General features: G+C 44.2%; 1 protein-coding gene across 1 annotated transcript; it reads left to right on the forward strand.

Annotated features, from left to right (window-relative positions):
* Positions 1 to 77207: 77207 nt before the first annotated feature.
* C3_1H11orf16 (chromosome 3_1 C11orf16 homolog) lies at positions 77208 to 238430 on the forward strand. Its single transcript, XM_078683752.1, has 8 exons — positions 77208 to 77374; positions 165806 to 165974; positions 174471 to 174699; positions 184036 to 184728; positions 194764 to 194957; positions 214768 to 214940; positions 228575 to 228824; positions 238290 to 238430. The coding sequence occupies exons 1-8, from the start codon at positions 77208 to 77210 to the stop codon at positions 238401 to 238403; spliced, it is 1989 nt and encodes a 662-aa protein (XP_078539878.1). The 3' UTR covers positions 238404 to 238430.
* The last annotated feature ends 8425 nt before the right edge of the window (positions 238431 to 246855 follow it).

Raw genomic sequence — 246855 nt, forward strand, 5'->3', positions numbered from 1 at the left:
AGATTGTGGTATGAGAGCAAACGCCAGATTGCAGCCCAAGTCTTACAGCTAAACTGTGGACCGCAATTGGAATGCTCCGACGTTTCCCTTCGTGCAAATAATGTCCAAGGTCCTTGGAATTGTTTGGGAATTTCGTTTTTGGGGGGCCATGAAGGGTGCGACGACCTTTGGTTTCTATAACTGATACAGTACATGTTATGCCCTGAACAGAGGTTGAGGGGTGGAGGACACCTTGCCCCGGTTTCTGTTATGCCTTGACTCCAATCATTGCCAATTGGCCTAGCTTATAATTTAAAGATTTCCGACAATTCGTTCAATCCCGAGAACACAGTATTGAATTTCAAAATAAGCATGGCCTCTCTTTTTATCAGTTTGGCATCCAAATCTCCTCCTCTGGTGTCATTTTCCACTTTGGAGATGACTGTCCAGGTTAATTCATTTTCGTGATGGTTCTTTTCTTTCCAGTGGTTGACCAAGGGGGCATTCGCAACGTTGTTCTTGATTCTAGATTTGTGCTGTTGAATCCTTACGCGAACCTCTTGATTGGTTTTGCCAATATACAAGAGGTCGCATGGGCATAAAATGCCATATACTACATACCTCGTTTTTACAATTGGAGAATGTTTCATGTTTCCAATTAATTGAACTGTGGGTGAGTACTTTGCCTTCTTTCGTCGACTCGCAACATGAACAATTGCCGCACTTGTGGTGGCCTTGGATGGGAGGCAGGCGTAGCATGTTTCTCAAATCTGGATTTTTTGTCGTCGGTAGTGCTGCTCTTACCAAGTGGTTGGAAATGCTGTGATTTTTCCTGAATGCAAACAAGGGTTCCTTTTGCAACATTTGGTCTAGATCTTTGACCAGATGCCAATTCTGTTTTACTACTTTCTTTAGACTGTTTGAATTCGGGCAGAAGGTTGATACAAATACCATCCTATCCGTATTCTTTTTTGGTCTTCTTTCTAGTAAACAGTCTCTTGGTGTCCACCATGCTCTCTTACAAGATTTCTTGAGAAGTTTCTTGGGATACCCGCGTTGTTTTAGATTATTGGTCAACGTCTCCGCATGCCTTAAATATTCTTCTTTTTCCGTGCAATTACGGCGAATGCGGAGATACTGCCCATAGGGCAAATTCTCTTTCAGGCTACGCGGGTGGTTGCTCCCAAAGTGTAATGCTTTGTTGCGATCTGTAGGCTTTTTGTATAGCGTTGTTACTAGCCCACCCATGGAGGGATATACTTCCACATCCAGAAATGGCATCTTGTCACATGAGTAGTCTAAACTGAAATGGATCGTTGGCACTCTGTTGTTGAGCCATTGGTGGAAGTTTTTTAAATTATCTTCTGACCCAGTCCATACGAAGAACACATCATCAATAAAGCGATGCCAATTGGTTATCCATTGGTGGAACGGATTATTTGTATAGACAAATGTTTCCTCGTATTTTGCCATAAACAGAATTGCTAATTCTGGAGCAAAGGGGCATCCCATCGCCACCCCTCCTGTTTGAAAGAAAAATTGCCCATTGAAGTTGAAATAGTTTTTTTTGAGAGCAAAATCTGCAAGTTTTTTGATGAACGATGTCGGCACTTTGTGTGGTCTTTCGCGTTCTTCTAAGTATACTTCCAGGACATTGAGCCCTTCTTCCTGCGGTATTCTGGTATACAAGGACGTTATGTCCATTGTTACCATTAAATCGCTGTTTTTATCAAACTGGATGGTGGTTAGTTTGTTCAAAAAATCGGTAGTATCTTGTAGATAAGATTTCACATGGTGGACAAATGGTTTTAAAAAGAAGTCCACAAATTTGGAAATCGGTTCTAATAGGGATCCACATCCCGAAACTATTGGGCGGCCAGGAGGTGCTGAGGCATCCTTGTGTATTTTTGGTAATACATATAGAATGGGTATCCTTGGATGTTTTGTTCTCAAGAAATCCAGTTCTTTTTTACCTAAGAATCCCTGTGCCGCACTTTCGTCCAAAAACGTGAACAATTCGTTTTTAAGTTCAGATGTGGGGTCTTTAGGGATTTTCCGATAACATGTTTTGTCCTCCAATTGTCTGGTCACCTCCTTAATGTATAAATCTTTATCCCAAAGGACTATTGATCCGCCTTTATCTGCCTGTTTGATAATGACAGACGTATCTGCTTTCAGATTGGTAAGGGCGACACGTTCGGCTTTTGAAATGTTGTATTTAATCCATTTTTTATTGTTTTCCATTTGGGTTATGGCTGATAACATGGTGCGTTCAAATGTTATCAACTCCTTGGGGACTTTGTTGGTTGGAGGGCAAAAGGTGGATTTCTGTCGTAGACCAGTTGTTTCCATTGTTGTTTGATACGTATTTTCAGCAAAGAACAATTTCAACCTTAATTTCCTGCAAAATTCAATGGTCTCAGTTTTCAATTTGATGAAATCTGTGTGTTTGGACGGAACAAATGTAAGTCCTTTACTTAAGATGGATTCTTCATCCTTTGTTAGAATTTTGTTAGATAAATTAAATATGGGGGACAGCATTAGTTTTTGTAATTTTGCCGCCTCGTTGACATTTCCCATGGTTGAGGGGTGTTCCTTGTCTTGCCTCGTTGTTTGGTTTGGCCTCTGCCTAAAAAAGATGGACCCTGATGTTGTTGCTGGAATCCTTGGTGTTGTTGTTGGTGGCCACCCCTTCTGTTGTAGTTGTTTTGATGGGTGGAATTATCCCCTTCGTTTGAACTTCCTGATGACGAGGTGTCCGAGAAAGTTATGACACCAGAGGAGGAGATTTGGATGCCAAACTGATAAAAAGAGAGGCCATGCTTATTTTGAAATTCAATACTGTGTTCTCGGGATTGAACGAATTGTCGGAAATCTTTAAATTATAAGCTAGGCCAATTGGCAATGATTGGAGTCAAGGCATAACAGAAACCGGGGCAAGGTGTCCTCCACCCCTCAACCTCTGTTCAGGGCATAACATGTACTGTATCAGTTATAGAAACCAAAGGTCGTCGCACCCTTCATGGCCCCCCAAAAACGAAATTCCCAAACAATTCCAAGGACCTTGGACATTATTTGCACGAAGGGAAACGTCGGAGCATTCCAATTGCGGTCCACAGTTTAGCTGTAAGACTTGGGCTGCAATCTGGCGTTTGCTCTCATACCACAATCTGTCTACTCTTTTGTGCCATGAAAGGCCAGAAAATCAAACCATCCAAGAGCGCACCGGCAAGGTGTTCACGTGAAACACAATTCTTGGACAAAATAAGCTCGGCTTCGCCGGATCAACTTAGACTACATTACCCACAATCCTAGGGCAACCAGGAAGCGCTTTCGAATTAGAGCAGTGTCCGCACGCCGGCAGCCACAGATTTGATCAAGCCTCGAACTGTTGAGTAAGTCGCAACTATGGCAGTATGCCTCTAACTACCACCGCGATTATTGACAAAATGGAACGATTTGACCAACGCGGGAAGGTGTTCACGGGAAACACAATCCTTGGACAATAAAGTTCGGTCCTGGGCTTTGCCAGATCAACTTAGACTACATTACCCACAATCCAAAGGGAACCAGGAAGTGCTTTCGAACTAGAGCAGTGCCCGGACGCCGGGAGCCACAGATTTGATCGAGCCTCGAACTGTTGAGTAAGTCGCAACTATGGCAGTCTGCCTCTAACTACCACCGCGATTATTGTATAAACGGAACGATTTTACCAACGCGCCTCCCTTGCTTTGTTTCCACAGCACGGCCAACAAGGTTAAACTGTAAGCAAACAAAGGCGACAGAACCGCTTCTGCATAGAACACGCCTGACTCACCCAAACTAGGTATACAGTGCGTGCATTTCCCCGTTTTCCTCCATTAATCTACACGCAGGATGGTGACCAACTGGGCATACGTTTTTGTCTCCTAACAGACAGGCGAGCCAGGCGAGTCCGCGAGTGCACCCTCAATCCCCAAGTAAGTGAGGTGTATGAAAGCAAGGTTGCCTGCCAGCATGCTAGATTTTTTGAATGCATCTCTGACTTTGGCATTTACTGATGTTTTGTAGATTGGGATCACAGCCCATCAAGCTTGTGTTGTCGAGCGCAAGGTAGGTGAGGTCATTGGAGTTTTGGGGTAGGGCAGGGCACTGTCAAAATTTTCCATCCCACAATAGATCTTATCTTTTCATTACAGATTGGTCCTGAAGAGAACTACGCAAGAATGGTAGTTCGAAACGCGTAGACCCCTTTAACAGCCTAAAAAACTGTGAATTGAATTATTAAGGAGGAAATATTTGTATAGATTGTTTAAAAAACATTTGGCTTTTGTTGCTGGAGAATTTATCCAGCAATTTTTCGAATCATTTATGTTTTGTCGTCAGTCTGTTTGGTTTGTAATGTATTGAGTGGTGTATGAATGAAGATTGAATGGTGAGCAAGTTGTATTCCACTGTAAATATTCAAGAAGTTTGTTATCACTGTATATGATATTTGTTGTGCACTCCAGGTTTTTAATTTTTGTAGAATATATTGAAAAATTAATTTCAAATAGAAGTGTTTAAATGAAAATGCAAAATAATTAAAACAAACAGAATTGATTTCATTAAACATATTGTTTCGATTGTATGTTTATTCAACAAATGTTTAGTTTGACAAATTAGCGGCATTTGCAACTATCTTGAATCCAGTGGCAAAGTGAGCAAGGGACCCAGGTCTGGGCATACCCTGCCAACTTGGAGGCTGAAAAAAGTCTACAGTGTTGCAGCAGGTGTGCACATGGATAAACTAGATTGGCCTGTAGGTCCTTGTGTGCACTTACAAATATACCTATATATATGAAGAAGTTTCCCAAGTTGTACAAGACGGGGACTCTCTATCGCCAATGACACTGTGACTCCAATTAATGCCCTTTCAATAAACAAAGTAATGTATTGGCTAGTTGTCATCTTGGTTCACTTTGGTGGAACAAATCAGACTAAGGGCCAGATTTACCACTGGATTGCGCTGCCCCTCCGTCATGCATGGTGTCACAAGGTCGATACAATCCTTAAGTCTGATTTTACAAGCAACACAAGGTTACCCTGCATGGCGCTGCGTTACTTGGTAAATCTGGAGTAACGCCAGGCAGTGCAAGTCGCTGGCTTGCGTTGCTCTACTCTAGGAAGGTTTCCCATTGGCGAAGAATGGGTGTTTCTATGCATCCACCCATGGATTTGAGTGCATTCCAGGATTTACCAAGACTGGTATACCAGGGAATGCGTCAATATCTTCTCGATAGAGGTGCAACAAGGAGAAATATCTTCCTTTCTCCTCGTTGTTTCCTCTTTCTAAGTTTGCTGAGTTCTGCAGCACACTTAGAAAGAGGAAAAAGTCTCTAAGGATTGTTTTTGTGCAGAAAGGTATGCCTCCCTGAACAGAATAATTCTGCCTGCACCATGACGCAAGGGTGCCAGCATTGACGCTAGACTGACCAGAGTGCGCCAACACAAGAAGAGAACAGGAATGTTCTATATCTTGATAGATATGATACATTCCTAGCAGGGCCAGATGTACAATCCTTGTTTAAGGCCGCAAACGGGTGATCGGCCCATTTGCAACTGCAAAAAAGGTTCCAGGCATGTACAAATGCTATTTTGCAAGTCACTGACTCGCAAAATAGCATTTGCGACTCTCGCTATTAGGAAGGGGAGTCCCTTCCTAATAGCGAGTCCCCATGCCATGTACTCTTGTTTTGCACACTTGCAGTTTACCACCTACTTCAAGTAGGTGGTAAACCACTCGCAAATGGGAAGGGGTTCCCTGGAGAATGGGTGCGTAAATATTTTTTAACGCCAGGCAGTGGTCCCAAGGACCACTGCCTGCCCTTAAAAAATTAAACTGAAAAGTTTCATTTTTGTTTTTTAAATGCATCCCGTTTTCCTTTAAGGACAATGAGCTGCATTTAAAAAAAAAAGACCTGCTATATTTAAAAAGCAGCCCTAAACATGGTGGTCTGCTGACTCCAGCAGGCCACCATGTCGAGGAGTGCTAGCCATTCCCAATAGGGTTGCAAATTGCGCTTGCCTCATGAATATTGATGAGGCATGAAATTTGCGACCCCATTGGGAATCGCAAACAGTGTCTGAGACACTGTTGTTCATTGCATTTTGCGACTTGCAAATTGTGTGTCACAAAATGCAATCGTTGTACATCTGACCCTTATTGTATTCTTTTCCATGTCCTCGCTTGCACTTCCACATCAACTTGCAACATTAGTTGACATAATTATTCATAGAATGAAATACTATAATCATAGTAAGAGGAACCCTAGTGATACCCTTACACCAACTAAATAAATAAATCAGCTTTTTTTAAACTAATCAAGGACAAATGGCAGTCTTACGTGGCCTACGTCAGGAAAAGAAAAATAACTCCAGCAGATTTTGAGGCCTTGTTGGAGAAAACATAATTCATATTTTCTGCGGAAAGAAAAACACACATTAATATTTTAGCAAAAGAAAGATTCACATAAAGAAATAAGAAATAAGGATTCATTATCCTAATTAAATCCATAAGTATAATCTATTTTTCAATAACAAACTATTAATGAGATTTTTTTTTTTTTTTTCTCTTGTTATGAAAACAGGATAAAAATGTCAGGAAACATTTTCTGTAAGAGTTTTCTATTATTACTATTTCATATTTCTACGTGCATGATTCTAATGCATATTTATTCATGTCTCTCTCCCATAACTTTGTAAAAATGCTTCATAGAATTTTCATGCTTACAGCATGTTAAGTGTTGCTGCTAAACAAAACTATTTTTTATCAAACATGTTGTGCCATCTTTGCACAATTTCACGTCGTACTTTCAAACATCTCTGTGTATGTAAATATTAATGTCACACCATTAGTCATAGTTTTGTTAATAGCACAGTTATGAGTGGATTTGATCAAGCAAGATCAATTTCATCACCTGTAAGAGAAAAGACCTCGAATGGACACAAGGTTGACAGGTAACAGAATAATAAGGTACCTTAACCGAAGGTACATTTCCTCAGCATGTCGGAAGGATTATACCCTCAGTTTAAGAAATTTCTTGAATGCAAAGCAACTACCATGCTGTAGAATTAGGATAATTTTTTACATTCACGCAATATAAATCAAAGTTTGGAAATCTTGAGGAGTTATTACTACGGTTTTTCGTGGGCACTTGTGGTGAAAGCGACACAAAACACTGAGTTGATTTAATCACTGTGATAAAGGCCTGTAAGCACAGTGCACACTTTAGCTCCACAGTGCGTGTGCCCACACATAATTTATTCAATCTGCGCCTTTGTTTTTCATTTTTATTACTATGAAATTAAATTAAATTAAAATGTGTAACATGCGGCGGCTCTGCAGTGATGGCTAAAACCGGAGGGGATAACGGATTGGTGCAATCAGGCTAGTTGCCAATAATGCAGTTTTTACCCTAGGGATTACCATGTATAAAGAGGCTGCTGAGCGGAGCTGCCTTTCTGGGACATACCACCTGAGACTGCGTGTAAAATAATCGGGGCCAATATACCATGCAGTGCTTTAAACGCCGTGGCCTTCATTCTGGGGTACGAGTAACAAAGATGCACTTGTTATCAAAAAAATGATATCAGGTCGTGTACCTATGTGATTTTCAGCACCAAAACACAGGAATTCTTAAACTCCTTCAAGTATCTATAAAATTGCTCCACAGTTCGTAGTGAGGTGTGTAATTCACATTAGTGCTCAAATTGTCAAATCCGAGCTCCAGATCCCAGAGGCCTAATGACCTCACTTGACAGTTATTTACCTGCGAACACTCCACACCCTTCCATGGTGAAATATAAACAAGATTTTGCAGAAATCACACTTATATCATCTGCGACGTAAACAATGCATTTCACCTGGAGACGGTCATGTGTCAAGCAAGGATAGGTGCCCTGAGACGGATCTTGTGTGTAACCTTACGTGATAAAGTAACCTTGCTTTGTACTCGTGCTATTCCGCGTGCACAAGTAGTCAATGTCTCACCCACAAATTCTTTAAGCTTCTATGGAGTGGACCAGAACTCTGCAGGGGGGCCTTATGCTCTCATATATAATACTTTAAGAATAGAGAGTTCTCATTATTATAAGAGTCCTCTCTAATCTAATCTCTGTAATTACTACTTTGATTCTCTCTGAAGGCCCTTTAGTGGCCTATACAAAATCCGATCAATTGCCAGTTGTGGAAAAGTGTAATCAGTATATGTTTACCTGGAACCGAACAAGGTAGCCCTGTTAATACAGTACAGGAACAGTGAAGGTGTAAGTTTTTTTTTTTTTTTTTTTTTCCAAAAACCTTTATTGGGTCAGTATACAGTACACGGCTCTTCGCCCACAACCCGGAGGCCGGCAGCAAATATCTAACAGTTAAACAATACCACAGCTGTTTGGCCAACAACCTCGGGGGCAGGCAGCGTAGTAGTCAAGTGTGTGAGTGTGGTTAGTAATGCGATGTGAGTCAGCTCATTGCAACATGCAGTAATAGTTAGTTCAGCATCGACAGTTTATATTTCCAGCAGTTAAAATTACAGATTGCACTTGTTCGTATACGATACAGTTTTCCTCATCGCACATGCCGTCTATGTGTCTCAGTGTAGGCATACTTCATGGCTCCTACGAGTACCCTCCATTGAATATCCCTGGCCCATTGTGAAGACTAGCTGAGTGTGAGCTACTCTATCTGGGGGTCAGCATCTCTCGTTCTCAGCCATTCTGCAAATGGGGGCCATATATCCGTGGGTCTAGATCTTTCCGGCATCTGTTCCCAATACCCTTCAAGTTGATCTTTACAGTATACAACCGCCTTTACCCAGGCCGCTACTGTCGGGGGTTGTCTCTTCCGCCAGTGTATGGCCACCTGTCTCTTTGCCATCAGCAGTAGCATTGCCCTGAGTTTCCGACACTTCACCGGGAGATCACCCACATATCCCACAAGCGCCAGGCCGATCGTCCTCTCAACAGTGGTGCCTATTATGTGCTCAATGTGTGTGAGGACCTCCTCCCAGTATCGTGCGACCTCCGGACATCCCCATGCCATGTGTGTGAAGTTGGCGTTGTGTACATTGCATCTCCAGCACCTGTCATCATCACTTAGTCCCATACGTCGCATCTGGGTAGGTGTGCGGTATAAGCGATGTAGATAATTAAAATGAATGAGTCGGAGCCTATAATTGGGTGACAGATACTTTAGTTGGGTGCAGCAATAAGACCACTGTTCCTCCGTAATGTCCAGACCTGCCTCATCATTCCAAGCCTCTCGCGATCTAGGACTAATGAATGAGTGGGTTTTCCTTCTGTGTGATGCTATATATACGCGTGACTAGCTTGTAGGGCGCGGCGGTAGCTAGAATATTCTCAAGTGCCGGTAGCGAAGTGGGTTCATTTGGGAAGTCACCATAAGTGGCTCTGCACGCGGCTCTCAGCTGGTAGTAAAGCAGGGTATCGGATGCCGTAGGGGCCTCCATTCCGCACATATCCTGTAGTGTCAGGAAAGTCCCCGCCGGGTATAGGTCCCTCCCTTTGTGTAAATTGTGCGCCTGCGCTCTTTTCGCTATCGCATCATCCATCAGCGGTGTCAGCAATGGGTTACCCTCCAGTTTGTCAATGTGTGCTCTGTTTGCTATCTTCCTCCAAGCCCACCGCACACTTTCAGCAGTGTCAACATCTTGTCGTGGGTGTTTGTACGGTTGAAAGACTGCCGTGTTTAAGGGGGTAGGGGAGACTCTATCTATTTCAATCGCTACATGTGGTTGATAGGGAACTGGATGTTGCCAGTAATGTAGGTACTGTGCTTGCACGCTGTAAGCATAGAGTTCGAAGTCTGGAGCCCCCAGGCCACCCTGTGATAAGGGCAAACTCAAAACTTGCCAGGAAACTCGAGGCTGTTTATTTGCCCATATCAGAACCAGCACCGCAGTGCGTAAGCGTTTGAAAAAGTGCAAATTCAGAGGTATGGGCAGGTTTACAAAAAGATATAGCAGCTTGGGGAGAATTATCATCTTTGCATGGCGATGCGCCCTGTCAGAGACAACGGAAGGTCTTTCCATCTCGCCACCTTGCCCTCTATCCAGTCTATTGTCCTGCCATAGTTCAGCGTCCACAGTTCTTGTAGCGAGCAACTCAGCTGAACGCCCAGATAGCGCACCCCCTCAGTCGCCCATTCTATAGGGAATTCTGAGGTAATCGGAGCTGTATCGTCAGTCAGTGGGAACATAGTGGATTTGGCCCAGTTAATCTGTATGCCTGTCAGGCCACCGTATCTAATGAACTCACGCATGATCGAGTCAAAGTTGTCCCGGGGGTTATGAGGATTCCACGCATAGTGAAACCTATACTTTTATGGGCATGCTGCTGTCTTAATTTAGCTGCCAGGGGTTCCGTCGCGATAGCAAATAGGAGGGGAGACAGTGGGCATCCCTGCCTCGTGCCTCTGGTTATGCGGATAGGCTCAGATGTGCGACCGTTCACTCGGATCCTGGCAGAGGGATCAGTATATAATAACTGAATTTGTTTCAGGAATATAGGGCTGAAACCCAGCCGCTGCAACAGGGTGAATAGGAAGCTCCACTCCAGTGAATCAAACGCCTTCGTGGCGTCCAGCAGAACCGCCGCTGCCTGCACGTGGGGGGCCAAATAGTGGAGCATACCAAAAAAGGTTCCAGGTTATGCGCTGTGGATCTTCCCGAGACAAACCCCGACTGATCTGTTAGTGCGATTTGCGGTACCATAGGTGCCAGCCGATCCGCAAGCAGTTTAGCGTAAATCTTAGCATCAAGATTAATGAGGGATAGCGGGCGGTAAGAGTCTGTCCTAGTGGGGTCTTTATCTGGCTTCAGGATCGTGATAATAATGGCTTCGCGAACAGTGGGCGGCAATCTACCAACCTCCAGTGCCTCTTGGTACATGTGATGCAGCCAGGGAGCCAGTATCTCAGCATATTCCTTATAAAAGGCAGCCGTAAGTCCGTCTGCTCCCGGAGCCTTGTCTCTTGGCATCGCGCTTATGACCTTTTTTATATCTTCTATCGTGAACGGTAACTCCATGTATTGCCGTGCTCCGTCATTAAACCATGCAAGGCATATCTCATCTAGATATGTAATCAGATCAGCCTGTGTCGGGGATACTTTAGAGGTGTACAGCTCCGAGTAGTAGTCAGTAAATTCCTTCAGAATGTCCGGTGGCATACGCACCGACCCACCCCCCATCGTCTGTATCTCTGCTACATAAGAGGTGCCTCTGGGCGCCCGAAGTAAGTTAGCTAGGGTCCTACCAGGTCTATCACCTTCACCATACTTCCTTGCTTGCGCGTGTTTATGTATATATACCACCTCCCTTTCCGCCTCAGTTTGATATTCAGTTAGTTTGGATCTAATGTGTGCTAGAGTGTCATGTGATGGTCTGTCTACCTGCTCTCTCTCAAGGTCTTGCAGTTCTCTCTCCATCCTCTGTAGAGTGTTTCGGATGTCTCGCAGCACTCCAGTTTTCAAGGCTATGCAATCTCCCCTCACCACAGCTTTAAAGGCCTCCCATAGCAGTCCAGGGGAGTCCACCGAGCCCTCATTTAGAGTGAAATATTCTTCAATTCTGCTTCTAAAGCCCTCACGGAAAACCTGATCCCACAAGGCATCCGATGGGAACCTCCATGTATAAGGCTGGGTGTATGCCGGGGGTACCTTGATATTTATCTGTACAGGGGCGTGATCCGACAAAGTGCGGGCAAGATGTAAGGTCTCAGTCACCCACGTGTGTATGTCTCCCGTAAGCAACCAGTAGTCCAGCCGCGACCAGGCCCCTCTATGGTGTGTTCTACAAGTGCCCTCCCTGCGTGTCGGGTGTGCTACTCTCCATGCGTCTACTAGGAGGAGGTCATCTATTATTTCATGTAGTAATTCTGCTGCTTTAGGGTGGTGCGTTCGTGAGGCCCCCTGTCTGGCCAGAGTCGCGGATAGTGGAATAATAAAGTCTCCACCCCACAAGATCGCTATAGGGCATAGCTTCTGGAGCTCATGCCATAACGTACTATATACCTCAGGGCTGTCGGTGTTAGGTCCATATATGTTCACTAGGGCGATAGTCGTATTATAGAGTGCTCCTACTAGTATTATGTATCTGCACTCTTTGTCAGCAATCGTGGAATGTGTTTGCCAGTGTAGTCCCCTCTTTAACATTATCGCCACCCCCCTAGAATAGCTAGAGAACCCAGCCGCGACAATAACCTCCCACCTCCTGTTCCTCAAAGTGGTTGTGTCTGTATTGAGTAAGTGCGCTTCCTGTAAGAAACAAATATCTATACCATGCCTTGTTAAGTACGATTGTGTAAGCCTAATTTTCCGGCAGTCGTTAAGGCCCCTAACGTTCCACGTGAGACATTTCAATGTGTGCATAGGAGTTGCATTCGTGCGTTCCGCCATTACCCAGGCAATACACTAACATTTGTAGGCGGCACCCGCCGATGCTTCAAGTGTCGTGCGGACATGCCAATCGGCATTTCAAGGGTTTCGTAAGTGACATACAGCAAACACATCGCATATGTCGTAAATCTTACAGATTCAACGTTCCATCGTATTGACATGCATGGTGACCCAAAAAATAACAATAGTGCAAAAAACAACAGGCGTCCCATCCCCCCCTCCCACACCAACCCCCCAACTAGGTTGTGCATCGTTTCCCTTCCCACCCCAGAACACATCCCATCTTGCAGTGAAAGAACAATCACCAGGGAACAGTTCAACTAGTACAATAACTGTGGGAATAATCCCAGAGGGTACGCAGGGTGACCACCTACTTCCCTGTACTTGTGACAGGGTGACCAAGCTCTGCTAAGAGCACCGCCTCTCCAGGACCCATCAAAGCCATACCGTACATCATGACAGGTGATTAGTCCAGTCCTCCTCTCCTCTCAGAGATGTCTCTCTTCCCATTACTCCGGCACAATGTCAGTCAGCGCGTTTCAGAGAATCAGTGCAGGGGGAGCGGCTATCATTCAACATCACTGAGCCGGTCCGGCGTACTCTGCTCTCCCTGGTTTGTTCTTTGTTTTTGTTCTTTCGCCAAGTGCTTAGCGTATTGAAGTGCGGCTTTCGCATCAACGAAGAATGTTGGCTTCCCTGGGCCCTGTACTCTTAATTTTGCCGGATAGATTAACGCATATTTCGTGCCCGTTTGTTGAAATATCTTCTTTGCGGGTATGAATTCTCTACGTGGTGCCTGCACTTGGAGGGTAAAATCCGAATATAGTTCTATGTTATTGCCATTGTATTGTATCTTGCCTTTCTCTCTGGATAGCCGCAGTATAGCGTCCCGGTCTCTGTAGTTCAGAATCCGGGCCAATATCGGCCTCGGCGGGGCTCCCGGTTTGGGCGTAGGTCCCAGTGATCTGTGTGCCCTTTCCACTAAGAACATTAAGGAAAAGCCGTCGCCAAAAAGATCCTTCAGCATGGTCTCCATGTATCGCTCCATGTTCGGAATGTCTGTGGATTCTGCCACGCCCGTGACGCGTATGTTATTTCGGCGCGATCTCGCTTCCAAATGCTCATTTTTTTGTTGAATTAGTTCCAGAACCTTATCCATGCCCCGTACCTTCTTTTCGAGTTCTGTCTGGCCCTCCTCCATCTCAGTCACCCTAGTTTCCAGCACGCTCACCCTGCCTTCCTGCTTGTCCATGTGTCTAGTAATGCCATCCATTCGGGCGGACAGGGTGTCCATTTTAGCATCGATTGCCTGCAGGCTTGTTTTCAGATCCAGGAACATGTGGCGAATGTCTTCGGCCGGGTACTTCATTCCCAGTATCCGGTTCAGGTGGGTCCTGATTTTGAGCTTTCTGCTTCGCTTTGTCAAACGTGATTCTCGGTTGCCTCGTGTCTGGCTTCCCCATGTTGCCACAGGACCCGTCTAGATGTGTCTCGCACTGCGATCAGCCCTGCGCAGTTATCCGGTTCGGGAATGGCCGCTTCACACACGCAAGCAACGTCCCACAGCAGCCCAAGTGTCCCCTCCCTGTAGGTTCGCCACTCAGATCACACTATTCACAAGGCCAGCATTCATCCCAACAGCAGCAGATCTATAGGCTATATACGTTTTATTTTCATGTATTTTTCCCCCACAGACTTCTTCATCTGGCTATGGGTGTCGCCGGTATCCACGTAGCCTGGTTCGCTTAATAGTTCTCCGCCGCAAGGCTCGGCTCACCTCAGGTTGTGTTGTCTCCTTTTCTATTAGACCAGCCAGCCGCTATCTTTATTCCCTGGCAGAGCGCGGGAGGGGGTCCTCGCCTTCGCCTCTATCAACCAGCGGGTATGTGGCAGTTCGGCAAAGCGGGCCGTTCCGTTCCAAAATGGCGGCCCGATTGTGACTCCCCTCGCAGGAAAGACAGCCCCTGTGCTCTCTTCTTTTTGTCGACTTGATACCCTTATGGAGCTGACACTGGACTCCTTGTTAGAGCAGCATGGGCCCGGATTGTTCCCCCACCGCTCACACTGTCCCGCAATCTTTGCCGGTCCCGCGCAGCGTAGCTCGGCAGGGGTGCCGCCCGTCACCGTCTCTCCCCGCGGCAGCCGCTCTGTCTCCGCCCGCCCCGAGGCTCCAGCTGCAAGTCCTGAAGCAATAGCACTCACCCCGCCTCGCGGCAGTCACGAGGAGTCGCGCTCCGGTCGGCAGCTATCGTCGCTCTCCAGGTGCCAGTGGTGGTCCGCGACAGCCCCTATCACAGCCGCCGCCTCGGTCTCTTCTCCCTCGGGTTGGGCGGAAATCCAGTCCGCGGCTCGACTCCCGACGCAGGCCGAGCCTCCTCAGCCAGTCATCGAACAGCGGAGTCGTTTTCTTGCAGTCCGTGTACCGGGCTCTGTCAGAGAGCCGACCGGAGGATCGTACAGGTAGGCAGGCTTCCCTTGGGTCCGAGATGCAGCGCCAGTTAGTAGGATAAATGTCGGATTATTAGCTTGGTCGGCGGAGCCGCCGAGTTAAGCAGCCATTTCACTCGGTGGTCAGGCCACGCCCCCGTGAAGGTGTAAGTTAATCCTGAATGTACTGGCCAAATGGGTACCGTAAATCAGGCAAAAACACTATAAGGTAGGAATTGTGTTAATTAAGTACATGCACCTGTGCTGGTGTGCCGCAACTATGGTAAATAAGTGTACTTAAGAGTCCAGTGCATATTCCAATCAAAATATTTAACCAGCTTTGTATTGTATTATGAAATATGATATCCTATATAAAGCAGTAACAGGTATATTATAGAGCGCGAGCTTAGCCTCGTGCTGGCACTTCACGTGGAGTTTAGAAAGTAAGATGCCTGTGAGCGAGTTGTAAGGTATAGACATTACCAAGAACACTAAATGAACAGGTGGCATGTCAAATAAGGGGAGTAAGGGAGACAACATGCACAAAGAGGTGAAAAAAGGAGATGGCGTGCCACTTTAGTACTGTGGTGTCACACGAAACTGTATACATACTCCTGTAGTGTAGCTCCTATTTTCCCAATAGGCTCTGCGCATTGGAATAGTACCTACAGCAGTAAAGGCCTAGGCCAGACGTTAACTAGGTCTACTACTGTCGAAACTAGACTTAATTTTTGGGTTTGCCAGCTAAGCTCAGAGTTTGCTAGAAACTTTCTCGAATGTTCAAGAGAGAATTACCTCCCCTGATTAGACAAGAAGGGATTTAGTTTCTGACAACCATAGAACATGACAACTTTGCTCTCCCCTAATCAAGAGTCAATCTCAAGAGTCGTGTGAGCACAAGGCAATTATTTTACTCAGTCAGTACGTGCATTCTTAGTCTCATCAGAATGTAGAGAAAAGGAAGAGACGGGCGTGTTCAATAAAAAGGTGTTATTTATTGATCAGTCTCTTTTCTCGTACAAGAGAAATGGATCGATATTATTGCAATACTTATAGTTAAGTAAAGTGCATACATTAAAAGCAATAGTATAAAATAATACTGTAAAAACATTGATATGGTTTCTGAGCCATATGATGTTTTAAAATGATTAAAATATATTTACATACACATATACATTTGACTAAACGTACTCAACTGGTGTTTCTAAATACGCCTACCCCGTGTACCTGACCTAAGTCTAATGCGTGGGCGGGAATAGAAAGTTACAGTTTAAGTTAAGTTTGTTTTGCCAAGTGAATAACTAAAGAATTCTCTAGGAGGGGTTATTCAGTTCTGTACCTGGAATTTAGGATGGATGAGGAATGGTATCTCTTTCTCTGCTCTCGATATTCCAGGCTGCCTGCGAGGGCTACCCGGAAGCGCCGGTGCTGGGTCTCTCGGCTTGAGATAGCAGCGCGTCTCTCAGCGCGTCAGGAAGGCGGGGCTGCTGCCAGCGGGGTCTGCTTCTGCTCTCGGCTTCGGCAAGTATGGCTGCTCCGTCTTGTCACCACGCGTGTGTTTGCATAGGGCAAGGTCGGCAATATTTATACCTTAAAGGTGCCGGGATTGACGTAAGGATGGACATAGGTACGTCAATAAAGATGTCATACGACTTGCTCGTTAGCACATTCTTTTGCAAAAGTTCTCTGTGAAATCAAAACAATGGCCGCACGGATTGTCCAGGTTGTCATAGGTTTGATTTGTTATGAGAACGTCGTATGCCTTATCAGGGGCTGGAGGAATGTCGCTTGTCTAATTAGATCTCAAGCGTTATGACCTAATCAGATAACACGTTCCTGTGCCGTAGTGTGACTGCGTCAGATAACGGTATCTGCATCATGGGGGCTTTCTTGCCTCATGGGCTGACTGTTAGTTAACTAGCTAGTTAGTTTAACCAGAATAGGGTCAGGAATAGGGGGATCGATTCAGAACCTATAGAAATACACGACACCCACTCCACGCTAACTATGGTCATATCTACTAATCTATGCATAGTATAACATAGTACAACATACTAAAGAGTATAGTGTATACCTTACCACCCCAAAATACATAAATGCATTTCGAAATTTTCAAATATACTGAAATTGCAGTCATATATATTGTATGCACTTAAGCTATGAATTAAATGCAAAAGTAAACACGCATTTTATGCATTATTGCTTGTTGGTATATGAGAAATACACATGAAATGGCTCTTAATATGGCTATACAGAAAGAAAAGTCGAAACCATTTCATCACATAATATATTTTGTGAACATACCAGCGGGCAGCTAAAGTCTATAAAGTATCTAAAAATAGAAATCTTAGTTCTCTAGGAATAGTTTCTTACTTTAAGCAGAAGATCAGTGTCCCGGGGAAAAAATATATAGAAAAATATTTTAAGGGCTTGCTGAAAAAAGTTGCTGTACGTGAACTGGATTGTAATTGTTCATGTGACTTTATTTTTAAAGTTGAAGGCCGAATTCAGGGAACGCCGTGTGCGAGTTTACTCAAAAGTCTCTATTTCTGTTCTGGAGAGAACATCATATCATTCAGGCTTTCGAAAAAACTGTCAACAGCTTCATGGGAAAGTTCCTCTAAGTCGGAAATAGGGGTAACCATGCATTCGTGCGCATGATTGTCTCCATTGACATTCTGATTTGCATTGCTGACAGAAGGTCGTACCTGTTCGATGTTGCTTTCATCTTGAACTTCACTACCCTTCAATCGTAGTGGTGAAGATTCCAGGAATGCCGTCATCAGAATTGGCAGCCTTTGAGGGCAGCACAGTGCGTGAACCTTGGTAGGAACCAACAGTGTATCTGCATCCACTGGCGCATCCGATTGTAGCGTCAGACAGGTGTCTAACACGCATTCTTCTCCGCATAGCAGACACCTTAGTACAGGTAAAACACACCTTTGCCACATTGGTCGAAATGATAGAAACCAAGTCATGTTTAGGTCTCTAAGCCGGGAGAGTCCCAGGATTTTTGATATCCGGTCCCGGTATCCAATGGCTAGGATCGTATCTTCCATTGTCGCGAGAGTTTGATCTGTGACATGGGTTGCCATAACGGAAAATAAGGACTAGGAATAGGATTCCTGCAATTAGTCCCAGGATCAGGGGAAGTCCGCCAAAAATCGAATGGACGAAATCTGGAAAAATACCCAGTATGGCTTTGAATGGTGTTAATGCCATAGAAAATACTGTCTTAAATACCTTTGAGACCCCAGGGGTATCAGAAATATTTAAGATTTCGCTCAGGATTTCCGCGAAATGTACGGGGGAATTAGTTGATAATAATGTATGTATCTCTGCAGTCGTCCTTGCGACTTGTAGATCATAAGTTTCTTTTGATGACGTGAGCCTTGTAGGCGTCTGAAGAAGCACTGTTTTCATTCTGCTTAAAGTATCTATTCGAATAGAAGTAATTTTCAAACTGGGCCATGCCCTCGCCTCCCTGTCTGGAAAGGAGCTGGGGAACAAAGAACGTCCACAGCACTTGACCTTCGCCGTCGTAGTGACGAGATAAGGAGTCCCGGGCATAAGACTACAACATCGGCGGTCTACAATAAGAATGTAACTCCCATTATAGAGTCTTTGAAAGAATGGTTCTATTTCAGTTGCAGGTGCGCCTTGCTGGTGACATGAAAGGTTGTATGAATTCCCTTCACAGGCTCCGTGCAAACTAATACCGTTACACAGAAGCGTGCCGCTTAGTGACATCGCACAATTGTTGCCACTAAGAAACACTTTCTGTCCTTTGTTACTGACACATGCATGTGAATAGGGCAGGTTCCAAGTTGTTTTAAGGTACCCCTTTCCCAATTTCTCGTACATGCCAGCCTGTATATATTTTTGGCAGTATTGAAACCTGAAGGTTGAGATTGGAATATTTATGATTCCGTGGATTATCCATTCACTGACAGGTCGTTCTGACATTGTCATTGGTAATCTTTCAAGTTTTTCAATGCTCAAGATTGTATAATCAGCACCCTTCTGCGCCATACCGATTTGTCTATCAGTAAGGTTAAAGATTTGGAATAGTGACGTTGTGTTGATTAAACGCCAAGGCACATAGCCTGAACGCAGATTTTGTAACGTCCAGCCAAGCTGTACAATGGAACGCAATTGTGACTGACCATGTTGTAATAACAGTAAGTCTTGCGATAATATATCGATTGCTGAAGACACAATGCTGTCCAATGAAAAAATTCTGGAGGACAGAGTCATTAACCCATTGTCCACTACAGAAAGTGATTTTTCCAAATTAATACGATCAATTTCACGTATTCTCTCTGCTGTTTCAATTTGAGTAACCTTCCAGGCCTCATTGTATGCTGCATATACAGAGGCTGCTATGAAACGCTTTTGACGCTGTTTGCGTGGTCCCAGTATGAAATCACGCAAGTCAGCACCATCAGTAAGTAAAGTTAGGTGTTGCTTAATTTCAGGCAGTGTGGAAGTCTGTAGCCATTGAAGGCATAATTTGCCCACACTGTAGGTTGTTATTATCCCTGGGTGATGTCTTTGAGGATATCTAGGGTCTGGCCTGGTCATTTTGAAACCCTGTGTTTTATTCAGGAATCTATCTTGACAGTGATTTGTATCTGTGGGCCAGATTAACCATTGTTTCCAATCAAGATGTGTTCTGTTTTGGTTAAGTATATGGTTTATGTCTATTTCTTCATCTGTATCAGAGTTATTGCTAAACATTGTTGGCTTTGGAATAGACGGGTTATTTAAATCTTTGATTTTGGCTAAGCCAAGACAGGTGGTTTGTTGAACAGTGTCATTTAAAAATATCATTTGTTCTGGGATCATGCAGGCTCTAAACAAAGCTTCTAAACCCTGTACTTGCCATTCTTTTGTACCCCAAACACTTTTCAAATCAACATTTTTGTCCCAATAATCAAATCCAAAAGTATTCATTTTTTCAAAGAATGAATCTGAATATATCAATTTTGTGTTGGTTATCATGGTTTTCATCCCTGTCTTGTTTGACAATTTGTAATAAAATGTTTCAGCATTAGTTATGTTAAAACCTGAAAAATATGAATATTTGTCATAAACGGTTCTAGAGCTCCCTTTTGGAGGTGTAGCACAATGTTCCCATTGATTTTAATTTAAAACATTTCTAGGTTGTGCCGATTTATGCAAGAAATGGTTACCATAATGGTTATAGCAATACATACTATCATAATTTGTAGAACCTTGCAAATAATCATGTTTTGTAAATTTAGCAGACATTACTAAGTCAGACATCATATTGTTTATACTTTCAAAGTCCCAATCATCAGCAAATGAGTTTGGTTTTGCAAAGTCACTCAAGGAGATCTTGATTTGGTGTGGATATTTCAGGATCTCGACCGGACCATAAATTTCATAGTCAGTGTTGTCCCAGGCTACCCCACCAGGTATCGGAATTGCTGTGAAGTTGGCTGAAGAAAGTTCTGAAGAAAGTTCTCTTTTCTCGATGTGTGAAGATGTGTGTGGTTTGAGGACCAAGTTGATGTTCTGACTTGCTGTGTCCATTTTAGCATATTTTCCCTCAATGAAGCGTCCCAAAGTAAATACCATGATGAGCCAAAGTATGAGGATAAATGCACCAAAACCCACCCAAAATTCAATCCATGGAGAAACCAGATATGTTTCTTTCAGTTGTTTCAAAAGTTCCTTCGCTTTGTCTTTAAAGGATTTTGATGATGGCTGTGTCTTTGATTCACTGAAGCCGTCAGAGGAATCATCGAAGTTGATGAAGTAACCGGATGCAGTTCTGTCAATTGTTCCAATTGGTTCAGGATTTTTGTTTTTTGCATTTTCACTGGGTACTTCAGTATAGATTGGTGTGTCTCTGCTAAATGTTTTTATTTGGGTTTTCAGAGGTCTTAGTTCTATTGCATTGTTGCATAGTCCTTGTTGTTCTTCTGTAGGCGTTTCGAATGTGATGAGCCTCTTTGATAGGACCTCTGTACTGGTAGCAAACCTTGGTGTTCTGCTACTTATTGGGAGTCCACTTGGCCTACTGTTTGTTATCGGCCACATGTTGTGGTTTTACCAGGTCGATGGATACAACTCGGTTCTCCTTTTTTCCAGCAAGTGGCGGTAGTACAACTGATCTTGTCCCGTTGACAGACAAGACAGGAACTGCTTTTCTGTAAGAAGGCCCAAATTCCTTCTTTACCGCGATCTTTTCCCTGACTAGATCCCCGACTTTTGGAATCCAGACAGGTCTTGCTGGGACAGGTGGTGATTCTTCAGTGGTTGTTGGCTGTTGTTTCGATTGTATGTTGCTCAGGTCTTTTCTTGTTTTGTTTAAGTCCTGCAAAATAGCCAAACGGTCTTTGACATCAAAGGTTTTTTCTATTACCACTGAAGTCTGACTATCAAGGTCAGAGATCAACATCCTAGTTCCGAATAATAATTCGTACGGACTGAATCCCTTCAGAGAATTTCTTGGCAAGTTATTTAGACTACGTTGGACACTTATTAGATGTTTGACCCACCCAGCTCCCGAACCTAATATCCTTTCCATTATAGATTGCTTTCTGCCTTGGTTTTTTCTTTACACCATCCCATACCCTCAGGAAGGAAGTGAGAAGATTCCCGCTGGGCTGTGCTCATTTGGCCATGTTTCCCCCCCAGGCTGGATTGCCTGAGTGAAAGAAATGGTCGAACGTAGCATGCTCTTAGCGTATATGCCATTTAGACTCGCAAATCTTGTATAACAGTCCGGACGTCAGCCGAGTGCTGTGGATCTACATTATAAGTGGAACTAGCCTGTGTATGTTAATCGCAAGCCATTCTTTTTGCTGGTAATATTATCTGCCTTGATTCGACGAGGTATTAAACTGCTTCTCTCCCCTCTGCGATCTCTGTTGCAGTTTGGGCAGTTTTTTACAAACATGGTGTAGTGCAGGCTCATGCCTGGCCACCAGTACCGTGATTGTAATTCTTCCAGAGAATCTTTTAATTTAAGGTGTCTGAGACCCTCGCCCATATGTGCGTCTGCGATTAACAAGTGTCTCCTGTCCATGTTTGGAATCACTCTATCCCCCACTCCAGGGATTCGAGCAAAAGGAACGGAGTTTGCATCTATGATGTATGTGTAATTGAGTGGATAGTTGATCGGTAACGCTGAGCAGTCGCCTTTTGATGACGTTTTCACTGCCAGCAATGTTTCGCCGTCAATGTACTTTAATGCACGCTTTTTTTGATCTACGGGAGCCGATTTAGTGGCTGCCGCTGCGGCTGTTTCAGCCAATGAATTCCCTACAACGTGAACGCCATCACGTTGATGACTCAGTGAGTGAGTCACGTGAGTCTTTGGTAGTTCTTTTTTCAAAAGAGCTACTTGTTCCCAGAGCAGTCTCTGCTTTATTGGTGCATCTGTGTCATCTTTGTAACCGTTATGAATCCATGTCTGCAAATCCTTGTTATATGCTTTGACGCAGTAATATGAATCTGACACTATAAGCGTCGGGAATTCGCGATCCGCATTATCTAGCGCCATTTTCAAAGCTATTATTTCAGTTTGTAGTTCTGAATTAGTTTCTACTGAGTGTGATTTTGTCAATAGAGGTCTTAGTTTACCTCCGCGCCACACTTCTTTTGTAATCTCACATGTGGGGTTGTATGCATGTTCTCCCCAAACGGAGGGTTGAGCATGTCCGTCTGTATAGATTACACAGGCGTAATGTCGTAGAGGCAGAATGTCGATTGGCAGAGGATACGTCTTTTCATATTTTAGATTTTTTAATTCTTCTAGTTCTGGATCAAAGTAGTAGTATACTTTGTCCGTTGTGATTGAATTCACCCATTGTATCCATTCCGGATTCAATGTTGTTGTTGGTAAATTACACGGTGTTGTTAGTGCCTCAAAGGCTGATTCTGCTGTTCTGACTGTGATATGTCTACCGTCAGCTATGTCTTTTTCTCTAGCTATTGCGGTTTGAACTGCACGAATGATTTTTCCTGTATTACTGAATTTCTGTTCAGCTTCTGTGTACAAGTGTGATTTGAATGCAATTGGTACCTTTTCTCCCTCATTAGAGGTCAGGTATGTGAATCCGCATCTCCCTGGGATGACTCGGATCACAAGATTGCGTGTGTTATCACGTGTTTCTAATTTTGTTTTAATTAGCATGTCTGTTTGTAAGGATCTCAAAATTTCTGTGTGTGTTTGAGTCCAACTGGATCTTTTAAAGTCTGGTTTAATTAGATCGTAAAGGGGTTTCACCCTCTCTGCGTAATTTGCAATGTATGTTCTTCCGAAATTTAGGAAGCCTAAAATTGATTGTAGGTTTTTTAGTGTTTTAGGAGCTTGGATAACGGCACATTTCTCTAGGAAATTGTCTGCCAGGCTTTTACCTTCACTTGATAGCTCATATCCTAAGAATAGGACTGTCAGATGGGCAATTCTGGACTTTTTGAAGTTGAATTTGTAACCCTCTGCAGCGAACCCAAGTATTATGGTGTTCACCCTTTTCAAGTGAGTCTCCAAGTCATCATCTGTTAAGTAAATGTCATCGACATAAGATAATGCTTCATCATCATATAGTTGTAGTAATTCTGTTACTCTCGCTGAGAATACCCCCGGGCTGTTCTTGTACCCCTGGGCTAACCGACAGAATTGTTTTTGAGTGCCATTTACTGAGAATGCAGTTAAATATCTGCTCTCTGGTGCTATGTTTTGACAAAAGAATCCATTGGAGATGTCCAAGGTTGTTTTGTATTTTTTGCGCACTATGTTATTCATTAGTGCAGCACTGTGTGAGTTTTGCACTGCAAAGGTTTTGCAACATGTGTTAAGGTGTCGGTAATCCAAAACTAGACGGTACGAATTGTCTGGTTTGGAGACCGGAAACAAAGGATTGTTCATTTGTGAGGTGCAAGTTTCAATCACCCCCTGGTATTCTAGCTGATCTAGTATTTCATTTACTTGTTTTTTAGCTTCTTGCTTAATTGGGTACTGCCTTTGTGCAGTAGGTTGTGATTTTAACTGGATTTTGTGAGGAGGAGAATCCTCATCCCATCCTACATGATTTTTATATAAAGCAGGTGCTAAGGCCACTGCCCACTTTCTAGCAAGTGTGTATTTTTTATGAATCGGTATTTGATTCGAGAAGGCAGGCATAATTACTTCTTCGCCATGAGGGCACTCCCTGACAAACTCTGGTGGCCAGTCTTTTTCAGCTAGAAGGATGTCATAGCCTTTGGATAGGTTATCCCAAAATAGTCCCCTTATTTTCCTAGTCTTATCTCCCTCTATACGTAATGTTATCTCGTATATCTTGTGGGGCTTGCTAACTCTGGTATCTGCAGTTTCCACTTGAAGATATTCATTCGTGTCCACTGTCTCCAGATGATTCATAAGGACTTTGCGAGCTATGCTCACCTCTGCTGCGCTGTCTAGCATTGTCTGAGCCCACTCTCCGTTTTTCAGTTGTGTCCTCAGTATTCTCGGCATTTTTAACTACCTTGATACTGGCTACCTTCTTTTTTGGAAATTGTGATTTCTTTTTTAGTTGAGCAGGTTCCTTGTCTTTGGACTTGGCGTGCTCTTCTGATCGTCCTCTTCTTTCCGATTTCTGCGAGGAATTCTGAAAAGATTGAGAGGGACGTGTATCAATGTCTTGATATCTATCAGGTTTTTTAATATTATCCCTATTTCTAAGGTTATATCTATTCCCAGAGGGTTCACTCTGGGGTGATCTTTGTCTCGGGTTTGGAGATTTCTCTCTTCGCCTAGGAGACCTTCCACTGGACTGGAATTTCTTTTCTTTAGGATTGGATTGTTTGTTTCCATCCCAGTTCTTTTTTGGTGAATTATTATTATTAAAAAATATTTTTTCCGGACTTGTAGTCAGTTGCGGTTTTACTGGTATTCCACCTAGACTATCTCTGCCTAGTTCTTCATAGGATTTTTCTATGATTCTGGCAATTTCAGCTGGTTGGTCTGCTATATCTGTCTCTTTTAACCTCTGGCGGATCGCCACGTTTGCTGCTTCACCTTTTATGTTGGCTAGTAATATAGCCGAGACCTGCTTGAAGTCTTTTAGTAATTTCATACCAAGAGTTAAAGCAGGTTCTGGACCGTATTCATCTTGAATTTGTTTTAGCACATCTGGTATCACCGAAATGGATGGGACACCGTGCGTTTTTGTGTAGATGGAAGCAAAGACTGTACCCCAAGTGTCACAGTCCTCAATGTGTGGTGCGATTCCCATTGGGAGACATATAGTCAGAATCCTGTGTTTTTCTAATGGGGTGGTGTCAGGAAACACCGCCTCTATTTGGGTGATTTTCTGTGCCAACCAGAATGGTATTTGTTCCCGTTTAGCTGGAACTTTACCTAGGCAGGATTGGATGTTCTGTGGTGTAATTTTATTTGTGTTCCCCTGGTGAGGGGTCAGCTGTGGTAGTTTAATCGCTGGCTGAATTGTTGAAGTCCGCATTACATACTGAACTAATTGTCTGTGAATTTTTAGTAGTTGTTTTAGCTGTATTAACAGCTCTGCTGCAGGCATTCTTTCGATGTCTGGATGTGGTGTGTATCCGGCTAGGACCGGCCACGTTGCTCCTGGTCTACCTAAAGGACCGAGCCTTGTAATGTGATTGTTATGTTTTAGGGCGCCATCAAATAAGAGCAAATGCTCTTGGAATTTGAGTGGTACTTCCACCTCCTCGAAAGGAGTGTACATTTCAGGAGGTTCCTCTACTTTGTAATAGTGGAAGTACTTTGTTACAGCATTCGCTGCTGGAAAATGTATCCATGTATAGTATACCTCTGTCTGCCGATATTCGTGTGCCTCAATTACGAATATGACTGTGCCACCTCTAGGTGTCAGTCCATTTTCTATAAGTTTTAAGGTTATAGATCTCCTTTTGGCGACCTGGATGAGTATTATATCCGGGTCTGCTGTTTGCATGGTAGCATCAGCATCTGCTATTTCAGTGGCTAATCTAATTGCCTCTCTTTCATCATCACTCTCTGCCATTTTACAGACAGGATGGTATTATGTTTGTTTGCAGATCAGGTTTCTTTATGGAAACAGAGATTAGATGCACAATATTCTGGAACTGTTTTATCCTTCAACGTTGACTAGACCAAGAACCATACATAGGAGTTTCCCCCTGCGAGGTTTTGGAGGATATAATAACCTTTCACCCACTCCAGACGTCTTTGGAGTATTTGGGAAAAGGGGTCTGAGTGAGAAAGCACGACTGAGTTACTCTAAATGTCTTACGTTAGTTTTTTCGCCCTTTCCAAACGCGTTGGGCGCCATGTAGTGTAGCTCCTATTTTCCCAATAGGCTCTGCGCATTGGAATAGTACCTACAGCAGTAAAGGCCTAGGCCAGACGTTAACTAGGTCTACTACTGTCGAAACTAGACTTAATTTTTGGGTTTGCCAGCTAAGCTCAGAGTTCGCTAGAAACTTTCTCGAATGTTCAAGAGAGAATTACCTCCCCTGATTAGACAAGAAGGGATTTAGTTTCTGACAACCATAGAACATGACAACTTTGCTCTCCCCTAATCAAGAGTCAATCTCAAGAGTCGTGTGAGCACAAGGCAATTATTTTACTCAGTCAGTACGTGCATTCTTAGTCTCATCAGAATGTAGAGAAAAGGAAGAGACGGGCGTGTTCAATAAAAAGGTGTTATTTATTGATCAGTCTCTTTTCTCGTACAAGAGAAATGGATCGATATTATTGCAATACTTATAGTTAAGTAAAGTGCATACATTAAAAGCAATAGTATAAAATAATACTGTAAAAACATTGATATGGTTTCTGAGCCATATGATGTTTTAAAATGATTAAAATATATTTACATACACATATACATTTGACTAAACGTACTCAACTGGTGTTTCTAAATACGCCTACCCCGTGTACCTGACCTAAGTCTAATGCGTGGGCGGGAATAGAAAGTTACAGTTTAAGTTAAGTTTGTTTTGCCAAGTGAATAACTAAAGAATTCTCTAGGAGGGGTTATTCAGTTCTGTACCTGGAATTTAGGATGGATGAGGAATGGTATCTCTTTCTCTGCTCTCGATATTCCAGGCTGCTTGCGAGGGCTACCCGGAAGCGCCGGTGCTGGGTCTCTCGGCTTGAGATAGCAGCGCGTCTCTCAGCGCGTCAGGAAGGCGGGGCTGCTGCCAGCGGGGTCTGCTTCTGCTCTCGGCTTCGGCAAGTATGGCTGCTCCGTCTTGTCACCACGCGTGTGTTTGCATAGGGCAAGGTCGGCAATATTTATACCTTAAAGGTGCCGGGATTGACGTAAGGATGGACATAGGTACGTCAATAAAGATGTCATACGACTTGCTCGTTAGCACATTCTTTTGCAAAAGTTCTCTGTGAAATCAAAACAATGGCCGCACGGATTGTCCAGGTTGTCATAGGTTTGATTTGTTATGAGAACGTCGTATGCCTTATCAGGGGCTGGAGGAATGTCGCTTGTCTAATTAGATCTCAAGCGTTATGACCTAATCAGATAACACGTTCCTGTGCCGTAGTGTGACTGCGTCAGATAACGGTATCTGCATCATGGGGGCTTTCTTGCCTCATGGGCTGACTGTTAGTTAACTAGCTAGTTAGTTTAACCAGAATAGGGTCAGGAATAGGGGGATCGATTCAGAACCTATAGAAATACACGACACTCCCTAGTACCTCTGTCTAACACAGAAGAGCGGATAGGCTGCCCGCTAATAACGCATCACAGCATGTGCACGCGGATAGCAAATGGAAAGCGTGCCTCTAAATTAATGAGCCTGGTAAAATTAAACACCCCTCAGGTGTTGTAGCCAATAACCTGGGGCGTGTCAAATATAGAAAATGTACAAATAAGATGTCTTTAATTCACAAAAAAGGTGGGCTCGTCCTGAAGAAATATTACGTACTCACTCTATTCCTAATCCAATACAAAGCTTGACACTGTAGGTATCGGTATGTACAGTGTAGGGGCAGGGGCTCAGACAGTAAATTAATTAGGCAAGGCTTGTAAAATGTGCATAATTTGACACAGATAAAAGAGGCGTCTAAGTGTATAACCTTAAGGATAGGGCTCTTAGCGTGTCCACTGTGCTCTGTGCCATGTACTTGTGGCTTTAAAGATAAACACCTTTGAGAGCAGATGTCATTGCAACTAAAATAAAGTCAAAGAACACCAGGAAAACAACGTGGATACCATAAACGTTAGGTACACAACCTAGTAAATGTATGATGAAGTAAAACCGACTGTAGTACTTGTATGCCTTCCCTAGCCCTGCCGAGTTCATGGGTACACAAGCTAGTATACGCACGATGAAGTGAGAGTTACTGTAGTACTTTTATGTGTCTTCTCTAGCCCTGACGAAGTCATATATACATGACCTAGTGTACGTACAATGAAGTGAGAGTTACTGTATTAATTGTATATGTCTTCCCTAGCCCTGACAAAGTCATATATAAATAACCTAGTATACGTACAAGGAAGTGAGAGCTACTGTAGTACTTTTATGTGTCTTCTCTAGCCCTAACAAAGTCATATATAGATGACCTAGAGTACGTACGATGAAGTGAAAGTTACTGTAGTACTTTTATGTGTCTTCTCTAGCCCTGACGAAGTCATATATACATGACCTAGTGTACGTAGGATGAAGTGAGAGCTACTGTAGTACTTTTATGTGTCTTCTCTAGCCCTGACAAAGTCATATATATATTACCTAGTATACGTACAATGAAGTGAGAGCTACTGTAGTACTTTTATGTGTCTTCTCTAGCCCTGACGAAGTCATATATACATGACCTAGTGTACGTACGATGAAGTGAGAGTTACTTTAGTACTTTTGTGTGTTTTCTCTAGCCCTGACTAAGTCATATATACATGACCTAGTGTACGTACAATGAAGTGAGAGTTACTGTAGTATATGTATATGTCTTCCCTAGCCCTAACAAGGTCATATATAAATTACCTAGTATACGTACGATGCAGTGAGAGCTACTGTAGTACTTTTATGTGTCTTCTATAGCCCTGACAAAGTCATATATACATGACCTAGTGTACGTACAATGAAGTGAGAGTTACTTTAGTACTTTTATGTGTCTTCTCTAACCCTGACGAAGTCATATTTACATGACCTAGTGTACGTACAATGAAGTGAGAGTTACTGTAGTAATTGTATATGTCTTCCCTAGCCCTGACAAAGTCATATATAAATGACCTAGTATACGTACGATGAAGTGAGAACTACTGTAGTACTTTTATGTATCTTCTCTAGCCCTGACGAAGTCATATATACATGACCTAGTGTACGTACGATGAAGTGAGAGTTACTGTAGTACTTTTATGTGTCTTCTCTAGTCCTGACGAAGTCATATATACATGACCTAGTGTACGTATGATGTAATGAGAGTTATTTTAGTACTTTTATGTGTCTTCTCTAGCCTGACAATCTCATATATACATGACCTAGTGTACGTACAAGGAAGTGAGAGTTACTTTAATACTTTTATGTGTCTTCTCTAGCCCTGATGAAGTCATACATACATGACCTAGTGTACGTATGATAAAGTGAGAGTTACTGTAGTAATTGTATATGTCTTCCCAGCCCTGACAAAGTCATATATAAATGACCTAGAATACGCATGATGAAGTGAGTTACTGTAGTACTTGTATGTGTCTTCCCCAGCCCTGACGAGTTCATGGGTACAGAACCTAGTATACGTAGGATGAAGTGAAAGTTGCTGTTGTACTTGTTTGTGTCTTCCCCAGCCCTGGCGAGTTCATGGGTACAGAACCTAGTATACGTAGGATGAAGTGAAAGTTGCTGTTGTACTTGTATGTGTCTTCCCCAGCCCTGACAAGTTCATGGCTACAGAACCTAGTATACATACGATGAAGTGAGAGTTTCTGTAGTACTTGTATGTGTGTTCCCTAGACCTGATGAAATCATTGGGCCACACCTGCATAATGAAACAAGTGTTGGCTGGATGGAACTTCACATAACTGAATAAGTCTGAAATAAAAGAAGACTCATTTGTTGGATTGTGCATGCCTTGTTTATTTTGAAGTAGTATGCTTGCATCAGCATTGTTGTAATAATTATTTATTGGCTAAAACGGGATTACAAATAATATGACTATATCACACTCCAATGTTCCCCAAACCCAAAATCCAAAAGCAAGAAGCTGTTAAAATGTAAAGGTAGCAGACAGCCCTAAATACAAAATACCATGAGAATATAATGTGGAAACAGATTCACCCGCTAATTCCCCATTTCTAAAGAGACAACCAAGGATAAAGTCAGAATCAGTAATTCTGGGAGCAGGAATACAGCATCTGTTTCCCAGGCATCCTCAGAATGAAAGTCAACAAAGTTGTCAGTAGTAAAGTATGCATAGTCCTGTTTTACTGAAATTATATATTGTTCCTCTTTTTTTATTGGCAGGTAAAAACGTAGTGATGAATGATATCAGTTTCCAGTCCCGAATGGATACGTTCCCCATCTTCAATGAGACCCACCAGTTCGGCTTGCCTTTCTGCGTAGACCCATCTATGGCACTCCATCTTTACCCAGAGACATCACCGCAGTGCCAATACACTTACTTGGAAGATATGACTAACTTTTCCTTTGGAACTGACCAGTCGGACATGGAACAATTCTATAACAATTCTTGCATGTTACCATGTCAAGTGCCTTTTCCAAACTACAGACGGTATGAGTACTCCTATGGGCCGTCATTCATCAGGAAAAGGAATGAAAGAGAACGGCAGAGAGTGAAGTGTGTGAATGAAGGCTACACCAAGCTGAGGCATCACCTACCAATAGAATACTCAGAGAAGCGATTCAGCAAAGTCGAGACACTCAGAGCTGCCATCAAGTACATTAAATATCTGCAGTCGCTTCTGTATCGTGATTCTGCCAAGGCGGAGGAATGTAAGCTTGAACAAACAAATGCAGCCAAAGGAATCTGCAAAGGACTAACACATCCAACACAAGAGGGACATAGGGCAGTAGAAGATCGTCTTTGAATAACAAATGCTAGAAAGACTCTGATGCTGTAGCTTGGAACAGAAAGCCCAAGCTATTTCTTATTTTACCAGTGAATTTATGTCTTATTCTGTGCAGGTAATTTTAGCGAGTATGATACAAAATGCAACTGAGTAGTAGTAATAATAACAACCAAGTAATTTTTATTCTGGCTAGTCTGAATCGTTGTATTTACTATACCAAAATGCCAGTCCAGGAGATTGTTCCAGCAGGTCCCCTCTGCTACCATACAGAAATCGTGGAGCTGGCATTGGGCAGGATCAGAAGCACAGCCTGTTGAAACAGACTCTGACCATTTGTTGTTACTGGAAGGATCCAGAAGAAGTGGCTTGTTAGCAGAGGTTCTGTCCTTGGATATGCACAACAGGTGTGGCAAGGGCTGTGTATGAGCCTGATGGTATATACTTTTCTGTCTGGCTTACGGATATCAATTTACAATGCAGCTGTCCTTTCTAAGCACTCATATAAATAATTAACACCAAGTGATGAGGAAGTCAGGCCTTGCTAGATTAGGAAGCCCACTTAACTAGAGCACGGAAACTATTGATGACTGATACTGGATGCAGAAAGGGAAATCACCAACCTCTCAAATGACCTAGCAATAGGCCTGGGAGGGGTTCCCAGAGATCTGCTATGCGGAACTCCGCAAAGTGCCGAAGAAACTCTGCTACGCTCCCCAGAGTTCTGCAAACAGCAGAGTGAGTTAAGTCATGCTGCTCGCGCTGATTGTTAGCGCCAGGAGTTTGTCCCGCGCTGTAAAATCAGTGTGAATGGCACCACGCGCAGTGCAAGAGGGCTCTGCTTCTTTCTGCCTTACAAGTACATGTTCTACTCGAGCTGCAGCTGCCTCAACTCGAGCAGCAGCGACCTGCTGCGACTGCCTGCATTGAGAATTCTTGCTGGGAGGTAGTCTAGTATATGATTACCCTCACTCATGCTCACCAACTTAACATTGATGAGCCGTGCAAGAGGAAAAACTACACTTTGCTGCGGTTTTCGGAATGCTGAGCTATACGCATAGTGCAGACTATACAAGATTCAGCAAACTCTGCTGGCGGAGTGGAGTTCACTGCCCACCCCTACCTTTCAACTCGTTTGAGGTGTGCTTGTGCACATATTCATATGTAGTGTGGGTTTGATGAGGCAGGAATGAATTCTGGCCCTATATTGAACATACATTTATTGTCATTACTGAAACTGATCAGTGTAACTTTTCAAGCAGAAACTCTGGCAGGTAACCCATAACTACTCTCTGTAGTCAGTGGACATAAAATCTGGGTGGGATTCAGTAGCAGCTCTACATAGACTTAGATTTGCAAATGTGGCATATGGTGAATTCTGATATGTAACTCCCTTGTTTGCATGTTGATGAAAGGCTCATCCCCTTATATGTGGGACCATGCTACTCAGTAATGGGGAGATGCAGAGTCTATGTTACTGTGTTCTATTCATGGTACAGCAGACAGCTTTACTTGCTGCAACGTGAGCCATAGGAAGACGCGTAAAGTGACAATGATGACCTTGCACCAACTCAATTGATCAATGCATAACTATGCGTCGTGCGCAGTTTTGTTTTTTCAAACTTTTCCATTATGGCTCAGAACAGTTAAAATGCAAATCTCCCGACAAAAACAGTCGAATGGAATCTTTTGTGCGCATTGGAACGTGGGGCTACTTAAATCATGTTTGAGCTTAAACTTTCTAGTCAAATTATTCAACAATATTCCCGCCTGGAATAGAGAAATTGTTTTGTTATTTCTGACACTCTCGTCCAATGCTTATTCATTTATTTACCTGATTTTCAAAACTCAATTGCATCCCAAAAACATTAGAGTGCTCTAGATTGAGCCAAACAATTAAGAGACATAGGTGTTAAAGATGTTGCAACACAGATTCCAGAGCCTGTGGTGGGTGGGGTATGTTAGAAATTTGCAGATGAGTTGCAAGATGAAATTAACGAGTCAGAAATCCTCAGAAAAGTGTTTTAAAATTTCTTCTGAAACACAAGGGTGTGATTTACTCACAACTTGAGAGGGTCAGAGAGTAACAGCAGCTGGTGGCCCTGGCACACTGGGGTGGCACTCGCCATCTTACTATCATTTTTATTTATTTTTTACCGATAACCACCCTTGTGAATAACTGATTTCCTCTAAGGGTTGTGGCACTTCTTTATTTATACCGGTTTTTGCTCTTGTTAAGTTATCCATTTCACCTGAAATTATTTTGTTGTTGTTGCTGCTGTAACCGTACTCAATTATCTAACTGGATTTTAATTAATTCTGTTCTGTTTAAGTTTGTTCTTTCTCTCTGATACTCGTACATTAAAAAATCATTTAATCAATTTGCTGTCTTTAAAGGTATTTATTTAGAGTGTTTTGAGGATTAATGTTTCAGCGATTATGTTTTTGAAATGAACATTTAGACAGAAACTGACTAAAACTCAGTAACACAATTGAATACTTTTGTTACGTCTAATTTTAATAGATATAGGCTAGAGAGAGAGACATCAGAACGGAAGAGGAAAAGACAAGAAGACAAGCGTTCATTTACTCATATTTAAATATTGATTAAAGAGTTGAATGACTATTACATTACGCAAACATATTCATTCAATTTGAGCAATTGGTATAACCAGGCCATTATCAGTGCTCCATTAGCATGTGTTCTTTGCAAAACATTACATTGCACTTAAAGTCCATTGTCCTCTTATGCAACTGGATATCATGCAGAAACATAGCATACGTCTTGTTTAGGGTGAACACCTCACTCCAGATGGCCGAATATATCAGCTATAGTCATAAAACATTTTTGACTGGCGTTATTTCACCTTCTTAAGGATAAAGTAAGGCTCACCTGCTCCTGACACTTTTAACTACTGTGTTATGAAAACACGATCCTGGATGTGATTATGTGAGAAAAAAACGACTTTGCATATTTGTTTTGTGGTATGTTGTTGTGGTGGTGATGTCTATTTACCGTACTGTGTTTTTGTGTTGCATTATTGCAAAGTTATTTTATTGCATTGAACTACAGTAGTTGTGTTGCGTTTATGTTTTATTGTGATGTCCCCTATTATGTTTTCAACATGGTGTCATGTTGCGTTGTGTACGCCATTGTGGGTAGTTCTGTTTTTACTTCAAATATATCAACAAATGCTCTAACATTTCAAGTCGAAAGCAGCACTTTACTTTAGAGTTCCTGTGTCAAACAACCATGTATTACTTTCTAAGTTGGTAAAATGGCGGTGCTCCTCCTCTTAAGTTACTGAAAACATGAAACATCCATAACTGTGGCATAGACTGAGTCTAAATGTTGTGCTCACAGTGCTTGCTCCCTTGTGCACTGTGTGGGCCCCCTGTGTCTTAGTCATGTTAGTTAAATGGAAGCAAAGTCAGACTACAACTGTCCTGGACTGTTAGGCTCTCACACAACAGTCCAGAACTGGAAACAGTGTCCATAATGACCTAGAAGGAGTTGGTCACCCTAGCATAGCTGCCCTTCCAACGATGCCACCTTATGGCATTATTCTGTAGTGTTTTCTTTCAGCTCCAGCAAGGTGGCATGCACTTCAAATGAACAAAGCAATATCACTATATTTGTTATTTCAGTGGTTAGACGTACATTAGCAAAATAAACTCATTGGATCCACTGTTGACCTCCTGAGATCTAGCAACTGGACCTCTTATCACCAAATATTGCTTGGACTTGGGTGAGGTAATAAACACACAATGCCCATTATGTATGGAAAGGGAGGCAAACATGTGTGTCAAATAACTGTATGCCACCCACATGGGAATATTATTCTTTCAGTGCTCTCGATACTAGATTAAGAAATCCTGGCATGCCTTCTAGAATTTTCTCAATTAAACCAAGCTCTGAGGGGATTGGATGACTTTTTGACTGCAAGACTGATAAGCACCATTAGACCAAAAATTGGACCTATTTTTAAAATTTACATCTGTATTAACTCATCTTGGCTCTATGATGTGGCGTACCCCCTCCTCAACATAGTATACCGTAGTTTCAACTTTTTCCTTTCTGTCTTTTTCAACAGCTTTATTTAGAGTGCATCAATAGTGGCAAAAAGCCATTGTAGATATAACCTCAAATTTGTGAACTACAGCGTTATGTGGTTAATCATAACAATGTGCATAAAAATGCATCACAACTTGTAGTACCATTTTCTCCATGATAATCTACAATTTTGTGCACAAAACAAAAGACTAAGGACTAGATGCAAGAAAGTTAGGAATATCGATTTCATAATTGCAATTCCCTTTAAATTGCAATTAGGAAATTGCTATTCCCAATGTATGGAACTCTTTTGAGTTTCTTTAGCAGTTTGTAGTGGGTCACAACTAGACTTATCTCATGAATATTAATGAGGTAGTTTGCAATTTGTGAGCAATTACGATTCACTGCCATCACAGGGATAATGGCCTGCTGGAGTCAGCAGACCACCATGTCCGTGATTGTTTTTAAATAAAGCAATTTTTTTTTAATGCAGACCGTTTTCCTCGGAGGAAAACGGAGTGCATTTAAAAAGAAAAAAGGTGTAAGTTTGGCAGTGGTCCAAGGAATCACTGCCTGCTCTTAAAAACATTTTTTTCAACCATTCTCAAAGGGGAAGGGGTGCCTTGGGGGCCCGTTAGCATTTACAAATGGGTTACCACCAACTTTGAGTTGGCAGTAAAATACAAATGTTTTGAGACCGCATTTCAGTAGCAAAACTTTCATACATACCAATGAGTATTGGTGTTTAGAAGGGATGCTCTAAACACGCCCTTCCAAATACTGATTCACAAACCCAAATTGCGATTCGGTGACATGTTACTGAATCGCAATAAGGGTTTTGTGCATTCGAAAATGCCTTTTATCTTTTGCAAGTGGCCCCATTCTGTGTATCGGGCAGTTTGCGACCACAAAATTGCTTTGTACATCTAGCCCTAACTTTTTTGGTTATAGAGAACAACAACATTATTACCACTGCAGGGAAATAGCTGCAGAATTGGAATGGTGTTTATGTAAATCTGACGGTATATACATTTCTGGCAGATTTACTGATAGGTGTAAAGGGCTGTAGTAAATTTACATTAAGGCTGTACATTTTAAACATTCAACTAATTTTAGTTAGTCATTGATTTTCTCAATCCTGATCAAATATAATCAGTTTTTCTGCTCCTCAATCAAAACCATAGTGCACTTCTGGCAATCTCCAACAACAATGATCTCAGGATCTAAGCACACACAAGACATAAAAAGCTGCATGTGCAGATTTATGAGGGTAATGTTTTGACAATGTAATGTATGTTAACACACATTTTAACTCAAGATATGTTGTTAATCTAAATCGGTGTCATGCATTTCTTTGTATTTGTAAACATCATGCACCATGTGAGCTCAAGGTGCATTGATAGTCACAAAGAGATGGATTAAGTGTAATTGAAGACACGTCATTTGATGCAATTTTTTTAAATCAAAAACGTTTTATGAATTTTCTAAATTTCATTAGTCACTACTAAGCTCACAGGGCCAAAGGAAGGTTTTCCACCATCGCCACAGTAGGATTGTAGTAGAGGAAGTCAATTGGATATAAATATTTGTCATCATTTACATTGGTAAAGCAGTGTAGGAATTTTAAAGACAACTCTGCAACATTAGAAGCCACTGGAAATATCACAGTCTTGAGTCCCATAACATGTGTCAACTTGCTGATTAGTTTTGAATTTTTTAAAATCTACTTGCCAGTTAATGATAGAATCTGACTTGCAAAGAATTTTTCATATTCACCCTTTAGCAGTCTTGCTGATGTTTTTAGGATGATTCCGGCCAAAATATTTTAAGAGATGGTAGTCAGCGCCAATGTCGACATGGGACTCCTGCGTAGCTAAATTTATTCATATACTGCGTTTTTGTAACAGGGAAACTCTGATAGCAAGACATAAGGACGAGGTCATTGCATTGCAAAGCCCCACTTAAGGTGGGGTATCCATTCTTCTTTGCCTTTCCAACATGGTGCTGAGCACACAGGCCCTCAGCACCATAGGACCCAAAACCTCAGCAGACCTTGACCAGGTCGTCCCGAACTTCTCCACTTGGATCACCAAGTGCGCAGACAGAGTTACCCTGTTGAAACCAGCAAAACATACAAAAACCTCTAAGCATACCAGTTGGTAGACCCCAGAGCGCAGAACCACCAAGTGCAGCTGCCACCGATTCAAAAAGACATAAGGCCATATGTATCAAAAAAGAGTTTTGCGATTCTCAAATTGCGATTTTTAGCGAATCGCAATTAGAGAATCCCAAAATGCAATGTATGTAGGATTTGCTAAAAATTTTGTGAATTCTACATATTCCTTATTTGCAAAACGCAAACTGAGATTCACAATTAAGGAATCCCTTCCTATTCATTCCTATGGGCTAGGAGGCCCTAAGGAATGAATGGGAAGACATTCTCAATATGCGATTACCAATTAGAGAATCGCAAATTGAGAATGCAATTTCAAGGTTGCAAGGGTGCCGAAAGGACACCCTGTTGCACCACTGAAATATGCATGTGTGCACATTTTGCGCACATATATGCCCTAAGTGCATGTATATGAGACATATGGCACTTTAAAAAAAATTAAAAAGTGCTTATTTTTAAGAAAAATGCAAATTACCACCAACTTGAAAATGGTGGTAATTTGCAATTCCTTAAGGCCAAATAGAACATTTCTGGTGCTTTCAGAATTGCATTTAAGGAATCGCAATTTGCAATTCCTTAGTTGCATTCGCAAAATAGAGAGTCGCACACTTTTTAATTCTCTATTTTGCGCTGGCCTTTTGGAATGATACATCTCAAAAGGCTTTTTCCAATTCGCAAACGGTCTGGTTCTGAGAATCTGCCCGTTTACAAATGGGAAAAAAGGTTTGATACATATGGCCCTTAACGTGCCACTGAGAACCTCTCCGACAGAGCCACTTACAAAGCAGCCCTCAGCAACTACCGCCGGCACCTCAAGGAAGCCAAGAGAGAGACCATCACTGCCCGCATCGACACTGCAGCCAACCACATGAAGGAGCTCTTCAAAATAGTCAAGGAATTCTCCAACCCGACTATAGAGAACATCATCCACCCCTCCCAAGAACTGTGTTTCACACTCTTGGACTACTTCCACAGCAAATCGCCAGCATCTACTATAAGTTTGACCCCCAACCTACCTCGGTCACCATTGACAGCCTCAACCCCCCAGCAAAAAACAGCTGAATGGTCACTACCTGGTTTCTGCTTACAACTGAGACCACCACAGCCATCATGTTGTCCATCTACTCCCGGGCACCCACCGACCCATGCCTCACCATCTTTTCAACCTATGGACCATCCCAATGTCCACGGAGCTCACCAGCATCCTTACCACCTCCATCTCCATAGCAACCTTCCCAGAAATATGGAAATACCCATAGGTCAGACCCCTCCTAAAGAAACCCTCTTCTGACCCAAGTGACCTCAAAAACTACGACTGATCTCCCTGCTCCCCTACCCAGCAAAGGTACTCAAGAAAGCCATCAACCAACAGCTCACTAAATACCTGGAACACAACTACCTCCTTGACTCTTCGCAATCAGGATTCCATGCCAACCACAGCATTGAGACCGCACTGATTGCTGCCACAGACAACACCAGGACTCTCCTCAATCGTTTAGAAACTGTGGCCCTGATTGTCCTCTGCTATATTCAACAACGCCTGCCACCACACCCTTATCGATAGACTCTACAACATTGGCATACACCCTCAAGTGGATTGCCTCCTTCCTCACAGGAAGCACACAGAGCACTGACTGCCCCCCACACCTCTGCACTTCAATCTGTGTGGATGGATTGCATCTCCCTCAAACACCATGATTACTGCTGAACGAAATTTCTCCAACATAAGTAACACTAATGTATGGTATGAGAAAAATGACTCTTTTGAACCACGGCACAGTTCCGCACCTACAAACAAAAATCTTAAACCTATCAAGTGCAATCAGCTTAACACCAGGTCGATGGTGAAACATAAATTCCAGCTAGAATGTTTGATACAAGTAGAAAAGCCAGATCTGGTTTTCTTAACGGAAACATGGGCAAATGAGAACAGTGACCCTGACTAGCATTTAGCAATTCCAGCGGGATACATTGTCACCAACTCTGACAGAATGGGGCAAGAGGTGGAGGAATTGCCATAATCCGTTGCTCTGATTATAGAGTCAGATTTACTCCAGAGTCTACAGTAGACGCGGAAGCAATGTCTTTTACTATAAAAATCAATAATGTAGAAGTATTTCCAGGTCTATTAATTTACAGACCCCTTGCCCTAGATTGTCTTTCTTGAACTCCCTCCACACCTACCTGGAATCTTGTTTAGATACAGATTCCTTTACTGTACTAGGTGATTTTAACTTCCATCTGGAAGACAACAATAATTCAGATACGGCATGTTTATTAGATAAATTAGCCCGTTTTGAACTTAATCAGATTGTCGCTGAGCCCACACACATAGCAGGGCACACGCTAAATGGAATATTTAGACTGCTTTGACCCCCCCGCTTTGCCTACGGCGGTTGTTGGTGCGGGCGAGTGGGTGCTATTGCTGCTGAACATTAGCTTTAAAAAACTGCCTCTTTTTTAAGACTTGTGCCGCGCTGATTGCTAGCACTGTATTTTAACTATTTGCACTGTGCTTTTATTGTGTACTTTATTTTCACCCTTTTTACTTTTCGTTATCTGAGGCGGTAGCTGGATAACATCTTGCTCTGCCTTTGCCTTTGCTTTTGCTCTCCTGTCCTGCGTAGCCCTCCTCTCTGCCTCACTGTGCCGGTGACGCCGCGCAGGAGCCTACATTGTGTGGTTCCTTTCCACACGGCCGATTAGGTGCCGCTGGGGACTCTGGGACTCGTAGGAAGAGTGTGGTGGGAGCGGGAGTGGCCATCTTGGGGGGAGCCTGACACGCTGGTCGGCTGACTAGTGTTGCGGTTCTCTCTGATGCCTCTCGGCTGAGACGGCATAAAATCAGTGGGTCCTCTCTCCGCGCCGCGGACGCGGAGTGCAGACTCGCCTAACTGGCACCTAAGGAGCGCTGAAGGAAAGCCCGTCTGCGCCCGTCAGCGTCCCGGAGGCGGACGGGTGCGGTCAGGGAGGCTTCAGATCCTGTGCATGTGGGTACCATGTTGAAGTATACTGCAGCAGAGCTACTGGCTCTTAAAAATGGGGTGAGCACCTGCTGCACGGTCTTTCCTGGGTGGCATAGGGGTAAGAGGCGATGCCCGGGCTGTGGCTGGCTTTCTGGCAATGCCCCCGCCTCGGTCTCTGCTACCATTGCTTCCTCCATCAAGCATTCATGTCTGCTCCGTAACACAAGATCTTTGAGCAGACACGCTTTAGACATCTATGAGCATCTGGTCACTGAGGAACCTTCTTGTTTGTTCCTCACAGAAACGTGGCTGGGGGAGGCCTCAAACCCAGACATAGCCACTGCAATCCCCCCTGACTATGTTATTTTTAGGCAGGATAGGGTGAAGGGCAGGGGTGGAGGTGTGGCAATCGTGGTGAACAGGTCTGTTACATGCTCCATTATCCCTACTGACGTTATTCCATGCTGCGAATCCTTGGCCTTTTCCATATTGTTGTCACTACACCAATCATGCACAGGGCTATTGATCTATAGGCCACCGGGACCCATGGGCTCATTTTATGAAGAGCTGCATGCAGTGGTATCGGCACTGTGTCTGAGGGCAGAGCACTGTATCGTGTTGGGGGATTTTAACATCCATATGGACGACGGGGCGGACGTGGATACTATTAAGATCTGTGATATCACTTCCCCCCTAGGTCTTTCCCCCTACCTTAATACACCCACTCACAAAAGGCCATACCCTTGACCAGGTTTTCTCCACCGTTCACATTGACATCTCTATTCCTTCTCCTGTGCTATGGTCGGACCATTTCTTGGTTAACTTCCACATCCTAGGCACTAATAAACCACTATGCAGTACCCCTTTACGGCCTTGTCAGGCCCCACGGGCTTATCATCGGGTTTCTCCTGAAATGTTGGCTCAGGTGCTTCTACTTCACCCATGCCCGTTGTCTGGGACTTTAGAGAGAGATCTGGCTTCTATGTAGACATGGCTTATGGAAAGGTTAGATGATCTTGCCCCCGAGATTGCCCCCCACAAATCTGCCAAACGTGCCTCTGCGCCGTGGTTCACGGAAGCCTTGGTCTTGACACGGAGGCAGTGTAAAGTTGCAGAGAGGGCCTGGCGTCGCCAGTATGACATCACAGCAAAGGTGGCGTATAGGGCCTCCATTAAAGCCTATCATCGGGATATTCTGCTTGAGAAGAAAGCTTATTTCTCAAAGAGAATTGAGGCGGCTACCAATTCCTGAAAAGAGATATTTACAATTGTAAGGGAATTTACTGCCCCTAAAATGAGTACGCCGCTATGTGCGCACTCGGAATCCTGGGTGTCCTCACTTGCCAATTTCTTTTCCAGCAAAATTAAGACCATTCAGGACTCTTTCTTGTTGGCTGGGGTAGTGGCAGACCCCGCCTCCAGTGCCCGGGCAGGGCCGGTTTCTAGCTATGAGCCCACATTTTCGGAATTTCCACCTCTTGCCGTAGCTACATCACTGGAGCTCTTAGCTAAACTAAAGTCTGGGTCCCCTCTTGATCCCTGCCCAGCCAAATTTTTGGCTAAAATAGCTGAGGTAATAAATCCCCTTGTTAATCCCGTGCTGAACCTTTCTCTCAGTACTGGAGTGGTACCTTCAGTCTGGAAGCAAGCTATGATCATCCCATTACTAAAAAAGCCCAATTTGGATCCGGAGGTCTATGCTAACTATAGGCCTATTTCCCGCTTGCCAGCCTTTGCTAAAATCGTGGAGAAACACGTACATACATCCCTCTCTAGTTTCCTTGAAAGCCACAATCTGTTACATTCCACTCAATCCGGCTTCCGTACCAACTTGAGCACTGAGAAGGCGCTGCTGGAAGTTACGGAGGCAATCAAGGAGGTATTGGATGCAGGAGGAAAGGCCATGTTGGTGATGCTCGACCTGTCGGTGGCCTTTGACACCGTCCCCCATGAGAGTCTCCTCACCAGACTTAGTGAGATTGGTCTGCGGGGGACAGTGCTCAGCTGGTTCAGATCTTTTTTAGCGGGCCGCTGCCAAACGGTCTGGGCCCCCCTTGTTCTGCGGTAGTGCCGCCACTGGAGGTCGGAGTTCCCCAGGGCTCTGTTTTGAGCCCTACTCTCTTTAATATCTTTATGACCCCTCTGGCGGCACTGGCGGAGTCGTTCGGGGCCCAGATCGTGTCATATGCCGACGACACTCAGCTCCTCTTCACGTGTGGGAAGGGGTCTGAGTTTGACGGTGAGAACATCCGAGGGTGCCTTGGGGCTGTTTTTAAATGGTTCCAGCTAAACAGCCTAAAGTGTAACTCAGACAAATCTGAGGTGCTCTTTTTCGGCTGTCGGTCTGATCCAAGCTGGCAGGATTGGTGGCCTGTAAATATGTTTCCTCCATCGGCTGCATCTACAATGGCCAAGAACCTTGGAGTTAAAATCGATAACGGCTTAACGCTGAAGTCCCAGATTCTTGGCTTAGCAGGAACATGCTTCGGCCTCCTTAAGATGCTCCGTAAGTTCCTTCCCTTGCTCTCGTTGGCACACAGGAAAACTACGGTGCAAGCCCTTATTGGATCGCGGCTTGATTATGCCAATGTCCTGTATTTGGGCCTGCCGGAGTACCTTCTCCAACGTCTACAGGTGGTTCAGAACTCGGCGGCTCGGGCCATTTTTGGCCTACATAGGCGAGCCAGAGCGTCTGACCTCCTGTACATTCTTCACTGGTTGCCTATCCGGAAATGGATAGTTTTCAAGGCACTTACTTTGGCCCACAAGGCTTTTCATGCTACCGGGGCCAAATACATTCAGAAGCGGCTGGCTCTCTATCAGCCTGCCAGATCTCTGAGGTCAGAGTCGCAGGCTCTGGCTGCGGTCCCAGTCATAAGAAGAGTACGGACTGGTGGCCGGTCTTTCAAGCGCTTGGCGCCTCAGCTCTGGAATACCCTGCCGATTACTCTTCGTAGGAATACCAAATTGTTGGCCTTTAGGAAGGACCTAAAATCCTGGCTTGTTGCTCAGTAGGCCTGCCCCCTCTCCGCCTGCCACCCTGTTTCCACGGTAGGTCATAAAAGCGCCGGGACACTCCTCAGAGTAGCCGAGCGCTATATAAAACACCAGCCTAACATTAACATTAACATTAACATATATGTACCAACAATTCCCGCATAGAGGTTGAGAAGGTCTGTCCTTTGCCTTGGTCCGATCATTTTGCAGTGCACTTTAACATCACGCCTGTAACATCAAACTGTGGACGGAGCCTTCGACCTCTGACTGACAAATATCGTGCCTGGAAGACAGTAAGTAAATCGGACTTCGTGTTGGCACTTAGCGACAGACCGGTAATCTCTAATGATGCGAATATATCTGTCACAGACTTTCACATCTGGTTAAATATAGCTGCAAATAAGGTTGCACCTGAAGTGACCATGAAACCCCGACATAAAAAAGTCTTGTCTCCCTGGTATTCTGCTAATCTTAAATTAGTAAAATTAAGTGCAGGCAAAAAGAACGTATTTGGAGATCCCAATATGATGATGTACATAAGAAAGTATACTGTGCTGCCCTTGAAGAATACAAGGCCGCAAACATACAGGGTAAAGCTGCTTATTACACTACCAAAATCCAAGAAGCCACTAACTCCCCAAAAGAACTGTTCCAAACAGTTTCTACCTTGTTGAAATGCCCGCAAGATGTAACCTTTACACCAGATAAAAAAATTTGTAGACAAATTAGTGGGCTTTTTTCAAAGCAAGGTTCAATCTATATATAACGGTTTGGAAAAATCAGCTAAGGTTACAGGAGAAAATGCCTCATTTCAATCTGAACAAAGGGTTGAGCACAGTGGCCTGCCATTTTTTCCACTAATGACAGAGGAGAAAGTGCTGGATCTGCTGTTAAACATGAAATCAGGCTCTCCTCTGGACCCCTGTCCACCGCACATACTACATCTGGCCCCTGAGGAGATTAGTATGTCATTTTCTCCGGTATTAAACAAAATGTTGTTATTAGGAGATTTTCCCAAGGCATGGAAAAAAGCCTGTATCCGTCCCCTTCTAAAAAAAGACCCAAACTGGATCCACTTGATGAAAAGAACTATCGTCCTATCTCCTGTCTGCTGTTCGCTGCCAATTTCTGGAGAAGGCTATAAATCTAGAACTAACATCGTATCTAGAGACAAATAACCTCTTGGATAACACGCCACACGGTTTCCGCTCAAACCATTCTACGGAGACAGCCTTGATTATGGCAGCAGAGGAGATTCGTAAGGTGATGGATGAAGGAGGAAAGGCTATACTGGTCCTGCTCGATTTAACAGCAGCCTTTGATACTGTAAGCCATGCGGTATTAATTCAAAGACTACAGGATCAGTGGTACAGCACTTGCCCTCTTATCCTCCTTTTTATGGTGTAGAAAACAAATGATCCTCTGGGACGGATATCGTTTAGAGGAATTTACACTTCCTGGTGGAGTCCCTCAAGGCTCGGCCTTATCACCTATACTCTTTAACATTTACGTAGCCCCTCTGGCTAGATTAATAAAGAGTTATGGCTCCACACTGGTGTCATACGCTGATGACACTCAGCTTATAGTTTCTGTAACTGAGTCAGCGGATACTATGGCAGCTGATTTTTGTAACTGCACCTCAGCTTTGATGACCCGGATGAGTTCTAACTTTTTGAAGCTGAATACTGAGAAAACTGAGGTCTTGGAGTTTGGTCTAAAGGCTTCAATTTGGAATCAACTATGGTGGCCTATTACAGCTGGCACCTGCCCCGTGCCGGTTACAAAGGTTAGGAATCTCGGATTTATGTTCGACAAAAATCTCACATGGGCCTCACAGATTAATCAAGTTTCTTCTGCATGCTTTTGTATGTTAAGGGGCTTGAGAAAGATTCTTCCTTACATCCCTTTCACCTTGAGGAAAACTGGTTGTAGCCACCTTTTTATCTAGAATCTATTATTGCAACGCCCTTTATTTGGGAGCTGGCCTGCCCAACTTGCTAAACTTCAATCTATTCAGAACGCGGCCGAGAGAATTCTGCTTGCGTTACCTAAACACCATCCTATATCAAAAGCTATAAAACAGCTTCACTGGCTTCCAGTATGACGACGTATCGATTTCAAAACGCTTTGCCTGGTGCACAAAGCTCTGTTTGGTGGTGGATCTGAGGATGTGCAAGCTTTGTTCTCACATTACCTTCCTCTGCAGCCTTTAAGGTCATCCACCCTTGGCCTAGTACAACTTCCTAAGATAAATAGAGTACGATGTGGAGGAAAACAGTTTTCCTTTCTAGCATCCAAACTCTGGAACACACTACCTGTACATTTGAGAAGATTACCTAATAGATTAATTTTTAGGAAGGAAATCAAGACATGGCTTTCTTCCCTACTCTAATGTGTTAGTGGTTATGTCTCAGTCTCCTTACCCCAGCGCCAAGACGCCTCGGCAGTAGTGCGCTTTACAAATACCATCAGTCAGTCAGTCACTCAAGAACATCAAATGCAGCGTACCACAAGGATCATCCCTCAGCCCCACCTTGTTCAACCTCTTCCTGACTCCCCTCCCCGACATTGTCAGATCCCATGTACTCAACATAATCTCCTATGCCGGCGACACGACACTCAACTAATCCTCTTGCTCACCGAGGACCCCTCCAGGGCTAAAACCAACTTCTGCAATGCTGTGACCAACTTTGGCAAATAGATGAGAGACATCTGTCTCAAACTCAACTCCGACAAAACAGAAGTTCTAATCTTCGGGAAGAACACCTCCGTCTGCGACTACAACGGGCAACCTGTAGAACTCAGACCTACACCCACAACGAATGATCATGCACGCAACCTCTGCATCATCCTCGACAGTCAACTGACCATGAAACGACAAGTCAACGCGGTTGTTTCCTCCTGGTTCCACATCCTCCACATGCTCTGCCAAATCTTCAGATGGATCGCAATCAACACCAGAAAGACTCAGGCTCTCGTTACCAGCCACCTTGACTATGGCAACGATCTCTACGCCAGAATCTCCACTCAGCTCCTCAGAAGACTCCAGACCATACGGAACGCCACTGCCAGACTCCTCCTAGACCTCCACAAAGTGACTCTCATCACCCAAACCTGAGAAACCTCCACTGGCTCCCCATCCAGAAGAGAGGCCAGTTCAAGATCCTAACATATGCCTTCAAAGCGCTTCACGACCAAGAACCATTCTTTATCAACCACTGACTGAACTTCCATCTTCCCTGAAGGCTCTTTCGCTGCACCTCACTCTCCCTCGCACAGACTGCCTGCATCTGACACAGTCCCTTGCTCACTTTGCCACTGGATTCAAGCAAGCCTGGCTGAAGACGGCTGAAATGCCAGAAACCAGTCCTAGGAAGCTTGTTTCTGGTCCAGGGAAAGCATGGCTTGGTAGTTCGGGCTGGATTGTTCCCATGAAGCACAGGTTCAGACTGATTTGCATATGGCCATGTCTGAACTGGGGTGGTAGAGTGGGCTAAAGAACGGTGATGGATTACACCCAGATCTTTTGACTGGGTGTGAGTGTTTGATTGGTTCAGATGCTCCGTCCATCACCACCCCCTTTTGTACAACCCCAGCGGGGGCCTCTATTTCTCCTACATAACTGCCAAGACCTGGAACGGCCTGCCCCTCCACCTCCGAATAGCACCTTCCCTGGCAGACTTTAGGCTGAAGCTCAAGACCTGGCTTTTTGACTGAGACACAGCATCCTCAGTGCCCAGATACCCTTAGGGGTGATAGTGATGCACTTTACAAATTCTGATTGATTGATTGAGTGATCTTCTAACCCACACTCTAGAGCCCGACATTCAAGAAAGGCAGAGATCTGTAGGTAAACAGGTGGATGAAACATGATAAAGCACCGAACCCCATCTTATTTGTTTTTTAAACCCTGCCATCATCAAATTTATCTCTCTCACTCTTCGGTGAGGGCTCATTTTGGCACAGGTGGCGCCCAGTGTGACAATGTTTGTAAACACCCCCAGTAACCTCCCTCTCCATGAATTCCCTCACTACCACCCTCCAACAGTGCCCCTCATTTCTCCATAGCCCCTCCCTCTTTCACATGCATTTCTTTTGTTTTATTACGTCACTCATTTTATTTTTTTTCTCGAAGTTTTATATAGCGCAAACTTGAACCGAAATCAGGTATCAGAGTGCTTTACATGAGCACCAGTTGCATTACATGAGGACACATTCATTTTTGTTAGGCACAGGGAGATTAAGTGATTTGCCCAAAATCACAGGATGTTGGGCGTCGTTGCTGAGACTAGAACCCGGTTCCCCAGATTTGTAGTCCACCGCCATAACCATTAGGCTACATCCTCTCCACTCAGGCCAAGGTGTCAGAGCCCTTTACATCATTACACAGAGACACTGAATTAAAAGTGTGTGAATCAGTGTATAGTAAATGTTACACAAGACAGAGTACTGCAAGGTGTAGGTGCTTCGTGCCATCCATAATGGAAGGCTGTATAGTTCGGGAGTGCTTTGTCAGGAAAAGCACAAACTCAGAAGTTAAAACGTAACACCGTGGTTGGGGGTTGGCTTGACTAATAATTGATTTCTACCCAAATTAACCCTTTTTTAGCAACATTAGGATAATGAAAGACTGGGGACATAAAATCATAATGCTCTAACCTATACCCTACAGTTTGCATGCAGCTCCTTGATGACAGTTAATTGCTCAATGTGCTATATAATGATTGTAACTCATAAACTTCAAGTAACAAAAGGATATCTCCCAGAAAAGCAGTAACCCAATGAATTATCAACATTCTCTGCACCTGTGTGATCCGCATGGTGCACATGCTTTGAATATTAACCCTCTGGGCTGTTGAGTGAAAACTTCCACTAAATAAAACTCTGATCTCTCTCCTTCAGGTCCCTTAATCACCAGAGTTATTTTGACATTTTTATGGTTGCCTGAAGATTGCTGAAGGCAAGGAACTCTGCAGCCGGTGGTTTTAAATCCACAATAAATATCTGAAAGCTCGACGCCCTCCGAGGCCGCTCCTGACCTTACTAGAAAAAAGAAACCAGTATTCTGCTGTTTTTTTAATCTTTTGATTTGCTACAATGCATTCGGATTTGTTATTGTCCACGACATAATATTATTATTCAGGTTTTGCAATGACAAAGTCAAGTGAAATCCCCATTGTGCTTTGCAGGTTACTGCACTAAATGGCATTGTCCGTCTTCGGTCACCGTCTTCACCATGGCTTGAAATGCCAGAGGACATTGGATGATTGTATCTTCTGCCCTATCAGATGTTCCAGAGTACAGTGAGGCAGCATCCTTTATCCCAGAGGGCAATGGATAATTGTATCTTCTGCCCTATCAGATGTTCCAGAGTACAGTGAGGCAGCATCATTTATCCCAGAGGGCAATGGATAATTGTATCTTCTGCACTATCAGATGTTCCAGAGGACAGTGAGGAAGCATCCTTTATCCTAGAGGGCAATGGATAATTGTATCTTCTGCCCTATCAGATGTTCCAGAGTACAGTGAGGCAGCATCCTTTATCCCAGAGGGCAATGGATAATTGTATCTTCTGCCCTATCAGATGTTCCAGAGTACAGTGAGGCAGCATCATTTATCCCAGAGGGCAATGGATAATTGTATCTTCTGCACTATCAGATGTTCCAGAGGACAGTGAGGAAGCATCCTTTATCCTAGAGGGCAATGGATAATTGTATCTTCTGTCCTATCAGATGTTCCAGAGGACAGTGAGGCAGCATCCTTTATCCCAGAGGGCAATGGATAATTGTATCTTCTGCACTATCAGATGTTACAGGGGACAGTGAGGCAGCTTCCTTTTCACAACATAACTAATGGCTTGTACATAGACCTGGAAGTAAACTTAGACTGTACCATCGTCAATGCAGACCAGAATAACTCTATCTGGTTTGATGTAATCTTGCATTACATCCATGGGCAGCTAATCGAATACACTTTAGTACAACATCAGTGGATAGATGTGAATGGCTCTATACCTTAGAGCAACATAATGCAATCACCCCTGATAGTTACTGCCTGGACTGTCATCTCAAACTATCTTATTTATTGAAACAAAAAAGACATATTTCAAAATCTGAGGGTGTGTTCTCAATGAACGATGATGTGTTTTCGGGGATGGAGGACCAATCTAATCTGTGGGCTTCTGTTGTTTGCCAAGAAGGGAGACCTGCTGTCCTGGGTTGTTGTAATACTAGTTCTCTGAGATTGTGGGTGGAGGGTGGTGGGAGTGGGGAGCTGTGTGGGTGATACTCAGTAGGCCAGGACCATCAATGAGCGTTGTGAATCCTGTTGCAGGGGAGATGACACATGCGGGGAAGGGGACATATGATCAGACACTTGCAACTGTGGCATGAGAGTGGGTAAACAACAGCAGACTATGGAGAAGAATGCCAACATCTGCATGCATCTGGGCAGCAGGGGCTCGTACGGACCATTGTCATGGGTTTGCGCAGTCTGGGTGTTTGAAAAGAGGGTCTGGATGTCTGCTTTTTTGGGGGAGACCTGCTATATCCACTGTGACAATGGGGCTGATTACCAGGGCACTTTTAGTGAACCTCATGAGAGACAGAGGGTTAAGTGGGGGAGCACACAAGAAATGGGTGAGAGTGGAGCAACAAAAAGAGGATGAGATGGCAGGTGTGTTAGGGTTGAGGGGCTGGGCTGTTTTTTTAGACTTTTGAGCCAGACCTGTGTTTTTAGGTGTGCATCTCGAGGGACCTCTCTTCATTTGCCCTAATGCTCTGCCATAATGGGTGGGTTGCTACTTGAGGGAAGGATCTTGGCTTCCAGGTTTCACTGAATGGGGTCTGCTGGGTGGTTTCAACGGTTGGGATCTGCTGGGTGTCGCAAGGTTTGGGGATATTTGGGTGGCAGATGCAATGTTGCTGTTTTCACATTTAAGACAAGATTGGACTTGCCTCCAAAACAGTTTTTTGAGTCTCTCCAAGCGAGCTATGGTTTGACTAAACATATTAAAGTGGGGGAAGGTCTGCCTGAGTGTTCTTCATCACTCGATAGGCTGTATGATGGTCAAATAATGTCACAAGTGGTGACCGTCCTGGCGCTTTCAGAAGCGGTCGCTCCCTGCCTCCCTGCTCCAGTGGTATCGTTGGCTGCTTTGTGATACTCGTGTGCGATGGCTGCTGCCTGCCTTAGCGCTTAAACCGCTAGAAGCATCTTCGAGTGTTTAGTATTATTATTAGGCAATTTCGAGTGTTGTAGCAGAATTAATTGCGCTGTCGAGAATATAGCACTGTTCAGATTGCTAGGCGCAAGCCCAGTTGTTGTGTCTGCTAGCTGTTGACTGTATTAGCGCTGAAGAGCTTGAAGCATTACCGAGTGTTTATTTGTGTGCCCCATCTTGCTGCCAGTTTCACTTTACCGGCCATTTTGTTGTTGTTTGTGCCTCGGAGCCCGTCCCCTCCACCACGATCCCGCCTCCCAGCTGATCCTACCTCGCCCCTCCCCCCTCCACCATCCGCATATGAGAGATGCATATCCGCGCAGCGTTCACGCGCAGCGGTCGCGCCCCATGCGCGCCGAAGGTGCGCCAAAGGTAAGCCCGTCTACGCCCGTCCGCGCCTGGACCGCGCCCAGCGCCAGACCCCCTGGCCCTCGCCTTACCCACTCCGCACACACAACATATGACGCCGCAACCCTCCTAGCCCTTAACCCCGGATGTCCATCACATTGCTACGAAGCTGCCCCAGGACGTACCCACGGTCCCTTCGCCTGCCACTCCTGCAAGTTCGCCTGCATCAAGACCCACACCAAATCCACGACCTCCAAACACAGCTCCGACTCTAACCACCTGAAATGCATCCTGCTAAACACCCGCTCGATTCACAAACACGCCACAGAACTCTGGGACTTACTCGTCACAACGTCACCAGACATCGCCTTCCTTACAGAAACCTGGATGAATGCATCATCAGCACCAGACATCGCCATAGCCATCCCGGACGCTTACAAGATCATCCGAAAAGATTGCACCAACCAAACAGGAGGAGGCATCGCTATCGTCCATAAGAACACCATCAGAATCACGACCAACTTCGACGACTACCTTGCAACCGCCGAACACCTTCACTTCCAGATCCACACCGACCCCAGGACCACACTTAGAGGCACCCTCATCTACAGACCACCAGGAACCCGTAAACAATTCAGCGAAGACATCACCGACTTCATCAGCCCACATGCTCTCCCCTCCGAGAACTACATTCTACTGGGAGACTTCAACTTCCACCTAGAAAAGAAAAACGACTGCAACACCACCACCCTTCTGGACAACCTGGCCAATCTCGGACTCAAACAACTTGTTGACACTCCCACCCACTTAGCCGGACACACGCTCGACCCTATCTTCACCTCCAGCAAACACATCTCCTTTAATCATACCACAGCTCTCCATTGGACGGACCACAGCTGTGTCCACTTCAGCTACAAAACTACCACGAATCACAACCCCCCACAACCTGCCCCTCGAAGAAACTGGAACAAAATCACCACTGACCAACTCCTCACATCGCTCAACCAAAACCCTCCAACCCCCTCATCGGACCCAAACGAAGCTGCCACCAAACTCAAACAATGGATCACTCACAGCGCTGACGAATTAGCCCCCCTAAAAAACCACCAGATCAAACAAGATAGCAAAAAGGCCCCCTGGTTCAACGATGACCTTAAGAATTCCAAGAAACTATGCCGTACTCTCGAAAAAACATGGAGAAAAAACCCAACCACTGACAACCTGACCACCTTCAAGACAGCCACCCACAAACACCACCAATTTATCCGATCCACCATGAAATCAGCATTCAAGGATCGACTCGACAACAACGCCCACAACAGCAAGGAACTATTCAACATCGTCAAAGAATTTACCAACCCCACCGCAGCCTCAAACGACATTACTCCCTCCCAAGACCTCTGCGACTCATTATCCTCTTTCTTCTACAACAAAATCGCCGACATACATAACAGCTTTGTGACCATTTCGAAAGAACGGCCCACCCCACCCACTCCCAAACCCGAACCACTCTCTAACAACCTTAGCGCATGGAACCCAATCACCACTGAAGACACCATCCGCCTAATGAACTCCATCCATTCAGGTTCGCCAACCGACCCCTGCCCCCACCACATCTTTAACAAAGCAGACTCCACCATCGCACCCCATCTCCGTGATGTCATCAACTGCTCCTTCAACTCCGCTACCTTCCCAGAAAGCTGGAAACACGCCAAACTCAGTGCCCTCCTGAAGAAACCCACAGCTGACCCCTCTGAACTTAAGAACTACCGCCCCATTTCCCTCCTCCCATTCCCTGCCAAAGTAATTGAGAAAGCCGTTAATAGCCAGCTCGCCGCCTTCCTGGAATCCAACAACTCCCTCGACCCCTCACAGTCCGGCTTCAGAACCAAACACAGCACCGAAACCGCCCTCATTTCAGCAACAGATGACATCCGAACGCTTCTGGATAACGGAGAAACAGCTGCCCTCATCCTACTCGACCTCTCCGCCGCCTTCGACACAGTCTGTCATAGCACCCTCATTCAACGCCTCAGCAACGTCGGAATACAAGGAAAAGCCTTGGACTGGATCATCTCGTTCCTCGCCGGGAGAACTCAGAGAGTCCGACTCCCCCCATTCATATCAGAGGCCACCGATGTCATCTGCGGAGTCCCACAAGGATCATCACTCAGTCCCACCCTCTTCAACGTTTACATGAGTCCCCTCGCATCCATCGCGCGACAACACAACCTCAACATCATCTCCTACGCCGACGACACCCAGCTGATCCTTTCCCTCACCAAAGACCCTAACACCGCCAAAACCAATCTTCATGAAGGCATGAAAGAAGTAGCCGAATGGATGAAAAACAGCCGCCTAAAACTTAACTCAGACAAAACGGAAGTTCTCATCCTAGGATCCTCACCCTCTGCCTGGGACGACTCTTGGTGGCCATCGGCCCTGGGCACAGCACCCATACCTACAGACCACGCACGCAACCTGGGCTTCATCCTAGACTCCTCCCTCTCGATGACCAGACAAGTTAACGCCGTCTCATCCTCTGGCTTCAACGTACTCCGTATGCTCAAAAAAATCTTCCGTTGGATCCCCACCGAAACAAGAAAGACAGTCACCCACGCACTGGTCACTAGCCGACTGGACTATGGTAACACCCTCTACGCCGGAACCACAGCCAAATTACAGAAAAAACTCCAACGCATCCAAAACGCATCTACCAGACTCATACTGGACATCCCTCGCCAAGCTCACATTACCGGCCACCTGAAAGACCTCCACTGGCTTCCCGTCAACAAGAGAATAACGTTCCGTCTCCTCACCCACGCTCACAAGGCCCTCTACAAACTAGGACCCGAATGCCTCAACACACGACTGTCCTTCTACACACCCACCCGCCAACTAAGATCCTCCAACCAAGCGCTTGCCGCAGTTCAGCGCATCCACAGATCCGCCATGGGAGGAAGATCCTTCTCCTACCTGGCGGCCAAGACCTGGAACTCTCTCCCCACTCACCTCCGCCTCACACAGAACCACATTTCCTTCAGAAAGGAACTTAAAACCTGGCTATTCGATAAATAATTCACCCACTCCCACAAGCGCCTTGAGACCCTATGGGTGAGTAGTGCGCTATACAAATTTCTGAACTTGAACTTGAACAAGCGGTGTTGGTGATGTAGAACGCACTGGTCAATAATGGCCAGTTACTCTTCTAATTTGAAGGAACGTTGGTGAAATGCTAAGGGGGAAGTAGATGGCCTATCCCAGGGATGGTGCCTTAGGGGCGGGGATAGGCTCATCCAAATAACAAATCTACATACGGTATCCTACTCTTGAACCTAGATTCACTGTTTGTCTAGCTGTGGTCAAGAAGGTACTTTCTACCATTAGCCCACAGATTCAACATTTCTCAGGACAAGCAATGAGGACATTTCATGAAATAGCGGCCAGACCTTCAGAGTTGCCTCTAAATGTGATTCTGCTTGGAGTCTGGGGAGATGCAGTAGTTACGAGGTATTGCAGGCTCTTTGTGAATGCGGCACTAGTGGTAGTCGGACAGGGTAGAGCCCAGAAGAGGGAAGTGACGTTTCTCTGTGAACGGAGATGTGGTGCAACAACCTAGTTAAGTTTTAGGAAGCAGAATGGGTGATGAATAAAAGGGGGGATGTCCAGGCAAATCTGAAAAGGTATGGGGGCATAGAGTCTGCCCTATGACTTGAGAAACAATTAATAATAGTTGATTGTGGGTTATAATACACTGAAAAGGATGAGCGTGCTGTACACCCAATCCATATTGACATGTGGTAACTGTTGTAAGAATGTAAAGTGTGTTACTGTTGCATATCTCGCAACAATGGTTTGAAGGCTCCAATCAAAGGTCTGTATTCCTTAGATGTGTGACGTTAGCCCGAAGGTCGTGAGGCCGACGGCTTTAATAATGAAAGTGTTGAAGATAGTAATTCCACAGGGGCCAGGTGTAGTTCCAAGAAGTAACTTTATTCCAGTTCAAGTTACAGAAGCTTTAAGTTGATAGCCAAGATGGTAAGTCGGTCAATATGTTCACCCCACCAGGAGCAGCCTCTTAGCTGCTCAGCCTGCACTCACCAACTGACTCAGATCAGGCACCCAACATTCCAAGGCATCATCAACATTCCACACATGCTCAGGCTGAACAGCAAGGGAAAAGAGAGAACACAGAAAGAACATGAAAAGTCACACTACTACAGAAAGCATTAGAACGAAGATGGCTTTTTCACACCAGTTTCTAGAACGAAGTGCAACAGCACGCCAGCACGTACAGTGCAATTGAACATACCTTATCAACGAATGCCTAAATCACGCAATCAATTACAATGCTTCTTTTTACATCCCCAAGCTTTCATGATAATGTCAGTTTCCTGGTTTCACATAGTGCTTTCTTCTTTTTTCTGCCGACAGGTGATGCTGCTAGCTGCTGAGGTGCTGCAGTGTTTTGTGTCTGGTGTTGAGCTGTAGTCGGTCGCTGAGCTGCTCAGTTCCTCCTCGGTGCATGGGCTGTGGTGTCTGCTCTTACCACTAAACTGGTGTGTCCAGCCTTCCTAGACAATCCCTTCAAAAGGGGAAGTGACACCAGCATCTCCCTGTCTGCACTCTGTCTGGGTCCCATGAGACTGTTGGTTGGACTTTAATAGCCAGTATAGCCCATATAAGGCTAATAGAATATTCTGACACTAGAGGGCAGAATGTTCTAACAAATAAAACAAAGGCCTCGCGGAGGCAGAGGGGGGTTTACATCCCCTTGGTGCTCCAAGAGGCCTTTGTAAAACAACATTGAAATGTTGCTCTGCGGGCTTTTACCGGCCCGTAGAAGCTCATTGTGTTCAGTGGAGTGCTCCACATTCCAATATTCTAATAAAGGCTATGCATTCAAAAGCCTTCCTGAAAATGGCAGTTTCCCATATTTCATATCTAAATAATGATGTGAGAACACGTTTGGGAGCCCCAGGGTAGACAGGGGCTGCTGGTGGTTGAGATCTTTTGCCACTAGTATCATGGAGTCCATCCTACTATGGCTCTGCAAACTAAGGCAAGTACAACTCTTTCTGAACTTGGATCTCAGGGAAGCCAGGGCGAGCATTCACAGGTGTGTGTTAGGGAGGTAGTGTGGAGGGCAACAGCTCAGAACTCAGCATCCAGGCAACAGACACATTCATGTAATGTGTAGTTCAGTTCTTATATGTTCTGTAAAAATAAATACTTTAATCACACAGCAGACTTAAATACCATACAGTTCAAATGGAATTGTAAATACAGGATTGTATTCCAAGTTACAATCCCTAGTAAGTATTAGATCTACCCTTTCAATACTCTCTCCCCAGTCTGGCAGTTCTAATGGTTATAGTCCCGGGTATACTGTGGGTCGAGAGCCTCAAGCAGTGAATTAGGCATATATGCAGATTTCTTCACTTTTATCCACACTGCTTAGATGTGCAATTCAGTTCAATAGTTTCGACCCAAAGTATTAACTCAGACAAAAGGCTCACGTCCACAGTCTAGTCCCACATTTAGATGCTCACTGGTGCTGCAGACTGTGTGGTGCAGTGGGTGAAGACTACATCCCCGCCCTTCTGCAGCCGCAGCTCCTGGATGCAGGGACTTCCGCAGTGGCTTTCCCTTATGGACCAGGGATCACTGGACGAGATCAGCACAGCAGCTCTTGTGTACTGGCATGGTGTGTTCTGCCGTTGCAGGCCTTTTGTCTGAGTGCAGACAGGTGCCCAGGCATGGCAGGTGCAGTTTCTGGTGGACTCATCAGCTGTGAGGTGGCGTTGGGTATTGTGGCCTCCCAGGCCAATTAGGCTCCACCTCAGCGGCGATGCACCTCCTCTTCTATGCCAATGCCAGCACCAGCCATGGGATCCATAGCGGCTGCCAACAGACAACATGGTACTTGTGCTTGCAAATCTCAGTCCAATTCCTAACAGAAATAATATAGCAAGACCAAGAGACCGCCTTATGACACAGGCCTGTCATGGTTTTGTTCTCTGAGTGTTCTTTGCACTGGGAACATTCTGGGCTTTTCCTACAGGACAGTCTGTCCTCCTGCCAGGGTCTGTCCCTCCTTCTTTCAGCAGACAGGCAAGGCTCAATTCACTAAGTAGACCCTCACCATGAGCTCCTCTAGCAGAAAGTACAGACTTCAGGTGATGTCCAATCATCTTTGGGAGACTAGCTGTCAGACAGACACCAGCCCGGACCACACACCAGTCCTTCGAGTACTCTCTCCATGGCCATGAAGAACTCAGAACAAAGTGGAGTCGTTTTGATCCCACTTTTATAAGCAATTTCAAGAAAGCCAAAATGGAACCACTATCTAAGATTTTATAAACAGTTTGCGTTGGTTTTCTTTCATAGGTCATTTTCGGGTTGCTCACCAGACACAACTGTTGTACAAAGCAATAGTTCTTACAGCTGGTAGCAACGAGGCTGGTTCCAAGTACAAGTATCTAAAAAAAAGGCACAATGAAGTGTGCTTTTCGTGCACTTGGCTGCCATCACCTTCCTGAAGCAGTAATAAGGGACAAGCAAAAGGGCAGGCCTTGCCCAGGAAGGTCCTTACCATAAACAGCAGAGACTCCAATATGATAGCTCACCTGTATCATCTGCATAATATCAGTAATCAGAAGGTGCTAATCACCAGTCCAATGCCTCCTATGAGGGCTAGTTTGGCGCCCCTCTCCATTTCCCAGGTCACATAAAAGCTCCTGAACTACTCATTGTTAAGGGTAGGCTGAGGCAATTGGCATACACTATGCATTTTGCCAGGCCAAAATAAAGGTCAAGATAATAGTTCTCCATGCAGTTGGCACTCTAGGCAGGGGGTACACCCGTTTACCATACGGGGAACATTACTTTCCCGACAATTGTTATGTTTGGTAATAGTGGGATTTTTTAAATGTTGAAAAATAAAAAGAATTAAATAGATATACAAGAGTCATACCACATTTTCAGTTGTGCACATTTTATCCAGATATAAAGAGTGCTACCACCTTTGATAGGCTGTGCAAAAAGTCCTAATTCTCTTACTTTTAATATTGCTAGTTATGAACAATGTGAGGGTGCAGCCCCAATAATTATGCAGCTCAAAAAACCCTGATTAATCCCTGATCACTTCCAGTTCAACAAGAATCAAGTATCTGGGCTGGAAATAGGACTGGGCTGGAAATAGGGCACAGATTGTTTATCTTGTGCTGGTTTTTGAAGCCATATTGTGGTAGCGTCCTAAATGAAATGCAGACAGTAAGTAAATCCCTGAGTTGCAGAAATCAGTATGTACTGAAGATTCAAAAGGAACTTCATACATCCATGCCAATCCCGCGTCCAACAGAGCACAACAACAACCCATCTAACATTTCTAATTTTTAATAACATTCTAAAAGGAACACACAAGGAAGGTTGTAACTAAAGAGGTTCCATGACTACACAACACAGTCATATGAAGATTACCACACATATATTCTACATATGCATTATATATTGTTTGTGCAGTAATTGCTTTTTGATTGACTTTAAACTATCCTCTGACCATAATACTGTGGTCCAAATATCCTGACAAAAATACTGAAGGAAAGTATATTTTCTTATGATTTTACAATAACATCGAAATATTGTTTACTAAAACATTGCTTTTATTATGTTGTTTTATTGTATTGTATCATGTTTTTATGTCATTATTTATGAAATCGAAAATATATTTTTAATGATTTATTAGTGTATACTTTTTTTCAAGCTGCCTTTATTGAGGGGTTGGGTAGGTAGTTGTTTTGTTGAATTATATATTAATTAATGTTAAATTAATAATATACTTATTGGTTAATTGTCATTTATTTGGTTAAATGTTTAATAAAATGTAATCACATCATATGTTTTAATTTTGGTTTGTGGGCTTCTTTGCTTGGTTTGGCATGGTAGTGTGTTAAAGTATACATACATAAATATAAAATGTTAAAAATTGAATAACGTATTAACTGGGCATTTTTTAATTAGAACTTCTTTTTAGTATTGTAATTCATTTTACATGATAAAACTAAGGCCCCGATTGTGATTCCATCCGACCTACATCGTCTCGCAATGGAAACCGATCGTTTAGGAGTCGGTGGCTCCATCTGGCAAATTATGATGCTACTGCCCAGGAGGTGTCCTGGAACATCTGGTTTTCCATTGCAACTTGTGCTGCGGCCAGAAAAAAGCTGCGGCACAAGCTGCCTTGGAATAATTGTCCATGCACCGTGTTCCAGGCACCTTAGGTGCCTGGCACATGGGGTATGGATGTGTGGGGAAAACCACAGGTGCCCCCCAGGCCTCATAGCTGAGGCCTTGGACAGACGGGTGCCCTGCTATGGGTCCACAAAGTCAGTTTCCGACAGCCTTTCAATGGGGGTCGGACCTCCGCTGAAAAGCTTTATGAAAGGGACATTGTAATCCCTATGGCAGTGTCTGAGCAGGCACCGCCCTATTGTAGGGTATTACATTCCAACCAATGGTCGGACGGGCTCCTTGAGTCCATCTGGAGCACCGGTCAGTTCCTCCGCCCGCTGCATCTGACTGCCGCGCATCATAATGTGGCAGTCGAACTGCGGCACCAGATGTCTGTTGAACCACAACCGGTGTCCTGTCGGTTGCGATCCGACCGACATCAAAATGAGACCCTAAGTGTGTGTATGTATTTTCAGAATTTCTTTATTATTTGTTTATGGGTTTGGTGGTGTAATGGGGTTTTATTGGATAGTGTTCATTTAAAAAATGTGTGCAATAGTTTAAATTTATAATATTTGACTTAGCTATTTATTTGTTTACATATTTTATAAATTTACAATTATTTATTTTTGGGGAATTGAGTTATTATTGGGAGGTTATGTGGATAGTCTTTTATTTAAGTAAGACAGATATTCATTTTTATTACTTGATTACTATATTAATTATGTTAATTTGTAATTGTTTTTAATTATTTTTGTTTATTTTTTAATGTATTGAATTACATATTTACATATATTATTTTAAAGCATTTATATGTTTTTTATGATTATATTGGGGGCTATATTGTGGGAACTGGTAAGTAGTATTTTCAAAACAAATATCAAAGCAGTTTCATAGATGTTATCAGTGATGTCATTAGTGATGTCATGAAGGATGTTATATGAGATCTCATTATGGGATCATAAATGATGTTTTTCAAAATGGCATCAGTGATTTCATGTTCGGTCATGAACAGTGCATGATTGGGCGAGAGCTATGGTTAGTTTATTTATTTATTTTTTGCAGATTTATGTAGCGCGAACTCGACCCGATGTACATGAGCACCGGTTACGTTACACAGGGACACATTATTGTATTTTTTTGGTAGGCACAGGGAGATTAAGTGATTAGCCCAGAATAACAGGATGTGGAGTCGACCCGAGACTTGAACCTTGGTTTTCTAGCTCCAAAGCAGTGCTTTAAATGGGCCGGTACTCACAGGTACTGAGTACCGGCACTTCTTCGTTTTATCTCTCTGAGTACCGGCACTTCTCTTACTGCCGAGCAGAGTACCGATACTCATTAAATGCTGATGCTGGCGGCCTGTCTCTGACGGCCAAGGCACTTCTGTGGACCTGAGCCGAGCCCCTGCTGAACTATTCAGCGTGGGCTCATCTGCATACCGTCTGGGTGCTCACCATCATGCTGTGTTGCAAACAAAGAAATTAAGTCAACCCGGTGACAGCGCTATCAAGAAAGCCGTGGGAGGTAACCAGGTTCAAATGGCTTTAATCCCACCTCATTCTTTTGTGTAAGTGTCTGCTTATGATTGTCTGCTTGCCTGTGATTGATTTGTGTGAGATAAATACGAGAGAATGGGAGAGAGAGTAGAGACACATCTTGGAAGGTATCTTAAAGGAAATGTGTTGAATGGTTGTGTGTGCAGGTCTGCTTTTTTTCTGTGTCCCTCGAGAATATGTAGTATTGTGCCAAGCAACAGCAATTAACAATATAGATGTTGCAAATATTAAAAAACAAGGAAATGTTAAAATATCACCGCGTTTGGCTACGTTGTGTAAGGAGTAAACAAACCTTCTTTGTTTATTGAAAGACATTTCTCGTGTTTTGGTATGTGCTGGCAAGTAGTAAGCAAGTCAATAAGTATCGGCATGACTTTTCCTAATCCCCGCCCCCAAGCCCCGCCCACTCACCACATTTAAATGAGTACCTGCACTATTTTTCTTCCATTTAAAGCACTGCTCCAAAGTCGCCAGTCTAGCCGTGAGACCACATCCTCTCCCCTAATGAGTAGAAGTAGTAGTTGTTTAGTAGTACTTCATGTGCTCATAGGTGCTGTTCATTTCTGTTTTTACCATTACTGACTTAACTTGGTGTAAAAGGCACGATGTATTACAACATTTCCAGGAAATTATTTGGTTGTGAAACCACAACCCCAATTTCAAATTGTTTTACATCAAATTCTCTACTGTATAGTGATATTGGACTTTTGTGTTTTGGAAAGCATCACTAAAAGAAGATATGTACCAGTCGACGGTTCTACGCTCTGCAGTTCATGCAAAACAGCTTGTGATTATCACCCTCTTTTTGGTTTTGAAAGGTGTATATTTTTTACACAGGGTCATCAATATTGACTTTGCATACAAATGCTGTAGCTTATTTTTGGATAAAAACATTTAGGTAAAGCAACACTTGGATCTTGGATAGTTGTTGGGTCATTACAGTGTAAATTATGAAATATAAGCACAACAAAGAAAAAACATTTCTATACAAAGGTCCCTGCCGCCACCAAGAGTATGCTTCTTTTAGGGAAAACTTGGGACAAGTGTCGCGCCAAAACACTACAAAAAAGTTAACCTAAAAAGTGTTTACACTTTTCATTTTATTACGTTATGTGCACAGAGGGGGCTGCGGCTAAAACATAGCTAAGCCACAACATAAATCTGTGCAACAAACAAACTCCACGCTTCCGGTTGTACGTCTACACTCGTCATACGTGAGCATGCTCAGTTTGCACCTCGGGCTTGTGCGGCTCCTTTTGTAGTCACTATTATATTCACTGTGACTATAGCAACCCGCATAGCAACCTAGAAACATTAGCCCCAAGTGCACTCTCAGGGCAGGCAGGCAGGCAACCAGCGGTACTCCAGAAGTCTGAATCGGAAACGCGTAGGCTGACAAGAGGGTAAGAAACATTTCCAGAAAAATAAAATTGCTCCTTTGGTTCTGTGATTCATAACGCACACCACGGCGCTGCCTTTAATGATTGCTGTGGAAATGAATATAATTGCATTTCATCCCTTCAAAACAAGAGCATTAGCCAAGAAGAGCTGAGACAGCCTGCTATTCTGTTAAATTATGGTTGAGATGGCCTTGAGGTGCTTTCATAAAATCGATATATAAACTTCCTCGGAGGAGGTCTCACTATGGAACTGCTTTGATGGGCTATGAAAATGAGAATGAACGTGCTTGTCAAAAGAGCAACCGAATTAACGAAAGGTCACTGCTTAAACATGCCGTTTGTAGCTTAGAAGATAGACAGAAACCTTATGGAACGAAAACGACCGCTTTAAAAAAAAAACACCTTCTCTTTATGATTTTATGTTTTTTACCTTTAATATTTGCCTTCTTCGCGGTGTCCCGCCTCGTGAACAGACGCACGCACCTAATTTCCTTTAAGAACCTTTTTAAGCAGGGTTTGAGCTTCAACAGAACTGCACATTAATAACATCGTCGCGGCGTCATCCTCTGATAATAGGATGTACGCATAGTTAATGTAGCAGAATGCAGCGAAAAAGTTAAAACGAGGTCTCTGAATGCTGCGTCACTGCATGCACTACGTTGTAACTTCAGAGTGGTGTCGCCTTTCAGGGTGCTTCTTACCCCATAGAATGAGCAATACAAATAACAAGCATTTGAAATGCAATAGGTCTCGCCTTTAATTAAGTTTAAGCCATTTGCTTTGCTAATGGTCTTGTATTTTGGCATTGTATTATTTAGTGTACATTTGTGATATGTTGTAGTGTGTTGTTAGAATTATGTCTGTTAGCTGTGTAGTAGTTGAAAGCATAGCGTTAGTAGGAGAAGAGCAGTGTTTAAGATTTGGGAGGTGAATGACTAGAAGAATAGCATGCGTGTTAATGAAGTATAGTGAGGAGTAGAATAGCATGAGGCAGACGACAGGGGTGAGGGGAGAGCAAATAGGGAGAAGGAAGAAAGTGTTAGTTGTATATGAAAGTACATCAAGGAAGGATAAAACATGTGAAATGCATCCCTACAAAACTAAAATCTTTCTTGCAAGCTGGGGAAGTGTTGAGTTTATGCTCTCAAGTGCATTTGTTTCCTTGTGTGCTCTATACGAAGAAAATCCACTAACTCCTGCATAAATATATACACATACACACAACGTGGTGCATTCCACAACAGCAAGTGTACCACAGGAAGAAAGACTGCATGTCTTCAGATAAAGCTGATCTATCTACCTTAATGCACGATTGCATGTGAACTTTATTGCTACCATGCCAATTCCTGGCAGGCGTCACTAACCTCCAACAGCGCGACTCTTATACAAAACGGGAATGAACATGCTAATTGCTGCCACACGTGTTGAGCGTTTATCAGAATAAAGCAGCTACTCGTAGATGTTACTTTCCAAGGGGTGCGCGCATACCTGCCACGACTCGTATCAATGCATTTGTATAAGGGTTGAGGCGTAATAGTCAGAAAGCTGCCAGGGGAACTGTACTCTGGTGAGAAACATGCAAATGTGCCGCACATCAACACATAAATATAAAGCAGATCACATTGCAACCGAAAATGTGAATCGTGCAGTATGTGTAAGTTCTCGCCTTTATGTCAAATTAGCTCGATCTTTGCATGTGCGGTTATTTCAATGGGGCTCTGTGGGAAGATATAGCCCTGTACTCTATAGAATGAGATGCACGTGCATTACCCAAAACATCTTCCTCGTCGCATCAACGAGATGGCATTTTTCCACTGTGACCAATGGTAACTTAGGCGGACCGGGCATTAGAGCACATGAATGATGCAGCTTCCACTACACATTCACAACACCAAGATGCACAAAACTCCTGCAAACTGCTGTCATCTTCCAAGCTAAACAGCAGAGGCACGCCAGGCAGTATCCGGCAGAGAATAGTTTGAAATCTGCCTTACTAGGGTGCAGCACGCGATGCCGAATGGGAACAAGTTGGTGGTGGCTGCTCCAAGGAGCTGGTAGAATTCCCAATGAGGAGCCAGCGTTTCTGCTCCCAGCACACCCTCCTATGTCACGCCAAACAAAAATGGCGTTGGCCTGTCCACATGGGCCTTCCTAATAGTGGACAACGAGGTAACTAAGAAGCCAGATTTCCAATCAAGTGCCACCTTTTACCATAAACGATGACGTAAGCCAATGGGAAACAGGGGCGGGGCTTCAAGCCCCTTCTGAATCCGTATTGTGTGCAAAAAGCCCTCGCGAGCGGGCAGCGCATACACGCTTCAATGCCAGGTGAGACCTAAAAAAGGGGTCCTCTGGGCGAGAGGAGTTATTACATCACCACCTGAGGTGATTCGATCGGGTGGTGCAGGCCAATTTTGGGTTCTGACACATTGGGGAGGTTTAGGTGGCGGGGTTAGCTCAATGTCCATGTATTAGTGAGGCCAGGGGGTTGTGAATTGCTGTTATTGTATTGTAGTTGAATACTACCTGATGGACCTGCCCTATTAAAGTGACACTCTACTTTCTCAGTGGGCAAGTCACACAGCGGCGGAGGAGCGTGGCCCCACAGGAAAGATAAAATGATAATAAGCACCATGGTAAAATCATTTTATTTTTCAGTTTATGTGCGGGGTGGGGCGGGCTACCCACAGAGAAGAGGGAGGAGTGGTGGGCACTTTCTAAGTGCGTAAGACGGTTTGGCCAGATGCCTTTGGCTGGCCAAACAGTCATGAGCACTTAGCATTTCTCCACCCGGCTGTATTGCACAACCGGGTGGAGAACATGCACAGCCTCCCACTCCCTGTCTGAGCGTCCAACCAGGCCGCTCAGGCCAATCATGACGCTGGGCCATGCTGATGACAGCAACTTAGTAATTGGCTTATGGGAGTTTGGGCGGCAACAGAAGAAGACAGGAGAGGCGACGGCTGGCAATTAAGTAATTTTTTTCTGTTTTTCCATTTTATTGTTTTAAACCCCCCCAGCCTCCTCGCCTCACCATACAGCCTGTAGCCAGGGCCGGACTGGGAACCAAAAACCGGCCCTGGCAAAGTGCTCGGCAGGCCCCCCCCCCTCCCAGGGTGGGGGAGGCGGTGCGACCGCGCTCTTTGCCAGGGCCGGTTTTCGGCCGTTTTTGTTACAGGGCCGTTTTTGCAGCTATGCTGCAAAAACGGTCCTGTAACAAAAACGGCCCCCAGGGCCCCAAAACCGGCCCCCACCCCTGCAGCCCACCGGGGGATTGCCCGGTGCCCGCAACGGCCAGTCCGGGCCTGCCTGTAGCAGCCGCTACTGGGTGAATGTAAGTCTTTCTGTGCCGTATCGCTCAACGTGAAGCTTTGGGAGTGTCGTCCATTTATTTAAATCTGTGTACATTAGGTTAAATCAGTGCATTATTAAGCATTTTTTTTAAAGTGATAGGTTTTAAAAATGAACGTAGAAAGTTCATGCCTCCTCCCATACTGACAACAATGCCAATAGTGAACTAAGTGGTAAGTCAGTAAATCAGAAAATCATCAGGCACATGTGGACCCCCCTGGGTGGCCTTGGTTGTTATTATAAATGGATAACATTATAGTTTATTAAATCAAACACAAGAGAAGGATTTGTAGAGCGCACATCCAAAATTTGAGTATTTTAAGGTGCTCTTATATGTGATAATGAAAAAAAGGAGGCAAAGTGAAATAAAATAATTGCTTAGGGTCACACAATTTGGTTAAGCCAGTATTGCTCTCAGGTTTTCTGGTTTCCCCTGTGCCCACCTTATCCTGTTCTCCGCAAAGGCCCTCTCCCACCCTGTTGGCATTAATGCAGCCCTCAGGCGTACAACAGACCATACTTTGTGGCCACAGGACAATGTCTGTGAGTACCGATGATTTAAATATTCGTTTTGGTATAGTACATATATCCAGAGGTGCTGATTCCAATTTTGTTTAAATAGGCTGGTGAAGGTTAAAAGGGATGTCAGTGGTGGGAGTAGAGCAGGCACATCGGGCATTCGATATATGTCAGTGTGTGTGCAGGATATTGAGGACCAGCTGTGCACAGTGACTTGAAGCTGACCCGAATTTGGTTAAAACCATAAGCGGAGTGGAAGAAAAGGGTCTTTAACCCGTGGATGAAAGTCTTGTTTCCTAGGGAGGTGAAGGGGAAGTAAGTTCATGTCAAAATTTTAAAACTGGAAGGTGGAAAATTTCAATTTTTATATGGGAAATGCGTTTTTTTTCCATTGACTTCTATTGAAGCAAAGGCAATTTCAGGTGGGAGACATCAAAAAGAAATCAATCTTTGGCTTAAAAATGTTCTTACGTTTCTTGCCTGAATCGTGTCTACTGGCATGTATGAGGTACTTCTAAAGAGAACAGTCTTGTGTGCATAGAGGTCTGCCCTCCTAAATCTTTATGCACTGCATGGCAGAGGATCAGTTTGTTTTGAGGAGCTATCTGGCCAGTAAGCAGTGATAGCTGCCATGGTAGTTGCCACTCCTACACATTTAGTGGGAGTTTACGCTTCGAAAGCTAGCTTGCAATCATATTTTACTATCCAATATACCTTCCTGTTTTGAAGGATTGGAGTTGTCTTGCTCTTTTTTATGTTATAAGTTTAATGCTAAGCTCTTTTTATTTTGACCATCATGTCACACCAATGTTTCAACTATTCCAAATAACAAAACTAGTTGGGTATTATAGATGCCATTCTGTGGAGAGGAACATCTGTTCTGTATTTGTAATCATCAAGTTAAACGTATCCTATATATAAGAAATAGTATATCTCTTACATACTACCAAATATTTTTTATGTTGTGTTTTGAGTATTTGTAAAGTGCACTATCCCCCGGAAGTGATGCTGGTGTTCAGCAGGTGAGAATCTAGCCTCGCCTAAGGCGGGTGGGGGAGATATTTGAACAGCCAGGTCTTCAGCTTCTTGTGGAACTCGAGAAGGGAGTAGGAGATTGTGATGTGCAGTGCTAGGTCGTTCCATGCTGTAGGGGAGATATAGGAGGAAACCCGACCACTGGATCTGGCTCTGTGTATGAATGGGATGTGTGCAAATAGAATTCTGGACATGCAGAGGTGCCTGGTAGGTTTGTGAAAGAAGATGCGACTGTTATGGTAGGCAGAGACAATGCTGTGCAATTCTTTGAATGGAGTATGGAGTATGAACTGTGCACACTTGTGTACCGGGAGCCACTGGAGCTCCTTGAGGTGCTGCATGATGTGAGGACTACGTGGGAGGTTGGCGGTGATTCTGGCTGTTGAGTTCTGAATGGTTTGTAATCTTCCAGTGAGTTGCACGCTGATTCTGGCATAGAGGGTGTTCCGTAGTCCAGCTTGCTGCTGACAAAGGTGTGTTTGATGGTTTTGCGATCATTGCTGTGGACCCCCTTGAAGATTTTTCTCAACACTTCAGGGTGTAGAAGTAGGACATTGTGATGGCATTGACTTTAAAACACGGATGGGCAAACAGCCTACTGATTACAACCTGCTGGCAAATGTCATAGCAAGGGTAGAATTTTTCATTGGAGACTATGGTTATATAGCCATATGTCCAGCATCCGTGGTGTCTACAACAGTGTCCCCTAGACCAGAACATTGTGACAGGCTCGCAAGTCAAAGTCACAGCGATGATACTTGCTGTGCAATAGTAGCCAAGGTTCTGGTGTGCTGCCTGATGACGAAAGATCAAAGGCATTAGAGGTGGATTATCTGAGTTAGCAAATATATCTCCCTCTTTTTTTACACCTGGCTTGACATCACAGCTGTCTGCAAAACCTAGTGTTTACCATTTTTCAAAATATACAGTCAGCTTTGAATCTACCCAGAAGTGAATTTCTGATTGTGTGGGTTTGCTTTAAATGGCCCTGATATTGATGCTGTGAAACTCGAAAAGGCTCAAGGTAAACTAGTATTTATCCTACTGCTGGATCTGAGGGTCGAGTATGTTAAGAAAGACCTTTTTCAGATGAATTGTGCATCCCACAAGTCAAGATTCCTTGAATCGGGAACAGACCTAAGGGCTTGTGCAATTATAATGATCAGGAATTGCTCTAATGCAATTTACATCTCTGGAGGAAATGGCACACTATAATCAGAAAGCCACCAGTTTCTTGAACTAAATTACATGCAATGGAAGGATATGATAATATACCTCTCTGACCCCATTTCAAAAGGTGGCTTGTGACATGCGAGGGAAAGGCACATATTTGCCTTGATAACAACTTGATTACAGAAAAGTAAGGGTTTAGATTCACATATAGATTCTCAGATGCCTCCTGCTGGACTACTAATTGGTGTGAGGAGATCAAATAAGTTACGAAGATGTCATTCATAGGCGATATAACAGCATTAAGGGCAGAACCTTCGTTTTAATCTTGGTGAGATGCAGGTAGCTGTTATTCATTCTTTTTTGGTAGTCTTTAAGTGTTAGGTCAAAGGGGCGCATTGATCAAGGAAAGCTATGAGATGTACACTATGCTATACTCATTTTTTATTGCTTGTTGAGATCATACATAGGTAGCTGAAGTAATTTTAGAAAGTCATGCCTTCCCATCAACAGGTATTACATTGGTTGAGGAGTGTGAGGATTTTGGTGCATTATGCTGTGGTGTGTGACCTCACCATGTAATAAACTCACAAACCTTTCTTGGGTCCAGTCAGGCTCATTTGTAAAAACCTTAACTCAACTCTGGGTCACTGTGGCTTCGAGCAGTCAGGCTTTAAGAAAGGAACAGCAAAGCAATTAGAAGTAGAGAAACAATTGAATGATAAGGAAACGCAATATAAGGAAATCTGACACCAATTTATAAAAATAGATCTTATTTGTATCAATTTTTAGACACCAAGTGTACAAAATCCATCAGAGTGTCCAGAAGATACAAATTATTATGCAAATTGTAAATCACTGCCTTTTCGCTTTAATCACAAACAAGCATTTACAACTACCGCAGTTAGCAGTTGCTTTGAAAACATTTGAAAACTTTTGTAAAGTTGTGTTCGGTTACTCCGGCCCACTTTGGGTGACCAGTCGCAGGGGGCAGTGAGACTTAGCAGGGCATTTACATTGCAGTCAAATCAGTCTCCAGTCCAGTTCCTGGCTCTATGGGTGAACTATTATAAACACCAATGGAGTGGTCCTGATACAAGGAATACAGGATGCTGAGGATGATTATCCAGTCAACGTGGATGGTGCTGGGGCCACTCTTTGCTCTAAAAACCTGGTGGGGCGACTTTACTCACAGGGGTTGCTGTCCTTTCAGTGATTGTGGCTACCAACTTGCCAAGGTGGCTTCTTCAGCTTTTGTGGAACCTGGTGCTGTAACAAGAAGTCAACCAACTCACTCTTGGACATCACCGTTTCTGTCTTGGGCTCGGAGAAGGCTTTTCCTGAAGCAGGGCACCACAGGCATACTACTCTCAGCAAGTGAAGTCTCCAGTCTTTGGTGAAGTCTCTTTGTGCCTAGGCCTGTGGAACAATAGGGCAGTCTTTCTTCGCTCCTCTATTCAGAGCATACATGATCTGAGGTCTGGGTGCCTGGCGTACCACTTTTATGCCCACAACATGCCCTCAGGGGATTCAGTGACTACTAGCCAATGGGCTACCAGGTCCCTTCCTGCCTGATGACAACTTCCTGCAATGTGTGGAATTTAGCTGTCCCAGAGTGCAATAGTGTGCCCACTCCTTAGATGATAGAAACCTTTCCTAGGTATAAAGCAGCCAGGAAAAACTGGTTTGGCAACTGTTTCCCCCTCTTTGTCCCCGATGCCAACTGTCTATCAGAACAAAAGAGCATCATGTCTTGTGTGTGTCCACCATTTGCCCTTCAAAGGCGACTTCCCCATTGAGGCTTGCCTTTTTGGGCTCAACTCTGTGTTCCTGCCAAGGAGAGGTAATACTTCTTCTGACAGCAGTCCTCTGCTGTGTCCTTTACTGGGAGTCGTTCATACATCTCCCGAGAAAGGCAGAAGGCTGTCTCATTGCCAGCAACCGTAAATGGCCATTAAAAACTTGGGCAACAGATTGACAACTTTTTATAGTTACCCTTTACTTAAAAGTTACATTAAATTTGATTTGGAAATCAAGACAGGTTAAATGCAACAATTCTTTTGATACCTTGAACTACCAATTTTAACAGTCCCATTCAAACATTAGCACAGCTGAGTTGTCAGCGGGTAACCCTGTATTTGCCAATGGGGATACTAGCCTTTCACCAGTGAAAATGTAGAATCGGGGTTTGTACTGTTAAAACATATAAAAATACATACTTTTAAATATGGAACACCCTGCCATAGGGCTCAAGAGGCCCACCATTGGCGTGATTTATATAAACTAAAAAGGGAGGTCTGAACTCTGTCATGAGGTTAGATGGCTAAGACGACTTAGCAGTTTAAAACTGCTCTACCTGTCTGCAGTGGCAGTCTGGGAGACATGTTTTACTCCATCACACTCATGGTGGCACAGTAAGTGCTGCAGTCCATGAGGGACACTTCAACTTGCAGGCCCTGGTTACCCCTGGCACCATATGTTATGTTATGTTATGTTACTGGGCACTTATAAAGTGCACTTCTACTCCCTGGAGTGTCTCGGCGCTGAGAAAGAGGAACCAGTGACAGAACAATATCGGCACAGTTTTATCAGCTGCTTTATTGTGAGAAAAGCCAGGTTTTTAAACCTCGCCTAAAGCTGAGAAGATCCTGAGCCTGACGTAAAGATGGCGGCAGTTTGTTCCAAAGCTGAGAGGCTACCACCTGAAAGGAACGTTCACCCAGCCGGGAATGAGAGAACCTCGGATCAGTTGAGAGCTGCTGGGTGGAAGACCTCAAATTTCTAGATGGAGCATAGTATGAAGCCCCCATATTGTGGAAGGCCTTGTAGGCCAATACCAGGGCTTTAAAATGTGTCCTCTTACACACTGGAAGCCAGTGTAGGGACTTCAAATGAGGGGTCATGTGTGTCCTGAAGCCTACCATAAGTATGGCTCTTGCCGCAGCGATTTGCACCACCTGTAATAGTCCAAGAAGATAGTCAGGGAGACCTAAGTTCAGGACGTTCACATAGTCGAGGCGGGAAACAATCGATGCTTAGACCACTGTTTTCCTATGAGGAACTGGGAGTAGTGGAAGGAAATTCCTCAACATTTTCAGTAGGCCAAAGCTTTTCTTTGTTAGTCTTTATTTCGACCAATTTGATCATAAAAGACAAGAATATTTACATCATCACATAATACATATATCAAATCCATTTCTCGTCAAAGACTGTACAAGTAATATAATCATACATAATAAAAGGACAACAATTTGTAAAAGATTTTAATAAATATAGGCTAAAAAGAGACAATTCATGTAATGATCAACACCATCTGGCACCAATATGGATATGCGGATATTAAAAATGTATAAATAAACATAAACCAGTATATAACAATACTATAAAACTAAGCAGAAGATAGAGCGTTAGTAAACACTGTCGCAGTCTGCTAGTTTTCGACCTTTTGTCTTTTTCTCCAGGCCCACACCAAGAACTTCACTACAGCTATCACAATTGCGTCTTGGGTGCTAGTCTTAAGTAATCTTAGCGCTGTATCACTCGACCTAGTACCAAGGTTCTGACACATTGGTTTAAGCCATTTTCTCTGTGGCGAACAGTATGCTGGGCAAACAAAAAATATGTGGGGAATTGTTTCATCCTTGCTCTGACAGACTTGGCATTTACTATCTTCGGAAGGGTGCCAGGACTTGGTGAAAACTTTGGTTGGCAGCCTTCCTATCAGGAACTGAAAATAACGTTTTCTATCAATGGGCTTATTTATAAAATCCCAGAATTCTTCATATAATGGTTCCAGCTTGTTGTCCAAGAAGGAGCTGGTTAACGAAGGAGACCTGGATTGACTCAAAATACCAGATCTGATCATAGACCAGTATGCGTCTTTAAATACTTTTTTTGAAGGAAAAGTATTGTGTGCTGGATCTTCCCAGAGATGCCTCATGCCCATGTCCACCAGGGATCTTTTGACCTGTTGTAACCAGCTGATCCTATGAGAAGTGTCGAGTCCTGGAGTAGACCAAAGCCTTCTCCAGTAAGCTAATGGTTTGAACCTAGCAACCTCTGTCAGCGAATGACTCCCCAGGTCATAATATAAAAGAGTAAGAGGAGTACTCTGGGGGAGACCAACCAAACCTCTCAGGAAGCTTTTCCGGGCCCGGGCCTGGGCTAGTGAGGACAGATTTTCGAACCCCCAAAGTTCTGCCCCATACAGAATGGACGCCATAACCTTAACATCATAAATCTTAAGTGCAGGGCCGACAGGCTTTGTCTGGGAAAGCCTATGTTCTTTCAAAATCACCTCTGCTATCTGTGAGCATTTGAGTGCCATTGTTTCTATTTGGGGCTTCCAATCTAACTTACGATTGATATTTACTCCAAGATAGGTAAACAAATTGGTTTGCTCTAAAAACTCTTTATTCCTGACCACCCTTGACTTGATGGCTTTATGGTCATGTAACAATATAAATTTAGTCTTATCCACATTTCCCAATAACTCATGTTCATTGCAGAATGTCTCAAAGCGCAACAGGGCTTTCTGCAGCCCGGCTTGCGTTTTGGACAAAATTAAAGTATTGTATGCGAACATGAGTATTGGTACTTTGATACCTGCAACAGAGGGAGCATCGGTTGGGTAATCAGAAAAGTAACTAACCACACCATTTATGAAGAGTGAAAACAGGGTTGGAGCCAGCACGCATCCTTGGCGTACCCCCTTTGAAAATGGAAATGTGGGGGTAGTGTTCCCTTGAGCACCCCATCGAACCTGCGCGTAGTTTGATTCGAGCAATTTAACCATCAGCTGCAAAAGTTCGGGGGGGATCCCTAGATCTCTCAATACGACCCAGAGCTTATTTCTTGTGACCGAATCAAAAGCTGCTTTGAGATCTACAAAAGTGGCATACATAGTTCCACCCGCTAGCAATACAACCCACCAATAGATTAATGCAAAATAAAAGACTTGGTCTATCGTGCTTACAAAGGCCCTAAAACCTTCTTGGAAAGGAGATAGTATGTTATTCTCTGTTATCCATATCTGTATTCTATTCAGAACCAATCTGGCCATGATCTTTTGAGTGGAATCGATCAGGCTGGTAGGCCTGTAGGTGTTAGGGCTGGAATGGTCTCCTTTCTTATAAATAGAGAGGATTTCCGCCCCATGCCAGGAATCAGGGATAGATGCTCCACCAGCAATCGCATTTGCAAGAGACAAAATGTACCTAAACCAATTTCCTTTATCTGATAAAAATAAATCCACTGGGACACAGTCAGGACCGGGTGCCCTACCTTTTGGTGCTGAAGTCACAGCGGTTTTGACTTCCCTTAAAGAGAATTTTACCGGTGTCACTACACTTGGAACTATGAATGAGAGCGTATTCTTAGCGACAGCGAATTTTTGCTCAAAAAAGGATACCCATTGGTCTGGGGCAATATGATTTGTCGGGGCATTTCATTGGCCTCCTTTGCCCCATTTGACAAGCTGCCAAAATGATTGTGAATTGTTCATTTTACTTGCTTGCAAAAGTTCCTGCCACCTTTGTTCGTCCCATGCCTTTTTTGCCAGTGTTTGTGTGGTTTGATACTGCTTGCGGGCTGTTCTTATTCTATCTACATCATTAGATTTTATAGCCCAGGACATCTGCTTGTATTCTGCCTTACATGCCTTATTATACCAATGGTCATGCTTTAAAAGCAGTCTCTTGGGGGTTTTATAAGGTTTAGTGAAAAAACACCTGATGTTTTCGAACATAGTCTCATGAATATGTGTAATAGTACCATTGATTTCATCCTGGTTTTTAAATTTTTCGAGGAGAGCCAAAGCGTTTGACACCTCAGCATTCATGCTTATGAGAGAGCTTTCATTTTCAATTAAACAAGACCATTTCACCCTCCTCATGTCATTACTAATTATAAAATCGGCGGTCTCAATTACCTCAGCTGGAGGCAAGAGTGCTGCATGAGCTGGACCTTTTAGTTTTAACAGTTGTGAGTCATGATCGCTTTCGATCCTTGTACAGACCTTCATATCCACTACTGAAGACCGGTACTCTATATTGACAAGTTGTAATCAATTTGACTACTCCTCAGGCCATTATTATAAGTGTGTGAGTCTGAGCGGTCTGATGGTGTGCGTCCATTTAATGCTCTCACACCCCTTTCAAAGCTAAAGGCTTTCAACTGTAAGGCAGCCTCGGTCCATTTTTTAATTGGTAGGATTTCTAGTTGAGGAATACCCCATTGAGCATCTTCGTCTTCACTGAAGTGGCCGTCCTAATAGTCCAAAGGCTCAAATGTGGTATTGAAATCTCCAGCAATGATTGTGTTATACCCTTCTCCCTTACCGACTAAGAAATTGTTAGGATCAGTAATCGTCTTTGAGAACCTGCCACCCGCCAGACCCCTAGCATAAACATTAACTATGAGTAACTTTGACGAGTTTTTAGGGCAGATGAGCAATGCCAGAATATCCAAGTTATCAGTCTCCAATTCTGTTATCTTAAGAGTGGAGCTCTGCCTCACCCACATTGTTAAACCTCCTGATGGTCTTCCTTTGCGCCCACCTACTGCGGATTTATGGAAGTTTAGATAGCCATGGTGAAAGACCGTGGAAAATGCCCAGGTCTCCTGGACCACTATAATGTCCAGTGTTTCTATAAAATCAATCCAATCAGATGAGTTAATCTTATTGGACAACCCTTCTGAATTCCACAATACCAATCTCAGTAGAGATGAATCATGGTACTTTGTAGTATTGCCTGAGCTAGCCACCATCGTTGTACCCAATACAGGAGTCGCTGGATCTGGAGTATACTTTACTCTTTGACTAGAGTTACCCATTTGAGTTTGGACTACACTCGAAAATTGAGCAGGGGTCCTAAGCATGTCATATTCACCAACTATCACTTCTAAACTGCACCAACTATCACTTCTAAACCAATACCAGGAGGGCAGTTTGTACAGGCGCTTTCATCCCCTCCTGTTAAACTAGCCAACATGGGTCCTCATTGAGAACACAGACCAATTGGTGGTCAATCAATATTTTGGAGGGACGAGTCCCCAATTCGCTTTGGTTCGTAGGCATTAATGGGTAGGTAGTTAGCAGAGTCAGGAGGGTTCAGTTTCAGCCTAATATTTGTATGAATAAGGTGTGAAGTTCTTAACTCAAATGCCAGCATGTTTTCTACTAGCTGTGGCGATGCAAGGGTAAGGCACACATAATCAGTCAATATCCCTTGAGCTGTATCTTACAGCAGAAGATATATCCTCCCTGATTATTGATTTGCACTTACGAACATGCCTCAGCCACTGGGTGCTCTTGTTAATCAAGGACTGTTCGTCCTCTCTAGTTAGGCTAGGCAAGATCGTTAGTTAGGATTGTGACTTGAGTGGCCAGGGACAAGGATTTTCAGAAAACCTTGCTCTTGTGAGTGAACGTATCCTAGGCTGATTTAGAGGAACATACAGGAGTTGGAGTTCCCTACTATTGAATGTATTAAGCAAAATATCAGATCTACTCACTACCTCATTAGTAACAGCAGTTTTCCACACAGTGTTTTTAACGCTGGATGGGTTTTTTGGGAACTCTTTCCATTTGGACATTAACTATATTCTTAGCAATTGGCCAGCTTACATTACTTTTATTAGAAATTGGTGCTCTGCAAGCTTGGATATAGGGCAAATCTTGTGTAACCAGATACTCTTTGCTAGAGCATGCTTTCAGCGCTAGGTTGAGGCTGTCTATCATTCCCTTTAGTTCCTTAACTTCCTCCATGAGATGCCTAGTCTGATCTTTTAAATCATTTATCGGGAGTGTAAGCTTAACTGGACATGTACATTGGGCCCTATTCGTTATGTCATTACATCTGTTGCTTTCAACTTCAGTCCCCATAGAGGTTAACTGGGCGTTTTCTTCCTGGGGAATTTGCAGTAGGGGCAAAAAACGATTTGTACATACGATGGCGGGGTCATTTACACAAATTGTCGCAGGGCATGGGCTTGGCAGAGAAGAGTTAATACTCTCTTCGTGTTGACTAAGGTCGGAATTAGCAGGTCGTTGGCCCTTAAGGAGATGCTTTTTGAACATATCAGGAATAACTTGGGCAGTTTGTTCATTACTTGAGGTTGGTATGGGGGTGCTATACTGGTCATAGTGGGGTGATACCCTGAAACCGGTCCCAGGATGCTTGTTTCCGATCCATGGAGTACCTGGCTTGGCCGTTCGGGCTGGACTGTTCCCATTGGGAGCAGAGTCAAGACTGATTTGCATATGGGTGGGTCTAAACTAGGGTGACATGGCGAGTAAATTAAAGATTGGTTAAACCCAGATCTGTGACTCTGGTGTGAGTGTTTGAAAGGTTTCAACACTCCGTCCATCATTTTATTTAGTGATGTTGCTATATTACCTTAATAAACGTATTTTATTATCGTAATTTGTTTTCTTATATACATTTTCATGTTTAAATAAACAAACCGTCACAATTACCATTATACAATTCCTAGTCCTATTCTTACTAAATAATTGTATTCATTTTCTTTATTAGCATTTCGGGGGACCCTGTGGTACCCTCTTGTTTCCAATCATTTTATTGAATTGTTTAATTGAACAAAGTGAGTTAATTAATATTGAATCTAGTAGCTTTCATGGTATGCTTGTGGTAGGATGAACACTGAATAATTTCTTAAAAATATTCCCAAATATGCAATGCACAAATCATAATGTTTTATAATATAAATGCCTTATTTATTGTTACAATATAATATGAATCTTACTTTTAAATAACAAGAGCCATACATTTCAATTTATTACACAAAATAATATCACAGGATTCGGTTGATGAGGAAAAAGAACTCTATAAGAAAATGCCGACGAGAAAATGGCAAGATGAGGAAATGTTATAAAGCAAGTGGCATGTCACCTCCAGCAGCGATTAATTGTTAAATGGAATATGAATCTTTCCCTGGTTCAGATGCAGAAGTGTTTTGCCTCTGCTGGAACACTGTGCACACTGCCATCCTAGACACGAAGCATGCAGGACTCAGGATATATGGCTTAAGAGAATGCTCAAGGGAAAGGTTTAATGGCCTGCCATTAATGTGTCATCTTTTAAGTGCTGGCGTGATTACGTGTGTACCCCAAAACACAACCTTGTGCCGTGAAACATCAACAAGAAACACACTCAAAGCAAATCGGCTTTAAAAAACCAAACAGAAGTAGTGGCCTCCACGTGTTTGAGTTTAAACATTTCTTCGAATGGGGTTGTTTGCAAAGCGGGAGCAGCAGTGTATTGATTGCGGTTCTGTTCTCCAGGTGGTCCTGCTCGAGGGGATGCATCTTTCAGCAGGCTCTATGATGCGGGACCACAGGTGCTGTGGCGTGCTAACAGACCATGAGCATCACTCCTGCAGCAGACTCATAGCGAGGCACGAGCCTTGTCACAGCTGCGCATGCGCCGCCCACGCACCCTGGATCCCCGCTCGCCCCGCCCACGAGAGGTAAGCCTTGTGCTGAGTGACACGACTGCTTGTGATTTTAAAGTATGCAGACATGTTTCTGTGTAATACGGAACTCTATCTATCTATCTATCTATCTATCTATCTATCTATCTATCTATCTATCTATCTATCTATCTATCTATCTATCTATCTATCTATCTATCTATCTATCTATCTATCTATCTATCTATCTATCTATCTATCTATCTATCTATCTATCTATCTATCTATCTATCTATCCAGAGATAGATATAACAAAAGATCTATCTATCTATCTATCTATCTATCTATCTATCTATCTATCTATCTATCTATCTATCTATCTATCTATCTATCTATCTATCTATCTATCGATCTGTCGATCAATCTATCCATAGATAGATATAACAAAAGATCTATCTATCTATCTATCTATCTATCTATCTATCTATCTATCTATCTATCTATCTATCTATCTATCTATCTATCTATCTATCTATCTATCTATCTATCTATCTATCTTACCAGAGATAGATATAACAAAAGATCTATCTATCTATCTATCTATCTATCTATCTATCTATCTATCTATCTATCTATCTATCTATCTATCTTTCTGTCGTTCAATCGTACCAGAGATAGATATAACAAAAGATCTATCTATCTATCTATCTATCTATCTATCTATCTATCTATCTATCTATCTATCTATCTATCTATCTATCTATCTATCTATCTATCTATCTATCCAGAGATAGATATAACAAAAGATCTATGTATCGATCTATCTATCTATCTATCTAGCGATCTGTCAATGTAAATGTAAATGTAGTATACTTGTAAAGCGCACAGCTGCCCCAGCAACGGGGCGTCCAGGCGCTGTATAACTCTGGGGAACCCGTCCTGGCTTTCCCTGTGGGATGGTCCCTTGCTGGGAGTCCCCAAGGTGGAGCCAGGCATCCCCGGAATTGGTGGGGCCGTTGTGGAGATTAGGCAAGCTAATGCCCAGAGTTGCCGAGTGGAACCCCTGATTAGAGTAGGCACCGAAGCGAGAATTATCGAGTCCGCTGACCAAGGTCCACGACCCTGCCGCGTTGGGAATTGAACCCTGGTCCCAGGCTGACTTCTGCTCTCAGGCCTGCCGCCTCTAACCAGTGAGCCACACTACTCCAATCAATCAATCAATCAATCTATCTATCTATCTATCTATCTATCTATCTATCTATCTATCTATCTATCTATCTATCTATCTATCTATCTATCTATCTATCTATCTATCTACCTATCTATCTATCTATCTATCTATCTATCTATCTATCTATCCAGAGATAGATATAACAAAAGATCTATCTATCTATCTATCTATCTATCTATCTATCTATCTATCTATCTATCTATCTATCTATCTATCTATCTATCTATCTATCTATCTGTCTGTCTGTCTGTCTGTCTGTCTGTCTGTCTGTCTGTCTGTCTGTCTGTCTGTCTATCTATCTATCTATCTATCTATCTATCTATCTATCTATCTATCTATCTATCTATCCAGAGAAAGATACAACAAAAGATCTATCTATCTATCTATCTATCTATCTATCATCTATCTATCTATCTATCTATCTATCTATCTATCTATCTATCTATCTATCTATCTATCTATCTATCTATCTATCTATCTATCTATCTATCTGTCTGTCTGTCTGTCTGTCTGTCTGTCTGTCTGTCTCTCAATATGTCCTTGAAGCCAATATGTCTATCACGATACCAGTTCTCAAAATCTGCTAGCGTCTACATCTCCCTATCATTTTCCACCTGTTATGTTAGAAAATACACCTTCCATTGCATACAAATATTGTGACATAGCAACCAATGACACTGGCTATTCTGTATAAGGAGTGATTGAATGCTGAATATTATATGTAATGATTTATTAATGTAATCATTTATTTAAATAGCACAACATTTCCAGAGGGTATCATGGCACAAGAACAGGCACACAACTGGGAGACAGACACACAAAAGCCTATGGACCCTATTTGGGCTCCATGGGTGTCCTGCTCTCACCCTCTGAGGTCATAACCTCTGCCCACCCTGGCGCTGGACTGTCTTTCATATTTAGAGACCATTGGTGGCCTGATGGGACTCTCTCTGCTGTGAAGGCAGCCTCTGCTATGGCAGTGAAATTTGCTTAGAAGGTGCTATGTTTAAAGTGCCTGCTTGGCAAACAATTTCTTTTGGACAAAACAAAGGGGCCGATTTTGATGTGGGCGGGCATCACATTTCTCTGTCAAGGAGACGGAGTAAATTTCTTCGTCAACATGAGGGAGGCGCGGGCCACTAATTTAGGAATGACTGCCAAGGTGGTGGTCATTTCTAAAGCGTTGGCAGGTCCACCATAATGGCTATCATAACAGCGATTCCTGTCAATGTTTTCTGTAGTTTGGTGCAGGGTACCCGCAACATGACAGAGCCTTGCACCAAACTGTTTAATTTTGTATTTTCATAAAGAAAATGCCCTCCTCGCCACAGGAGTCCTCTCCTATGGCAAGGGTGCATTTAGCAGTTTTCACTGTCCCTTACTGCCAGGGTTTTCATGGCGGTGACAGACTGTGAAAACTGACCTCTAATTCTGCCCATTTAAATTAGGTGGGCGGAGGTACAGGCCTGCATCCAAGGGCCTTCAGCTGGGGGTCAATTAACAGTTTTCCATCCTGACTCTGAATAGTATGGGGGATTAGCCGTTTTGGCGGGCCATGTGGACCACCGGTTTACCGCATTCCTTTCACTCTGCCAAACAATAAATAAGGCCTCAAAGGTCTAAATTACCAGGTCCCTTAATGAAATAATGACGATACTTATAATAAAAGCCATGAGGACCCAAATAGTGATGGGGCCTGGTTCCACGTTCTAGATTTACTCTGGAACCTCTGGTCAAAGGATCGTTGGTTCCTGCTTAAAAGTGTGGAGGGGAAAAGTATCTTTCACAAATCGTATATCACAATGTCAATGAACCATGACTCCGAAGAATCACCGATCCCTGATTCAAAGTTTAGTTAGTTTATTACAAAGCTAAGAACAACTGGACATACAAGCACTTCAGGATGAGGGTGTAGAAATATATTGGAACTAATACAAAGCCAAACCTACAGGTAAAATGAAGTCTGTGAAGCATGGAAAGAATGATCAGTTCTAGAACGGGACGCAGAATATAACTCCTACTACATGAAGAGTCTTATTCATTGGAGGCTCGTAAGTAAAAAGCATTAGTCTGTCCGTAGGCTACCACTGACGTGACATGCCTACTTAGCATTTCCCAGGTAAGTTCAGAAAAAAAGGTGTCAGCGCCTGACGACTTCCTAAGAAGTGCACTCCCATTGTATGGATCAAGTAGCATAAAGATAGAGAGCTTGTTCTAAGATGCCCTTTCTTCTCTGTAGATCTTCTCAGAAGTTCCCGGACTCTATCACTAACCCCAACACCAAAATCATACACACCCCCATCATCACATCACGCGATCGTCCCATCCAGCTAGACACCTCCTCGTAGGTAACTTTCCATGCGGCTGCAATGCTCCCAGCGCTGGCTCGATGACCTTGATTCCCAGGCCTTCCCCGGTGAGAAGGAACACCGTCTCACATTATCAGCATTGCTTGCTTAAATGTATCCTCTCCTCCCTAAGCCGAATTCCTAAAACAAAAGCGTTATTCTCACTAACAAAGATAAGGTATTCCATCTGCAACAGAAACGTGTGAAAGAAAAGATTCTGCATACACAAGAACTTTACTAGCAGGCCGTCTAGAGAACCAGGTAGAAATACACATGAGGCCTAAAAATTCGGCTAACATAAGAAACAATATGCACTTTTAAATGAGTGAGTTATATAACAATGAAATAATTTCTCATTATTCACTTGTAAAATCACAACAATAAAGCATCATGTAGATCACGATTACAATGTCACTTTCTCCATGTTGTCAGAAATATCTCTATTGCTTCACATTACACTTTATTACATTACACTCTCTAATGACCAAATGTTAACATAACAAAAGATTATATGTAGGTATGAACTACTCATTATTATAATGCACCCCATCAAATTAAGAGCACCATCGCGCTCCATCAATAGTTATGACTGAAACAGAATAAAAATACGTGTTGGAGAAGAAAAACGTCTCAGAGACTAAAGGACTAATTACGAAAATGAGTCAACACCATATCAAGGCAGCTAGGGTAGTTGACTTTTGATTGTAAAACTGATAGATTGTAAATATTTCAATATCTATTTACGAGTATGGGGTAGAAGGAGTTGCATGCAAAAGAGTACGTTATCATATATTCCTCACTCACTACTACTAAATGTGATAACAGGTCATTGTGGCCTGCACATAGTCATGTCATGCTAGAAGAACTTCCTATGCCACCCCACAGACTGCCAATTAGAAAATCATGAATTCTACACTGGTGTGTTAATAAGGGTATTCATTTTCATTCTTTTTTTGTTTTGAGATTTTTTTTTGCAAGAGCAAAGTTTAAAAACAATTTAAAAATACTCTTTCAAAAACGATTTATACACAGCTAATTTAACAAAACAAGGAAAAATATCAAAGCTGTAGCCTAGAAAATAAATTCATTTAGTTCAATTGTTTACATTCCCATTATGAAGTAATGGCAACTATGCGCCCGCTTCATCATGTTTTGTGAAAGCACTTTTTTCAATATCCTTGTAGGGACAGGATTGGGGTGATATCCCACTGCTCCCCCCTCTTGTCCTCAGAAGATTTCTCATCTCACCTGCTTGCTACAGTGTACAACCTCACCTCACGTTACACTCAGTGGCGGCTCCTCCGCAAAGGGGGAGGAGCATCGCTCCACTACTCTCAGAGCAGTGTAAAAGGAAAAATAAAATGATAATAATATAAGTTTTATCAGTTTATTTTTAGTATCAGCCAGATTAGAGTGGGGTGAGGCTGAGCTTCTGTGACGTCGGGAGGAGGAGTGGTTGCTGCACTCTAAAGTGCGCATGACGGTTTAGCCGGCCGTCTTGGCCCGACCAAACAGTCATGCACACTTTGCATGTTCCCCACCAGGCTGCAATGCACACCCTGGTGGGGAATATGCACAGGCTCTCTGTGCCCTTCTGAGCGCTGAACCACAGTTCTCAGACTAATCACAACACTTCAGCGTAGTGATTGGTATGGGGGGCCTGAGTGCTTCCTGCTTCCCATTCACATAGAAGCCAGGAAGAGAATGGATAGGACTTGGGAGATACGGCGTGCTGAGGTACCTGAATTTTTCTTTCCTTTTTTTTATGACCGCCCCGCACATCCGTTCCGGCCGCCACTGGTTTCATTCTCTCAATTTTTGCCCCATTCCTATCAAAAAGCTTTGTTTTCTGGCCGCCCCCTCCCCAAGATATCCAACTTCTATAATTTCCATCTTAAACATTTCGACTTTGTTTCAGTCCATCCTCATTTGCATGCTTTCGGTATACAGTAACAGCAAAAATACATCCCTTAACTTTACACATATTTCACATATTTTGTTTTGCACACTGTTTCAGTTCCTTACAGTTGAAATTCTAGAAAGTTTTTGGGAAGTTCTGAAATTGTGCAGGTGTAGATCTCGGATCAGGGTGACAACCCCTCAAAAATTGGTGGATGCGCACAATGGCACAAATGCACTGATGCGAAACATAAAATGGGAATGTATGACTGTCACTGTTTCTTGGAAGACTGCAAGAATTCTCTCTAAACTAATAATACGCTGAAAATTTGCTCCAAATATCGTAGTTTTATTGTAGGAACAATTTCTTATTTTTTTCCAGTAATATTTGGTGATGATGGGTCCTTAGAGTAAAGATCCCATCAGAAAAAGTCAATCATTGGCGTTCATTATTTAGTACCCATGACATAACACTTCCCTGGAAAAAGTTCACATGTTGCTCTCCTAGGCATACTTCAAATGTACTAAACAATGTACATTCAACGTGGAACCCAGTGGCATCTGCTAATGTTAAATGTACTAACCTCACAAATTACAACAATGCCACAGACCTTCCAAACCTTATCCGCCTCCTCTCCGTTGAGCTGTATGTATGTTGCTTCAAAGTGTCAGTAACACAGCAGTGTGAAAAATATTAAACAGGGAAATTCATAAATAGAATTAAATTGGTAGTTAAGCAGCCAAGAAGTGAACCATAAAATTGGTTTGGGGTATATTATTGTAAAAGGAGTTTTTAGCGTAATTAATGAAAATCTGACACAGGTGGGAAAATACCCTGGATTTAAGGCTTAAATCACAATCGCAGTGGGCCTATGAGAATACATTGAATAATACACAGCCATTTCCTCTCACTGTGCAAGGACTGATGTTGAGGCTTTCTTAAGGATGGACCACTAGATACTGCATTTCTGAAGAATCAGCTATGGAAATCGTCATAGGAAAGACCTGCACACCGTGCCATTCTGAGGGTCTAACTCACAAAGTTCTTGGCATAAAAGTCAGAAATGTATTCACTACCTCCTTCACCTGTCCTTTTCAAAAATGTCTGACTTTGAGTGTAGTTATAATGAATTCCAGGAGTACTCAGAGCATTTCTTACATTCTAGTGCGGAAATAGAATGGAAAAGGGGATTTGCACTTCTACATTTTTACTGATAGAGCGCGCAGGTCACCCGACTACAATTTTACCATATGTACACTTGGGCCCATAAACTCAATTTACCATATTTATAAATCGGGTAACCTACACTCTACTACCAGTAATCCAATTCCTAACTATTTCCTATACCTTAGACTTACCAATCCTTGTCACCGGTACCTATGACCACAATGGATCAGGGAGCTAGCTGCAAAGATAAGCAGTCAACAGAAATACCATAACATTGATAATATTTGCACTCATGTATTAACCACAGACTCGGGAAGTTTTGAAAACCTTTATCTATTCTTCATCAAGAGTTGAAAGCATTAGGTTCACAGCAAGTAAACTATCGATAACCAGAATCATAAAAAGTGAATACCCATGTAAGAAGAATATAAAGCCAACCATTTAGAAGTCTAAAGGGAAGGTCAAAAAAGGAGCATACTGAAAATAAACGTCTTGGAATCAGACTGGAAATGGTGTTTTCTAAAGGACGGGGAAAATAAGGAACATGCTAGAATGTCACAGTTTATTGTTTCCTACAGGATGGGTAAGAAAAGGGAACATGAAACATTATTGACGAAAATCGAGTTCACCATGTAACTATAAGATGGGTAAGAAATTAGAACACGCTAATAATTCAGAATGACCACTTTAGTATAATAAAGGGAGGGTAAAGAAAAGGAACATCTATTTATTCAGAGACAGTACTTTAGTATCCAACTATAAGGTAGGGGAAAAATGGAACATGCTAATAAAGGCACTTTCACGACTTCAGTATTTTGTCACAAGGGAAGGGGAAAAGAAAGGAACATATGCAATTACAACTTTAGCAAGATTTCAGGAAAGGGTAAAGGAAAAAGGACGCAAGTGTGTTTCCCTCACAGATTTATATTTACCTAGAACGGTGTGGAGACCAACCCTGACAGAAGAAACCCCAAGGAAAAGCGATTGCCAGTAGGCCAGCAGGTGCAGTATGGAAACCAGGACAGGAAACCCAGATTTGGATCAGAACCGGACCCCCAAAGTTGAGACCAGCACCCGCAGTTCAGTTGCAACGCCTGCGCTACACCCTCTCTGCAGCTATCAGTCAAAACCCCGATTGGGTTATCGAATTCCCCAGCAAAGTGCTCCGCCAGCACTTAAGGTTCCCAAAACCCCGATTGGGTCTGTGAATTTATCTGACAGAGTGCTCTGCAGCACCTCTGTTTCTTGATCAGCTATTGAATGCGTTGGGTCAGTGACAGGTCAGCTATTCGGACAAGTCAGACAAATTCTCTAGCTAAACCTAGGCTAGTTATACTGTTTTCAGGTCTGTGTACCACCCCCCCCCCCCCAATGTTGCAAGTGTAAGGATTCCCACTTTTGATTGGACAAAAGAAAGGACAGGTCACCACCTAGGATTTGACTTTCTCAAGCTCATAATTTGCATTTTCCGAATACGCCCATCGAACTTCAGGTTCTCATGATGTCTTCATTTGTACAACAATACATGTTCTATTTACAAATACATTGTATTCGTCTAGAGTTCGTAAGGTGAAGTTCTCATGAGCATCTTCTCAGTCAGGCAGCTCCTTGGCAGTATTTCAAAGGTCATCTGCTTCGAGAGACTCGCAAATCTCGCGCAGACTCAGTTTCACCCAAGATGGAGGGCTGCAAAGGATAGCAGGCGATATTTCGTAATGTACCAAGAAATAGAAAAGAAACAGTTTTAGAACACAGAAAAAATGAATGCACTGTATACCATGAATCTCTACACTACTCCCATTATTTTATAATAACTATAGCCTTAGGATTAATGCAGAACGAACAGCATATCAAAAGCAGCAATGCAAGCTTCAGGCATGTGAGAACACAAAGCAGCCATTTTAGCTCTAATGCGCAAGCGCAATAGATTCCCACCAGAACTGCGAGTACGTCACGTCACATGGGTATGACCGACGCATGAGCAGTAGAAATTCCCGCGTAGCAGCAGCCATTTTAAGTAGCAAGCGTATTAAGATAAGAGAACACATAAGCAAGCGTCTCTCGGACACCCAAAATGTCAGAATAAGGGGTAAATTAATAAGGCAAACAGGTTGATTAGTTTTAATTAAGGTTATTCGAGGTTCATGAATACAAGCAAGGTGCTTTACGTGCGAATCCTTGCTCCATCAATCCCCTCTTTGATGATATTTTATATCATCACAAATTAATGGAACCAGATGCCAACTTCTCACATCTCACCTAGTTCAATCTCTTCAAACTTTCTGTTTAGCTTTTTCTCAGTATATTTATTAGGATGAGAATTTTTCACCCTTTTGTAAATCTGATTATTCAATTCTTCTAATTCGAGCTCATCAACATTTCTTTTCACTCCTCGCCTATTCACAGTATATTTCTTTTTGTGTTTTCGACATTCGCAACAAATTACTATTATAAACACTAATAGACCTATTCCCGCTATTGGCATCAGTATTTTACTCACAAGACTCTTACCTAGGTTAGAAAACCAACTACCTACAGCGGAGAGACCATCAGTAAGTCTCTTCCATGCACTATCAACCTCCGGTGGTTTGAGCTCTTTTTCCAAATGTGTAATGTTTCTCACATACCCTTTAATTTCAACACTTTTGTCTGGTATGTAAGTGCAACAATGTTGTGCTTTCAACATTCTACAGACTCCGCCCTCTTTTGTTAATAACGTGTCAAGGGCAAGTCGATTTTGTAAAACCATAGATCAGACCGCAACCAATTCGGTATTGACCATCAGGAAACCTCCAGCAGTGTCAGTTGATAACCGATCTACTACTGTTGACAATTTGCAAATTCTGTGTGTATTCAGGTTCGCATTCACTGGAACCAATGAATATATTGTTATAATAACTGGTTCTTTCTCTTTGAAGACAAAGTTTCCCCTTCTTTTCGAAATCCAGCAACATAGCAGCATTAGCCCCACCATTTGAGGTGCTCCCTATGCTTTCAGCCCATTTAGGGGTTTTCTGATTCTTGTCCTTTGCTTTCTTTTGGAAACTTTCTCTTCTTTTCTCTACCATATTTAGAAACATTTTCTCTTTTTCGTGTAATGAACAGGTTAGGTTATCTTTGTGTGCGTCATCTATATTTATTTTACCTACAGTTAGAAAATATTCACTCATGTATTTGGCTACATCTCTAGTCGTATGTACAGGGTTCAGGTTTCTTCGCACAGGAAGTTCAGAAAATATCACATCAAAGTTTGAATAATAATACTGTAAAAGTCCTCTTCTATAGAATAAACTAGTTAGAGTACTACAGGCGATTCCATTGCTTAGTGGCAAATGGTGGTATGTCACACCTTCAGCTACTGAGGTAGGCAGCTTCATGCAGACATAGCAATCATCTATTTCCATAGCTTCTACATAATGTACTAACAGGTTTGCAAATACATTTAAATGGGGTTTGTTCTTGATTTTTTTATAATGTAATTCTTCCTCATCTGGTGCTTCTAAGTCTATTTTGGTCTGTTTAAGGCTAATTGCTTTTTCTTGTGTATCTACTCTTTGTGGTGTATTTCTAGTTTGTAATTCTTCAGTGTCTTTTGGCAACTTATTAGTAGGGTACATGTTGGTGTCTTTACTCATCATAGATGGAATAGCTATTGTTAGTCCTATCCAAAGTATCAGTACTATTGCTATACTACATAAACATACTTTGCAGCATGTTTTTAAACAACCTCGTCTCGGTCTCCCATTCACAGAGGAATCAGACATTTTGACTCAAGAGAAGCTTCAACCCCTCTTTGTAACTTTGCTCAGCTTGCATACTCGAAAAAAACTTTCAGTTTGGTTTCACCTCTTCGTCAGTCTGGTCAGTGATCAATTCTTCATCACTTTCGTCACTTATTTCCAAATTTTCAAAGTCTTCCAATACAAAGTAAGTCCACTCAGGACTCTGGTATTTGTTATTCAGTCTTTTTATTCGGGCACTTCTTCGCCTGTTTTGTATCACAGATGGTTCAGCTTGACTTGAGACCTCGTTCACCTGTTCGGGTTCTTCGTTAATTGTCTTTAGTCGTAGTCTCAGTCTCTTGACAAATCTAGGTACTGCGTCTCCTTTTCTGAGTCTTTTAACTGGCACTGTGTCTTGGCTTTCTTCAAACGCTTTTTTATTTCCGTTCAGTTATGGCACATCTGCTTCAAGATCGTCTTCTGTATTTCTCCCTAACTGACTAGGTCCAGGTCCTTCATCAGCTTCTTCCGCCTGGTCCCTAAACTGGCCTTGTTCAGGTGTATGCTGATTTTGGCTTTGGTTTGTTTCGATTTCTTCTTCCTGAACACAATTGTCTATTCCTGTCTGGTCCTGTTCAAGCACTTCGAACTTTTGATTTTCTTCCGCTTGAACCTCCACCCTAATTTCTATCTGTCCCTCTTCTGGCTTAGGAGTTCACGGTGGAGTGTCAATTACCTGTTCTCTCCCTATCTGGTCCTCCTCAGAATCAGATTTGATTTGGATTTCGATGATCTGAGTATCTTCCTCTACACCTGTCTCGTCCTCACTATCCCACTGTCTGTCTAAATAGGTTTGCCTTCTAGTTCTCACAGGATCTATAGTCAGGTCGATTATTGGGACCCAATCATCTTGACTGGAGCTCGGTTGTTCTTCCTCAGCTACTGCATGACCGATCTCTTGGGACCCCTCAGCTGCACAACCTTCAGCCTCAGTTTCTTTAGGTTCAGTCACTTTCTTCGCATGGCTGGCATGGATCCAGCGCGGTACTCCTGCACACTTCACAGCTGTGGTGGTAACCAGAATTACTTGTCGTGGCTTTCCCCACCTTGGTGCAAGGCAATTTTTCCGAGTATGTTTCTTTATTATGACCCAATCACCTGGATTCAGGTCATGTGCTGGAGTCGTTGGCCTGGCGACAGCGTCTTCCCCAACCTGGTGAAAGATAGAACACACTTGGTCAGCCAGTTCTTTGCAGTACTCTAGTACCAAATCATCAGATATGCTTATCAGTTTGTATCCTGGCACCCATGCTTGCAGCATTGCTCTTCCCATCAGTATCTCATGGGGACTCAAGCCCGTGTTCCGGCCTGGAATACTTCTAAGTCCCATCAAAACAAGGGGCAAAGCATCTGGCCATTCCATTTGAGTGAATTCACACATTTTCCCCAATCTTGATTTAATAGTGCCATTCAGCTGTTCTACCACTCCAGAAGCCTCTGGGCGATATGCACAGTGCAGTTTTTGCGTGATCTTGAATGCTTCACAAATCTGTTTTATCACTTCACTATGGAAATGCTTTCCTCTGTCTGATTCAATTGTGACTGGAAATCCGTACCGAGGTATAAGTTCCCTAAGTAACAACTTGGCTACAGTGAGGCTATCATTTCTGCGTGTGGGGTAAGCTTCCACCCATTTTGAAAATAGGCAGACAATTACAAGTAGGTACTTCATTCCTCGACAAGGGGGTAACTGAATAAAGTCAAGTTGTAGTCGAATAAAAGGGCCCTCTGCCTTTCCAATCCTTCCTGGCAACACTACAGTTTTCTTTCCTGGGTTAAATTGCTGACAAATCAGACACCTCTGGCAGAGTGCCTCTCCTATGTTTCTGAATTTCGAATTGAACCATGTCTGTCGGAAGATGCGTATCATTGCATCTCTTCCTGAATGTGTGTCTCCATGTATCAGCCTAGCCATAGGAGCAAGCAGACAGTCTGGCAACACAGGCATACCATCCAGGTAAACAATGACACCATCTTCATCCCTTCTCTGACAACCAAATTTGCTCAAATTCTCCTTTTCCTTTGCCTCTGCTGCATCCTGTAAGTCTCTCACTTCCTCCCATGTGTTTATTCCTTCTAGCATCATAAGTTGGTAGCTGTTTCCGTTTCCCCCAACCCTTTTATTAATAGCCATTTTGTATTTTGCACAATGCTGGGCTAACTGGTCAGCATATCGATTACCTACTGTCACTTTGTCATTGCCAGATTTGTGAGCAGCACACTTGACCACAGCCAAATCTTTTGGTAACTGGATTGCTTCCAGTAAATCCTGCACATAATTTCCATTTCTGATAGGGGTGCCTGAAGATGTCAGGAACTCCCTTTGCATCCATAATTGGCCAAAGTCATGCACAACCCCATAACCATACTGGCTATCAGTATATATGGTTATTTTTGAGTTTTTCCCAAATTTACAAGCTCTTGTAAATGCAACCAATTCAGCTACTTGTGCAGACTTGACTCCATGTAAATAAGATGCTTCCACTGGACCTCCCAAAGTACACACTGAGTAGGCAGCGCTTAGGCCTCCTTCCTCATGTCTCATGCATGAGCCGTCTACAAACAGCTCATAATCTTCATCAATTAAAGGCTCTTCCTTTATGTCTGGGCGTGGTTTTGTTCTAAACTCGGTCAAATCAATACAGTCATGTTCAACTTCTCCCTTCACTTCTGCTGAGAGTGAATTTGGAAGTAGGGTAGCTGGATTCAGAATGTTACATCTAGCAATGGTCACGTTTCCTGCACCTACAAGGATTCTCTCATACTTAGTCAGCCAACTTGGTGTGAGATACTGAGTTTTAGTTCTTGTCAGCAAAATCACAACAGAATGTGGAACATACACAGTTACTGGATGTCCCATAACAATGGACTCACTCTGTTCAAGACTCGTGCATGTTGCAGCTACAGCTTTCAGACATCCAGGTAATCCAGATGCTACTGGGTCCAATGTGGAAGAAAAATATGCCACTGGACGTCTGGTTAAACCATGAATTTGGGTCAGGACTGAAAGTGCACAATTGTCTCGTGTGTCACAAAACAATGCAAACTCTTTTGAAAAGTCAGGCATTCCTAATGCAGGAGCTGTACACATACATTCTCGCACTTTCACAAAAACAGTCATGCTTTCGTCATCCCATTCTACAGGGTCCTTAGCTCATTTCTTTGTCATTTTTATCAATGGTCTTGCTAGGACTGAAAATCCCACAATCCACTGCCTACAGTATCCTACAACTCCAAGAAACATTCTGATTTCTTTCTGGGTATTGGGCAATTCTATGTTACGAATTATTCTAATTCTTTCTGTGGTAACTTTCCTGATACCTCGCTCTATCTGGAGCCCCAGATATTTTACTGATGAGGTACAGAACTGTAGTTTTTCTGGCGACACTTTATGTCCACCTTCACCTAAATGGTTCAGTAAGGCAATGGTGTCGACAACACAGTCTTTCCTGCTTTTAGACGCCACCAAGAGGTCGTCTATGTTTTGCACCAGGACTGATTTTCCGGGCAATATCAGGCTTTCAAGGCATTTTTTCAGAATTTGATTAAAAATCGAAGGGCTCTCCGTGTACCCCTGAGGAACACGATTCTAAACGTATACATGACTGTCGAATTCAAATGAGAAAAGAAATTTGCTATCTGTATGCAATGGAATCGAAAAGAATGCATGACATAGGTCCATGACGGTAAACCATCCAGCATTCCAGGGTATTTGGTATAGAATCACTGCAGGGCTTGGCACGACAGGACAGCAAGGAACAACAATTTTATTAACCTTGCGCAAGTACTGTACGACCCTGTACTTACCACTAGGTTTCTTTATGCCAATTATCGGTGAGTTACAAGGACTGCTCAATACTTCTTGCAAAATGCCTGCTTCTAGCAATCGTTTGATTTCAGTAGCAACTCCTGCTTTGACTTCTGCACTCATTTTATACTGTTAAGTATTTTGGTAGACTGCGTCTTCTTTTATTGCTATTTTAATTGGGTCAACATTTGCCATTAATCCTACATCTTTTCCAGTAAAATCCCATACCTCTGGTTTCACTGTCTGTTGGAGTTCTTCAGGTAAGTCTTGTATTGTCAGTCTTTTAATTTCTGTGTCGGATATAGCTAACATTAATTTGTAAATTCCATCTTCGTCTGGGGTCTGAATTTCAACGCCATTTGGAGTGCAAAAGATAGTACAGTTCATTTTGCATAACAAATCTCGTCCTAGTAGGTTCATAGGACTTGAATCACAGACAACAAATCGATGCATCTCTTTAAAATTCCCTATTTTTATTTCCATAGGTTCTGTAACTGGGGTACTAATTAGCTTATTAGAAACACCCACTACTTGGATCACTTCTCCCGAGAGGGGTAGGTTTGGAACGTCTGCTGTTCTCACAGTAGAACGGGTAGCACCAGTGTCCAACAGAAAGGTGACGTCATTTCCTTCAACCTTTCCTTCTATGTATGGCCCTGACTGCTCCACCGGCAAGGAGGTGCCAAGCATGCACTCCTCGTCCTCCCCCCTCAGGCACCGTCAGTAGGTATCGTCACAGAGGAATGTGTCATATAACAAAAATTGTGAAGTTGCTGCATTTCTATCCTCCCTTCCTTCCTAAACTTCGGTGTCTTCACCCTGTTGTGCTTTGCTCCTATAGTTTGGCCTAGGTGCACGAGGCAACTGATTCCGTTTTACCTGCTGCTGGGTCTTCCCTGGTGTCTCATTCTGCGTCTGTGGATTTAAATCATTAATTTGCACATTACCATTCTGCACAGCCGTACACTCATCCCTCCAGTGTCCCACCTTTCCGCACCCGTGGCAGGGAAATTTCTTCCTTGCCTCTTCTCTGCTCATTTTTACTCTCGATTTCCCCCCACTCCCGGGGCCCTGATTCTGATTATTAGTCATTTTGCTTAACTGCTGTTCCTGGTGCTCTGCTAATTTTACCTGTGCCCACATTACTTTTTCTTTTAACTCCTTTCGTTTATTTTCCAACCCATCTTCACAGTACTTAGCATATTTCAAGACTTCGTCAATTGGTTTAGCTTGCCAGCAAATTTTATTGTCTTTGATCCACTGAGAGATCTCAGGCCTTAACCCTAACACAAATCGCTATATGAAGTGGGTCATGTCCTTCATTTTGATGTTATCCAGTCCGCTGTACGTTTTGAACACCTGTAACAGTCGTTCATAATAAGAATGTACAGTTTCATCTCGATTCTGGGTAGTTCTATCTATTCGGGTCCAATCAGTTTCTTTTGCAGGCACCTTTCCCTTCAAATACAACATCACCTGATTGTACTTCCTCATAACATCCCCTGAAGGATCCCCTGTCTTTGGGTCTCTAGGGAATTCTTCATTAGGCCAATCAACAGCAATTTTACATTCAGTCCATAAATCTACAGGAACTACAATGTCAAAGAAACCATCTAGATCTTTCAGGAGGCATTTTTGAACTTTCACATATCTCTCGACCTGTCTGTACCATTCTACAGGTTTTTCTCGCAATTTTGGGAAGTCATTTGTAAAGGACACAATATCCTGTCGGGACCATGGAAATGTACATATCCTCCACCTGGCACTTCTCGCATGGGGTATCATTTTTCCACCTTTTCTGCTTCTTTTAAAACATATTCAGAAGTCATTTGTTTTGATCTAATCTCTTCCTTTTTCTTTGCCCACCTGGCTTTCCATTTTTCTAAATCTCCCCATTTTTGTAACAAATTTAGTAATTCCCTTAACTGTACCTTTTTCCCTGACACATTCATATTTTCCAAATCTTTGTCTGAGAATTCTGCTCTGTAGGGTTTTTGCAACACTTTAGATCTACCAATGTCAATTCCCTTACTAGCTGCGGTGTCCATTAGTTTTTCATGGTACACTCTGGTATTACGGGTAATACTTTTGCAAATGAATAATAATTCCTCTTCACTAAGGGCGTTCAATCTGTCCAAACCCACATTCCCAGCCATTAGTTCCTCCAATTCTATTCTCAGTTTGTATATATCTATTGGTTTTGGCTGAGGATTTGGTTTCTCTAATTCTCGAGTCCATCTGTCGATTTCTTCAGGAGTCACCACCGTGGCACTTCTCGTACCAGAAGATGACTCAATTTGCACTTCTCTTGAACTAAAAGGAGTGTTCTTTCTCTGTGAACTCCCTTCTGGTTCCCTTATCGGTAAATCCATCAAGGAAAACACAGATTCACATTCACTTGCCTGATCGTCTATTATTAAGGGCTCTTTTCTCGGCTGTACTACAGATGGGGTTATAATTGGAGCTTTTGAACTAGCTTGCTTATCCCCATACAAAGGAACAACTGGGCCAATAGTTACTGGAATTGTCAGAGCTTCATGACTGGTATTTATTTGGGAGATTTTCTGATTTAGTTCTGTTCTTTGTTTAACTAAAGCCTCTCGTTCTCTATCCTGCAGTACCTTATCCATGGAAGTTTCATGTACTATCTGCGGAATCAAAGGTGGGCCGTAACTTGGGGCACTTGGATTTGCCATACTTGGTCCCTCGCCATAATTAGGTTTCAGGAATGGGTTTCTCGTACTTAGGGATCTAGGTTCCTCATTATAAGGTGGTGGATTCTTCATTAACAAATCCTTCAGACAATCATCGTCTGAATCACCCGTGGTCATTAAATGTTTTGTTTTCTCTGTCCTTTTCCTTCCCATGGGCTACTACACACAGGGTACAGTCCTTCTACCATCATGTTCTGTCTCCATTCTTTCATTCTTTTTTCTCGGGTTTCTTTCTTTACCTTCGGATAAAATTTAGCTAACCCTTTGTCAATTCTAGGTCTGTCTCGCTCAAAAGCCTCTATTTCCCATTCTTCTAAGGCCTCATATTGCGTTAGTCTAGGTCTGGGATGTAAATCATTCATTCGGGTTCTCAGGTTGAACAAAATTCTTCCGTTAAAAGTACCTTCTAAGGGAAATGCTAAAATTCCGTCATCTTTAGTATATTCCACCCAATTCTCTAACCATACACAAGCATGGTAGCCTCTGTAAAATAACATAAATGATGCAGGAGTATTAGGTGGTGGAATGTTAACTCCTTCTCTAGTTTTGATGGGCTTATCTTTCTTGAAATAATTCTTTACTCTGTCTACAAGAGTCATTTTCCTCTTACTTCCGTACATAATGTTTGGTCTACCTGTTTTCCACTGATCCCTCACAAAACCTTGATATCTTGGATCAGGTCGAATCTCTGGATGACTTGGATACCACATATACTTTCTGCAAATTACTTTGTTTACAAAATCACTTTCAATACAAATGCGTCTTTTATTTTTCTGCAACCAACCAAATATGCGCTTTCAAACAATTTTAACCAATGAATGCGCTGCTTTTCTCGTAAAATGAGTTCCCACGCTCCTGTGCTCACCCCTCCTTTACAATGCTGTCTCAGCTACACACCTGCTGTCTCGACCAATACCAGCGCGGCACTGAGTGACGTCAGCGCAGCTCCGCAACTGACTCCCTCCTTCACAAGGTAATGAAAACTTTGATTTCTACCTTTTAAAGTGCAAGTGCTTTGTTTAATTTACAACGCAAAACATTCGCCACTGTGCTCAAGTGTCTAGAAAGAAAAGATGTGTTTCACTGCAAGTAAATCCCTTCTGTTTACTTTTCATATACTGCCTACCCTTCACACAAGCATTAGAGAACCTGCTACTCCTTTGGACTCATCCACTCAGGGATATATACTAAGGCCAAAGTTTCACCAGCGAACCCCTTTGCTATCAATCAAGCTCAGACGAACCTGCTACTCCCTCCGAGTGACTCTTCCTAGGTTATATCACAATAGAAGTTTTGCAAGCGAACGCTTTGCTATCATTTATTCATTCATACAGAAAACCCTAATTAGTGCTTCCAGTTCTGCCCAACCATGCACTAACTTTTCCTCGACCCACTGACCTCACTGCGATGTGGCTTCTATTCTACCGCTCGCTATTCTGCCCCCGGTGATTCCAGACAAACATATAACAATCACTAACGAGTTTGGTTAAGACATAGATCAATATAGCAGCATCTCAGACAAAATTTTAAAACATTTCATAACATTCCAAAAGGACATACATAGTTTACATTTGATCGATCAGTACTTCATAGCAGCAATTTTCATTTACACAGTTAGCAGCAGTTCACCTACCTACCTATCTTAACTAGTCCGTAACCATGCCTCTGCTACCAGAAAATTACTGATAGAGCGCGCAGGTCACCCGACTACAATTTTACCATATGTACACTTGGGCCCATAAATTCAATTTACCATATTTATAAATCGGGTAACCTACACTCTACTACCAGTAATCCAATTCCTAACTATTTCCTATACCTTAGACTTACCAATCCTTGTCACCGGTACCTATGACCACAATGGATCAGGGAGCTAGCTGCAAAGATAAGCAGTCAACAGAAATACCATAACATTGATAATATTTGCACTCATGTAATAACCACAGACTTGGGAAGTTTTGAAAACCTTTATCTATTCTTCATCAAGAGTTGAAAGCATTAGGTTCACAGCAAGTAAACTATTGATAACCAGAATCATGAAAAGCGTATACCCATGTAAGAAGAATATAAAGCCAACCATTTAGAAGTCTAAAGGGAAGGTCAAAAAAAGGAGCATACTGAAAATAAACGTCTTGGAATCAGACTGGAAATGGTGTTTTCTAAAGGACGGGGAAAATAAGGAACATGCTAGAATGTCACAGTTTATTGTTTCCTACAGGATGGGTAAGAAAAGGGAACATGAAACATTATTGACAAAAATCGAGTTCACCATGTAACTATAAGATGGGTAAGAAATTAGAACACGCTAATAATTCAGAATGACCACTTTAGTATAATAAAGGGAGGGTAAAGAAAAGGAACATCTATTTATTCAGAGACAGTACTTTAGTATCCAACTATAAGGTAGGGGAAAAATGGAACATGCTAATAAAGGCACTTTCACGACTTCAGTATTTTGTCACAAGGGAAGGGGAAAAGAAAGGAACATATGCAATTATAACTTTAGCAAGATTTCAGGAAAGGGTAAAGGAAAAAGGACGCAAGTGTGTTTCCCTCACAGATTTATATTTACCTAGAACGGTGTGGAGACCAACCCTGGCCACGGGTCAGTTAAAGACAGAAGAAACCCCAAGGAAAAGCGATTGCCAGTAGGCCAGCAGGTGCAGTATGAAAACCAGGACAGGAAACCCAGATTTGGATCAGAACCGGACCACCAAACTTGAGACCAGAACCCGCTGTTCAGTTGCAACGCCTGAGCTACACCCTCTCTGAAGCTATTAGTTAAAACACCAATTGGGTTATCGAATTCCCCAGCAAAGTGCTCCGCCAGCACTTTAGGTTCCCAAAACCCAGATTGGGTCTGTGAATTTATCTGACAGAGTGCTCTGCAGCACCTCTGTTTCTTGATCAGCTATTGAATGCGTTGGGTCAGTGACAGGTCAGCTATTCGGACAAGTCGGACAAATTCTCTAGCTAAACCTAGGCTAGTTATTCTGTTTTCAGGTCAGTGTACCACCCCCTCCACCCCCCCCAATGTTGCAAGTGTAAGGATCCCCAATTTCGATTGGACAAAAGAAAGGACAGGTCATCACACCACCTAGGATTTGACTTTCTCAAGCTCATAATTTGCATTTTCCGAATACGCCCATCGAACTTCAGGTTCTCATGATGTCTTCATTTGTACAACAATACATGCTCTATTTACAAATACATTGTATTCGTCTAGAGTTCGTAGGGTGAAGTTCTCATGAGCATCTTCTCAGTCAGGCAGCTCCTTGGCAGTATTTCAAAGGTCATCTGCTTCGAGAGACTCGCAGATCTCGCGCAGACTCAGTTTCACCCAAGATGGAGGGCGGCAAAGGATAGCAGGCGATATTTCGTAATGTACCAAGAAATAGAAAAGAAACAGTTTTAGAACACAGAAAAAATGAATGCACTGTATACCATGAATCTCTACACTACTCCCATTATTTTATAATAACTACAGCCTTAGGATTAATGCAGAACGAACAGCATATCAAAAGCAGCAATGCAAGCTACAGGCATGTGAGAACACAAAGAAGCCATTTTAGCTCTAATGCGCAAGCGCAACAGATTCCCACCAGAACTGCGAGTACGTCACGTCACATGGGTAGGACCGACGCATGCGCAGTAGAAATTCCCGCGTAGCAGCAGCCATTTTAAGTAGCAAGCGTATTAGGATTAGAGAACACATAAGCAAGCGTCTCTCGGACACCCAAAATGTCAGAATAAGGGGTAAATTAATAAGGCAAACAGGTGATTAGTTTTAATTAAGGTTATTCGAGGTTCATGAATACAAGCAAGGCGCTTTACGTGCGAATCCTTGCTCCATCACTCCATGTGGGTTTTTTCCCTGGGTAATCACCACTTCCTATACTGTCTATCAATTTTGAGGATGCTTCCTCCTCTTTCACGCTTGAATGCTGATATACTTTTGGAGAAACATGGATTTTTCCAGAACTGCCAAAAATCTCGCCTGTGGCAGTCACAGTAACTGCATGCAGATTCCCAGATGACCTGAGCATGTTTTCTTCTGGTCGTTAGAGGGATGATTTAAGCGGTCATCTGGAGACATTCAAGACAGGTATGACCGCGTGAGTGGTTGACGTTTCAGGGGCTTGTGTGGGCAATAATTCTAGTGGAAAAATGCACAGAGGCAGCATCAAATGTTATGTCACTCTCAGCATTGCATATCAAGTAGTAGAGAACTGTCCGGTGGGCTCACTCCTATGGTATTTCTCTCCTCTCAAGATTTTTAAGTCTCGGCCAGCGTAGGCAGCGCTTGCGCAGTCTTGCCGGCGAGATCTTATCTCTCTTAGTGTGGGGCTTGAACCCACCCCTCTTCTCCATTGGCTGGCTTCCTAAACGGTAGCCAGCCATTGGAGAAGAGGGGCGTCTGTCTGTTTAAGCCCCGTGTTTTTTCATGTTCTTTCTCTCCTCTTCTCATTGGCTGGAATTTTACAATCCAGCCAATGGGAAGAGGAGAGAACGGAAAACACGCCCCTCAATCCCGAAAATGACAGTGGTTTCTCCGAGGCATTTGTGCTTGGCCTCGGGAAACATGGTGGTGTATATCGATACAGCGAATGTGGTAAAAAAAATACATTAGTAAGATGCCATTTTAACTGGTTTCTTTAGCTTATTTGTCCATGTTCATGCTAAATTAAAGAATACTCCCGTTCTCGCGAGAAGTTTTCTCGGACGACACCCACTGCAGTCCAACGGTGCAGACGAAGCGGCCTGTTTGCTGTGGAAGCCTTAGTGAGATCAAGGGGCACCTTAGAATGGAAGACATGGATCAGGACGAGGCGCAGGAAACCGTTGAAGCACAGGGGGCCCAGGAAGAGGCGCCCCAGTAGGAGCACGGGAGAGAGGAGGTCAACAACTGTGACGACCAACAGGCGGAGGAGAACGGCAATTCCAATGGTGTTCAAGCGTACAGCCTACCTATTGTTTTTAAGATTGCCGGGCTGGCCGTGTTGGGTAGACGCTAGGGTATCGGGGTTAAGTTAGCGGCTGATTTGCCCTAAAGACGGGGTTACGTAAGAATAGTAGGCCTTGAAAAACGTGTTGTCGAATTTTAGACCGTTGTGGGGGATGGAGCAGGACTCACTTATTGATGACATATCCCCGGGCTCTCTTGTTGGTGGTGACAGTAGTCCGGTAGGAGCTTGTGCGGTCAATGCTATTCAGTTGAAGCGGGGAGGGGAAACGTCCGCACATTTGAAGCACTGGAAATGCAGTATTAAGGTGAGCTGTGACGACGTGTCCTGCTGGTTTGTAAATCTCCATATGGCGGCTTCAGGTATATTCCTGTGATTTCTTTCGACTGCTGCAGGCGCCCACTCCATCCCTGGTGGTTCCTGAAGGTGCCCCCTGTGGTCCCTGTTGTTGTCTTTTTTTTATTTTATTTTATTTTATTATGATTTGGCTCTCAAAAGAGGGCCACATAAAATTGTACAAATTTCAACACACAGCAAATACATTTCAAGAGAAACAAAAAAAAGCAAGCACAAAAAATATACCTTTTACAAACCCCTAGGATAAATGCAATACTAACATATAAACACAACTACACAGAGTCGGATTATCAAAAACATCTCCCAGAGCATATTAGTAAATCATTAAAAAACCTTTAAAAAAGTTAAAAATATAAAAGCAGAACATTTCATTAGGAGGGGAATACAGTGCAGAAAGGAATCCATACAATGTGACAATGCCCAGACGGAGACAGATAGTTTTTAGCCATCTAAAGCGCAATTTACGAAGCGCTGGACAGATCAGCAACACATGCATACAGTCCTGAATATTCTCATTGCATAAATTGCACAAAGGAGATGAACCATTCCATTTAGATAACAGTTGATTTAGAGGTATTAGATCATAGCGTAGAAGAAACCAAAATCTACGTATACCATGCGGTAGGGACCATAAAACATAGGGTTGAGGTTGTTTCAACTGATAAGAATCAAGGAGAAAAACTACATTCCTTTTTTCACATATGAATTTTTTATCAGATAAGAAACATAAATCCCATGAGGCTGCTTTCAACACCAGCTTTAGCTGTAATGGAGAGTACAGGAAAAGAGTGGTTTCATCTAAATTTAACAGAGTTACAGCTTTTCTAAAGTTACGAACCAGTTGAGAAAACTCATTAAAATTACCCAACAGTTCATCTCTGAGGAGCGCTCTCATCGTCCCTCCTTCAGCTCTAGCAAGGCAAGCCACCCATCTTACAAGGGCACATAGTCCCTGGACCCAACTACTCCTAAGCCCAAAGTCGAGCCTACAGGCTGCCAGCGAGCACGCTGTATTTAAGGACGTAAGAGATCTAAGGAGCTTCCCCTCAATCTTATGACAAAAGTCCCATTTTTTTACCTCAATTAGTTCAATACCATACAATATTGTAGCGGGGATTTTGGCTCTATATACTTCCAATAAACTCTGAAAGTGCCGTTTCCCCGTTGCATGGTATAGGGAGTTTAAACCTTTGCCATGGGCAATAGCTTTGCGTGTGCAATGCTCTATGTGGAGTTTCTCACTCAAGTTAGCTGTTACAATTTTCCCTAAGAAGGTATAAGATTTTACCACCTCCAGTTTTTGGTCCCCTATAAACCAACCATAATCTACAGATCGGCACCTCTTCCTGCCAGCTATACACATGACTTTGCTTTTGGTAATATTGATCTTCATAGCATGACCGGCCGAAAAAGAATGCAAGGCGTGCAGCCGATTGGCTAATCCCTTAGGAGTTAGATCGAGAATGAGGACATCATCGGCATACATCATACAGGAGATCGGTGTCCCCCCCACCACCGGGGCTATACCCTCCCCGGCAGCCAAGGCGGTAGGTAGATCTGCCGTATACAAGGAGAACAAGAGGGGTGCCAGTAAACAACCTTGTTTAAGGCCATTCGAAGTTAAAATTATATCCGATAACCCCCTTTTGCCCCCCATCAAAACCCTGCACCAGGTCTCTGTGTGTAAAGCCTTCACCAACTCCAACAAGTAGAGAGGGAGCCCAAGCGCCGCCAATTTTCTCCACAGCGTTCCACGATCAACTTTGTCGAACGCTGTGGAAAAATCAATAAACGCGGCATAAACAACCCCTCCTCTCACCTGAACATACTTATCTGTAAGCACATGAAGGGCTGTAAGATTGTCTAACGTACCATGGTTCCTACGAAAACCAGTCTGTTCTATTGGCAGAATATTGTTCTCCTCAACCCAACCGGAAAGTAATGTTAAAATACATTTCGCAAATACCTTTCCGATCGAGTCGAGGAGAGCAATCAGACGGTAGTTACTGGGATTCTCCCTAGTACCCTTCTTAAAAATAGGGACCAGGATACTTCCCCTCCAAGAGGCGGGTACCATTTTAGACACAAAACAGGCTCTATACAGCGGATACAAGATTTTACTCCACCTTACAGGATCATCCCTGTTGTTGTCCTTTATGGTTCCCGACTTCCTGTATGTGCTCCAGTATTTCCTCGCGGTACTTCCCAGTGGTTCCTGCATACGTCTCCCCATGCCTCCTCCAGGAGACTGCTTATGATTCATTCAGGCGTCCTCTAGAGTTCCTGCCGCTTCCACTGCTCCCCCCCCTGTGGTTTCTTCAGGTGCCCCCATGCCCTGTTCCTTGAGATAGCCGGGTGGGATATTGTGCCTGTTGCGCAGTGTTGTCTTTGCAAATCATTTAGAGGTGGAGCAGATGGTGTCGGCACACAGATCGTTCGGTAGATTTCAGTTTTACAGCCCCAGACATCTCCATCAAACGAACGGTGCAGATATAGCTCCCAGGTGGTTCTTTCAGGTGTCTCCATATGGCGGCTTCAGGTATATTCCTGTGATTTCTTTCGACTGCTGCAGGCGCCCACTCCATCCCTGGTGGTTCCTGAAGGTGCCCCCTGTGGTCCCTGTTGTTGTCCTTTATTGTTCCCGACTTCCTGTATGTGCCCCAGTGTTTCCTCGAGGTACTTCCCTGTGGTTCCTGCATGCGTCTCCCTATGCCCCCGCCAGGAGACTGCTTATGATTCATTCAGGCGTCCTCTAGAGTTCCTGCCGCTTCGGCTGCACCCCGCGGTTTCTTCAGGTGCCCCATGCCCTGTTCCTGCAGCAGCCCCCGTGCCCTGTCCCTGCAGGAGCACCCTGCCCTGTTCCTGCAGGAGCCCCCGTGCCCTGTCCCTGCAGGAGCACCCGTGCCCTGTTCCTGCAGGAGCACCCGTGCCCTGTTCCTGCAGGAGCCCCGTGCCCTGCTCCTGCAGGAGCCCCTATGACCTGTTCTTGCATGAACCCCTGTGCCCTGTTCCTGCAGGAGCCCCTATGCCCTGATCCTGCAGGGGCCTGTGCCCTTTTCCTGCAGGAGTCCCTTTGACCTGTTCTTGCAGAAGCCCCTGTGCCCTGTTCTTGCAGGATCCCCTGTTCCTGCAGGAGCCCCTGTGCCCTATTCCTGCAGGAGCTCCGTGCCCTGTTCCTGTAGGAGCCCCTATGCCCTGTTCTTGCACCTGCACCTACCGGCCTTCTGAAGTAATTGAAAACCTTTGATGATTTAAGCCCGTTCTGATCAGGCCAGGTTGTATGCCCCCCAATGTTCTTTCCTGCCAGATATAACTACCTGTTAGAAATGCGCTCTGTGTGTGGCTCTCTGTGTGTGGCTCTCTGTGTGTGGCTCTGTGTGTGTGGCTCTCTGTGTGTGGCTCTCTTTGTGTGGCTCTGTGTGTGTCTGGCTCTGTGTGTGTGGCTCTGTGTGTGTGTGTGGCTCCGTGTGTGTCTCTGTGTGTGTTTGTGTCTCTGTGTGTGTCTGTGTGTGTGTCGCTCTGTGTGTGTGGCTCTGTGTGTGTGGCTCTGTGTGTGGGGCTGTGTGTGTGGGGCTCTGTGTGTGGGGCTCTGTGTGTGGGGCTCTATGTGTGGGGCTCTGTGTGTGTGGGGCTCTGTGTGTGTGGGGGGCTCTGTGTGTGTGTGGGGCTCTGTGTGTGTGTGTGTGGGGGGGCTCTGTATGTGTGTTTGGGGGGCTCTATGTGGGTGTGGGGCTCTGTGTGTGTGTGTGTGTGTGTGTTGGGCTCTGTGTGTGTGTGTGTGTGTTGAGCTCTCCGTGTGTGTGTGTGTGTTGGGCTGTGTGTGTGTGTGTGTGTATGTTGGGCTCTGTGTGTGTGTGTGTGTTGGGCTCTGTGTGTGTGTGGCTCTGTCTGTGTGGCTCTATCTGTGTGGGTGCGTGTGGCTCTGTCTGTGTGGGTGCGTGTGGCTCTGTGTGTGTGTGGCTCTGTCTGTGTGGGTGTGTGTGGCTCGGTCTGTGTGGGTGCATGTGGCTGTGTGTGTGTGGCTCTGTCTGTGTGTGTGTGGGTGTGTGTGGCTCTGTGTGTGTGTGTGGGTGCAAATGCAATAGGTCTGCGAGAGATTAAGCTATTGGCATTGTAAATGACAATGCCATTTATTTATATGTTTTAAAAACAAAAATAATGTCATGAGCAATGCCAATAGCTCTAACTTTAACAAAGATGAGACCATTGCATTGTAAATGCTTGTTGTTTATTCCTATGATGTTCAGGATTCCAATTTTTGACCTCTTGCCCGCTGGATTTTTTTTTTACTCCTGCTCAACTCTGATCTTACTTCTTAGAAGCAGGAACAGTGGCAGTGGATGCTCTGTCTTGACCCTGGCCTGGAGGACTGTTGCTAGTTTCCTCTGTTAACCTTGTAAATAAGGCTACTTCAAAGTATAAGGAGCCTGGGAGGCACAGTGGGCAAGTATGCCATGGTTGTCTCTTCCCTGACAGCAGTAGGGAGAGAATAAAACATGAACATATATAATTCAACTCCCGCCGGGGAAGAGAGGGGGGTCTCAGGGAGAATATTTAAAGACCTAGCCAGTTTCAATCCCCAATTCTATTTGTAAACAACACAAAACAAAACTGGTGGTCTAGCAGAAAACAAGAAAAAAGCAAAGATCACAGAACACAAATAGTAACAAATCATATGTTTATATGACCGCTATATCGTAGTGTAATAATCCTGACATAAGGACAACTTCATGACAGAAAAAACCCTGAGGAGGGGAGACAAAAAATAGAGGATTTCCATCAACTGCCCTTCGTGGCCAGTGTCATCATTTGGAAGTCCAAAGGTGCCCCTGTCACCTCAGCTCTTCTGGCAGCAAGCCAAACGCTAGTGAACTAGGCATAATGTGAGACCAATGATAAACAAATGACAATCTGAGTATCTCAAAAAAGTTTACTGACCAGAATAGTCAAAAAGAAGCAGTGCAAAGATAGAATAGTGAATAGAAGTGAATTAAACAAGCATTTGCAATGCAATAGGTCTCGCATTATGAAAGTTTGAGCTATTGGTCTTGTAAATGACAATTTTTTGATTTATGTGTTGATTTTGAAAATAGCTAAATTAATAGCTTGGTCATTTTCAATGCCAATAGTTATAACTTTCGCACATGTGATGACTATAGCATTTGTAATGCAACATGTTTTGTATTTACGTGACTTAGATGTATTGATATTACAAATAGCAACGGCTTTTAATTTTTTAAAATAATTAATACTTAAATAAAAGTGATTGTAATTTATATTGGCAATAGCTTAAACGTTTGTAAATAACGTTTGTGAAGATTATGTTCAGTGTATTTTATTGTGAAGAAAATCCAAGAACAGAAGTGAAATAACATCTTTTTGTGACATTTGTAATAAAGCTTGAAACATTGAGAGAACATAATTGAACCAGTTGTTGTTGAATGGTTGCACAGATTGATGCTGTGGTGGTGCTGAGTGATGCTGTGGTGGTGCTGAGTGATGCTGTGGTGGTGCTGAGTGATGCTGGGATTGCGCTGAGTGGTGCTGTGGTGGTGCTGAGTGGTGCTGTGGTGGTGCTGAGTGATGCTGTGGTGCTGCTGAGTGATGCTGTGGTGGTGCTGCTGAGTGCACTCTGCAACTGCACTCTGCAACTGCACTCTGCAACTGCACTCTGCAACTGCACTCTGCACTCTGCACTCTGAATCTGCACTCTGCACTCTGAATCTGCACTCTGAATATGCACTCTGCACTCTGAATCTGCACTCTGAATCTGCACTCTGAATCTGCACTCTGAATCTGCACTCTGACTCTGCACTCTGAATCTGCACTCTGCACTCTGAATCTGCACTCTGCACTCTGAATCTGCAGGAGCCCCTATGCCCTGATCCTGCAGGGGCCTGTGCCCTTTTCCTGCAGGAGTCCCTTTGACCTGTTCTTGCAGAAGCCCCTGTGCCCTGTTCTTGCAGGATCCCCTGTTCCTGCAGGAGCCCCTGTGCCCTATTCCTGCAGGAGCTCCGTGCCCTGTTCCTGTAGGAGCCCCTATGCCCTGTTCTTGCACCTGCACCTACCGGCCTTCTGAAGTAATTGAAAACCTTTGATGATTTAAGCCCGTTCTGATCAGGCCAGGTTGTATGCCCCCCAATGTTCTTTCCTGCCAGATATAACTACCTGTTAGAAATGCGCTCTGTGTGTGGCTCTCTGTGTGTGGCTCTCTGTGTGTGGCTCTGTGTGTGTGGCTCTCTGTGTGTGGCTCTCTTTGTGTGGCTCTGTGTGTGTCTGGCTCTGTGTGTGTGGCTCTGTGTGTGTGTGTGGCTCCGTGTGTGTCTCTGTGTGTGTTTGTGTCTCTGTGTGTGTCTGTGTGTGTGTCGCTCTGTGTGTGTGGCTCTGTGTGTGTGGCTCTGTGTGTGGGGCTGTGTGTGTGGGGCTCTGTGTGTGGGGCTCTGTGTGTGGGGCTCTATGTGTGGGGCTCTGTGTGTGTGGGGCTCTGTGTGTGTGGGGGGCTCTGTGTGTGTGTGGGGCTCTGTGTGTGTGTGTGTGGGGGGGCTCTGTATGTGTGTTTGGGGGGCTCTATGTGGGTGTGGGGCTCTGTGTGTGTGTGTGTGTGTGTGTTGGGCTCTGTGTGTGTGTGTGTGTGTTGAGCTCTCCGTGTGTGTGTGTGTGTTGGGCTGTGTGTGTGTGTGTGTGTATGTTGGGCTCTGTGTGTGTGTGTGTGTTGGGCTCTGTGTGTGTGTGGCTCTGTCTGTGTGGCTCTATCTGTGTGGGTGCGTGTGGCTCTGTCTGTGTGGGTGCGTGTGGCTCTGTGTGTGTGTGGCTCTGTCTGTGTGGGTGTGTGTGGCTCGGTCTGTGTGGGTGCATGTGGCTGTGTGTGTGTGGCTCTGTCTGTGTGTGTGTGGGTGTGTGTGGCTCTGTGTGTGTGTGTGGGTGCAAATGCAATAGGTCTGCGAGAGATTAAGCTATTGGCATTGTAAATGACAATGCCATTTATTTATATGTTTTAAAAACAACAATAATGTCATGAGCAATGCCAATAGCTCTAACTTTAACAAAGATGAGACCATTGCATTGTAAATGCTTGTTGTTTATTCCTATGATGTTCAGGATTCCAATTTTTGACCTCTTGCCCGCTGGATTTTTTTTTTACTCCTGCTCAACTCTGATCTTACTTCTTAGAAGCAGGAACAGTGGCAGTGGATGCTCTGTCTTGACCCTGGCCTGGAGGACTGTTGCTAGTTTCCTCTGTTAACCTTGTAAATAAGGCTACTTCAAAGTATAAGGAGCCTGGGAGGCACAGTGGGCAAGTATGCCATGGTTGTCTCTTCCCTGACAGCAGTAGGGAGAGAATAAAACATGAACATATATAATTCAACTCCCGCCGGGGAAGAGAGGGGGGTCTCAGGGAGAATATTTAAAGACCTAGCCAGTTTCAATCCCCAATTCTATTTGTAAACAACACAAAACAAAACTGGTGGTCTAGCAGAAAACAAGAAAAAAGCAAAGATCACAGAACACAAATAGTAACAAATCATATGTTTATATGACCGCTATATCGTAGTGTAATAATCCTGACATAAGGACAACTTCATGACAGAAAAAACCCTGAGGAGGGGAGACAAAAAATAGAGGATTTCCATCAACTGCCCTTCGTGGCCAGTGTCATCATTTGGAAGTCCAAAGGTGCCCCTGTCACCTCAGCTCTTCTGGCAGCAAGCCAAACGCTAGTGAACTAGGCATAATGTGAGACCAATGATAAACAAATGACAATCTGAGTATCTCAAAAAAGTTTACTGACCAGAATAGTCAAAAAGAAGCAGTGCAAAGATAGAATAGTGAATAGAAGTGAATTAAACAAGCATTTGCAATGCAATAGGTCTCGCATTATGAAAGTTTGAGCTATTGGTCTTGTAAATGACAATTTTTTGATTTATGTGTTGATTTTGAAAATAGCTAAATTAATAGCTTGGTCATTTTCAATGCCAATAGTTATAACTTTCGCACATGTGATGACTATAGCATTTGTAATGCAACATGTTTTGTATTTACGTGACTTAGATGTATTGATATTACAAATAGCAACGGCTTTTAATTTTTTAAAATAATTAATACTTAAATAAAAGTGATTGTAATTTATATTGGCAATAGCTTAAACGTTTGTAAATAACGTTTGTGAAGATTATGTTCAGTGTATTTTATTGTGAAGAAAATCCAAGAACAGAAGTGAAATAACATCTTTTTGTGACATTTGTAATAAAGCTTGAAACATTGAGAGAACATAATTGAACCAGTTGTTGTTGAATGGTTGCACAGATTGATGCTGTGGTGGTGCTGAGTGATGCTGTGGTGGTGCTGAGTGATGCTGTGGTGGTGCTGAGTGATGCTGGGATTGCGCTGAGTGGTGCTGTGGTGGTGCTGAGTGGTGCTGTGGTGGTGCTGAGTGATGCTGTGGTGCTGCTGAGTGATGCTGTGGTGGTGCTGCTGAGTGCACTCTGCAACTGCACTCTGCAACTGCACTCTGCAACTGCACTCTGCACTCTGCAACTGCACTCTGCACTCTGCACTCTGAATCTGCACTCTGCACTCTGAATCTGCACTCTGAATATGCACTCTGCACTCTGAATCTGCACTCTGAATCTGCACTCTGAATCTGCACTCTGAATCTGCACTCTGACTCTGCACTCTGAATCTGCACTCTGCACTCTGAATCTGCACTCTGCACTCTGAATCTGCACTCTGCACTCTGAATCTGCACTCTGAATCTGCACTCTGAATCTGCACTCTGCACTCTGAATCTGCACTCTGAATCTGCACTCTGAATCTGCACTCTGAATCTGCACTCTGAATCTGAATCTGCACTCTGCACTCTGAATCTGAATCTGCACTCTGCACTCTGAATCTGCACTCTGCACTCTGAATCTGCACTCTGAATCTGCACTCTGAATCTGCACTCTGAATCTGCAATCTGCATCTGCACTCTGCACTCTGAATCTGCACTCTGAATCTGCACTCTGAATCTGCACTCTGAATCTGCAATCTGCACTCTGAATCTGCACTCTGAATCTGCACTCTGAATCTGCAATCTGCATCTGCACTCTGCACTCTGAATCTGCACTCTGAATCTGCACTCTGAATCTGCAATCTGCACTCTGCACTCTGAATCTGCACTCTGAATCTGCACTCTGAATCTGCAATCTGCATCTGCACTCAGCACTCTGAATCTGCACTCTGAATCTGCACTCTGCACTCTGAATCTGCACTCTGAATCTGCATCTGCACTCTGAATCTGCACTCTGAATCTGCACTCTGAATCTGCATCTGCACTCTGAATCTGCATCTGCACTCTGCACTCTGAACTCTGAATCTGCACTCTGAATCTGCACTCTGAATCTGCATCTGCACTCTGAATCTGCATCTGCACTCTGAATCTGCATCTGCACTCTGCACTCTGAATCTGCACTCTGAATCTGCACTCTGCACTCTGAATCTGCACTCTGCACTCTGAATCTGCACTCTGAATCTGCACTCTGCACTCTGAATCTGCACTCTGAATCTGCACTCTGCACTCTGAATCTGCACTCTGAATCTGCACTCTGAATCTGCACTCTGAATCTGAATCTGCACTCTGCACTCTGAATCTGCACTCTGAATCTGAATCTGCACTCTGCACTCTGAATCTGCACTCTGAATCTGCACTCTGAATCTGCACTCTGAATCTGCACTCTGCACTCTGAATCTGCACTCTGAATCTGCACTCTGAATCTGCACTCTGAATCTGCACTCTGCACTCTGCACTCTGAATCTGCACTCTGAATCTGCACTCTGAATCTGCATCTGCACTCTGCACTCTGAATCTGCACTCTGAATCTGCACTCTGAATCTGCACTCTGAATCTGCATCTGCACTCTGCACTCTGAATCTGCATTCTGAATCTGCACTCTGAATCTGCACTCTGAATCTGCACTCTGCACTCTGAATCTGCACTCTGCACTCTGAATCTGCACTCTGCACTCTGAATCTGCACTCTGAATCTGCACTCTGAATCTGCACTCTGAATCTGCACTCTGCACTCTGAATCTGCACTCTGAATCTGCACTCTGAATCTGCACGCTGAATCTGCACTCTGAATCTGCACTCTGAATCGGCATCTGCACTCTGCACTCTGAATCTGCACTCTGAATCTGCACTCTGAATCTGCACTCTGCACTCTGAATCTGCACTCTGCACTCTGAATCTGCACTCTGCATCTGCACTCTGAATCTGCATCTGCATCTGCACTCTGAATCTGCATCTGCACTCTGAATCTGCACTCTGAATCTGCACTCTGAATCTGCACTCTGAATCTGCACCCTGAATCTGCACTCTGAATCTGCACTCTGAATCTGCACTCTGAATCTGCACTCTGCACTCTGAATCTGCACTCTGAATCTGCACTCTGCACTCTGAATCTGCACTCACAATCTGCACTCTGCACTCACAATCTGCACTCTAAATCTGCACTCTGAATCTGCACTCTGCACTCTGAATCTGCACTCTGAATCTGCACTCACATTCTGCACTCACAATCTGCACTCACAATCTGCACTCACAATCTGCACTCACAATCTGCACTCTGCACACTGCACTCTGAATCTGCACTCTGCACTCTACATATGGTATGTTATGCTTACATACGTTCCATATATTATCCATGTATATGCCACATTTAGTTAAGAATATATGTTCTGTTTAGTTACATTACTTTGTTTGTATACCCTTTTATGCTGCTCTAAAGTTATTTCAATGGGTGAAATGCGGAGCCTGGGTAGCAGGAAGGAGAAGATAAGAGAGTGCATAGAGTGCGGACTTGTGAGCAAGCGCCTTAAGCCATCAGGATGCTACTTCAAGGCACGTAGACAGGGTCGGAATACCCAATGATACTCGTAAAGGTAGCTACAAAAAATGGCGTTAGGTTGTGCACACACCCTGCAAAGATGCGTGTAGCGCCTGAAGTCACAAGTTGAACCTGGTGTTGTTCGCTACAATAGACGATAGTTATCAGTGAGGTTTGTTCCACCATGAAACGGAAGTTGGCTGCCGAGAGTAACAAGGCAGTGCTGGGAGGGGGGCTGCGCACCAACTGAAGTGCTCTGGTTGCACGGCCTGCGGCCGTGTGAAGTGATAAGCCTTTGAAGTATGTCACGGCGCCTGAGGGGAGAGCAGAGAAAAGAGAAGGCTCGTGCGGGCAGAAAGGACGGCCGTGGGAGGTGGGAGGAGAATTCGGCATGGCTGGGGAGGGGGAGGAGAAATTAAAGTAAAGGCTGTGTTTGCGGGGAGAGAGAGGGGAGGTGCTGGTGTGGGAGGAGTGCTGCTACGGCCTGGGGGAAGCTGGCTGGGGAGGGGGAGGAGAAATGAATGTAAGGCTGTGGGGAACAGAGTTTATGGCCCAAAAGCGCGTGCCTGTGGCCACGTGAACTTCAAGAAAACCGCAAGGAATGAAGCCCTTGGTTTGACGAGGATTTCGAGGACTTGAATTCTCGCTCCTCAATGCGCTTGCGCGCATTGTAGGTCACAAGACCTAAAAAGTACAGCAGTAGTCCAAAATACATTTATTAGTGACCACTGGTGAACTTATTAAAAAACACAATGTCGGTTTTGAATTTATCTACCGAGAAAATGGTCTACTAGTTTCAGCCGTATTGGGCATAAGAACCCCGGCTTTCTTCATGACCCAGTTAGAAAAGCTACTGCATTCAAGTGTAAGTTTTAAACAGTGTAAACAAAACAATAAAAGAACCACAATGTAATTACAAGTGATCAGTCACAGTACCTCTACACCGGATGATAGATTTATTCATACCTGTAGAGATAAAACAGACATCAAACCTATAGGAGAAGGCACTTGTATGTCATGTCATCTGCTTACTCTCAAAATGTTCTGTGATCACAAATTACCATATAAAGAATAATGTTTAAAATAGTTGTTCACTCACCTATCCAATGTGAGGTAACAAGCCTCACCTCACCTGGCACTGACTCAGGTCAAAAGGAGGCACCGCCCTGAAGAATAGGATTATTTAAAAAGAAGAAAAAAATCTTTATAAAAAAGTATATACCTCTATATTTACATGTCAGCAATCAATCCCGGCCCAATGTATGAGGACAGGGTGCCCTTATGTCTGCTAGCTGGTGCTTAGAGTAAAGGTACAGATTGCCCCTTTTAGAATTTGTTTTTAGTTAGCTGGAAAACAACAGACATAGATCATAATGGCATAGGTATCCTTCTCGCAAGGTTTTCTAACTCAGTAAGTATATTGTGAAAAACTGAAAGTATATCTATTGTCACTTGCGGGACCTAAGTTAGTAGTATCTCCCCAAAGAGAGGACAAACTAAATGTCGATCTCTGTTTCCTGACTCAGTCTCGACAACCAAGACAGAATCAGCCCACAATCAGGGACCGAGCCGCGCTCACCAAGAGACCATCATCCAAATGAAACAGAACACCGATGGTGAAACTGCAGCCAAAACAGAGAAAAGGCCTCCTCCGTGCCGAAGCCAAATGTGCTTTAGAAGTGTCTCTGCAGAGTGCAGAGAAAGATTTGTAAGTCGGCTAGGTATGCTTACCTCTCCGTCTGTACCTCGGGAGAAATCCTGAGGCAAGGGGAGGTGGCGCTTCCTCGTCTTCCGCCGCCATTAGAGCTCCCCGGGCCGCATCATGTGACCGATGACATCACAGAGGACCAACCAATGGGAAATAAAATTACAAGATGACATCATCGGACTGGGGAATGTAGTCCGAAACATCCCTTCAAGCACCCGATTAGCGAAAAATGATCAAATGTCTATGAGATTGAATGGCTCCATAATTCCAGCCTTTCAGAATTATTTTAACACATTAGTATATAGCAATCGATGTGTTTAAATGGGCATAAACAGTGTGTTTAAATCGGCATTAACCCACCAATAGGGAATAAAAACTACAAAATGACATCATCGGACTGGGGAATGTAGTCCGAAACACACCTTCAAGCGTCCGATTAGCAAAAACTGACCAAATACCTATGAGATTGAAGGGCTCCATAATAACAGCCTTTCAGAGTTTCTTAACACATTTGTATATAGCAATAAATGTGTTTGAATGAGCAAAAACAGTGTGTTTAAAACGGCATAGATCTTCAGGATGCTAATGTATCTATTGACCTTGCTTGTGTGTGCTACCCTCATTTATTTAATCCCTATGTGAGGTCAGCAAGGGACATCACTTTTAATCAAACTGTTGGACAGACAAGAGATATTGAAAAAATGAATAGCCATATGTCCTATAGGTTGTACAATAGACTAGATATCAATTCGTCATAGAAGGGTCCAAGGTATGTCATCATTGAGACCCTGTGCATCACTTTTAAGTTTGAACACCCATCTCTGCTCTTTTTGAAAGAGACATTTAGTCTTATCACTCACATGTGGAGGTATTGTTGGTTTCTCCAGAACTGTCCAGAAGAAATCTTCTGGCTTATGTTTCCGCTCCAAAAAGTGTCTTGTCAACTTGGTGTTAGATTTACCACATCGAAAAGTGTTCTTATGTTCCAACATTCGTAGTCGTACTTTTCTTGTGGTCATGCCCACATATCGTTCCTTGCACGGACATTCAATTAAATAGATCAGGTGGTCACTATTACAATTGGAAAAGTGTGCCTGAATCCAGGGTCTTTGAGTGCCTATGTCTATCGTTTTTGTTTGTTTGGTTTGAGGGCATATTGAGCAACTACCACATGGGAAATGACCTCGGACGGGAGGTAAATCCCATAAGGTATTACTGGTACTTAGTTTCATCCTGGGTCTAGTGTGTACCAGAGCATCCCGCAAATTGCGTCCTCTTTTAAATGCAAAAAGGGGCAAGGGGATTCGTTCGTTTCTGGTGTTAAGGAATCGCCAATTTTTTCGGATGCACTTCTGTAAGGAATTGCTCATGGTGCTGAAAGTATTGACAAATGTCAAATGCTCCAGAGGAGGTTTTTCAGTTTTTGGTTCCAGTAAGGCTTCCCTATGGTTGTTGGAAGCCCTCTTACAGGCCATTCGGACCAGACGTCGGGGATACATCTTGTCTTGCAACTGTTTGGATAAATTATTCGCATGATTTTTATACGACTCTAGTGTAGAGCAATTGCGCCAAAGGCCTCCCTTAGCGATCTTGGATGCTGGCTGTCAAACCTCAATAGAGAGTTACATGCCATTGGCTTTCGATAAAGTTCACTCGATAGACCAGTCGGGGTAGTATATATTGACAGGTCTAGAAACGAGATTCTGTCTCTGCTCATTTCCAGAGTGAACTTCAGATAGCGATTTTGTGTGTTGAGCCAAGTGTGGAAGGCTCGAACTGACTCCTCGTCCCCTCGCCAGATAACCAGAATGTCGTCAATGTAGCGCTTCCAAAGTCTGATCGAATCTTGGAAAGGAATGGCGGTAGTAAGGACATGCATTTCTTCGAACCTATGAACGTACAAATTAGCCAGGCTCGGCGCATAGACGCTGCCCATGCTTGTGCCCGACACTTGTAAATAATAGGTCTCTTCGAACTGAAAGAAATTTTCTTTCATGGCCAGATAGGCCAGGGTCATGATGAAATTTACAGGAGTGATAGAATGAAGTTCAGTTTGACTTAGGATCTCAGAGATGGTCTCCAAGGTCTCGTCCTGCGGTATTGAGGTGTATAAAGATTCGACATCCAGGGATACCAGGATGTCGAGGTTGGGATTAAATTCTACCGTTAGCAGGATTCTAAGATGGTCTTTTGTATCCTGTAAATAGGTTGGCATTTTTTGTACAATCGGACGAAGAAAAAAGTCCACAACAGTGGATAAAGGTTCCAAACAGGAACCAATTCCTGAAATAATAGGTCTCCCTGGCGGCAGCCTCTGGACTTTATGTATTTTGGGGAGGATGTAAAAGTAAGGCATGACAGGGTGGTTAGTCTGGAGATATGTTGATTCCTGATGTGTAATCCATCCTTCTGTCAATGCCTCCTCCACTGCTTCCTTAATGATACTGCTCACACGAGGAGTAGGGTCTTCTTTCAAGGGGCGATAGCAATTTCTGTCACTTAATTGACGAATACATTCGACTCTCTAGTTATCTGAGTCCATAAGTACCGTAGCTCCCCCCTTGTCGGCAGGCTTGATCATAATTGACTGGTCATTCGTCAGTGCTGTCAGTGCCTGTAGCTCCCTCATCGGGATGTTACAATATGTGTTTCCCTTGTTGTTCTCACATAAAGAATTGACTTCCTCAAGAACTGCTCTTTCAAAAGCAAGGACCTGGGGGGGGTACTAAATGTGAAGGAGGATTGAAAGTGGACCGATTCTTAAGGCCCGTGTTCCTGTTGTCCGTTTGTGTCTCCAATGATGTTTTATCTTTGAAGAAATGATGCAGCCGCACCTTTAGGAAAAACTGGGATAACTCCCAATGCACTGTGAAGTCATCACCCTTATTGGTAGTGACGAAACCAAGGCCTCTGTTTAGGACTGCCACCTCATCTTGTGTCAATATTTTAGAGGAGAGGTTGACTATTAGGTCTTGTTTCAAAGTCCCTCTCTCGTCTGACCCTGGTTCAGCCCCTGATTTGTTTTCGACCGAGTCCCGATCTGATTCGGGGTGTTCGATGCTAGGTTCACGTGTGTTTGTGTAGGTGCTTGTTGGAACTGAGCGTTCCGTCGTCACCCACGAGACCTTCCTTGGCCTCTCCCTAAAAAAGGCTGCTGGGGAAAGTGAGGTTGAAAAGATTGAAAAAGATTGCCAAGGATTGGGTGGCTGGAACTGGAGGAAATCCCCATGGGGTAGGAGGCCACCATTGTTGAAATGGAGGGCCATTATTCCCTCTTCTGGACGATCTCCTACCTCTACCTCTTTGTTGGTATTGTCCTTGATCATTAGGGTCTGACCCATCTGAATCGGCATCTGAGCTGCTACCGGAGTAAGTGGATCCCAAACGTTTGCCCTTGTTGTTAAATGTGGGTGCAACATATTCATCACTTGTGTAAGGGTATACCACTTCATGCTTAAATTTTGCTAGGTCTTTTTTCAATTTCTCAATTTTAGATTCTAAAATCTAAAATTGAGAAATTCAAAAAAGACCTAGCAAAATTTAAGCATGAAGTGGTATACCGCTTGAAGGTGTGTTTCGGACTACATTCCCCAGTCCGATTATGTCATTTTGTAGTTTTTATTTCCTATTGGTGGGTCAATGCCGATTTAAACACACTGTTTATGCCCATTTAAACACATCGATTGCTATATACTAATGTGTTAAAATAATTCTGAAAGGCTGGAATTATGGAGCCATTCAATCTCATAGACATTTGATCATTTTTCGCTAATCGGGCGCTTGAAGGGATGTTTCGGACTACATTCCCCAGTCCGATGATGTCATCTTGTAGTTTTATTCCCCATTGGTTGGTCCTCTGTGACGTCATCGGTCACATGATGCGGCCCGGGGAGCTCTAATGGCGGCGGAAGACGAGGAAGCGCCACCTCCCCCTGCCTCAGGATTTCTCCCGAGGTACAGACGGAGAGGTGAGCATACCTAGCCGACTTACAAATCTTTCTCTGCACTCTGCAGAGACACTTCTAAAGCACGTTTGGCTTCGGCACGGAGGAGGCCTTTTCTCTGTTTTGGCTGCAGTTTCACCATCGGTGTTCTGTTTCATTTGGATGATGGTCTCTTGGTCCCTGATTGTGGGCTGATTCTGTCTTGGTTGCCGAGACTGAGTCAGGAAACAGAGATCGACATTTAGTTTGTCCTCTCTTTGGGGAGATACTACTAACTTAGGTCCCGCAAGTGACAATAGATATACTTTCAGTTTTTCACAATATACTTACTGAGTTAGAAAACCTTGCGAGAAGGATACCTATGCCATTATGATCTATGTCTGTTGTTTTCCAGCTAACTAAAAACAAATTCTAAAAGGGGCAATCTGTACCTTTACTCTAAGCACCAGCTAGCAGACATAAGGGCACCCTGTCCTCATACATTGGGCCGGGATTGATTGCTGACATGTAAATATAGAGGTATATACTTTTTTATAAAGAATTTTTTCTTCTTTTTAAATAATCCTATTCTTCAGGGCGGTGCCTCCTTTTGACCTGAGTCAGTGCCAGGTGAGGTGAGGCTTGTTACCTCACATTGGATAGGTGAGTGAACAACTATTTTAAACATTATTCTTTATATGGTAATTTGTGATCACAGAACATTTTGAGAGTAAGCAGATGACATGACATACAAGTGCCTTCTCCTATAGGTTTGATGTCTGTTTTATCTCTACTGGTATGAATAAATCTATCATCCGGTGTAGAGGTACTGTGACTGATCACTTGTAATTACATTGTGGTTCTTTTATCGTTTTGTTTACACTGTTTAAAACTTACACTTGAATGCAGTAGCTTTTCTAACTGGGTCCTGAAGAAAGCCGGGGTTCTTATGCCCAATACGGCTGAAACTAGTAGACCATTTTCTCAGTAGATAAATTCAAAACCGACACTGTGTTTTTTAATAAGTTCACCAGTGGTCACTAATAAATGTATTTTGGACTACTGCTGTACTTTTTTAATTCACTTCTATTCACTATTCTATCTTTGCACTGCTTCTTTTTGACTATTCTGGTCAGTATACTTTTTTGAGATACTCAGATTGTCATTTGTTTATCATTGGCTCACATTACGCCTAGTTCACTAGCGTTTGGCTTGCTGCCAGAAGAGCTGAGGTGACAGGGGCACCTTTGGACTTCCAAATGATGACACTGGCCACGAAGGGCAGTTGATGGAAATCCTCTACTTTCTGTCTCCCCTCCTCAGGGTTTCTTCTGTCATGAAGTTGTCCTTATGTCAGGATTATTACACTACGATTTAGCGGTCATATAAACATATGATTTGTTACTATTTGTGTTCTGTGATCTTTGCTTTTTTCTTGTTTTCTGCTAGACCACCAGTTTTGTTTTGTGTTGTTTAGGGAATAAAACATTCCAGTATTTCTATGTCCCCTGTCCTTCCATGGAAATCAGCCCGCAGGCCCCAGATGACTGCATAATTCTTGAATTGCTGAGTTTTACCTGTCTGGAATTTTCTGGTGAACCTACTTTTGAACTACAGCACACCATGTGCATTTCCGCTCTGAATGTGTATGGTTACCCCTGGGCTTCCTTCCAGTGATGGTGCAAAGATAGGTATCTCAGCTATGTATAATTGTAATAAATAAAGGTTTCAGGTGACGCGATGATTGTTTTTATTCTCTCCAAGAATGTCCTGTAAAGGGGTTGGCATTCTGTCCCTGAATGTTCAGTGGTTGGCCATTTGAGCTTTTTCGGAATTCTTTACAGTTTGAGGAAGCTCTGGCTTTCAGTTCAGGTAACATCAGCCAGAAGCATATCGATTTTCTGGGCGTGGTACAGGGACCTGTCTATTGCAGATATCTGCAGAGCAGTCATATGGGTGTTTACTTCTACATTTTACCTGCATTTGTAAAGAATGGGACAAGAACATGGTCTCAGTGTTATAATAAATGTAGAAAATGAAGAAGGGCCACTGATGTCAATGCAAGCATCAGTAAACATTTTGCAGATGCACGTATTAAAAGAGAAATACAGGCCTAAGCTATCTGCAATAGTGGAATAGAAAAGCAGCACATAATTTAGTCAGGTCCTGGAGATGAAGGGTAGAAGTAGAGACGAGCTTCAGTAGAATAGAGAAATATAATTAGACATAGCAGAAATGTAAAGTTACAGGCCCACATTGCTAGAACATTTTTTTTGCAGAAAGTATAACTTTTTGATATAATGTGTTTAAGCAAATGCATGATAAAATATGTAAATGTATGACTTATTTGTAATCGCAAATGTAAAAAAGAAACTTCCCGCCTGTTAGAAATGGGGGTCTCTAGTTGGCAGAGGTAGGAGGTACCTTTGTCCAAATAGGGACCCTTGCTTCTAGTCAGGGTAAGGGGATACACACTTTAGATAACCTCTGCTCACCCCCTGGCTAGCTTGGCACAAGCAGACAGACTTATCCCAAAGGTAATGTGTAAAGTATTTGTACTCAATACAAACAGTAATATAGTGAAAACACCGCAAATGAACACCAAACCAGTTTAGAAAAATAAAGTATATTTATCTTAACTAATCAAGACCGAAACAACAAAAATCCAACTTACAGGTAAGTAGATATGACAGTTATTGCAAAGAAATAGGTTTGTAGAAAACAAATATCTCCACATGGGGCTATTGTGACTTTGGGACAGCAATACATCCAAAGTACAGTGCCGACAATGAGGAGCTTGGCGTTGTGCACGGAGTCACACAGACGCCCAAACAGTACCTCGAAAACAAAGTCTTTGATGATGCACGGCGTCGTGGAGGTGAGGCGTCGGTGCCAAGGTCAAGGCCGGCTCCCTGGTTGCCATGGGGGAGGCGAGGTATCGTGTCGTGTCCAGAGCGATACAAAAGGGGATGATGGACGGAGTGTTTGAGTAAATCGAACACTCACCCCCAGTCAACTGATCTGGGTTTAATCCACCACCATTCTTTAGCCCACTCAGCCACCCCATTTCAGATATGGCTATATGCAAATCAGTCTGACCCTGCGCCTCATGGGAACAGTCCAGCCCGAACTGCCAAGCCATGTCTTCCATGGACCGGAAACAAGCATCCTGGGACCGGTTTCGGATTCATAAACCTCATCAGCCAGGCTATCTTGAATCCAGTGGCCAAGTGAGCAAGGGACTCACGTCTGAGCATACCCTGCCACACTATGTCGTGTCCAGGACAGGGGAAGACAGTTGGGTCATCGGTGAGGCGTTGGTTCAGGTGACGATGCGAAGTCGGCAAGTTCGTGGAATCACCCTTGGCGGTTATTGGCACTGGGATAACAGGATGCAGGCGCTGGCGATGATGGAGTCGGTGCAAGGGCTGGTGTCGGCACGACCAATAACTTAAGGTGTCGAAGGGCATAGGAGCTGCGGTGCAGGCCGGGCAGTGCGCCATTCACTTCACGAGTGGTGACCCGGGCCTCGGTGCAGGTCGCGGCATCCATGACAGCGTCAGAGACAGGTTTCCTTTTTTTCTTAGATTTCTTCCTGCTCCCAACAGTAGGAACAAACTCCAGAGGCCAAAAACTGGAATAGGCACCTCTTGGAAGGTTCGAACTCTCAGTAAGAGGGTTCACAGGAGCTGGGAGGTGAAGTCTTTATGTCCCTGAGACTTCAGAACAAGAGGCCAGCCCGCACAGGCCCTTGAAGATCTTCTTCAAGCAGGTTCACAGCCAAGTTCCAGTCTTTGTTCCTTCCTTGGCAGAACCAGCCACTGCAGCCCAGCCAACACAGCACTCATCTCCTTGGAAAAGGTTCCCCTTGAGTCCAGAAGTAATCTAAAAATCTGGGGTTTCAGGTGTAATACTTATACCCCAAAACGGCTTTGTTCTCTTTGTGCAAGGGTCTTTGAGCCCAGTCCAAACCAGTTCTGTCCTCACTGGTGCAGTACAACCACAGGGGGTGGAGACAGCATTGTGCAAGGGAGACAGGCCCTATTCAGGTGCAAGGAAATCCCCCCTTACTCTAAATGCAGCCAAGCCCCATTCAGCTCAGCTGTGAGTCACCCATGAAGGGCCAGGCACACCTCAACCCCACAGTGGCTGTCTGCAGTGAATGCACATCCCCAGCCCCTGTCACTCCAAAATCAGATAGTCAAAACACAAACAGGCAGAGGCACACAGAATGGTAAAACAAGAAAATGCCTACTTTCCAAAAAGTGTCATTTTCAAGAGAGCCTACACTTTATATCTCTATCTTGACCCAATGGGAAGTTATACTTGTAAGATGTTACAAAGCATTTCCCATTCTATCCAATGGGGCAAGATAGCCTTTCAGTAGTGAAAAACGAAATTGGCAGTATTTCACAATCAGGACATGTCACACACACCGGTACATGCCCTACCTTTCATACACTGCACCCTGCCCAGAGGGGTTCCTTGGGCTTACCATAGGGGCGGCTTACATGTAAGAAAAAGGGAAGGTTAGTGTCTGGCAAGTGGGTGCACTTGCCAGGTCGACATCACAGTTACAACCTGTGCACAGACACTGCAGTGGCAGGTCTGAGATACTTGTTCAGGGCTACTTATGTGGGTGGTACAATCAGTGCTGCAGGCTCACTAGTAGCTTCTGAATTACAGACCCTAGCACACTTCAGTGCACTTTAGTAGGGACTTACCAGTAAATCAAATATGCCAATCAGGGAGAACCAATTGTAACCACAATTTACACAGGGAGCTGTGCACATGAGCACTGAATAGCAGTGGTAAAGTGCCCTGAGTCCTTTAGCCAACAACAACAGGTCAGGAAAAAATAGGAGGAAGAAGCAAAATGTTTGGGGATGACCCTCCGAAAAGGGTCAAGTCCAACTCCGCCACATTGTAAGTTGAAGCACAGATTCCAGTTCCATGACCTACTGCATTCTTTATTAGACTTCATACTATATTGCCAACATTTAGCGGAGGCAGCCAGGAATTCACCTCGATTGTCCCAGACTGCACAAGAGGGAAGGATTGCCTTCCCTTGATTGAACAGAAGCTGTGCAAATATTAGGTAAGCAGACACCGAGTGTTATACTAAAGCCTGCCTAATCAAAAGATGGTCAGGTAAGGATCCCAGGTTGCTGTCAAAATGAGGGAGAAGAGATCGAACTTCATACATTAAAAGTTTAAATTGCACGATTCTTTGTAATTATAGTATAGAAATGCATGCATGGGCTTCTTCTTTTTCTTTTGTTGAGATACAATGAAATGAAATGTGATGATTCTCGGTACACACCAGAAGACTAGCTAGTGTGAATTACCCTTTGAAATTGAAGGGAAGAGACACTATTTTCAGGGAGTGATCTAGAAGGCAGTAGTGCATTACCCAGGAGACATCTCTTGGAAGAGACGCTCATTCAGAAGTGATCTAGCAGGTAATAGTGCATTACCCAGAAGGAAAAATCTGGAAGGAACATTCCTTTGGGGAGTGCTCACAGGTGTCCTGGTTAGACCCGTAGGGCTAGTATAGAAATAGTGAGATGGGACTGGGTAACAGGTGTGTAAATTCTGAAGTGGTAAAGAAATGATCATTTGCCCAGCTCCCAAAAACCCAGATTAGTTGCAAGTAGATATCCCTCCATGAATGAGAAAGATGACATAAAGAATACAGTGTTGCGTAATCACAAGGGGCAAATCGTAGAGAAGTGTCAGGGTTCAGCACAGGTTGTCATACAGTCTGATATAAACAACAAAAAAAGGCATCAAGATCTTTACAATATTTTTGGGATTTCAGTACAAACCCCTAAGGTGTCCTGAAAGTGGGGAATCATTATCTCAGATAAAAAGACGGGGAATCAAAATAAAATGTCCCAAGACAAGCCCAAAGATGAATAATAATTCTCTCTGAGTGCGACTGATAATTCACTGTGGCAGGTAACAGATGAGATTGAATTAGAATTGACATTTATATGGGCCCATGGAGAATCCCCATGTCCATGTAATACCCCCCGAGTTCATATAATAAGTCATCCATCATATTAGAGGCCCTTCGTGATGCATTCCCAACAGACATTTACTATTCAGGAATCGAAATATGAATTGAACACCACATCCTGAAGCACCGCAAATAGTCCTTTATGTCGTCCTATCAGGACGCTGCATTGACTCCCTGTAGACCGTAGGATCCTTTTCAAATCACTGATGCCTTTTACGGCTCAGGCCCCAATAGGATCAATGCAATTTTCCATCGATATGTTCCCACCAGACAGCTACGGTCCTCGGATAACATTTGTCTAACAGTACCCAGGTTTAAAAGGGCAAAATGGGGAGGCAGAGCCTTCTCCACTGGCAGAGCTCTCCAGACAGGTGTCTCATTCTCTTTTCCGCAAAGCCTTAAAGACCTGGCTTTTCTTACAGATCTCAGTATGAACATGCCTCTTTCTGTCTGCACGTTGTTAGTTCCGCATAGCGCCTTGATGCCCTAGGGCTAAGTCAGCGCTTTACAAATCTATACTCACTCACTCATATTCACAAAAAAATTGTAACATGTATTGTGTCAAATCCTCTGAAAATCCCCATAAATGCCCCTGATGCAGCTATAACTATGGGAGAAGTGTTATATAGACTAGCGATAAATGTGCTTGATGTTCACCACTTTAGCCTCACAGTAGTATACGTGAAGTCAGGTATCACTGCATACGATCAATACATGTTCACCATTGCTACAGGTTACCGATATTCATTGAACACAAACATATGAATGAACATGACAGGTCCAAAGAGGCCATAAGACAATGGACAAATGAACAAGGGAGTAAAAGTGACACTTCGATTAGGCACCCATAGGAAACGCACAAGTCCATAGGGGACCATGGAGACCCCTCTGGAACACATGATAGAAACTTTCCCTTCAGAAGAGAAGAAGATACAAAAGTATTGTAAACCATGGTACAAAGGCTCCATGGGCCATGCCAGGCTATGGCCAAAGGAAAGGACATTTGACAAAGACATAATTGACTTACATTCGCTCTAAGTATAATAGAAAGAAAAGACAAAAAAAGGAAGCAGCCCTATCACTATGGCGGGTATTACGCAACACAAAAAAATGTGAAACCAACAGCACTCACAGAGGCACAATCCCCAGAGAACCCCCACCCTGTTCTTTTTACCCCGCTCGGCCAGCTGCAGGTTACCAAGATTCCATTAGAGTTCCACCTAAAGAGACAATACAAAAGTCACAGGGTGAAGAGGCCCCCTTGGACCCAAACCCTACAACTCCTCAGGACTGCAGGACATGTTGTTCTTAGGCTGGGAGACACTTCTGCGTAGACTTTGAGAGAGGCAACTGAGGAATGGATAAGAAAAGAAGATGGATGGGAGACGGACATAGTGACACCACAATATCATGAACACTCAAATGAGTTACAAGACACAGGGGGTCAAGAAGAGGATGAGCAGTGGGAATACAAGCCTAATAGGGTACAAATGAACAGGATACTAACCAAAGAGCATATCATGTCCACCTGTGTCCTCCACAGGAGTCATTTATGGCAGTAAGAGATACCTCAGAGACATGTAAGAAATTAATTCTAAAAAAGAGTAGCTCAGATCCAACACCCATAGAAGTAATAGAATACAAAGAGGGCTGTTAGCATTGGCAACCCTTTCCAGATGAATTGGCAAAGAAGTAAGTCTCACTGCCCCCTATGTGTTCTTTTCTCTTAATGTATATTCTAAAGTATTCTTTATGTTGGGTTAGTGCGGCTCGACAGGTGAACGCAAGAGGCTCAGGTAAAGCTTGCATCTAAAGGACCAGCGGTCCTGAAGCCTCAGTGATGGAGGGTGGGGGTTTGTGGAGGATAAGAGGGAGGGGTTTGGGGGGGTAGGGGCAGTTGGGACAGGGGGAGGTGGGTAGCACTTGGGGGGTGTAAAAAAATGGGAAAAACCATTTCACAGCGACTAACACTAGAATTACATGTTTATTGTAAAGGGCAGTCCGGCCGTTGGCTGATAATAATCAGCAGATCTGATTTTGAAAGGATAAGCATTTCTGAGTTTTGGCTTTTTGATTTAAAATGTCTACAACAGAAGTAAGAATTTGCTCAATGAATGTGTCTGGGCTGAATAATGTGTTAAAGCGACAAAAGGTAGCAGCTGAATTACGACATATTCGCCCAGACTTAGTCTGTATTCAGGAAACCCATATCCCGTGGTTTAAGAGGGGAGTATTAAAGGAACTGGGATATTCGTTAATTGTCGCAACAGGCCAATCTAGTATGATAAGGGGGGGTAGCCATCCTTGCTAGACGAAATCATGTCAATGTAGATCGGAAACTAATGGATAAGAACGGGCGGTGGGCTATATCAGAGTGCAATTTTGAGGGGCAAAAGGTAACGCTTTGTACGGTATACGGACCCAATGTGGATGATGCGGTGGTTTTAAATAAAATAAATTCTGAATTGGCTACTTGGCCGCAACCGGTGGTGGTATGTGGAGATATCAATATAAATCTGACGAATGAAGCACTTCAGGATAGCTTTGATAAATATAGCGGCGGAAACCTAAAGTTTTTATTGCACTTTATAATTTAGTTAGGGACCAAGGATTATTGGATGTGTGGGGTAGTTTGAGGGGTCAAGACAGTGGTTTTACTTTTTATTCCTACCCCCACAAAAAGCTGGTAAGACTTGATTATTTCTTTGCACCTGCTTCTTTATTGGGAGGGGCCAAAATACGTGTCTATCCAAGGATCACATCGGATCATGCTCCAATCGTGCTTGAATTAGTGGGTTGCCTTAATAGACCTAAATGTTTAAATTTTACATACGATCGGAAATTAGGTTTAAATATGGAATTTAGGGAGCATACGGATAGGTGGATTCAGATTTTTGGGGGAATAATGATGGGACGACCACTGTTAGTATAGTTTGGGACACTTTTAAAGCGTGTTTTCGAGGTGAATGTATTAGTTTTAGCTCATGGCAGCAAAAGAAGCTTAAAAAAGAATTGGCAACGTTTTATGAGCGCCTGATTGAGGCTGAAACTTCACTAACTAAGAGGATTGCCACTTGCATGAACGATCTAGCTGAGTTAGAGAATTAGGTGGCAAAGGAGAGGGCTAATGTGCTGGGGTTTTGGAGAGCAGAGAGTGCCAGAAGGTACTTAATATCTAGGATGCATAGCCATTGAATTTGGGGAGACAATCGGCAAACGGCTTGCGGTACGATTATGGATGAAGGAGTCGGCTAGAAATATCCAGGCATTGAGAGATGTGAACGGGGTATCGCATTCTGAACCTCACCGGATTCTTAAGATCTTTCAGCAGTTTTACTCTGAGTTATATACTCAGCAGATTGGGGTAGAGGCGGAAGGGGATTGGACAGGAATGCTGAAAGAGGGGCTGAAACTATTAGACTCCTCAAAACTAGAAGAATTGGAATCCCCGATTACTATGCTGGAATTGGAAAGTGCAGTGAAAAGATTGGCTTTAGGTAAGGCAGCAGGTCCCGATAGAATCCCCGGGGAGGTTTATAGGCAGTTTTTTAATATTATCAAGGATGAGCTGCTTAAAGTTATGCAGATGGCGCAGGTGGGTTATCCTCCTAGATCTTGGTCGGATGCCACGATCGCGGTATTTTGTAAGAAAGGCAAGGCCCCAGACTTGGTTGGATCTTATCGTCCAATATCATTACTAAATGCCGATAATCAAATTTACTCCAAGATTCTGGCCAACCGACTGTCTAAAGTTATAACGCCCCTAGTGTCCCAGCATCACAGGGTTTTATACCGAAAGAGGCACGGTTGATCATGTAAATGAAGTGATAACTTTATTTGATATTGCAAGTGTAGAGTAAAAGGAAGTTAGCACTCATTTTACTCGACGCTGAGAAAGCGTTCGATCGCGTTCATTGGGGCTATATGTGGAGACTTATGGATAAAATGGGTTTTGGCCAGAAATGTATTGCTGCTTTACAGTCGCTTTATGTAGCCCCCAAGGCTAAGATATCTGCTATGGGATTGCTTTCCGATTCTTTGAGTATAACTCGGGGAACCCGGCAGGGCTGCCCCTGTTCCCCCCTTTATATTAACCCTTTTATCGAACAACTGTCTTGGAGCGCATTTATTCCACCGTATCGAGTTTTTGATTATTTCTTTTCTGTGTTCGCATATGCGGACGATATTGCTGTAGCTACAGTGAATCCTGCACTTGCTATTGAAGAAATTGAGCGACTAGCTAAAGAGTTTGGTAGCGTAATGGGCTATAAACTTAATGAATCAAAGACGCAGATTTTGTGTTCGGATATCTTAGTATGGCACGACGATAGGGTTGTAAAAGAAGTTACGAATTTAAGGATCCAGATTAGAGCAAATATGACTGAACTGGTGGACGTTATTTGGAACGCGTTGGTTTTCAAAATCAAGACTTCATTAGATAGGTGGGAACGATTATATTTTACTATTATTGGCCGGTGTAATATTGTTAAAATGAATGTATTACCAAAGGCTCTTTACTTATTCCGGTCAATACCTTTGGAAATATCTAAAAAAAGGTTACAGCATTTACAATCAATGTGTGGTAAATTCATCTGAAGCCCAGGGAGACCTAGACGGGCAATGAAATTTATGACTCTGCCTCTGGATAGAAGGGGCATGTCTGTGCCTGATTTTTGTTTTTATTATGTCACCTGTTTTTTGTTAAAAATGAGGGTAATGATCACGGGGGAGATGGCTGCTAATATGGCTATTGCTCCTACTATTTTTGAAATGCTATTAGGCCCAATTGCGAAGCAATGTTTATTTAGCGAGCTGGATGGTAGCTATTATAAACGCACCCGTTTTATAGTATTGGGCAGCGCATTTAAAGTTTGGAAATTGATCTTCAAAACAACTGCAATGGGGAAAATTTCCTACTATACTCCCTTCAAAGACTACAGGCTTTTACCAGGTATATTCTCAGACGATATGTCACTAAAGTGGCAGAGGAAAGGAGTTAGATCTTTTGGGGGATTTGTACATGGATAATGGGAGCTTTAAATCATTTGACGAAGTAATGGCTCAGTTTGCTTTTCCTAGAACCTATTTTTTCAAATTTCTTCAAATTCGTGATTTCTTAGCTCGCCTTAATGTGCTTATGCAAACAAACACGGTGGTAGAAGGGGTTAGAAGACAGGTTAAAATCTGAGTTTCATATCAAATATTGCTTTTGGGCAGACCAGATGACCTTGAGAAAGTCAGGTTGAAGTGGGTTACTGTTCTAGGGGATTCTGAAATTGAAATTGAAGTAGAGGATATGTTTATGTTGGCGAGAGAATCATTAATGTCTGCAAATCTAAAAGTCCAATTATTTAAGACCTTATTTGATTTATATTATACCCCGGCACGAATGGCAAAATGGGGGGGTGGTTATGAGGGCAAATGTTTTTGTTGTAGGGAGGATGACGCGGATAGTTTACATTTTCTTTTTGGTTGTGTTAAACTCCAAAGTTTTATTGCAGATATTGAAACATTTTTGTCATTGGTTATTAAAACGCCTTTAGTTATTACACCTGTCATGATGCTATTGGGGAGAATTCCTACAAATAGGTAGCTGGATGTATTATATCAACATCGCTATTTTGTTTTTTTTTCTATGACGGTAGCCCGGCTGTGTATAGCAACTGAGTGGTTACAGGAAAATCCACCTGCTTTTCAACTATGGCGAGCTAAAATGTATAGTTTATATAAATTGGAATGGGGGCTTTTCTCAGTTAAGGGCTCTAGGAGGAGACAACGGGGCTTGAAAATATGGGGTGCCTTCCGTAATTATTATGAGGATTGATATTTGTTGATATGAATGATTTGTGCAGAAAACAATTGAAAGGATGTATTCTTCTGTATTTTTTCTCTCCCCTTTCTTGCTTAAGTATCGTTATTGTTATTTATTATGTTGATCTGTGTTGATTTATTTATTTATCTTGCTGTATTCCTTTATGTCTATGAACTGTAATGGATTTCTTTACGGTGTATGTGTTTTCGCTGTGAAAATATAAATAAAAAATAAATTGGCAAAGAAGGGTCTTTTCAACCCAAGAAGGGTCTTTTCAACCCATCGACTTAAGTACCATGGCCACAATTGGATAAAGAGAATTTAAAGAGAGCACCCCCCCGCAGTCTAAGGGAGTGGGAAAATGGATAGAATGCTTTTAGAAACACACTGCTGGAGTGAACTTCACCTTGGGTGATGTTAAAAGCTTGTTACATTTTCTGGTGTAGGTTAAGCAAATATTTATTTTTACCAGGCCAGGATTCCCTCAGATAACATTGATAAATACACAGTTTGATGGGTCATCCCTCAACAATATCCATCAACATGTCTTGGATGCGCTCCGGCAGACATATACAGATAGACCAGAAATTGGAGCCCTTTTGGCAGACAGTATAAAACCAACTGAAGACATTTCAAAATTTATCACCAGAATGAAAGAACGATGGGTACAGGAAGAAGGATGTAACTGGGAAAACATGGGAGTAAATGTAATGTTATGAAATGGGGTCTGCCCGTGGCCAGAAATACAAGCCCATATAATACATTATTACAAGCAACAAACAAAAGTAAAAAACAAGGAAAGGACAGAGCAGGCAGAGAGAGCCACAGTTAAGTTGGTGCAACAGAAACTTAAAAAATCCAGCACAGAAGTGGCACTTCTAGCGGCACTACCAATTGCTGTCACAATGCCAGTGGAGGTGCAGGTACGAGGAGGGCAACCAACAAGTAACATAGGAAAGAGACAAAGAGGTTTTTCAGGAGGCCCTGGGCTAGTGCAGGGAAAAAGACAGTGAGGATATAGGGTAGGACAACAGTGTTATTACTGTGTCAATATGGGTCATTTTGCAAGGGAATGTAGAGCGAAAAAGAACGGTGACCAAGTGCAGGGATGGTTTGATCCGCAGAGGCAGATGAGGCCACAACAGATACAATTGGCCCCCAAACAACCCTGCAAGGCCCTCCGGCTCTGTAGACCACACAACAGGGGCAAATGCCCCAGGTTGTCAGAAGTGCTCTAGGAGGATCAATACCGGTCCAGATGGGAGGAGTAACTGTGCAGGGAGGTAAACCCATTTCTGCACAACCCCAAATGTCTGGAGGGACATTAACCAAAAATTGTACACAATGGGAGCCCACAGACAACCATTATGTGTCCAATACTTTTGGAAATCCACAGATCAGATGGAGAACCCATTGGGACAGCAGCCATAGAAGGTTGTATATAGTTCTTTAATTGACCCTGGGGCCACAAAGTGTTGTATAAAATAGGAAAATTAGTACTTTCTCACTAGTCAATGGACTCATATGGGTTTTCTGGGGCTGCCAGGAGGGTTCCCTTAACGGAATCAGTAAATATGACAATAGGAGAAACGCAGATAGAAGGATCATTGTTATACTCCCCAGAGGCACTGGTCAATCTTCTTGGAAGATACCCGATGACAAAGCTGAATATGACCATCTCTTTTTTGGAAGATGGGTCGATGGTATGTTACATTCCCGGCATTACACCTGGGGCCCCATTATGTAAAGGGCACACTTTCCCTGTTTGCACCAACGTACCTTAAAACAGGTGCACCAGGCGCAAAAAGGGAAATGTGTGCCCTATTACATAGAATGCGCTGCCACAGGGCAGCCGCGATCCTGTGGTGCCCTGGGGGCAGTGTGTTCATGTAAAAAACAGAGCGGCTGCTTTAAAGCCACTCTGTGTTTTCACTGTGCAGGCTGCAGCCTCCTACACCTTCAAATGGGGCAATAGATCCCCTTGAAGGCGGGGGTGCAGTCAGTGACCCCTCCAGAGCGCTACTCCCAGGGGGGGACACCGACAGTGTGCCACCTTTTAGGTGGCGCACTGTTCTTTTAGGTGGTGCAAAGTCAGTGCGCCTTCTGAGAGCTTCTTTGCCTCTGCGCCTGCGTCTATAACATGGTGCAGATTCAGAGGCAAAGGGATTCCCTCACTTGCAAGGAGGGAAAGATGCCTGAAGGCAGCGCTGGCGCTTAATGTGCGCCAGCGTTATCAGCAGTGGTTAATTTGTAACTTCATGGAATCAGTGAACATGACAATAGGAGACACGCAGATAGAAGGATCATTGTTATATCCCCAGAGGCACCGGTCAATCTTCTTGTAAGGGACCTGATGAGTAAACTGAATATTACCATCTCTTTTTTAGAAGATGGGTCGATGGAATGTTACATTCCAGTAATCACACCTGGGGCACTAATATGTAAAGGGCGCACTTTCCCTGTTTGCGCCCGGCGCACCTTTAAACAGGTACATCAGGCGCAAAAAGGAGAAATGTGTGCCCTATGGCATGAAATGGGCTGCCCAGGAGGCAGTGCATTAAAGGCGCTCTGTGTTTCACTGTGCAGGTGGCAGCATGCACTTTGAAAGGTGACTAGAGATCCCCTTGCAGGCGGGGGTGCAGTCAGAGACCCCTCCAGAGGGCAGCTCCCAGGGGGCACACTGACAGTGCGCCACCTTCCTTGGAGCTTCTTTGCCTTTGCGCCTGCGTCTGTAATAAGGTGTGGGTTCAGAGGCAAGGGGATTCCCTCACTTGCAAGGGGTATGCCCCATGCAAATGAGGTAACGCCCCCTCAAGATAGCACTGGTGCTTTATGTGCGCAAGCGTTATTAGCAATGGTTCATTTGTAAAAAAACATAAGTGCTGGGGCTCTCGTCAGGATGCAACTTGCACCTGCCTATTTCTCCCATAACGCTGCCTAAAACAGAGCCAACTACTCACCACGAAGTGGGGAGAGGATGGGGCCTAATGGCCAAAACTGGTGACTTTGGAGCTGGGGAACCAGGTTCCAGTCTCAGGTTCGGCTCACCATCCTTTGATTCACCGCAAATGATTTAAATTCTGTGCTAAAATGAGTACTAAAACTGAGTGTGAAACTATAGTGCTGGTGTTGGTGATTAAGTGCCGGTGCTGAGCACTAGAAACCACGGCTCAAATTAAGGACTGGCTATCAGTATTACAGAAGGGGCTGCACAAGAGTCTGCGTCCCCTTCTGTGATAACAAAGTGCCCCGGGGGTACGTAAAACTGGTGCAAACACCTGTTGCTTCACCGGGCTACTCTCTGTAATACAGCCCCTTGGGCCCTATTATGTAAAGGGTGCGCATTCCCTTAAAACAGGTGCACCAGATACAAACAGGGAAAGTGTACCCTATTACATGGAATGCACTGCCCCAGGGATGCCGCAAACTCGTGCTGCCCTGAGGGCAGCGCTTTCCTGTAACAACAGAGCAGCTGCTTTAAAGTCGCTCCATGTTTTCACAGTGCAGGCAATAACCCGCCTGCACTTTGAAGGGGGATTAGAGTCTCCGTGCAAGGTCCATAGAACCCCCTTTCCCACCTTCAGAGGGCTGCTCTCAGGGGGCCTCCTAAGACATTCTTTGCCTCTGCACCTGCGTCTGTAATACAGCGCGGGCGCAGAGGCAAAGGGATTCCCTCATTTGCATGGGGCACACCCCTATGCAAATAAGGGAACGCCCTCTGAAGTTAGCGCTGGCGCACTGAAGATAGCGCCGGCTCTATTGATATTACAGAAGGGGACGCTCAAGTGTCTGCAGCCCCTTTTGTAATACCAAAGTGCCAGGGGGCACGCAAATGCCCATTGCACCCATGTGGCACTTTCTGTAATACAGCCCCCAGTAGGATGTTGTCTCTTACAGTTCATAAGGACTTGAGACAACAGGTCAGAGCATTTCCTGTGGATGCAGAGACCTTTTTGTGTGGCATATATGTTTTGATAGAGCATACACCATCGCTACTGGGGAAGGCAGTACAGATTCCAAAATAACTATTATTCAGACCCAAGAGAACCGTGGATCCCATAGAAGAACCAGACATGGTGCTAGAAACAATTGCCCTTGAAACAAAGGCATGCTGAGCCTTATTGACAGCTTTTGACAGGAGACAAGCAACATGGGCATCAGTAGTATTTAAGGGCTTCAGAGGTCAAATTTAGAGACATATCTACGGCATAGCTACCATAGCAGCATGACGGGTGCCCTCCAGTCATTGTAGACAATCAACAATTACCTTGAAGCTCAAGTTTTACAATGTCCTATCGGCTTTAGCCCCCAAAAAATCCTTTATCCAGGGAAGTATATTTAGTAATTATGGTTAGATCCGATTGTAGCAAGCCAGCAAGCTGACAAGCCGTCTCTGCAAGTTATACGCTCGCTGCTGACATCTGATGCACTCTGGCCAGCACAGATGTGATTCAGTGTAAAGCCAGTTCTGCCGTTCAAGCTTCCAAGGTAGCTGAATAAAGTACTAATGATGAATTTCATAAAAGACACAGATGGTTTAGTATCATAATTTATGTTTTTAGAGTGATTATTGACGCTTCCAAAACTTTTACAAAGCAGCCGTCTCAGCTAAAACTAATCCTTCAGTGACCACCAGTGTAAAGGAGGATCCGGCTCACGGGCTTACAGTAATAGACAAGAAAAACACTCAAGTACACCCATCCAGTCTTTCCAGTCCATGTTTTCCAAGAAATAGCATGAGTCAGGCTGTCCTCATTTCGGGGTACTAGGGAGTGGAAATTACGAGCCGCGCCCCTCAGAGGAGATGGATTGTGAATATTTTGTGAGCTATAAACCATCTCTATGCGGATGACACCCAAATCTACCTCAAGGGGTCTTCCCCTCATGATCTCTCACTACTCAGCTCTACTCTCAATGCTATTCACAACTTGGTGTTAGTGCAGCACCTCATTCTCAATCCCTCCAAAACGGAATTCCTCCTCGTATCTAGCTCTCCCTCTCCGCCTCCTGTTCAATCCTGGATGGATCAGTTGAATCTACTCAACAGTAAACCCATCATTGTGGACTGCGCTAAATCCTTAGGTGTCACACTTGACAAAAGACAACCTAATCTCACACATCAATTCCATGGCCAAGAGCGCACGTTATCAGCTGTGCCTTTTATGGGGGATTCGTCGGTTCTTCCCGGAGAATGACCTAAAAACCTTGGTCCAATCACTAGGCCTTCCCAAATCTCACCTCTCCCCCCTCAAATCCGTCCTCCACTGAGCAGCTCGCTTCATTTCAGGGTCCAAACTAAGTGACCACATCACTCCTATCCTGTCTTCTCTCCGATGGCTTCCCATCGAGGCTAGAGCTATCTACAAAACGGCGTGCATCACCCACAAAGCTTTGCACTCTTCCTCCCCTCGCTATCTGGCGAATAAACTGAAATTGTCTGGAGGCTCAAGACCTTCTTAGAATGCGGAAAAGTTCCTACTTGAGCCCCCCTCCTTCAAACGGGAAAAATTGATGGCACAATTGTTCTCAGGTAATGCGGTGAGAATCTGGAACTCGCTTCCTCCTTCGCTCCGTGCATCACCTACATCCAGATCTTCAAAGCGAACCTCAAATCTCTTTTATTCCAAAGACACTTTCAGAACGAATTCCCTCCTTCTCAGACCCCACCAGGTAGTTCTTTAGTCATTGTAAATTTGTCACTTATATTTATATTTTTGTTTGTACATCCTGTGCTTGCTGTGCTTGACGTTGTGTGCCTTATGCCTGCGTCGCTTTGATTCTATGGCATGTTATTTTTGTTGATCCATTCCTGTAACAGTTCTCTCATGCAATGTAACTGGTTCTATTGTACAGTGCTCTGACACCTTCGGGTAAAGTCGCGCTTTATAAAAATGCATTAAATAAAATAAATAAAATAAATTAACATTTCAATAAAAATTCAATCTCTTCTTGCTCTGTAGCAACTTGCTGCATAATTACTGTGGGCATGAATACACCACTGTTTAACACACCATAATAACATGTGGTACCGTATGACAATTCCAACAACAAAAATACATCAAGAATATACAAATGTTCGCCCTGCTACATTTGTTTGTATACGTCGACAGCCTTCATTGTTTTGGCGAGTAGCATTACTATAATATGCCCACCAGAGGGGGCTGCAAGCTCAAATAATAGGCTAGATCTAAACCAGCACAGAAAATGCAGCTTCGTAACTCTTTCCGTTTCGTTTATCACGTGTTTGTTGTGCTGCCTCACCAAAGACACAGCACAAACTCCAATGTGGCACCGTTAAAACACCAAAGAGTATATTAATAAGTCCCCCCAGGAGTGAAAGAGGACCAATCACACTGGGGTACTATAAGGAAGGCCACTGGTATTATGTGGACAAGGCGATTTTCGCAGATAGATTTATTGTATTTGTCACATAATACATCATCTGCCTCATAATCTGCAGATTTTAACCCCAAAAAAGTTTTGTTTCTAGCTCAAAGAAGTCAAACGTTACTACAAATATAGTAGCACGTGTTTCCCTGCAGTGGAAGGCCCTTCGCAAAGCTGGACTGATCCCTTTTCTGTTGCTTATATTTGGATGTTAAACGGGTGCTAACCAGGTGCAACCAATTCACATAGTATTACCAAGTTTAGAATTCACAAAAAAGTGAAGTAATACTATTACGAAATGTGCCACATTATGTACCATAATTTGCCTTTTCTTGCAATATAATTTACCCAATCATGCGTAATTTGTCCTCTTGCTGCATAATTCCAGTGGTCCTGACTATAAGCTACCGTTATACCGAAGTCACACAGGTGCAAAACAGAACCAGGTCCATTGGGATACTGTTAATATACCTATTTAGTATTACATGATATTCAGTCATGAGTGACAGAGGCCAACCTGGCAAAATGCACAGGATATTTGATAAACACACATCTGTCTGGGGCCTAAGTGTGAACCTCAAGCCCAGATCCGGTTGGTAGAATCTTAGTGAGATTTCGGAAGAGGAGAAGCAGTTGGGTAGGAGCAGGAATAAATAGGGGGAGAAGAAAGGCAAGGATGCTTGCCCTAGGTCCTGTAAAGTACCACCCGGCCTCTTCGACACTTTGTATTGCATCTGCAACCCAAAGGACCCGAGGGTAATATGTGGGAGGGCTGGTGTACAGCTGAGGCCCATAGAATGCCTGGCCAGGCGTATGAACACTGGTGAGTCGGGAAGGAGCAAGATTTCCAGAGGGGCAAGCAGAAAAGCAATATTCAGCCCATCAAAGGTGCAGCAAACAAGCAAAGCAAATGCAATCAATATCAAAAATTGTTGCAATCAGAGGAATGAAATAGGAAAAGAGTGAAAGAGGGCTTGAGCTGCAAGACTGAAGGACATGCTGGTACATGGCCCCTGTGATTACCCTGACCAAGGGAAAAGACAGTCCACCGACTCGCTGTAGAAAAAGCTGCACCTGAGCCTAGTGCATGGCCAGCCGAAGTTTAGCCACACAAAACCCCTGCTCAAGAGTCTACACTGGCTCCCAGTGACCCAGCGCAGCCTTTTCAAACTTGGCTGCCTGATTTCCAGAGCCCTGTCCTCCCACGGACCTGTTTTTATCGCCTCCAGAATACAGCGCTACGTTCCATCCCGCAACCTACGCTCTTCCAGTTTGAACCTTTTGACCCATTGCCTATTTAAACGGAAAAAACACGGCGGCCTGAGATTCTCGTCCCTGGCACCACTTTTCTGGAACTCCCTCCCCCCGGGATTGCGCCAAATCCCCTTCTATCCCCAGTTTAAGAAATCACTTAAAACCTAGCTTTTCTCTCAGGCCTACAACTAGTCCCTTCCCTCCGCTTCTGTCAATGCCCTTCTGCCTAAGCGCCAAGAAACCACTGGTGAACGTGCGCTCAATAAATTACTTTATCATATCATTATATCATGTGACTGTCAAACCACACGAAAGAAGGACTATTTGCGGGTGTGAGGAGCGGGGGAAGGAAACCCAGATGCATGTATAATGTGGTAGCAGCAGAATCCTGTGCCACCGGTCACGGTGATGCCACCATTCAGCCAGTTGGTAGACCCTGCCATGGCCACCTTGCGCTAGTGTCAGTGGATTGGGCACTTACTACTTTCGAGCCACGTGTGAAACAGATGGGGCAGTGAAGAGGTCAACGATGCTCCATGTCAGTGGTGCGTATCTATATGACCTGTTTGAACACCTCCCCAACACAGGCCAGGACGATGACTTTGGCCCAGCAATTCTGCTATTGAATTATCACTTTGATCCACAGCTCAACCCTGACTATGACAAGTTCAAATTGAGACAGGCCCGGCAAGCAGAAGAAGAGTCCATGGACATCTTCTATGCCCGTCTTCAGGAACTAACCAGTACCTGCACTGACATCACTTAACAGAACAAAATCAGGGCTCAGCTGATCCAGGGCTGCCGGTCGTCAGTCCTCAGAAAACCCATAGTGCGACAGCCAGGTATCATATTAGACAAAGTCATGATACTGGTGAAATTTCATGAGCTGGTGGACAGCAGGGAAAAAGCCCAGGCGGTCAGTAAAGGGGAAGGAAGAGCAGGGTGAGGCCATCAAGAGAGATGCACTGCTCGACCTGGTGCCAATTAACACACCCAAACCACCTGAAAAGGGGTGTGGTAACTGTGGCCTGGCACACCGGACGCCCAATGTGTGCCTAGCACAAGGAAAAGTGTTGTATCCTAACACAGGTAGCCAAGATGAGTTTTGTAGGTTTCTTTATTAACTTCTTCTTGCAGGATATTAGATATGTATATTAGTCCATCAGCCTGGTGTTCCTTAACCCCTTCCAGGCTGATGACGAGCTCAGCTCGTCATGAGGTACACCTCTCGTACACTCATGACGAGCTGAGCTCGTCATGAACCGCGGGATTCCGCAATCTTCAGCGCACAGCGGTAAAACGCTTAGCGCGGATGCGGTTAATCTCTAGCCCCACCAGGGGCAGTCTGCCTGCTGCTCAGCCCATCTTCCAGCTGTCATCACTCATGCACACAGGCACCTAAGAACTCCAAGCAGCACAGTCACACCAACATGCCACTGCCAACACTCATCCTGGCAGGTAGTTAGGTAACCAGGGATGGATAAGAATACATACGCAGGATATAACATACCCCCTCCTTTTAAATGAAAAATGAAATGAACAATAGAACAAGGGAGGAACTATACACAATCATATACAAAAGCAGAGAAAAAGTCCAAGACTCAGGGAAGCAACCTAAAATACAACTTTGTGAGAGTCTGAACACTATGTAACCTGAAAGGAAGGGTAAATATATTGACAGGCAACAATAAATAAATTAACAAGCAATATAAAACCCCTCCCCCCCAATAAAACTATTTTTGAGAAATGCGTAAAACGTAGCAAAGGGTGGACCACACCCCTGGGCAAACACTCATAACCCAACACTGTCGAAAGGGAGAAAACTAAATGTGACTGGGACACGACCCATAAGACCTACACTGTGTGAGGGTGAGAGGTCGCTCCAGCCTACCTGCTGTTCAGCCCATCTTCCAACTGTCACCATTCATCCACATAAGTACCCAAGCATTCCAAGCATCACAGTCACACCAGCATTCCATTGCCAACACTCATACTGGCTGAGCAGCAGGGAGATAGGCAACCAGGGATAGATAAGATACATAAGCAGGATATAACAAAAAGCATGCTCGAGCTGTGGGCGCATGATTTATTTTGTGAAGGTGTGCCAGATCAGTGGGCAGAGTGAAGCTGCAGTTTACAGATGATGGGGATAGTCAACCCTACGCCAGCTATCCCTTGAAGAAGATGAAGTTAGACACCATCCCACGCTTCTGCCAGACTCCGCAGCTCTCCCCGAAGGCGATGACGATAATGAAGTGTTCACTGTCTCGTTCACCAGCAGAGAAAGCAATCAAAAGCGGTCCCCACCAATGTGCACAGTTGATGTTGAAGGCCCGCAGATTAAAGCCCTATTCAACACAGGTGCATCAGTAAATGTCATGGACTCAACCCAATCGGACAGAATTGTGCTAATACCAGAGTAAACACAAACCAAAGAACATATATACACCTATAAAGGCAAGGAGCTACTGCCACTGAGAGGAGTCATGTAGATGGTGGTGAAGAATAAAGGGAAGTCAACACAGAGTTGGTTTCACGTAACCAGAGGCAGAAAAGGCACTTTACTGGGGTGCCAAACAGAGGGAAACTTGGAGTTAAACTTTGCTTGGCAAGTATCTGACTAACACGCTATCGTAAGTGTTTCTCCAGCTGCTTGAGGGACTAGAGCAATTGGAAGCTCTGAAAGTAAAATTAAATATTGACAAGACTGTGAGATCTGTTGCGCCCAGACACAGGAGGGTGTCATTCCAACTGTGCTCGCTGTTGGAGAAAGAACTGGATTATTTGAACCGAAGGGATGATTGAGAAGGTCAAACGGCCCACACCCTGGGTCTCATGTTTAGTGATAGCTCCCAAGCCCCAACAATCTGGAGCCATTAGACCGTGCATTGACATGCAGCTCTCAAACAAGGCCACGCACTTAGAACAACACATCACCCCCACTGTTGTTGATTTAGTGGCAGACCTCAATGGTGCCAGGCGGTTCTCGAAGCTAGACCTCAATGCTGGCTACCACCATCTTGAACTTGACCCTTCAAGCAACTATATAACTATCTTCTCAATGCATGTGGAGTTCTGCAGGTACAAGCATCTGAACTTCAGTGGCAGAGGTGTTTCAGAATGTCATCCATGAAACCCTCTTTGGTCTGGTTGGAGTGTTAAACATGAGCAATGACATTTTTATATTTTCCGACACGCTTGAAGACCACCACATCCAGCTAAGTGTGACTTTCAAGTGGTTAGCAGAGTTTGAGCTAACTCTACATAAGCAAAAATGCTTATTATACTACACAAATTCTATCAATTTCTTTGGATACAAGGTCTCGAGTGAAGGGTTTCAAGTAGACCCAAAAAAGTTGACGATGTCGTGAAAACAGCTTACCCACAGAATATATCCGAGATGAGGAGCTTCCTCGTGATGGCCACTTCCATTTATATCTCTGTGGCAGCTGTTCCGAGTTGTGACTGACCACTGCTGTTTGCCGGCACAGCCTGGAACGATCTGCTAATATTGAGTGGTGAGCTGTGCAGCTCCAGCCATACACACTCTAGGCTGTGTACTCCCTTAGTGTGAACAATTCAGTAGACGACCTGTCCAGACACTCGCAAGAACAGGCTGGTGCCAGAGAGACAGAGAAAGAAAAAGGGGCCGAACACTTTGTGAGAATGGTATTACGCGATGCCTTCCAGCAGAGGCTCTCAATTGAGGAGATCCAGAAGGCCACTGATCAGGATATGAGTCTCTCCAAAGCAAAAGAAGCACTGTGCAGGATACAATGGTGCGAATTCTTGGAAGGCGCTAAACATTGACCGCAGATCAACAGGCAAAAATAAGCCAAATCTGGAGAATCCGAAATGAGTTAAACATGAATGGAAAAAGCCTGCTACTTCACTGAAGAAAAATCGTAATGTTCATAAGTCTATGGGCAAGATTTGTCGAACTGGCCCACCAAGGCCCCCGTGGCATAGTGAAGATGAAAGCAAGGCTTAGGGACAAGGTATGGTTCCTCTGCATGAACACCTGGGTGGAGAACAAGGTCAGAGGCTGCCACTCCCGTTCGATAACGAGAGAAGAACTTAAGAACCATGTCTGGCACCATGGTCCTGCGTCAGCATTGACTTTGGCAGTTTTCCCGATGGGCATCTCACAACCGTGGTGATAGACAACCACACTAAGCATCCAGTCGTGGAACTGGTGTTGTCCACAACATTTTCATACGTGAAGTTAGCGCTAGAGAAGATCTTAGCACTGCTGGGGATCCACAGAGAGTCAAAGACTGATAGTGGGCCCCCATTCCAGGGACTGGAATTTCAATCGTACCTGCATAGACTGAACATCAAGCACTGAAAAATGACGCCAGTGGCCATAAGCCAACGGGAAGTAAAGTGCTTTATGAGCACTTTGAACAGTGTTTCGAACTGGAGTGGAACAAGGAGTGGACATGAGTTGCTGCCTGGACCAATTTCTAACAGTCTGCTGGCAGGCGCAGCACAGTACCATGAGGTGCGCACAAGTGACCTGCTAATGAGGAGGCCCACCCGAGATGTCATTCCCACAAGACCCAGCTGGAGCCCTGCCATCTTTGACGTACAGGCCACTCAGGAGAAGAGGAAAGTCACACATGGCTCTGCTGGTCAAACCAGCAGGGCCATTGCCTCAATGTTGTGGTTGGAGACAAGGTGATCATGCGGGACCAACACCCACGTAGAAGTTTCGCACCCCATTCGAAAAGTAGATGTGGGAGATCGTCACCATCCAAGGAACGATGGTTTCCATCCAGCGGGGGCAGTCCTCTATTGCCAGTAACGTCTCCTGATTGAGGTGAGTTGAACCCCAAGTAATGACCAGGATGACAGGCAAGAGGTGGTGGACAATCCAATGGAGGTCGATAATGAGGCGTTCAATCTTTGGCAGGGCGCGACACAAGTGGAGCAAGAGTGTGCTGCGGCAAGCCCCAGGGTGGCTACTAATCTAGGGGGCATGGATGCTGACATGGCTCGGAGTCAGGAGTCAGGTGGCCGAAGCCAGAAGAATGGTCTCAGGTCCAACCCTGTACCGTGCCAGAGGCTGAAGGACTATTCTTGTCATATTACCAAGAATTAAAATCCAGTCCATTGTGCTGGATTTAAAAGTTGGGGTAGAGTGTCACCCGTCCTTTATGATACTTTGTATCGCGTCTGCAACCCATGGGCTGGGCCTAGACCAAGGGTACAAATAAAGGCCATGGTGATCGCTTGTGGTCACTCCATGATACCTATGATCACAGCAGTGTGTGAGTCTCACCTTATTTGTTCAGTGTGCCTTGGCTTTGCCCTCGCATGAGACGCCACAGGCTCTTTCCCAACCTTGACAGGGCCAGTCAGGGAAGATGCCACAGGAAGATGTACTTGACTTTGCTCCCTTTCACTTGTATATTTCACTAGCTTAAAATGATTATGGCAAGGAGGTGGACCTATTAAGATGGCTCCCAGCAAAGTGGGCGACCATTGTGGTAGTGCAGTGGAAATTGCTGCCTCCACAAAAAGGAGGCAGGCCCACAGTCTGAAGCCGTTGCCAGCTTGGACGCCGTGAGCTCAGCTCTCAAAGAGGAGTCAGATAGGCAGGCAAAGAAGGAGTTACCTCTCTGAGAAGCAGTTCAGTCACATTGAGATGCATGGGATGAAGATGCAAGATTGTAAAATACAGCAGAAAATAAATCAAAGCGTGCTGGAGGAACAAAAAGTGCAGTTGAGGAAAGTAGTGAAGATGCCATAAAGTAAAGCCATGGGTCAAAGTTGAGCGCAACAGAATTTGCAGACAGATCAAGAAAAAAAAGCTTGAGGAAGGCGAAGAGGAGGGGAATTCTGGACACATGCAACCTATTTTGTATGGTCTCCCTGCCCGTCTCTTCTGACACATAGATATTGTGAGAGCTCTGTATCTGATGTCTTCAGTGTTGGGATCTCTGGTGCCTGCAGAGTGGAAGGGGAATCACATAAAATTCCACATTTTGTAAAGCACAAACTCATCACCCCTTAAGGTTTCAAGGCACTGAGGGCTGTTGGGGAGATAAGGTGAGCTATTGCCCAGAGTCACATGGTGCTGACCTGAGCTGCCGCCGGGGTTCGAACTGTGAACCAGCACTTCGGAGTCAGCCTCTCTGGCCGCTGCGCCACACCTCCCATCACAGCTTCAAAAAGTTGATCTGCTTTTCACTAATGCGTTGACACCCTCGAGAAAACACACGTTTGTGGCTGAGCTGGGTACAGTAGATTTACTGTCATAGCGTGCAATGTCTCAGTCTGCACAGGGCTCACAGATTACTGAGGTACCACTGCGCAAACAAAGACAATGATCTCCACTAGCATTGTGGTCCCCGATCTATGAAGTACATTGTGTCTTGTACTGGTTCCCAGTGACAGCGGACGTCACATTTACAGCGCTTTCCATCTTCATTAATTTCATCCTATGTAAAGTTCCTCTTAACTCGCTTGCAGAGTTTCTGTATATAAAACATGTGAGGTATTTAGCTGTCTCTCTTTTCATCCTCATAACTCAAGCATTTTGCTTCAAACCCAAGTTGTCAGGGGATCCCAACAAAATAACTTTCTATCTGTGAACAGCCATCTCCTACAAGAAACCCCATTTAATCCCATATCAAGTTATACAGATAGTAGTGTACTCCTTGAATGCCAGAAGCATGACCCTGCAGATTGGTATCTCAATACAGCCTCAATTCCCAGGCATTTACCATTTAAAAAATCAGTCAGTTTATATTGTATTTGCCCAGTGAACCACTCTTAGGTTCAGAAATGCATTAAACCTAATCTTCTTTATACCAAGTGCAGCAGACATCTTTGTAAAGTACATTTGATGGTGATATGACCTCCTTATTCCAACCACTTTTGCATTATGGTACAATATGGAAAAAGTACTTGTCACGTGGACGTCTATTGCACTTTTCAACTCTTCAACTAATTTAGTCCTTTGCATTCCCCTGCAGTATGTCTGAGCAGTTTTTCACTTGGACGCTCTCCCTGCATAGGTGATCAGCTGCTCTACATCATCCAGTAGTCAGTTGCTTTCTTTCTTCATTCCACTCATATTTTGTGTCTGACTCTAACGTAGCAGTGGTATTGCAACATGCTGGGTCATCCAGGTGCGAGATGCTGCCTCCACCCTGCAATGTACAAAACCCTTTAAAAAGATTATGTGTGACAGTTTCTTAATATCAGGGTAATTATGAGTGACATTTCAATGACTATGAGTGACACTTACTCGCGAGCAAAATCAAGCATTGAAGATGTGGGAAATATATCAGAAATGATACTATTTGAGCAATGAGAAACTCTAAAAAGATCTTAAAACTGCTGCAAAGCAAGTACCAGAAATTGTTAGTGCCCTTGTAGCCTGATCGTTCTGTTAAACAAATGAGTAACTAATAAACCCTCGCAACCAGCAACTGTCTCAGAGATACTACACACCACTGGCACTGACCAGGCAACTCTGCTGACTTAGCACTGCTGGCGCTGAAAGCAATTGGACCGGCACCAGTGTGGTGGCACGCTAGCGCTATTAATAATTAAAAGCGCATTGTTACGCAGTGAGAGACAGATACCTCACTGAGGCACTACTTACTTTGCAAAGCACTCTCGAGGAGTGGCAATTCATATGGGCTGACTCGCCCCAATGACTCCTACAGCCAACGCCAGCCTGGTTCTGGGGCTCAGCAGGACAGGGAGGGTCTGGTGTGCTGGGCTGAGTTGCTGAACCACTCTAGTGGCCGCAGAGGTCCGTGGGAGGTTCAGCTGAGCTGCCGGCCAGGTGCCGTCGTTTGATCATCATTTTTTAGATAAAATAGCCAGGGCATAATGCGGTGACGGTGCGAGCAGTGCTGCCATTGCCACTGCTGCAGCCTGTCACAACTTTATTTGAACTGTAGCCGCAGCGCCCGCTCAGCACTCGCTCTGTCGCGGGCAGCAACAGTATGTCCCGACTGCCTATTAAAGAGTGTATTTCATAAAACTCCATCCTGACCTCACCCAGGCTGATGTCTCAGTAGCTGTCATTGGGCACTGACTCTCAGAGTCAGTCAAGAATGTATAGTCATTAATCATGCCACGGTGCGGTGTCGTGTTAATGATCCTGTTACATTGTAGCAGTTTAGAGCTGCGGTTTCTGAGCCAGGCCCCAAGCCTGCCAGGAGCAGTGCGCACGACCCACTGCCACTGCCACCCCAGACCAGCTTTAGTTTCAATCAGTCAGTATTAGTGCATGATTCCTAGCACTCCGCTTAAAAGCTGAGGAGGCACTATTATGCGTGACTTTGCATTTCAGTGCGGTGATGCGGACCACAAAAATGAAATATGTTTGGCAGGGCTGAGGAGACCACATTTATCATTTTCAGAAATGCCCTCATTCCCCCTTCCCAGATTCTCTACACCTCTCCTTTCACTCTGTTATCTCCACTAGAGCCACACACCTCAATGTTTTTTATTGTTAGAGCAGGGACCCCCTCATGAGATTCAAGTTCCCCCCGATTACCACGCCGTGCCGCTCCTCAATCGCTCAAAGCTTGACGGTTCCCGCCTCCGTGTCCCCTCTATACGATAGACAGCTCAGAACCTCACTAGAGAGGGGGAAACCAAAATCAGATCCTGGCCCGCGCCTCATACGAGGGTGTGGGGCTGGGAACAAAGAAGCAGCAGAACATCAATATGTGGCCTGAAATCTGAATAGCATCATGTCCTGTATCCACACTGATCCATACCACCCTCAAAGTGAGCTCCCACCAAAAGAGCTCCGCTCACATGTCCTCCATGTTGGTCACTCATCCATGCCCCCCATTTTTTCAGGTATTCGGTTTCATCAATCTGCAATGTTTTAATCAGGTTGTGACCCACAAAATTGCCAGGAATAATCCACTCTGAAATCTTTCGTAACAGAATTTTAAAAAAAGTCCTCAATAGCTTCCATCAGAGTGAGATGTTTTATTTTGCTTTCATTTAGCGGATCAGTAGATGGGTCCGCATCACCATATCCGAAAATAAAGGTTTGGGCTAATCCCGTTCTTTTTCAAATGAATTGACTGATCATTAATATTGATGGCTTTGTTCAATAGAATATGCTGGCCCAAAATTGAATGATAATGACGGGCCCTGTAGTGTGTCCATTGTACTGTGGCGGGAGGAATGAATGCCCACTGACTCTTCTGGGGCCCTTGTCCATTGACAGGAAGCTCTGGCGTCAGAGCATGACAAGGCTGCGGCAGCCAATGAAGAGGACACACTGACTCTGGAGCTTCTCGTTGTGTCTAAGCCTTCAACTGCTGTTTACCTATTATACTTAGTGCAATATGTTCTTACTACCAGTGTCTGTGGTTTGGCAATACAAACCCCACGTTGGATACATTTGTGTATGGTTGGTGTGATGGGAATGGCATTTATGTCAGAGGCAGGATAGAACACTGTGTTGCGCTGTAAGTGATAGAATATCATGTCCGTTTAACCTCCCAAAAGCTAGAGCAGTTTCTAAGCTTTTAGGTTTTGTTATTTCCTGTTATGACGAGCTCATTTTGGGATCTCCAGACCTTTTCTTTTTAATACCATGGAACATCAGCTTATCATCTGCATAATTTTAAATGGTCGTTGAGATGAAAGGTTCATGAGACCGTAGGATGAACCAGATTAGCAATGGCAAGGATGAAAGAAATCCTCATGAAGGCACAGTGTTATCCAAGGGTGTAACAGAGACTTGCATTACCCAGAAAATGTTTAAGTCACTTGAGGCACTGGCCACAAGCGCACGCAGGCCTTGGTCCACAGTCCTGGCCCAAAACCCACTTCCATGGCATGGGTGGAGCATGGAAAGCCCCGCACTGCAGGCCCGCAGCCACTGCTGTTTCCTGGACCTCTCCCATCCCAATATTCTGCCCCCACCAATCATGTACCACTCCCCACCCACTGTTTTGTTTTCCATTCTTTCTTTTCTAGCACTGGATACAGCACAAACAAGATAGAAGTGTGTAAGTGTATCTGTACGATTGTTTATTTTTATTTTGTAAAGCGTGCATTGTGGTAGGGTGGGTCTCTTTCAAGCATCTTTCTCAGGCATCCCTTAAAATATAGCCTTTGTGTAAAGTGACGTTTCACACAGCAGGAAGCCCCGAGCTGACTCCAAGCTGGAGCACCCACACCATGAGCACAAAGAACTGTGAGATCTTCCTGGAGCAGCACCCAGGTATAGTCAAAAGAAAGGCCTGGCCTCGTAGCCTCCTCTCCTTGAAAATCAGAAACCTCACCTCACCCTGGCTCCAACCCAGTGGCAGTGCTCAGGAAGAGTAACCTGGATCTTCTTGTTAACCAAAAAGCCTCAAGGAATTTCTAAAGGTCACCTAGTCTCTCCTTCCTCACTTCATTGTCTGGGTCTCTTCCCTCCAGCTACAGAAATGCAAGCAATACACTTCCACTGTCTGGAAAGCTACCCTCACCCCATCCTGCGCCATGCTAAATCAGGGGCATCTAATTGGATCCCCGTATGCTTTGTTAATTAATACTGTGAGACACACTTTAAGGGTAAACATCAGAAGACTTTTGCTCCAGGATCTGTAGAATCTCCTTTCAATTATTACTTTATTTACCTTGCATATTCTCTCACTTTGCTTTCGTCATGCGATTAGTGCTTGAAACAAGAGCAACTAAAAGCTTTCAATGTTTCCCTATGCATCCAGCCACGACACTTACCACCTGAGCTGATCTGCTGTCCTTGCAGTAGCCTGCCAATGGATGTTTCTTCCGATTTGAGGGCCTTTCAAAAAGTATCAAATAAAGCACAATCTCACATGCAAATAATGATGTTTCTTTCTACAGTCTTACATTCTTAGGGTGCATGCTATCTCCAAAGTCTTCTCCATGTTCCTGAACCCTACATGAAAACTTTGACCTTGACTCATATCTTTCAATTGTTGCCGCTCTTTTTCTTTGAATAACCTTCTCCTTACTTTCCACCCTCTGTATACCTCCTCTCTCTGAGTGCAGCATACTGTAAGTCGTGTGCATGTTTGCATTACTCTCTCAATCTCTATTGTTTAATTCAACTAATTGTCAACTCCTCATCTCAAAGATCGCAATCAGTCTTTTTGTAACTTACAACGCGTAGCCTTTTCTATCTCATCTACTAAAACCACCGACCATCTTGGAGAACTGACAGACTCCCCCACTAATTATCACACCTAACTACTGCTCAGTTAATCAACCACAAAGACACTGACATAAGTGCATGAAATGGTCTACTTGAGAGCATAAGTCTAACCCCAATGACCAACAATAAACAGTGACCACTAAGTTAACTACAAACTTTAGGCAGAGTCGTAACATAGGCCCCTGCAGTACAAGGAGGCCCTGAACCCCTCAGAGTCCCCCCAACCTTTCAGAGGGGCCTCACTGCATCCAAGACCAATGAATATTTGTTAGATATGGGAAACCGAGGGGCCCCTCTTCACAGTCTGCAGCAGGCCCCATCATTTTACATTACACCACTGTCTTTGGGTTCTGGAGCTGTGTGCTGCCAGGTGGAAAGAGCATCAACACCTCATCAGGGGTGGTAAGCACTATATAAATGCAATTACAATGTACTACCTCTTGAGAGCAGGTGGCAAATGGAAGTGAATTTGTCCCCAGAATCATCACACACCGCATGCGGTTTTGGAACTGGTCATTCTGGTTCTGCCTGTTATTCCCCATTCAGGGGTGGATGCTCATAATATCTGGATTTATGTGTGAGGATGCTGATTGGAATCGTTATTCCGAGCCCAATGTATCCTCACACATAAATCCGGCCACCTTGTAATTGGGGCATTGGATAAGAGGCTTCTCAGCATTGTTTTCAGGGCCTCTTCTGAAATGATTAACTCTTTGCAGGTGTCTCGGAAACATTGGCTAAATCTGCTGTCATTGCCTGTTTTGAAGCACAGCAGATCAGAACAATATTGAAAGTAGAGTTACAAATCCGAAAGTGGGCTTTCATGTGCGGCTATCTGAAATCAGTATCTTAATTAATAACATCCACCTTCTTTATTACAACCACTTTCGCCCCTCAATGTAAAAAAAAACAAAGGGCTCTTTTAACAAAGCTTTATTGCAGCTAAATGCAATGCAGGTTCATTGAACTGGGCCGTGCCTTCTTGTTTTTATTTATTCAAGTTCATTGTACATACTGCTATTACTGCTTTATGGGCAAATCACAAGTGTTGGATGCCCTGCTCTGGAGATGTCAAGCTCTGGTTAGGCTCCTAGGGGGTTGTGCCTATCAAAGCAGCCTTGCTCCATTTAAACCAGATACCTTTGTTTCATCAGTGCTACCCTTTATGCCTTAAAAAAGACTTGGATGGTCTGTGTAATGGGGGTACACTTATATCATTAAGCATATTCCTTCTAAATCAGTAAAGGAAGTTTCTTTTACAGTGACTGTAATACACCCCTAGTAAGTACTCTGTGTGTTTTACTCCACTATTTACCCCTCTCTTCCCAATCCAGATATATAGCAACAGTACATTTGTTTGTGTTTTTTTCAACAACAAAAAAATACCTAAGTATCACTTGCTATCCAATGCAATTATTTTCCCTTTAGAAACCTGATCTTGCTTGATAACGTTATTACCTTCAGAATGTTCTTGCAACACTATATTTTTTTCATTCACAATAAAGAAAGTAAATGTTATTGCAGTTGCAACTGCTGCTGTTCAAGTGTGCTCGAGCGGTCGGGTTGGGTCTGCAAGTATGGAGCTGCATAAGGAAGGGTGAAAGGTTCGTGGGTGGTTTTGTAATACTTGACAAATATGGCAAGCTGTGCAAAGCTCCTCTCTCTTGCCTCCCTCCATTTTACGTCTCCCCTGCAGACAGCTGGTTGGTTAGAGCTACTGTCTTCAAACAGTGCCCTTACAAATCACATACCTATAGATATCTATACAGAAAGGGATTTGGGTGAGGCCTCTTCGGTCATTGGCTGTTTGGTTGCTCCCCCTTCAGGCTTTGGCTCAAATGTGTCTCCATTCTGTTTAGGATCAGTCCACATTTCTCGAAAGAATAAGCGTTTTTGCAGCGACATCTAACATGTTAATCAGTAGGTTTCTTTCCCTCATATTTGTGAATGTCTGTGCTAGTTAATGAAATACCAGTAACCCTTGTTCATATGATTCTTTTTTGCTGTTGGAACTGTGATCTCTGCAGATGTGTCCCAAAAATCAGCCTGGCTGTCACAATAACTCACTGCAGGCATGTCATCAGCAGAGGGGTGCTGGCACTATTTGGCCAGTACAGGTGTCACCCCCTTCCCCCCTCCCCCCTCTAGCCCTCGCTCCCCAGAAGGCAGTGATGCGCTTAATTTCACAGGTGAAAACTATGCGCTTTCCAAAGCAACACAAATAAATAAATACTTGTATACATAAATGAAGTTCCATAGGTAGGGATGAGCCTTGTGATTCCAAAGATATCCAACAATGTTCTAAAGCAGGGGAAACCTGGGTCTGGTCTCTTACCCTTTTTTAGGTCGCGCCTGCGATTGCAGGGGCGAAAGCCCCTGCTGTCGCAAAGCGATCTATTGTAATCATTTCAGTCCTTTTCCCTTTCAAGGACTAGGCAGAGGAGACAACAGACTGTCACACGCACGCAGCCGGCCGGAATCGGATCAGGTCACTCGCTCCGATCCCGGCCGGCTGTTTACAACACATGCACACGCAGGCAGGCACAGGCAGGCACACACGCAGGCACACGAACACGCAGGCAGGCACAGGCAGGCACACACGCAGGCACACGCAGGCACAGGCAGGCACAGGCAGGCGCACACGCAGGCACACACGCAGGCACAGGCAGGCACACACGCAGGCACACACAACACACACACACACAGACAGACGCACGCACACATATCCCCCCGCCCCCCCAAACTCACAGGGCTCTTTTAGCGTGTTCCGTGTCTCTGTCTCTCGTCAGCCAGTGGGTCAGTCTCGATCCTCGATCTCCCTCCGCAGCGCTGGTCTTCCCCCGGGCCCCCTCCTGGGACCCGGGACTTCAGATGCCGCACTCAGCTTTGGCGCCGGGGCTCGGAGCTCGCATGCGCAGGCAGCCCCCGCCCTCACTCTCAGCCCGGCTGCTTTCGGTTTCGTAGGTGAGTGATGTCACCGCTTTATTCTTAAAACTGAAGGGTGCATACGAAGACTGATCTGCTGTCTGCCTCTCTGGATTCCTACTCCCACAACGTTATTATGCAGTTTTATATGAAGTGAACTACTGGAGCGATTTACATGAGCCCCGAATTACATTACACAAGGTCAGATTTTTGTTTAACATACAGTGGGTTTACGTGATTTGCTCCAAATCACCAGGTGATGAGCAGACGCCGACACAAACCTGGGCCTCTAGTTCCAAAGTCTGCAGCTCTCTACCCCAACATCGTTCTGCCTGCAATACAAATGGACAGTGATTGTTCTTCGAGCAGGAGTCTGCCTACCACTTACTGCATGTGACACGCTGCAGCAGTTCACATAGGGCGCGTGCCTTTTTCTGAGATCATTAACGAAAGGACGATGGAGTTGGTGCGGTGTCCTAAAACACGTTTCTAATCGTCCTTTAATAAAATTATGTATCTACGAATTCAATTTTTATGTAAAGCGCCATCATCCCCTCCTTCCAGACACTTGCAAGCGCTTGAACGTCCTCGATCACTAATTACCTAAACTCAGTCCTGAAAGTTAGTCGGTTAGACACTCTGCGACCGCGCAGCCTCTAAAGCGGCTACATCATTTTTTTTAATTTGTTCTATTGTTTGAATATATTATTTTATCACGGTTGTGACGTATGAGGTAAAACGGGACAATTTGATATTCGCCGCAACCCGCACTCGACTCTACAGTATTAAAAACAGGCTGTATATGTTCTTCGTTAAAAATGTGTCTGTTTTGTGGCAAACTACGTTATATTTCTATTTTTTGGGTTTGATCTCGTCACTAGGCAATAAATAAAAGATATTACTTCTATAGCACAAAAATGGTCCATACACCCGTGCAGGGAGCGCTGAAACGACCTACTTCGTGTAAAGTGCAAGTGTTTTTAATAAGTTAAAGTGAGCTAAATATATCACGTAAGATGGGGGAGGGTCACAAAACGGGTTCAGGGGTCCTTCGACCTCAGACACTCTGCTCTGTTTAACTTCGAGGAGGGGTATCTGACAGGGGGGGTGCGGGATGGGGCGGGTCAGAGGCGGGGCCCCATATTTACCATCTTGCAGACGTGCTCGGTTAGTACAGCCTCATTAGTTTTCTGACCATTTGATCGCACGGGCTCAGGGCCAGACCATATGCTGGTTCCAGACACCAAGAGGGTGAGTTACTCGCGCCGCGCCCTTCTGAGTCTTAGACCTACAAATAACACACTGTGTAATTATGTACACGACTCAGATGGACTCTTTTTAAACTGCACACTCTGCCACCCAGTGCCCCTACAACTCACCCAGGCACCGACCTCATACTCTGGCCTAAAACTAGCAGAGCTGAACTGCAGGTCCCTCCCCATGCACGCCGTGCTTATTAATCACCTGCTTGTGGACCACGAGCTAGACATTCTGTTTCTCACCGAAACGTGGCTCACCACACACTCGGACTCGGATGTGGTCTTAGCCCTGCCCCCGGGTTTTCTCATCCAGTCCCAATTACGTCCCTCTGGCAGAGGAGGCGGACTAGCCATCTTGCACAGAGATCACTTCTCCTGCAGAATCAGCGACGCACACATCATGGACTCAGAGAGCTGCCACTTCACCATCCAGCTGGCCCCGACAACTTCATTGGCAGGTCTCCTGGTGTATCGCCCCCCTGGGCATTTCGGCCCCTTTGCTAGCGCCCTACTAGAATCCATATCAGCACTGGCCCACTCCACCCCCAACTTCACCGTGCTAGGGGACCTTAATATCCACTTTGACGATCCCCTAGACACAGGGGCTGCCGACCTGATACTAGACTTGGCCGCCTATGGTCTCCATCTGGCCAACTCCGGAGCCACCCACATCAAGGGCCACCTACTAGACCCAGTCTTTACGAATGTTCACACCCTCCAGGCCAAAGCGCTTCCTGCCCCCTCCCCTGGACGGACCACTTTTTGGTCCCTCTCTTTTGGCCAGGAGAATTTAGGAAGCCCCACAAGCCGGTCACGTATATCCAAGACAGGGCATGGTCCAGACTCTCAACAGAGGACTGGGTCAGAGCCCTGGAATCAACTACCCCCGCTCCCTCAGAGGATCCTGTCATAGCAGACAGCAATTTCAGGAAGTGGATCTCCAACTCTCTCGATTCCGTCCTCCCTATAAAAACCTGGGAAGATAAAAGCGGAAAGATAGGGTCAGCCCCCTGGTTCAGCCCGGAGCTCAGAACCCTCCGCAAGGAATGTAAAAAAGCGGAGCGACTGTGGAGGAAGGACTGGCTCCATTCTAGTAAGGAAACCTACCGAGGGTTGGTGAGAGCATATAAATCTGCTCTGAAACTCACTAAAGCCTCTTACTACGATGAGAGGATAAAAAATGCCACCAACTCGGCGAGGGAATCCTACCTCATCGCCAAAGAGCTCCTAGAAATACCACAACCCCCCCACAGGACCCTTCCAGAAAGGAGCAATGAACTTGCAAACTATTTTGACTCCAAAATTTCCCACATCCTAGCCTCACTCCCGCAGCCTACCCAGCCAACCGACAGGGACAACGCTGCGCCTGCCACCAGTCCAGGAGACACCTCCCACCCACAGCTGACCGCTTTTAGGGCGGTTTCGCTGGACGAGGTTAGAAAGACTCTGGCCAGGGTAAAAAGCGGCTCCCCGTGTGACCCTGCTCCCATGAGGTCCCTGCAAGCAGTCGCCCCTGCGATCGTGTCCCCAATCATGGAGCTGATCAACACCTCGCTGTCCCAAGGCTCCGTCCCTCCTAGCTGGAAGGGAGCAGTAGTGAAAGCCCTTCTTAAAAAACCCCAACTAGACCCCACCGATCTGGCCAACTACAGACCGATCTCGCCCCTCCCGGGCATCAGCAAAATGGCCGAGAAACTGGTCAATGCCCAGTTATCCCAGTTCCTGGAATCCAATAACCTGTTGCGTCAGTCCCAAACTGGGTTCAGTCCTGGCCAAGGCACGGACATCGCCCTCCTCGCAGTCATCGAGGAGGCAAGGTGCATTCTAGACTCAGGGGGGTCAGTGGCAGTGATCCTCCTGGACCTGAGTGCTGCCTTTGACACGGTCAACCACCGTGTCTTGCTTCACCGCGTTGGCATGGTTAGAGTCATTCCTGTCAGGCCGCTCCTTCCAGGTCTGGGATGGCAACTCCCGCTCTAATTCCCTGCCTCTGACCAGTGGGGTGCCCCAGGGGTCCTCACTTAGTCCCACCCTATTTAATGCCCATATGGCCCCTTTAGAGGACATAGTTGCCCCCTTCGGCATCAAGATTGTGAGCTATGCGGACGACACGCAACTGGTCGTCTCGCTCTCACACCTTGACCACTGCCCAGACAACCTCCTGCATTGCCTCCAGGAAATCCACCTTTGGATGTGCGAGTCCTCACTCAAACTCAACGGGTCCAAAACTGAAATCATGCTGATGGGCAAGAAATGGTCAGCAATTCCACCTTCTGTTTGGCCCGTTGCTATGGGTGAGGTGCCCGCCCCGAAGAAGGAAATCAAGAGTCTGGGGGTCTGGCTCGAACCAGACCTGTCCATGAAAACCCAGGCAACAAAAACAGCGGGAACCTGCTTCGGACTCATGCGATCAGTCCGTAAGATCCTTCCGCTGCTTCCTCCCCCATCTAGGAAACTCCTGGTTCAAGGACTGATCCTTGCACGATTGGACTACTGCAAAGCCGTCTACTTAGGAGCCCCCGAAAATACTCTGACCAAACTACAACGTACCCAAAATGCGGCTGCCCGACTGCTGATGAGCCTCCCCTCTAGAGCCTCTGCCAGACCAGCGCTTAAGACTCTCCACTGGCTGCCAGTACGAGAGAGGATCGAGTTCAAGGCAATGTGCATCGCCCACAAACTCCTTAAGGGTCAAGGCCCTTCCATTCTTAGAGACATGGTCACCCCATACAAAGCCTCAAGACCCCTGCGCTCGGACACTGAGCATCTGGCTAATGTCCCTAAATTTAGGAGGGCACGCACTGGAGGGCGGCGCTTCTCAGTAAAAGCATCCTCACGCTGGAACTCGCTCCCCCGCTGTTTGCGGTTGGAACCCTGCTACTTACGCTTCCGCAAACAGCTTAAAACCCTTCTCTTTCCAAAATAAGCCCACTTCCCCCTTTGGCCATCTCAAGTTCTCACAGCGCGGGGATGCATCCGGGTCACCAGGCGCTCTACAAATCTTTAAATAAATAAATAAACATCAGGCGGGGTAATGTACACGGCTTGGAAATCTATGTGTAATCAGGCTGCGCACGCTGACTCAGACTTTCCTCCTCCTGGGGTCGATACAAGTGAGTAGCGTTTGAGGCGGATGATACAGACACACCTGTTTTAAATGGAGGCAGGTGGTTTCCGGTCGAACTGGGAAAAACTGTATATTGACTATGTTTGCAAGTTCAGAATTCTTCACCTGAGGAAATAAAAGCGTATGTACGTACGCACGTGTGAGTGTCAGAAGAATCTCTAATATACGGACAAACACATAGCTATCTCCAAACCTTTTGTAGTGGTACTGGATGTATAGTTAGTTTACTGTCAGTTGTGGCTCCAAAACAAGCGAACTATGATCCCGGCTAACCCGCTTGACCAAACTGTGTGATCCTTGGAAAATCGCGGTCGCAGTTGCTTGCAATTGTAATAAAATAACTCTGCGACTTTCTTTGAGTAAGACAATTCATTGTAAGACCAACAGAGCTCAGTGGTTCGCATTTAATTTGATCATGTTTTAGTAGGACGGAAGTCTAGCACACAGAATGAAAGAAACAACAGATGAACTCGGCAAAGCATCTGAAAACGCCAAGTGTATGTTTCATTACTACAAGCTGACTCGCTGTAACATTGGCGCGCATTTCGATAGACTCAAGCTAGTAACGTGGCCTGAAGCAAATTTAGCACCTTCATTATTAATGGAGGATGTGGCATAAGGGTTGCATGTGAAGCCAGGGCTTTAAGTGGGGCGGGTCTTGCCGGTGCTCAGCACCGGCAGTTCTAAAATGTAGGTGCCGAGATGGGTCCCTATCAGGCTGTCAATTTTCGCCCTCACCCTCCGTGAACAGATACATCTAAACTCTGTGGCAGTGCCACTGCTCACTGCCTTTAAGACAACTTCTAAGAGACTCGTTATAGTTCTTTCACAGTCTCATAATTTGAAAATGGAAGCATTTTCAATATTATATATGCAACGAAGCCATAGTTTCTGCTTATTTATCTTATGCAGCTGACAACCATTGGCAAAGCCAGTAGTGTTGGCTTGTTGTAGGTGTAGTGTTACTTGCTGTAGTATATATCTGGATGCAAGGACAGAAACAGCAAAATGCCCGACGGGCGGCCCACTATGATAAGCACAGATTTTTAGCGTGGGTATGTTTAAGCCATGTCCTTATTTACATCGGCCACGCCCCTGAGACCCTCCCCAGTTTTTTCACCCCACTTAAAGCACTGTGTAAAGCTCTCCAATACTTTCTGGTCGAGTTCACGCTATATAAAACTTTAAAAAAATTAATAATAATTGTGCATATACACTGCTTGCTGACAAGGCCTGGCATCTGAGATGCGGCTATTTAGACAAATCATTTGTACTGCGGAAGTAAATGGTTGAGCCAGCCGTGGCAGAGCCCGAGGCCTGTAATATAAATGCACAGCACTGCAGCATGCGCACTAACCCTCTGAAGGTCCTTACTCCATGTCAGTATGTTAGTATGGGGGCTAAAAAAAAAAAACACCGTCAGATTGTGTCACCTCCTCACTGGGAGACAACGGCGTACCCTCAATGCTGTTTTATCAATGGGAAGTAGTATTAACAGAAAACTAGAACACAACTTGTATAAGAATTATTTAAATATAATTTTGTCATTATTAGAAGTCTCGTATGTCCCGTGAAACACGTAGCGAGCAGCATGAGCAGAGCTGGCACTGGGTCAGAACTGCCCACGCGCCCTTCCGGCATAGCGTGGTTGTTAGACCTGTCTGGCTTTTTGCGTAGTCCCTCCAATTTATTATTTATTTTGTCCCCTTTTTGCCCCCCATACCTTTATTAATTTTTGTGTCCACTAGCTTTTTCTAGGTGTTGGTCAAGGGGATAGGTGTTCTTTCCCCCCCCCCCCCCCCCCCTCATAGTTTTTCACCTCAGGCCTAGAGGCCTTTTCTGACAGGGAAATAGTTGGAGTCACAAAATGGTGGCTACTAACTGTCCTAACTGCCAAACCCAGAACCTGTCCCATAGAGTAGAATAGGGCGTTCCAGAACCTTCTAGTCCCTTCTGGACTCCTGAGGGTCAGCCTATAAAAGGCGGAATGCTGGACAGCCATTTAGTCTTGCCAGTGAAGAACAGCTAGAGTGAAGGCTGAGGTCTGGTAGGGGTAGGGTCCTGAAGGGTGGTTTACTCTACTAGGGTTGCCCTCTGTTTAGGCACTTTCCCCCCAGTCCTGTTGTCCTAGCCGAGTTAGTTTTGTCCTGCTGACCCTGGACAGAAAGGAGCCTCCTGTCAGGTGAAGGGGTTAATCCCAGTGGGCTGAGGAGCTGCAAGAATCCCTGCTCTGAGAATTGAACTGGGTGCCCTTCCCTTTCATTTGCCCTAGTCCAGTACAGAGCGCTAGCAGATCTGTGAGGAATACAAAGAACTGGGAGCTTTATACGTGGTAAACCAGCTCTACTTCCCATCTGTAGCGGTGAAAGCAGGTTCTTGTCCTGCGTGTAGCTGAGACCCTTGTTCCCCCCCTTACCGGTGACTGGACCTGCTGAGCGAGGCTGAGTGGGGTGAGAGGGTTAATTGAAGTTCCATTGCTGCCCTGATCCTTTCGTGAGCCGGCTCCTCTGGGGTGTCGACTGCGCTTCTGAGACAGCGCTGACCGAGGAAGTGAGAGGGGAGACTCAGGGTACTGTGGCCAGCGCTACTGCGCATTCTCCCGTTTGACCCGCTAATCTTCCCAGGAGGGCCTAGGGTCGAGCAGGCCCACTGCGGAGCCACTACCGGCGCCAAGCCGGCAGAGCAGGCTCAGGCGGCGGACCACTACTCCCCGCGCATGCGTGTTGCGCTTCCACGGGTGAGGAAACCCAGTTAGCAGACGGCGAGGGAATCGGATGAGGAGCAGCCGCCGGGCATCAAGCTTCCCGCTCCAGCACGGGAAACGACTGCAACGAGGACCCCTGCTTTCCTAAGGAGGAAGGGAGCGGGGCGGTCCGATTAACAGGAGAAGAGCACTTCGGCAAGAGAGGTGCAAACAGGGTGATTTTGTCCCTTGCCTCCGCACTAACGAGGCAGGAGGTCAAGAGACCACGGGACCGAGTGGTGGAATCGGGAGCCTTTCGTCTGTCTCCTTCAATCAGCGGAGACACGGGCTGGAGGGCCCATATCCCCCACGAAACGAAGTAAGGAGAGGTTGAGCAGGGGGGGAAGTCAGAGATTGTGAAGTGTCTCTCACAAGAGCCGAGACTACCGTTTGACTAGACCAGGATCAGGCTGGTGCTGGGGAGCGCCCATCCGGTTCTGAAAAGTAACAGTGGAATATACAACTTTGAAGGTGGAGTGATCTTTCTGATGTAAACCAATAACCTGATTCAAATGTCACTTATGTTGGCTCTAGTGGAAAATCCAGCTAAAAGGGGCTAGAGAAGAGGGAGGCTAATCAAACCTTCTGTGATCTAAAGTGGGGAGGGGAGAGTTAAGGTTTAGGTGTATCAGAAAAGACTAAACCAGTAAAGTGAGGAGTCTAATGTAAAGTACTGTCAATGCTGAGTATTGATATGATTTAACAACTTCAATGGTAATGTGATTTATGTCCTGACAATCTGTAGTGTATTAAGTTGTGATTCTGAAAACAAAAGAGCAGAGATATTATTATTTTTATAAACCAGCACATATTTTTCCAACGTTGGTGTAGTGTCCTTTTTGTGTGTTATTGCGTGGATTTACTGCTGGGTGGTTTGCAACCTTCACACTTTTGCCTCTAGTATTGTGTCTTACCCTAGGCCAGGCTACCCTAGGTGACCTGACATCCCAGGTTCCAACAGATTGGTGTCCAGCGGTGGGATCCTGACTGTGGTTGCAGCTACTCAGTAGTAATTAAACGTAATACACTAGCCTACACCAGGAGTTTTCTCCTAGCGGCCCTCCTAATTCTTATTTTTGTTTTTTTCAAATTTGTTCCTGGTGGTGGGGTGGAGGTAGCTTCAGGTTGCCTTGCAACTCTATTCTTCTTGTGTGTGTAGCTTTGAATTGCCTGTGGTAAAATGGAGTTTGCACTAGAAAAACTAGACACCTATTCGGTGGCTCAGCTAAAAGATTTCTGTCAACAATTGGGAGTGTTCTTTAAGCGTGGTGCCAAGAAGGGGGAACTCCAGACCAGTTTGAGGGCTTGGGTGGAAGCACGCAATGAGGAGGGAACGGTGGAAGAGGAGGAATCGGACAGAGGTACTGTCATTGATAGGACTGCGGAATGTTCCCCGGGGGTGGGTGAGATGTCAATCAGCCCCAAGGCAACCTCACGGGAGGGCAGCAGTGTGTCATCGAGAGGGTTGTCAGAAACCGAGTTAGCTGACAGGAGAGAGGATAGACTGTTAAGGTGGGAAATAGCAAAAATGGAGTTGGAAGAAAAGAGGGAGGGGAGGAGGTTAGAACAGGAGAAGGAAGAGCGGAGAATGGCTCATGAATTCAAACTAAAAGAGTTAGAACTCCAGGCCCTGCAACGGGGACTCTTTCCAATTCCAAATGGTGGCAGCGAAACCAGAGAACCAACCAGGGAGTCCAGACCCTACCTGCCTAAGGATATAATTGCCAGCTATAGTCAGGGGGATGACATAGCCAAGTGGCTGGCAGCCTATGAGGTCTCCTTAAGAGCCCATGGGATCCAGGAGAAGCACTGGGGGGGTGGGTTGTATAAGTACATGCCTCCTACTGGTCGGGACACCTTGCTGGCCTTGGAATCGGAGGAGCAGACCAACTACCCCACCATGAAGCTAGCATTGGTCAGGAAGTTTGGGCTTACTCCGGAAAGGTATCGCCAGAAGTTCAGGGGGAGCCACAAGTTAAGCACCCAGAACTGGGTGGACTTCCTTGATTATGCAAGAAAGGCATTGGAGGGCTGGGTAAAGGGCAGTGAGGTGAAGGACTATGAGGGGTTGTATGATCTGTTTTTGAAAGAGCACCTCCTCGAGAAATGTTTTCCCGAGCTGCGCCAACACCTGGTGGACAGCAAGCTGACCAATCCCCGGAAGCTTGCAGAGGAGGCGGACATCTGGGCAAGTACCCGGGTGTCCTCAAAGGGGACTGGAGGGGATTCCCAAAAGGCCGGACAGGGCACCCCTCAGAAGAAGGAGGGGGGAGATAAAAAGAGGGAGTTCTCTAAAGGTCCCCAAAACAATTTCCAAGGAAAGGGAACAGGTTTCACCCCTAAGGTAAACCCGCCCAGAAACGCTAATCCTGGCCAAAGCCAGCAGCCAAGGGTTCTCCACTGTTTTGAGTGTGGTGGTGTTGGACATTATAAGGGAGATGTCAGATGCCCAAAGAGACCACCCCCTCCCACCGGAGGAAAACCACCGGGAGTAGCTAGTGTAGCGCTCGGGGGGGAGTTGCCCTTAGATAAGGGGGGTGAGTGGGCGGGTGTCACCTTAGTGTCCCTGGGAGAGCGGGAGATGGTTCCAAAGATCCAGGTGCCCCCAAATACTACAAAGTATGGGCAGTGGGTCACCATCAATGGCCAGAGAGGGGAGGCTCTGAGAGATACAGGAGCCATTATGACTATGGTGAGAAGTCAACTGGTGTCTCCAGAGCAGGTGGTTCCCAATGTACTCCACCCCGCCGTGATGGCTGACGGCAGAATGGGCCACTATCCAGTGGCTGAGGTTCCCTTTGAGTGGGAGGGGGTTGCAGGTTCACTTCGAGTTGCCGTAAGCCCTGCCGTGCCAGTTGATTGTCTGCTGGGGAATGACATGGAGCACAACACTTGGAGAGAGGTGGAATACCGGACGCACTCTGCGATGCTGGGTACACCTGACTGGGCCTGTGTGAGCACACGGTCTGCGACTACCCGAAGAGGGAGTTCGCCTGGGTTGGAGCCTGGAACAATGGCCCAACCCGCTGCCAAAAAGGGACAGACCCGGAGACAGGAAGAGCCTGCTTCGGCTTCCACGCCCCATGTGACAGATCGGCCACCGGCGGTGGTGGACCAGGAGTCCGTGGAGGGGGGAGTAGACTCTCTGGAGGATTTACCCATCCCTGCTGAGTGGCATGTGGAGGGAGGACCTACCAGAGAGGAATTCTGTAGGGGGCAGAGGGAGTGCCCTACCCTTGAGGGACTGAGGCATCAGGCTGAAGCCCAGGCAGAAGGTGATGCTACGGGACACCACCATATTTACTGGGAGGATGGACTCCTCTACAGTGAACCCAAGGTACCCTTACCTGGCTCATCAAGGGCCTTGGTAGTCCCGCAGCAATACCGAGCCTTTCTGCTGGAATTGGCTCATGCAATACCCTTGGCAGGACACTTAGGCCAGGACAAGACCTTTGCTCGGCTTGTCCTCCACTTTTACTGGCCTCAGATGAAAGTGGCGTCCAACACTTACTGTCGGACATGTGTATCCTGCCAGGCCAGTGGGAAAACAGGGGTGAAGCTGAAAGCTCCCCTGGAACCACTTCCAGTCGTTAGCACCCCCTTTGAAAAGGTGGGCATCGACATTGTAGGGCCATTGGATCCACCAACAACAGCTGGTCACAGGTTTATCCTGGTTCTGGTGGATCATGCCACACGGTATCCAGAGGCCATTCCTCTGAGGACTGTCACTGCACCTGTGGTGGCTAGGGCCCTGATGGGGATCTTTACCCGAGTGGGATTCCCCAAGGAAGTTGTGTCCGACAGGGGGACCAACTTTATGTCAGTTTACATGCGGGCGATGTGGAAGGAGTGTGGAGTGACTTACCGGTTCACCACTCCTTATCACCCCCAGTCGAATGGACTGGTAGAGAGGTTCAATAAGACCCTGAAGGGCATGATAAGAAGTCTGCCTGAGAGCCTACGGAGGAAATGGGACGTCCTCCTGCCCTGTTTGCTGTTTTCCTACCGAGAAGTGCCGCAGAAGGGAGTGGGCTTCAGCCCTTTTGAACTGTTGTACGGGCACCCTGTGCGTGGACCTCTCAGCCTGGTGAAGGATGGATGGGAAAAGTCTCCCAGAAAGCCTCCTCAGGATGTGGTGAGCTACATGCTGGCCTTCCGGAGCCAAATGGCCAAGTTGTGGAAGCAAGCTTCTGACAACTTGGAGGCCAGCCAGGCAGTAATGAAGGAATGGTACGATCACAATGCTCACCCGGTGGAATTGGAGCCTGGCCAGAAAGTGTGGGTGATGGAACCTGGAGAGCTAAGTGCCCTTCAGGATCGTTGGACAGGCCCATTTGAGGTGTTGGAAAAGAAGGGTAAGGCCACTTACTTGGTGGATCTTAAGACCCCTCGACAGCCCCTACGGGTGCTGCATGCCAATCGCCTCAAACCCCACCACGAGAGGCCAGAGGTCATCCTGATGATGGTGACTGATGGTGCCGAGGAAGCAGAAAGCGAGCCTCTCCCTGATCTCTTCTCATCTCAAGAGAAGGATGGGTCGGTGGAGGGAGTGATTCTCTCCCCATCCCTAACTCCTGAGCAGCGAGAGGATTGCCGCCAGGTATTGGAGCAGTACTCTTCGTTGTTCTCCCTTGTCCCGGGAAGAACCCACCTGTGTACCCATGATGTGGACACCGGAGACAGCCCACCAGTGAAGTCAAAGACCTACCGGCTGTCAGACAAGGTGAAGGCTAGCATCCATGGAGAGGTAGCCAAGATGCTTGAGCTAGGAGTGATAGAACCTTCCAACAGCCCTTGGTCCAGTCCGGTGGTGCTAGTGCCAAAAGCCGCCCCACCAGGCACCACACCAGAACTGAGGTTCTGGAGTGGATTACCGAGGACTGAACTCAGTTACAAAGACTGATGCTCATCCGATCCCTAGGGAGGATGAGTTAATTGACCGGCTAGGAGCTGCCCAATACCTAAGTACCTTTGACCTCACTTCAGGGTACTGGCAGATCTCCTTGACAGATGGAGCAAAGGAAAGGTCAGCCTTCTCCACGCCTGAGGGACACTTCCAGTTTTGCGTGATGCCCTTTGGGCTCAAGAATGCCCCTGCCACATTTCAGCGGCTGGTGAATCAGGTCCTCTCTGGAATGGAGAGTTTCTCTGCTGCCTACCTGGATGACATTGCTGTCTTCAGTAGCAGTTGGGAGGACCATTTGCAACATTTGCAAGCAGTTCTCCAGGCCCTGAAACAAGCTGGATTGACCATCAAAGCCAGCAAATGCCAGATTGGGCAAGGGTCGGTTGTGTACCTTGGACACTTGGTGGGTAGGGGGTCAGTGCAGCCCCTGCAGGCAAAGATTGAGGCAATCATGGCCTGGGAACCCCCCAAGACACAGACTGAGGTCCGAGCTTTCCTGGGCCTCACAGGCTACTACCGTCGCTTTGTGAAGGGATATGGCACTATTGTAGCGCCCCTCACAGAGCTCACCTCAAAGAAACAACCTCGACGGGTAGTTTGGACGAAAGCTTGTCAGCAAGCATTTGAGAAACTGAAGCAGGCAATGTGTGCAGCACCGGTCCTGAGGGCCCCAGACTTCACCAAGGAGTTCATTGTCCAGACAGATGCATCAGAACATGGCATTGGGGCAGTGTTATCGCAACTAAATGAAGAGGGCCTGGATCAACCTGTGGTCTTCTTATCCAGAAGACTGCTTCCCCGGGAACAGAAGTGGAGTGCAATTGAGCGGGAAGCTTTTGCGGTGGCGTGGGCTCTGAAGAAGCTGCGGCCATACCTCTTTGGCTCGCACTTCCTGGTTCAGACTGACCACCGACCCCTTCGTTGGCTGATGCAAATGAAGGGGGAGAATCCCAAGCTGTTGAGGTGGTCCATCTCCCTACAGGGAATGGACTTCCGGGTGAAACATCGGCCTGGAGTGGACCACGCCAATGCAGACGGTCTCTCCAGGTATTTCCGCCTTAGTGATGAGGACTCCCAAGGGGTTGGGTAGTTCTCCCAACTTTCAGCTGGGGGGGACGCGTGTTAGACCTGTCTGGCTTTTTGCGTAGTCCCTCCAATTTATTATTTATTTTGTCCCCTTTTTGCCCCCCATACCTTTATTAATTTTTGTGTCCACTAGCTTTTTCTAGGTGTTGGTCAAGGGGATAGGTGTTCTTTCCCCCCCCTCATAGTTTTTCACCTCAGGCCTAGAGGCCTTTTCTGACAGGGAAATAGTTGGAGTCACAAAATGGTGGCTACTAGCTGTCCTAACTGCCAAACCCAGAACCTGTCCCATAGAGTAGAATAGGGCGTTCCAGAACCTTCTGGTCCCTTCTGGACTCCTGAGGGTCAGCCTATAAAAGGCGGAATGCTGGACAGCCATTTTGTCTTGCCAGTGAAGAACAGCTAGAGTGAAGGCTGAGGTCTGGTAGGGGTAGGGTCCTGAAGGGTGGTTTACTCTACTAGGGTTGCCCTCTGTTTAGGCACTTTCCCTCCAGTCCTGTTGTCCTTGCCGAGTTAGTTTTGTCCTGCTGACCCTGGACAGAAAGGAGCCTCCTGTCAGGTGAAGGGGTTAATCCCAGTGGGCTGAGGAGCTGCAAGAATCCCTGCTCTGAGAATTGAACTGGGTGCCCTTCCCTTTCATTTGCCCTAGTCCAGTACAGAGCGCTAGCAGATCTGTGAGGAATACAAAGAACTGGGAGCTTTATACGTGGTAAACCAGCTCTACTTCCCATCTGTAGCGGTGAAAGCAGGTTCTTGTCCTGCGTGTAGCTGAGACCCTTGTTCCCCCCCTTACCGGTGACTGGACCTGCTGAGCGAGGCTGAGTGGGGTGAGAGGGTTAATTGAAGTTCCATTGCTGCCCTGATCCTTTCGTGAGCCGGCTCCTCTGGGGTGTCGACTGCGCTTCTGAGACAGCGCTGACCGAGGAAGTGAGAGGGGAGACTCAGGGTACAGTGGCCAGCGCTACTGCGCATTCTCCCGTTTGACCCGCTAATCTTCCCAGGAGGGGCCTAGGGTCAAGCAGGCCCACTGCGGAGCCACTACCGGCGCCAAGCCGGCAGAGCAGGCTCAGGCGGCGGACCACTACTCCCCGCGCATGCGTTTTGCGCTTCCACGGGTGAGGAAACCCAGTTAGCAGACGGCGAGGGAATCGGATGAGGAGCAGCCGCCGGGCATCAAGCTTCCCGCTCCAGGACGGGAAACGACTGCAACGAGGACCCCTGCTTTCCTAAGGAGGAAGGGAGCGGGCGGTCCGATTAACAGGAGAAGAGCACTTCGGCAAGAGAGGTGCAAACAGGGTGATTTTGTCCCTTGCCTCCGCACTAACGAGGCGGGAGGTCAAGAAACCACGGAACCGAGTGGTGGATTCGGGAGCCTTTCGTCTGTCTCCTTCAATCAGCGGAGACACGGGCTGGAGGGCCCATATCCCCCACGAAACGAAGTAAGGAGAGGTTGAGCAGGGGGGGAAGTCAGAGATTGTGAAGTGTCTCTCACAAGAGCCGAGACTACCGTTTGACTAGACCAGGATCAGGCTGGTGCTGGGGAGCGCCCATCCGGTTCTGAAAAGTAACAGTGGAATATACAACTTTGAAGGTGGAGTGATCTTTCTGATGTAAACCAATAACCTGATTCAAATGTCACTTATGTTGGCTCTAGTGGAAAATCCAGCTGAAAGGGGCTAGAGAAGAGGGAGGCTAATCAAACCTTCTGTGATCTAAAGTGGGGAGGGGAGAGTTAAGGTTTAGGTGTATCAGAAAAGACTAAACCAGTAAAGTGAGGAGTCTAATGTAAAGTACTGTCAATGCTGAGTATTGATATGATTTAACAACTTCAATGGTAATGTGATTTATGTCCTGACAATCTGTAGTGTATTAAGTTGTGATTCTGAAAACAAAAGAGCAGAGATATTATTATTTTTATAAACCAGCACATATTTTTCCAACGTTGGTGTAGTGTCCTTTTTGTGTGTTATTGCGTGGATTTACTGCTGGGTGGTTTGCAACCTTCACACTTTTGCCTCTAGTATTGTGTCTTACCCTAGGCCAGGCTACCCTAGGTGACCTGACATCCCAGGTTCCAACAGTGGTCCTGCAGCAGCAGTTGGGAGTAGGGTGCGTGAGCCGGGGCTCAGGCAAAGCACGAGCGCCTGCACTTATCTTCGGTGCTGCCGGAGTGGAGGAGTTCACCGCTAGGCGGTGCTGCGTGCACAGGCTCGCCGCCGCCCAAACCTGGCCCTGCACGGTGTCCCGAGGCACCAGCGTCCTTTTAATTACATTGTCGTATCGCGCTAAACTACCCACAGGTTTTCGAAAGGACTCCCATCGATGCTTGAAAGAACAAGCAGTGAAATGCAATAGGTCTCGGCTTTGATTAAGTTAAAGCCATTTGCTTTGCTAATGGTATTGTATAGCAAAGCAAATGGCTTTAACTTAATAAAAGGCGAGACCTATTGCATTTTTAATGCTTGTTATGCATATGTCATCTTCCCACTGAATTTCCCCTATTCAATGTCACTGATTAAAATAGTCGTATGTCTCATACAACCTGGAGAGCTGATTTAACAAAGACATTTTTTTTCTAAAATAAAATGCTACGGTGTCTGACGACCTCTTACTATCAGATATTCCCTGCCGGGTCTACCTTAAATCTCAGGTGCTTTTCCCATTCCAGTCTCTTACCACGTCATTTCCTAACATTAGATAAAGTTTTAGACACAACCTGAATTGAGAGGTGATCATTCTAAAACGAATTTAAATTCTGCCCTCGCATGCAACATTTCCTAATAACATACTGCTGTGATGTTAGCAATGAAGCTTCCCAGAGAGCAGATTCCCTTAGTCCTAACGATGAAGTGAACTAGATGTTGGTTAGAACATTTCACACCAGTCTTGGAAAATTGTTGTGCCATATCTTCAGCAGTCACTCTGCCTTTTAGGGTTGACAATGAGAGTGTACTTGCATGACTGTATAATTATTTTATTACAGGAGTTATTTGCATCTAACACTCACACTTTTATTTTCTTTAAGGTGTTCTTGGGTGAGCCATTCCACGTGTTTCCCAGATATAACTTGCAAGAAAACCAACACTCTTGAAAGGTTTTTAGGCTCGGGTCAATTAGCACTGCATACTCCTGTGTTATCAAGAAGAGAGCCTGATGGCTTCTACTACCGTGCAACACTAAAACAGGAGGTAGAGGTAAGTCAAGTGAATGTATCGCTGGTGAAATATAAATATATAACTAAATATCCGACAATGTAGCTCTATTTTTTCTAAAAGAGCTTGGCGAGCTTTAGTATCTATTTTTCATGGCTAGTTTTAAGTATCTGCCCTGAGGGACACAAGTTACAACTTATCCTTTTTTGAGAGCTTTATATAGCGCAAACTCAACCCAAAGGTATAAGAGCGCTTCACAGGAGCATCAGTTGCATTGCTAACAGTGGCGTTGCTAGCACTTTGTCTGCCCATGGCGGTCCCCATGTTTGCCACCTCGCTGCCGGAGCGGAGGGCGGGGATTTGGGTGCTGGCAAGATTTTTCAATTAGCCGCCCCTCAGAGGCTGATTGGAGAGCGGGGGGACAGGTAAAAGTGGACTACCCCCTCCACCCCTTTCTACGCCACTGGTTACTCACCGACAATTTTGTTAAGCACTGGGAGATTAAGTGACTTGCCCAGATTCACAGGATGTTGATCGTCCATGCAGAGATTTGCACCCGATTCGCCAGCTTCGAAGTCGACAGCTCTAGCCCTTATGCCACACCCTCTCCCCTCATCCTCCTTAAAATATACTAATCTTTTATCTAGTTTAGACTTCTCTTTTGTATGGTGGTCACATCTGTTTGCCTCACACTTAAGATGTTGAAGCACTTTTCATTTACCGATATCCTCAACGTTATATATTTTTTTGGACAACCAATTTTATTGAGTTTTGGATGTAAAAACAAACAGCACCATTCAGAGCCACATTGTACATTTTCAGAATAGGGAGAAAACACATCACAGTGACAGCAAGATTGCATAAAGAAATCAATAATAGCTTATCCACATGAATGCGAAGAGCGCACCAAACCATCTCAATCATCGAGTACCCCGACCCATTTACCCCATATGCGGCGAAATTTCTCAAGGCACCACCTGGCTACATATAAAGGCCGCTCCGGCGCAGTGCACCAATCCACCCCCCGGCGCCAGTGTCCTAGAGTGGGAGAAGCAGTGTCCAGCCAATGCGCGCAATGTCCCTCTTGGCGACCACCAATGCTGTGTTGAGGAAGAGCTTCTCAGCCCTGGAGCCATCCAATCCATCGGTGACGCCCAGCAGAACATGGATGGGATCAAGAGGCACCTCCCAGCCCAGGACCCCATCAGCTCTTGCGTTAAAGATTCCCAATATCTCTGAATCACAGCACACAACCAAACCATATGGTAAAAATCTGCGTGGGGGTAGGAGCAGCGGGGGCAGTGGGAGTCAGGCAGGAGCCCAGCGCGGTGGATACGCAAAGGTGTAAGGTATGTGGAGTGCAGGAAGTAGACTTGGACCAGGCGGAGTCTCCCCGATACCGCAATCATCCTGGGGGCCATCAGGGCGTCCCGCCGATCCTCATCCTCCAGAGCCCCAAGCCAGCCCTCTCACTTCTCGCAGAGTAGAGAAAGGGAATTAGGGGTATTGTTAGTGAGGGAGCGATAGATCTGAGAGACTCTACCCCTCCCCAAATCCCCAGTTAGAATTTGCGCCTCGGGTGGGCTATATTCGGGCAGGGACGTGCCATCTGTAATGTGGGAGTGAAGGGCCTGGCGCAATTGCAAATATCGAAAGAATTGAGAGGGATGGAGGGAGTGTCTGGTCTGCAAGTCTTGAAAGGATCAGATGTGAGTACCACTCCAGACGTCGCCCAACAAGGTTACCTCAATGAGATCCCACTGGCGAAACCCTGACAGGGAAGCGACTTCGCGAAGCCTAGTGCCACACCACAAGGGAGTGTAGGGAGTCAGCCTGCCTGCCCATTGAGTATGACGAAGTGATGCATGCCAAGCCTGGAATACGCCGCATGTGACCTCGGGAAGAGCTCGGGGAATCGTGGTCCCATAAAGGATCCCCTGGATAGATGAGAAGCCCAAGATGTGAAGTTCCAAGTGATACACCGGGTCGGACCAGCCGCCATTGAACCAGTCATGAATCTTGAGGAGACGAGTTGCTAAGTAGTAGAGGTAGAGGTTCTTCATTCCGAGACTTCCGTCAAAAGGTGGGATTCGGCATTGGGCCAGGGCCAGCCTGGACCTCCGACCCCCCCAAAGGAATTTAGTTGCCATGCCGTCCAAATCCCGGAACCAAGATCTGGCAAAGGAGAGGTGAGCGTTCTGGAGCATGTACAAAAAACGGGGCAAGATCATAATTTTGTAGAGGGCTGAGAGGCAACGTGCGCCATTTAACTAGGTCGGCGCGGACCCGCCTAACCAGCGGGGTCACATTGAGTTACTATGCACGGTCAGGGACAAGGGAGACCCAGGTCCCCAAATACTTGAAAGACAGCCGCCGAAGCGGAATCGACGACTGCCAGTCAAAACACTTGCGTGATAAGTGTAAGGGGACAAGGAAGGACTTGGCCGGGTTAAGCCGCAAGCCGGAGGCCCGTTCAAAAGTAGCTAATGCCCGAAGGCAGTGAGGTCCCGATCGGGCTGGATTCGCCAGGAACAGCAACACATCATCCGCGTATAACACAATCTTATCCTCCGCTAGGCCGGGCCACCTCCAGCCAGTCAAGGAATGGTCACTGCAGACAAGGCACGCGAACGGCTCCATTGCCAGAGCGAAAAGGATCGGGGAGAGAGAGGGGGCATCCCTGCCGCGTACCCCGTCCAATGGGGAAGGGGCGGGATAGAGAGCAGTTGACGAGGACCTGTGCCCGAGGACGGTGATAGAGTAGCCTCACCAAGTGATAGAAATGAGTGCCAAAGCCCATCTGTCCCAACACTGCATCCAAGTAGCTTCAGTCAACGGAGTCGAAGGCCTTCTCAAAATCAATAAGGAGAAGTGACAAGTATGGAGTAAGCAGGTGTCGGTTCTCAAGGGCAAGGTGAAGACGTCGGAGACAGTGTCCAGTCCCTTGGAGAGGCATGAATCTGCATTGGTCAGGGTGGACAAGCTGGCCTAAATGCGGCTGTATGCGATTGGCCAGTATGGAAGCGAAAATCTTGAGTTCTGTATTAATGAACGAAATGGAACGATAGTCAGAGCAGCACTTCCAGGGGGGCTGGGACTTAGGGATCACTACGATAGTAGCGAGATCCATCTCTGGCTGGAATGAGCCACACTCCGCTGCTTCCTTTTACATCGCCACAAGTGGTGGAAGCAGGGTATCACAAAAGGACGAATAAAACTCCGGGGGGAGACCGTCCGGCCCAGCAGTCTTACCAGCCGTCAGGCGCGAAATGCGCCCGACCCCTACTCAGGGTTGAGAGGAAGGTCCAGCGCGGCGCATCAGAGTCGTTAAGACGTGGAAGAGAGAACTCTTCCCGTTGGAGGAGGTCAGAGAGAGAAAGAGCAGGTGAACGCGCCGAGTAAAGGGCAGCGTAGTAGGAGGCAAAGCATTGGGCAACCGCTACCGGGGCACGGTGAAGCGTTCCATCTGCGTCTGTCATCTCGGGTATGATACGGTTGGCCATAGGGTAGGTGGCGAGGCGTCGAGGAGCTTCCCATTTTTGTCTCCCCAGCCATACACTCGGGCTACGGACAAACGCCAAATAAGCTTGGCAGCTTCCAGAGAGGTCTGTCTCATTTCGTCTCATAGGAACGCCAGTCTCCGTTCCTGGGCATCGGATCTATCGTGGGGGTTCAGCGCCTCAAGTAGAGCGTCCTGGTCTCCAAACGTGTGAGCTGGGAGTCACGCACCGCGCAAGTGAGTTTCAACTGGCCCTTGGCGAACCCCCTAATGGTGGCCTTACCAGCCTCCCAAAGGGTGTGAGAGGAGGACACCGAGCCTTGGTTAATTGTGGAGAGTTCAGCACCAACACTGTCCCAGAACTTCTCGTCCTCTCAACGTTATATTTTTTCGTTTTTTACACAATTTGTCTTAAAGGAAGGCACTCAAGCTTAATCTGGTAGTTTCATTTGTAACACATACACTATCAGTCTTTCGACTTTATTGATAGCTTGAACACTGAGTTTTGTTGGTATATGAGTTCATATAATAAAATGAAAGACATTTTATACACATGTGAATCGGTGCTAATGTGTATGTGACTCTGACTATGTTAATGTAATACTATATACAAGAATGAATTGCATATGGTGTATGCTAACAAGTCATAACCCTGAAGAAGCTAATTACTATTCGCCAACCACTTGGCTATGTTTTTTTGTGGATAAATGTCTCTTCCTTTGATAAATTTATAGAGCATGATTCCCAAAGTAGTAAACCCACAATGTACACACACTTGCATGAGTAAAATTACTACTTTTTGAGTTTCACACATTTTCTCAGGAATAAACACGGAGAACTACCTCATATGCGGGTTTTCAGCTAATTCCTGGAAGGTCATGCAATATTCCCAGTTGCATCCTATTCCCACTTTATGGAGTTCTCCATAGCAGAGAATTCAGCTCAGGGGAAAAGGGATCCCATTTACAAATGCATTTTGGTCTGCTGGGAAAATAATTTCACTCTGGAGGAACCCCTTTCCCTACATCCCCAGCAAATCTAGAGTTAATCCATTCTCCTTCCCCCCCTGGAAACAGAGGTACACCAGCCCTTGGTTGCAGTAAAAATTCCACCTTTTTCTGCATGGAAAGGGGGATAAGGGTAATTTGTGAATGCTGACAAACTGCCAGGTGTGTGGGTATTCATAACCTTCCAGGGTAAACCATCCCCAAACAACCACTTTCCCATGCCCTGAGTGGGATTTATCAGTGCAGGGAGGTCTACACTCGTGGCAGAGATCTCCGCAAATGTAAATATAATTCTATTTGCAAATTCCTGGCAAGTCTGAAAAAGGTAGGTTCCTGTAACAACAAAATAAACCTTTGTGAACAGGGTCCAAAATGGTTTAATTAGGTGGTAAAAGGATGAATAATCTAAAATGTGAAAGACGGATTGGAATATATGTTATTATTAGAATTTAAACTGGTTATATACTTGACATTTCACTCTTTCCTGTGTCTTATTGTTAATTCTATCCTTGTTAACAATAGTTAATGTAAATGCTTTATCCTATCATATATTTATCACTTGTTTTCTTTGGTACATTTTGTCTTTGGCCATTGACCATGATATTGTTCTTAATAATAACCCTACCAGCCGGTCTTTGCCCACCATTAATCACCTCCATGCACCAAGGTATTCCTGAGCTCTATCTATCAAGTGAAAAAATGTGGTTCATACTTTCCCAATATATGATTTATAGCCTCCTGTTTTCTCCCAGGGTCTCATTGATTATGTGGGGGCAATGATGTGCACAGGTAGTCTTTTCAATTGCTCTTGAGTTTTTCCTCCCTCCCATACATTCACTTGAAGATCAATGCTTAGCTACACCCGTGGCAACATTATGTGGTGCCAGATGTGAGCCCATACCTCTCCTTCACCCTTCCTTCGAATTTGAAACGTACCCAGGTGTAATTTCAGCAAAGTAAGGAGAATAGGGAAGCAATACGAGAGAAAAACCGTATCCTGCTAAGTGGAATTCGCTTCTTCATAGATGCCTGGATGCATTATATTGTTTACCTTCTAGGGACCAGGCTAGAACATCCATCCAAGGCTGCGGCTCTCAAACTCTGTGCTTGGTGTGCGGCACCCCTGGCTAGCCCTAACGATGCATGGGGGTGCCGCATCACACATATTGGGAACCACTGATCTAAGGTTTCAAATAATGCAATCTTATGGACCTGGTGAAGTGCTTTTTACTTTGTGGTACGTTGCAACTGTGTAGATCCCAGGAAAGACCAGGAGACCATCCCAGTGGAACTGAAACCAGCAACAACAGGGTGGAGCACTGTAGTATAAGAGAGCAAAGCCATACAGCAAACTTTAGAGAGAGAGACGACGTGCTGGAATTCAATAAAGGATAGGATAACAAAATGGAGCAGGATAAAACTAAAAAGGGAGTTGCAGATTGAGGAGGATTATGATGCCTGGCACTTATCTTATATCATTTATTATAATCTTCAGTTCTGCGCCCCTTCAATGGTATTTATAGGATGTTGAGCTACAGATAAATATATATTTTCCTATTTCATCCAATTGAATTCTTCCTGGAGATTTTAGTGTTCTTCTTGATATTTTTTTTCTTTCTGTCCCATTAATCAATATAATTTATTTTTTCAAGCTTTCCTCATCCCTATTTCAAAGTACAAGTGCTTTCCTCTACATGATTACGTCCCATTACCTTGCCCACATTGCTTTCTGTCCTTTAACAGCCTTCTCCCTTTTCTCTATTGTTCTCCAAATTACGTCCCTGCCCCTGTCGATCCCAACTGATTCTGCCCTTCAGATTGTGTTGACTTGACTCACAACCTTGACACATCAAGCACATTGGTCCAGTCACAGACCTGGTCAGAGCACTCCTTTGTCTCGGTCTAGCTTGCAAACCCGGGCTACATTTGAAGAAACCTGCAATCTAGTCAAAACATTCTGAACCCTGATGACCCAGAAGCCTTTCTGGACAACTTGTACCACAACACACCCTCTGATCTAAATGGGCTGTCCCAGCAAAAACAAGAAAACCAAAAATGGGCATTAACCCACCTAACAAATGGTTCAACTGTATTCTTGCAGGTCAGAGTCGTTAAAAGATAAACTTCCCTGTAAAAGATACAGGAAAGGCTACCACAAACGCCAGAACACTACAAAAAAATATGACTATGCAAAAGGTATTTGCAAATCCACAAACCACACAAATGGATTTACCAAGAACTACCTAACCCAGATGCCCTGATGATTACCTGTTGTTCATCACAACATTCTGAAGATCTGCTGGATTCCTTCAAGATTAGCAACATCTGGAACTCTGAACTGAATAACCCTGAAATGACTCACTATCCCCAACCCCATCTTGTTTCAATCAATTTTAACTATCTGCGTAACCGGAGACATCCTGGATTGCCATATAAGACAAAAGCAACTTGTGTGTCCAGGGAACTGTGCCAGCTGATAGTTACTAACTAATTCCTGCCTTATATTATTAGAGATATCACAAACATGATTACTGCTTTACTCAAAAGGGAAGAGGTCACTTGTCCCCTGAAACATGACATCTCTGCCACTCTTTGAAAAACACAATAGACAAAATGATCTTGTCAAAATATTGCCACATCGCTAAGCCACCGTACTCCAGCAAGATTGGTTGGTTTTGTCATGCCGTGCTGTTACGCTACCTGATGTGGAAGGATTTAGGAGAGCATACCCACCCTCTGTTCCACCTCCGGCCTCTCCGTAGATACTAATAGGCTTTGACCAAGACAGAGACAAGGGATGGCAACTTCTGTTCTGTCTTTGTACTCTACACCCTTACTGACTGTGGCACCTGCCTTTCATTCTCAGTGTCTGCTTCGATGACCTGCAGTTGGAGTCTGCAACTGATATCATAAAATAATGAATCTACTGAAGTGGCCCTCATAAACAGTCAGACACTCCAGTGCTTTTCAAGGAATATTTAGTGTTGCACCATGAATTCATTATCAATATCACATCAGAAACCAAGAGAAAGCATGTCTAGTCACCTTCAGCATTCTAGGAATCTAATAGCTAAAGATATTAGCAGGGCACAAAAATAGTGTGAATTAATCCCAAGATGTACAATAGCTATATTATACAAGGGAGCGAGAACTCCTAGGCAGTCACCCCTGCAACCATTTTGGCTCCATCCCGGACAAAACTAGTCCGGCACAAGCTATCCATTGCATAATAGTGCTTTCATATGTCCTTTGATAGGGTGGCCAGAATTTTAACCCCCTGGCTGCGGCCGGAAATCTGTGCCTGTGCGGCACATTCCGATCGCGGGCGTGGTCATGACGGCTCCCGGCCGTCATCAGCACACGCCCACTGTAACTGATGACGACCGGGAGCCGTCATCAGCACCGAAGAGGTTAAAGCAAAAACACGGGACCTTTCACAAAAATAGAAGGACTATAATTTTACGTCATGCGAGCGCACAGAATGACAGCCCTCCTCAGCAGAGAATTACAAAACAAGTAGTAAGAACATACATAAGATGCAATTTTTAAACCCAGTAGCTTGCCTGTGCATTAAATTGCTATCTTGGAACAACTGCTAACTATTCCAGATTTGTAAAACATAAAAAAAACACCTCCCCCTGTTTTTAGTCGACCCTCTCCAAAAACCGGGACTTGAGCTACATTTCTCGAAATCTGCCCGGACAGCTGGAGAAAAACGGGAACCGTCCTGGCAAATCCGGGACTCCTGGTCACCCTACCTTTGAGACATTACGGAAGCTCCCCTCTCATGGCACAAGGTTTATATTTAGGACTTCGAAAGATAAATGATGCAGCTCTAACTTAGATTACATCTGAAGAATTCTGCTCAGAGACAGACCCTGCAAATAGAATCAGTCATTATACTTTTTGCACATTCCATTTCATTTGAGCCCATGAACTATTTGGACATGAAAATCATGTGTTTATGAATGAAGGGTAAATTCAACAATAAGCATGTCAAAATTAACAAAGTTTCTTTTTTTTCTTAAAAAGGGGGAAACAGGAATGTTCCTGGTTGAGTTTTACAAACAAAGCACCGTTGGTGAGAAATATCAAACATTTCTGCAAACGACGGCAATTGATGACGTCATTGACTACTCCAATGCCATCCAACATTGCATCGTCCCTGGTGATAAAGTGCTGGCTCCCTGGGAAGAGGAACTCATAAGATATGGACCTGGGACTGTCACACAGGGCATTGAGACAAGGGATCCCATAAGAGGTATGAGGAATAAGAAACAACATTCAATTTGCTTTTATATTCCCACAAGTCCATCACATGCTTACCTTCAGTTTTAAGCAAAGACACGTATTGTTGCTGAAGAATGACATCTGAGCAAAGTATGATAAAACTTCTTTGTAAATGGAAACCTGTTTTGCCTCTCAAATCCAGCTGTGTGTTTGAGTGTATTCCTCTAATCTGTAAAATAATGTGGAAAGGGACACGATGTGTGCAGCCATATATTAGACTAGATGAACCAAACACCGGCAGAAATTAGAACAGCCATTAAGTCTTTGGCAGCTGGTAAAGCTACAGGAGAATACTCGATTCCTTTAGAATTATTTAAAGCTTGCATGGAAGAATTGATACCGCTATTAGCTAAGGTTATTCAAGCTATTGGGAACGGGGAACAAGCACCAAAGTCTTGGAATTCGACTCAAATTATTTATTTATTTTTAAAAGGCAAACCGGCTCATGAAAGAGGGTCCTATAGACCTATATCACTTATAAACAGTGATGCTAAAATATTTGCAAAGATATTAGCAACTAGACTGGCACCATTAATGTCACAAATGGTATCGTCCCAGCAACACGGGTTTATCCCTAAGAGGGACACTACGGCACATATTAATATGGCCATTACGGCTTTTGATGTCGTGCGGATCAAGCCAACCCCACTCGGTATGATTTTATTAGATGCAGAGAAAGCATTCGACCGAGTGGGGTGGGGCTTTTTGTGGGCCACATTACAGGCTTTTGTTATAAAAGGCCAATTTTTAAAGTGGATTCAATCACTATACGATAAACCTATGGGTAAAGTTTGCTATATGGGTAAATGCTCTACTATTTTTCCGATCTAACGTGGGACAAGACAGGGGTGTCCCCTATCACCTCTACTATTTGCCCTCATAATTGAACCATTTTTGATTGTATTACAGAGTCAGGACCAGATCTCCCCTTTTGTAAATGGTTTAGACTCCCTTAAAATAACTGTCTACGCTGATGACGTTGCGGTTTACTCCACTAATGTTTCGGATGCAATGAAGGGCATTATAACAGAAGCAGGGAAATTCGGCTTGGTTTCGGGGTACAGGCTCAACACTGGCAAGACCCAAATTGTTATGAACTACAAACCATCAAGCTTAGTGACAGGGGTATGCGACATAGCTACATATTTGGGGGTCAAAATATCCTCAAATATTAATCTAATATCTGCTTTAAATTATGAGCCGTTACTAAAAGAAACTATTACTTTATTTAAGAAATGGCACAAACTACCGTTGAGCATTATTGGCCGAATAAATCTGGTCAAAATGAAGATACTGCCCAAATATTTATATCTCTTTCGTTCTATTCCTTTACGGATAAATAATTCTTATTTTAACAGACTAGACGGTATTATTAGTAGTTTTATTTGGGGTTATAAGAAAGCTCGCCGGGCTGTTACATTGCTCAAACTCCCATTCAACCAAGGGGGATTGGGTCTACCAGACATTATAGCTTATTATTGGTCAACTTTTTTGACTCGTTTTCAGAGCCTGATAATCCCTGATAAATATCTGTATTTTCATAAATTTATGTTAGGTGAGGATGTAAATATGTTCCTATACAGGTTAAATGACCCCAACTATTTCAAACGCATGAAATTCAAGACGCTACGAGATACTATTAGTATTTGGTGCTCTATTCTCATTAAGTGTAAAGCCTCTCTCTTTCATCACAGAACCCCACTATGGTCCAACCCGGGTTTACCGGGTATTTTTCATAATTCAGCTGGTCTAAAGCTGTCAGAATCCGGTTTTAAAACGCTGAGAGATTTATATGATTACAAGGGATTTTGTACATTTGAAAGGTTGAAGGTATGTTATAATCTCACAGAGAGGGCTCGGTTTAAGTATTATCAAATTAGAGAGTATTTGTTATGAAAATTAGGATTTACAAATATTTTGGATTCTGAGTTATGGAACTGTATTTATAGAGAAGTTGATAAAGCATGGATCAGTATTGGATATAAAATATTTATTGGTTATAGAAGTGATGATTCTACAAAACTGGCAGAGAAATGTAGCAGGAAGCTGGGAATTGAAGTGGCGCCAAACCTGATTACTTCCTCCTTAAATAGTTTAAATTGCTCTGTTCACTCTTCTAGTCTAAAGCTGCAGCTATTTAAAACCATATGCCAACTTTATTATACGCCAGACAAGATTTTCAAATGGACTAATAATAATAGTGTTGGGGAGCGTACGAAATGTCCAAAATGTAATTTAAGAGCAGCTGATATTACTCACATGTTTTTTACTTGCCCCCAATTAATTGCATTCTGGAATGGCGTAACTAAAATTGTGTCTGCGAAACAGGCATGTCCAATAGTACTGACATCAGTTGATGTGCTTGTGGGCAATTCTGGGGGGAACAGTATTTATTGTGATTTGTTGAATATCCTGATTTCATGCGCTAGATTAGTAATAGCTAGGGTCTGGATTCGACATAACCCACCGACGGTTATGGAATGATGGAGTCTTGTAAAGGAAATATATAGTATGGAACATGCTTTAGCAACAACAAGGGGCCTTCAAACTAAATTGAAAGTGGAAAGGATTTGGGTTCTGTTAATGTCATGATACTATTTCTAGTTTTCTACTGTTATTTTTGTGTACTTAATGCTTGATGATTTATGTATGATCTTGCTGAAGATATGCTAATGTGTTAATTTTGGGCGATTTTTGTATGAAACTATGTTCCTTTTGACTAGATGAACCTGTTTGGAGAGCACACTTCAGACCTTTTTTAGGTAACTCCAGAAGGAGACACCCTAATGTCCTCAGCTGACACTTGTTTCGTCTGAGAATAAGGACCTGATTTAGTGTTTGGTGGATGGGATACTAAATAACAAACACACACAATATCCTGTCCACCATATTACAAATGCATTGTATCCTCTGGCACGTGTTACATGGGAGATAGGTTATCCTTCATGTGTGTGACGGAGTATCCCATTTGTCAAACTCGTAATCAGGGACCTAATTTTGTCAAGGCTGGAAATATGCATAAAAATCATAGTCAAAAGCCAACTCATATAAACAATGAAAAACTATTATTATATTGTGCTAGAAATAATTAATGTAATTCCTAATAAATCTAATATACTAAATATTCATATTGCTTTTATAGCCAATATTATAAGGGCCATCATTTGAAGCCCCAAATGTAAATGTCATGGTACTTCTAGAGCGCACTGTCACCAGACGGTCACCTTGCGGTGTCACCTAGTCGGCTTCCTGGCGCTGATACTCATACCGCTGTGGAACCCCTCCTGGCTTTCCCTGTGAAGTGTCCACTCCTGGGCACCCCCAGGGTGAAGCCAGGCATCCTTAGCGCTGTTGGGGCCGGTGTGGAGGCTAAGCAAGCTATTGCCCAGAGTTGCAGCGTGGGGCCCGTGATTAGAATAGGCACCAAGGCGAGAATTAACAGGTCCGAGGAAATTGAGCCCAAGACCCCGCCGAGGTGGGAATCGAACCCTGGTCCCTGGCCAGAACTCTGCAACAGGGTCTGCCGCTCTAACCATTGAGCCACACTCCTCCCCACTATGTGAAGCTGATATATATGCATTCTAAACTGATGGCAAAATATCAGTGGACAGTAAATAACAAAGCCCTGCACTGCGTCCGAATTACTCAGATGGAATCGAGTCTATCTGTAAAATGGTATGGAAGGAAACAACTAAAATCAAAGCAAAGAGAAAGCACTCATAATGTTTTGCAAATATGAATAAGACATCAAGATGTTCATGTCATAGCAATTGGGCACTGTACCAATCTAGACATATTTCGGTCTGCTTAAGGTTCAAACCACTGTGCACCTGGTTAATGGCTACTAAGTTGAGAAAACGGTGAGGCACACAAATGGCTTCTAAGGTTTCACGAGGCTAGCTACCACAAGAAGGTAAAATTTAAGACTCTAGGAGCGGCAATTTCAGTTTAGTCCTATGTTAGAACAATGCTAGGAATAGGCAGAGTGAAATTTTATACTCCCTTATTCGGAAATCCAGCTTTCCCAGAGACGTTCCATGATAATATAATGAAGCGGTGGGATGGGATGGGAGTAAAAACTATTGGTGATATAATGGACTCTGACGGCATAATAACATTCGAATTGGCACAAAGTCGGTTTCTGACGGCATAATGAATGAATTGAGATTTCTAGAGCGCACATAGCTGCCCTGAGGCGTCCAAGCGCTAAGAATACCAACTGGAGCTAAAGTAGGGAAGAGGAGTGTCAGCTGAACTGTTTAAATGATGAACAGGAGCGTTTTCAGCTGTTTACGAAAAGAGAGGATGTCGGGGTTAGATCTTAAATGCTGGGGAAGGCCATTCCACAGCCTGGCTATGGTATAAGAAAAGGAGCGACCTCCAGCTCTTGATTTCTTTATTTGCGGCACAATGGCCAGATTAGCAGAGGTAGAGCGCAGCTGTCTGGTGGGAAGATAGGGTGTGATAAGGGGGAGATTGATTGCCGGGCCTAAGGACCAGAAGGCCTGGTGGACAATACATAATGATTTGAAATTGACTCTCTCCCTAACGGGAAGCCAGTGCAGTTTCCTTAGTCCGGACTTTACTGAGGATCTGCGGGGAATTTGTAAAAGAGTTCGTGCTGTGCAGTTCTGTATCAACTGCAGTTTGCGCAGCGTAAAATCAGGAGCTCCAAGATATAAAGCATTCCCATAATCCAACCGTGATTGGATCAGGCCCAGGACCACGGTCTTTCTTGCTTCGAAGGGAAGTAAAGGTAAAATCTTCCTAATGACTCTCAGGATGCCGAAACAGATGGCTGATAGTTTTATTGCCTGTTGATCAAATGACAGGGACCTATCCAGCCAGACACCAAGGCTCTTAATGGCGTCTTGGGAACAGGGGCAGGACCTAGGCTGGATGGCCAGAGAGTGTCTATGGAGGATGGTGCAGTGTGACCTAGGAGCATGAGCTCAGTCTTGTCTCCAATGAGTTTGAGACAAGACTTGGTCATCCAGCTCTTGACCGTCTCCAGGCAACCAGCAAGATCTACACACGCCGAAGATCCCCCTGCCTGTGCCAGAGAGACCACCAGCTGAGTATCGTCCGCGTAGGTAACGATCTTAATACCATACGGACGGACGATCTCAGCCAGTGGCCTCATGTAGACGTTAAATAACGTCGGGCTCAATGATGATCCCTGCGGAACTCCGCATCCCAGAGGCTTGCTAGAGGAGGAGACATTGCTCTCATACACCTGGAAAGATCTATCACTCAGGTAGGACCTAAACCACTCCAGAGCCCTGTCAGATATTCCGGTGTCCAGGAGACGCTGCAAAAGGATACCGTGGTTAACGGTATCGAATGCCGCGCTCAGATCGAGGAGGATGACTGCCACCAATCCTCCCCGATCCAAGATACTCCTGGACTCCTCTGTGACTGCCAGTAGTACCGTCTCGGTCCCATGCTTGGGGCGAAAGCCAGTCTGGGAGGGATCGAGCAGCTGGTTTTGCTCGAGAAAAGTTGTTAGTGGGCTATTTATATATTTCTCCAAAATTTTAGCTGCCCAAGGCAGCAGGGAGATCGGACGAAAGTTGTTGAGATTCTTGGTATCCAGATTAGGTTTTTTGACTAAAGCCCTCACCATGGCCTGTTTCCAAGCCACTGGGACTGTGCTGGTAGAGATCGAGGTGTTGAGTACTCCAAGCAGTATGGGAAGAATAGTCTGTAAAGCAGAGACTAGAATATGTGGAGGTGCTGGGTCTCTAGGGGAGCCTGACTTTATTTGATGCATAAGGGAGGTAAGATGATCCACCTCTAACCGGGGAAACTCAGCCAACACTGGAGGGCAGTTGGATGTATTTTCTCGAGGGGGACATAAAGATACTTTGGTCAGAGTAGTCTGCTCTGAAGATGAGAAGGAAGAATAAATGAGATTTATTTTCTGAGAGAAAAAATTGGCCAGATCTTCACAATGAAGCTGAAGATTTTCATTGATGAGTGGAGGTGTGGGGAGGTTGATAAGACTTTTTACTATTTTGTAGATCTCTTTGGAGCTGGAGCTAGCCACTGCAATTTGATGCGAGTAATATAGGGATTGCTCACTTTGTATGTCTTTTTTATACGCCCTAATGGCCTCTCTATAGATAATTTTATCTGCTTCAGCATATCCTAGTCGCCATTTGCGTTCTAGTCTCTTACAAAAGTGCTTTTTCTCCCGTAGTTCATTGGAGTACCAGGGAGCTGAAATCTTGGATCTTTTGCAAACAGTTTTCTTCAAGGGGAGCGTGGCCTCTAAAGAATTGTATATCCATTCGTTAAATATTTCATTAGCCTGTGAAGGGGTCTGACCAACTAAGGGAGTTGATTTTTGTAACTCTTGAGTCCACTGGGCCAGCGGGATTTTGGACCAATTACGTGTTTCTTGAACTATAGGTGTGAGGGGTAAAGACTTCTCAGTTATCCATAGCAGCGGGACTAATGCATGGTCTGTCCAGGGAAGTACTATAGGGGCGCATGCCTTCAAATTAGGACAGTTGCTGAATACTGGATCCAGCAAGTGACCTTTGGTGTGCGTAGGTGATGAGACCAGCTGAAGCAGCTGCAAAGCGGAGAAATCCCCAATTAGTTTATTGGCGGTTGAATTATTGGGTTCATCAAAATGTATATTGAGATCACCCAATAACGTAAAGTTAGAGGGTGATAAAGCCAAATCAGCGACTAGCGGGGGCAGAGAGTCGTAGAACTGTTTGGTTGATCCCGGTGGGCGATATATAAGTGTTCCAGAGAATAACATTCGAATTGGCACAAAGTCGGTTTAACCTCTATCGAAGGGAATTTTAAAAATTCCTACAGATAAGCTCAGCTTTAAGTAAAAAGAGGAGGGGAGTAAAGGGTTTGTATAAAGAAGTAGTTATGGACAGGCTGCAAAATCCTGAAGGCTGCTCCATATCCCAACTATATGGCGAGCTAAATCAAAAACAAAATGATGATCTTACTAAACATACTGAGAAATGGAGGGAGAAGCTGGGTATCGATGGTAGTTAATTGGCAGCTTCGCTCAAAATGCGCTGCGTGGTTTTGAAGGTAGCAAATCTACAAGCCCAACACTTTGAAACGATTTTTAATCTTTACTATACTTCGGCGAAAATAGCCCAGTGGGGAGGACAAACGGGAATCAGCTGTCCACGGTGAGGCAGCCTGGAGGCTGATGCTTTGCACATGTTCGCAACCTGCCCAAAACCTGATCAATGGAAAGATGCTATAGAGTCCTTTTTGGATCAATCGCTAAAAATTACAGTAAATCTATCTAATTAATAAATTATTTTAGGCACTTGTAGGGAGGGAGCTGTAATACTGCACAGAGAGTTTTTATTTGTTGCCACGGCGATTGCCAGGATTTGTGTTGCCGCAGCCTGGAAAGATTCTAACCCCCCCCCACATTCCAACAATGGGTCTCTGGGCTTCTGGCCATGTACAATTTGGAAAAAGGTCTCTACGAGAAGAAAGGGTGGGAAGCTAGGAAGCTGGGAAAAAGCATCTGGGCTCCGATAGTGGACTGGAAGGCTAGGATGTAATTACCTCAAGCATTAGTGCGGGTTATCGATGTTAGGTGTCTAAGAATCATTTATGATTTGTAATATTCTGTGTTATTTTCTTGTGTATTATGCTATTGCTTTTTCTTGGTATTTTTTTGTATATATTGCTTATACATTTTGAGGCTTAATCATTTTTGTTTACATTTTGTGAAAAAACTGATGGAATACTGATTGTGAAAAACAGAAAAAATTAAATAAATAAATAAATAAGTTGAGAAAATGGTAACTATGTCTAAATAAGCTGCATTTTTGTACCTGGCTTTATCTAACTACATGACATTATCTAACACCAAGCCCTCCTTCACCAGTCTTGATAATATATCTCCAAACAATGGAAGTTTGGTGGTAGTCTGTATTTATCTAGCATAGACAAGAGTTCAAAGAACCTCCCAATCACCATTGGGTGAAAGAGGAAAAGTGAGAGCACCTTTGAAAGCACAGTCTAAAAGGAACTGAACAAGATGCCTTATTACAACCAAAGTGACCTAAACTGTATCAGCAATTAGACAAGTCCCTACAGATCCCATGGATGGCGTATGTGGCACATAGCTTGCAGGCAATGGGGAGGCCGGATATGTTTGTTACATCTCAAACATAACTCGTGCAGATGGAAAATGGGTTGAATCCGCACTCATGGACAAGCTCAGGTCAGAATGCGAGGATGTTGCTCTAACAAAACATTCTATGCGACACGCGCTGTTGGTGAAAACAGTTAGTAATATCGAACCTTATCTGACCTGGGATATACCTTGCCATCATTGCAGATTGTTGACCCACTTTAGGTTACATTTATTTCACCGACTGGTCCCTTTTAACCGGGGCTGTTTTAAACAATCAGATCTGCCCCCTGTAACTGCGATAATATCTTGATTAATGACACATTACATGTGGTTATGTTCTGCCCAGAATATAATTACCTGCGTCACAATTTTCTATGCCCAATTTTATTACCTCTAAATTTTAAGCAAGTTAGGCCAGTCTTACTCTTCTTACAGCTGCTGAATTCACCTTTTACCTGTTTTGTTCTTGTGCGTTTTCTGGTGGGAGTTTTAAAATATGAATGGTCATGATACTGATATTTTGTATGTTGCATTTAAATGGTTTGTCTTTGTGATTGTATCCATAAAATTGAATAAGGATTATGATAATGATGATGTATCAGCAATTTAACGGAAAATCAAAGGTTCTGCTGATTTACCTCTTGGGAAGCACCCACAGCTGTATTTTAATGATAATGTACAAATACACGTTTTTTATAATTATAAAGTAGACCATGCTAAGACTCCTGTAAGGTGTTGTTTTCTTTGGGGAGAACACATATTATGTATAGTGGTGTGCATAATTATAATGTCGGCAAAATACATACTGCTTCACGAAAATTTGACATTTTTATTTTATTTTGTACAATCACTCTGTGTGTGAAATTTATTTGCAATAAAATGCTTACATTGATATGATCCCACATAAAGTAAATTTCTGTTGCTTTGCCAGCAGAATACATTTAAGACGCTCTGAAGAAGGTTTCAACTATTTTGCAAAAAAAAACAAATAAGCAACGAGTCAACTTGCTATTGTCCTGCCTTGCACAACCTGTTAATGCTGCTCTTTTCTCGTATAGTTGTTATGAAAGTGATGACCTTTGTAGTGCTCTTCCAGTGTGCATTACCTAATTATGGTATTGGTGTTTATGCCAACTATTTTTTTTAACACACATTTACATTTTCTTGTAGTAACTGAGGATGAAGAAATCACAGTCAGCTTTTGGAATGGTAAGAAAGCTAAAGTGCCATTGGGCGTGGCCGTCTGGACTCCACCCACTGAGTGGGAGAGGATTGTGAGGATGCTCCACTTTCCGTTGTCCAGTAGGCATCAGGAGTTCAAGGTAGCTATGCCAAGCACTACCACTTATGTGCGGAAAGACCGCTTTACCAGTGCTCCCATTCACACGTGCCATGTAGACGGGCTCTACCGGCAGAGATGGCCATGTAGCTTTGTCTCTTCTCACTGCAGCCACTCGCTCACTGGCTGTCATGCTCCAATGCATACAGGGTGCTCCTGCTGCTCACACTCCAAGTACAACGATTGGTGGCCCCTGCCACCCACAACAACCATTCAAATCAAAAACAACCGCGAACCAGAGGCTGGTGAAAGGCCTGTGCAACTGCAAAAAGACCAAGAAAGGCCAAAAACCAAGCCTGTTAATTTGTCTTCTTCTTCATCATCATCTGCCTCATCTGCCTCATCTGATGATGACAGTGAGAGCGACAAGGAGACTTGCTTAACGAGGAGTACAATGGTGGACAGTGCCGTCAACACAGATTACAGCCTTTGGGAAAAGCCTAGAGCTAAATCAGAAGATGGCAAAAGAGCAGATTGGAAATATTGGAAAAGAAGCCACCCTGAGCCTCATCACCGGAAGCCAGGTATTTCTTAGCCAGAAAAATATGAAGTTGGTTTTAGTAAATGTCTTCAGTTTACAAAACCTGAGCAATTTAATTGCCACTGAATTTGTGATTTGTTAAGAAATGAGGCAAAGATATTTCATAGTTCTTTGATAGATAAAACGGATGCACTTTCTACTTGCTGCATTCATCATGCTTTGCACTGAGCAGGATTGCAAACAACTGAATTGTTCTGATTCAGCCCAGTGCAAGAGGACAGTGACGTAACAATAACCCTACCTTGTGTTGTTCTCTGAGACATAATCCACATTTTTCGTCAATATGTTCAGTAAAAACAGGAAACATCTCAGCTAAAAATAACATTTGATTTCAAAGTGAAATGTTTTTCCTTTGGTTTAAAATATTTTCAAGTATAATGAAAAATGTGAGCAAATACACAGGGTCATGGTATCTATTAAACATTCCTATGTAACGATATAAGCTAAAGCAGAAAGCATGAAAAGGTTCATGTTTCAACTGTGAAACCCCAATAAAATTGATACTCTTCCTATTAACCTATAGGCCTTAGAAAAATCATCATTATCCACTCTGCCCAATTTCCAGGTATTTTGTTTTTCACAGTAAAAATTCCAAAGCTCATAAAATTGGGCGAGGCACAAAAAACATCATGCACTTGGTGCTCTAACTTAAGGCTTTCCAGTTACCTCTGCTCCCAGTATGGTTTGCAGTGGTCAATACACCACAATAAGAAATGGAATTAAATACTGTTTTAAAATATGATGGTAAACATTACCCCAGGTGTATTTGGCAGTAATCAGCGCCGTATGTATGGTCGGACATTGCCTCCTCTCTCATGAGATCAGAGGAAATGGCACCCTCCACTACCCACAACCCTTGTGTACACCTCAGCCTTGCCGCATCCCTGCTGCCCACTGACCTAAGGGCCAACAGTCTGGCCCCATATAGGATTATCGCCTTCTTCCCATCTTAACTTCGTCCTGTAAGGTTAATGTTCATAAGGCATCAACTGACGGGGATTTCCCAATATATTCATCCCACTTCCACTATGAATAGCAGCAAACATTAAAACTCATTCCCTGAGCTCCTTAAACATTGCCACTAATACTGGGTGGGGCGAAGATCCAGGCCGAAATTTGCCTTTTGCAAACAAAAGGAATCAGACTGATTGTCTGTTTGATCAAAATCTGTACGAAGGCCCCACCTAAACCCAAGTGAAATTGCAAACTACATCTACTCAACAGGATGAAAATTCACTATGGCCTGAGAGTCTTGAACCTGTGGGCCTCAGGTCTGCATGCATTAGTAGCGGTAAACAACGTTTACCACAAATCTGTCTCCCCACAGGGAACCACAACACGGTAGTTACAACGATCGCATTGTGATTCTGCATACCATTACTCCGCACGACTTGCGGAGGGGGGGGGGTGTTGGATTAAAAATCCAACACCTTCCCTATTGTCCGCACAGACTGGAGTTAGAATAGTAAATTATACTATTTCAACATCCAGCGCCCCCCCTCCGCTAGTCGTTGTTCAGACTTGCGGGGTAATGGTATGCGGAATCACAATGCGGTCGTTGTAACAACCGCGTTGTGATTCCCTGCGGGGAGAAATACAGCGGGATATTAACATACATTCATTAGTAGCTGATCCATCTGCCCACAAATCCCAAGGGAACTGACTATGAACATGTAACTAACCAGAAAGGAAGAAACACGTAATAAACAAAAGCTCCTCTTCACCTGTGAGAGGGGTGCTGACTTCGATGGAGGTAGGATCCAGGGTTGCCTTGAGGCTGTGTTTCAATGGTTCCATCATAACAGCCTCAAGTGCAACTCGGACAAATCCGAGGTCCTCTTTTTTGGGTGCAGTGTGGATCCGGACTGGAAAGTGTGGTGGCCTGAGAACATGTTTCCACCAGCAAGTTCGTCCCAGGTAGCTAAAAACCTTGGGATTAAGATCGACAATGGCCTCACACTACGCTCACAGGTAATCGGTCTCACTGGTACCTGCTTCGGTTTACTCCGGATGCTACGCAAGTTCCTTCCCCTGTTATCGGAGGATCACAGGAAGATCACGGTGCAGGCGATTATAGGCTCGAGAATTGACTATTCCAACGTCCTTTATCTCGGCCTGCCAGAATACCTGCTCCAACGGTTACAGGTTGTCCAGAATTCGGCAGCACGTGCCATCTTCGGACTATCTCGCCGTGCCAGAGCCTCAGGCCTCCTGGAGGCCCTGCACTGGCTCCCTGTCCGGAAGCGGATAATTTTTAAGACTCTTACCCTGGCACATAAAGCCTTGCACGCCTCCGGAGCAAAATACCTTCAGTAAGGTTGACCTTCTACTTTCCGGCCAGGTCGCTTAGGTCTGAAGCCCTGTCCCTTGTGGTGGTTCCTCGCGTGAAGAGAGCCCGCATCGGTGGCCGCTCTTTTAAACTACTAGCGCCTCAGTTGTGGAATAAACTGCCTGTGTCCCTGCGTAGCATTCCTAATCTGCTGGCCTTTAGGAAAGGACTCAAAACCTGGCTTTTTACTTCTTAGTTCTGGCCCATAGTTAGGTTTTCTTCCTCTCTGGTTTCTTTTTTACTTCACCTCCCTGTTGTGTTAGTGTGCAATTCAAAGCGTCGGGACACTCTTCTGAGTAGCCGCACGCTATATAAAACCTTTTATAACATAACATAACATAACATAAATGACATGAACAGAAGCTTTATTAGACTGAGATGTCTAGTAGTGGGTTACTCACATACTATTACAATCCTTAATGGCTTGAGACACTTTTTATTAAACTGAATAATGTCATGTTGCTCTGTCTATTCAGTGTGATTTTTTCCATTGTGTTCTTTAGACATTCGTTTCCCATAGTTTTCCCTCAGTGTACTTTACTTTTTAGAAAATAAGAACTGGAACATTGACTGTGAATATACTTAATTATCATTAAAGAATGAGCCCTTGGCTATAGTAGCGTTAAAGGCATTTCCCTTGGTTACTAGCCTAAGCTGCAAGTGAGATCTGTAACAAGAGGGGAGGCTTTCACAACTGGTATAGCTGATGCTGAAGGGATATAAAACTATTAGAACATGCTTCCCAGAGGATAAATCAAACCAGGAGAAACAGAAAGAGAAACACTGGAATCTTGAAGCAGAAGGCCTACCGCATCCATCATCGGCCCAGTGCTATCCTATTGTAATCAATGGAGCGCCTGCATCCTATTTTTATAATCAGGCTTATAAATTAACTTTGCATTCATTACCTATTGATAGAAGCAAAATGTTTTCCAAACAGCGGTGTATCTGGGTCAGCCTATTTCACACCTCTCTCCTTGTTGAACAGAACCCTCCTGCCCCGCCCGTAGAACCTATCTGCATTTTCATGAAGAGTAGTGGTATATGAAAGCTACTGTAGTTGTAGATGTTGTCTGGATTACTTAAAAATAATAACTTGCTTTTTTTATAGTGCTTCATACCACATTTCTGATTCTCATAAGAACTGGAAATGACAAGTTTTGCTATACCCGTATATAATGGTGCTAAATATACCAAACTTTAGAAGAATGGAAGGAAGAGTTAGCCTTGCCTGGACCTGATCTCCTGACCTGCTGACTACTGCATGTTTCAGCAGCAAATATTCAGGTTATTGATCTGTTGATGTGGCGTGACCAGATGTCTTTCTATAGAGGATCTCTTGCCAGAAAATGAATCAGAAGTTTGGGTAATCTTGCTTGGTGTCTCATCTAAAATCACAGCTAAACAAGGCAGCAGAATTGAACAAGGAGGCCACTGCTGTGGTTCTCTGGGTTTACTCTGCACAGTCCAGCCTTCATAAATATTGCATTGAGAAGAGGAGTGGCGACAGTAAAATAAAACGTGTTTTTGCACACAAAGCAAATCATACCTGGTGGTCACAACCCCAAGAATCAAGAGGCACTCAGAGGTAATTTGCTGCTTGATATATGCAAAGAAGGAACTCCCCATACATTCCATAGTCAGCTATTTCTAAACTGAAAAACACAACATGGGACAAAATACATTTCCAAAGGAATTTTTATTTTATCAAAATAAAATTCACAAATGAGCTGTTTTGCACTGTAATATGAAAGTTAATAAAAAAAAACTTTCAAATTGCTATTTACATATTCGAAGTTACTTATCATAATGCGTTTAATGCTGTACATGTATGGGTATTCAAATAGCAGGAAGGGACGCAGTTAAGCAATACAAACAACTTACATTATTTCTAGAAAGCTTCAGGGCACTGCCAGTTTCTTGACCAAGGGCTCGTGCCACTTACCCTCATCTGCGTGAAGCTGCGTAAGTGGCAAATGAAGGTGTCAGATCAAATAAGGACCAAATGTTGGTGATAAGAAGAGAGACGGCCACACATGTGATAAGAGTATGCCACAAACAAATCCTACTCCTTTTGCTAAGGAAACGTGCTTACATGTTAGGGTTGTGCGAAGTTTCAAAGTATGTTCTCAATAATCTTTCAGTTTCCAAAAAACCATGTTAGGTAAAAACATGCACCAAAGTAAGTTTTGCTGAAAATAACCTCAGCAAAGCACACATGTTCAGTTGAGAAGTTTCTCACAAAATGGTTTGCAGAAAAATTATTTCACAAAAGAACTTAGCAAGGATTTTTGCCGCAACTGATTTGGGTTTACTTATGTGCATGTGTCGAGGTGCTGTATGTCAACTTTGCAAAACTTTATCAGCATTCGTTAAAGTTACAAGTGTTCATTCAATTCACTGCATGAATTGGTGTCAATCCTGGGAACTTTGAAATTAGATTTTTAGGCAGCGGAGCTTGATTTATTTAAGAATGAGCAACACGAACCAAAGGTGCCTTACCCATTTGAGACACAATCTCAGAAAACGGGATGTATTGGTAAGGGGGTGGGGGATGCAACTGTAAGAGTAATAGACGTCATGTTGTACAGCTGTTTTATGCATTTTTACATTAGACGTATGTAGAATTTTAGACAGAGAGAGGAATCAGTTTGCTAAGAACCACACACTTTTTTAGTCATGTGCAGAAGTTTAAAGGGCAGGTCTCATAGGGCCAAGTGCATCAATTTCACTTCGAGGTATATCAGCCCTTAGATCTGGGACAAAAACATTCATCATTTTTTTTAAACATGAGCTAATACTGTGTGAGGTACCTATTTAGGGCAACAGTGATTTGATTGGGAAGCAGTATAAATTGACTACTTCAATAGCATTCAGTGTCACCGTTCTGATTGGTGTAGCTTATTGATCAATTCTGACTGCCCTTTGATGATCTCACTATTTACAAAACTCTTCATAAAGTCCCATGATTTTGAAGAGTCACCAGGCCATCACACATCAGGCATAAATCTTGAAACCCTGAGTAGATGATCCTGTACAGTCAGCCAGAGATAGTAGATGTCCCTTCTTTAATGTGAGCTTTGCTCAGACCACTGAAGCATTTAGCATATGACATGAAGTAAAAAATATAGGTGCATTGGAGGGCATTTACACATGCACAGAAGGTTCAGTTTTTCAGTAATGGGAACATATCCAGCCCAACAGCATATATCAACAAAATAGTAACCCGGCCACTGATTTGTTTAGGTTATATCTTGAGGAAACCATGCGACTAAACGTGAGAACATACATTTGGAAACCTAATTTGTTTTTACTTGAACTGTAGATAACTTCAAATTATTGTAAGTGTGTCTTAAGGGGCAGCATCTTAATTGGATGGTCACATCCCTAACTCTGGCTCCATTTCAAGAATCTGCTATCTGTATTGATGCTACCAAACATCTGCTTTTCAGAGGGATATGAAAAGGGCTTACTTCCACAAGAAAACGAGATATAAGAAAACAAAATATAATATTTCCTAAATGCATCCATTATGCTACTGTAGGTTTTAGAATGGGTGCACTGAACTAAAACAGGGATAGAAAGGATGTAAGCTGTGAATGTTGAACCTCCCTTCTAAATCTGGAATGCAGTGATGGTGAGGATACAGTGGTAAGGAATATATTCACTGTTACTGCTCCTGGAAATAAATTAATGACTAGTCAGCTTGTGGTGTTTTATGGAAAAATATCTCCCAAATATCACAGTACAAAGTGCAGATAGGTTTATGATTAAGATCCTTGTTACACCTTGCAACATTGGTATGGGTTTCCTCTTTATTGTTTTGCCTTTGCCTCCTGTGTTTTTGCTGTGTGTTGGATTTTGTTTTTGGTCTAGATGCTTTGGGCACTTTGCCACTGCCGTTCAGTGCCAAAGTGCAGGTGCTCCTTCTGTAAATAGTTGTCATGGATTAGTGTTTCCATAATTGGCTTATTTGGTTTACTATTAAGCCCCTAGTACAGTCACTGTGTGGGCCCAAGGACTGTAAACCAGATACTGCTAGTGGGCTTGCAGTACTGATTGTGCCACCCACATAAGCAGCCTTTCAAAGGTAACTCAGACCTGCCACTGCAGTGTCTGTGTGCATGCAATCTAGTACTGCCACATCGACTTGGCAAGTGCCTCCACTTGCCAGGCCCTAACCTTCCCTTTTCTTACATGTGAGTCACCCCTAAGGTAGGCCCAAGGTACCTCTGTGGGCAGGGTGCAGTGTATGTGAAAGGTAGGACATGTCCTGATGTGTGTGGCGTGCCCGCTGTAGGTAAGAGCGGTGGGGCCAGGTGAGGGTGAATTTCGAGAGACGACCATGAGGGAAAATTAAATAAATAATTAATTTTCCCTCGTGGTCGTCTCTCGAAATCTACACTCACCTGGCCCCACCGCTCTTCCCTGAAGCGGCGGTGGCTGCCTGACAGAGAAATACAGCCAATATTGTTTTTCACTGTTGAAAGACTATCTGTCCCATAGGATAGAATGGGAGTTTATTTATAACATCTTATAAATATACCTTCCCATTGGGACAAGACAGAAAATGGAGTGTAGTATGCAAGAACTCAGAATTTAAATTACCACTTTTAGAAAGTAGGTTTTTTCTTGCTTAGCCATCCAATGTGCCTCTGCCAGGTTTGTGTATTGACTGTCTGGCTTTGGAGTGATAGGGGCTGGGGATGTGCATTCTGTTCAGACAGCCACTAGGGGAGTTGAGGTGTGTCCTGCCTTTCTAGGGTGAGTCAAGGCTGGGCTGAATAGACCTGGGCTGCATTCAGAGTAGGGGGAGGAGATTTCTTTCACATCTGAGTGGGTCTGGTCAGCCTTGGACAATGGTGTCTCCACCTCTTGCCGAGCAGCTGCACCAGAGAGGACATAATTGGTTTTAGCTGGGCAAAGAGCGTCTGTGCCACCAGAGAACAAAGAAATGTGTGCAATAAAAAGTGGGGCCCAGACTCCTGAACTTTAGATCACCTTTGGACTTCAAGAGGAACTTCTGCCAAGGAAAAGAGCTGGAAGAAACTGGAGGAGGAGTACTGCCCCTTTGCTGTGTGCTGTCTGGGGTTGGTGTGCGGTAGCTGTTTCTCCCAAGGAGAGGATCTGTGTGTGTATCCTGCGTGAGAAAGTATCTCCAATGGCTTGGAAGTGGAGCTTGCCCCCTGTTCAAGAGGTCTCAGGAATAGCAAAGACCTCACCATCCTTCTGGGCACCGTCTCTGGAACCACTGGCTTCAGTCGCTTCTGAAGAAAATGGAAACCAACTCTGTCACCGAGTCCATCGCAGGATTCCGTGTCCTGAAGGCCTTGCAGAAGGCACTGCCACACTTTGCACTGCATCCTTGGTCTCACTACCGCCATCTGGACGATCGTCACTGAGCCACTGCTTGCTCAGCGTCCTGTGGGCACCGCACTGCCTCATCTCACCCTGCCTGGACAGCACCAACACTGTTGCTGCCCTACCCGAACATTGACTGGCTCCGTCGCCTACACCGCAACCTGCCAGCCTTGGTCTCACCGACGCCGTCTGGATGATCGTTACCGAGCCGCTGCCTGCACCGCATCTTGAGTGCACCGCACCCTGCACCGCTTCCATCTTTGCAATGTTACCGCGACGGTTGCCCTTACCGACCTGCATCTATCTGGTGGGGTACAACGAAAAATGTGCTGTTTTATGTTGTATGGCGTAAAATCTGCCGATTCATGCCCTTATATAGATACAATTCACATTGCCCTTGTATAGTATAGAAATCATAACCATATTTTAAATATAGCCCATGCTGTCCAAATACAGGCATAGCTACTTCCACCCATTCCAAAAAGCCACAACGATTTCTTGGTAAAATCGTCTTAAGCAGTCAGGGATATCCCTTGCTTGAATATTGATTTGTCCAAGAACTCATGGAGTTTTCAAAGAACTACCATTCCCTTGGGGTTCTTTGATTACGTTATTATGCCCGGCTCTACGTCAAACTAGACACCTTCAAGGTATAAATATGCCTTCACTTGCTTTGGCAAACACATGGTGGTTCGGAGCAGTTTGACTATCTACTTACCCGACGCAGCTCGCTACAGCAAGTGCAGATGGAAGCCGACCCTCCAGCTGATGCACTGATCGAGGAGCCGTCCATTCTCTCGCCGAGAATCCAGCTCCAGTGTTTCCAAGCTCCCCTCGCGGGGTGTTGGGAAATCGAGTCCCATGACAGAGATACCAGACCTCCTTCATTCTAACACCAAGGTACGGAGTTGATTAGACCCTAAGAGAAATCTTGAATAGATTCTTGGCAAAGAAACTAAACCTATGCTACACCACACTTCCTTCTTCCCGCGTACTAGACTTAGGTTAGGTACATTGGGGTAGGCATATTTTAGAAGCACCAGTTGAGAACTTTTAGCCTTTGTTATTTATGTATGTATTTATCTATGGTTTAGAAACCATACAATGCTTTTACAGTATTATTTTATAATACTCTTCTTGCTGTACACATTATACTTTGCAACCAGTATTACGATTGTAGCAGTTCACTTTACTTGCAAGAGAAGAAAGACTGTTCAATAAATCCTTTTTTTGAAAACGCCCGTCTCTCTATTTTCTCTGCACCTCTGATGAAACGAAGCATGCATGATTGACTGAGTAAAATATCTATCTATTGTTTCCACGACTCTGAAGATACGTTTATGCTTGGGGAAACAAAGTTGTCATGATTATGCGGTTGTCAGAAACTAATCCCTTCTTGTCTATTCGAGAAAGTTTCTAGTGACCTCTGAGCTAGCTGGCACTCACAATTAAGCCTAATATATTCGATAGAGACCTTGTCGACCTCAGTCCTACGTCATATCTATAGGATATGTTATTAAAATGCGCAGAGCCTATTGGGAATACACAGTACTGTTTTCGAGTATGCTGACGCTTTAGCTGACCTGCACCAACGCGGTTGGCTGGAATTGTTAGACTCTGTAGTTTTCAGCATCGCGGTAGCCCTGGACGGACCTACCGCCTCGGTAGAACTGTGTCTTACCGCTATTTTTGCATTTTGAAAGTTATCTTGCAAAGTAACAACTTTTTCAGTATTGTATGTTGGATTTTTGTCATATTTGGTCTTGGTGGTCTAGTTAAAGTTTTGCTTATTGTTCTAAACTGGTGTGATGTCCATTTGTAGTGTTTTCACTGTACTCCTGTGTGCATGCTCAAATGCTTTACACACTGCTCTAAGATAAGCTTGTCTGCTTGTGCCAAGCTACCAAGGTGATGAGCAGGTGTTATTTTGGAAGTGTACCCCCCTTACCCACACTAGGAACAAGGATCCCTACTTGGAGAAAGGTGCAAACAATTGCCAACTAGAGAGCCTCCATTTCTAACAATCCTAATGCATCATTAGCCAACCAACTAGCAACAAAATACGTCAATTTACTTGGTATCCTTAAAGGTTCTTATTTTGCTGTACTGAAGGAAAGGGGTCAAGACTTCCCAAAGCCATTTGAACTACATCCCAAAACAAGTTATACTCTAGTTTTCCGAAAATATTTTTATTAAGGTGAAATATGACTTAATATTTTGCATGAAGATTTGTCCTGATATGCACTTGTGCCTTATATCCACATATAATCAACAGTGTTGGTACTTTAAACTCAGAAATGACTTTAATATATTCATTGAAATTCACAGGAAGCAGTGTGTGCAGCAATCGCTTCTCAGACAGAAGATTTGATCCGGATTCCAAGGTTTTTTCTGGCTCGGACCTTTCTCCTGCTGGACCAACAAACCAGAGTTCCATGTTTGAAACAGTCTTACGTTCTCCAAGCAGGCGGGTCACGATGAAGGATGTCCTGCTTCACAATGATTTTGAGAAGTCTCCTGGGGTACTGCATCTTTGCATAGAGATTATATTGTCACATAACATTACTTTAAGGTGTTTTATTGAACATTGTCATATTTAAGCGAAACCGTTAACACAGATAAGTTCCTTTCAATAGTCTGAGATGCTTTTTTTGGGGGGGGGAATGATCTGTCTATCCTTGATAATTGTATTTAATTTACATTTAAAATGTAGATATCTCACCGTGGGTTAAAGTCAATTTTAAGTCACGCCCCACATTTTATACCAGAACTTCTGCAACATGTGGCAGCACCAGTTACCTTTTGTTTGCAAAAACCTTGTTGGCACTTAAATTTGACTTGAGTGCTGCACCACAATCTCTTTGCACCGAACTCGCCTTAGGATAATTTATGCAAAGCGGGTGGTGTGAAACTACACATCTTGCACAGTTTACACCTGGGTGACTATCCTTATGGTGAAATTTGCACTGCAGGGTTTACCTCGAGTACACAACTCAAACAAGGCACCAGTGGGTAGACTCTTCATCATAGAGCAATACTTATCATCAAAATAAAATAGCTTTTTTAGCATGAGCACAGCTGAAGATATCATTGGCATGTGGCTCGTTAAAATACCACTGCGCAATACTTATTCGTTGGCGCATCACTGCAATTTTCCACACAGTGCTACACTGCTTAACTGACAATAAAACGAGGCCTATGACTGACTCCAGAAATGAAGGGTAAACTTTAGGGAAAACACTACAAAATTATATTCAAATTGCAGTAATGGTAGAGCCATTTAGATCAAGGGGACTTTGAAAGTGATTTTGATCATGGATGACGAATGAACTGATTTAAATTATTAGGCTTTTGAAAGTAATATAATGATTTGGAAGCTCTTTGGGTTGAGATTTTAAAGAAAGTTAGTTTCATGATGGAAATAAGAGGTTTTCAAGAAGAGTAGGTATGTAGGACCTCTGATAAAAAGAGAGGCTTAAATGAAAGGGGCATTGAAAATGAGAGTGACCAATTTCAGAGTAGATGGAAGAGAGTTAAAAAGTTTTAGAGAAAGCAAGAAAAATATCAAAAGGAAAATAATGGTGTGGAGCAAAAAGGGGCAACAATTTCAGACATGAGAACAGACTGTAAAGTGGAAGCAATGTGTTTTGTTGACTTTGAGTCCAGCCACTACCACCCCGCTTAATCTGGTGAACGGGAGAGCAGTGGTGCCAACTACTTCCATTGCAGTAGAAGACACAGAGGGGGGTGAGAGTGCTTGAATTAATTTCATTTTTCTCCATCTTGGATACCCCACCTTCATCTATTTTTTAAATGATATTTCTGCATGGCCAGTCAAGATCACAAGTCACCTCCCATGATTAAAAGTCACAGAAGTATTACTATTTCTTGGTGTCTTCTGTGCTTTATACATGTTATGTACATACAAATGTGAAATATTTAATATTCCTTAGAGTAAGCAGAGGCAGGTGAAGCCAATATGATGTGGAACGTAAACATTCTGTTGAGACGTATGTAGATACATTGAAATTGCTTCAGTAAAATGCATTTAAGTCCATCTCTTCCCCCTGGATTTGGTTATCCCAAGATTAATAAGTGTATAACTTCCTGGTACTTTAGCATCATTGTGTAGTGGTCAGATGGGCATTTGCACACCTGGAGGTGGAGAGCGTGGCATAAGGTAGCCTTCTGATTGGATAAAAATAAAGGAGGATAAGTCAGCACGTACCTAGGCTACTGCAATTTGCCAAAATCCCTACCTCAATGGTTGTAGCTAACTCAGAGCAGAGCCATTAGAGCTATTACTGAACTCTAAGATAGCAACGTGGGCTTCAGATAGAAGAGTTTCTGATTCAAGATTGTTGTCTGAATTTAAGGACTAGGCCACCAGTCTACCAGATTTCTTCCCATTAAATTATGGCTCTACCAATTCGCTATTTATCTATTGAACAACCACATACACCAAGATTAACCCTACTGCCCAAGGTGGCCCTCCCTTCTCAGGCTAGACTAAAGCTCCTTCTCAGCTCAGGCTCTTATCCCCTCTCTGAATATGTTGAAGATACATTTGAAGATCAGTCTTTTTGATTACACAGTTTTTAAGACTAGCACCAAAAGATGCAGCAGAGAAGTGCGTACTGCAATGCTGTAATCGGAGGAAAGCCATGGTTGGAGAGACTTGGTGAGTACATGTTAGAAATGTTCAGAGAGACCCAACTAAGCTCGTATGTCTCCTGTTTCTGCTCATTTCCAGGGTTACTGAGAGAGTGCTGTTCACTGTCTACCACCCTGCTTCCTTGCCCAGGCACCCTGTTGGCACAAACTGCTTGGTGTCTTCTAGGTGATAAACGAATGCTGGTGTCTTGATTAAAATTGCTGTCTGAGCACAAAAATATAACTTCTGATTCAAAGTATGTATAATTTACCCATCCATTATGCAAATGTACTAGAAGGAGGCACAAACGAAAGTTCATACTAGAATATAAAAAAGGCTGAACCTAACCTGTGGCCAGTGTTATGTGATATTCTGAGTGTTCATTTTTATTTCCAGCCTAAAGGTCGGGCTCGGAAAACGTGTTGGTGGTTAAATAGTTCAGTATCCTACTGTCTAATTATGTTACCAGGGTTTTTGAAACCGTGTTTGGGGGGTACTGTTATGCTAATTTCTGCTAATTCAATGTTGGTACTGTGCCTTTCTACTTTATCTGAGGTTCTGCAGTCCTCTCATAGGATCCATACCTGTGCTGCCCCTTCTAATGGGATTCAAGAGTGGCTAACCAACACCGGTTACAGTGGCTAATATAAATTCAGTCCTGCCATGGTTTGTGTCTTCAGGAGCCTCCTATAGCACTCTACCCTGCTCCCATTTTAATTTTCCCACTTCTTTTTCCCATAGAGCAACAATTAAGACAACATGGTCCTGCCTTCTGCAATTTCTGAAGCTGGAAAAACTGGGTTCTCTCAGTAAATAATTCCATAAACTGGGCCCTAGTTACATAGTTCTACAGTTGAAAGATCCACAGTCCATTACACTTTAGCACTTCCAGTCACTGGCATCTGAATTATTTACATGCAATTCATGCGCCTGTAAAAATCCACGTCATACTCTGCCATTCATGTTCCAAAGAGGAAGACAACTGTTGTAGATCATTATCACAAGTATCTTTTATCATACTAACATATCATTTTCATCCGTCAAAACCATGCTACTCTGTGAATGCTTCTAACAGACACTGAACCTTCAAAGAGGCTGCAGCTAGCTCTTATCATAATGTGAGGGTTTGCATTGTTAGTAGCCAGCATGCAACTTAGTTTAAAAGTCATTATAACAGTTTGCACTACAGAACATCAGAATGTCCTGTCCGGCTCTTTCTTTCCACTCTCAGTGAATTTCCAATGTTCTCTATATTTGCCCCTAACCCCCTTTGAGAAGGACGTAACAACATTTTGCAGAGATATTTAGCAATTTATTTTTACAAACCCTCCTGCACTTTTTCCAAATATCCATTTTGTCACTTTGTCTATTGCCTGTAAGTTAAAGGTTCTGACTTTTTAACATTCGTATACACTGATGCCACCTCTGTATTTCACAGGTAAGTACAACAAATCTGACTCAATCATCAAAACCCAATTTGTAATTGTGAGGAAATCCATTTGCCACAGGGGGATCCCTCTTTTTTAATTTTTGGATTTCACTCTCCTGAGATCACATCTATTTGAGGCTTATTGCGCTGCACAAACCAGCTATGAACACTTAATTGACGCATGAAGAAGAGGGAGGCAAAACCTAAAATTTTGAGGTACAACTGATAAATAGGCCACAGTCCCACTTGTGCTAAAAAAGCATACCTTGATTTTCCCAGTAGAGTCCTTTTACAATAGCCTAGCTTGACTTCATATCAGGGCACAATGCTGTCTCCGTGGACTGTCAGTTGCAAAGCACACATCAGTCTACTTAAAGGCAGTAGCGGCTGCCACCAAGGAGCAAGAGTGGGCGGAGGCAGAGGGAGGCAGGCCTCGAAAAATCATAAAAATGTTACTAGATCTGCAGGTCTAGTGACTTAAATATTCTACTTGACCTATTTGTAATCCTCTTGACCCATAAACTGGTTTGCAAAGATAGGAACATGGGCACCTATTTTAATTGATTGAGCCTCCATTTTCTTCATTATCACATATGAGCGCACCTTCAAATGTACGAGTTCAGCATGTCTGCTGTACAAAAAACTATTTTGTGTCTGCTGTACAAAAAACTATTTTGTTTGATTTAATAGACAAAGCTTTTTTTTCTATATATAATACAAATCTAGCCACAGTATACATATGAACCCTGACTTGCCTCTTAGATCATTAACAGCATTGTCTTCAGGGCGGGGGTAGGAATGTTTCTCAAATAATGTTTAAAAACTATCACTTTTAATAAATACATAAAGCATGAAGTGGTAGCACACTGTCATTTGTAATCAGGAGATTTTACATTGAAATGGCCACAACCTTTCCCACTTACATGCGGTTTGAATGAAATGTTAGATATGGAAAATTGTGAGGTGTACGAGACAAGAGTGCCCTTTGTCCCCTTTACTATTTGTATTGGCCCTTGAACCCCTTGCAATATCTCTGCTTCGACAGGCCGACCGTATGGGCATACCGGTACACGGTACTTCTCATCTTATATCTATATACGCAGATGATATATTATTATATTTCAGAGACCTCCCAGCTGCTCATGAACCAATACCAGACGTTTTTGCCATCTTTGAGCAACTTTCGGGCCTGGCGATTAATCCTGTAAAATCGGTTGGCTTTTTCTTCCAAGAGGCACCACATTTCACCCACATACAATTTGGCATCCATCGTATGCCGGTAGCCTCAGACACCTTTAAGTATTTGGGAATACAAGTGTATAGATCACCTGCAGATCAAATTGACGGGAATATTCAAAGGGCAATAACTAGACTTCGAGGCAGCGTGGGATTCTGGACCTCTTTACCCCTGTCAGTAATGGGACGCATTGCCATTACAAAGATGGTTGTGCTGCCGCGTCTACTTTATTACTTTGTAAACATACCTGTGCAGCTTCCTCAATCTCTATTTGCCGTACTAGATACCATTCTGATTACCCTTATCTGGGGGACCGGTCGGCGGAGAATAAGCCTCAAGAAATTACAACTGGGCACGAAGGCAGGTGGCTTGGGGGCGCCGGACTTCCGGGGGTATTATTATGCTAGCCAACTCCAGTGGTTATCATACTGGACGGCAGGTAGAAACCTACACGAGATTGGCTTTACGCCTGGACGTATTAGCCGTGGAGAACTCCACGCCCTACTACTGCCTAAGGCCAAGATCCCCCTGGTTTGTCCGCCTCTGTTAAAATGTGCTTTAACTTGTTGGAGGAAGGCCCTCTCTTATACTTCAACTGCCCCACCCTACGCAGCAAATATTCCATTGCTAGGGATCCCCACACCACAGGGCAGACTCACTCGCCACAGGATCCGAGACTGGACAGATAGCGGGGTGGAAGAGGTGGGTTCCTTTTTTAGAGATGATGTACTTTTAGATCATGACTCATTCGTACAGATCATGGGCGCCCCACCACGTCTATTCCTGTTACACGCCACAGTAGCTCACTACATTCGGACCACCTGGGCGCCACAACGAGCTGCACCCGCGCAACATGAGCTGGTACACTTATTGTATTACATGGGGCCGGGAGGGCACCTGGTCCGTTGGTTGTACACAGGGATTAGGACGCATGCAGCGTTATCGCTCACGACCCTAAGGACATGCTTGGCTCATGATACTGCTACGGACATATCAGATAGGGCGTGGCAGTCGATACTGGAACAACCTAAGAGATTATCACGCAATGTTCGGTTTAAATTCAACGATGGTGCTCCACAGAGCATATCTCACCCCCAGGAGAATCCATCTTATGTTCCCGGACTCCTCTCACCGCTGCCCTCACTGCGGGGAGGACGAAGCTGGCTTCCTACATATGTTATGGTCCTGCCCTCGGTTGCACACATTTTGGAGTGAGGTTTGTTGTACCCTCAACACTTTGACTCAGATACCAGCTCCTATCGAGGTATTATCCTGCTTATTGGGTTTACAACGCCTATCGCGGTCACAAAAAGTTGCCCTCAAAATTATAGATTTGGCGTATGTCTTGGCTAACAGGGCCATTACTATGAAGTGGAAGTCACCTAGATCCTCTACAGTTTTGACGTGGCAGACCGACATGATGTTGTGGGGTGGACCGGAGGTAACGGCCCTCCGAAGGGAGGAAGAAAGAGGGTTACGCAAACATCCTATAGCATTGGAGTGTGAAACTATGTTGATTGCCCTAGAAGCAATGGATTTCTCCCCAACCGTATTGACTAGGTCCCAATAAGATATCCTAGTCCTCTGACACTTTGTGATGTATGGCCCTTTCGTAAGAACACAGTTGAGCTATTTTAGCCTCAACTACCCTGTCAATTCGGCAGTGCTCAAAGACAGCACGGGTAGTCTAGGTTTGGGAGGGACTGACCAGGAATGGGTGGGAGGGTGGGAGTGGGAAGTACAGGTTAAGTTCAGTTTGCTAGGCTTGTTTTATAAATATACGATACACGTTCATGTAATAACACTCGGAGGTTCCATGGCATGATCCTGTACTGTGCGGGTGGGGATGATTGCAACAGGTTATTCCCTTTGACAGTGATTACATGGTGTTATTCATCTATGTAACTACTAACAGGAGGGGGGAGAGAGAGAGTCAGTGGATTCAGTCTCCCGAGTCATATACATAAACAAAGTGGAATCCACTCAGGTGATAGTGATCCCTAAGGTGATGGGGAACACACAGTGTTGTTTAAATGCCCCTCACACACCAACAGGCCCCTTGGTGTCATGCTTCATCATCGGGGCCTTCGCACCCCTCTACGGGATGCGGCGTGCTACGACTCGCGAATACGCAGGAGCACTTGACGTGAACTATGTGTGGGGGTGTGTGTTTTTAACAAGGATGTGAGTGAGGTGAGGTGAAAAAAGTGGGTGGTTAAAAAATACCTGGCACGTGGGAAGAAAAAAACTTTATTAAATCCCCGGCTGGTATTATTAAAATTTAAAGTGCAGGGCGTGGTTATAAAAAGATACGTATTAGGGTATCAAACCACTGTATTAAAAGTCAACATGTTTCGGAGGTCAGAGCCCCCTTCTTCAGGACAAGGGTGTATGCACTTACCCTCCCCTTACTCACATGTAAAATGTAAAAGTGAAAAATAAAATTACCACAATGTGTAATGTTCCTCACAATGTTATATGTAAGTGAGTGTAGTTGCGCCCAGTTGGCGTAAGAACCTGTGGAAACAAAATCATATATAAACAGGCAGTTTATCACAGTTTTAGAGGAGAAGGATAATGCTTCTCTGAAAAAACATCAGGTGAAACCAAAAAATAATTGGAACCTGGAAGAAGAAAGAAAAAAGACACTACACACATATACACACGCATACCAACACAAATTGCTGCTCAGATGGAATATGAGCAGAACAAAGAGAACAAAAGATCTTACTTAAAGTTCACAACTAGAGGACTTCATGAGCCTTTAACGTATATTGGGGAATCCTTTCCTAATCAGAAACCTAGGAAATCAAAGGTTCAGCAAATCAGTGGAAGAACTCAAGCATCTAAGCGCCACAAGAACAATGTACAACTGCTTGTCAAGATGGTCTCATAACTCACGGTTACAGCAACAACAAATCGCCTGCCATCCCTCAACGCGGCTCCGATGAAGTGAGCAGCAGAGGGATTCGGGCCTTTAAATACGCTTGTCTGGGGGTAATTAGTGAGGGTTAATTGATTCATGCAAAACGGTACAAGCCCAAATACGGAGAGATATCACCAAATACCCGGTAATGCGCTAACGTCCTACACTGATCCTTCGTGCATGCGCACAACAGAGTACAGCCGGCGCATGCGCGATAGACTGATCTAATGCGCATGCGCACATGCAAACGCTTTGTACAAGACGCGAAGCTAGCGGTATCATATTGAAATGCTTGGAAGTGGATGGCAAGATCTAATGCGCATGCGCACCTGCAAATGCTTCGTGAAGGACGCGAGGCTAGCGGTATATATTGGAATGCTTGGAAATGAATGGAAAATGGCCTGTTTAAACCCAAAAAAACAAAAATAAGGCAGGGATAAGGTGTTATGGCCAGTAGACAAAAAGACGATTACCCTATTTCAGGGGTGTGCCTACCATTTCCGTAGTTGCTCTCACGGGTGTATTTCACATATAATAATTCTTAAGAGGAAATTTTTAAGAAAGACTGTGGTGAGAGAGGTCAGCTCCAGAAAGGGTTCAACATCCATCAAAAATCGATGGTACCGCGTTGAGCTGATGTGTATAACCCTATTGGTCCACAAACAATTATTAAGTAACCATATGAGTATATTGACCAAAGCTCATTGTAAAGGGTGGGCAGATCGAGTGTTTATCTAAGAAGGTTCCATGGAATGGAATCATTCAGTCCAGTGGTGTCGGTCCCCAACCGAAACACCCACCGTTGTTCTTTTTCCAGCAGACCTGTCTCTGAGGGCAATTGTTCAATAACTGTCCACTGCAGCTCATTCACACAGTGTTGATTTTCAATATAATGGGTTGACATTTTGGTAGTTTGTTTCTTGCACCTGATGTTGCTCTTGTGTTCATTTAACCTGACCCTAACAGGTCTGGTGGTCATGCCCACATATTCCTTTCCACATGGGCAGGTAATTAAGTAAACTACATTTTTGCTGTTACAGTTAGTAAATGCCCGCTGTTCCCATGTGGTGCCATTGGAAAAGATTAGGTTCTGCGTCTTTTTTGTGAGGTGGCAGTTATTACAGTTTCCACATGGGTAGTGCCCATGTATGCCTTGCAACCTCGTCTGATCCTTGACCGGGGGGGGCGGTCGAGTGTGGACAAGTATGTCCCTCAAGTTCCTACCTCTTCTGTGTGCAAAGAGGGGTTTCTCCAAAGACAAGCCACCACTCGTTAAAGTGCGCCAATGTTTGTGGACCAATTTAGTCACTTGGTTGCTGACCGGGCTGTACGTGGTAACACAAACCGTCCTATTGGCGGCTTCCTCCCTTGGTGGATTGTCCTCCAAAAGGGCATCCCGGTTGTTGTTACGTGCTCTGGTACAGGCTTTTTGGATCACCCTTTCCGGATATTTTCTCTGTCTTAACTTTGCACTCAGATCTTTGGCTTGAGTTTTGTATCTGGCTACATCGGTACAGTTCCGCCGTAGGCGGAGGAACTGCCCATAAGGGAGGTTCTCTCTCAGATGACGAGGGTGAAAACTGTCAAATCTGAGGAGACAGTTCTTAGCCGTTGGTTTAAAATGTGTTTCAGTTTTTAACATGCCTGCTTCGTGGTAGATATTCAAATCTAAGAAAACCATGTTGGTATTGGATGCCTGGTAAGTGAATTTCAAAAAGGCATTCTGATTGTTGAGCCAGTCGATGAAATCCGTTATCATGGTTGCATCCCCATCCCAGATAACCAGGACATCATCTATATACCTTCGCCAGGAACGAATCCTCGCCCTGTGTGGATTGTCTTGGTGCAGGATTTTGGTCGATTCCAAATGGTGGACATAAAGTCCAGCTAGGCTCGGGGCAAAAGTGCTGCCCATACTGGTCCCATGCTTCTGCCAGAAAAGAGTGCCCTCATATTCGAAAAATTTTTTTGTAAGTGCCAGGGAAATGCACTCCATCACTACATTCCGTGGGGTGTGATATTCCCAAACTGTAGAATGAAGTACCTCCTCAATGATTTGAATGGTCTCATCGTGGGGGAGACTCGTATAGAGGCTCTCCACATCCAGGCTTAGCAACATTTGCGAGGTTGGGTCAAATGGCTGATTGTTCAGCAGTTGTAATACTGCTTTCGTGTCACGTAAATAGGTGTCAGTGGCCTGTACCAGAGGTCTCAAGAAGGCATCAGCAAACTTGGATAAAGGTTCCAGGATAGATGAAATTCCCGAAACAATGGGGCGACCAGGTGGGTTCGCCAGGTCTTTATGCACCTTCGGGATGGTGTAAAAGTAAGGAATACGAGGGTTCTTCTGGGTCAGAAATTCTGACTCCTTTTTCGTAATCCAGTCATGTGTGAGTGCCTCTTCCACCATACCACCAATCTGAACTCTTAGAGATTCTGTCGGATCCTCAGTAAGGATCTGGTAGTTCCTGTTGTCGGAAAGAAGCCGTCTGCATTCTTTATCATAGGCTATGGTCGTTTGAATGACCACTGCACCCCCCTTGTCTGCTGGTTTTATAATAAGCTTTTTGTTCATCGCCAGTTCTTTTATGGCCTCATTTTCTGTTCTACTCATATTCTGAAAGACCTTCTGTCTGGTTTCTAGGCCCTTCAATTCCTGCATCATGGCCTTTTCAAAGGCCAGGACTTCCACAGGAAGCTGGTTATCAAGTGGAGTGAATGTTGACTTGGGTCTCAGACCAGTGTCAGAAGACTCCGTTGGTAGGTCCTTATCTTTGAAGAATGCTCGCAACTTTATAGTTCTTATAAACTCCTGCATTTCCTTATGTAGTTGGAAAATGTCTGGTCTGTTGGTAGGGACGTAACCCAGGCCTCTATTCAGTACCTCCTTTTGCAGGTCTGTCAGGGGCCATGGGGTTATATTGATGACTAAGTCCCCCTGTGGCTTGTCGACGCCTGATTGGCTGCCATGCTCCTGGTTACGACACGCGGGTCTGACTCCTCTGTGGGCTGCCAATTCACATTGTTGCCCTTCTTGTTCCGCCCTCTGCGGGATCCCTGGCCCCAAGATAAAAAAGGTTGTTGATTCTGGGGTGCATTGGTTTGGTCTGGGACCCACTGCTCACTTCATCGGAGCCGCGTTGAGGGATGGCAGGCGATTTGTTGTTGCTGTAACCGTGAGTTATGAGACCATCTTGACAAGCAGTTGTACATTGTTCTTGTGGCGCTTAGATGCTTGAGTTCTTCCACTGATTTGCTGAACCTTTGATTTCCTAGGTTTCTGATTAGGAAAGGATTCCCCAATATACGTTAAAGGCTCATGAAGTCCTCTAGTTGTGAACTTTAAGTAAGATCTTTTGTTCTCTTTGTTCTGCTCATATTCCATCTGAGCAGCAATTTGTGTTGGTATGCGTGTGTATATGTGTGTAGTGTCTTTTTTCTTTCTTCTTCCAGGTTCCAATTATTTTTTGGTTTCACCTGATGTTTTTTCAGAGAAGCATTATCCTTCTCCTCTAAAACTGTGATAAACTGCCTGTTTATATATGATTTTGTTTCCACAGGTTCTTACGCCAACTGGGCGCAACTACACTCACTTACATATAACATTGTGAGGAACATTACACATTGTGGTAATTTTATTTTTCACTTTTACATTTTACATGTGAGTAAGGGGAGGGTAAGTGCATACACCCTTGTCCTGAAGAAGGGGGCTCTGACCTCCGAAACATGTTGACTTTTAATACAGTGGTTTGATACCCTAATACGTATCTTTTTATAACCACGCCCTGCACTTTAAATTTTAATAATACCAGCCGGGGATTTAATAAAGTTTTTTTCTTCCCACGTGCCAGGTATTTTTTAACCACCCACTTTTTTCACCTCACCTCACTCACATCCTTGTTAAAAACACACACCCCCACACATAGTTCACGTCAAGTGCTCCTGCGTATTCGCGAGTCGTAGCACGCCGCATCCCGTAGAGGGGTGCGAAGGCCCCGATGATGAAGCATGACACCAAGGGGCCTGTTGGTGTGTGAGGGGCATTTAAACAACACTGTGTGTTCCCCATCACCTTAGGGATCACTATCACCTGAGTGGATTCCACTTTGTTTATGTATATGACTCGGGAGACTGAATCCACTGACTCTCTCTCTCCCCCCTCCTGTTAGTAGTTATTTGTAGACAGCGTACAGCTGTGGGAGTCCCCTTCTCTCTTTCCCTTCGGACCTACACGCATAGTTTTTCCACACGCAACCACTCCACATTTTCAAAGTAGCTTCCTGTCGTCCTCATCTGTCAACATGGAGGATGAACATGGATTGACTTTTACTGAGGATGATATCGACCGCATTCTAGCAGACGATGAACCTTTTGAAGGCCTCAGCAATAGCGACCCGGGGCCTGCAGTAGCTGATTGGGATGAACTGATGAACACCCGCAAGGTTCAAATCAGGACAGCCCTTCACGGCTTATTGATGAGGGAGTACCTGAGGAACAAGATGGCCCCGCAGGGTTTATTGGTCAAAACTGAACCGTTTATTTTCCAGGATGACCTTGTTTTTAAAAAGGCATGGTCACTTATCTCTTGGCACTGCACTAGGGATTGGCTAGTGCTTATAGTCCAAACTGCAGCCAGGAAGTCAGTTGAGCTGAAAGTAGAGATCCAAAGACTTGAAGTACAGCTTAAGGCCTTTATCTCACCAGCGGATCTCAAAAAGGGCCTAGAGGAACTGAACCAACAGATGAAAGAATTTGAGGCGGGCTTAAAACAAAGCAAATTTAACAAACTGAAAAAAGATAAAGACCGCTTTACCCCTGAAAAAGCCTACCCGTATACCCGTGCAGATTATGTCATGAAGAATAATATGAGCGACACAGACAGTGTCAACTCAGATGGCAGTAACTCTAGTACCAAATCGGGGGGTTTCCAACAAAGAAAGCAAAGGGGCGGATTTCGTCAACAAAGAGCCCAATTCCCACGGCAAAGAGGTTGGCGTGGTTTCCAAGGTCCTCAGTTTAATCCTTATCAACCTCCTTTTCAATTCCCGCAGTATCAGTTTGTCCCACCCCAAATGGGACAAATGTACCCCCAGTGGGTCCCAGACCAAACCAATGCACCCCAGAATCAACAACCTTTTTTATCTTGGGGCCAGGGATCCCGCAGAGGGCGGAACAAGAAGGGCAACAATGTGAATTGGCAGCCCACAGAGGAGTCAGACCCGCGTGTCGTAACCAGGAGCATGGCAGCCAATCAGGCGTCGACAAGCCACAGGGGGACTTAGTCATCAATATAACCCCATGGCCCCTGACAGACCTGCAAAAGGAGGTACTGAATAGAGGCCTGGGTTACGTCCCTACCAACAGACCAGACATTTTCCAACTACATAAGGAAATGCAGGAGTTTATAAGAACTATAAAGTTGCGAGCATTCTTCAAAGATAAGGACCTACCAACGGAGTCTTCTGACACTGGTCTGAGGCCCAAGTCAACATTCACTCCACTTGATAACCAGCTTCCTGTGGAAGTCCTGGCCTTTGAAAAGGCCATGATGCAGGAATTGAAGGGCCTAGAAACCAGACAGAAGGTCTTTCAGAATATGAGTAGAACAGAAAATGAGGCCATAAAAGAACTGGCGATGAACAAAAAGCTTATTATAAAACCAGCAGACAAGGGGGGTGCAGTGGTCATTCAAACGACCATAGCCTATGATAAAGAATGCAGACGGCTTCTTTCCGACAACAGGAACTACCAGATCCTTACTGAGGATCCGACAGAATCTCTAAGAGTTCAGATTGGTGGTATGGTGGAAGAGGCACTCACACATGACTGGATTACGAAAAAGGAGTCAGAATTTCTGACCCAGAAGAACCCTCGTATTCCTTACTTTTACACCATCCCGAAGGTGCATAAAGACCTGGCGAACCCACCTGGTCGCCCCATTGTTTCGGGAATTTCATCTATCCTGGAACCTTTATCCAAGTTTGCTGATGCCTTCTTGAGACCTCTGGTACAGGCCACTGACACCTATTTACGTGACACGAAAGCAGTATTACAACTGCTGAACAATCAGCCATTTGACCCAACCTCGCAAATGTTGCTAAGCCTGGATGTGGAGAGCCTCTATACGAGTCTCCCCCACGATGAGACCATTCAAATCATTGAGGAGGTACTTCATTCTACAGTTTGGGAATATCACACCCCACGGAATGTAGTGATGGAGTGCATTTCCCTGGCACTTACAAAAATTTTTTTCGAATATGAGGGCACTCTTTTCTGGCAGAAGCATGGGACCAGTATGGGCAGCACTTTTGCCCCGAGCCTAGCTGGACTTTATGTCCACCATTTGGAATCGACCAAAATCCTGCACCAAGACAATCCACACAGGGCGAGGATTCGTTCCTGGCGAAGGTATATAGATGATGTCCTGGTTATCTGGGATGGGGATGCAACCATGATAACGGATTTCATCGACTGGCTCAACAATCAGAATGCCTTTTTGAAATTCACTTACCAGGCATCCAATACCAACATGGTTTTCTTAGATTTGAATATCTACCACGAAGCAGGCATGTTAAAAACTGAAACACATTTTAAACCAACGGCTAAGAACTGTCTCCTCAGATTTGACAGTTTTCACCCTCGTCATCTGAGAGAGAACCTCCCTTATGGGCAGTTCCTCCGCCTACGGCGGAACTGTACCGATGTAGCCAGATACAAAACTCAAGCCAAAGATCTGAGTGCAAAGTTAAGACAGAGAAAATATCCGGAAAGGGTGATCCAAAAAGCCTGTACCAGAGCACGTAACAACAACCGGGATGCCCTTTTGGAGGACAATCCACCAAGGGAGGAAGCCGCCAATAGGACGGTTTGTGTTACCACGTACAGCCCGGTCAGCAACCAAGTGACTAAATTGGTCCACAAACATTGGCGCACTTTAACGAGTGGTGGCTTGTCTTTGGAGAAACCCCTCTTTGCACACAGAAGAGGTAGGAACTTGAGGGACATACTTGTCCACACTCGACCGCCCCCCCCGGTCAAGGATCAGACGAGGTTGCAAGGCATACATGGGCACTACCCATGTGGAAACTGTAATAACTGCCACCTCACAAAAAAGACGCAGAACCTAATCTTTTCCAATGGCACCACATGGGAACAGCGGGCATTTACTAACTGTAACAGCAAAAATGTAGTTTACTTAATTACCTGCCCATGTGGAAAGGAATATGTGGGCATGACCACCAGACCTGTTAGGGTCAGGTTAAATGAACACAAGAGCAACATCAGGTGCAAGAAACAAACTACCAAAATGTCAACCCATTATATTGAAAATCAACACTGTGTGAATGAGCTGCAGTGGACAGTTATTGAACAATTGCCCTCAGAGACAGGTCTGCTGGAAAAAGAACAACGGTGGGTGTTTCGGTTGGGGACCGACACCACTGGACTGAATGATTCCATTCCATGGAACCTTCTTAGATAAACACTCGATCTGCCCACCCTTTACAATGAGCTTTGGTCAATATACTCATATGGTTACTTAATAATTGTTTGTGGACCAATAGGGTTATACACATCAGCTCAACGCGGTACCATCGATTTTTGATGGATGTTGAACCCTTTCTGGAGCTGACCTCTCTCACCACAGTCTTTCTTAAAAATTTCCTCTTAAGAATTATTATATGTGAAATACACCCGTGAGAGCAACTACGGAAATGGTAGGCACACCCCTGAAATAGGGTAATCGTCTTTTTGTCTACTGGCCATAACACCTTATCCCTGCCTTATTTTTGTTTTTTTGGGTTTAAACAGGCCATTTTCCATTCATTTCCAAGCATTCCAATATATACCGCTAGCCTCGCGTCCTTCACGAAGCATTTGCAGGTGCGCATGCGCATTAGATCTTGCCATCCACTTCCAAGCATTTCAATATGATACCGCTAGCTTCGCGTCTTGTACAAAGCGTTTGCATGTGCGCATGCGCATTAGATCAGTCTATCGCGCATGCGCCGGCTGTACTCTGTTGTGCGCATGCACGAAGGATCAGTGTAGGACGTTAGCGCATTACCGGGTATTTGGTGATATCTCTCCGTATTTGGGCTTGTACCGTTTTGCATTAATCAATTAACCCTCACTAATTACCCCCAGACAAGCGTATTTAAAGGCCCGAATCCCTCTGCTGCTCACTTCATCGGAGCCGCGTTGAGGGATGGCAGGCGATTTGTTGTTGCTGTAACCGTGAGTTATGAGACCATCTTGACAAGCAGTTGTACATTGTTCTTGTGGCGCTTAGATGCTTGAGTTCTTCCACTGATTTGCTGAACCTTTGATTTCCTAGGTTTCTGATTAGGAAAGGATTCCCCAATATACGTTAAAGGCTCATGAAGTCCTCTAGTTGTGAACTTTAAGTAAGATCTTTTGTTCTCTTTGTTCTGCTCATATTCCATCTGAGCAGCAATTTGTGTTGGTATGCGTGTGTATATGTGTGTAGTGTCTTTTTTCTTTCTTCTTCCAGGTTCCAATTATTTTTTGGTTTCACCTGATGTTTTTTCAGAGAAGCATTATCCTTCTCCTCTAAAACTGTGATAAACTGCCTGTTTATATATGATTTTGTTTCCACAGGTTCTTACGCCAACTGGGCGCAACTACACTCACTTACATATAACATTGTGAGGAACATTACACATTGTGGTAATTTTATTTTTCACTTTTACATTTTACATGTGAGTAAGGGGAGGGTAAGTGCATACACCCTTGTCCTGAAGAAGGGGGCTCTGACCTCCGAAACATGTTGACTTTTAATACAGTGGTTTGATACCCTAATACGTATCTTTTTATAACCACGCCCTGCACTTTAAATTTTAATAATACCAGCCGGGGATTTAATAAAGTTTTTTTCTTCCCACGTGCCAGGTATTTTTTAACCACCCACTTTTTTCACCTCACCTCACTCACATCCTTGTTAAAAACACACACCCCCACACATAGTTCACGTCAAGTGCTCCTGCGTATTCGCGAGTCGTAGCACGCCGCATCCCGTAGAGGGGTGCGAAGGCCCCGATGATGAAGCATGACACCAAGGGGCCTGTTGGTGTGTGAGGGGCATTTAAACAACACTGTGTGTTCCCCATCACCTTAGGGATCACTATCACCTGAGTGGATTCCACTTTGTTTATGTTTTTGTTATTCATCTATGCCCTTTGTGAATTTTCCTTGCACTGGCTTGATATGGGATCGGAGAAAACAGCGAAAAAGACAGTATGTACCTTTATTTGCGCTGTATTTGATCATGTATAACTGCGGTCACCAATAAAGTGTGTTAAAAAAAAAAGGAAAATTGTGAGGTCCGAGCCACGCAAACTGAATTAATGAGGTACACAAACAATTTATGATGGAGAACAACCACAGTTCACACCTTTGGCTAGAAAGACTAGCTTAATTCATACGTTATGCAAAACAATACCAATGTCTTCTTCAAGCGTAGGATAACAGGAAGCCTTACAATGCTCATGAAGGGAGATGAGTGCTTACATAGACTTAGCGTCCTGAGATTTGCTAGTGAGTAACTCTAACTCCTTTCAAGCAGGAGAACAATCTTGGCTTTCAGTCTTCCCTGCTCTAATAGACACACTGAGATAGCACAAGGAAGGCTGATGGGATGTCTTTGAAGAGAACTAGGCTGATCAGGTTAGAGATGAGTGAAGGCATAAAGGAGCCCCTTAGCTACAAAGTTACGCTCATCCATGTTGGATGAGGGTTCTGGTGCCCATCGCCATCCACAAAAGATCAGAATTACAACAGACTGTTAAAATAGATATTGCAAAGACAGAAGACAATATTGGGATTGAATTTGTAAGACCTACTAGTGGCATCCTAATTCCTCTTTTAAAAACCCATGTTTGGTTCATTGGCACTTCAGGGCCAGCTTGAATCCAAATAAAGGATGATTTCCTGCTTGCTTTTATGAGACTTTCCACTTCCTGTCAGGGGAACATACAAATATCTGTGCTTCCACTGACCTTAATCTCTTTTTCTAGAGGTTGATTCCACAATAGGTAAAGTTTACATTTTACATTTATAAATTGCTCTGTAGGGATGGCTGGACCTGTGTCTGTTGAGAGGTGTCCCAGATAGACAACCTGCAAGAATGGTGCTGAGGAGACCATCGAAATAGATATTGTTCCTGATAATGGGTAATCTGCACCATCAAAGAGAAAAAGGTGAACATATATTGAAGTTCAATTTTTTTTTTTAAATGGCGGTACCTTTTTTTGATTGCCCAGGCCTTCAGCATCTTGCACATTGAACTGGAGCCTGATTCAGAATGTCAGTCAACAAACCCATTTTAGTCTGTGTACTCGACCGCCCATTCAACTGGTTGTATCATCAAGGTGTGACATCACCTCGACATGCAATTCATAGTGGCTTGACCATTGGGCCTGAAGCCACCTTACTCCTTCCTGCCGAGTGAAGGGTGCTTTTGAACTGGATGAAGAGAAGGGTTGCAGGCTTGACCCACGTTCAAGGACAGTGTGTTCAATCCATGGACACGTTTTGTCAGCTGTAACTTCAGCCTTCATTTGCTCTGGTTCACGTGACTTCCAGCCAGCTGTATCCAAACTCAACAGAAAGGATACAGCCTTCTCGCTTATCCCACTGGGACTTACTGAATGATTCCAAGTCAGAAAGATCCACCGACCTCCTAAAATACATAGCCACTCCAACCACTGACGCTCACGAGTTGACTTGCGCCATTCTATCCACCCTCCACTAAAGGCTTTCACAGAGGGCGTTTTCTGTTTCTGAAGGTATTTAGCTTTACCAAGCAACTAACATTCGCCTAAGCTTGCCCCAATGTTTCCTAGGATACTTGTTGGAATTATTAGGGCAACATAACTTAGAACTAATTAGTTAAAATAAACACATGCACACACTGCCACTTAAAAATACACTTTTAATATCCAAGTCTTGTTGGCTCTTTAGACAATAATGAGTGAAAACATTGGTTATAAAAATCTGAGACAAACACCTGTTAAAATGCAACGGGGATGTTATTGGACCTTCAACAAATGAAAGAGCCAGAGAGTTGCACCTCCGCTGCACACAATATAAAAGGGACAACTTCTGCCTGGCGAGGAGGAGTTGTGGAAGTGAGAAGGCAATGTGTGGAGTAGGTTTGGAAGAAAGTAAATGATGAGGGTCTCCCAGCATAGAGCGATGAAAATGAGTGCCAGTGGTGATGTCAGATTCTGAGCTGAGATTAGTTCATTTGACACAAGTATTATCACTGGACATTAAAGTGCTTTTCAAATATAACCATTGTCCCAACTATATTTCGACAAACGTCGTACAGTACTAGTTATAAAATATCTTAAGTGCATGTTTAGTTGACAACTTATCAATACATTTTATTTAAAATGTTTTACGTTTTCACACACTATTACGGGAAGGTAACTGACAGGAAGAGATGGTTGACTTTATTTTAGAATACCAAGGTTCATGGTGGATGAATGAATCAAAGTACCACATAAACGTATTTCAACTGAAAATGGCACACAAATGTGCATAGATATGAATACGTTAACACACGATAATAAAGCAACATAGCATAATACAAATTTTACATCAATGAATCCCTCCTCCTAATGTAGTTTCAGCCCAAGTACAGTGTGTCCAGATTCCAGGGGTCTTTCAGGACTGTTCATAATTCCTCCCTTAACTACATGAATTCCACAGAAAGGAAATATGATAGACTAGATGCTCTCCGGTTGGGAGTGATTGTTTATCAAAATGTTATTATTATTTTTGGAGCAAATATATTCTATAACTGTGAATCTTAAATATATACTTTTTTTAAGTTTCAAAATCAATCTTCTTTGTATGCATATTTCTTTCTATTGACTATTGTGGTGATGCATAATAACTGTTTTGAAATATTTAGTGTCTTGTTCTAGCTCACAAACAATTAATCGTAAGTTTACTAAATCAGGAATTAATGCACATGTTTTTAGTTTCACATTTGAAAAAGAATAATGATAGATTTTTTTGGACCAAAAAACTAATAGCTTTCTGAAAATTGTCTCCCACAGCCGCAAAGGCGTCCTCTCATAGAGAAACTGGGTGAGAATCAGATTGAAAACGAGAAACAAAAACAAGAGTCAATTGAATACCTACGAAGAAAAAAGATTCAACATCAAGATTGGGAGTCGAAAAGGGAACAAGAAGCAGAAAAGAAGTACAGTGACACCCAAGAACACCATAGGTAAAATAGGGCCAAAGTGGCACCAGACCGAATCACACATTTCACCTAGATTAATGTACTAAAAACCACAATCATTTTTCGAAGAAATTTAAAAGTAAATCAACTGTGTGCATTTCTTTTTATATCAAAGAAAAATGTTTAAAAAAGTGTTTAGTGGCAGACGAGAAACAGGAGAAGAGGTGGGAAGAGGTGTGACCACCAGGGGCTGTGCCTCTTTGCTCCACAGAGGTCCTTTATCTAGGTGAGCCATCTGCAAACAGGGAGTGTGTGCCCAGTTACAGATAATACGATGCCCCCAGGGCAGCCATTATCTAGTGCCTATTCTGAGCACAACTCCTTAGTGAAAGATGGCACCCAGCATGCTGTTGAAAAGGGTACAAAGATTCCTCTTCCAGCGGATGCAATGAATGACCATACCCGCTTGAAGGGGCATGTCTAGGGGTCAGTGGAATGCCCTTTTCTGTCTTGCAGGGGTCACCTTCGGGGGTCCACTGACTGTGAGCCAACTCTTTTTGGGTCACAGTTAGTGCGCTTCTTGATGGTGTCTTTGCCTCTGCACCCGTAGCCATAATATGACTCAAAAGCAGAGGCAAAGGTTTTCTTTCATTAACAATGAGCCACTATCTTTATTACTAAAGGGGAGGCACAAGTGTCCCTTCAATAATACCAAACTGTCTCGGGTGCAGAAAGCGGGTGTACATGCCCGTTGCACCCCTGGGGCACTTTATGTAATACACCCTAAGGTCTTGTAGGGTGGAGGGGAAGTGCACTGCAGTTCCACTGGACAGAAAAAAAGCATTGGAACAGGCATACATGCCGTGGTAGGAAGGCAACAGTGGCAAGCGGTTGGACCAGGCCATCGCAAAAGGTATTGGGATAGAGGAAAGTGCACAGTAGCCCAAATAGTGTAAACGGCACAGCAGTTAAACGGATAGAGAAAGGCGCTCGGTGGTGGAGACCAAGTGAAAAGCACAGAAAATGACAAATGTGGATGGTGGTATGGCAGGAGAGTGGTATGGTGACCAAGACATGACAGGCAGATGGAAAGGACCAAGAGCAAGTACAACATCATGCACTTTGGCATTTGAATTGTAAATTAAAATTGTGATGCTAAAATGTCCTAAAGAGAAGTGAGCACACAGAATGTAATAATGATGTAGGCAACGTTGGGGCTGGATGTTAAATATGGTTTAAACTCATTTTATGTACAATTACACATATAGCGGGGAAGGCCATGTTTTATCCACTCCATTTAATTCAATATTGATATTTAAAACATGCTTTTTTGGCATAGAACTAAACCATCTTTAGATAAAGGTCAGTGTAAAAAAAGGCTAAAACATTGCACACTACAACAGTAACTAAATGTAAACTTGAACAAATGTTGGGACTCTCAAATATGTAGAATGTAATGCCCGGGTGCTAAATTAAAAGAATAATGCATTGTTCCCTGAAACAAACAAGAAAGCACAGGTTCCCTACCAGCTCTTAGTATTGTGAGGAAGTACCATTACCAAACTGCAAGGTCAGGTTTTCAGTGAATTGCTTCCTTAGCTCCAATATGCTGCCAGAGAAAAATACAGTAGGGAGTAGGATCATTGGCGACAACCTGCCACATCATAACACGGATCTTGTTTTAAGAAAGTTGAGCAATTTTATAATTAAAATTACTATCCAAGACAAGCTATTGGTTTCACCGTGCAGCTCCCTTCATAGACAGCTACAGAATGTGCTGAAAAGCTCCTGGCAAATGTTGAGGTTCGTCATAATGAGATCTTTTGAGTGCTGCTCCCCATGTTCCTAAGGGGATATCCCATTCCAGCACTGTTAACTGTATAATATTATGATGTGGTGAAACCCCATTCTCTGCCAGAGAAACGCACAATCTGCCTGTGATGTGCAATGTTGGAAGCATCTCCCTATAGGCGCATCTGGTTCATTATTGGCCAGTGTTCTCTAACAAAAAGAGAACGTGGCATTGAAAGGCGCTGTAAACAAGCTGCACGCACCCCTTTGTGTAATTGACAAGATGGTCAATGGAAAAAACGCTTGGATAGTCTTTTCTAAAATGTAAAAGGCGAGATAGCATAATTGTAAACCACAGGGTCGGGCTGAGACAGAAAATAGGCCCAGGCGCTAAAATAAAGTTGGCCTTGTTAGAAATGGGGTTTCTGGTTGGCTAGGGTATGCCCCATAAGCCAGGCAGAACCCACCACTCTAGTCAGGGTAAGGGAGTTACACACCCAAGATAACCCCTTTGGTAGCTTGGCAGAGCAATCAGGCTTATCCCAGAGGCAATGTGTAAGGCATTTGGGCAACACAAAAACACACCCGTGACACAGCCAATGCACCAAAAAAGAGATGCCATGCAGTAGTTTATGAAAATATATCTCATATATTATATATAACACATAGACCACAATCAAATAAATCACTTTGTCAATTAAGCAACTGTCATAACATCACAGTTAGTGTAATAAAGTAAATACTTATAGGTTGCACATGTCATGAAAACACCCTACACCATCACTGTACATATTGTGCAGGTTAGGCCATACATAAATCATGGCTGCTGGGCATACTATACTAGTCCTGGAAATGTGAGGAAACACAACCTACATCACAACAACATTGCATAAGTATGAAGCAGTTAGGTCAGAGGCAACCACATGCAACATCAACAGATCACCCTAAGACCCTCAGAGTAAAACCTTCAGTCATGGAATGCCAGTTCATAAACACAGGCAACACACAAGTCACCATACAATTTATAGGACGCCAAGGCACCTGCGCTCCTATTTGGTCTGATACGATAATTTCTAAACCTTGGTGAAAAGCGGGTAGTTACCACCAAAATGTAGGACTCAGGAGCACCATCCCGCACACTTGTTGGATTGAGGTAAACGAGTCACCCATCCACAGAGTTGCCTGGGATAAAGGGAGTCCCTGTGGCAATCATGACCTCCTTATCCCACGATTATACTGCTTGCCAAGCTCCTCCCACCCCCGGGCACGGCCCGAGGTAAGGAAAGAGGGTAGGGGCGCGCCCACGATGGAGGCGGCAGGAAACCTTCCTATAGCTCCCACCTGCAGAATTCCAAGGAGGTCACTGTCTGCGAACGTGAAGCGCAGCGGCTGGATCAAGGACAGCCATTTGCCTCTAGTCAGGCTGGTCCACCTGAAAGGATTGCGGTTAGGCAGGCAGTGTTGTCTCGCCTGCCCCTACCCTGCCTGAAGGTTGGAGGTGCTCTCTGTGACCCTTTTGAGCCATCCTAACCAGGTGTCAGCTCCAGCGGCATCTCTCCTCCTGGCAGCGCGCTACATGCAGCCCGTGCTATGTGAGACCCAGCGGGAGCCAGGCGTAGAGGTGCGGCACTCGGCCCCTCATGGCACCCACTGCGCCCAATCCAAAAAGCGCGTGGCGGGGTAAGTCTAGGTAAGCGCTCACCAGGCACTGGTCTTAAGCAACTCGATGCACCCCTCCAAAGTAAGAAGGCAAAAGTACTCCTGATGTGCTACTTTTTGGGGTGAGAGTAAATAAAAAAGCAGCACTCGCCACATGCTTCAACACTCCTCACACGGCTCTTCAGCAATGCATCTTGGCAGGGTCCTCGTGTCTCCAGAAGTAACCTAAAGTCCTGGGGTTTAAGGTCTCATACATATACCCCATTTTCTCATTATTCTCTTTGCTTCAGAGTCTCTGAGCTCAGTACAAACCAGTTATGTCATTCCTAGTCCAGCTTGACCAGAGGGGGTGGATACAGCATTGTACAAAAGAAACACAGCCCATTCAGGAGCTAGAAAAACTCCTCCCACCACTCTGAATGCAGACCAGGTCTATTCAGCCTAGCGATGAGTCACCCAGGCAACAAGACACACCTCAACCCCCTTGTGACTGTCTAGAGTGAATGCACATCCCCAGGTTCTGTCACTCCAAAGCCGGACAGTGAATACACAAACAGGAAGAGGCACACAGAATGGTAAAGCAAGAAAATGCCCACTTTCTAAAAGTGGCATTTTCAAACACACAATTTAAATTTAAATTCTGAGTTCAGGGAGCCTAAACTCCATTTCTCGATCTTTTCCCCATGGAAAGCTACATGTTACAAGGCAGCTCCCATGTTAACCCATGGGGCAGACAGCCTTTCAATAGTGAAACATGAATTACACAGTATTTCACTATCAGGACATGTAAAACACACCAGCACATGTCCTACTTTTCACATACACTGCACCCTGCCCATGGGTACCGTGGGCATACCTGAGATGTGCGTTACATGTAAGAAAAGGGAAGGTGTGGGCCTGGCAAGTGGGTGCACTTGACAGGTCAACATGGTAGTTCACAACAGCGTGCACAGACGTTGCAGGGCAGGTCTGAGACACATTTACAGGGCTACTCATGTGGGTGGCACAACCAGTGCTGCAAGCCCTCTAGTAGCTTTAATTTACAGGGTAGCTTTGATTTGCAGGCCCTGGCACACTCAGTGCTCTTTACTAGGGACTTACCAGTAAATCAAATATGGTAGTCAAGGATAACAAATCATAATCACAATTTACACAGAGAGCATATGCACTTTAGCACTGATCAGCAGTGGTAAAGTGCCCAGAGTCATATAGCTAACGAAAACAGGGTCACAAAAATAGAATGCAAGAGGCAAAATGTTTGGGGATAAACCTGCAAAAAGAGCCAGGTCTAACAGGCCTACATTACTGAATTAGATAGCTAAATAAATCACATGTTTGCAAATTGGGGGCATTTTAAACTTACGAAGACACTGCTGTATAAGTGTATTGCATGGGATGGAAGATTGCATGGGATTTCAGTTAGCTACAGACATTGTTTAAAGAGAAGGGAATTAATAATAAAAACATGCCCAGCAAACTACAAAACAACCAAAAGAGCAGCCGACACACTGACCCACCAGCCAAGCTCATCGGGCACTGCCTGATTGCCCTGCAAGCCAGTCTGACCCATTCTTTAAGACCGCAGTTGTGGGTTATTAATACAACCAATTGTGTCAATCTCACCACTTTCAGCCCTTTGACCTCTTGGTATTCCATAGGGCTCAATTTTTAGGTTTGCCTACAGCGTGCATGCATGCAAAAGCTATTGCTCTTAAATAAAAAATTTAAAAGGGGCTTAGAGCCCGCCCATTACTTATCACTGGCTGGCTCCCACGTCAGTCTCGTTTCCTTGCTTGCTACTGGTCGGCGCCTCCATCTCGCCTCTGGTTTCCCCCTGGGCTTCAGTCTTCATCCCTTCATGTCCCTGCCACAAAGCACGGACCAAGTACTGCTTTCTGTGGTCAGTGTCCTAAGGTACTCTTTTGTTATTTATTGCAAACAAAAAAGAAACAAAGCATTGGCACATCCAATAGGTTTCACCTTTGCAAAATCTATTGACTATTCAATGGTTTTTAAATGATGCACAGCTTGGCTTAAACTAAAAACAAAACGTGCTATGATGCGGCCAGCGTTGACTGCGCCTTAGCGCTTTTTATTCCTTTACGTCCTGTTGGTTTTGTGCAATATGGCTGAAAGGGGAAAAAAGCGTTATGACAACGCTAGCGGCATCACACAACTTCTCTCTTTTTTTTTTTTTTACTTTAAGCCATGTTGCACAGCAGTGCATGCTACTTGTACAAAATGTAACAAAACATTGACAAAGCCAATAAATTTTGCATAGGCGAAACCTATTGCCTTTGCCAATGCTTGTCCTTATATTGAGCAAGATTTTCCTGAACTTTCTCCAAAAAATGATTTGACAACATTTGATTCTTCTGCACACCATTGCAGTTGAGATCCATTGTCATTTTAGTCTGACTAACCAAAAATATAAACTATAAAAGCCTGGTGGAATGACTTGCATGAACGGAGTTGGGTTCTTTCTTTTGGAATTTAGGGATAAAAATATTATGACCAAAGCAGCTGCCTTCTTTTGTCAGTACAAATCATTTTGGAAACTGCATGTAACAAAAGGCTTCAGCATTGCATTGTTATATGGAAAATCATCTCTGTGGAGGGTGGACTTGATAACTTTTTTAGACCAACCTAAATATTCCTACGCTTTTTCTAAAGCTTAGAGTGCATTTAATTGGTCCAACTCTGGTTTTGGCCACACACAGAGTGACGTGAAGGGGAAAACTCAAAATGTTTCCAGAAGAAAGTGGGTCACAATATAAATTACTGAACAGAATCTGGTGTGAGTAGAGACGTTACTTTTTGTTGTATGTATAACAAACAAAATGTGCTCACCCATCGAACTAAGGGGTCCATTAGGATGGCGGATGGATCGCCACTGCCATGCAGGCGGTGGCGATCTGTCCGCAATCCTTGCCCGTCCACCACCTTTCTTCCCCCCGCCATATTACAATGGCGAGGGGGACTGTGGCGGAGGGGGAAGACCGGCCGCCGCTTTTCCGCCACGGTCGCCGCGGTTCCTGCTTTGGGGGCCCGTGGGGGCACGGATGAGGATTGAGAAATACTGGGACAGGTTGAAAAGGTACAGTTTTGACTGTTTTACATTTTGAGCAACAGAATTCCAGGTGAGGATGCCTGTAAGCTAAAAATAAAATAAAAAAGTGTCATGCATTGTCATGCGCGAATGTGCTGTAATAATGTGGAAATGAACAGAAAACCAGTTTGATTCAGCTGACTAGCTTAAACGCGATTTGTTCTGCACCCTGTCTCTCACATTGCTTCAAAGGGTTATAATTGAGAAATGTAGCCACAAAAGTAGTATAAGGTTCATGGTGGAAGGCATCGTTCTCTATCCTGGGTGGAGATACCAGGGTTGGTGAAACCTGCCTGTGGAAACAGAAGAGGCACCCCACAGCCTGAGCAGTGGATCATGGGATTTATGTTCTTTTTCTGTTGAATACTTCTAAACCCAGATTCCTCACTTTTGAATTCTCCCAGCCACCAGAGAGGACACAGAATATTTTCTAGCAGCTGCACCCACGTGCAAATATGTGGTCCCATGGGGTTCCTTGGCTGCCGCACAATGCCTTGGAAGTGATGGGCCAGAGATCTACATAGACACTACCCGCCACACTGATATTCTTTGCCTTGCATGGGGAGCTCCACTCACAAAAATGTGTTGATGTTTCACTGACGCTAAAATAGTTTTTCCAGGCAGTGCCCTAGAAAAATGTTTTCCCAAAGACTGATTGCATGAAGTAACTGTTGGTTACAGATCCACATGATGCTTGCCTGTGGCGTCCTGAATCAAAGCATGATTTGAAGACCTGTGACAAATGCTACTTGATGCACCCAAAGGCATCAGGGTGGTGAAATTGTACATTGCGGAGCCCAGAAAGTGGGGTGAAGTGCACTCCAATCAATGGAGTCCATCTTGCTTTATAACATGAGCCTGCTTTCCCTCCAGATCTGGTCCTGCTCAAATTCACCATTCTCAGGTGAGAAGTGGAGAGACAAGTCTTGCCATAAGTGCAAAAAGTCCAAGTGGGACCTGTTTATATCCCGTTACTTCAGCTTTGGGGACCACAGGCAGAGTTTGAAATGTAAAGAAGGGGAGGATGTTTCACTCCTGGTACTTTGTGGTGTCAGAAAAAATCAGAGGCATCAGGCTAATAGTAGACCTTGGACTTCTGAACACCTTGCTTTGGAAGGACAGTTCCAAATCTTGATTCTGGCCCAGATTATTTCCTCCCTGGATCCAGAAGACTAGATTGTGTTGTTGAACTTGCAGGCTTCATAATTTCGTGTGCCCACCTGCAGTACCACAGACCCTTCCTTCGGTTTGTATTGGGGGTCAGAATACCTGTAGTTTACCTTGCTGTCATTCGGCCTCAAATCAGCCTTTCGGGTGTTCATAAAGAGGATGGCAGTTGTTGCTGTGCATCTTTGCAGGTCAGGGAAACACATATTGCCATTCCTTATCAGCTGGATGTTAAAAGTGGGCTTGCCACAGTCATTCATGGACCATATTGAGACAACTGTCACCCTTCTGTCATCCCTGCAGTTTTCGATCAATGAGCTAAAACTCCAAATGCAACCTACGCAGGCAATTCCATTCATAGTGGCAACCCAGAGAGAAGGTGGAGAAGGTCCTTTCACCCCTGCAGTGAGTCCATGACATTCAGGTTATGATCCCAATGTTTAGGGCTGGTGTGCAGCTTGGATGGTTCTGAGGCTTCTTGCCATTTTGCCCTCATGCATCCTGCTGGCCCCACATGCTGATTAGCAAATGTGGGCTGTGCAGTAGAACCTCTACCTACAGTCGGCACAGCTGAGGTTGCCTCGTAGGCAACATCTATATCTCAGAAGAGGCAGCCTAGAACCTTTGGTGATGGCTGTTGGACGCGATTCTGACTGCAGGAGGCCATTTTCCCTAACCCAACCACAGCTCACAGTAGTGCTGATTGTGTATAAGTTTGGGTGATCACCTTGGAGAGGTGGAGATCAGGAGCCTTTCTTTCTACCAAGGATTGGGTTGCTCTTCCACATCAGACAGTCCATTGTTCTCCCTGCTTATTTAGCTCTCCTCACCCCTCTAAGGAGGAAGAGAGGCTTTTCTGGTTGAACCCCCAAAAGCCCTTAGCTTTCCCATCAGTTGCATCAAGGATCATTGGGTGAATGGCCAGCTTTATATCATCTTTTACAGTTCTTTGAAAGAAAAAGACAGGACAGAAACAGAATTTTGTCTCAGTGGATCATCCTGTGCATAAACATATGCTATTCCTTGCCAACAACGAGCCCCCTGAGAACCTTTGGGTTCATTCCACTGGAGCCAAAACTGAGACTTCAGCATTGGCTAGGGGAGTTCCAGTATTCGACATCTACCATGCTGCTGTGTGGGTGCTCATACACACCATCACTAGGTATTACGATCTTGATAATCAAGTATGCAAGTGCCCACTTTGTCCTGCAATACTTCCTTGAGTAAAGTACTGGCTTGGTATCTATTGGTATCTATTCAAGAGGTAAGGAATCGGTGGTTAGAGGAATATATCAGAAAAACAAGTCACTTACCTTTGGTAACTCTTTTTCTGGTGGATACTCTATCTAATCACAGATTTCTCAATACCCTCCCTCATCGCTGTTCTGTGGATTGGACATTTAAGGTTCTAAAAGGTCTCACTTTAGATTTTGCACGGTCACATTTGAAATCTGACACAGTCGATCCATGTCTGAGAGCAGTGAATAGATTCAAAGTAAAACTAACATCAATGCACAGTGGTCACATCTATGCAGTGCCTAATCGTGCCACCTAATAGTACTTTGGAACAATTACTAGGAAAAGATCAGAACCCAGTCTAGCTCATGGTATAATTCAGAAGGTGAGAAAATTGGGATTTTATAGAGTAGAAAGAACGTTTACGAAGGTAAGTAACTATTTCATCAATTATCTCTTGCGTCTCTCAGGAGGACAAACACTTGAACAGTGCCTTCACCTCATGCTGTAAATGCCAGTTAGCAAAAGACACACAAATGATGGACGAAATGCAGAACAAATCGAAGCATTCACCCCCAGTCAAGAGGTCTGGGTGGCGAAGTCGCTAACGAAGATGATGGATTCAACCCAGATCTGTGACTGGGGGTGAGTGTCTGAAAAGTTTCAGCGCTTTGTCCATCATCTCCTTGTGTTTGCTTTGTTCGCACTAAGTTGGCAGGGTATGCCCGGACGTGGTTCTCTTGCTTGCTTTGCCACTGGATTCAAGCCAGCCTGGCTGATGAGGGGTGTTACCCCGAAACGGGTCCCAGAATGCTTGTTTCCAGTCCAGGGAGGACTTGGCCTGGCAGTTTGGACTGCACTGTTCCCATGAGAAACAGGGTCAACACTGATTTGCATATGGCTCGGTCTGAACTCGGTTGGCAAAGTGAGCTAAAGAACGATGATAGATTCAACCCAGATCTGTGACTGGGGGTGAGTGTCTGAAAAGTTTCCACGCTCCATCCATCATCTCCTTGTGTTTGCAAAGGTCAGTTAGGCACAAGTTCCATCTCATAAGTGCCACAAACGCCAGTGGATGTATTTAGGTATGGGTAATGTTAGCACTTTCGAGGGCAGGGTAAACAAGAATCCATTATTGAATGGGGTATTAGGTCAATCCAAACTCCTTAGAAAACTCTAAATTATGCACATAGCATCCGAATAGGGATCAGTCGTTCTGGGGCTCTAGATGATTCTCACTAATGAAACCACAGTTTCAATTATTGAGTCCTAGGTTTTTTGTTATGCTGAGCTGCCAAATCAATGCCATCGTTGCTGTCAGCAGCTTCGCTTCCCTGCTCTTCGCTTGCCTTCTAGAATCAGGATCCGCATCACAGGGAAACCCCTTGTTTCCTTTGGGTCTATTAATGGTATATCCCATAATCTCCCATGTTTAACTAAAGTGACACCAAACGAAGAGTAGACAAACCCCTGAGTAGAAGGCATTGCTCCAAGATAAGGATGCATGAGGTTTGAAACACCCAGGCTTTAACCATGGGCAGGTTAATCATTGCATGTAGAAGACAACTGAAACCCTGAAGCCCAGTCTTATCCATGTCCCGAAGAGAATACAATTTTTAAGGTCTGGATTGATAAATGTTTAGGATTTGTAATAAGGGTTTCAAATAGATGTTCAAATTAATCTTTGTATTCACGTTCATATAAGTATTCTGAAGCTTTCATCCACTTTTGTAGGTCATCATTGTTTATAAATGTATAGACACGTGTGCTGACACGAAAGGCTGCCATATGAAAGAGTTTTTAAATATACTTAATCTTCAATGTGATGGAGCACTGAAGGCTCTTTATCCAGGCCCTTCCCGGCCTGTCCTAGGATTACTCTAGGTGAAGTTTTACACCCCCATCTTAGACATTTTATCTATAAGTTGAGATACATATAGAGAGCTACCGTTCTACAAGTGCAATGCATTTTCAACCCTTTATGGTAAACGGACTCGAATCTATCCTGGTGAAAAACAGATAGTGTGTTCAAACAGTTCCATGTATAATTTAGACATAAAAGAGAGAGACAATTTTGGACTAGAAATTGTTTGTAGATTCAACTTTTCCTAAGTTTTCCTTCAGAGCAAAAACTGAAATGCTCCACAAACTCTTGTCATTGGGAAGTAGACGTTTTTGTAAGTCTCTATAAAGCATGAACTTAGCTAAAAAGCCGCAGAATGCTGTACAATAAATTTGAGGTACGAAGTAAGGGCACGTAAGATGCTTGCAAATGAATAAGTCTTAATTTTTTCCATCCATAAGGGGTAAGGCATCTTGGTGGTTACTTCTCGATGAGGTGTTTCTCGAAGAGACCGGTCTTCAGCTTCTTCTCGGAGTGGGGGAGAGAAGGCGCTTGTTGGATCTGCGCCGCAATGGATTTTCTTCAGTATCCTCATATTGCTTGAGCCTGGAATAGACCGAGGTCTAGTAGAGGTGTGGTTGCTCATCCTTTATAGGGGTTTGGAACTCTTGATTGCAGGTCCCAGAGGAGTCATATGGTGTAGTGTGTGGTTCTAGAGAAATGCCTCTCCTCCCCATGCTCCTTGTTTGATTACTTAAGTCTGGTGTATATCACCAACAGGTCATCTTAAAGCACTTCACTACTATAAAAAAGCTTTGTTAAAATTCGGAAAAAGCAAACATTTGCACAGATTAAGTGGTCGTTGCTTATCAAGTGTGAAAGTAAATATAAAATGAAAGTTCTAAGGAGTTTTCCTAGTGAAGTATTAAGGACTTGAAAAAATGTGGTTTGTTCTGCTGCAGCAAGCTGCGGACAGTGTATGTATGTATGTATGTATTTATTTATTTATTTGTTAGGCGCGGCTGCCACCCAAAGGGTATCCTGGCGCTGAGACTGCGTCTATGCTACAGGCAAGACTACCATTACATTATTCTGGGGAGGAGGGAGGGCAGGCAATGGTGGAGAGGGTAATAAATATATATGTGCAGACAACATTTCCAAGGTGTTTGATGTGCCAAAACTGTGACGTGCGCAAGAAAAGAATTAAAATTACTCAGCACCTCGATAGTTTTTATTTCCTTTCTGGGGTGGTGTTTAATTGATATTTAGCTAAGACTGGTGAATGTTGGCCATTCGCAGCCAAAAACAATACATGCCCATTAATCAACAGCAAATGTTCCCCATTTTTAGGTCTTATTAGTGAATGCAGCGCAGCTGCTCCGCTTGGCGAAGTCTCTATTGTCGTCGCTTTCCTTAGCGAAGAGAGACAAGAGGTGTGCACGCGTACGGACAGGAGATGTGCATTCCGTACGCGTGCACATCTCCTGTCCCCGGAGGCTGGCAGCGCGCGCATCGCGCGCTTTCAGTTTCCCTCCCTTGGTCGGCTTCCGCCGTCCTTCCTCTTAACAGTGACATGCCTCCCCGTACTTGGCTGCAGGGTGTTGAAGATATATGACGTCATCTCAAGAGTTCTGGTAAACAAGCTGCAGGGGGCGGGAACCTTAGGCAGACAGTTCGTGTTTGTACTGCTGTGCTGAAATGTAACCTTCTCTACGGACTAGACTTCTGAACTGGAATTTATGACATATTTAAGAATTAAAAGACACGTAGTGCATTGTGTTGTTATGAGACCATCGCTACTGCATTGCAAATGTACCCTGAAAGTTGTTTTTAGCCACAGAGCTTACTTAGGCAAATCCACAATAATAAGCATGTCTAGTCGAGCTTCAGTTAAAAAAAATTTCAGTGGAAGTGATACAAACCATATCTACGTTTTTGGACGTTATTTCACTTTTTGACGAATATATACCGGCTGATTATTCGGTGACAATTGTTTTTCTGCGCGCTACTTATTTCATATTAAGTCTACACAACAGCACATAGTTGGCAAAGAATATTTATGGTCTTTTATTGTTTAAACTCGTTTTACATAAGTTGTCTAATTAATTAGGATATAAGATAGGCATCGACATGTTTTAAGATTTCACATAGTTGCATGTGAACATGGTAGGTTATGCAGTGGGTATTCACATATTTCTTTTATGTTTATTTAGGATTATCTTTCACAGTCACATGTTGTAAAACTACACAGGGTGTTTAAATGGATGAGTGTCACCTGCACGAGCCAGAATGGGTTTATGAAGGAAGAGCGGGTCTGGGGCACAATTGTCTTGGCTTTATTGTGATAAAAAACACATGGCTATGCTCCCTATTTTCGCATTGAAAAATGTAAACGTTTTGGAGCACTGTCTGTTTATTTATTTATTTTTTTCCTTTACCTTTGGTCTCTGTTTCTTTAATTCTCAATTGTGTTATTCTTATGGTGGAATTCATCATGGGGTTTATTGTTTACATGGGGTTAAAGTATATATATTTCGGCACCAACATTCTGGGCTCTGTTCCTTTCCATTGCTTTGGTGCCTTCTTTTCCCCGCCCACCCTACCTCCCTCCCGTTATCCTTGCCTTTCACTCCCCCCCACATATACATTAATATTTACAATGCCAATAGCTCTGAATCAAACCATTGCAAGACCTATTGCATTTTCAATGCTTGTTTTCTATTATTAATGCACATGGAAATTTATACTAGAAAAACAAAAGAGGTAACCCGCTCGGACTCAAAGGGTAAATTAGACAAATAAGCAGTTTTTAACATGTTTATAATCTGTGAACAGTGGCCCACGCTTGATAAGTAAAAAACATTTGTTCTTCAGGCAGAAAACACAGCAACACTTCCAGAATGAAGAGAGGAAGTTAAAGGAACAGGTTGCCAAGAGGATTCAGGCAATGAAGGCGAAGCAGGGAGCACAGCAGGACGCAAGCCAGAGGATGCAAACCTTGTCTGAGGAGGAGAAGCACAGAGAGCAGCGCAGACTGGCGCACCTGCAGAATGTCCGCCAGAAGATCGACGAGCGGGAGTTCAAAAAATGCAGAGAAGAGGCAGAGAAGGAACTGAAGACACAGGTACTTCATTCTGTGCAACAAACAAGTCAAATCCAAAGAGTGAAATACCTTTGTGTAGATTGTTATGTCCCACAGGCGTAGTACCTTTAGTGCAGCACATGCAATAGCACCAGGACCATGTCATTGAGGATGATCTCAACAAAAGCCATGATGAATCCCTTGGCTTGACTATATTTAGCTGGTAAGGTGCTTATATTTTAGTAATAGTTAGTTTGAATGGCTGTATAATTCTGATTCTAATTCAACGTGAACCTTGGTTGCTGACCTAGAGTTCTTCCTTGAGGGATTTGTGTTAATCTAACTGTGTTATAATAAACATGGTAACTTAAGAAACAAAAAAGGTGGAGATGACCAGGTATGATTTCAGGCGCACAGCAAGAGTATGGCACACAGTAATTCACATACATTAAAGAGAGGTGCTCCAAAGCATGGAAGGAAAGGTCATCCGTCTTCCCTACAAACCCAAAATTCTAGTTCCGGGTATAACAGTCTAAACAATTCCTTGCTGAGCACTCAAGATATTCACAATATATATATAACAAAAAAGTATCAATCAAGGTCTCAATTAATTGTCCAAGACTTTCCGATCAACTGATTATGTCCAAATTTCATCCATTAAGACAAGAGTCACTCCAACTGAGACACCGAGATATGTTGGTGGTCACAGCATAGTTCCAATTTTATTTCATACTTCTCCCATCAGTCAAAATTGTAATTGTGGCAGCCGACACGTGTTTCGTCTGGCATTCATATCATGCCATTTGACTTCTTCAGGGCAATCTGAATTATCTCTCTGCCGGATAGAGTTAAACTTTCCAATAATACAACCAAGATCAGAATTCTGCTAGTTCAAACTGAAACATAAGTAATTCTCCACTGTCAAGTGTCCAAAAATCACTTAATACAGGTTCCAAGGATATCCAATATTATTAAAGTATAAACGTCTTGTATCTCCTCAAAAAATCTATTTCTCACATAACGGTATAATGTCTCTGGTACTCTTTTCAGTTTTAAGCGTTTACTGCATTATATCTTGACGAACATGAGTATGTGTCAGTCAAGTTGGACACTGTAGTGAGCGACTGACACGTACTCATGTTCATCAAGATATAATGCAGTAAACGCTTGAAACTGAAAAGAGGACCAGAGACATTATACCGTTATGTGAGAAATAGATTTTTTGAGGAGATACAAGACGTTTATACTTTAACTAGCAGCCCGTCCCGACGTTGTCCGGGTATGAATTGCTGCGGGCCAGTAATATATTGTTTTGTAGGATTTTGTTTTGATAACATTTCTTATCTGTGACAGGCCGGTGAAACGCTCCAATCCACAGTGCACTGCTGATGCACTTAAGAATGCGCGTTCAGTAGTGTGTGAACTCGAGTTTCCCTACTTTATTTTTCCTTGCAATATTATATAGCGCAAACTCGACAACATGGCATGAGCACCATTTACATTACAGAAGAACACATTCATTTGTGGTAGGCACGGGGAGACAAAGCGATTTGCCTGGAATCACAGGATGTTGAGCTGATGCCGAAATTCGAACGTAGCTCCCCAGCTCTAAAGTTCGCAATTCTAGAACTTGTGGCGGGAGGTGTGTCTAAAGTGTATGTCGGTGCTGGCCATCAATGAGAGAGACCTGTGCATTTTTCAAATCGGTGGTGAAAAAATATGAGTATGTTGCTGGAGATGTGGCCGCCGTGCCACCAATGAACTTACCAGGGGAGGGTAAACACCCATTATTCCACGACTTTCTTTCCGCATTCCATCACTCCGCATACTTTCATTACGAAAGTACCATGAATCCGCAATGCCATTATAATGCATGGCATTACATTTTATATGCTTTTACCACGCCTACATTTACAACGAAATTCTTTGTAAATGCATGAATGGTAAAAGCATGTTTTTTTTTAATGTTTGGATAAGGTAAGTATGGGTATAGGGGTATATGTTTTGGGGTACTGAGGTATATGTTTGGGGGGTTTGGGTATTTTAAGGGTTCAGATATAGTTTTGGGTTATGGGGTACAGGGGTAGTTTTAGGGTTTAGGGATAGGTATGAGTTTTGGGGTACAGGGGTATTTTTGGGGTTCAGGGCTAGGTTTGGGTGTTGGGGTATAGGGGTATTTTTAGGGTTCAGGGGTAGGTTTGGGTTTTGGGGTACAGGGGTATTTTAAGGGTTCAGGGCTAGTTTTGGGTTTTGGGGTACAGGGGTATTTTTAGGGTTCAGGGCTAGGTTTGGGTTTTGGGGTACAGGGGTATTTTAGGGTTCAGGGGTAGGTCTGGTTTTTGGGGTACAGGGTTATTTTTATGGTTCAGGGCTAGGTTTGGGTTTTGAGGTACAGGGGTATTTTTAGGGTTCAGAGGTAGGTTTGGGTTTAGGGGTACAAGGGTATTTTAAGGGATCAGGGCTAGGTTTGGGTTTTGGGGTACAGGGGTATTTTAGGGTTTAGAGGTAGGTTTGGGTTTTGGGGTACAGGGGTATTTTTAGGGTTCAGGGCTAGGTTTGGGTTTTGGGGTACAGGGGTATTTTTAGGGTTCAGAGGTAGGTTTGGGTTTTGAGGTACAGGGGTATTTATAGGGTTCAGGGCTAGGTTTGGGGGTACAGGGGTATTTTTAGGGTTTAGGGATAGGTTTGAGTTTTGGGGTACAGGGTATATTTATAGGGTTAAGATGGGTTAGTGTTTAAGGGTGTTGGGGTATTTTAAGGAGTAAGGGTGGGTTATGATTATGGGGTGCAGGGGTATTTAAAGGGAGCAGGGTGGACACCTGGAGCTGGAATGTACAGAACCTGGGAAGAAAAAACAATGAAATATTGGGCACAACGCTCGCTTTTTTTCCCCGTAATCCCGCGTCCCGCACACGCCCCCAGCATACGCCCACAGCACACAATATGAGACATGGCATGAAGGGCGGAACGTACCACACGCCCCCAGCGTTTGTCACGCCCCCTGCACACCCCCACAGCACAACGCAGACACGCCCACAAGGGGCTACATTGCTGGCACGGTTCTTTTACCTTTTACATGTATATGGTGGGTGTCTGCATAGCCTATGTCCTTCTGCTGCAACTGCCCTTTCCAACGCTGTATTGGGTGTTGTGATTGGTGCTGTGGTTCCTGAGATTACCCGCCTCAAAGGTTTGGGCTCTCTCTTTATTATATTAGTACTAGCAGCCCGCCCCGACCTTGTCTGCGAGCAATCAGGCTTCCCCGCCCGCCGCCCGCCCCGACATAGCAGCCCGTCCCGAAATGAGTGTTCAGGGCCCCTGAACCTTTTTGCCTTCTTCCGTATATTTGTTCTGACCTGTTTTTGCTGGTTTTAAAACTCTGGGCAATTTACCACTGTTGATCGGTGCGAAAGTATAAGTGCTCCCTATGGAAATTATCATAGTTCCATGATTGACATATTTAATTAACTGGCAAGTTCCTAGTAAAGTGCACTGTGTGTGCCCAGAGCCAGTAAATCAAATACTACAAGTGGGCCTGCAGCACTGATTGTGCCACCCACATGAGTCGTCCTGCAACCATGTCTGTGTGTGCAGTTTTAAACTCCCATGTCTACCTAGCACGTGCACCCACTTTTCAGCCCCAACCTTCTCTTTTACTACATGTAAGAGACCCCTAAGGTAGGCCCATGGTAGCCCCATGGACAGGGTGCACTATATTTAAAAGGTAGTACATGTGCTGGTGTGTTTTACAAGTCCTGACAGTGAAATACTGCTAATTATGTTTTTCATAGTTCCAAGGACTATCTCTCCCATAGGTTATCATTGGAGCTGCCTTGTAATGTCTAACAAGTGTAACTTCCAATTGTGAAAAGGCAAAGATTGGGAGTTTGGGGGTCACTGAACTCACAATTTAAGAATACATCTTTTAGTGAAGTTGGTTTTGAATCCACATCTGAGGGAGGGTGATAGTTGGGTGGTTTATGCATTCACTCTAGACAGTCACACAAAGGGGGGTGAGGTGTGCCCTGCGTATTCTGATAGCCCACCACCAGGCTGATGGGTCTTCCTGAGCTAGAGTGGTGGGAGGAGTTGTCACTGACATCTGAATAGGGCTGTGGCTGTCCTCACACAAAGCGGTCTCCAGCCCCACTGTACGGCGTCTAGAGCCTGGTCAGGGAAAGACAGGGTCTTGTGCACTACAAAGACTTTCCTTTGAAGTCTGACTACTTCAAAGGCAGAAAAGGGTATCAGTACCGGAGCTGTAAAACCATAACTTCAGAATACTTCTGGACAAAGAGGAGATTCTGCCAAGAATAAGAGCTGGAAAAGTTGTAGAAGGGGAACTGCCACTCTGCTTGTTGCCGTGCTGTGCTGGCCTACTGCTTGCGGCTTCTGTCTTGGGCAGTGAAAGGACTGGACTCTTGCTTTCTGTATCCTGCTTGCCAAGGTTCTCCAAGGGCTTGTGTGTGACTGCCTCCTGTTAAGAAGTCTCAGGGCCATCAAAGACTTCACCAACAGCCCTAAACTCCTCTGCTGATAGTTTTGACCTGCCAAGTGGTGCCAATTCCAGTTCAGGACCCTTGGAGGGGGATATTCTGCAAAGGACAGAAGAAAATCCCCTTATCAAACTTCAGTGCCAGTTTTTCCTGCCACAGCAATGCTGTGCGGTTGAAAAACCAACATATTGCCACTGTGCAGCTGAAAAAAGCGACGCAGTGCCTGCTGTGCAGCCGAAAGATCACTGCAGCCCGAGCATTGTGTTATCAATGTCTTGACACCTGCTTCGACTTTGACACAAGTCCTGCTGTGCAGCTGAAGAAATCAACGCATCACCTGCTTCACGGCTGGAAAAACGACGCAGTAGTTTTGCCACCACATCGACCCATCACGCCCATATTTTTGACACAATGCACCTGTGTGCCAAGTTCTTCATCGACGTTACACAGCAGTAAGTAATCGAGGCAGCGTATCAAGAAACTGATGCATCACCCCTCCTCTCGGTATGGAACCGAAGCATCACCTGCCCCGACAGTAAGCAACCGATGCATCACCTCCCCTGACAGTAAGGAACCGACGCATCACCTCCCCTGGGAGTAAGAAACCGACGCATCGCTTTGCTTTTCCGGTGCCACACCTCCCCAGCGCTTATTTTCATCTTTGGTTATGACGCATCCCAGGTACTTTGTGATACAAGTGACACATTCATAGATTCCTATGGACTGAACTATTTTTAACCTTTTTAAAAGTGATATCTTGATTTGTGTATGGTGAATTTTTGTCGTTTTGGTCTTGTTTTATTCAGATAAAGTTTGATAATTTTTCTCTAATGTGGTTTGGTTTCCTTCTGTAGTGTTTTCACTGTGTGAATGTATAAATGCTTAACAAATTGCATCTGAGATAAGCCTGACTGCTTGTGCCAAGCTACCAAGAGGGTGAGCAGGTATTATTGTGGGACTATAACCTCCTTAACTAACTAGAGGGTCCCTACTTAGACAGGGTGCAAGCCACGGGAAACTAGAGACCCCCAATCCTAAAACCCCCATGCCAAGTGCATGGATTTCTCATGGCCTTTCAATGTCTTGAACAGAACCATGAAATAGTTCCCCTCCAGAATCTCAGATGCCTACCTGTGTTACCAAGGCCAGCCTTGTTAATTAAGTCTACACATGATCCATAGCTACCTTATCTAAATGCTTTTGGTTCAAATAGTACTTTGCCTACTTTAACCGCCTCAAAGGCCTCGCCTAGTATCAGTTAAGGAAGGAAAAGAGGTGACCCATTATATCCACGTTTGACTTCTTTGGGAAGCTCAAGGTAATGTAAAATCTCATCACAACACATACATGAGTGTGGCAGTGCAAACCCTGTGGTAAACCTTGCTCTGTGACATTACGTAAAAACATAGGTCGTAGCGCATGCCTGGAAAGTGTTAGCACTTTACCTTGTGCAAATGTAATGGACCATAAAGCGCTATTTGATTAATTAAAATTCAAAACTTAGGGTGATCAACAAATCAACACATTTAAATAATGTGAAGCACATTAAGCTTCTCAATGAAGACAGAGAATGGTTTAGGTATGAAATCATAAAGGTTTAGTAAAGGTTAAAGTTTACAGTAGGAAAAATTATTGAGTATCAATTCATATTGATTGATGCATTAATATATTGAGTTCCAATCAACTCAAACATATAAGTAAGAGTCGGACAAGCATAGAGTTGCAACAGAGGGAAAGGTTTAGAAAGTCAAGTTTTCCATACAGAGAGTACCCTAAGTCTCCTACTCTGCTCTAAAGTGTATCAAAAATGGACTGACTCAGTCTACTCTGCACTAACATATATCATATGAATCTGACATTTGATACACCTACACACAGTTCTCAGGAAATGATCCAATCCGGTTAATGTGAGGTGACACATTTGTGACACATTTGTATGTTCATTAGCTTCTAAGGGCCTTCCACAATTCATCTTTTCTTAGCATTCTTCACACTTGCATATTATCTGTAGGAAGATGAGATACAGAGACCAGCCTGGATTCTGCAGGTGTCTCCTTGAGTATGGTACCAATTATAACATTCCATGATTATCATAGTAACAATAAAACATTTCATATGAGAAAGTAAGCAAAAGAACATTGAATAATTAAGACTCCAGTTTCTTCGAGAAATAAAATGTTAAAGTATCCCACAGCAACCAAAGTTGGCCATTTTAAAATGCAGGCCTACATTAGCTATGGTCAATCTAAACGTGAATAAATATGGATAATAACATTTACATGATAATATGTCTGTCAATTTAATGCAATACATTTAATAAGAAAAAACCCTTCAACTGTAATATGGCATTGTCACATTTGAGGGGTCTGTGGTGCCTCCCCACCGTACTCTAAAAACAGTTTAGTCTCTAGAAGGAAAGAATAAAAGCCAGAGAAAAATAGAAGACAAACATTTTAGTACCATCTAATAGGCTTACAATTCATACACAGAGCAGTCTTAATAAAATATGAATCTCTCAACAATTTATATAATAACGTTTTATAAAAAAGCTACCTATACTAATTCTATTTTTAATCATCTATATGTATGCCCCTATTGATGTTTGTTAAGTGGTAGAGTGTGAATGTAATATTAAAGAATAACTCATTGGCGGCCCACCTACTTGAAGTGTTTTCGAGCAGACTGTCTGAATTCAAGTAAAATGAGTGACGCAAAAGAATACTATTTAACCAGGGGCGATGGGACATTTAGTTTTTCCTCCATTCTTTAACTACTGAGGTTTCAATTAAAAAGTAGTAGAAAATGAGACTCTGTATCTAGCATTACAAATGTAGAAATCCGTCATGTTGTGGGTATTTGATTTAATAAGAAATCCTTGATAAATAAAACTCAGAAAGTTTGGAGTTTCCACCTTAATGTTATTTTGGTTTCACATTCAACTGAATAATGGTGGGCATCAATTATCCTTTCTGCCGAAACTGAATTTCACTGTCAGATCTTGTTGTGTGGGTTGAATTTACAATCTCCGTGCACCTAGCCTTTTACATTTTTTTAAATAATTATCACACTGGTAGCATCGTGTCATCTGTTCCAAAAACTTTTTTCAGAAAATGAATTGTCCTGTTTTTAAAGAACTTGTTTAGCAGAGCAGAGACACTATCTGAGGCTTTGCATTTTTCAGTCAAGTATCAGTTATTATGCTTATTAAATAAAGCCATTACTTACGAGAAATTGCTAGCCAGTGTACGATATTAGGACATTATTTGTTATCATCTCGTCTGTGAATGTGTTGCCAAGTTCCTGCAAAAGACCCAAACGTCACTACAAAAAGTTGCAAGTGAGATGAACCAGGAAATCTTACCACTGTAACTAGTAACACCCAGTCAGTTTTCCCCAGAAAACACTCTTCCAAGTTGGAAGAGAGGACACTCAGACCTGTTCCGCTGTCTAAGCTCCCTTACTCTAATCAGATACTTCAGTTTTTCCAAAGGGAAACCCCCCTTCAGCAGATCACCTACTATTGCCCCCCCCCCCCCCGAGGGTGAGTTGCTAATTTGTCTTAGAGAATCTTCCTTCAAAGTCCATTTCCACTGTAGACTGTATTTTATATGTGACAGATAATGACAAGCGGCCTTGTCTGTCTTTGTGTGAGACTGCTACAAATGTGCCTGCACGACTCAGGATCCAGCAATAATAGTTTCTTCTGTTGCTAATATTGGGTCTTAGCCAAATGGGCCATAGTCCCCCAATCAGGGAACTTTATAACAGTACTTCCTGTTTTTTAGGCTCTGGGATGACAGAAATGCATTTACAGACACTACATGCGGATTCTGGGCTGCCTGAACTGGCTTATATTTCTGCCCAGTGAAGAAGTATTGACTTCTCATACATGCTCCTCTGAGATAGCGTGATCGTCTCCTAGAATCCCTCTGGTCCCATCTACAATAATGTCATCCCCCCTGAAGATGGGTATGTGCCCTTTTGTACACCCCTAGTGAGCTGTGGGTACGATTTACCTGCACAAACTGCCTCTTGCCACTTCCCACATCTTTACCAGGTCTAGAGGACCATTCACTCCTAACCATACTAGTGTTCACCACTTATTCATATCACCACACAAACTATATATTCAAAGGAACTCCAGTCAAGCTTGCCTATCTGCATACACACGCCATATTCCAAAAGTTAGTCTAAAAAAAACCTTTAGTATGTACCTAAATCTAAGGAGATGCAGAAAAACAATCAGGTTTGGGGGACACTTCAAGGTGTATCCACTAGGATAGTATTTCCTCACTTACTAAAAATTTAGGTGCATGTTACCTGTTAATATTTTCTTTCCGAATCACGGCGAATTAACTTTTGTTTTGACCTAACTAACCTGAAGCTGTGTTTATGTAAATTCGGAGTATTGTTACACAAAATTGGCATATTCCCAGACCTGGAGCAGGCTCTACCGCCTTGGGTGTGAGAAGCAGGGTCACATGGTAGGAAGGACACATTTCCTCAACAAGTAATTAGCTAATGTACTTAGGGGGTCTAATAGTGCCTCAACACTAGGTCCGTACTTCTCAATACTGTGCAATTATAATTGGCCCATGTAGGCACAGCTCTTAAGAAAAAGAACTCAGGTCCACACACTTAGATACCTTTTACCCTAGTATATGCACATTACCTCATGATAATCCATATGGTGTTTTACAATTAGACAGTTATAAAGCATTTGAAAGAATGAGCTATTTCACAAATTAATTAAAAACATATCACTGCAATACATTGTCAGTCCTTTCTTGTTGGTGATTTCAAACCCACGCCAAACATTAGTCCTCAGCACTAAGGCAGGCTAGGCATGTCATCCATCCATCCACACAACCATATAGAGGCGAATGTCCTATGCTGAGCTCCTGCCTGACTTACTGAATGTAACATTTCTGTTATTCAACTCAAAGAAGAAATAAATGGTAGATGAAATAATAGAATAACCAAATATCTTCCGTTTACTTTCATTTTCCAGGAATCCCGTAGAAAAAGAGTGGATGATCACTACAAACAAATGGCGGAAAAGGTTTACGAAGCTGAAACAAGGAGTGGAGGATATCGAGGAAAACGCATATTAGAACATATTTAATCTACATTATATTCCATTTTTAGTCAAATCTTATTTAGCTATCAATCATAATGATTCTACTGCTCAGGGACAAACCAAAATCACAAATGTCTTTAAAATCATTTGTAAAATACTATGTAATATACAAAGTAACAGTAAAGGGAGCAAGAGCTTTGGAGATCAGAGACTCGTTGTGTTACACATTAAATCCACAAGTGACTACAGGCATAAAGAGACTGAATAGGAAAAGCTATCGAAAAATATAGTGTTTAGCGGATTGTGCTTGACAGATGCCACAAACCTGTCACTCAAGCTTAGGGTATGGGTTCAGAAGAAAGTTACCCAAAATTAACGAAATCTTGCCTCATAGTGCTCTTAAAGAGTGAAGGGGTTTCAAGACTTAGAACTGGATTTATATTATAAGAACTCATGAAAAGATGAAGAATAAAATGCAAATCGTATGACTAAAGAACCATGCCCAAAAGAAGAAAACACCCACAACTGTAAAGTCACCAAAACTACTTAAATCAGCACCCTTCTGTCAGTTTAAACTGGTGTGAACTTCTTCATAGTCTGGGAACAGGGTCAGCATGAACAAAGATCTCATCAGAATTCTGCTGTCGGCAAACTCACTCATCCAGTCAGATGTGAAGTAACTGGAATAGTATGATAGGCTTATTGTACTGTTCTATGTCTTCCACATAAGGGTTTTTAAGTTGTATAAGTGACTGCACATATTTCCCCAAAAAATTCTTCTCACGTTCAGACAAGTATTAAACCCACTTTGACACTTCTGAACATTCTGTGATCATCTGCATCTCTGCACCATAATGATTGAATACACTCATTCTAGATTGGTCTGCAACACTTGAGAGTTTGAATATCATGATGTGGCACAGAGATACAGCAGCAACTCCAAAGACATGGCCCCAATAGCTACCCTTTTTTGGAAAATCACCTTGGGCAGTCTTATTCTTTTATTCTGTGACTTTTTATATTAGAACAGTGGTTCACGATGAACTCATTAATGTTAGTTCAAACTTTTTCTAACATGTTACTTGTTAGGGAAAATCAAATGCAACATATGAAACAGTAGGTTCTAGAATATAATTCGTTTTTATTCTCAGTATAATTAGGTAAAATATTCAAGTGAAAATTGTACATTGCCCAAGTCATCACACCATCAATAAACACTGTAAAAAATGCATTTAGCTGAAAGATGAAGTCGATGATGGGATTACAATGAACATTGAGACAGATATTTGGAATTCATTTTACGACTGGCACACCGGCCATCTAAGTGGGAAGGTACAACATTGAAGTAAAACATCACTCAGAATTAATCTCTGTAAAGTTTATATAAGATAGCTGGACATAACAGGCTGAAATTCTTACCCCGACATCCTCATGTCATCAGTAAAGGACCTGGCAAACAGGCATATGATTTTACGTGTCTTTGTGAGTTAGCATGGCAATATAAAGCAGAATTAGCGGTCTGATCTGTCCCCAAGGGGACTTTGAATTTCCTGAAAGGAACTTCTGTTTTACTGAACTCTCTAGCTTTATTGATTTAACATGTGCCATATTCCTATCATTTTACTTTAATATTCCTGGACAGCATTCTATCTTTTGAAAGTCAACCTCTGTTTTCAAGAACCCTAATTAGGGTGGATAGTCATGTAATACATATTTACTAATTTGGGTGCCCCCAACCCTGAACTTATATCCTTTACCACCATTAAAAACAAAGGCTTTAATGGTCAATAAAAAATCGCCATGTTCCTCCATTCTGTATCATAATGCACAAACCTAGTAGTTATTTACTTATCTAATGGCCTTTTCTTGCTCAGTACTATTGTTACACTCTATTTATTCCAGGCTTCCAACGTAGTTTTCATTTTTTGGTGCTTTGAAGATACCATAGGTAGTACAGTGCATTATATAAATGCCCTGTCTTAGCCTACCCTTTGTCACAAACACTTTGAGCCAATGGGCTTTTTCATTAAGGAAACTTTAGTGTGATTTGTGACATTACATTACATTTTTGTATGTTGGCCTTTTCTCTCAGGCTGGTGAAACAGTCTTGTCTGTTTTAGTGTGTCTACCATTCTAACAAATTGTGACATCTAAATCACATTGTACTACGTCCCGTAGCTACCCAACTGTATGCATATTTAAAATGTTGAGTTAGTTCTCAAAAGACTTCCATTTAAACCATTCCAAATTTCAGTAGACTGTCCACATATTTCTAGTGCTGGCCTCCAGAAATGGTCCTAATACCTTGATTGAGATTTTGCTGGTGATGCATGGTGGTATACTTCAGTTACACTTGTTTTGCCATTCCAACTCTCCTTCTAAGCAGCTCCCAAAATATACGAATAGATTTGTCTGTCCATCTGTAGCTTTAATTCCACACAACTATCAAAGATATGCTCTTTACTTTTACCATCTTTGCTATATTCTGAGTATTAGGGTGGCTTTTCCCTTTATTGAATTACACATCTATCAAAGTTTGACACACCTACAGTATTTCACAGATGAAACACTACATGTATTAGGGTTAAAAGTTTTGCAGTCGGACCTCTTGAATAAAAATTCCTACCTTTGCAAATATTACTAACGCAGTGTATGGTGATGTCTTTGTGGTGTTATTCTTAGTTCGAAACACAGAGTATGGTTGTCACTACTTTCTAGACTGTAGGTGTACCTAGTGTAACAACTGTAAGACCATTAAATAGGTTTAAGGGTAAAATCCAGAATTCTCTAATCCAAGGAAGGCTATTTTACTGACCAGTCAGAAGATCCCTTTATTTTGTTCTGCACATTAATGTTTGTTCTCCTAGTTTCAGAAACAAATATGTTTTTATCAACACCCAAATATTATTTGGATGCCTTTACCAACTCAAAGATATTCACAGTCATTCCTTATCAATAGCTTTCAGTTAGTTGCTATTCACCAACTTCACCGATTATGCATCCATCAACTTTTTTTGCAACAGTGGTGCTAATAGTGCATATACTTCAAACCAGGGGTCTCCAATCTTTGCTATAATAAAAGCTACTTTTGTTCTATGAAAATCCTACCAAGCTACCAATATTCTTAATTTTGTAATAGATAAAAAAAATGTATGTTGTGCTTTATGAAAGAATTAACGAACAGAAGTTGCTTTGTCCACTTTATTTGGCAACTGGCACTAGATGCACTTTGACACTTGTCAGGTCTATTTTTTTTATTTTCACGTTACATTGTATTTTAATTAAAAATGTTCTTTTTCTTGTTATGATTTTTAACTTATTTGTGCAACATGATTTAGGGAAGCTTTCATGAAGACTGAAATAAAACCCTTTCACTGGCTGAGACAATGCCTTGAAGTGAGCCAGGGCGGGACTCTGAACCGCCGATAAAAAGGCGTAGTTCAACAAATCATAGTATTCACGGTAATTCCCCATCTTGGCTACTTGATGGTAATCTAGCATTGGAAATAAAGGACATATGGAAGGGTTTAGTGGAGTTCTATTCGTGTTTATATATGAAGATCCTCGAGAGAGCAGATGTATATTTTTGGAGTCCGTTTCTCTCCACTGTTTTATGAAACCTGACAAGGATGCTGGATATTGCAGTTATGGATGGGGAAATGTCTTTAGTTAGAAGTCTCTGAATTCCAAAAAGACACCAAATATTCCTCAGAATTTGCTGATACACATGAATGTTTAAACTACCACCCTCTATGCCACTGTCAAGGATTTGCATTGCTGAACAATTTTCATTTAAAGTACAGATTTAAATCATTTTGTCAACAGAATAAAAGGCTTCTTTTATCAGTCACTCCGTGTCACATGAACAGGAAAAAAGTGAAGGCTGCGAAATGCTTTAGCGAACTACTGGAAATTCCTTGGAGTAGCATTCCATTCCACAACTTTTCAGTTTTTTGCTCCAATACAGAAAGAAATCAAACAGGAAGCAAATCTGTATTGACTGACACAACCACCGTTGTTGTCTACTTTCTATAACGTAATTGCTAGGAAGTGATCTTAATCTCAGGAATCACATCTAAGAATACTACTCCAATTTAGGGTGATCCATTGCCACAGCACAAATTTAAAGACAGTGAGTGGCTGCCTGGATTACTTATGGTAATCTTCATTACTTTGTCTCTCCCTTCCAGATAGGCATCCTTTAACCCCAGTCAACATTTATTGTATCCTGATCACCTATGATGTAATAAATAGAGATGCTTACGTTCTCTTCCCTCTCATCTCTCCCCACCCCTGATCCTGTTTCTGCATTCTGGTGGTGCCAGACTCGGCTCACGCTAAACTAATGAAGTTAAAAAATAGTTAACAGGGTAAGGAGGTCGTAGGACCACTTATATGCATTGATGTACACCTGCACAGAGGTTCCAGACCTACTGAACGCTGTGGCTGTTTGATAAGCTGGACACAGCACCTACAAGGAAAACCTTCAGAGAGTGCTCTATCCCTGGCAGGAGAATCTGGTCTCCAAGCCTTGCTAGAGCTTCAGGAGAACAGGACTTTATGAAGCGGAAGGCAAGCAGCAGGTCATGTCAGTAATTTCACTATTTGAAGTTGACACTTCTGAAGGGTGTTTGATTTGTGGCTTCAATTCCGACATCTCCTATGATACAGGTGTGACAGAGAATTAAGATGGTATATGTATGCACTTCAGCTTACAGAAGAATTATACCAGGCAGGTACACGCTTAAATGACTGTACCATTCCCAGGGAATCGCCATCTTGTACTGTGTACAGTAAGCATTTGCAGAGGCCAACTCTAAATTGCACCTTCTTTACTCTGCCCATCACCAGGCACATCACCACAATGTACATAAAGTGGAATTGAAGGGACCCATCACAATGAGAGAGAACTTGGAAAACGTCAGTATGCGACTCTGCCGATAATAGTACCTATGTGTAGGAAGCTGGGTTTCTGTTGCAGTAACCCCCCCACTTTTTGCCAGATTACTGATACACTTTGAATTGATGTGCCCTGGGTCCCTGCCAATCAGATTCCTAGGGCCTGTGTTCTTTCCCCAAACCTGTACCTTGTACCCTCAATTGGCACCTCTCTGACCACATGTCAATCCCTTGTAAAAGGTTCCTTGGGTACCAAGGTCACTGTGGCCAGGGAAGGCCTCTAAGGGCTGCAGCACTTATTGTGCCACCCTTAGAGGCCCTGTACCTTTACACATACACTGCCACTGCAGGCGGTGTGTTTGGTGCAGAACAAATACAACCCACTGCCCTGGCATAGGTCAGCCACCCCTCTAGCTGTGTGCACTATACCAGTGGTGAGGGTACGGGTGCATGAGTCCTGTACCCCTACAGTGTCTAGACCAATTCTTAAGACATTGTAAGTGCAGTAATGCCATTAAGAGTACATGTTGCTGGGAGTTTGTCATTACGAACTCCACAGCACCATAATGGCTTTACTTCTCAGCACAATTAAACCCACACTGTGTTGGATTTAATGAAAAATGCACTCAGAGGGCATCTTAGAGACGCCCCCTGAAAAACAACCAGCCTCTGGTGGGTTCCCCGACTGGAACACACCAGGCTGCCACCATGAGACATGTTTCTGGACCCCTGGGGTGGGAAGCTTCGCTCTCTGAGCCCAGAAACAAAGCCTTTCCCGGGAGGAGGTGGCCAGGAAGAGCCATCTGTGGCAGGGGAGCTTCAAACGCCTTGCAGCTTTTGTTATGCGACCCCTAGCTTCTCCTGCTATCAGGAGCAGGACCCCTACCTGTCGCCCCTCCTTTTCGGCAGGAGGACAGGTGGGAAAAATTAGTCGGCCCAAAAGGTGTTCCCACCTCTGCCAACCCCACCCCTCAGGTGGGGGAGTCGAGGTGAAGCCTACTCTTCAGTGCCCGCCTTCTTTCCAATGGCAGGCACTCCCCAATCAGGATTAGGGATTGTGCTCACTACCCCACGTAGGGTGAGCACACCAAGGGTGTAGTCACCCTAAGGTTAGTAGCCCATTGGCTACTGACCTCGAGACCCCTAAAACGCCCCTAAATACAGTATTTAGGGGGCAGCCCTGAACCAAGATGCAGACGAGAAACAAGAAGAAAAAAAGAAGGGCCCGAACAGAAGGACCGAAGCTAAGAAGAGGGCGACGCCCAGTGACTTGGCCCCAGCCTTACCAGCCTGTCCCCCACCTCGAACCTGCATAAGCGAAACTCCGGTGTGTCTTGCAGCCAGCAACCTCAAGAACCCGGAGGACCTGCCCTGCCTTCCAAAGAAAAGACTTTGTCTCCAGTGAGCACCGGATTTGTTCACCAACATTCTCTGGCCAAATCCATGAGTCTGCACCACTCTGCACCCATCGCTCACGACCCGAGTTCGAGTGGCCTAATACCACAAGGAGGTCTCCCCGACAATTCTGACCCGAGATCTGTTGATTTCTGACCTGCTTCAAATGTCTCAGCGAAGCTTGCAGCCTCTTTCTGGAGACTCCCCCGACCGCGACCAGAGCTGGTAAGAGAAACCTGATGCCTAAAGACAACCCTGCAACCGAAGCCCCACGGCCATGGGTGGCCCAACCGACGGTGTCCCAGCATTCCCAGGCATCCCAACTTACCTCTCCAACTGGTGGTCACCTCCAGAAGATCTCCGTTCCCGAGCCTGCAGTCTTTGTTGAAACCGGAGAATCCCCATTGCAATCAACAGGGCACCCAACGCCAAACAAGCACCCTGGACCCAGCCGCCCCTGCACCGCTGCGGGTGCACTTTTTGTGCTAAACAGGATCCCCCTTTGCCCTGAGCCTAACACCAGGAGCTTTGCTCCCACAATCCAGTGGCCTGCTCATAAGCAGCCACCTACCGGAGGCCCCCTGTCCCCAATTGGATAACATTGGGCCTCAGGACAAACTGCACCTGGCCGCTCTAGTGCCGCTGAGGGTGTAACAAGGGTGCTTACCGAGTACTTATCTGGTAACAGTTAACTTCATTTCTCTCCTTAGGAACCTATTGACTGTTTTTCTCTGAAAAATGTTTGAAGTGTGGAGTTGATTTTTATGGAAACCTGAAAAAGTACAATTGTGCAAAACTGTTTTTACTTACCTTTTCTCTGGGAAATGTCCCAGTGTGATATCTAGCCATATCGCACTGAGTAGAAAAGTAATCTAAAAAGTAATCTGTACAGTATTTGAATACCTTGACTTACCTATATATCAAACAACTGCATTTTCAACTTGCATTTGTGTGTAAACACTGCATAATATTTTGCAAAGCATTTATTTCACTTACCTGTGCCAGGCTTGGCTTGGTTCGAGAAATAAAATAACGTAATATTTTTATACAAACAAAATTGGTCTGAGTTCAGTCTTTAAGTGTGTGACATGATTTGCTGATTGAGTGTGTACAACACATGCCTAACACTACCACAAAAAGAGAGAAAGGTGCTATCTACTTTTACCTCTGCCTACCTTTGGGGTTCCACTGGATTCTGTGCACACGATACCTCATTTTGGAATAGTATATACAGAGCCAGCTTCCTACACTATTACCACCAATCATCATCCTTTCTATAATGTGATTCAAAAGTGCAGTGGCAACGGTACACTTTGGTTAGGAGTACACTTTAGGTGTAACATGTGCCACGTGTTGTGCATGGCCAATTGAATTTTAAAACCATTACGTATCCTACCCTTGCTAGACTTGAAGATTGTCAAGTGCAATTTTGGAATATTTGCCTGTACCAGGGCATGTAGCAGCATTTTGGGGGGTGTACGACTCTGGGGATACGTTTCATCAGCACTAGGAGGGATGAGTTACTGTGGATGAAGTAGTTCTATTGTTATATTCTCATGTGCCTGACAATGCAGTACTTTTATTTCTACATTGAAGCTGGGCCTTCTCTCCTACTCATTAAAATGTGATCAACAGCGTGACATTGGGGACGTCATGCTAGGCCTCAAGTGTGGCGCTGAGTGGCGCATCTCCGCTATTACTACTGCCCTTGTTACTGCCCAGCGATGTATAGAGAGAGATTGGGCTATGCCGACACTCCCTATAGTACATCACTGACTAGCACTACAGTATACGGGGCTGAGGTGGCAATTCTCCGGCTGCAGGGGAAAAAGGGGAAAAGCATTTATTAAACAGCTCTGGGCCCGGCTTTGTTATAGTTAATTGATTACTTTTTTCCTCAAATCTTACTGCTTAACCTTATCTGATACATCCTTGATTCTCTGTCTTCCTATTACTTAAGTAAGCTGGAACCAATGTATAAGGGTGAAGAACTATTTATCATTGTATTAGATTTCCTTCCTCCAGCCTCTTTTTCTGCTGCTCTCTTTTCGGCCTTTCTCTCTTTGTGTTTTTTTCCTGCTTACTTTTCTGTAGGTCTCCTTACTTACTGCCTTTAGGCAGGTTATTTAACTTTTTGTCTGAATCTGTACTTGTTTGAGGGCTTGAATTCTTTCCCAATAAAATCAAAAATAAGAAGTACATA

The sequence above is a fragment of the Lissotriton helveticus genome, chromosome 3_1 (genome assembly GCF_964261635.1).
Source record: "Lissotriton helveticus chromosome 3_1, aLisHel1.1, whole genome shotgun sequence".
NCBI classification, from domain to species: domain Eukaryota; kingdom Metazoa; phylum Chordata; class Amphibia; order Caudata; family Salamandridae; genus Lissotriton; species Lissotriton helveticus.

What these genes read in the sequence shown, in the direction of transcription:
- C3_1H11orf16 (XM_078683752.1), top strand. Translation starts at nt 77,208, where the DNA reads ATGCATCTTTCAGCAGGCTCTATGATGCGGGACCACAGGTGCTGTGGC. An exon ending in GACAAGGGATCCCATAAGAG is followed by an intron (nt 174,700 to 184,035) that starts GTATGAGGAATA and finishes ATTTTCTTGTAG; the next exon opens with TAACTGAGGATGAAGAAATC. An exon ending in AGAAGGAACTGAAGACACAG is followed by an intron (nt 228,825 to 238,289) that starts GTACTTCATTCT and finishes TTCATTTTCCAG; the next exon opens with GAATCCCGTAGAAAAAGAGT.